Source organism: Hylobates moloch, unplaced genomic scaffold (genome assembly GCF_009828535.3).
Source record: "Hylobates moloch isolate HMO894 unplaced genomic scaffold, HMol_V3 SCAFFOLD_9, whole genome shotgun sequence".
NCBI lineage: Eukaryota > Metazoa > Chordata > Mammalia > Primates > Hylobatidae > Hylobates > Hylobates moloch.
In genome coordinates, this window is record NW_026652284.1 from 76,636,278 (window position 1) to 76,924,635 (window position 288,358).

Sequence of the window (288,358 nt, forward strand, 5' to 3'; positions counted from 1 at the left end):
TAAAGAACTGCAACCACAGGCAGGGATGTGAAACCACCCAACCCTGCTGCTGAGTCAGGTTAGCACAGCAGCTGAGAATGCAGGCTCTGCAACCAGGCTGCTTGGAACCAAACACCAGCCTGTCCCTTACTTATAGTGGAACCTTGGGCAAGTTAATTTGACTCTCCAGGCCTCAATGTCCTCCTCATTCGTAAAATGAGTTTAATAAAAGTACTTTCCTCGTATGGCTGTTGACAGAATTAAATGCATTAAAATACTAAGAGAATCTAGCCCTGTACATAGCAAGCATCCATTACAAATTAGGCAGTGATAATAGCACTGTGATGACCAGTAGCTAGGTTTAACACCAATAAGAAAAACACGGATTTTCTTTTTTTTTTTTTTGTGGGTGTTTCTTTCTTTTTTTTAAAAAATTTTATTATTATTATTATACTTTTAAGTTTTAGGGTACATGTGCACAATGTGCAGGTTTGTTACATATGTACACATGTGCCATATTGGTGTGCTGCTCCCATTAACTCGTCATTTAGCATTAGGTATATCTCCTAATGCTATCTCTCCCCCCTCCCCCCACCCCACAACAGTTCCCGGAGTGTGATGTTCCCCTTCCTGTGTCCATGTGTTCTCATTGTTCAATTCCCACCTATGAGTGAGAACATGCAGTGTTTGGTTTTTTGTCCTTGCGATAGTTTGCTGAGAATGATGGTTTCCAGTTTCATCCATGTCCCTACAAAGGACATGAACTCATCATTTTTTATGGCTGGATAGTATTCCATGGTGTATATGAGCCACATTTTCTTAATCCAGTCTACCATTGTTGGACATTTGGGTTGGTTCCAAGTCTTTGCTATTGTGAATAGTGCCACAATAAACATACATGTGCATGTGTCTTTATAGCAGCGTGATTTATAATCCCTTGGGTATTTACCCAGTAATGGGATGGCTGGGTCAAATGGTATTTCTAGTTCTAGATCCCTGAGGAATTGCTACACTGACTTTCACAATGGTTGAACTAGTTTACAGTCCCACCAGCAGTGTAAAAGTGTTCCTATTTCTCCACATCCTCTCCAGCACCTGTTGTTTCCTGACTTTTTAATGATGGCCATTCTAACTGGTGTGAGATGGTATCTCATTGTGGTTTTGATTTACATTTCTCTGATGGCCAGTGATGATGAGCATTTTTGCATGTGTTTTTTGGCTGCATAAATGTCTTCTTTTGAGAAGTGTCTGTTCATGTCCTTTGCCCACTTTTTGATGGGGTTGTTTGTTTTTTTTCTTGTAAATTTGTTTGAGTTCATTGTAGATTCTGGATATTAGCCCTTTGTCAGATGAGTAGGTTGTGAAAATTTTCTCCCATTTTGTAGGTTGCCTGTTCACTCTGATGGTAGTTTCTTTTGCTGTGCAGAAGCTCTTTAGTTTAATTAGATCCCATTTGTCAATTTTGGCTTTTGTTGCCATTGCTTTTGGTGTTTTAGACATGAAGTCCTTGCCCATGCCTATGTCCTGAATGGTATTGCCTAGGTTTTCTTCTAGGGTTTTTATGGTTTTAGGTCTAACATGTAAATCTTTAATCCATCTTGAATTAATTTTTGTATAAGGTGTAAAGAAGGGATCCAGTTTCAGCTTTCTACATATGGCTAGCCAGTTTTCCCAGCACCATTTATTAAATAGGGAATCCTTTCCCCATTGCTTGTTTTTGTCAGGTTTGTCAAAGATCAGATGGTTGTAGACATGTGGCATTATTTCTGAGGGCTCTGTTCTGTTCCATTGATCTATATCTCTGTTTTGGTACCAGTACCATGCTGGAAAAACAGGGATTTTCAAGACAACCACATGCAGCATTGTTTTAGGGAGATCCACAGCAAAGATGGTGGGACTTTAAAAATGTAGCTTCGAAAGCTTCTGCTAGATTCCCATGACCAAGTATGCAAGGTTAGACTATCAGGACAGGGATCTGAACACAGTAAAGTTGTGGAGATTTAAGATCATAGGTTTTGGCGTCAGACAGATGTGAGTTGGGATACTAGCTCTGCAGATCACTAGCCGTGCAAACTTGAGTAAGTCCATCTATTGGAGCCTTGCTTTCCTGAAATGTAAAATGGGGATAGAAGCAGAACCTGTCCCAGAGGTTCGTGCTAATGACTAAATGGATAATGCATGCAAAGTCCTCAGCATACTGCTGGAACATAGCAAACCATCAATAAATATTAATGGCTATTATTACTAGGTCCAGTGATGCACATATGACCCCAGTTTTCTCCCATATTCCTAAGTTTATTCACTTACTCATTCATTTCATCTGTCAAACATTTGTTGGTACTAGCTTTGTGCTTTTTATCAAATGGGACACCAAGGAATTAAAAAATGATTAAGAGATGAGGTTCATGCTCCTAACTATCTCACAGACTAGCCCAGAAGTGAGTAATAGATACTCCAAGTAACAGGAGGGCCACTGCCCAGCCCTCTATGCACAGTTTGGGATCACAGAAGGGAGCAGCCGCAGGAAGCAAGAGGCGGGTCAGGATTAAAGGAGGTGTGTGGAAGAGGCTCTCGATGGCTGAGGAAAGGCTGTATGGCCTAGCGGTGAGGGGCACAGGCTCTAGACTCCAAGGGCCTACATTCACAATTCTAGCTCTGCCACCATGAGCTCCTGTGACTTGGTTAAGCTACTTTATTTCTGAGTGCCTCAGTTCCTCTCAGTTACAAATGATAAAATGATAATACTTAAAGAATTAGTGAGTTAAAACATGGGAAGCATTGAACTGTGCCTGACTTGTAGTAAAAGTGATTGTTATGGCATGGATAAGAGAATGGGAGAATTCTTCAGGCAGGTTAGTGATCAGGAGCTTCCTTTTTCCCTTTTTAAATGAGATATGCCCACATAATCCTGCCACCGTGGTCCTCAAAGTCCAGAAAGATGAACCCTCTTAGTTTATCTCAAGAAAAGCTTAATCTTAGCTGTGGCTTATCAGAAACACATGCGGCCCCTAATAGATTATATTTCTAGTATATATTATATATATTATCTGCTATATATGTTGCATGTATATAACACATATATATGTCTTCACTTTCCCTTTGGGCCACTTTTCAGCAAGCACTGATTCAATATTACGCGGCACACAGAAACCACTTCCCCTTGGCCTTCTGGCATCCCACCCCCTCAACATTCATCTCCCCAGGTCCCAGCCTCATGCTGTCATTGCCCTGGGGTGGAGCTGATGAGTGTCATCTTGCAGGGCTCTCCATAGTTCCCTGACTCCCTGACTGGGGTCCTGTTTGCCTGTATTTCCAAATTCTTTAAGTAGAGTACCCACCACATAAGCCAGCCTCTTTCATGCTAAAACCAATCATCTCCCATAGAAAAATATGTACCTATTTTATGTTAAGACACCCCCTCTGCACTAAGGCAGAACAAAGAAAAACAATAGGGGTGGCCACAGCATTGAACCAACAGGAAATATGTTAAGAAATTTTCTACTTAATTCCCCACACAGAGGTCTGGCATAGAGACCATTTCATGGCTTTCTTTATAAGGTCACCCAATGCCAAGCTTAAGCCCCTGACGTCTAATTTAGGAGAGTTAAGAACATAATAGAGAATTCTAAGAGCAGCTGGGTAGATGCATCATTCTCTAAACCCCATTAGGATCCTGATTCCAGCAGCATCAAAAGTCTTATCTCCTGACCACCAGTGACTCAGTGAGCAGCCTGGCTCAGTGTGTCACCATGATGCTTGTCAGTGGATGCATCTGGCTTCACTGGCCATATGGTGGTTTGGAAGAGCTCTTTTGTAGTTTGATGGTTTGGAAATGACTGGGGCTCTCTTCACATTCTGTGCTGTTGGCTCATTTCTATTGGAGAAGAGCGGCTGCTTCTGGGGCTGACTTTGCCCTTGATACTGCTGATGGAAGCCTTATGAACTGATGTTTTTCATCATTCAAGCCATAATATCTTAACTTGTTAAGGCAGATAGGTAAGGACTAGTAGCTTAGAAGCAAGTTGTCAACAAGCAGCATTTCTTGAACAATTAAGATGTGTCAGACATGGTGTTGGTTGCTGGAGATACAGGGAGATAAACAAGACAAATAGGTCAGACTAGTTGGGGAGAGAGATGGAAATGGCGATCACAGTCAAGTGGGACAAGTCCATAGGAGAGGGTGTGTGGGAGGCCATAGGAACTAAGTGAGCCAGAAATAGCTTCCAAAAAGTAGCTCCACTTGAGTTATAAAAAAAGAGTACCATTAATTGAACACCTACCATGCCTAGGTCCTCTCCCGTATATTTTACTTGTGTTATTTCAATTCATTCTCTCACCAAAGACACACGGCTAATAAGCAACAGAGCTAGGGTTTGAATCTAGGGCAGTTGAACCAAAACCCATTCCACTCCATCCCACTGCTGAGAAACGAGGCAGGCCTGGGACAATGGGTGGGAAGACAGGATCTCAGGCCAGGGAAACAGCCCCAGTAATGGGAAACAACTGTGGACTCAAAGCCAAACAGAAATGGCAAGTGTAGAAATCCTTTCCCAGGCCTGCGGCAGCACGTAGCACATTCTGTTACTGAGCCCTGAAATGGCTTTAGACTCCTTCTCAATTCACTCCTGCAGGATCATTATGAATCAGTTTTGAAAGCTATCTGCTAAATGGAATAACTAGATAAATCTGGAAGGGCCATAGGGGTTCTAAAGGAAACTCGCAGAGCCAAAGGCTCAGGAAGGACACTTTTTTCCAAGTTCTCAGTTGCCTCAAAGGGAAGAACGCTAACCCTGGAAATTCTGCTATTCAAATGCTGAGGCTAACACTTACTTAAGGAACAGGACCTGAGTTCAAGGTTAAGGTGCCTTTCTTTGATGTTGCAATCCTGGTATTAGCTACCAGGAGACACTTGTTGACTAGCCCAAATCCAGACTCTAGAATGGCCCTGAAAGCTTGGTAAGAAGTGCTCAAACTTGGGCTTTGCATTGAATATGTAAGAACAGATTCACATCAGCTACTTGCTTTGCTCTCCTATTTAATTAAAGCACTCTTACTATAGTTACGGAGAAGCATTAAAGGCTACTCACCTTTGGTTGAAATGTTTATATTCGGCTGCACCAACTTGGAAGATCACTTTGACCCAGCCAGAACTTTGATTAAAAATCTGCAACATTTTCTGCCTCTACAGTTTTTGAGCACTTGGCTGATGTTTGATGCCCAATTGGGATTAATCTCCATTTCCCATTAAGAGGAGTAACTATTTCTCAGGTAGTTTTTGTGTGTGTGTGTGTGTGCTGGCTGCAATATCTTTGCAATATCCTTGCAGGGGCTCCTGTGGGCTTAAACATATGACATTCAAAACATAATATGTAAACGAGTTTCTATCCATTTTATCAAGGGGGTTGTTTTCTCCATTTGTAATCTGTTTTTATGATTTTATTCTTACTGCAGGAAAAAAAGAAGTTAGAGGTGCATTCAGCCCATACCCATAACATTGAGATCAGCTCTCTGTGATGAAACTGGAAGCAAATTCCAGATGAGAGCCCCAATTGTTCCAGAAAAGCATTGCAAAGCCCAGTGTTCCTGACTAAGTTGTCACACACAAAGCAGAACCTTTGATAAGAGCCATACAACATCTGTTGCCTGGGTAACCATCAATCCATCAAGCCAACCTTGAGTCATAAATGGTGAGAGGAGAAGGGCTGCCAGGAAAAAGGGGTGTACAGACACTTCTTGCTCCTCCCCACCTCCAGATGTGGCCTCAGGCTGCCATGCAAGGTTAATAGAAGCCGACTGTTGTGTCCCTACAGACCTAAAAGACCCCTCTTACCTTAACCCTAATTCAAGGATTCTTGGATCTCCATTAGTCTTATTACAAAACCTCCTCAGGTTCTTATCAGTGCTTAGCACCTTACCAGCCCTAAGCCATACTCCTCACAATGCCAGTCCACTGATTGGCACTATGTTGTTCACAGGATGCTTCCTGGACTGCACTTCAGTAACACTAGACTAGGGTGTCCTCGGGACAACCGCGCGGCTCACCAGAGCTCACGTGCTTCCTGTCACTTTCACTTCGGACTGTGCTGATGAGAAATCTACTATATGGTTCTGCTTTCCATCGCATCCAAGATGCTGCATACAAATTGAGAGAGGAAAATTGATAAATATGCCCTCACTGAGCAACTAGCTCTAGTTCTATACCAACACTCCTAGGTATATTCCCAAAAGAACTGAAAATAGGTGTCAAACAAAAACATGTACATGAATGTTCATAGCAGCACTATTTACTTCCCATAGCCAAGGGTTGGAAACAAACTAAATGTCCACGGATGGATGAATGGATAAATAAAATATGGTATAGTGTACAATGAAATAGTATTTGGCCATAAACAGGAATGAAGTGCTGATACCTGCTACTACATAGGTGAAACTTGGAAACATACTAAGTAAGTACATACATATGGTATGATTCCATTTACATAAAATATTCAGAATAGGTAAATTAGTACAAACAGAAAGCAAATTAGTGGTTGTCAGGGATTGGGGAAGAGGAAGTATGAAGAGACTTCTTAATGGATATGAGGTTTCCTTTTGGAGTGATCAAATGTTTTAGAACAACATAGAGGTAATGGTTGTATAACATTGTGGATGCGCTTAATGCCAGTGAATTGTACACTTTAAAAACCTTAATTCTATGTTATGTAAATTTTACATTCATAAAAAGCAGTGCAATGAAATTTATTATTTTAAAATAAGAAAAATCAGAAGGAAAAACATTACCCTATAATTCTACCACCCCAAACCAAATACTGTTCCCAATTAATTCCATGTATGTTCCATAGTAATAATTCATACTGCACATATAATTTATACTTTGTTTTAAAACTTAATGTTATTTCCAGGATGGGAACAGTGGCTCATGCCTGTAATCCCAACACTTTGGGAGGCTGAGGCAGGCAGATCACCAGAGGTCAGGAGTTTAAGACCAGCCTGTCCAACGTGGTGAAACCCTGTCTTTATTAAAAATACAAAAAAAAAAAATTGGCTGGACTTGATGGCGGGCGCCTGTAATCCCAGCTACTCGGGAGGCTGAGGCAGGAGAATCTCTTGAACCCAAGAGGTAGAGGTTGCAGTGAGCCAAGATAGTGCCACTGCACTCCAGCCTGGAAGACAGAGAGAGACTCTGTCTCAAAACAAACAAACAAACAAACAAACAAACAAAATGTAATGTTATTTTCAGAGCATTATCTTTGTTACATAAGTTTCATAATCTTTAACTACTGAAGAAACTTTCTTAATATACATATTTTAAATTGCTTCTTAAAATTATTGTACTGATTTATATTGACACCTGAAATATATGAAAATATCTGTTTCACACACATCCTTGCTAGCATTGACTAGTCTCCCAAAAAGAGGGGAAAAAAAGCACTACATAGTATTTTAATTCATTTCATTTGATTGTTGGGTTGTTATTGATTTTACTTGACTATTTTGAAACAAAAAAAATTGTTTTTTGTTTTGAAACTAATCCAATGCTTAGTAAAGACTCCTCTATGATTTATTTTGTTAGAGTAGATACTAGTTAGTCATTATTGTTTTGGGGGTAATCCCACAGTAAATGCTTCTAAAAACTAGACTGTATTAGAAACAGTTTGTCCCTGAAGGAGGAATTAGAAAATTGGAAGACTGATATGATCAAATTATCTATTGCAAAACTGAGCAGAGATAGAAATTATGAAAGATAAGACATAGAAATAAAAGTTTAAAGTTCCGGAAAAAATCAAATAGGTCGTATCAATGAAGGATTTGACCTTGTACAACTGTTGGAAGTGGTTAGACACTCCATGAAGCTATTGCCTTCCTGTTTGATGCTGCGGTAGCCGCTATTTAGCCACAGAGGTCATGCACACTTCACTGCAACTTGGCTTGTTAACGAGTCACTGGAGATGAGGCACAGGAGCGCCACATCAGGGGCTGGCCTGCGACCCTTGCCCATGGCCTTTCTGCTCCTCACTGTGCCTCCTGGCTAAAGCATCCCTTTAGAGGATTGTAAAGAATGGCTGAATAAAAGGAGAACTTTAGGATTTCCATTGACATTGCCCAAGATTAATCCTGTATTTGTTCTCTAGTAAACCCAGGTAAGAATATTGCAGAGTAGTCTACTAGGTGGCAATCTGTCAAGATGCAAGGTTCTCCTCTTTCCTATATTAGAGTAGAAATAATGGGAGAAATGGGTTTAACTTCACTGTGCAGAAGAAACTGGGATTGAACTGTGATAAAACTTGTTGAAATAAAGCACACACATCATATGGACTCCACTTACAATGGGAGGAAGCTGTGTTCTCACTGGTCATTCCTCCATCCTTCAATGCCAAAGTGCAATGCAGGGTGCTGACTTCCACACTCTATCACGTAGAGCCATCGTGTCCTGGAGGCCAATCCCACCTTTCGACCCCAGCAACTCTGTTCATATCTAATTTATATATTGGAATTATATTAAGATGTTGTTTGGAAACAGATCGCAAATTCTAAAATTAGTTTGTAAACCCACTTTTTTTTTTTTAAATCTATGATCTATAATCTATAATTAATTGGTTGGGGTCTCAATTTTAATTTCTTCAAGCTGTATTATCTTAGGCTGGACACTTAGTATTTTGCCTCTCGAATTCCTTACCTGAAACATTGGTGTACTATCTGACTATTCACTGATGTTTCTGAGGATCAGTCATGCGGGCAGTAAATAAGCTGTAGGCCTAAGGGCCCGGAAGAGCTATCTGAGAGGTGACAGCATGCTGGCAGCCCTCGCAGCCCTCACTCGCTCTCGGCACCTCCTCGGCCTTGGCGCCCACTCTGGCCGCACTTGAGGAGCCCTTCAGCCCGACGCTGCACTGTGGGAGCCCCTTTCTTGGCTGGCCAAGGCCGGAGCCGACTCCCTCAGCTTGCAGGGAGGTGTGGAGGGAGAGGCACGGGCGGGAACCGGGGCTGCCTGCGGTGCTTGATGGCCAGCGTGAGTTCCAGGTGGGCGTGGGCTCGGGGGGCCCAGCACTCGGAGCAGCCGGCCAGACCCGCAAGCCCCGGGCAGTGAGGGGCTTAGCACCTGGGCCAGCAGCTGCTGTGCTTGACTTCTCCGTGGGTCTTAGCTGCCTCCCCGCAGGACAGGGCTCGGGACCTGCAGCCCACCATGCCTGAGCTTCCCCCCCACACCACCTCCCACCGTGGGCTCCTGCCCGGCCCAAGCCTCCCCAACGAGTGCGGCCCCCTGCTCCACGGCGCCCAGTCCCATCGACCACCCAAGGGCTGAGGAGTGCAGGCGCAGTGCGGGGGACTGGCAGGCAGCTCCACCTGCAGCCGGGTGTGGGATCCACTGGGTGAAGCCAGCTGGGCTCCTGAGTCTGGTGGCGACTTGGATAATCTTTATGTCTAGCTAAGGGATTGTAAATACACCAATCGACGCTCTGTATCTAGTTCAAGGTTTGTAAACACACCAATCAGCACCCTGTGTCTAGCTCAGGGTTTGTGAATGCACCAATCGGCACTCTGTATCTAGTTAGTCTGGTGGGGACTTGGAGAATATGTCTAGCTAAGGGATTGTAAATGCACCAATCAGTACTGTGTATCTATCTCAAGGTTTGTAAACACACCAATCAGCACCCTGTGTCTAGTTCAAGGTTTGTGAATGCACCAATCGGCACTCTGTATCTAGTTAGTCTGGTGGGGACTTGGAGAATCTTTATGTCTAGCTAAGGAATTGTGAATGCACCAATCAGCACTCTGTATCTAGCTCAAGGTTTGTAAATGCACCAATCAGCACTCTGTGTCTAGCTCAGGGTTTGTAAATACACCAACTGACACTCTGTATCTAGCTAATCTAGTGGGGACATGGAGAACTTTTGTGTCTAGCTCAGGGATTGTAAACGCACCAATCAGCACCCTGTCAAAATGGACCAATCGGCTCTCTGTAAAATGGACCAATCAGCAGGATGTGGGTGGGGCCAGATTAGAGAATAAAACCAGGCTGCCCCAGCCAGCAGTGGCAACTCACTGGGGTCCGCTTCCACGCTGTGGAACCTTTGTTCTTTCGCTCCTTGCTATAAATCTTGCTGCTGCTCACTCTTTGGGTCCACACTGCCTTTATGAGCTGTAACACTCACCGCGAAGGTTTGCAGCTTCACTCCTGAGCCACCAAGACCATGAATGCACCAGAAGGAAGAAACTCCGAACACATCCGAACATCAGAAGGAACAAACTCCAGACACGCCGCCTTTAGGAACCGTAACACTCACCGGGAGGGTCCATGGCTTCATTCTTGAAGTCAGTGAGACCAAGAACGCACCAATTCTGGACACACTATTGCAGTACTCCACATAGGAGACGATAATGGCTTAGTATTGATAATGACAGGATGAAGTATTTGTACTTGGAAATATTTTGAAGCTCAGGCTGATGGGATTTGCAGACTGATTGATGAGGAGTGTGAGAAAAAGAGAAGAATCAAGAATGATGCCAAGATTTTTATCCTGAGCTGCTGAAGAAAGTTAAAGCCATGTTGGGAAAAGCTGAGAGCAGGGGAAAGAGAAATAAAGAGAAGCAAGAATAAGAGATAGGGTCAGAGTCCTAATGAGCTCTCAGCGCTTTCCTTGCCCTCTGTATTAGTCCATTTTCACACTGCTATAAAGAACTGACCAAGACTGGGTAATTTATAAAGAAAAAAGGTTTAATTGACTCACAGTTCTGCATGGCTGGGGAGGCCTCAGGAAATACACAGTTATGGCAGAAAGGGAAGCAGGCTGTCTTACATGGCAACCGGTGAGAGAGGTGTGAAGGAAAATCTGTCAAACACTTATAAAACCATCAGATCTTGTGTGAACTCACTCACTATCACGAGAACAGCATGGGGGAAACCACCCCTATGATCCAATCACCTCCGTCCCTCAATAAATGGGGATTACAATTGAAGATGAGATTTAGGTGGGGACACAGAGCCAAACCATATCACCCTCTGATCATGGAAGTCACCCTGGTGTCCTCATTATTCATTTCCCCCTTTTATTCAAGCTAATTGAATTGGTTTCTGTTACATGCAATCAGAGAGCCCTGGCTAATAGAAGTGCTGTACCATCTGTGTGCCCAATACTGTGCTGGGCCCTGGGGAAATGGAGAGGAATCAGCCACAGCTGCCTTCCAGGAGTGGCTCACAGTTTGTACTAGTCAGGGTTCTCCAGAAAAACAGAACCAATAAGATCCAATATGTGTACGTATACATATATATATGTAGACAGAGAGAGAGTCAGAGACAGAGAGAGACTGAATTATTTTAAGGAATTGGCTCATGCAATTATGGAGGCTGGTAAATCCAAAATCTGTATGGTTGGCCTGAAGCCTGGAGCCCCAAGAAAGAGTTGATGTTGCAGCTTGAGTCCAAAGATGGTCTGGAGGCAGAATTCTCTCTTCCTTGGAGGTTGGAGGGAAGGAGTGTCAATCTTTTTCTCTTAAAGACTTAAACGGATTAGATGAGGCCCACCCATATTATGGGAGGTGATCTGTGCTTAATTCGTATTGATTTACTAATCCTGAAAAATGTCGTAATTGGTGCCATGTGGTGCCTGAATTGTTCTCTGAGCAAATTTAGCTGTGGTTTTGCTTTTGCTTTCTCTTCTGCAAGATGTAAATGCCTACCCTAAGGTTCCTTCTCTATTTCTGTGTGGGTTTGCAGCTGGTCAGGGTTCTTGGTTGTAACAAAGAAACTCAAAGTCTACTGATTTAAATGTTAATCTCACTAAAAAGTCCATCCACAGTAACAGCTAGACTAGTTTTGACTAACTATCTGGGTACCATGGCCTAGCCAAATTGACATATAAAATTAACCATCACAAAGTCTAATAGGGGAAGAATACAGGTCAACAGATAGATTCTTATGATAAGTATTGGTTCTCCATATTGATTCACATTAGAAATATCTGGAGAGCTTTTTAAAAATACTGCTTCCTAGACCCTACCCCAGACCAATGACTTCAGAATCTCTAGGGGTAAAGCTAAGAAAAGGTATTTTTTAAAAACAAAACCAACGATCTTAATGCCCAACCACAGTTGAGCATCTTAAGTGTTCAAAACTGATAGAAAATGTTCTGGGAAGACAGCTGGAACAATGAACGCTGCCTGGGCCATGGTGAATGGCATCAAGGAGTGGGTACTGGGTTTGAAAGATTAGCAAAGATTCATCAGATGGGGAAGGCATAGGAGGAAAGGCATTCTAGGCATGGGGAACAGCATGGGCCAAGCCACAGAGCAATGAAAAGTTACTTAGGGAATAAAGTTCAATGGATAAAGCATATCTATTGTGTCACCTTACACATACACACACACATACATATACAAACGCTCATATCTTTATTCAAATATAAGCAGGTTATCTCCTACTGTTGGGTGAGACTGTTGCTAATAATCTAAACTTACATAAAACTCTACATCAAAAAAGGATGGAAACTATTTGGAGCTAGGTTCTTATTGAGGAGAAAATGTGGAAAGAAGGAAACTTCAAAAGTGAGAATTGCTAAAAATACATTTGTTATGTCTTAGTTCACATATTGGGATTTTAATATGGTGCAAATTGTAGCAAGCAGCAACAATCCCACATCAGTGAATCCCAACAGAATAGTTACACTTAGCCTAGACTTGTTGGGGGTTTTTCTGAGACATTTGTTCCCTGGTTTTGGGTCTTACTGCTCTCCCTCTGCACCTCTCCTTCCCCACTTCTTGCTTCAGTGCCTTTGATCATATCATACACATTTGCCAAGATGTTCCCACTCTTTGCCCCCACCCCGCCCTGGTTAACTCCTACTCATTCCTCATACCTCTCCTCAGATACCACTTCTTGCAGGAAGCCTTCCCTGAAGGAGAGCACTTAGGTTGAGCCTTAATGAACCCTTAACCTGTTTGTAAATTCAGAACACTTAGTATTTTTCTGCATTGTCTTTGGCTGTACAGTAAAGTTTCACATTCTTTCCTAATTCTGGAGCACAGGTCTAAATGAGATTTTTAAAGCGGATGCCATTTCAGAGCCTGTGAAGCAGCTGGAATCCCCTGTGGTCATTATTTCTCAGGAAGCAGATTTGAAAGATTGTAGCAAATGGGTGTTTGTTTTTCTTGGGTACTACAAGAAACACTGAGGAAGCCTTTAACTCTAAGCTGTGGCAGGTGGTGTTATTCCAGCGAAGAAATTAGGCATTAATAAGGATGGTAACACTAGAATCAGATGTGTATCTTCTCTCTGTGTTGGGAAGTTGCTGGAAGGACGCCAGGGTGTTGCATGGACACATCTGAAGCTCTCTAAGAAACGGAATTTGATCCCAAGAGGCCCTTTACAGGAGAGAGAAGTTTGTTAGCCATAAAGCTCTTAACCAAAAGTGAAAACCCCACATAAATGTTGATTTTTCCCTCTCCCTGGAGTTCCCTATGGCAGAGAACAGAGAGAACTGCATGCAAAAGTTTTAACAAAACAAGGAATTGAAGCTGGCAGTGGGGCAGGCGTAGGTGGTATGAATTTTTAATGATGAGATATCAAAACTATCATTTGGGACAAGAATTGTTGAGTTGAGTACTTCCCTACTTAAATAAAATGAAAACATAGGTACAAACAGGCTAGACCTGATAAGAGGCTGTGTGAAAATAAAAGCCAGAAAATACTATATTTAATGTCATCCTAACTCTACTTCAAAGCAGGAAAAAATACTGCTTACAAAAAACACTGTTAGGAATGTTATTAACATTTTGACAGTGATTTCTATGAGTGTTGAGATTACAGGGAATACTTTTGCTTGATTACGTATTTTGGTGTTTTATATATTTTTCTATACTAAGCACACATTGCTTTTATAATAGAAGAGCAGTAAATTTTATTAAATAATAGTAAATAGACAATAATAAGTTAAAACATGAGGATATGTGTGCAGGAAGAGGGCTTTGGCTGGACCTGGGGCCCTGGGTCCACTCAAGCTGTGTACCTGCAGAGTGAGGGAATGGCCAAGGTCGTGCTTTGCCAACTTGACAAGTATAAAGAATAGTAACTCAGTGTTGTTTAAGCTTTGTCAATTTGAATAACCATTGTTGTTGAACACAGCCTTTGGAAAAAACACTGAGAAAGCATTTCAGGTATCTGCCGTGGAAAATACCATCAAGTGGGACACCCACAGCGATCTCTGTACCCACAAAAGTCACACTTGATATCCTTGGTGAATTTTCCTTAAAAACTGTGGATGAACTTCCAGTGAGTGCATAAATAAGGTTTGTGGACTTCTGAATTCAACCAGAGAATTGTTACCCTTGTGTAGGAACTCCTAACTCAGAGCGGTTCTGTGGTTGGTAGGTAGATGAGGTGGATATGCTTTCGAGAAAAAGAATGGGACTATCCAAAGGGGGGAAAGACAGTTAATTGGCTACATTTGACTCATGCATTTGGTGCCCTGGGAGCCCCCATGCCAGTCTTCATCACTGGATGAGTGTTCCATCATTCAACCAAGGCAAACCATCTGCAATCCAGCAGGTACCTGGTAGACAGGATTGCCTAGTTTTCAGAAGCAAGTCAGCAACTGATGAAGAGTGGGCATGATCAGAAAATAAGTGAAAAAGAGATGAATTAGCTGGGCATGGTGGCTCATGCCTACAATCCCAGCACTTTGGGAGGCCGAGCAGCTGGATCACCTGAGGTCAGGAGTTTGAGACTAGCCTGACCAACATGGAGAAACCCTGTCTCTACTAAAAATACAAAATTAGCCAGGCGTGGTGATGCATGCCTGTAATAATCCCAGCTACTTGGGAGGCTGAGGCAGGAGAATCACTTGAACCCGGGAGGCAGAGGTTGCGACGAGCTGAGATCACGCCATTGCACTCCAGCCTGGGCAACAAGAGCGAAAGTCTGTTGCAAAAAAAAAAGAAAAAGAGATGAATCAATCCTTATAGTTATTACTAATTCCACCCTGCCATGCAGACCCATCGAGAGTCTTCCCAGGAAGCAAAAAGAATCCTTCAGTCCTGTAAAGTCACACTTTAAAGTTACACTGATGTGTCACTAAGGGCACCCCTCTGGAAGTCCTCACCCCATTTTGAGCCATGACTTGCTGACTTTCAAGCCAGGAAGAAGAGTTGCTGTTAATAACTTGTCCTACACATATGAACCATTGGGAAAACACTCAGAGTTTCAGAATGCTGTTATCAAAATCTGCATCATCATCATCATTGTCATCATTATTAACTCGGGAGAGTTAACAGCATTTTTAGCTATCCGTGCTGAAGCAATTTTCTGAAGAAAATATTCCAGATTTACTATAGGATTGAATGAGGTTTTAGCATGCTAACAGCACGAGAGAGTTGGCATGAGCTTGATGAGAGGTTTAGCAGGGTGGGGGAAGTAAAAACTAGGAATATGTAAAACAAGTAGACAACAATCAATGACAACTGTTATTTATATAATAAATGCTCAATGATATCAATATTTATATCAATGACCAAATTTTTTTAACTTCATTTTTAAAAATTATCATACAGTAAAATCGACCTTTTTTGGTACATAGTGGTATGAAGTTTAATACAGTATGGATTCATGTAACCACTACTGTAACCACACCAGATCAATCTGGCTCAACTTTTTTTTTTTTTTTTTTTTTGAGACAAAAGTCCCACTCTGTCGCCCAGGCTGGAGTACAGTGGTGCAATCTGGGCTCACTGCAACCTTCGACTCCTGGGTTCAAGCGATTCTCTTGCCTCAGCCTCCCGAGCAGCTGGGATTACAGTAGGTGCCCGCCACCATGCCTGGCTAATTTTTTTTTTTTTTTCATATTTTAGTAGAGACGGGGTTTCGCCATATTGGCCAGGCTGGTCTCGAACTCCTGACCTCAGGTGATCCACCCGCCTCGGCCTCCCAAAGTGCTGGAATTACAGGCTTGAGCCACCGTGCTCAGCCACTGGCTCAACTTTTATGCAACAATGTTGTGAGTTGTTTTTCATTTGCCATAGACCCCCCAGGATGAAGGTCATGTAACCTGAGCATGCCCAGATGAACCAAGTGTGCAATCATAGGGGGAACCTAAGTGCCCGGACTGAGGAGCAGAGACTGAATTAAGAAGCAGACACTGCATGGCAGGATCCAGGATCCAATCAGATCGAGCTCTGGCATTGCCCCACGGTCGAGAGCAGGATCCAGTCAGATCATGCCTCCCAGCATCACTTCATTGCAAGATCCAACCAGATCACAACTCATTACCCTGTGTTTATAAAACCTGACCCAAACCCAGCTTGGGGAGACACACTGGGGCATTTCCTCCTGTCTCCTTGCCAAATAAAGAATTTTTGCTCAAAAGTGAGTGCCATGGTATTGACCTCTATGTACATCAGGCAGCAAGCCCATTGATTTCTCGGTAACACTACCACAGTCAGGATGCAGAATAATTCTATCACTCCAGAAAAATTCCCCTGGCTGCCTATTTGTAGTCACACCCTCCCCTCACCCATATCCTTGGGCCACTGATCAGTTCTCTATCACTATAGCTTTGTCCTTTAGAGAATGTCACATAAATGGATCATAGAATGCATAACCTTTTGAGAATGACTTCCTTCACTCTGCATAGTGCTTTGAGATGCATCCAAGTTGTTGCATGTATTAATTGTTTTCTCCTTTTCATTGCTGAGTAGGATTCCATTGTATGTATACACCACAGTTTATGCATTCAAAGATATTTGGGTTGTTTTTAGACAATTCAGAGTATAGCTGCTATAAATATTTGTGTACAGATTGTTTTTATGAACACATTTTCATTTCTCTAGGGTAAATACCTAGGAGTGAAATTGCTGGGTCATATGATAAACCTATATTTAACTTTATATGGAAGTATTAGCATAGCTTGACTATTTTGCATTCTCATCAGCTATGTCTGAGAGTTCTAGTTGCTCTGTATCCTCCCCAGTACTTGGTATTGTCAGTATTTGTTTATTTTGACCATTCTACTAGGTGTGTAGCAATACCTCATTGTGATTTTGATTTGCATTTCCCTAATGGTTAAAGATGTTCGACATCTTTTCATTTGCTTATTTGCCATCCATATGTCCTCTTTAGTGAAGTATCTGTTTGTCTTTTGCTGGCTTTTAATTGATTTGTTTGTTTTCTTACTGTTGATTTTGAGGATTCTTATATATTCTAGATATAAGTCATTTGCAGGATATTTAATTTACTAATATTTTCTCCCAGTCTACAGCTTGTCTTTTCATTCTCTTAACAGTACATTTCATGGGCAAAAAGTTTTGATGAAGTCTAATGTATGATTGTCTTCTTTTATGAGTCATTCCTTTATGTCTAAGAACTAACCCCATGTTATAGTTTTGCCTGTGTTCTTTTTTTAAAAGTTTTATAGTTTTAGATTTTTCATATAGATCTTTGAAAGATCTTTGTGTAAGATAAGCTTTCTGTAAGATATAAAGTTAGGTCAAGGCTCATTTTTTTTGTTTGTGAATGTCCAATTGTTCCAACACCATTTATTGGAAAAGATCATCCTTTCTGCATTGAATTGCTTTTGCACCTGTGTAAAAAATCAATTGGATATATTGATGTGGCTCTATTTCTGAACTCTCTATTCTGTTCCATTGATTTGTGCATCTATATTCCTTCATCAGTACCCTCACTTCTTGGTTACTGTAGCTTAATGGTAAGTTTTAAAATCAAATTGTGTGATTCTTCCAACTGTATTCTTCTTTCTCAAAATTCAGCTCATTCTCAATGAGCTTTTGCTTTGAGTCCAACATCATGACAAGCACTTTACATGCATGATCTCATTTAATCTTCACAACAAACCTTTGAGGATATGTGTCAGTTCATGTACACCAGAAAGCAGGTGGATTTAGAAGTGCGATGGATTTATTAGGAGGAATGGCTGTGGAGGATAAAGAGAAGAGGGAGCTGGACTAACAGGGAAAGATTTCAGATGTGAGGCTGGTCTGACCCCAGCAAAAGGAGAAGGGAAGGAAAGAGGCTTGAGTAAGAGGAGACTTAGTCTGTAGTTTAGCTCTGAGAAAGTCTCAGCCAAGGTTATGGGGGAATTCCAGAGCAAAAGTTCCCCAGTAGAGGTGTCCCATTTTGGGCAGAAATCACCAGGCTCTTGTACTCCAGTGTGCTAGTCATTGGCTTGGAGAAGTCTGGGAAAAGTGTGGCCTCAGTGTGAATGCTGCACAGGAATTAAAATAGTGACTCTAACTATTATTTCCCCAAATGCAAATTTCACCTCATGATTAGATTTCACTATACTATAACAAACATGTGTATAGTTTGAATCCTTCCATGCTCAAAAATGAATATGTCAAGGTTTATAGAGTTACAAGTTTTACAGCAGTTTTCTGCTCTGGCAAGACCCAAATATTCATATGCAGTCAGCCCCCCATATACATGAGTTCCCCATCTGCAGATTAAACAAACTGGGGGTTGAACATATTTGGAAAAATAAAACCAACAATAAAAATGATAAAAATAGAAAACAATATAGCATAACAACTATTTACATAGCATTTACATTGTATTATATTTTATACGTAATCTAGAGCTGATTTAAAGTATACAGAAGGGTATGCATAGGTTGTATGCAAATACTACATTATCATTTTATATAAGAGATTTGTGCATGCATAGATTTTGATATCTGTGGGAGATTCTGGAACCACTGTCACTCAATATAGTGTTTTTGTGATGGAATTTAGATTCATTTCCCTGGACACAGACAGGGAACTGGACTTGGAATCTTTTTCTTGCCCTAGCTCCTTGTTAATGGATGTTTCTTGCTTTAATATTATTGCTCTTTCCCCTTCTTCCTTTCTTATCCCACTCTATAAATTTCTTCAGAGATCAAAGTCATCATCCACTCATGTCCTCCTGTCTGGTTAACAGAGACCAGCTGTCTTCTGCTTTATTAAAATACCACATTCAGGATCTCTATAAGCAATGATCCCATTTAGCATCTGTAATAAAGTGCTATATCGTTGCATAGATGAGGCCTTTCTACAAAGCCTGTCGCTGACTGACAAATGTTTCACTGCACCCTGATACTGTAGGTGCATCCCCTTTGAACATTCTGAGGTATCCCTTTGTACAAGATGTTTTTAGTGTGTCCTTACTAAACACGTATACTGACAAGCAACTGGCAAATTGAGAACATTTCTCCGTTGATTTTTTTTCACTGATTTTTCTATTATTTAAGAAAAGAAACAGTGATAAATTAAGAAGGTATTCATTTCAGTAACAACAATAACATTGACTTAAATGTATATAGTTTTCTTTACTCCAGAATGTGCTTCCTTCTTTGAATCTTGATATAGTATAGGAAGGAGGCAGGGCCAGTGTTATCATCCCCCTTTTTACAGATGAGAGCAGTATTGCCCAGAAAGCTAGTGGGACATCCAAGGCTTGAATCATGTGCCCTCTTCTCTACACACAAAAGCCTGTATACAGCATCATCATATGTAAACATAGAAGAGATACAAACCGTTAAAAAAGGAAATCATTGACAGAAGGTTTTGAGTGTTTGTGAACACGGAACATGCTAGGCATACACATGTTTATGTAGGAGCCCAACCACCCACGTTAATAAGAGAGTGACCCAGAGACCATTCACTCCCTGAATGAAAGAATGAACGAATGAACGAATGAATGAATGAATGAACGAATGTAGGGCCTGCCCCAGACTTGAGCAAAGCAGCCACGTCCAGCATAGCGGCTCAGAGGGCAACCACAGGGTTCTGCCATTTTCAGAATATGTCTTTCTGTGTCATAATCTCATTTGCCCTGAAAGCCCTGCCAGGAAGCATCTACTAACAGTCAGATAGTGGAGTAGAGTGTTTTCCCTGGGCCTGGACAAAATACACTTTTATGTTCTGGAAGGAAATGGAGATGGTGGGTCAGCCTTTGCAATGAGCACATTTATGCCCATGGAATTCATCAGGAAAATGTATTGATTTCCTTCTACTCTTCCTCCTGCATTACCACTCTCATCATTTAACTTACCACGTTGTCTGTCAGTCTCCATCATTTAGTGAGCAACATGATTATAGGAACACACTCATTCATCTTTATATTCTAAAGTGCCTATTACAGTTCCTGGCATAGTTGGCACTCATTAAGCCATTATCCAAATGAAGGAATGAGAACTATACACTAAGCATTAGGGCTAGGTTTTCTAGCATTCAGGTAAGGAGGAGGAGGATGTTATCAGTTAACATTTATCAGCATGTATTATATGCCAGCAACCCTGCTACATTTTTTTATATACACAATCATATTGAACTCTCACACTAACCTTTATGAGGTAGGAATTTTTACTAGTCACATACACATATTAGGAAATTCATATTTGTTGGAATTAAATAATCTGCCTAAGACCACACAGTGAATATGTGGCAGAATTCTGTCTGTTGGACTCCAGGAAGCATAGTCTTAACTTCTGTGTTATTCTTCTGGCCATACTGTCCAGACCAGAAAGCTGATACATGGTCCACACCTTGATCTTTCAAAAGGGACAAAAAAGATTCCCTGGAAAATCTCGGCACCAAATCACCTTAGCTATGGGGGTAAATCTTAAATAGATGGCAGGGTGCCATATTCAAGGAATTTATAGCTGTAATAAGCAGATGAGACTACCACACACATTAGAGAGAGAGGGAATATGAAATTGTCTAGGTATTTACTGATTTATGTAGACAGTGATATCTTTATGAGTTGGTGAATGTACTCTGTATGCCCCACACTATGCTACATGCCTCACATCTATTATCTTAATAATCCTTCCAAGGACCTTTAAAAAATGTGTATTATTCTGTATTCACAAATGGAGAAAATGGAATTAGGAAAAGTAAGTAATTTGCCTTAAATCACAGAACTAAGAATACATGGTGGATTTGGGCTTCCAAGCCAGGCCATGTGATTGCAGAACCCAGATTGTACAACCCATTCTCTCTGCACTCTGAACCCAGAATGGCAGACAATGATGCCATAAGATGAGAGTGTCTCCAAAATATGCTGTTAAATGGAGACATCTTTGTGAAAAATGAGAATCCTTAGCAAAGACTCATAGATCTGATACAGATTAGCTTTTTTGGTTAGCTAGTAATTCAGTCAGTATACTAATGGGGCTGGAACACAGGAAAGATAAATATTTTATCTTCTGCTCAAAGATGAGAGACCTGAATAAGGGCCTCATAAGGCATCCTGAGTAGATAGGGTTATGACCCATGAAAGGATGCGGGTACTATAGCCCAAGGACCCTGGAAGTCCGAAGAGAAGCAGGTCCACAAAGCAGAAAAGAGGATGATGTAGACCAAGTCCACGATTTCACTTTATTGCTTAAAGGAGTGGAAACATCATATCTTGGAGACTTATTCTTGGAGGTTATTCTGCTTATTTTATTATTCTGCTACTTTATAAGCAAAATATTACCTAGTAAAACAGCTAACATTGTGGAGCACTTGATATATGTGTGGGCTGTGTCCTATGGAAGCTTTACATGAATTATACTTCATTAAATCCTCACAATTAGCTATTAGGTAGTTGAGTTTCAACAAAGATGGGCTGAATAAATGAGTATCATATGTATTAATCTGCAGCTTGCTTTTTATTTAACATAACAATACATTTGGAGCTATTTCCAGGTAAGGATATAGTGACTGTTACATTCTTATAAATGGTCACATATTAGTCTGTAGTATCCATGTACCATGATCCATATAACCATTCTCCTATTGTTGGATATTTCGGACACTTCTATTTTCTTTACATAAACAATAATCCAACAGCTATCTTTGTTCATACAACCTTGTATACATTTACCAATATTTCTGTAGGATGGACATCAAAAATGAAGTGACACTCTTCTTTTATAAAGAATCAAAATCCAAGTTTCATTAATTGTTGAGTTGATGAAACAACTTTAACTTCTGACCTAAATCAGCGTTTGAAACGTTCTTTTTCTCTTTTAATGTAAAGCTGAAAAACATCTTTTTAAGGATAGGAGGTATAAATTATAGGCCTTCTCTTTGAGATAATAGACCAAAAAGCTATGTGCAATCATAATAGAGCTATAGAATGGTATTTTATTCTTCAGCATGAGGCAAATACAAAATTTCAGAGTAATGAATATAATTGTAGATGTTCTGATGTCAACTTCAGGCCTTATATCTTACAGTAATGCTCTTCATTAGTCATATTTTCAATTGATTTCTTGTGTAGATTTGTTTATCTACATGGCACACCAAAATGTGTGGGAAATGTACTAGTGACTACTCAAGTGCTTTGTTTTTTTTTTTTATTAAAAAAACCTTACATTGTATCTATTCATGCATTGATTCAACTATCATCTAAATACCTGAGTGTGTTATTTCAGAATTAGAATGTGGTTGGTAAGGAAGGTCTGTTGGAGGTAGAGAAATAGAATTGATCTAAAATATTGCCTGTAGAACCTTTCTCTTGCAGTGAAGCCTCCTAGGTTCTGAAAGAATTACAGATAGGTAAACGGAATGTCCACCGATGGATGAATGGATAAACAAAATGTGGCATATACATACAATGAAATAATGTTCAGTCTTAAAAATGAAGAATATTCTGACACATGCTACAACGTGGATGAATCTTGAGGGCATAATGCTAAGTGAAATAATCCAGTCACAACCTGGCTGGGCGTGGTGGCTCACGCCTGTAATCCCAGCACTTTGGGAGGCCTAGGCAGGTGGGTCACCTGAGGTCAGGAATTCAAGAACAGCCTGGCCAACATGGTGAAACCCCGTCTCTACTAAAATTACAAAAATTAGCCAGGCATGGTGGCACGTGCCTGTAATCCCACCACTTTGGGAGGCAAAGGCGGGGTCAGGAGTTTGAGACCAGCCTGACTAACATAGTGAAACCCCGTCTCTACTAAAAATGCAAAAATTAGCTGGGCTTGGTGGCACATGCCTGTAATCCCAGCTACTCATGAGGCTGAGGCAGGAGAATTGCTTGAATCCAGGAGATGGAGGTTGCGGTGAGCTGAGGTTGTGCCACGGCATTCCAGCCTGGGGGACAGAGTGAGACTCTACCTCAAAAAAAAAAAAAAAAAGAAAATTACAAATAATCTAACCCAAATAATAAGGAATAGCAACAAGGAATCTGACTTAGAGTAACTAACCTCTGTGTGCTCACATTTAAAATTGTATTATCAAATTTAATTGTAGTATTTGGGGTAGCCTAGATCCCAGTAGCAAAGTGTCCCCCAGATGTAAAATGGCTAAAACCCTACAGAAGATAATTTATCTCATGAAACAGTCCATGTATGCAGTAGATAAATGCTTGTTAAGCGAATGAATGAATGAATAAATAAGTTAATGGATGTAGCTTATAAGACATGTACAAACCATATTACCAGATATGAATCTCAGGTTACCAATTCAGATGTGAAAGAAATGTGGCTTTATTCTTCCATAATTAAACTTAAAATATATCTTGAACTTTCATTCTGCTGGGTTAAGTGGCCAAAATGAAATCTGAGACAACTCCTTGTCTCTCTACAGTAGGCAGAATAATGGCCCCCAGGGATGCTTGGGTCCTAATTCCTAGAAGGTATGAATATGTTACCTTACATGGCAAAGGAGATTTTGAAGATATGATTAATTTAAAGATAGAGAGATAGGAAAAATATCCTGGATTACCTGGGTGGACCCAGTGTAATCACAAGCATCCTTATAACTGAAAGGGGGAGGCAGGAGAGTCAAAGAAGATAGGGCAACAGAAACGGGAGTCAGGGTTAGAGAGAGAGGGATTTGAAGATGCTACATTGCTGGCCTTGAAGAAGGGAGAAGGGACCATAAGCTAAGAAATGCAGGCGGCTTCTAGAATTTGGAAAATGAAAACAAACAAACAAACAAAAAGTAACAAAAATAAAAACAAAAAAACCCCACCAAAACAAAACTGGATTCTCCCCTCAGAGCTTCCAGAAGAAACGCTGTTCTGCTGACACCTTGAGATTAGTCCAGTGGAACCCATTTGAGACTTCCGACCTCTGGGACTTTAAGATAATACATTTGTGTTGTTTTACTCCACCAAGTGTGGTAATTTGTTATAGCAGTCATAGGAGACTAATACACACCCCACTGCCACTCTCCTGGCAGTGGTGGCTGAATTCTGGATTGGAAAGGAAATGGGGCTACAGAGAGGCCACAGAGTACAGGGACTCGGAGAGAAACCACCTGGATTCAAAACTCAGCTCAGTCACCTGCCTGCAGTTACCCTTAGTGAAGGGATGCAAGCTCTCTGAGTGTTAATTTCCTCATCTGTAAATTGGGAAGAACAGTACCTACCTCATGAGGTTACTGTGAGGATTAAATATGTTGATTTAACAAATGGGCTTAGTACAGTGCCTGGCATGTAGTAAACAGTATATTTAGCTATTATGGTGATTTTTTAAAAAATTATTTATATATATATATATTTTGAGATGGACTCTTGCTCTATTGCCCAGGCTGGAGGACATAGGGAGGCCTTAAGGGAAGCCACCATGCTGCAGTGGTGCAATCTCAGCTCACTGCAACCTCTGCCTCCGGAGTTCAAACAGTTCTCCTGCCTCAGCTTCTCGAGTAGCTGGAATGACAGGCGCCCGCCACTATACCAAGCTAATTTTTTTTTATTTATATTTTTTCTGAGATGGAGTTTCACTCAGTCGCCCAGGCTGGAGTGCGGTGGTGCAATCTCAGCTCAGTGCAACCTCTGCCTCCTGGGTTCAAGCAGTTCTCCTGCCTCAGCCTCCTGAGTAGCTGGGATTACTGGCACCCGCCACCACACTTGACTAATTTTTTGTATTTTTAATAGAGATGGGATATCACCATGTTGGCCACGCTAGTCTCAAACTCCTGGCCTCGGGTGATCTGCCTGCCTTGGCCTCCCAAAGTGCTGGGATTATGGGCATGAGCCACTGCACCCAGCCAATGTTTGTATTTTTAGTAGAGACGAGGTTTCACTGTATTGCCCAAGTTAGTCTTGAACTCCTGACCTCAAGTGATCCACCCACCTCGGCCTCCCAAAGTGCTGGGATTACAGGTGTGAGCCACCTCTCCTGGCCCTATATTGATTACTCTTATGATCATCATCTGGTCCTAGGTCTTGAGTAGTCCATGCTGCCAGATTCTGCTCCTCAGTCATAATCCATGCAGATTTCTGCTAAGTGGGTCCTCTCTGGGGCAGAAGATACTGGTGCTCCAGCCGGATCCCTTGAATCCCTTTCACTGTTGGTTGGTACGCTTGTCCCCTCAGCTTCTGTGGATGCTTGGCTGAAGGCTCACCCCTGCAAACATGTCCAGAGAATTGCCTTTGGGCAACGGAAGCCACTGTGCTCAGAGCTGAGATGCCTTCATGCGTGGCCAGGAACCCCTGGAGGAGCGTATGAAAGTCCTGCTCCCGGTCTCAAGGCAGGACAGACTCTGCAGTATAATTTATGCTCCAGAGCTCACAAGGACCTGTTGGGAGCCATGTCCTTTCCCTTCCTTATCCTGCTGCCTCCCTCCCCTGTGGATGTCTCCTGAGAGAACTCTCTTGATGTGTCACATGCACACACATGCACACAAAGTTTTGTCATGGGCTTTTTTTTTTTGTTTTAAGGGAATGTGACCTAAAATGCGGTCTGAGGCCTCAAGACACTGGCAGCTGTGTAGGCACGTGACAGGTAGCCCAGGAAACACTAAGGAGCTGTGGGGCTGCGGAGGAAGAAGAGGGTTGGGCTGGAGGAGCAGGGAAGGCCTCACAGAATGGGCTGAGCCAACATTCAGCCTGCACGCACCTCATGAAAACGGCACACATTTAGACCAGGCTTTGTTCTATCGGTCACCTTCAGATGTCATTGTGTCCTATGCACGCAGAATGTGTAATGCTATTTTCAACCTGGACTTAATTGCCACAAAGTCAATTCATTTTCTGCAAAAAAAAAAAAAAAAAAAAAAAAAGGACAATGACTTCTAACCCTTAAGGCCTCCCTATGTCCTAGATCTTAAAAGTAAAACTCAAAAGCTCAAATTTTTGGTGCAACTAGAAACCCAATAAAAAGTTTCTGAGACAAGCAAAATTATATGTGTAGTTTTTCCCGAAGAGAGAGAAAAACAGGAAAAAGACTAAATAAACCATTAAATTTTGAGACATCTCAGGAATTCATACTATTATCTTTCTATTTTTCCTTTAGGTGATGCATTGTTTAATATGTAAGCATTTATTGCCATAGTGTCTCAGTCCTTTATGAGTTTTTGTCATTGCATTTTCTGTCATTTACATATTTATGTTTCTTCCTGACTTCCCCTACTATCCAAGGCAACTCCTACCTCAGTTTACACTCTTCTCTTCCATATCATCCATATAAATGTTGCCTCTCCTCGTCCCCATATATCGTTTTTTTTTCTTTAAAACAAAATAACTAATGGCCATTGGCAAGCTACCCTGGGAGCTGAAAGAGCATTGTTTCTTGGATTCACTAAAAAGTTGGACAAATTCACTGAAAGACACTGACTATATACTCCAGTGGAGGTCCAGACAACGAATCTAAAGGACAGTGTTCTCCCCAGGACATAAAAGTGTTCCACGAAAGGAGCAACTGACAATGACCAATCGCTTGCCATTGAAGAGGACAAGAAAATGACAATTAGTGACTCTCCACCATCCATTTGCTTCTCTAGCCCCTTCCATCTTATCCACCACCTTCCTATTTTTTCTGAACAGTTGCCAAGAACTAAATACAGCCCAAACTGAACTGTGGGACCTGCCTTGAGCTGACTCAGTGAGGGAACCAGGCTCCTCCAGGCCTACAGGGTGACCAGGGACAGCATGTCCAGGGGAGATTGCCCCAGTCATGGCCCGATGAAAGGCTACAGGTCCTCCCTGGGACAGAGGTGCTTAGGCATCAAAGGTAGAACTTGGGAGGGATGGAAGAGAAGCTACTCCTGATCTGCCCTCTGTTAATTTCCAACTTAGAAACACACTGGCATTTGTGTTGACACTTACTCATTGAGTCTCCAATGTAATTAGTTGATTTTTGTATTTTTAGGGTATAAAGTTGAAACTTGGAAGGAAAGGACAGAAAAGATACTTTTACTCCTTCTTCCCATTCTTCTCTTAAAAATATACAGTAATATATGTTTTGGGACCTTCCTTTGTTTACAGAGTCTTTTCTAGGATTCTTTACATTATTTTTTTTAGTTCTAAAGCAAGAATAGTGATAGACCAGAACCCACATGCCTTACAAACTACTTTAAGGGAAAATAAGGAATTGTGTTAGCAAACATAGCATGTAGTACTTACTCATTCTCAACTATTTTTATTTATGACAAAGGCTTGCAAAATGTGTTGGTAATCTCCATTTAACATATTAACTAAACGAATGAAAAATAGAATGATTTGTTCAAAACTCATCACATTCATGGCATAGGCAAAGCAGGAAATTAAGAGCTCTTTGATGGGAACCCAAAAGAGCTTGTATAGCTTCTAATTTGGGGGAAAAGTTGTGAGTACACATGTCTGAACATAAAATGAAAACAGAAATATAACCTCTAGTTCATTTACTAATTATGAGAGAATGTAGCTTTCAGTTTTAGAGTTTAAAAGTATATATCAATATTTGAATAGTTTTATGATGGCCTCAACTGAGCCTTCATTTATATCGCTATAAGCAACATTACTACACAAGAGATTTTCTAACAAAAATAAATAAATGCTTATATATCTTCTTGCCCCCACCCCTAAATGTGCATTACTATTTTCTATTGTACATAAAAGCAGTAAAGCCATTGTCAACAATTTCCACGTAAACTTGAGGCAGGAGAATAGGGTCTGGAGGCAGAGAACCTAAGGCCAATTCACTTCCTAGAACTGAATCAGAAGGACAGGCTGGAGTGCAGTGACGTGATCTTGGCTCACTGCAAGCTCTGCCTCCTGGGTTCACGCCATTCTCCTGCCTTAGCCTCCCGAGTAGCTGGGACCACAGGCGCCTGCCACCACGCCTGGCTAACTTTTTGTATTTTTAGTAGAGACGAGGTTTCACTGTGTTAGCCAGGATAAGGCTACTTCCTTTGCTACCTGTCCCCCTCCACTATTGCAGATGAAAAATAGAAAGTACATCTAATTGGTCCCCTGCTGCAACCAATCAGACTGGTCACTGGCCAAGTCTTCATTTGCATAGAGTATAATCAAGTAACCAATGGGAAATCTCTAGAGGGTATTTAAACCCCAGAAAATTCTGTAACCAGGGCTCTTGAGCCCCTTGCTCCAGCCTGCTACCACTCTGTGGCAGGTACTTTCATTTCAATAAATCTATGCTTTCATTGCTTCATTCAAAATGCCAAGAATCTGGACAACGCATAGTCAAGACCCTACCAGTAACAAACTGGTAAGTGCCTTTATAAGTTACCTCTTGGATAACTATACTGAGACCACTAAAGAGGAACAGAAGAACTCTAACTCAAGCCATGCACTTTAAGAAATAGTATCCTTTAGCCTATAACAAAGGGTCTACAGTGAGAATGTTAAAGGTGAGCAAATTGAAAGGTACCAAGAAGAAAATCTTACAGGGAAGAAGAACATCAGAACATACATAGTGGGAAGAGATGGAAGAATGTACGGCCTTTCTTAAAATTGTCAGGTTTGGGTAGGTTTCTTGTCTTATTTTTGTCTTAATACTTTATAAATAAGAAGATACTTATATTTATTATCAGATAAAATATGTATCCAAGAGTATGATCTTGTATTTGAATTGTACGAAGGGCTCTCTTGTTCTGTTTTCAGTGCATAATTGACTAAAACGGAACTACTGCCTATTTAATTATTTTCCCCCTTGTTTTCCTGTTATCTAAAAACCTGAGAATTAGATTTAAATTCAGTTTGTAATTTAGTTTTTGGTTGTTGTTGCTATTGTTATTGTTTAGAACAATTATTGTTTCTAGTTCCAGCTGTATATTTATTCTCTCTCCTAGGTTCATTAGAGCTAAAAATAAATTGGATTAGGCTTAGATAAAATTAAACTGAATGCAATGTCTTTCAACTGAAAAAAAAGAAGCTCAATATTCTTTATGCCGTTAATGATAACTACCATCAGCTCATCAATGTGATGATGTAGTCCAGAAGACAGGTAAATGTTCTATAGGCCAGTAAAAGTCTTTATGGAGTCAGGTTCAAAACCTTTATCTGCAACACTAACAAATTAATTTGGGGTTAGAATGTCTGGGGAGATTTGCGCTACACATGCAAATTATTATTACAGTAAGTTAATTCCCTGTAGGGGTCAATATAAGGGGAATGAGCATAATTCCATGACCAGGCTGAGGGGAAACTTTTCAACAAAAACAATCACATGTTGGAATGAGAAACCTTTTCTCAGAGAAATCTTAAAATGAGTCAAATATTTGTTTGTCCTAAGTGATTTAGTTGAAGTGTCTCTAGAGACTGAGTGATGAATTCTACAACTCTGAAAGCCCTTCCCATTCCTGTAATCTGAAGATAAATCTCTGGGCAGTTCATTAGATTTGTATTCTCATAAATGGGTGACTTGGTCTTCTCATCTTTGACTCTAATGAGAAAAATATATATTGAGAGGTTTTCTTCTTAGTCACTCTGTCACTCTTTCTACCTGAAAACGGAGAATACAGAAATGTGATTTATAAAGAGAAAAACAATAATAAGTGAAATTGGATCCCTACCTCATATCAAACACAAAAATCAATTCTAAATGGTTTAAGGATTTACGTGTCAAATGTAAAACTTTAAAACTTTCTGACCATGGATCTTCGAAAGAGTACATCCAAATGCACTGGTCGTAAAATAAGAGCTTGATAACTTTGACTAGATTAAAATGAACTTCTGCTCATCAAAGAGACCTTTCAAAAGTGAAAAGATAAGCTACATATTGAGATAAGGTATTTGTAACACATATAATAGATAATAATAGTTTTCGAGTATATAAAGCTAATAGGAGTTAATAAGGAAAAGACAAATAACCTAATAGAGGCCTACCCAAAAGTAACAGAAAGGCATTTCACGGAAGAGATAATATCCATGGCCAAAGCAACATTTGAAGAGATGCTCAAGCTTATTAGTTAAAAAGGAAATGCAAATCAAGACCACAACGAGATACCATTTTATACCCTTTCAATTGGCAAAAATTAACTAATTTGACACCAAGTTTCAGAAGGATGGGACTCGACAGGATTACAGGCAGGAATGTAAATTGCTACATCCATTTTGGAAAAACAATTTGGCATTATCTTGTAAAGTTGAACATTCCCATATCTCATGACCCAGCAATTCTACTCCTAGGCATATTCTTGTGTCCTACCTCAACATCCATATCTCTAGGAACAGCAAAAACTGATATTCACACTAGCAGAATAGATATTCTGTGACATAGTCACCCAACAGAACAAGTGAACCATAGCTACCCACCAGAACATAAATGAATTTGAGTAACGTAATAATGAGTGAGAACAGCAAGTTTGACATATAAAAGAAGCAAAACTAAACAACATATTGTTTATGTATATACAAAACATGATAAACACAAAACTCAAAGTGGGGGTGTTTCTGGAATTGAAGATAGCACACAGGCAAGTTTTTTTGTTTTTTTTTTTTGAGACAGAGTGAGTCTCAATCGCCAGGCTGGAGTGCAGTGGTGCAATCTTGGCTCACTGCAACCTCCGCCTCCCGGGTTCAAGTGATTCTCCTGTCTCAGCCTCCCGAGTAGCTGGGACTACAGGTGCCCGCCACCATGCCTGGCTAATTTTTTGTATTTTTAGTAGAGACAGGGTTTCACCATGTTGGCCAGGATGGTCTCGATCTCTTGACCTCGTGATCCACCCGCCTCGACCTCCCAAAGTGCTGGGATTATAGGCGTGAGCCACCGCACTCAGCCAAGTTTTTTATTTTTATTTTTTACTTTTAGAGATGAGGCTTCATTCTGTCACCCAGGCTGGAGTTCAGTGGCATGATCACAACTCATTGCAGCTTTGACCTCCTGGGCTCAAGTGATCCTCCTGCTTCAGCCTCCCAAGTAGCTGGGACTACAGGTATGCACCACCATACCCAGCAAAGTTTTAAGTTTTGGGATAATTGTAGCTCTTAGATTGAATGGCAGGTTCATAGGTTTTCATTAATAATTAAGCAAAAACAAATTAGAAAATAAATAAGTGAAAAAGAAAAGATAGCTTATGTGGACCAAAGATAATAGCATTTGTGAACCAAGGATCGATTACAATTAACCAAATTTTGTATGTGTGAGATTCTCCTATATCCCAAAAGGTAAATTAGAATAAAAGTAGTGACTTCACAATTGGTTTATTTGCTCTCTTACAATAATTCAAGGATTATAAAGTATTTTACAAGTTTCAATTCAAAGAGTCTTTGCCACCTGAAGTTTTCTTACCCCTCCCTCCCACTTTGTCTGTTTTTCCTTTTTGGCTTACAGTTGGAGAAAGGCAATGCTTAAATTTTACAGTTAGAGAAAGAGAAAATGCTTAAATGTTATTCTCAAATATCAATGGTGAGTGTAGAAAAATGACTTCCTGGGCTTTTATCGCTGTACCCAACAATTCATCAGTGCATATTTCACCCTAATAGCAGCAAGTGACATGCACAGTTCTTTGAGTTTTTCATTTTTTGCCTGTGGGGCTACTTGGATTTTATCTTGCTTCCTCCAGGCTCTAAAATTTACATTACCACTAGAAATCAAAATGGGCTTTGAATGCCATTGGTAACCAAGGAGCTTTGGGACTTGAAGAGGCCATTTACGAAGACTTGTAGAGACAAGAAGACTGTTATCTTTTGAACTCTAGTGGCTAATCCACCTCCTCCCAACCCTCCACCCACTGGCACCAGACTCAGACTCCAAAGTTAGGTAGGTATTTTACCTGAAGCAGTCTGAGTAAGTGCAGCAAGAGTTGAGTAGGATCCACGTTTTCGAGTGTCCTGCGCAGTCCAAACGAGAAAATCCAAGTTCAGCCACCAAATCCAAAGGGTGAATGGAGCCAAAAGAAAAGGAGGACGAAGCCAATAGGACAGGAACCAGTGGAATTCTGTTTGTAAATAGTCTTGGGCTATCGCAAGGAAAAAGATTAAAGTACCCTAAAATGTGAGAATGAGTCGGTTTAGTTCAGTTTCGTTTAAAGGCACAGTATTGGGGCTAATATTAACAAAACCCTCACTGTTTTAGTTTAACTGAATTCTTAGGTCTCTTTTCCATGAATGTCTGCCAACATAATTCAGATCTTTATTAGCAGCTGGTTTTTCATCTTCAAATACTTCTGAGCAGAGGCAATTGTATATTAAAAGGGGAGGGCAGATTCTATGATGGAAGGAGGTTAATCAGGAAACAACAGAAAAACAGGAAACGTCATATGGGTTCATGCCAATGGTTAATCCAAATATTATGTTGTCAAGGGCTATTTTGTGACATATATTTATTTTTTCCTTGGAAGATAGACTGTCAGTGTTCACAGGGCAGTTAATCCACTGTAAGCATTTAGCCAACATCTGCAATTTTCCCAACAGCAGTGTATGAAGTTCCAATTTCTTCACATCCTCACTAACACTTACCTCTAAATACCATTATATTGAGGATTAGACTTTAACATACGGATTTTGGAGGGGCATAAACATTCAGTGTATAGTACTAGTTTTAGAGGGAAAGTGCTCAATATTTCATAATTAACATTGGTGTTAGCTTAAGGTCTTTCAAAGTTATGGCAGATATTTTCCAAAGCCGGAATCAACAATATTTTTTATCCTACATGTTTTTCTAGAACCTTGCCATGATACCAGTAGGAGGCGGAGTTTATTTTCCCTCCTCTTGAACATGAGCAGGCATTTGTGACTGTCTCAAGCAATACAGTATGATGGTAGGGAAGCGTGTGACCTCTAAGGGTTGGTCATGAAAGATGCCATGCTCTTCTCCCTGGCACTTTTGAGATACTTATTCTCAGAACCCCACTGCCATGCTGTGAGGAAGCCCAAGAAGCCAGAGCAGGGTTCCACGTGGAAAGGAACCAAGGTTCCTAGCTCAAAGTTCAGCTGAGTTCCTGTCTGACAGCCAGTACCAACTTGTGAACCATGTGACTGAGTCAGCTCGAAAACAGAGCCCCCAGCCTTGGGTCAAACTGCCCCAGCCGACATTGCATGAAACAAGCAGACCTGTACTCCCCGAGCCTTACTCAAATTGCAGACTTGTGAGTGAAAAAAAGAAAATATGGTTGCTCTAAATGCCCATCAATGACAGACTGGATAAAGAAAATGTGGTACATATTCACCATGGAATATTATGCATCCATAAAAAAGAACGAGATCATCTCTTTTGCAGGAACATGGATGGAACTGGAGGCTATCATCCTTAGCAAACTAACTCAGGAACAGAAAACCAAATACTGCATTTCTCACTTTTAAGTAGAAGGTATATGATAACAACGTATTAACCCAGAAAAGGAAACAAAAGACACTGGGGTCTATTTGACAGTGGAGAGTGGAAGAAGGGAGAGCAGAAAAGATAACTACTGAGTACTGAGCTAAATACCTGGGTGATGTAATAATATGTACAACCCACTACTGTGACATCTTTATCTGTGTAACAAACCTTCACATGTACCCCTAAACCTAAAATGAAAATTTAAAGATATATATTTTAAAAATTGGGGCCTGGTGCAGTGGCTCACTCCTATAATCCCAGCACTTTGGGAGGCCAAGGTGGGCGGATCACTTGAGGTTGGGAGTTCCAAACCAACCTGGCTAGCATGGTGAAACCCCGCCTCTACTAAAAATACAAAAATTATCTGGGCGTGGTGGTGGGCGCTTGTAGTCCCAGCTACTCGGGAGGCTGAGACACGAGAATCACTTGAACCCAGGCAGTGAGCTGAGATCACACAACCCAGGCAGTGAGCTGAGATCACACCACTGCACTCCACCCTGAGCAACACAGCAAGACTCTGTCTCAAAAGAAAAAAAATTGCTTGTTAAAGCTACTGCATGTTGGGGTGGTTTGTGTTGTAGTAATAACTGAAGCAGATACTCATTAGACTGAGAAAGTTACTTTCTGTTGTTCATGTGCTGAGAGTTTTATGATAAATTCATAATTTTTATCAAATATTTTTGCTGCATCTATTAATAAAATATTTCCCCCTTTTTTGTAATATGGTAAAATGTATAGATCATTTTTAAATATAAGGCCATCCTTGCATTCCTTATTCTTTTAATATATTGCTGGATTTGATTTTGTAATCTTTTGCTAAGATTTTTGTATTTGATGTTCATAAGTGAGACTGGTTTGCAGTTTTCTTTCTTCATAATATCTTTGATAGGTTTTGTTATTAGGGTTACACTGGTTTTATAATGGTTCCTTTTCTTTTTCTTTTAGATACATAGTATATAAAAGGTATTCCTTGTCATTCGTCATCAGGGAAATGCAAATAAAAATGACAGTTAGATACCACTATGCACCTATTAGAATGGCCAAACTCTAAAACATTCACGACATCAAATGCTAGTGAGGATGTAGAGCAACAGGAACTCTCATTTATTGCTAGTGGGAATGCAAAATTGTACAGCCACTGTGGAAGACAATTGGACTGTTTCTTACAAAACTAAATATACTCTTACCATAGGATCCAGGAATTCCATTCCTTGATATTTATCCAAAGGAGTTGAAAACTTATGTCCACACAAAACCCACACATAGATGCCGATAGCAGCTTTATTCACAATTGTCCAAACTTGGAAGCAATGAAGATGTCCTTCAGTAGGTGACTGAATAAACAGTGGTACATCCAGACAATGGAATATCACCTAGCATTAAAAAGAAATGAGCTATCAAGCCATGAAAAGACATGAAAGAAACTTAACTGTATATTACTAAGTGAAAAAAGCTCATCTTAAAAGGCTGCATACTATATTATTTCAACTGTATGACATTCTGGGAAAGCCGAAGTTTGTAGACAGTGAAAAGATCAGTGGCTGCCAGGGGTTAGGGGGAAGGAGGGATGACTAGACAGAGCACAGAGGATTTTTAGGGCAGTGAGACTATTCTGTATGATAATTATAACGGCAGGCACATGTTGTTACAAATTTGTCCAAACCCACAGAATGCTGTGTGTTGGGGTAGAATGTACAATATCGAGAGTGAACACCGTGGGCTTCTTTGCTGCTTTTCTGTAGGACCTTCAAACTTCCTTTATGCCTCTTTCTGAAGCACATTAACCCCAGCTGCATCTGGTATTCCAGGTGAGCATCCACTATAGATATTCCTAAGAAGAAAGATCGTTTAGCAAAGACTCTCTTTTGCTTCTCTCTTTCTTTTTTCTTTTTTTTGACAGAGTCTCGCTCTGTCACCCAGGCTGGAGTGCAGTGGCACAATCTCGGCTCACTGCAACCTCTGCCTCCCAGGTTCAAGCGATTCTCGTGCCTCAGCCTCTCCAGTAGCTAGGGATTACAGGCACGCACCATTGCTTCTCTTAAGGTCCCCTTTTGCTCAAAACACATACCAATGACACATAGAAACATCCAAATTACATTCTCTTTTGGCAGTACAAGTCATTTAGTACTTGATAGTAAAAACATTTTTTAAATCTACAAATGGAGAAAACTAAAAATCACATTAAAAAACAAAACTGAAAACACTCTTGGTGAGATATTTATAAATTTTGCTTGAGCCTTTAAAAAGCTAACAGGTAGCTAATGCTTCCAATTCCTGGCCAAGAAGAATTTATGGAAAAGATTTCAGAAGACTGGGAATCCTGGCTCTAAAATTCACTAGCTGAGTCAATTTGGACAACTCCTTCAGCTATAGTTTCTAGTCTATAAATGCAAATATTCCTTGGTCTGCAAGAAGCTTTTTCCCTGAAATACTCACCTTGCAAAATGTTATTTTTTTTTGTTTTTTTTTTAAGACAGGGTCTCGCTCTGTTGCCCAAACTGGAGTGCAGTGGCACAATCACCACTCACTGCAGCCTCTACTTCCTGGGCTCAAGCAATCCTCCCACCTCAGCTTCCAGAGTAGATGGGACTACAGACACATGCCATGATGTCCAGGCAATTTTATTTTTATTTTTATTTTTACAGATGGGGTTTCACTATGTTTCCCAGGATGGTCTTCAACTCCTAGGCTCAAGTGATCCTCTCACCTTAGCCTCCCAGAGTGCTGGGATTACAGGTGTAAAACAGCTTGGCCAGCTTGAAAAGTACCTGGATTACATGCGTGAGCCACCACACCCAGCAGCAAAGTACTCTTGTTATTTTAACTTCCTCTGTTCTCACTAAATCGGCTTCTAACCCGGATCTGTTTGACTCCATATCCTTTTCCATTTACCCTGTTATAATTTTGTTAATTTATTTCCTTTTAGAAAATATAACTTGGTGGCCGGTTGCGGTGGCTCGTGCCTGTAATCTCAGCTTTGGGAGGTCGAGGCTAGGGGATCACTAGGTCAAGAGATCGAGACCATCTTGGCCAACACGGTGAAACCCCGTCTCTACTAAAAATACAGCAAATTAGCTGGGCGTGGTGGCGGGCGCCTGTAGTCCCAGCTACTTGGGAGGCTGAGGCAGAAGAATCACTTGAACATGGGAGGTGGAGGTTGCAGTGAGTGGAGATCGCGCCACTGTACTGCAGCCTGGCGACAGAGCCAGACTCCGTCTCTAAAACAAACAAACAAAACAGAAAATGTAACTTGGGGAGTTCACAGTAGTGGTAGTCCTGAGCACATCCCCATTTGCCCTCATGTATACCGTTGATTTTCCCCAAGAGGATCCAGAAGAGAAATGGGCCATGCAGCGTCTGTGAGGTAGGAGGCACTGCCTGCTCTACGTGGGTATGCTAAGCCTTCCTGGCCACCTCTGCAAAGGCCAAAAGGGGACAATTCTTCCCTGCCTTTGAGACTGAGGACCAAGGAAGAGAGAAGCTTCCTGCAGGTAACCTGGCAGGGAAGCAAGAGAACTGGCAGCAGACTGGCCCATGGGTGTAGGGACACCTGAGAAGCCCTTTGTCTTCCACCACCTGTGGGTCCCCATTGTGAGGATTCTCCATCAACCAGATCTGAGACCGAACCAGCCAACAAAGAAACATGACACTGCATACGATGGCACCCGGCAGCCAGAGAGAGGAAAAACCAAAAGAACAAGCACACGCCCAAGGAAATACAACTGCTACAGGAGACAGATGAAAACAGAAGCTGGAAACAAAACAAACCAACAAAACCAAGCACTTAAAGAGCCCAAGTGCATCTGCAAATAATAATAATAATAAGTCATTAATAATAAAAACACACGAGTTCTCATTAGAAATTTCACAGGGAAATTAAAGGAGAGAATGGTCACTGATCTGAATTAGTAGTCTGGAAATTCACGGACACAATCAAACAAATGTGAGAAGTTGGAAATCACAACAGAAAATGTAAGGGATTTGGAGCCTATCTATTCAGGACATTTAAAAGACAATGGAAGTTTCAGAAAGAGAAAACAATATATTGAAAGAGAGAAAACAATTTTTAAAAAACTAAAGAAGGCCAGGCACGGTGACTCACGGGTGTAATCCCAGCACTTTGGGAGGCCAAGGCGGGTGAATCACGAGGTCAGGAGTTCAAGACCAGTCTGGCCAACATAGTGAAACCCCATCTCTACTAAAAATAGAAAAAAATTAGCCCAGTATGGTGGTGTGCGCCAGTAGTCCCAGCTACTCAGGAGGCTGAGGCAGGAGAATCGTGTGAACCCGGGAGGCGGAGGTTGCGGTGAGCCGAGATCACGCCATTGCACTCCAGGCGGGGGGGTGGCCATGCGAGACTCAGTCTCAAACAAAACAAAACAAAACAACTAAACAAACGAAACCTTTCACTTGAGGAGAAAGACTTGAGTCAGTAAACTAAATGATCCACTGAAGAGAAATCACAAGTACACAGGCATAGCATAGCAAACCCCCCAAATTCTAGGGACAACTGGAAAATCTTATAAGCTCCTAAGCAGAAAGGACAATTATCCACAGAAAATGCATAGCCTCAAATGCTTTTTTATCATTAAAGAAATTTAAAATATAAGAACTTAGAATTTCATTTAAGAAATTATAAAGAGATCAATTTTTAAAACAGGAAAAGGAATAACAATTAACAAAGAGAAAACAGCAAACAAACACAAAAAGAATAAGGATAAGTTTATGTAAAAGTGTCTTTTGAAAAAGATTAATAATAGAAATAAATCCCTCAGGAGCCTGATAAGAAAGAAGAGAAAGCCAAAGAGACAAGGTAAAAAAAATAGAAAAAAAATGCAAGAGAAATTTTTAACAATAAGGAAATATTTATCTCTCTAAAGGCAAATCTGACAACAAATTTTAAAACCTGGAGGATAATAATGGTTTTCCAGCAAAATACAAATCACTAAAATGGACCCAAGAAGAAATCGTAAATCTGAATAGACCAATTATGACAGAAGAAAGGGTAGTAAGAGAGCTACCACTTAAATAGGCACCAAGACCAAATGGGCATTTGGACTGGGTGCTATCTAATTTCTAAAGAACTGATCATTTCAATGCTATTCAAATTAGTCCAGAATAGAGAGGAAATACAGAAAAGTCTCCAATTCATTTTACATAGCCAGCACGACTTTAATGCCACAGCTTGATCTAGTAGAACACAGAATAAAAAATTATAGATCTATATCACTTTCAAATAAGATGCAAAAACTTCCAAACAAAATATGGGCAGACATCAGCAAGTTCTCAAAAACTGGTGCGCTAAGATCAAGCAAATTTTTTTCAAGGAACGTGGGAGTGACTTGCTTTCTGAAAATCACTCTCAGTGACCATCGGCACAATCTATTACATCAACAGACTAAAGGATAAAATCCACAGGATTATATCAGTAGATTCTGAGAAAGCTCGAATAAAACTAAACGACCATCTCTAACAAAAACTCAAGATAAGTAATGAAATTTTTGATCTACTAAAGACAATTCACAAACAAACCACAACTGTCATTCCAAATCATAACACACAATACACTAAACCATTTCCATTAAAACCGGGAACCAGTTGTTAAAACTAGTTACTAAACAACTGGCATAGACATTGAAAAAGATATTAAAACAACATTTTTTGCTGATGACCTAATTGCATACCTAGAAATCCATGAGATTCTAGTAAAATATGTACTAGATTCACTTAAAAATTATTGGTAAGATGGTAGTATACAAAATAAATATTAAAGATAGACAGTTTTTCTCTGCTCTAGCAGTAAGTTCTTAAATGAAAATAGGGGAAATTCTATTTACAATAGTGACACAATGTAGGTAAATAATGGGAATATATTTAACAAGAGGTTCACAGGATCTATAGGAAAACTATAAAATCTTATGAGCAGACATTTAAAAAAGATCTGAACAAAATTGAGTATAACATTTTCTGGTTTGAGATGACTTAATATCATAAAAATGTTACTTGTACCAAAACCAATGCATAAATTTAGTTCAATTCCAAATGGAATCCTAAAATGGCTTATTTTAATTGTCTAAAATATCTTTAGAATTTATGTGGATGAAGAAAATGCCCAAAAATATTCAAGAAAGCCATGAGAAAAACAACCACCAGTGTCTGGTCAGGGAGAGCAGGGAGATTGACTTTGGGAATATCAGAGGGTTCTATAAAGTCGTGGTAATCAAATGAATATGCTATGACATGGGAATAGACAAACACATTAGTGGGTAGAATAGATAATTGGAAATGGTTACAGTATATATAAGAATATATGCAGCTGGGCACAGTGGATCACGCCTGTAACCCCAGCACTTTGGGAGGCTGAGGCAGGCGGATCACGAGGTCAGGAGATCGAGACCATCCTGGCTAACATGGTGAAAACCCGTCTCTACTAAAAATACAAAAAATTAGCCCGGCGTGGTGGCGGAGGCGCCTGTAGTCCCAGCTACTCAGGAGGCTGAGGCAGGAGAATGGTGTAAACCCGGGAGGTGGAGGTTGCAGTGAGCCCAGATCGCGCCACTGTACTCCAGCCTGGGCAACAGAGCAAGACTCCATCTCAAAAAAAAAAAAAAAGAACATATGCAAGATGGATTAATAACATAGTAATGTTAATAGCAATCATATCAGAGCTCTTCCAAAAAAAGCATTTTACCATGTAGAAAGGTGGGGAAAAGATATGAACAGACAGTTCACAGAAGACCAACTCCAAATACAACAAACACATGAAAAGATGCTCTAAAGCACTAGTAGTCAGGAAATTGCACCTAACAAGAGCAATGAGCTGTCACTTCATACTTATCAAACTGGCTGAGAAGAAAGCTAACACCTATTGCTGGCTGGGATGTGGAAAAAGGAAAAAAAAAAAGATACCCTCAACATCACTGGTGGGAGTGTGTGAACTTTTTGTTGTTGTTGTAAAACTGTCAAGCAACATCCCATAAAACTATAAACATTTATACCTTCCAATCCAACAATCCCACTTTGGGGAATCTAGCCCACAGAAAGAAAATCACCAGTAACTAAGGAAATATGTAAAAGGTATTTCCTGTCATACTGTTTGCAGTAGGGGAAAATACTCGACTGGAAACAAAAGAGATACTTATTCAGAGAAATAGCTAGATCAAGTTGGAAATACCAGTACCAAGGGGGTAAAAGACCCACATTATATACATGAATGAAGTTTCCGTCAGGTGACTTGGAGGGATTTCGACAAGATGAAAGTGTGTTTAATAGGATTCTATTTTTAAAAACAACTAAGAACAAAATAAACAAGCATTAAAAACTCATGCGTGGGGCTGGGCTCGGTGGCTCACGCCTGTAATCCCAGTACTTCGGGAGGCTGAGGCGGGCAGATCACCTGAGGTCAGGAGTTCAAGATCAGCCTGGCCAACATAGCAGAACCCCCGTCTCTACTAAAAATACAAAAATTAGCTGGGTGTGGTGGCGTGTGCCTGTAATCCCAGATACTCAGGAGGCTGAGGTGGGAGAATTGCTTGAACCCAGGAGGCAGAGGTTGCAATGAGCCGAGATCATGTCATTGCACTCTAGTCTGGCCAACGAATGAAACTCTGTCTCAAAACAAAACAAAACAAACAAACAAGAAAAAAACTCATGTGTGTGTCATGGATTTGTAAGTGTATCCCTATAGGATTATACAAATAGAGAAAGAGAGGACAATTCATACCAGGCTATTCATATGGGTCACCCTGGGGTGCTGGGGTGTGCCTGTGGTGAGTAGGGGTTGGGGGATAGGAGGAGACACTAGCTTTTGTGGTGCGACACTGGAATGAAATCCGCAGAGAAACCCTCAGCCTTTTGTCATTTGTATTACTAACAGCTACAAGAACAAGAGCAAAAAGTAGACATTTTGAGTTCCCATTTCATGATAAATTGTATTATTTTCTTTCCCTGAAGCATTTTTCTTATTTCTATCTGAACTCATAGGAGCATTTGATTTTCATTTTAACAATTCAAAACTATTTACTGCTATTTCAGAACTTGCAAGTTTGGAATTTTATACTATTTTCCTGGGTTTTTAGTTGGATTTAAACTTGTTATGGCACTTGAAAAAAAAAGATAGAATGGTGTGTGTTCTTGTTTCCTGGGCCTTTCTGAGTGGTATTCAGTTTTATGTTTATACTTTTAGCCACAACAGAACATGTTTCTAAGAGCAAATTTTACAGCAGCTCCAATATTCCATGCTAGGTTAGAATTAATTATCATAGAAGTCTGTTATCTAATCTGGTGGATCAGCGAAGGCTTCCTGGAGGAGGTGTGCAACACACAGTAGGCATTCAGATATTTGCTAATGAGGACACTTCTAAACTGACCCTTAAAGGGCAAGCAGGAGTTAGGCAGGCAAAGAGAGTTGAGAGAACAGATGAGTTATTCCAGGCAGAGAAAATACTAGTCACAAATGGCATTTGTAACAACTGGCATCTATTGAGAGGAAATACTAATAACCACAACTGGCATTTATTGAGACAACTGGCATTTATTGAAAGTTCACTAGGTGCAAGGTAGCTTGCTAAATACTTTATGTGTATTATTAACTCATAGGCTCCACACAATAACCCTATTATCTCCAAACTACAGATGAAGAAACAGGTTTAAATTTAGTGGCCTGCTCAGGTGTCAAGGCCTCTAAGAACACCATAAGAGGTGGAACTGGGATTCAAACCCCAGTCTGTGTATTTCCAAAGCCTGAGGTTTTAACCACTGCAGGGCACAGCCTACCCTAACAGCAGGTATAAGAGCCTGTGTTAGGTATCCTTAATGTATTGGGTTGCTTAACAACTCAGCCAGGCATGGCTATCCTACCTGTTTCTCATTTCACTAGATGAAAGAATTTAGTAACGTTTTCACACATGGACATTTGTGTGCCTTGACCTCTAGATCTTTTAGAAAAGTGTTCAGTGAGGCAATTCCTGGCATTAACTTGCAGGTGTTCCCAGCACTAATACTATTTAATTCAGCAAAGAATCTATGTATTCTACTCTGCTTTTAGAGTTTTAAAGATACCAAATTCTACATGGAAAACATTTTCCCCCAAGGTAATTCATAAGTAAAACTTGTTTTTCTTTAAAAGTTTGTGTTTTTTCCTGAAAATCTAAATAATGTTAGTAGTAGTTTATCTTCACTAAAACTGTTCTTAAGTATACATGGCTCATAAAACACTAAATGGCAAGATTTCCATTCTATCCAGAGTAAAGCTAAGGTAGTCAAAGCTCTTTGCTTTATTTTCATCTCTGTCTTGGACTGGATTCATTTGTTTACCAAGAACTAGGAATAAATTAATTACTAGTAAATTTAGCTCTTTAGCTAATGAAAAATGAGGAATTTACCTTAAGGATACCACAGTATCTTGTATATCCTAAAGGAAGAAAGTTTATTTGGGTTTCAAAAGAGGCTAGAAAAGGGACTGGAAAAAAAAAAACCCAAAACCGGAAACCTACATTATTCTGGAGCCATATGTCCTCTGCTGTTGCTTCTCTCTGTTCATCTGCTTCATTCTTTCCATTTTACATCAACCTTTTCTCTCTCACCACACAAGGACCCCTTAGCAATTCTGGATTACTCCCAGGTCAACAACATACAATTTAGTTAGACTCTGAGTTCCTTGGCTCAAATAATCTGAAAGGTGAATCTGATTGGCCACTGGCCCACTAATAAATTGCCTCCCCCTGCTTCCAGCCCTGGTCTACATAATTGTGATCAAGGAGGTGTGGAATCATCTAAATGATGATATGTAACATGTAGGCCCCTTTCCAGGGCCTTGGAGAGGGTGGATTTCTAAGAACAGTCAATGAGGTTAGAGCTAGCTACCATTAAAGTAATCACCTGCAGAGAGTAGTAATAAGAGTAGTCCCAGCTGGGCACAGTGGCAAGTACCTGTAGTCCCAACTACTTGGGAGGCTGAGGAGGGAGGATCACTTATATCCAGGAGTTTGAGGCTGCAGTGAGTTATGATCATACTACTGCACTCCAGCCTGGGCCACAGAGTAAGACCCCCTTTCTAAAAAGAAAAAGAAAAAAAAAGAAAAAGAAAAAGAAAAACAGAAGTAAGCGTTTTATCTCCTGTCTTATTTTATGTATTATGCACTTCCTTGATTTTCCTGTGTCCTACTATCCAAAACTGTAACCAATTTTGTTCAACATTAGCACCATATCATTTTATAAAACTCAAATCAGCCAACTTCCCTGGGAAGGGGTTGATGGAGGTGAATAAAGAGAACAGTGGAAAGCTTGAGGCTGAAAATAGACTTTTTTTTTTTTTTTTTTTTTTTTTTGGAGACAGAGTCTCGCTCTGTTGCCCAGGCTAGAGTACGGTGGCGTGATCTCGGCTCACTGCAACTTCTGCCTCCCGGGTTCAAGCGATTCTCCTGCCTCAGCCTCCCGAGTAGCTGCGACTACAGGTGCTCACCATCACACCTGGCTAATTTTTGTTGTTGTTAGTAAATACGGGGTTTCACCGTGTTGCCCAGGCTGGTCTTGAACTCCTGAGCTCAGGCAATCTGCCTGCCTTGGCCTCCCAAAGTGCTAGGATTACAGGCGTAAGCCACCGCGCCAGGCCTGAAAATAGATTTTTTTGGATTGCCTGTAGATTTTGGTCATGGCCTCAGCTCACTTGCCAGTATTAGCGATGGCTCATTAATGGTTGGCTGGCTGGATATCCTATTCCTCTCAGCTTCTATCATCTTTCAAGTCAATTTCATAAGAGCCAATCCTACCAAACTGATTTCTAGCCTGGACTCCTGGTAACAGTCCAGGGGGTGTCAAGTGGAAGAACAACCGAGAACAACAGAATGGCATCTTTTTTTTCTGCTATCCCCTACTCTGACAACTCACCTCAGGACAGAACACCTGTTTATCCATGGTTGTAATGTGGCATCATTTGTTACCGTAGTGACAGAGTCCAATGTGTCAGTTTAGGTTAAAAACTGTCTTTAGTAGCTTTCATTTCTATTTTTTCACTTGTCTCGTTCTCTTTATTTTATATTTTTTTACATGTTTGCATCTTAATCTCTATGTTGTTTATTTTTAGTATTTTCTCCTGAGATTCTTGAAGTGTGGTAATTATTCTTTTAGCAATCAATGAAGCTATGTGGGAAGCGATTGGTTAAGCTGTGCCCCTCAAAGCATAGCCCGCAAACCTGAGGACTTGAGGTATATTAGCAAAGAACCTTTGGTTCTAGTCACAAGCTATACTTAGTGAATTAGATATACTCCACAAAATTCTGCCAAAGTTTAGTCTCCATCAGTTTTTTAAACATTTCCAATTAGCAAAACACACAAACAGGCCTACATCGTTTGCAAATTTAGACAAATCCTGACTAATACCAGTGGACCTCCCCTGACCTCTGTCCCCATCCCCACTCAGCATGGGTGACCTCTTTGCAGCCAGCTCTTGTGTAAGTGCTTTTTATCCTGTCAGATTATCCTTCTTGCCACAGCTGTTAATAAATCTGAACACAAGATCTTGAATATTTGTTTTCATCTACTTAATGCTGTGTCAAAATGGTACCAATTCCCTTATTATATATACTCTCAATGGAGTATTTATCATCTTTAAAGAAACAAGTCACTGAGCATCTCATAAACACCAAGAGCCTTGGGGTGTGCCTTCAGGGCAGCAGACAGATACATCCCTTCAACACGTGTATCCACTTATTCATTTTTTATCACTGTCTGCCCAAGCTGAATCAGAGAGCATTCACCACGCTTCTTGTTACATGGGTGCCCCAGTAAACAGCAATAACTGTGAGAACGAGCAAACCAGTGGAGTGCATTTCCTGTTTTACTGGAATTCCAATTTATTTGATGAATACTTAACTGTTGGGGACAATGGAGGTGTGGCCTTGCCTGAAGGCTGGCGAGTAGACAAGGCCTCTTATGAGGACAGAGCTGGTATTTTATGGCTCTTTGCATGTATTTTGCATTGCTGATTTTGCTTTGGAGCCTTTTTTAAGAAGTCTCCTCATCTCGTGAAACTCTTCAACCCACAGACTCCATCTTACAAATAAGGGCACTAGGCTGGTGGCTCACGTCTGTAATCCCAGCACTTTGGGAGGCTGAGGCAGGCAGATCACTTGAGCCCAAGAGTTTGAGACCAGCCTGGGCAACAATGGAAAACCCTGTCTCTATAAAAAACACAAAAATTAGCTGGTGTGGTGGCCTGTGCCTGTAGTCCCAGCTACTTGGTAGGCTGAGGTGGGAGGATTGCTTGAGCCTGGGAGGTCGAGGCTACAGTAAGCTGTGATCACCACTGCACTCCAGCCTGGGCAAGAGTGAGAACCTGTCTCAAAAAAAAAAAAAAAAGGCTGTGGTTCATTTTTTCAAAAGCTAAGTGGAGCCCACATTGGCACAGGTGCCAGCTACAGTGTCTGTGGAATCAGAAGCATCATCTGATGTTACAACTTCTGGCCTCTTGCTCTTTTTCTTCTTTCTCCTTTGCCTACTCTTCTATTTCTCCATATTACCTTTTTGGTTGCCAATGCCTTAGATTTGCTCATGAGCATTTGTAGGTTTGGTAGTTGGCACACAAAACCAAAGGACTAAGTGTCTCCAAGTTTGAGTTGTAATTCTCCAGTTAAATTTCTTTCTTTAAGATTTATTACAATAATAGGTTACTAAGACATTTTAATTCTCACTTAGGGTATGACTGTATTTTATTCTAGTATTGAGTTGAAAAATTACCATGGCCTCATATCTATATATCTACATCTGTGTATTTTAAAGGCTCACAACTCTTATACGGTATAAATTGAGCTTTAGAGCAAAATATTTATCATGTGTCTATGTACCAGAAATGAGAATACTGTGGTGAATAGACAGAAAAGTCTCTGGTTTCCTGTAGTGGGCATTCTAGGAGCAGAATGGCTTCATAATTCATTTACTCCATAAGTCAGAGAGAAAAATGATGGCACAAACTGCAAGGGATTTGTGTGTAAAATTTGTGACAGTACGAAAAAGAAAAGAAACTGGAAGGGAATACGCATTTGCCGTGTTCTATGATACGCCACAGACATTGTAACAAAATATTTCATGTCAGTTACTTCCATTTAGGAAATACGTGTTCATTATTTTCTTCAGACTAAGAATTACTTTATTCCTCTTTTCTTTGAAGTTATCTTAAATCTGTTATTATTCAGGGTCTCTATCCAACTTCTCATCAAATTACCCTATTTGTAGCTTCCAAACGTTAACACCTCTCTGCTAAAATGGAGCCTATAAAAAGCCTTAGGGGCATAAACTGTGTGTGAGGCAGAAATGGTATTTAAGCCCTTAATGAAGTTACGAGCTTTCAAACTGTTGCACTTTGGGTTTACAGGATCCTTCCTCCGTGTCCCTTTTTTGGGGGTGCGGGAGGATTTGGGAGAGTGGGAAATACTCTCACTACATATTTATTACATTAATTATCTTGTCTTTTAAAATGCAATTTTCATGAACTGGCGATTTATGAACACTTCACATTGCTTGAAAGCATCTTACAATTTTTTTTTTCCTCAACTCACAAGGCAGTTTCTTTCTACTGGTCGAATTCTCAAGGCAGAAAAGCTACATACGTCCCTCGTTTCTTCACTAATTGTTCTCTAGAAAAGGGAAAGTGAAGAAGAAGGGAAAGAGAAAAGACAAGGGGAAGAAAAGAGCATAGAGGAGAGAGGAAAAGTGAGGAGAGAAGGGAAGAAAGGGAGCGAGAAAACGCAGGAGCCCTGGTTTGCCGGTGAGCAGACCCGGCGCAGCCACAGCGCGGAGCCGCGGCGCCCACTGGTCCTCGGAGCTGCCAATCGGCGCGTAATCCTGTAGGAATTTCTCCCGGGTTTATCTGGGAGTCACACTGCCGCCTCCTCTCCCCAGTCGCCCAGGGGAGCCCAGAGAAGCAGGCTCGGGAGGGAGGGAGGGAGGGAGCCGGAGGAAAAGAAGAGGAGGAGAAGGAGGAGGACCCAGGAAGGGGGCGCGGCGCGGCGCGGGAGGAGGAGGGGCGCAGCCGCGGAGCCAGTGGCCCCGCTCGGACGCGCTGCTCTCCAGATACTCCCGGAGCTCCAGCCGCGCGGATCTCGCGCCCCCGCCGCTCTGCCCCCAAACTTCTGCTCCAGCTCCCTTTCAAGCCAGCGAATTTATTCCTTAAAACCAGAAACTGAACCTCGGCACGGGAAAGGAGTCCGCGGAGGAGCAAAACGACAGCAGAGCAAGAAGAGCTTCAGAGAGCAGCCTTGCCGGAGCACTAACTCCGTGTGGGGAGTGCAGAAACCAACAAGTGAGAGGGCGCCGCGTTGCTGGGGCGCAGCTGCGGGCGGCAGGAGCAGGCGCAGGAGGAGGAAGCGAGCGCCCCCGAGCCCGAGTCCCCGAGTCCCCGAGCCCGAGCCGCAAACGCTGCGGCTACTCTGCTCCGGGTTCGTGTGCGCGGGCTGCGCCGAGCGCTGCGCAGGAGGCTTCGTTTTGCCCTGGTTGCAAGCGGCGGCTGGGAGCAGCCGGTCCCTGGGGAATATGCGGCGCGCGTGGATCCTGCTCACCTTGGGCTTGGTGGCCTGCGTGTCGGCGGAGTCGGTGAGTGGGCCAGGCGGGGGACGCGCGCGCCGTTTAGGGTGTTTGAAGCTACGAGAGGAGCCCGCAGGGAATAGGGGAGCGCCACCTGGGGAACCCCCATCCCCCCAGTATACACCGGAGATCCGCTGGGATAAATGCGCTCGTCCGATCACCCTTTTCCCCTCTTCCCTTCCGCAGAAAAGCGCTGCTCGCTGGCGTTGCCCCGCGGTCCGCGGGAATGGGGGCACCAAGAATTGCAGTTTGGTCTAGCCGCAGAGGCCCCTGAAGTCACTCCCAACTTCTTCGCCCTCGGCGGGTCTGGCTGCGTGGTCCGGGAAGGACGGAGGGGAAAGGGTGGCAGGAAGGGGGAGCCTGGGTCGGGCTCGCGAGGGAACCGCTCCGCTCCGCGCGCTCCTCGAGACCAGGGATGACCTGGAAACTTTGGGGTCCCTTCCTCCGCACACCATCCCCCCACGCCAGCTTTCCTATTTGACTGCATGCAAGTTCTGGGGAGACGGGGGCCAGATTTAAGAGACCCGCGAGTGTCCAGAGAGAAAAGTTTGCAAAAGTTCTTTTGTTTGATGCTCCCTGCGGCGAGGGCGAGGTAACCGACACTACGTGGAATCGCAGTACGCTGTCCCTCAAGGGGACACTGGGGGATGCACGGAACGCGTCCGAAAATGCTGGGACGCCGGCCACTGGATTCCCAGTCCTGCGGCGACCCCCTCCTCGTTGAGGGGCGGAGGTTGGACCGCGGGGCGTCAGGGGCAGGAGGACATTTTCATAGGAGTTACACGGGAGTGAGGCAAGCAGGGCGAGGCGGGGTACGTGTGACACGGCGCTCGGCTTCGGGTCGCCTGGCCGCGGGGGGACAGAGGCTTCCCTCCCGCCACGCTCGCCCTCTCTGGCCCTGGCGGGGCGCTTCTGGGGCCGGGAGGAGTCTCGTCTCTGGCGGGGCGCCTGCGGGCACCCAGCTTCCCTCCCCCGCCCTGGCGGTGGGAACTTGATTTCTCCTTTTGGTCGCGCTTCGGGGGCTGGAGCTTGTTTCCCCACGTCGCCCAATGAGCGCCCTCTAAAGGGAACTGCCTCCTTGGCCGCCTCTCGTCCGCAGCTGCCTCTACCTGGGCGCCAGGACCTTTGTCTAGCCAGGTGGAAGCTTGAGCACCCCGGATTTCGTCTGCAGCCTCAGTACCCTCTGGGGTCTCAGGGAGTGCGGCTGTTTCTGGCCCTTCTGGTTCCCCACGTCCTCTCCCTTTGCCATTAATAACGTATCAATTTCTAATTAACTGAATTGTCTCTTCAAAGACAAATTATGTCATCTTAAGGTCTTTTAGGTGGTTTTATGAGTTTGAGTCTCCCTCCCCCCCTTTTTTGTGCTGAGGCTAATTTAGGACTGGGAAACCTCTTTGGCATCGAGCGGCAGATGGACATTTTTAATCAGTGTGGGAGCTTCTGTGTGCGCTAGCAGATCCCCATACGTTCTTTGTGGTTGGAGAGCATGTAGAATTGGAAACTGTACAGACTACATGAGTATTTTGGGTGCTAAGGTTGTGAAATAGAACTCCGAGCCTTATCAGTGTTTCCCTTTGGCAAATGATGGTTTAATCCGTTGGTATTAGTTATCTCCCAGCCAGTTATGATGAACTTTGGCTCTTTGTACACCAAAAGGCAGCCGTTCTCTTGTTTATTTCAGATAAACGTTGTTGCTCCTCTTGTTGCAAAACAGGGCAAAGGGACTTCATCTAATAAATTTCAAGAGCCTGCCTAAAAAACTGCACATGGTTAAGGAGGCCCTTTTTTTGCTGAGTCTTATTCAGGGATTTGCTAGGAAATGTTACTGTTTTGGGATTCTGGAGAGAGAATGTTTCTGTCTTCTGCCCCTCTGGGTTTTTGCATAAATCTACCAGTGCTCCTTAAGGAAGTTTTTTGGCCGAACTATGTACCCGTCCTCCCCGGTGACAGCTTTCCCCTGAACTGTGTATCTTTGGGGTTCTAATATTTCTCAATTTGAACCAGAACTGGATGCTTTCCGAGTGAACTGCTTCATTGTGATAGACACTGTTTTCAGTAATTGGAAAATCATCCAAAAAGGGTGATTAGATATTTATAAAATGTCAACTTGGAGACCAGCAGAGAATCTTTGTTAGGCAGTGAGTCAGTCTTTCTAAATAGAAGCTGTTTCAAGGCCCAGAATGGCTAACAGTCCATTTAAATTACTTTTCAGTCTCTGTTTCATGTATAGCAGCAAAAATATAAATGAAGTCAAAAGACTGAATTTAAAAAAAATTAGCAATTACGGAATATTATTTCCAGGACTTTGCATTTTAATTTGAAAACTGCAGCTGTTTCCTGGGATTTAGAAGTAGTGATTTGGGTTTAAAGTCTCCCTTTAAAAGGAAGAAAGGAAAACTGCCTATAGTTAGTGAATTCTTGAGTTTTATACTTAGCTCTGGGGGTAAAAAAGAAGGTTCTCAGGAACTAAGGCTCAAAACTGCCTATGAAAAGGAACTGGTAGCTGTTCCTTTATGGATCCTGGAGACAGCTGGGAAAGCCTGTTTCTAGTGATCCATTCATACTTTCCATTGGCAGGTTAGGTCTTTCGCTGCGGAACACCAGGCAAGGGGAAAATCTGACTGAGTGTGGCAGTAGTGATATGCTGCTGGTTTTCTGTCCATTTTGTACATGACTGTTTATCTTTAGAAATAATATATTGCAGACTGCTATAAACACATAATTTGAACTGGAAATATGTTTAAGAAAAGGAAGTGTTTTGAACTAGAGGAATTTTATAAACATTCTTAGATGTCTGTAAATTAAAAGAAACTGTCAAGTCATTTGGGCCCGTGCATTATCTCTTGGTGTATTATGAAAGGCAGGCTCTGGAAAGTTTGTATTAGAAGGGTAACTAAAATCGAAATCATGTAACTGTTTGCAGTTCTTTAGAAAATATAGTTTGGCTGTTTTATGAGTGAAACAAATTGCTTTTGCTAGGGAATTTTATAAAAACAAGGGCTCTTTCTGTCTTAGTTGAATATTAGCAGAGGGAAGATATCATTTAAGAAGGAAAGATCTTGAAAGATCAGGCTTGTAGAAAATGGATGTCTGAGAAGCAATTTGAGCATGCCCTTCAGCTTCTGCTTTTAGGACCTGATATGTCTAGTTTTGATGGTAACCACCCTTCCAGGGGTAGCCTACCCTGTGTAATATGATCACTTAAATGGCGCCTTGGATAATCATTAGTTTGGAAAGGATTTCAAAAGGTGAACTGGTTTGTTCCCTGGGTGGAACTAGTTTTCAAGTCTCCAAAAGCCCCCAGAGACCTGACTGGCCAGCTAGAGGTGGCTTGGAGTCTCGTTAGGTTGGCAAGGCCCCTGAAGCTGACCCAGTCACACAGAGCCCCACCAGCCCTGTCATTAAGGTTTATAGCAAGTCCAGTCAAGCCACTGTGCTGTTGGCATCCCTGCTGGGGATCCAGTTGTCCTGTGAGGAATGCCATCTGAGTTTAGATTCTCACTAGATTGTCCTTCTTCCATTGCCAAAAATCAAACTAAAAGATTTTGCGCTTCCTTTTCTTCTTCCCAAGGCAGAAGGGTGCATTGCAGAATCTCAAAACCACTGAATTCTTTTCATGGACTAGAGGCCAAAATAAAGTCTTAGAGAAAAGCCAGAAGTAACGAAGAAGAATCTTTGCTAAAACCAATCGAATTTAACTTTTTTAGTCAACTGTGCCAGTACTATCATTTTCATTCTAATCATTTGGATTTAAATCTTGAAGAAGCCCTGGACTCATTCATCTTTGTTGGTTTCCACGTCCAGTCTGCCTCTAAGTCCAGGTGTGCATTCATTCTGCAAATATTTATTTCGTACCTACTAGGTGCTTGAGGTAAAGCAGTGAGCAACCAGGCAAATATCCCCTTGCCTTCTTGGAGCTTGCATTCTAGTGATCTTTCCGTTCATTTTTTCATGCCTTCAGTGGCCAGCGTGGAACTTCCGCAGGAGTGCCAACTGGTCCCAGAATGCCCTGGCCCATGGGAACCTGCACTTAAAGATGCAGCACCAACAGGTGTTTACCCAGCTCCTGACCTGAGCTCAGCACTGCAAAGGAGTCAGGGGTTTGGAAATGTGGTCCCTTCCCGCAGCGCTAATCGTTTTTTTTTTTTTTTTTCTCTTGAGATGGAGTCTCGCTCTTGTCACCCAGGCTGGAGTGCAATGGCATGATCTCGGCTCACTGCAACCACCATCTCCCAGGTTCAAGCGATTCTCCTGCCTCAGCCTCCTGAGTAGCTGGCACTACAGGCACGTTTCACTGCACCTGGCTAATTTTTGTATTTTTAGTAGGGATGGGGTTTCAACATGTTGGCCAGGCTGGTCTCCAACTCCTGACCTCAGCTGATCCACCACCTCGGCCACTCAAAGTGCTGGGATTACAGGTGTGAGCCACCACGCCTGGCCATTGGTCTCTTCCTGCAGCAGCAATCTTGATGTGAGAGAAAATTTCAAATGAAGAGCTTTCCCTCTTTTTTTCTTCCTTGGGGGCTTGCCAGCTTGTGCTTCTGTCAATAGCCTTGTAGTTGCCATTCCTGGCCCAGACACTTGCATGTAGTTTGGTTTGTCCTCCGCCACTTTAATCATGTTGCCCATGGTCTAGACACCTCCATGTCCTTGTTATCATGGCATATAGTCTGTATGCCTCTGCTGGATTTATAAGCGGCTCCATAATAGCCTTCCTTTCTAGTTACCCACTTGATCACGTTCCACCACATCTCCCAGCCCTGGCCCATTGATATCACTATCATGAACACTCCCTGGACATTGCTACTTTTTCAGTGTTTCTCCTTTTAAATGCTATTGATTAAATGCAAGCTCCAAATACCTTTTCATGGCTGATCCAGCCCTGTTGTTTTTAATCCTTCTGTAAATAGCAAGGCATACTGATGATCAGAATCATTGGAAGTACGTGAAAATACAGATTTCAGGCCTCCTCTCAGACTTACACAATCAGAAGCCTGAATGGGGGTGGGAGTGTGGGGGAAACTGTATTTTTATAAAGCAACTGAGATGATTCTAATGAATCAGACTAATTTGGGAATCGCTGGTCTAGATCACAGCATTACCCTTAATTATGTGCTATTCTGTGTTACTACTAGGGTTTTCAGCAGTAGCTGGGCTTAGAGTACAAAGGGCTTGGGCTTGGGAGGTGGACAAGTCTGGGTTCAGATGCTGGTACCTTGCCACTTGATGTGTCAGAACTTGGACAGCATATTAAAGCTCTGAGTCACTTAAAAAAGTGTGTGTGTGTAAATTGGACCTAAGAATGCCTTTATAACATGACTGTTGTGAAGATGAAATGAAGGGAGCATATGAATGATACTTGAGGCACAGAAGATAGGACATTTTTTTTTCTTCCGTTCCTTTCTTGGCCTGTTTTTTTTTTGGCAATGAAATGAATGAAATGAGGGAGCCACGTCAGATGTTCTTACCTCTCTGACATTCTAAAGAGGTGAATTTTCTCTCCCATCAAGATTAGTGCTATGGGAAGAAACCATGTTTCCAAACCTCGTATGCCTGTGCAGTGCTGAGCTGGGTAAACATCTGTTGACGCTGCATGTTGAAGTGCAGGTACCTGTGGGCCTGGACATTTTGGGGTTGGTTGGCACTCCTGCAGAAGTTTCATGCTGGCCACTGAAGACATTATGGTTCAGGGTCAACTGAATACACCAGCTCCCAGTGGACCTGGGCTAGTTGTCCGGTTTTGATGCCTTTGCACTCAGTGTCATCAGCATTGCAGGGTTGCTGTCAAGAATAAAGAAGACATTGATGTAACGTCCTGACACATCAGCTGTGCAGAATCACACCTCCTCCTCTTCACTGAGGCTGTGCTGAGATTCCAGCACATGGGAAGGAGAGAGTTAGAATTTAGTCTGTATCATGTGTTGGTATGCCGTTGGTCATTTAGAATGGGGTGGCAGGGGTAGTGAGTATATTTTGGGGATCTGGGGGCAGAAAAGGGAGTATTTTTATTTTTTAAGAGTGGAAATGTGGCCTGGCATGGTATCTCATGCCTGTAATCCCAGCATTTTGGGAGGCCGAGGTGGGCCAATCACCTGAGGTCAGGAGTTCGAGACCAGCCTGGCCAACATGGTGAAACCCTGTCTCTACTAAAAATATAAAAATTAGCCGGGTGTGGTGATGGACACCTATAATCCCAGCTACTCGGGAGGCTGAGGCAGGAGAATTGCTTGAACACAGGAGACAGAGGTTGCAATGAGCCGAGATCCTGCCATGGCACTCCAGCCTGGCGACAGAGTGAGACTCCATCTCAAAAAAAAAAAAAAAAAAAAAAAAAAAGTGGAAATGCATGAAATTTCTTCTTTTAGCCATTTGGGCTTTAGGTCTTACTATTAAAAATCTCGATTGCATTTTGATAAGTCTGTTTCTAGGCAGCATTAGCTTTAGCAACAAGGACAGAGGGGTGAATGCCTCTGAATGGGAGAGGATACTGTTGAAATAGAATTGTGAATGTCTGTTTTTCTCGAGTATCTCAAAGAATTGGTAGCAGTGGGAGAACGGAGAAGCCTTGAAATCTTTGGAGATTTTCTATTTGCATTTCACATCAGCAGAGTGAAGCCAACGAGTATGCAGCTGGTGGCGTGATAGCCAATGCAGTCTTGGAAAAATGGGAAAATGTTATTAAAGACATGTTTTCACAGTTTTTTTCTCTACCATTCAATCTATTTTGTGAAAAACGTCACAAAGACTCAGTAAGTATGCTCTCTACAAAGCATTTTGGTGTTTGTTTTTTTTATGATTACACAGGTATATTAAATGTAAGTAGCCGTGATGTTTAAGGAGTATATGCAATTAATAGAATTTAGTCTCATGGTATAAGAATGACACATGGGACAAGATACACAATTATTAAAGGAAATTTTTTTTTAAGGGAAAAGTTAAATATGTATTTTTTTTTTTTTTTTTTTTTTTTGAGACAGAGTCTCACTCTGTCACCCAGGCTGGAGCGCAGTGGCATAAATGAGGCTCACTGTAACCTCCTCCCCTCGTTCAAGTGATTCTCCTGCCTCAGCCTCCCGAGTAGCTGGGATTACAGTGCACACCACCATGCCTGGCTATTTTTTTTTTTGTATTTTTAGTAGAGATGGGATTTCACCGTGTTGGCCAGGCTGGTCTTGAACTCTTGACCTCAACTGATCCGCCTGCCTCGGCCTCCCAAAGTGCTGGGATTGCAGACGTGAGCCACTGCACCCAGCCGAGTTAAGTATGTATTTATGTGTAATTTGTTATTAAATATAAATACAGTAGGCTAAATATACAACATTTTAAGTCAAGGCAAAAGCAAGGTTTTGTACACATGTAATTAACTATCTTAATCCCTGTGAGACCTCAGTTTTTCCATCTCTAAAATGATGGAGTTGAACAGGAAGAACTCTCTCTCTTTAATATTTACGTTTTCTGCTCTTTAGGGTGTGGTAGGAGAAATGTGAAGATTAACTTAATAAGTAATTATTAATCCCTGGTCAAATACTTCTAATTTTATTATTGAAACATGGAATTTATTCACCTTACAGAAAGGCAAGTAATTTCTAATAGCTCATGGTAACCTGTTACCTTGAACTGAGTATTCATTGTTTACTAGGAGTGTATACATTGTCCTGAGTATTCACGATCTAATGTCTCTTTATATTAGTCTGTTCTCACTCTGCTAATAAAGACATACCCGAGACTAGGTAATTTATAAAGGAAAGACTTTGATGGACTCACAGTTCCACATGGCTGGGGAGACCTCACAATCATGGCAGAAGGCAAAGGAGAAGCAAAGGCATGTCTTACATGGTGGCAGGCAAGAGAGCTTGTGCAGGGGAACTCCCATTTATAAAACCACCACATCTTTTGAGACTTACTACCACAAGAAAAGTACAGGGGAAACCGCTCCCATGTTTCAGTTATCTCCACCTGGCCCTGCCCTTGAAACATGGGGATTATTACAGTTCAGGGTGAGATTTGGGTGGGCACACAGCCAAACCACATCACTAGTATTTTTTTATATATTTTCTGATACAAGCCAGAGTAACATAAAGAACAGCTGGGTGGTAAAAATAACTTTCATTCTAGATAGAAGACTACATGACTTGATATACTGGGGGGCTTTTTAAACTATAAGTCTCATAAAGTGTTTTAGGCTCCTCATATGGTTTCTGGCCTGGATCTCCATTTCCAGAGTTGCCTTCCATTTGGTCCCTCTCTAGAGCACTTGAGCCTGGTCTGAGTACTGTGCAGACCACAAGCAAGAATCTAAATGAGCAGACGATGGTAATGTTGCCTGGGTTTGGATACACTTACTATGTAACCTTGGGCAAGTTTCTTAACCTTTCTGAGCTCAGTTTTCTCATCTGTAAAATTGAATATCCTAAAATAAGCTTTTAGGATTATGTGAGACACAATAGGTAGTGACTTTTTAGCATAAGGGAATGTCCATGCTTTGTGTCACATGCTAGTTATAATTCCTGGCTTTCTGCTTCTCTGAAGAATAAGGGCTTGGCACACACATTACTTGGGCTCATCTGATAAGCTCTAGCCCAGAGGATGGCTCAGCATATGCATGCTAAGGCCTACTTTTTCATAACGGGGGCTTTCTTCTTGTCTTGGGGTAGACTAGTTCTACGCTGAGATATTGGGAATATGTTTGTAGTCAGCTTTTCTCTAAAAGTGGATGATGTGAGAAAATATGCCATTTATTATTTCTGGCTGATGAAAGGTTCCTTACAGGGACAGGACAAATCCGTGTTAAGATGTGAAAAGCTCATCTTTCCCAGTAATTTTACCTCTACAAATCTGTCCAAAGGAAGTCATTACCAGGTAAATAGTATTTAATGTCTTTGTTGAAGTCTTACTTATAATAGTTAAAAAAATGGAAACAACCCAAGTGTACAATAATAGAGTAATTGTTTAATAAGATTCTAATTTATACATTGAATATCATGTGGCCATTAAAGATTTATTTGAAGGGTATTTATAACTTAGAAACTATAGTACACAAAAAGTTGGATATAAAACTATGTATAGTGAGACCTTGGTTATATTTTAAAAGGTGTGTGTGTATATAAAGATAATGTATATATACACATCCATACATGTCATAGAACTGTGTAGATACACATACACAAACATACACAGCACGAATACAAGTAAAACTAGGAAAATCAGAATAAGATTGGTAGATTGTATCAATATCAATATCCTTGTTGTGATGTCTACTGTAGTTTTGTAAATGTTACCATTGGCGGAAACTAGGAAGGGGCACAAGAGATCTTTGTATTATTTCTTACACTGTGTGTGAGTCTACAGTTATCTCAACAAAAATTTCAATTAAAAAATGGCAGCAGAGCTAGATTGTTGTTCAAGTAAGTTCTGCTGATCCTTCAGAGAAAGATATGTTATAAAGCTCAGAGAATGATAGAAGGCTGTTCCTTCTCATTTTAGGAGGTTAGCATCACTCTATGTCAAAACCAGACAAGAAGAGCAGAAAAAACAAACCTATAGGCCAATGTTCCTTATATTAGATGTCAAAATTTTAAATTGAGTATTATTAAATTGAATACAGCAGTTTATTAAAAGAATAATGATGAGCCCAAGTGGGATTTTTCCAAGGACAGTTTCAACATCAGAAAAGCAATGCAGGTATTAACAGTTTAAGGGAGATAACAATATGATCATCTCAACAGATGCAGAAAAAGCATCTGACCAAAGTACATGTGAAAGTATTAATATAAAGTCCCCAAATTCTGGTTAACTGAAGGCATGTTATATTTGGTTAGTACATCTGTGCTTCGGACTCAATTCACTTGACATGTTTAGGAACCAAAAGGCCTCTGTTTACAAAGTTGTTAGGCAACAGTCTCTAGTTGCATGAGTGACAGATGTGTGACAACCCAATAAAGGATGGGCCATGACATATATAGATTCTAATTCATATGGAGTTGTTCTAGCATTGCCCAGGTTCACTGTGTACTCACAAATTAAGACAATGCAAGAGATGGTTTTGAATGTTTTAGAATCAGATAAATTGGGGTTCAGTTTCTGGTATTACCACTTAAAAGCCGTGTGGCCTTAAAAGCCGTGAGAAGTCTCTTATCATCTCCAAGCTTGTTTCTTCAGTGTGAAACTGGGATTAGAATAGTTTGCTTTTTGGTTATTTTGAAGATTAGCCTCAATAATGACTAAAATCTTCTAACACAAAGCCTGACCCATAGTAGGTGATTTAAACCTGTTGGTTTCTCTTTTCTTCCAAGTTTTGTGATTCTGCAGTATATTATATGTTTATGTATAAATATATATGCATATGTTTTGTGTTTCTCACTTGCATCCTGACTCTTAACTCTATGGGACATATATTTTCACAAATTTAGAACTGGTTTTTATTTTTATTTTTATTCTTTATTTTATTTTTTTTGTGTGAGCAACAAGGCTGTTTATTTCACCTGGGTGCAGGCGGGCTGAGTCCGAAAAGAGAGTCAGCGAAGGGAGATAGGGGTGGGGCCGTTTTATAAGATTTGTGTAGGTAAAGGAAAATTACAGTTAAAGGGGGGTTGTTCTCTGGCGGGCAGGTGTGGGGGTCACAAGGTGTTCAGTAGGGGAGCTTTTGAGCCAGGATGAGCCAGGAGAAGGAATTTCATAAGATAATGTCATCATTTAAGGCAGGAACAGGCCATTTTCACTTCTTTTGTGGTGGAATGTCATCATAGAACTGGTTTATTTTTAGTCAGGCAAGTTATGATGCTTAATTATATTTTGTATTTCCTCTATGGCAAGTTATGATGCTTAATTATATTTTGTATTTCCCCTATCACCCATATTTCCTGAATAATACTTAGCTAAAACTTGCATACAAGTTGGAAATTTAGTTAAGACTGGAAAATCTTTGGTAGTACTTGGATTATAATTAAAATACTTAAAGAAGGTCAGCATCGGAACCCTAATTATTTTTATTTTTTTAATTTTTTTTTTGAGACAGGGTCTCGCTCTGTCGCCTAGGCTGGAGTGCAGTGGTGCAATCTCGGCTCACTGCAGCCTCTGCCTCCCGGGTTCAAGCCATTCTCCTGCCTCAGCCTTCTGAGTAGCTGGGACTACAGGTGCGCCACCATACCTGGCTACTTTTTGTATTTTTAGTAGAGACAGGGTTTCACCATGTTGGCCAGGATGGTCTCAATCTCCTGACCTCGTGATCCCCCTGCCTTGGCCTCCCAAAGTGCTGGGATTACAGGCATGAGCCACCGCGCCTGGCCTGGAACCCTAAATTTTAAACACTGTTTTATATAAATTTGCTAATGAATTAAAATCTTTATTTATATCCCATTTCTGAACTCGCTTAAATAGGAGTGGTGTTTTGATTTGATGATTAGATTTGATTAGATTTTGTGATTATGCTGATTAGTTATTGAATTAAGTTTTGTACTTGATAAATCAGTTTAACAATGGACACACGTTACTATAAGCCAACGAAGGACAAAGCTCTTTGTTGGTCCTGCAAGTTAAAAAGAAATTATGACATGGTACTCATCTTCAAGTAACTACTATCTACATTATGATTATTTAGAGAATTGAAAATGAGTTGGGCCAACACTTAAAATATGTGTTATATGTAAAATATGCATCAGTTTTCATTGAATCTAGTTGGGCATTTGTACAATCAAAATTGCCAAAAAAGCACAATGAAGAATAAGAAGAGCCCCTTGTAGAAGAGAAGTCAGTGGTCTCCTGGAAAAGCAAAACCTTCCTAAAACCTTCCTTGAAGTGGCACAGTATATTGGAGAAAAATGAGAATTCTGTTGATGACTTGGAGACACTTGATTTTCATATGTTTCTCTTTTTCCCAATCTTCTCTTCAAAGAAAGACTTCCAAATGGTAAAATGTACAAAAGGTAGAAAGAGTAAGAAATTGTTTAGAACCTGAATGATGTGTTGATATTTCTATCAGGGGAGAAAGTAACCTTATATTTCAACCAGTCTTGATTCTCCATATTCTATAATCTTTGGGGTCTTAAAAGTGAGAGCTGGGCCTTTGTATATATCATATGTAATCAGGTAAAAAGTGTATATTTATAATATATACTTATACACACCATATATTATATACATTACATATATGTATCCGGTGAAAACTTATAAGAGACGGAGTCTCACTCTGTTGCCCAGGCCGCAGTGCAGTGGTGTGACTATGGCTCACTGCAACCTCGATCTCCTGGGCTCAAGGCATTTTACTGCCTCAGCCTCCTGAGTAGCTAGAACTTACAGGCACCAGTTCTGGCTGTTTTTGTTGTTGTTGTTCACGTGGGGTCTCACTATGTGGCCCAGGCTGTGGACCTTATATTAGGTGTTCAGTTAGATCAAATAGCTTTAGCTGGCTGGGCACGGTGGCTCACACCTGTAATCCCAGCACTTTGGGAAGCTGAGGTGGGTGGATCATGAGGTCAGGAGATCGAGACCATCCTGGATAACACAATGAAACTCTGTCTCTACTAAAAATACAAAAAATTAGCTGGGTGTGGTGGCAGGCACCTGTAGTCCCAGCTACTCGGGAGGCTGAGGTGGGAGTATGGCGTGAACCTGAGAGGTGGAGATTGCGGTGAGCCGAGATCATGCCACCGCACTCCAGCCTGGGCAACAAAGCAAGACTGCTGTCTCGGGGAAAAAAAAAAAGATAACTTAACTAAGTAATCAAAGAGGTATAAAAGTCTTGGGATAATTCTCACTGTATTCTTTTGGATTTTGCTTTTTTAGTTTTTGTAACAATGGAATTTAGAGCTGGAATGGACTTTTAAAAGGAAACACATCCAGAGAGGTTAAGTGATTTATCCAAGATTACATAGGTAATTAGTGGCAGAGTTGTAAATTTAGCCTACGCTGTTTTATTAGTATATTTTCTTATATAACATTCCTTTTCTGGCTGCTTCTACTCCCTCATTCCCCCCATTAATGATTAGCACCTAATGCACTTATTTCCGGCACATGTTTGATAAATAAATGAAATACCATGAAACATACATTTTACGTTATACATTTAGCATCAGTGTGGTTAGTGGGGTTTGTGCAGAATCCTTTGGTGTTTAGATACTTTTTCAATTTCCAGCAAAACTGTGCTCCAACTAATTCCTTTACCTGCTGGTGAAACTTCAGGCTAATTATGGGAAGACAGTTGAGAGGACTGAGATTTGGAAGACCCAGAGACTGAAATAGAGTTGATTTGTAAGTCTTAGGAAGATTGTGGAGACTTATAGATAGAAAAGGAGATAAAAGCTTCCTGGAGATAAGAATCCGGACCAGAAGCAAAATCCTCATGAATTAATACTGCATTTTCTGGGGGAAAGAAGGCTGCTATTGTAGTTAAGAGAAAAAGAACATTCCTTGGATTTTTATGCTAAAAATATGTCAGTGCCTTCCAGGAGAGAGTCTGATGCACTTACAGCCCAGGTAGAAGTGCTTTTTTACCCAATTCCTTTTGCCAGTCTTAGATGTAGGCTCCTCTTTTCTCCCAAGAGTTTCCTCTTGAATATTGGCCAGGTGCGGTGGCTCATGCCTGTAATCCCAGCACTTTGGGAGGCCGAGGTGGGTGGATCACGAGGTCAGGAGTTCAAGACCAGCGTGGCCAACATGGTGAAACCCTGTCTCTACTAAAAATACAAAAATAGGCCAGGCGCGGTGGCTCACACCTGTAATCCCAGCATTTTGGGAGGCTGAGGCGGGCAGATCACGAGGTCAGGAGATCAAGACCATCTTGGCTAACATGGTGAAACCCTATCTCTACTAAAAATACAAAAAATTAGCCGGGCATGGGGGCGGGTGCCTGTGGTCCCAGCTACTCGGGAGGTTGAGGCCGGAGAATGGCGTGAACCCGGGAGGCGGAGCTTGCAGTGAGCCGAGATCGCGCCACTGCACTCCATCCTGGGCAACAGAGCGAGACTCTGTCTCAAAAAAAATAAATAAATAAAAAATAAATAATAATAATTAGCCGGGTGTGGTCGTGGGCGCCTGTACTCCCAGCTCCTCGGGAAGCTGAGGTAGCAGAATGGCTTTAACACAGGAGGCGGAGGTTGCAGTGAGCCAAGATTGAGCCACTGCACTCCAGCCTGGGTGACAGAGCAAGACTCCATCTCAAAAAAAAAAAAAAAAGAAAAAGATTATTGGTTTATAAATTTTATCATAACACAAATGTATTTGAGTCAAACTTTTTCAGAAAAATGTCTGTGAGATGTTTTTAAGAAAAGAATTTTATTAAAAGGCAGTAACATTAAAAATTACCACAGCCTTCTCCTACTATAGATAGGCATTTTCCATTCATTGTCTATAACTGTCTCACAACTGCTATGCGGTATTACTTGCCAAGTCTGCATTTTATGTGGCCCAGCACAAGTTAGAGCCTCAGTTTTTCTAGCTTTAAATAGTCTTGCTATGACACTGTAATCTTTCAAGAGAGCAGTGAAAGTGTCTAAATGTATCACCACTGTTTAATGTAGTCTGGGCAGGTGATTAAACCTCTCTATGCTTCCATTTTCACATCTGTAAAAAGGAGATTAGTCATCGTAGCCACCTCATAGAGGTGTTGTGAGGGCTAATGCCTTAATTAATGGGTGTCAAGCACTAATAAAAGTGCGCAGGATAGAGCCTGCACTAGACTCTTAGTGTTGACGATGATTGAAATGGACAGCTAATTAGATGTACTGACCAAAGAAGGCGGTGTCAATAGTCTTTTGAGGTTTTGAACATGAGGCAGAGAAGAATGATGGTGCCACTGACCAGATCAAGAGGACAGACCGATTTTTTTCCTCTTCTTTTTGTGGCTCTTGTGTTTTGGTGAAAGGAGGAGGCATTTTGGTTTCTCTAGGTTTTCCATCTGGGTAGTGGAGGGCATGTTCTCCATTATGGGTTTTCAACCCTGCTGCCGATTACGTAAACTTCGGAAGCTTTTAAAAACTATTCATGCCTTGGCCCCACTCCAGACAATTAAAATCTATGTGGTTGGGGTCCAGCTCCCTGTTAAAGCTCATTCTCACTTCCAGAAGGCTTGAGAACCCTGCTCTAGAGGACTTCTTAGTCTCCAGTTTAGAGGGCAGCCTAGCAGGTAAGATTTTGTATTCTTAACGTATGCTTTCTACTGCTGTGATTAAGCCCCATGTAATGAGGTGGCTTTCCAGGACTCATCTGCTGCCTGTCACAGTCTAAGCAGTGTGGAATTGGGAAATCCTTGCTCCCTTCCAGCTTCTTCCTTTTCTCCAATGTCTTTTCTGCTGGATCATACTTTTTTCTTTTGACTATTATTTTGGTGGATTTGGAAACATTTGAGAGGTCTTTAGACAGAAGACTGCATAGCTATAAAGTAAGTTTATCTGAGGATGTCTTTTAAAAAAATGCACCCATTGCCCTTCCTGAAGGAAAACTTTTCCTAGTGGAACAAAGGACACTTGTCCTCTTGGTCTGGTTACAGAAAAGCATGTTTGGCCAGCTTATTAGATTTGCCTGAGTTCATACTTTGAACAGAAAAATTGCATGTTTTACTGATTGGAAATACATTCTGGGACTTGATTGAATACACTGATCATGTATAGGTCCTGCATAGGTGTCTTAATAACGGCCTTCTTACCGTACCTGCACTTAAGTTCAGCAATTTGGACCTGGTTCAAGTCGCTTCAATTCCATGGAGCTGTATTGTTTGCGGCTGAAGTAGGAAGAGAGAGTGCTTTAGGCTGTCTTGTGAGCAAGACATCTGAGTTGTCTTTAGTTCATGCTTAAGCACAAAAGCAGCAGCCCATCATCTAATCTATTCATAGTTTACTTTGTTTGGGTATCTAATTTGGGAGCATGCTGCCCCTCACTCACTTCTAAAACACAATTTTCCATCCATTGAATAAAAGGGTCTATCTTTAATTGACTCAGGGAACAAAACCTTGTTGAAGAATTCTGGATTTCTCAAAGCTTTTAAAAATTGCTCTGCAGGATAGCATTACAGTGCTGACCCTACTGTCACTCAACATGTATTCTGTCCTACAATGGAGTTGGAAGAGGGATTATTCTGAGAAGGCTATTAAAATGAAACATTTACTATGATTCATAGGCTTTTAAACCCAGTAAGTCTGTAATATCTAGAGTAAAATTCAACATCAGTTTATTATTTTGGTGATGATAGGGTTAAATGTGTCTTTACAAAGTATTAAGCATGCACAGAGAAACTGCAAATGTGAATTCTCTTCGTTCTCCCCATTAGGAGTGTATGCCTGATAGATAAATGTTCCAGAACATTCATGTAATACAATTAGTAGATATAAGTGCTTTTTCTCAGTGGAAATTGAGGTCTGTTACAAGGAGTAACAGATTAGGCCAGTGGTTCTCGAAGTAGGGACTGATCAGCAGCATCTACAGCTCCTCGGACCTTGTTAGAAATGGAGATTCTGGGCCTCTCTGCAGACCTAGCAATCAGAAACTTTGCAGGTAGGGCCCAGCAGTCTTGAGCTTTAAAAAGCCCTTATGCATGCTAACGTTCGAGAATCTCTGAGCTACAGTTCTCACCTTGACAGCACAGACACTATCGAGAGTCCTTGGTTGTGGGGCACGGGTGTCAGTATTTTTGTTCCTTAAGCTGCCTTGGTGATTCCAGTGTTCAGTCAGGATTAGAGGCTGCTGCTCTAGGACCTTGCTACCCAAAATGGGGGTCCCAGACCAGCAGCGTGGGCATCACCTGGGAGCTCTTTAGAAATCCAGGCTATCAAACCCCACCTGAGACCTACTGAATCGTATTTAAGTTTAACAAGATTCCCAGTGACTCATAAGCACATTAAAGTTTGTGAAACACTGATTTATAGAAATACTGAGTTTCCTTTGTAGAAGCCAGCGCTTAGAACGCCCTTAATTTAAGAGTTTTGTGAGGAGGTAGAACAGCTGTTTTGGCTTCTGCCTGGCAGTGACTCAGGGAAGCAATCACTGGGGGCAAGGGAAGATTCCGAAAGCTGCGAAGGACCCAGGACCATTCCATCAAGTGAGTGCTGGTGCAAGTAATGAAAATCCCAACTCAGATTGGCTTAAGCAATGGAAACTTTTTGGTTCAGATAATGGAAAAGTTCAGGAGTAGTTCTGTTTTCAGGTCTGGCTGCATCAAGAGGCTTATGTGATTTTTTTTTCTTTCTTTTTTTTTTTTTAATCAGCCTCAAGGCTTACGTAACTCTCAGCTCAACCTGACTTTGTTAGATTCACTTTCAGGTTTTATAGAATTAGAGTAACAGCTAAGTTGTTGTTAAAAAGAGATTCCTAAATATAGTGGGTTAAAGTAGATTTGTTTCTGTTTGACACAACAGTCCCAAGACAGGTATGGTGGGATAGCTCTGCTGTGCTCACACGCAGTTCTTACCTGCTGGTCCAAGGTGGCCAGTCCATCCATACTGTCGCCCAGCCAGGAGAGAGAGTCAAGGGGGAGAACATACCCATTCCTTTTAATGCCACAGCCTGGAGGGGTAACACATCACTTACACTTATATCCCACTAGTTGCAGCATAGTCACATGGTCACACAAGGTACTATGCGGGCTGGGAAATGTAGTCTCTACATGGGTGGCCACATGCCCAACTAAAATCTGGGGATGTTTTGTTACTAAAAAGGGAAGACTTTAGGTATTGATGACAACCAGGAGCGACTTCTCCTCTTGTGGTGGCAAGATGGAGTCTGGCAACTTCAGGTTAACAGCCCATCCTCTCAGCAGTTGCAGTAGAAAGCACTACTCTTTCCTAGTTCTTCCAGTAAGAATCCCAGAATAGCTTCCTAGTTCCTTAATTTCTGGGAACTACACATGAAGAAGTGTCCCCAGAATCCCGTGGACTGTGATAGAAAAGGATTGGTTCCCCCCAAAGAGAACTGTTTAATAGCAGGCATAGAACAGAGAGACCTTTACCTCACTCCTTTGTGAATTGGCATTTGGACCCAGACAAGAAAGGAAAGTGGAGAACACGGGGGTGCTCAAGCCAGATGTGGGGGCATTGGGGGCTATTTACTGTTGAGTTAGTCAAGTATGGAATATTTGAAGATTATTAGCACGTGACATAAAGGGTATTTAGGAATAAATGTGTTTGCTGAGTTTAATAAACATAGGAGACTGTAACAGTGTACTTTTGATCTTCCGATCTCTAATTTTAATGGTTGGTAAATAAGAGTAAAAGAAAATATAAACTTTGGTAAATGCTTTTAAGAATGTTTTAAATTATTTAATCTTTAATTGCTAAAGATTATGTAAATAGAAGCCTTTAGTGCATCAAACAACCATGAGTGTTGGAGAGATGATGAATTGAACTTGTGTTTACCGTCTCCTTCTCAAGGTTTTGTTTTCTTAGTATGTTTTTTATACTTAGTACTTTTTTATACTTTATTCATTACACAAAGGATTTGAGGTAATTTCCAAGACTAAGGCCTTTCTCACAAGCTTTAGAAGAAAATTCTAAAAGCATACTACATCCTGCTTTTAAAAAAAGTTGTGACAGTCTTACATGATAGAAAAATAATATATCATATTCAAAATAACATGGTATTTCCAAGGCTCTCAACTGCTTATTGTCCTTTTAATAAAAATGTGGATTGTAGGCACATCTGCTATAAATGAATTAAAATTTCATTTGCCCAGAACTTTGTGTATTCCATTAATAAGATTTAGCCAAAACACTATTGTTGGTTTAATAAATATTAAGAGAGCATTTGGGATGTGCCTTCTGGCGTTTGTTGTTTCTCTCCTTTGAGCATTAACTACCCTTCTGAGTCTTCACAGGCTGCCTTTGTTGTTTTGTGCCTTGAGGTATAAATAGAGGCAGAAAACCCAGAAGATGCAAACAAATTTAATACTATAAACTATTTACAGATGTGTTTAGTATTCATTCAAATAGAACCTTTTAGTTTATTGAATATAAACCAACTTTAGCATTCTACACGTGCAAGGGGTTCTGTTTTTTCTTTTATTGAAAATTTTAAAGACGACAAAAACATCTTTTGGTAGTATCATCATCTAATAAGCACCAGAAAGATGTAACGTCATGACTTGCATCTGACCCTTTGTCTTCTTGGATCTTACATACTTTTGGACAACCAAGAGTGAAAAGGGCGGAAACTTCCAATCTCGACTGAGTAAAAGGAAAGCCTTTCTAAGAGGTGGTCAAAGATGGAACAGGCTACTTCAGCAGGAGGCAGGACCCGTACCTGGAGCTAAGCTGGTGTGTGTTTGGATCGCTGTTTACTGAGGATCTTTAGAGGAGATTCAAGCCATCAACTGGCTGGGGAGAGTTGCTGACCTTTATAGCTTCCTTCTAACCTTAGAAGATTCTGTACGACATTTTAAAGGTGAGTGCTGAGCAACTTAAACTATATTTTATTTCCTTTCCTGGTAACTTGGTCTGACTGAGACTAGACATCTTTTGTTGCCTGTAGTTGAAGGAGTCTGGCATTCTAGGACCAACTTGCTGTTAAACTGATGGCAAAATCTCTATTTGCCAAAGTTAGGGGACTGTGTATGTAACCGCTGAAATCTAACATTACCTCAAACTTCAAGGGACTCTGACAGGTACTTTACCCAGTTAGAATGGCACACTTGACTGTCTGGTTTGAGTCAGAGCAGTGAGTGCCTGGGAGAAAACAGCAAACTCAAGACACCATGAGTGGACTTCAGGGAGAGGGAAGAGAGACAGAGGGGCCCACAGGCCAGCACGAAGAGTATAGAGGGAAAGTGGCCACTGTCCCAACCTGCCAAGGGTTTGGGAGGCACTCTTAATTTCCCAAGCATTCACTTATCCACACTTTGACCAGGCAACCCTTCTTAGGCTGGACAGGGACGCTCATGCTGGACCTTGATCACCCATGACCCATGTGTCATAGTGCAGAGCTTTCCTTCTGAGGCTTAAGTGACCAGTGTGACAAGAACCCTGAAACACCTAATGCACAGAAGGACTCTAGGTCCATGGTCCCCAACCTTTCTGGCACCAGGGACCGGTTTCATGGGAGACAGTTTTTCCACAGGTGTTGGGGGGGATGGTTTTGGGATGAAACTGTTCCATCTTGGATCATCAGGCATCAGACTCCTTTCACAAGGAGTGTGTAAACTAGATTCCTTGCCTGTGTAATTCACAGGGGTTTGCGTTCCTAGGGTAATCTAATGCTGCCACTGATCTGACAGGAGGCTGAGTGCAGGCGGTAATGAGACTGGATGGCTACTCACCTCCTGCTGTGGGGCTGGGTTCCTAACAGGCCATGGACCAGTACTGGTCTGCGGCCCCGGGGGTCGGGGAATCCCTGCTCTAGTCATGAACCATTTGTTTCCCTCTTGATTTTTCCTGTGCTAGCACTCACTTCCATGTTTCCTTCTTTATTCTGGGTAAAGCAAGAGAATGTTGGACAGGTAGCCAGAAGACTTGAGTTCTTATAGGCTGGCCTTTCTCTGCCAGTAACCAGCTATGACCTCTGGCAAATCACTCAGCCTCTTTTACCTCAGTTTCCCTTTTTGTAAAACCAGCTAGTCTCTGCAGTCAAACCTTCGATAGTTCTATAATGGCTATGCTTTTCTTAAGGAGTCACTTTTTTCCCCTACTTTCTACCTACTGCCTTGCAATGAAGTTTTTAAAATTCCGGTCCAGACTTTAACACTGTGTTCTATTCTCCTCTCTTCTCCTTTGGCAGCCAACTAAATTGGTTACAGTTGTCATGTAGAATGCAGTAATCTTTCATGACTAACCATTTCCTCTCTTAGAGATGCCACTTCATCTAGCTGCTGTAGCTCGGATTTCTTCTTCACAGATAAGAGGATGGAGGTTGCTCTTGATATGGGAAATAAAAGTCGAAGTAGGAGGTAAAGTTCCACCGTAGAGGGAAAATGTCCACCTGTTGGAGACAGGAAACAACTGGGGTGCGAAGGGCCAGCTGTCCATGTTCTATCGATGAAAATTCCCAGCAGATTTTTTTCTGTATTTTTGGCTCTGAATATTATACACTGAACATAGAGTCTTGTCCTGGAATCTGATAGTTTTCTTAAACACTGGACAAGTGAATATACTCCAAAAAGATCATGAGGCCACGGGTATTGTATTCTGAGGTCCCGAGAAGTTGATGAATCTTCTCTTCCAAAGGTGAATATTTTTACCAGCATGAGCTACCCAGAAAATTTTAAATTTGAAAATCTCCCAAATGCCCATGATTTTGATGGCAAGAATTGTTAGAGGCAGGTGGAAAATGCTGCCCAACTGTGATCATGACACTTTCACCAACTTATGGCTCCCTAGCCCTGGGACTGGCCAAAGAACCCAGTTGTTGGGCTGGAAGGGGAGCCCTTCCAGGCTGATAGATCTCTTTGCCCCAAGTGCTGTTGTCACACTGCCGGTGTTCGAATCGCCTTGGGGATTGGGGTTATTTGTTAAAAATGCACATTCTTGCATCCCATCTCAGACCCTGCATTTGAATGTAGCTGAAACATACTGAAGTTACAGAATCATTGCTTTTGGCTGAAAACCTAGAAAGCTTGTAATGGCTTTCTGTGGACCCCACCTCTCTGCTTAACCTTTTTGGGTTTTTAGTTCTGGATCTAAGGCCCTCCCCTCTCTAAAATGCAAAATTTGACACTGAGCTAAAGATCTAAACATAGCAAGCATTATCTAGAAATTATTCCGTTAAGAATAGTTTATTTAGCCATGCAATAGGATAACTGTCAAACAATATTTTATGCTACTTAGAGTTGTACATATAGGTACATAACATTGAATAGCTTTGTTGAAGTAATGTACCTATCACAAAAATTCACCCATTTAAAGCGTAGTTTTTAATGTATTCACACAATTGTGCAACAGTAACCACAGTCTAACTTTAGAATATTTTAATCATGCCCCCACCTCAAAAAAAAAACCTGTACCCATTTGCAGTCACTTTTCATTCCGCTCACTTCAAGGCCTAGGCAACCACTAGTCTCCCTTCTGTCTCTGTAGATTTGCCTATTCTGGACATTTTGTGTAAGTGGAATCATGTAATATATGGCCTTTTGTGATTAACTTCTTTCAGTTAGCATGTTTTCAAGGTTCATCCATGTTGTAGCACTAGTACTTCATTTCTCTTGATTGCCAAATAAATAAATATTTATTGTGCATTGTATATAGTCATACCCCCTTTTCCATTTGTTAGTTGGTGGACATTTGGGTTGTTTCAACCTTTTGGCTATTAGGAGTAATGCCGCCGTAAGCATTTGTGTCCAAGTGTACAAGTTTCTTGGGGCTATATGTTCATACATTTCCATTTCTCCTGAGTATATATACCTACGAGTGGAATTTCTGGGTGATATGGTAACTCTGTATAACATTTCAAGAAACTGCCACACTGTTTTGCAAGGTAGCTGTACCATTTTACATTCCCACCAGCAATGCACAGGGTTCCAGTTTTTCCACATCCTCATCAATACTTACTATTGTCTGTCCTTATGATTACAATCACTATTGGGTATGAAGTGGTATCTTATTGTGGTTCTGGTTTTCATTTTCTTACTGACTGATGATGTTGAGCAAGATGTCTTTTTGTGTTCTTCGTAGCCATTTGTATTTACTCTGTGAAGAAATGTCTATTCAGATGTCTATTCTGTGGGTTGTCTTTTCATTTTCTTAATAGTGTCGTTTGAAGCACACAAGTTTTAGATGTTTAGGAAGTCAAACTTACCAATGTTTTTCTTTTGTTGCTTATGTTTTTGGTGTCATATATAAGAAACACTGCCTAACTGAAAATTGCAAACATCTATTCCTATTTTCTTCCAAGAGTTGTATGCTTTTAGTTCTTACATTTAGATCTAAAATCCATTTTGAATTAGTTTTTGCATATGTTGTGGGATTGGGGTACAGTTTATTTTCTTCTTTATGCATGTGGTATCCAGTTGTCCCAACACTTTGTTAAAAAGTCTTATTCTTTTCCCATTGAATTCTTGGAACACTTGTTGAAAATATATTGACCATAAATGTAAAGGTTTATTTCTGCACTCTCAATTCTATTCCTTTTATCTGTATGATTTATATGAAGTACTATATGTACATGTTTTTGTGTATATATGTGTGTGTATAAATACACACATGTTTGTGTGTGTGCACGCGTGTGTGTGTATATATATTTTATATATATATATATGCACACATGAATCTTAAAATTGTTTTTCCTTTGGCCTTAATTTAGGTGATTAGGGAAATGGACAAGTAAATAGGTAGGAATTAAAGACGTTAACTACACCAGGAGACTTGACCATGAAGTCCCTCCTGCCTCAGCTGAGCTCATTTAACAGGGATACAAAGAGCCGCAGAACGATTGGTTTGCTGTTGGTTTTTATTCTTTTTCTCTCCCTCTCTGAAATGGAGTGCCTTTCAGAATGTTTTGGAGTAGGGTGCATTTTAGATATCTCTAGTCCTTGGCCTAGCCCTGACAGTGAGGTCTTGGCTAAGATACTTAATGAGTTCTGAATGCCCCCCTCCTCACCCTTAAGCAGCTGATTTTTCTAAGTTTTGTTTCGCTTCATGGTATAAAAAGCCTAGTCATGTGATCTTCATAATGTTTCTTGGTTATTTTAATTTTTGATGGTAAAAAATGCCTGACAGAAAAAAAAAACCCAAGACTTTGCTGTGACACGGTGCGCTTCTGCCTTGTGGACCCAGTTGGAGAGACAGCCTTACCTTGAGAGGTTTTTTTTTTTTTTCGAGACAGAGTCTCTCTCTGTCACGCAGGCTGGAGTGCAGTGGCGCGATCTCGGCTCACTGCAAGCTCCGCCTCCCAGGTTCACGCCATTCTCCTGCCTCAGCCTCCCAAGTAGCTGGGACTACAGACGCCCGCCACCACGCCCGGCTAATTTTTTGTATTTTTAGTAGAGACAGGTTTCACCATATTGGCCAGATGGTCTTGATCTCTTGACCTCGTGATCTGCCCGCCTTGGCCTCCCAAAGTGGTGGGATTACAGGCGTGAGCCACTGTGCCTGGCCTACTTTGAGAGCTTTTAACTACAAATAAAGAGCTGAAACTTCTTGTGAAAATGTCTTAATTTTATTCTTGGGTCCGTGGGAATTTAGAAATATAGGCTTTTAATTGTTCACAGCTGGTGCATGAATAGAGCGGTAATAATAATTAGGAATAATGTGGTTCACCTCCTAAGCTGTTAGTTTTAATCCGCTAAATTTTTTTGATCAGAAGTCTGGCACAGTCTGCAAGTGAGACCATTTGGAGGCGGTCCATCCTAGGTTTCAGTCAAGAAGTGTGCATGTCTGTCTTGTCCTGCTAATTTGTTACAATGATTTCTATGGTTTGATTTTAATGTTTTTCATCTAAAAACACACGCGCAAATCTAGCCTACACTCAACAAAATCCATCCAGACATTCCCACTACAGAGCCCTTGAGTGACAATTTTCTCTAAGTTAGAGGGAGCTTGCAGCCTCTCCTGCATCCCTCTGCGGTGGGAGGAGCCTTGCTAGGGGAGAGAGGGGGTTTGCTCTAAGTCTTTTGTGAATGGAGGCCGACCCAGAGTGCGGTGCTCCCTGTAATTCCCCAGAGAGTAGTTTGGAAATCTTAAAGCTGATTTACAAAGTTATTTATTCCCTGCCCCTCCCCCCACACTATTTTTTGTAAAATCCTCAAATTTCAAAGTATTAGTACAATTTATTAGTGATGTTTACTTTTCATCATTTCTTAATGCTCCACGATACAGAAATTTTTCAAAATGTTTCAAAATGACAAATATTTAGTAGAGAATAAGGATTAAAAAAGGAATGTGTTCTTGAAGAGTGATGTGGTTGGAGGTTGTTTTCTGGGAAGGTTTAACAAAATAGTTGTCTTAGGAGAACACATCATAATATCAGATTATTTAATGAAACCTCTTTTATCTTAGATAATCTAGGGGGGAAAATCCTAAATTTACACTTAAGTGGTAAAAAAAAAAATTAAATCTCAATTTAATTATTTTTTAGAAGTAGTATAAATTTTTTTTTTTTTCTTTTGAGACAGTCTAGCTGTGTCACCCAGGCTGGAGTGTAGTGGCTCAATCTCTCCACCTCCCGGGTTCAAGCGATTCTCGTGCCTCAACCTCCTGTAGCTGGGATTACAGGCGCGCACCTCCACGCCTGGCTCAGTTTTTATATTTCAGTAGAGACAGGGTTTGTTGGCCAAGCTGGTCTTGAACTCCTGACCTCAAGTGATCTGCCTGCCTCAGCCTCCCAAAGTGCTGGGATTACAGGTGCGAGCCACCACACTCGGCGTTAGAAGTAGTAGTATAAAATTGATGACATCAACAAGTTGATAGCTTCTCATAATTTATGCTGCCCACTAATTTGGCTAATTTAGTAAACAGTTGTTACCTGGAACTAAATGATTTCTCATAACATGCCTTCTTGGCCTTTCTCACGGGACTTCCTGGAACAAGATGACTTTTGTTGGGTAGAGCTGATAAAAGAATCCAGCCATAAAACTTTGTAGTGACAACTTTTTACTTTTAAAAGTATATATTGTAAAAAGCTCTCTTGAATCTACAAATAGAATCCATTTTACTAAAGCTAGGGTGTTAGTCACATTATATTTCCAAGAAAACACAGTATAATTGTCACTTTTGAGGGCCATGGAACTGAAGTAGAGAAAGGTGGTGACTTTGTGGAAACACCAGATTAGTATTAGAAATTAGCATGAGATCTATACATTTAGCAGTTTCTAAAGGTGATTTCTGCTGCTTCACTCACTCTTACTATTTCCTGAAGTATTGCTTGTCAAAGTGATTAGAGGAGCAGTAATAATTCATTTACAGGGAGTCTTACTGCCTTTTCCCTTCCAGAGCCTCTCCTCACATCCCAAGCTGTTTATATGTGATGTTCAGCTTGTGGACAGGGTGTGTGCTTATGTTTTAAGTATTTGCTTCTGGAGAGCTAGCTAGAAAAAGCAAAACAGAGAAACCCATTGGCGTTTTGAGAGTTGAATCCACAAGAAGATGTTGTTTGCACTGTGCCGAAAACATAAGGTCCAAACAGCCCGAACAGGCCTGGTGCCAGGCAATTTCACTGTGAGAGAAAGCTGAGGTCTGATGCGGTTCTCTAAGGATTAGCTGCAACTCAGCAGCTGCTGTCTGAGTTTGATTATGCACGTCCTGAGACCTGCATTAACCCTTGCGCCCCTGGGGGAACCTCAGGGCTGTCTTCTAAACAAAGGACTCTTCCCCTGGACACCCAGGGGCAAAAGCCAAAACAATATGGAGGTTAAAAGAAGGCGGAGCTCTGGGAGACTGGATTTGAGAGAACAATCTAGGAAGGAAACGGATTGTAGAATTTTCGAACTGCAGGTGCCTTTTAAGACCCTTTCATTTTATTGGTCAAGAAGCAGAGGCTCAGAGAAGTTAAGTAACTTGCCCAAGGAGAATCAGTCAAAACTTAAGTCCAGGTGTCTTCATTCCCAGCTAAGCTGTTTCATGCAGCACCACATGCCTAATGGGATGATTTTCACATTCGTATAAATAATATGTTGTGTACTTTTGAAAACTGCGCTGAGAGGAAACCAAAAGCATTTTTGAATTATGTGTTAATCACTTTTTATAGACTGTCTAGGGATATTCAGATTTTTCTTTCAAATAGCATTTTATCAGTGTGTAAGTCTTAATAAGTGACGGGTAAATAGATCATTCCAGTACATACCATGTATGATTCTTAAAAGCAGAACAGGAGTCCTGGGAAGGTGTTAGGAGGGAAAGCTCGGATCTAGGGAGACTGCTCTGAAAACAAGGAAGGATGTTTATGGAACGAACTCTTTTGTTCAACCATGGCGATGTCTGGATCAGGGCAGCCTTGGAGGATTTATGGCCTCCAGTCTGGAGAAGGTAGGTGGGCTCACATTATCTGTGTTGTAAGAAAAGTGTGTGGGGTCTTTGAGCCTAAGGCTGTCCAGGTAACAAGAGACTCTGTCAAAAAAATATGTCTATTTAGAGTTCTTTGAGAGTAATATGTTGCTATTTATTTCACATCTGTGTCGGGTATTCAGCATTTTCCTTGCTTTGTGGTTGTAATAAGATCCTCAGCTTTCTTCCTTTTAAAGGTTGGGGAGCTAATTTCTTGTAGGAAATAACACATTAAATCCAAGCGTATCACTAAAACATGTGTCTTCTCTTTTTGCTCAATTAAAAGATTGAGCTGTTCGCGTTTTGTTTGATATGGGGGTACTTATTGAACATTGTCAACCTAAAGCATTTTGAGTAACCAAGAGAAAAATCAGGATGGCCTAATTCACTAAAATTCCAAGTAGATTTGGGATGTGTTTTTATACTTTTTAATTATGAGATTTTAAATTGCTTTATTTGTAAAGGTTGAGTGTGAGCTGAGTCTGTGTCTTTTTCTGTAGTCCTACCATCCTTTCTGCAAAACTCAAGTGAAAATTATTTATTTAGGATGCCCTATTGAGATATAGTGGAATGTCTTTGTTTGCATTTATTCTTTTTCTAGGATTTTGGTTATATCTATAGCTGTAAATAAAGGGGAAAGGAAGGCTTGGAGTGCATGCTAGGACAAGAGGTCCCAAGTAGGAAAAAAAGTCTTGCCTTAGAGCTATGCCTTGGGAAGTGCTTTTTATGTAGTAACCTAATCAGGACATGCCTGTGTCTATTTATTGTTGGATGAGTTTTTGAAGTACATGTTGCCTGAAAGAGAATTTTTCAATTGGTTACCTAATTTTTTTTTTCTCCTCTGGCTGGAGAAAAGTTAGAACAGAAGGGAACGCTGTGTATTATTTTTGTTGTTCTTCACTAAAGATATAGTCTTGGCTACTTTGGCAAAAGAAGGAAGGTATGAAATGGTGGTTAATCCTTTCCTCCATTTTGTCCCCAGTTGCTTGCAGTGTCTTTTCACCCTCCCGAGAAGCACTTTCTCAAAGCTATCTCTGTACTGTGATGATATCAGAGGAGTCAACTAAAAGCGATTTTCTCTGTAGACAGTTATTCTAGTTTATGGGATGTATTATAAAACTATTGGGGAAAATCACTGAACTACTAAGGTAAGGGAAATAGCTTAAGGATCTATGATCCATATTTGAAATAGTTATTAAGTTATATAATTGGATTTTTAGAGAACAAGATAGAGCAGTTTCAGGATGTAAGGTGTAAGATAAATCTGGTACATGAACTGCTTCCAAATTGTCACCCTGACCAGAAGTAGTAACATTCCTCAGGTGGTGGCTTTATCTAGAAAGGGGAAATGGCTATTTCTGGATTAGCTTTATACAAATGAGTGTATTTCCCACCTGCTGCTTTTGCCTGGGGTTGGAATTTTTCCTTTTCACTGCTTGTTACTTGGCGTTCGGAAGGAAACGTATCCTCCCTTTCAGAGCCAGAAGATTCTCTGTGAGTCATCGAGAAAAATTTCTCTGAGGAGTTATTAATTCAGTTAGTTGCTCCATAGTAAATGGTTCATGCAACAGTGATAAACCTCTGAATTTGAAATCTTCTTTAAAATCTTTTTTCCTTCAAAAAATGCATACAGTGGATTGCTGAGCATCTAAAATCCCGCACTGTTCAGCACTGTCATTCTTGGTAATCGCTTTTTAGAGGATTTGGTGGTGTTTTACTGCTTAAGCTAAACCACGAAGTTTAAATTTTTGTACTGTGGAAGTAGCTTATGAATCCTTTAGATTTCCTGGAAGAGGAAAGATGAGTGTGTGGTGAATATATATGAATATCACATATTTGAATGTGTTACTTACTAATTTTGGTTGAGCATTAAGGTTGCCCCTAATGGATGGGATCTCTGCCAGGAGTAACTCCTGGAGTCCTAGGTACTGTTGGAGAGGAACCTTTCATTCTCGGCATTCTGGGGGAGATTTACATCTGTAAGCCGGATAAAAATATGTGGAAAGGTGATTAGTTTAATTGGCCCACTATTATAATTATTCAGTAGGAGGTGGCTGTGGGACTGCTATTATAGCCCAAAATGCCTGGTAGGAAGAGGCGGAGACTCATTGAAAACAGCAGCAAGGTTATAAAACGTTTGTTTAAACGTGCATTTAATAACAGATTACCCTGGTGCTTTAAAGACAGAGGAATGCTTAAGTATTTGGTACAAGAATCCATCCAAAAAAAGACGTGGATTTTTTTTGCAAAGATAATTGTGGGAAATTCTGCTAATGATTTCTTTTCCCTTAAAATATCATACAGGGGAATAGGATTTAGCTAGGTGTAAAGTTGCTCAACGTGTTGGTAACTTTAAGATTATTTCTTCTCTGGTTGTTGCCACAGACACTCAGGGTGGCCACAATGGTGGTGGTGTTTTAGGCTTCCTTCAAAAAAGAAGTCCAGTCCAGGATAATGTTGTAAAGTGGAGTATTTTTCTTTCACATCAAAGGGCAAGGAATGTTTTACAGACAGTGAGCTAAGAAGTAGGGCGCAGACATTTCAGTACTTGCGTTGGGAAACTATGTGTGGAATGTCATAGTTCATATACCAGAGACCCTGAAGTGAATCCAGGTGCTTGCACGGTGCTAACTTTTCCTGGAGTGAGATGACTGTAGGCAGAAATTGCAGCCACATGAACCTAAAATAAAATTGATGGCTTTATTGGACATTCTTTTCATGAGATTTAACTTCTTAACGTGCACATACATCACTCTGGAGATGTCATTATCATGGCTGACCTTTTGTTTGGGGGAGCTGCTGCTCGCTGTCTGCGCAGCTCCGATCAGCTTGGCTTTGATTACCGCCCACATCTGTTGAGCATGTGAGAGAGAGATTTTCAAAAATCTCAAGCACACTGACAACTGGCTACAAAGATTTAATTAAAACCAGTCAGAACTAATTTCAGTTATATATTCCAGTTTAGGGTATCAACTCTTCTGGTTTCAGAAGTGGGAGTTATGACTTCCTAAAAGTTGTTGTTGAAGGCAGCGTGAGGAAATCTCCTCGGGCAAGCAGTGGGTTTCTTTGTCTTAGCTCCCCCACTGCTACCTGGGGTTAATGATTGCAGGGTGGCTGGCATAGTGAACCAGTGCTGGAAAGCTTATTATCAACATGCTCAAGTCATATTTTGAAATCATTCCTCCTTCCTTTTTCTCCTTTCCAATACAAGTCAGAGCACTGCTGTGGTTCCACCTAATAAATACTGCAGGCTTCATTGGGCTGTTTAATGAGACCTAATATAGTATCATTTGTGCACTTTAGTGGGTGGTTCCTATTTATACTTTTGTGTGGTTTACTGCTCAATCTTGGAAAGATGTGAAGTTTGAGGGTTTATCGGTTACAGTTTTTTGTGGAACCAGTTTGAGTGAGACAAGACTGGCCATTATTTGTCAGGTTACATGGATCTCCATATGAGCTATGAAGATACTGGAATAATTGGGTCACAGTAATATAAAATAGTAGTCTGTACTTTCAGCTCATTCCAGAGGAATGATTGGAAGCCCTGCTCTCCCTCTCTTCTGCATGCAAACCTCAGGCGTGATTTTGGCCTGTGCCCAACTGTTCTTGAAATGTTCAAGGCTGTCCTTTCCCCCTCTGTGATGAGGCTTCCAGTCGATGTGTGACGTCACTTAGGGCAGGAACTGGCACTGTCTTGATCCTGGCTGTCCTGGAGAAGCTTCTGTGCTTGGCCTTGGGAAGCCACCCCATTTGGTGCTGCTGTAGTCTCCTTTCTGCTCCTCTTTTAACAGCTGCCTCCCACCTGTGCTCACTTCCACCTGCAGGCCTTGTTTTCCAGTGGCACTGGAGTGCTATGCTGAGGTCACTGGACAAGTTCCTCATCAGAGCCCCCTTCCCATTGGAGTGAGGCCGCACCCCATCCTGCCTGGGCTTACTTTGTGAGTTGCTTGGGGACATGGAGAAGGCTCTTGCCCGTGGTGCTTTATATGAGGTCCAATTCCTCCAGTGTTTGCCATCTCCTTTAGAGCTCTCTGGTGACAAAATCTTCTTCAGCTGGTCTACCCTCCAGGCTGGTGAGTTGAACTCAGACTGGTGCTTGGAAAGGTTAAAGGACTTGTCCAAGATGTTACCTTACTGGTAAACTGCATCCCCAAGTCTTTATTGATCTCCGAGGGCATCTCTTAATTTGTTGGAGTTTTCTTTTCCTGGAAAAAATACTGCTTGGGTCTCAGTTTCTCCACATATAAAATCAGAATAAGACCATAAATTCATGTAATTGAAAGGGGCAGTTTCAGGAAGAAAACTTAAGATAATGAAAGCCTCCGGAAAAGGGTCTGGGATGACATTATTTCCAGAGTGCTTTCCACACATTGTCAGGGTGGGGCCGCACAGGAACCTTGTGGGGTAGGCATCATTGACCTGTTTCAGAGATGAACAAAGTCAGTCCCAGAGACTTTGAATGGAGGCGTATCAAAGCTAAGCATACGGCTTCAAGTTTAACCATCAAATGGTAGAGTTAGTCGTGGCTTTTGGATGTGCGGGGCCAGGCATGTTTTCGCCTTGTGGTTCTTTTCCTGATATTTTGGTCCTGTGGGCCTCCTCAAAGTGGCTTTGTACCTATTTTTGTTATGGGTGTAAGGAAGTTAGAATTCTGTGAATATGTACTGATTTTTGGTGATTCTGAATTTAAACATAGGCCTCTATAAAGCTAATACTTGAAGTTTTGGTGTAATGAAGCATCAAAAATACTTTTACATACGAAAAAGGAAAAAATGAGAATTTTACATGCTTGACATACCAAGCTGATCTCCTTAAAGTGGTTGCAAAAACCACCCAGTTGTTATACGATTGTTTGTTTCTTGTTTCTTGTTATGTAGCGTATTTCCAGTAAGTGGAGGGTCCAAATATTTTATAGTTACAGAAACTTCTCTCCTTCCTTGAAGTTTAAAAAAGTGGATCAAATGTCTGCCTATTTTCAAGGAGGCGGGGAGACAGAAGATCTTTTCCAGATTGCGGGAAGGCCAACACAGGTTGCACCCAGGGAACTATGGAAACCACTGTTGAGGAGGAAGGAATTGGGTGACAATTAAAGAATCAAGCTAGTAAAAGTGAAAAGAGGCCTTTGGTTTTTTTTGGACAGTTTTTTTTTTTTTTTTTTGAGACGGAGTCTCGCTCTGTCGCCCAGGCCGGAGTGCAGTGGCGCAATCTCGGCTCACTGCAAGCTCCGCCTCCCGGGTTCACGCCATTCTCCTGCCTCAGGCTCTCCGAGTAGCTGAGACTACAGGCGCCCGCCACCACGCCCGGCTAATGTTTTTGTATTTTTAGTAGAGACAGGGTTTCACCGTGGTCTCGATCTCCTGACCTCATGATCCGCCCGCCTCGGCCTCCCAAAGTGCTGGGATTACAAGCGTGAGCCACCGCGCCCGGCCTTTTTTGGACAGTTTTTAAGGGCCTTCATAAATACTTGGTGTACTCCTCAAAGACCAAGCGTTGAAGGGTCAAGTCAGGGAATTAAAACTTGGATTCTGTGTTGACCCCTGCGTAGCTGTGGCCAGGGCTGCTGATTTTCCGCTGATGATCCATTGGTAGAACAAGGCCAGTGGTACTGTTTTCTGGTGCAGGGGTGGCTCGGACCTGCAGGGGAGTTACGGAGGCTGGCCACTGGTTTGGAGCAGACAGGTAAGTAGCCTCTAGGGAGGTGGGAGCTTTGTACAACAGTCTGTTCCCAATAGACTGTTGACTCTTGTTCCCAATACTTGGCTCTCTTTTTGGATGTCAGTGTCATACTCTTCATTCTCCATGTCTCCTGCTAATTTTTGGCATTGACCCATCCAGGATTTATTTCAGCAGCTAGCATGGTGCCTGACCTATCCATAGTAGGTGCTTAGTAAATACTGCACTCCACAGGGGGGAAGAGGGCAGGCACGTTCTGCCTATTGACGTGGTGGGAAGAGAGACCGTGCTTAGGGACAGTTTTGGGAGCTTCATTATTTCTGCCTTGGGAGTGTTTGAATGCACCCTATTTTGCTATAGGGGAAACACCGCAATAACATAAATCCCACTTGAATCATTCTTTGTTCTATCACCCCTGCCCTTATCACTGCTCTTGTAAGACAGGCATCATAGGAGACTCCTAATCCTCTCCCTGCCTCTGGTGGGTGCATGACACTGATCTAGCTTCCACTTGCACAGTTCTCTCTCTCTCTCCCCTTAAAAGAGAAATATGATCATGTCATTCTCCTACTTACATGCCTGTCAGTGGCTCCCCGATGCCTTACTTCTGTGGCACACAGAACCCTACGTGATCTGGTCCTGCGTGCTCTGCAAGTGGCAAGTCCCAGGGCCTCTTTGTGCAGGCTGTTCAAGGGGGTCTCATAACCTACCAGTCCGAGTTAGACTTGTTGGGTCTTAAAACCAAGCTGCTTTGAGTTGGGTCTTCAGATGAACTGGGAATCAACATATTTGGGATGGATCTGTAGGGTGCATTTAAAAAAAAGGCACTGAATGTTTGGAATGGAGTGCAACAATTAATGTTAAGTTACCAGAGAAAATTGAGGTATTAAGGGATCTGTGCATATAGTTTTCAAAAATCAGTTAAACAAAAAGCCTGTTTTTTAACTGATTCTATAGTTCATTTGGAAGACCATGTATATTACATGTATATCATATATCTACATATGTGATATATTTAGAATAGAAAAATGAAGCAGAAACTTCTACTACCAAATATTAAAATACATTATAAAGCGATGATAAAAGAAGATGATGTGGGCATAAAAACATGCAAATAATCCAACAAAATAGCACTTTTCAAAACTTTTTTTAGCGTATGGAATAACTTAATGATAAGTCATTGGGGAAGGAACAGATTATTTGATAAAGGGAGTTGTGAAACTGGGTATTTTAAAAAATCTATATCTTTGCTTTGGTAACACACCAAAATATCTTTCATATGGACTGGATTTAAATATATATATTTAAAGCTCTAAGCTAGAAAAAAAATGTGGAGAAAATTTGATCTCCGAGAAAGAGGATTTTTTTTAAGCCTAAAAGCCAAAAACTCTGATTGCTCAACTTAAGTACGTAACAGTATTCATTTTACTGAAGAATTACACATAACTAATAATGATCACTAGAATAGAAAAATGTCAAAAGAAAAAACACACAGTATTCATTGTCCTCTCATAAAATTAAGAAAGATTTAGAAAATGCAAATACTCAGTGCTCATAAGAATATGGTTAGATTTTCAACACTTTCTAGAAGGAAAAATGTTAAAATAAATTCCAAAGAAAAAATTTTTTAAATGGTTTGGTTTTTACATATACTGGGGAAACTATTTAAAGACTAGAGTTAATTATTTCAAAATAAAAATAATCTTTCTAATTTTAGTTTCACAATGTTGGTTTTTAATCTTTGTTTGATTTTAAACAACCTTTTAGTCTTTGGGCTGTCCAAAATTATAAATTATATGTCTGTAACTTACTATTGTTAATCATACAGTTCTCCATATAAAAAATGGCAGAGAGATAAACTGGAAAAATATGCCCTGTGAAGGGGATTTATGATCCTTAATATCCCAGAAGAAGACCATAATGAGGCATCTTATGTAACAGAGAAGTCATATAGGGCTTCAGTTTCTAAAGTGCTCAAATTGTAATTCATAGTGTGACTTTGAACAGGCTCCTTTACCTCTCTTGGTCTCAGTGTCTTCATCTGTGAAATGGGAGGGTTGGGTTAGATCAGTTTCCCAGCTGAGATGCCCTGGCACAGCTGTGCCAAAATTCGGATGCCCCTCGGCCCTAAAGACAGCTGGACAGAGCTGGGGTGGAGGCCCTAGGTCAGTTACTTCCACCCAAGGGCAGCCATTTGTTTTCCCCAAGGAAAATAGTACCACAGATCACTCTCGATGCACTCTTAGATGATGAGTTGTCTTACTCTTAAATTCAAGAGGTGAGAGCTACGTGGAAGAGGAGATAATTTTGGACGTCACAGTGAACCATTCATCCTTCCCACTCAATATTCAATAGGTATGTTAAAAAATGAGTGGAAGAAAACACATCAAAATGTTATTAGTAATTATCTCTGGTGATTGACTCACAGGTAATTTTTATGTCCTTATTTATAATACTCTGCCTCATTCAAATTTAATGTTAAGAATTTGTTAAATTTAAATAAGAAAAGTTATTTAAAACAAATCCCAACCTGTACCCATTTTTATATTTAAAAACTCCATGAGTATGAGTGACGGCTATGGCTGTCAGAGTTAAGAATCTAACAAAAATAAAACATCCAACATGGACCCATTTCACATTATGGAAATACCCTGGGATATTTTCATTCCAAGGTTTCTTGCTCAGTGCTTACTTTCAAGGCTGGTTTCAGATGTGAGGAAGAAGCTTTGAGCAGAAGGCCTGTCTGTAGAGTGAGTGAGTAGCCTTCTTACTTGGGGCAGCTGATCCCAAAAGTCTTCCTCTCCATCTCCCTCCTTCAATGCTTTCTTCCCTTGTTTTTCCCCTTCCCCGTGACCCCTGAATTGCTGATAATTCCTTTCCTTCTTTGTTCTTCTCAATCCCTGGCGTGTATATGGTTAGAAGTTCCTGGTGCCCACTTAGCTGAGCCACAGAGATTCCATTTTTAACTTGTCCCTCATATGCCAGCCCGTCTAGTTCCTTAGGCATTACTGCCTTCCCTCTCCCAGCTTTGTTCTGCTTATTTACATCTTTCTGGGAATGATGTGCCTCAAACTTTCCAACCTATTAGTTTAAACCAGATTTAGTGGCAGGGGTGGGGGGAAGTAGACTTTCTCTGCCTTTTGGTTTTGCTTTACTTTGAGATAAACACTGTATACGTTAAAGGTGCTTAAATGATGTTTTCTCTGACTTCTTAAAGGGGTTACTTTTCATTGACTCCTAACATTTTAATTCTCTGATTGTGATTGTTTTGTCAAATCCTGGGGTGGAGCGCATATGGGGAATTAGAAAACTAATTGTCGTTATAACTTTTCAGCAGAATTTTGGAATGATTAATAGCTACGTTAATATGCCATAACATAATTACTTATAAAAATCAGAATATACTACCACCTTGTTAGTATTAAAACTGTGCTAGGCTGGGTGCGGTGGCTCATGCCTGTAATCCCAGCACTTTGGGAGGCTGAGGCGGGTGCATCACCTGAGATCAGGAGTTCGAGATCAGCCTGGCCAACATGGTGAAACCCCGTCTCTACTAAAAATATAAAAATTAGCTGGACGTGTTAGCGGGTGCCTGTAATCCCAGCTAGTTGGGAGGCTGAGGCAGGAGAATTTCTGGAACCCAGGAGGTGGAGGTTGCAGTGAGCTGTGATCGTACCATTGCACTCTGGCCTGGGAGACAGAGTAAGACTCCGTCTAAAAGAAAACAAAATGAAACAAAAAAACCTTGCTAAAATATAGGTTATTTTCTTTATATAACATTTTAGGACCTTACAGTGTACCTTAGCTTTCTGAGCATAGATAACAAATGAAGATAATAAGAAATACTGTTTTATATTGTTTATAAAGCACTGTGCTCTACATTGCAGTTTATAGAACCACATAACAGTTGGCCATGGGCAGTATCTCAGGAAGCCTTACAATCTCAGGAAGACTGACAGAATGGCAGAGCTAAGATGGACCTCAGGGTCATCTAATCCAGTGTTTCCCAACCATTTTCACATCATGGCACACATTGAAAAGGTGCACAGCACACCCTGGGGAAATAAATGACTGCTCTTGGCTGGAGGTAGTGGATCTGAGGCCTCCAGCCTAAGCTGTGTCCAGCTCCGCTGAGGGCTGATGGGCATCAGAACCTTGGCGCAGCTGTCCTAGGGCATTCCAGTTGGGAACTGTGATCTAACCCAACCCTGCCATTTTACAGATGAGACACATCTGCGTTTACATATCGAGACCCAGAGAGGTAAAGTAGATTGTTCAAGGTCACACAGCGAATTAGTGACATTATGCTAAATAGAATTTGAGCATTTCAGAAACTGGAGTTTAATATAACTTCTCTTTTACATTGCATGCCTCATTATGTTGTTCTTACAGTACATTAGAACTTTTATAGGGCATGTTTTTCCAAAAGGTTTACCTCTGCCGTATTGTATATGGAGAAGTATGATTAATGTTAGTAAATTATAGATATATTTCTTTAGGACAACCTAAAGAATAAAAGGCTCTTTTAAACCCCAAATTCAAGTTAAAAATTGAGATTATGAAGCTAAAAATAGTCTAACATATGTAAAAACGATTTAAAAATATTTTATTTACACAAAGAATGTACTCAGGCTATGAAACTTGTATGCTGGCGGTTGCCTCGCTTTAAAAAATTCAAGAGAGAAAAGTAAGATGGAAAAGAAAATTAAAATTGTAAACATTTTAATGACTCACCACTACCTCCATCCTTAGATTTCTTTGCTATCAACTATTTAAACCCTTTAAGAATATTAGGAAATCATGGTTACTTGGCATGGTTTTATAATTCTGTTCTGGTAACCTCTAAATTTTCCTTCAACCCCATGATGATTCACTGATTCTAGTGTAATGAGGGCTTGGTTCAGCCTTACATACATTTATGTGTGTGCCAACCAAGATATACATGGGAACATGGCATCTCATTTTCAGTTCTTTGTCTGAACCACAAAATTTATGTGCCAATTCAGGACAGTTTATGGCACTAGGTTTGTAACATCAGAGTGACTTGTTCCACCATGACCTCAAGATGGTAGTTGTAGACTAGCGACACCTTCCATTAACAGCTGGTTGACCTTGGAAAAGTTCTATAATCTCTTTTTTTCCCTCTGTTTTTTCATCTGTGAAGTGAAGGACAGACTACCTACCTGCTAGGATTGTTGTATGGATTAAATGCATTAGTTAATGCAAAGTCTTAAGAACAGCACCCAGTGTACACAGAAATAAATATGATAAATAAGTACAGTGAATGTGGGCTGTTTTCATCACCATTATTAGTAATAGCTGCCATGAGTTGTCATTGAATAGGGAGCAGTAAGGGGGCCTCCACGTATAAACAAGACCCACCCTGCTTTGTCAGTCTCAGGTTTTATAAAAATAGTCGCCACCTAACTGAGTTCTTGGGACACCAAAGAATAGGATTATTATTACCAGATGCCCCTGAGTCTCTGCTTATTGAGGTGTTTTTTTTTTTTTTTTTTGATAGGGCTTTGTTTGGGAAAAAAAGGAAAATCTACCTCCAGGGACATGGGTAAAATATTTTTTCCCTTAGTTAACATTAAATTCCAGTCATTCTTTTGCAGAAGTGTTGTGGAACAGAAGGGAGGGGTAAAGATTCCAACTTTAGACATTAGACTAAGAATGCATGTAATGAGTACCCAGACAGCATGACACTTCTTCAGTTATCACTGCCACCCCCATCCCCCCAAAAAAACACTGTGAGGGAAAGAGCAGCAGCTGTGAACTCAGACAGGCTGAGTGCAGCCCCTAGCCCACACTTAATGGCTGAGTACATCCGGGCTATGCATTCACCTTCTCTGATGGGTCTTCTAGGTTGGAGTCATCTTCTAGAGGTGCTGTAAGCTGGTGTAAGAGACTAGCAAAGTGCCAGCAGCATAGGCCCTGTGCCCTAAATGTGCCCACATTTTTCTGAGTTCATCTTTGCTGAGGGGAGTTTTTTTTCTTAAGTACACACTGTGTCCGGAATTGGTGGGTTCTTGGTCTCACCAACTTCAAGAATGAAGCCGCGGACCCTCACGGTGAATGTTGCAGTTCTTAAAGGCGGCGTGTCCGGAGTTGTTCCTTCTGAGTTTGGATGTGTTCGGAATTTGTTCCTTCTGGTGGGTGCGTGGTCTCGCTGGCTTCAGGATTGAAGCTGCAGACCTTCGCGGTGAGTGTTAACAGCTCTTAAGGCGGTGTGTCTGGAGTTGTTCGTTCCTCCTGGTGGGTTCATGGTCTTGCAGGCTTCAGGAGTGAAGCTGCAGACCTTCGTGGTGAGTGTTACAGCTCATAAAGGCAGTGTGGACCCAAAGAGTGAGCACCAGCAAGATTTATTGCAAAGAGCAAAAGAACAAAGCTTCCACATTGTGGAAGGGGGACCCAAGCTGGTTGCCAGTGCTGGCTTGGGCACCCTGCTTTTATTCTCTTATCTGGCCCCACCCACATCCTGCTGATTGGTCCATTTTACAGAAAGCTGATTGGTCTGTTTTACAGAGAGCTGATTGGTGTGTTTTGACAGGGTGCTGATTGGTGTGTTTACAATCCCTGAGCTAGACACAAAAATTCTGTAAGTCCCCACTAGATTAGCTAGACACAGAGCACTGATTGGTGCATTTACAAACCTTGAGCTAGACACAGGGTGCTGATTGGTGTATTTACAAACCTTGAGCTAGACAGAGTGCTGATTGGTGTATTTACAATCCCTTAGCTAGACATAAAGGTTCTCCAAGTCCCCACCAGATTGGCTAGACACAGAGTGCAGATTGGTGCATTCACAAACCTTGAGCTAGACACAGAGTGCTGATTGGTGCATTTACAAACCTTGAGCTAGACACACAGAGTGCTGATTGGTGTATCTACAATCCCTTAGCTAGACATAAAGGTTCTCCAAGTCCCCACTAGACTCAGGAGCCCAGCTGGCTTCACCCAGTGGATCCTGCACCAGGGCCACAGGTGGAGCTGCCTGCCAGTCCTGTGCTGTGCGCCTGCACTCCTCAGCCCTTGGGCGGTAGATGGGACCAGGCACTGTGGAGCAGGGGGCGGCGCTTGTCAGGGATGCTCGGGCATGGCGGGCTGCAGGTCCTGAGCCCTGCCCCACTGGGAGGCAGCTGAGGCCCAGCGAGAATTCGAGGGCAGCGCCGGTGGGCCGGCACTGCTGGGGGACCCGGTGCACCCTCCGCAGCTGCTGGCCTGGGTGTTAAGCCCCTCACTGCCCGGGGCCGGCAGTGCCCACTGGCCGCTCAGAGTGCGGGGCCCGCTGAGCCCACACCCACTCGGAACTCGCTCTGGCCCACAAGCGCCATGTGCAGCCCCGGTTCCCGCCCGTGCCTCTCCCTCCACACCTCCCTGCAAGCTGAGGGAGCTGGCTGCAGTCTCGGCCAGCCCAGAGAGGGGGCCCCCACAGCGCAGTGGCAGGCTGAAGGGCTCCTTGAACATGGCCAGAGTGCACGCTGAGGCCGAGGAGGTGCCGAGAGCAAGCGAGGGTTATGAGGGCTGTCAGCACGCTGTCACCTCTCAATACTTTAGGCAATTTCTTGTGGTGGCACATTCGAGACTGTTTCATGCAGTGACTTTTTCATTTTCCTTTCTTTTTTTGAGACTCTTGCCCTGTTGCCTAGGCTGGAGTACAGTGGTGCAATCATAGCTCACTGCAACTTCAAACTCCTGGGCTCAAGTGATCCTCCCACCTCAGCCTCCTGAGTAGTCAAGACTATAGGCGCATACCACCATACCTGGCTATTTTTTTAATTTTTTACAGAGATGAGGGCTCGTCATGTTGCCCAGGCTGATCTCAAACTCCTGGACTCAACCAGTCTTCCTACCTTGGCCTCCAAGAGTGCTGGGATTCCAGGCATGAACCACTGTGCTTGGCTGGCCTTTTCACTTTCTATTAATGGTTCTCAGGGTCATCTCCCACTGCCCTTCTTCCCCAGGAATATTTTAGCAGCATTCTAAGTTATTTCAGCTCCTTTAGTTTTGTTGCTCATATCTTTGCTACCCTTGCTCACCATTACAATTCAAAGCCTCACTGTTCTTGCCTTCTCACTGATGGGTTAGCCTTTTTTTCTTCTATCACAAATAGGGTTGCTAGATAAAATATTGGGCACCCAGTTAAGATGGAATTTCAGATAAATGCCAAATAATTTGTTTTTGTTGTTTTTTTTTTGTTTTTTGAGACAGAGTCTCCCTCTGTAGCCCAGGCTGGAGTGCAGTGGTGTGATCTCGGCTCACTGCAACCTCTGCCTCCTGGGTCCCAGTTCAAGCAATTCTCCTGTGTCAGCCTCCGAGTAGCTGGGATTACAGGCATGTGCCACCACGCCCAGCTAATTTTCGTATTTTTAGTAGAGATGGGGTTTCACCATGTTGGCCAGGCTGGTCTTGGACTCCTGGCATCATGATCCGCCCACCTCGGCCTTCCAAAGTGCTGGGATTACAGGTGTGAGCCACTGCGCCTGGCCCCAAACAATTTTTTAGCCTAAGTGTGGTCCATCCACTATTTGGGACATACTTACACTAAAAATTATTTGTTTATCTGGAATTCAGATTTAACAGAGCATCCTGTATTTTTAAGTCTGGCCACTCTATAAATATCTGTACCAATTCTCCCTTTATAACTTTTTACCCATACGGCAGCATGTTTTGGCCAAGAGGAATAAAAGAGGCTTCTCAGGTGTTTCCTAAGGCTCTGTTTTGATGAACTTAAAGAGAAAATGCCAACAGGTTAATAGGAGATCCTGACAACGAAGAGGAATTCCTGTGATTTTAGGGGTTGAGATATATATCGACTTCGATTTGGGAGATCACTTGGTAAATGTGAGGTGTCTGTATTTTGGGCTGAATGTCAACTCTGGAAGTAGGTGAAAGTTAAGTTTTATATCCACATGCCATTCCAACTCCGTTCAAAACTTAGAAAAATACTGTCTTCCATACCTAATTCACAGTCCTAATGATCAGGTATTAGCTGAACAGAACAAAGAAGCCTGCCTTAGAGGATTTTGTGAATGGGTTTTGGGGATGGAGACTTGAGACACAATATAAAAAGATGGTCAGACCAGTTAAGTATGACATGAGGCAGTTTTATGAAACGTAAAAATGGCTTTTTCATGCAGCTCAAAGGCGTGGATGTAGAAAGGGAAAGACCAAAAAGGAATGATTTGTGTATGTCAGCCCACTAACATTTATGGAAATGTCCCTGGGGACTACCGAAGTAATCAGATGACATGGATTTGCCCGTCGAGGAATTTAATTTATGGGTGAGAAATTTGAAAAGAAAGTGGCTTATCCTAGCTTTTCTTTTTTTTTTTTTCCTTTTGTTTCTTCCAAAAATTTTCTCCCAAGGGACAGAAGTGGGTCTGCCACAGCTATGGATAGGAATAAGCAAGTGAAGGGAGGCAGTGACATGGGTACTTCCACATAGAGGCTGCACTGTGATGATTCAGGAATATTTCTTGAGTACCCTTTATTTAATTTAATTTTATTTTATTTTATTATTTTGAGACAGGGTCTTGCTCTGTTGCCCAGGCTGGAGTGCAGTAGTGCAACCTTTGCTCACTGTAGCCTCAACCTCTACGGCCCAAGGGACCTCAGCCTCAACAAGTAGCTGAGACTACAGATGTGTGCCACCATGTCTGGCTAATTTTTGTAATTTTTGTAGATAGGGGGTTTCACTATGTTGCCCAGGCCAATCTCCAACTCCTGGACTCAAGCAATCCCCTTCTCTTGGCCTCCCAAAGTGCTGGGATTACAGGCATGAGCCACTGAGTTGAGTACCTTTTAGGTGGGTTGTCATCATATTTGAGTGCCTAGCATGGTGTTAGGTGCTAGCGAGGTAGCAACAGTCAGCAAGGGCAGAATCTCAGCTCTGTAGAGCTTGTGTGTTGTCATCATAGGTACTTTGAGAAATGCAAAGATAGACCAGGTAGGATAGGGAATTCTGGCCTCTAGGAGCTTCCTTAGTGTTGATTACCTATGCTTTTCCTTCTGTGGCAATTGGAGACTCAGTCTGCTGTTGGCCAGAATACTGGATAACTGGCAGGTAACTCTGCATTGTTAGGAAGGCTGATCAGACTTCAGGTCCCCCACTGAGGAGTTTTACATCTGGATCTTCAGCAGCTGGTCTAAACTGACAATGGCAGGCTTCAGTAAAATCAGCCAATCAATTTATCTATATTATAAAATGATGAAGGCATGCTCCATCGGTATCAGATAGAGTACCTTCTAATATTGGTGCATTATCAGTACCTTTGTGTGTAGGAGGCCTGCTGTAATGAAAAACAGTAGAGCTCGATTCATCCCAATTACATTTTGATCAGTTTTAGAGGGTTAAAAAGATTGTACTGTGACAATAAGATTTTTCCTTCTTACCAAAAGAATTTATAAATGGTACAGAAAATGAAAGACGGCTAGTGGTTTTAGCAGTTCTAATGTTTTTTTCTTTTTTTAGATCAGGAAAAAAAACTCCACTGTGATTCTAAAACCCGTTGGAATTTGAACTCTTGCCTATGTTCTAAAAGTGTCTTGAATTGCTTGGGATCCCAAGCCTGAAGTTTACAGGATCTCATGGTGTCCAGGTATCCGAGAATAGTCATAAAGTTCTCCGAAAATTGTGAAAACCATCTACTTAAGGGACACACGCATGCAATGGAGTATTCTTCGATGGCAGCATTTTCTTTTGGGGGAAATAGCAAATCAGGCAGTAATGAGGTGTAAGGTCAGGAAAACTGCATAGAAATCAATGACTGTGTTCAGAGAAGTTAAAAGAAATTAATAACTTTTCTTCTGTATGATTTTTGCTTTGGGATATTTTGGTTATTTTTTACTGGTTTGAGATGCTATTTTAATCAGTATTTTGTTTATATTTTGTAGGCCCATGAATATGAAGGATAACTTAGATTTTAAAAGTTCTTTCTTCTATTCCTCAAGAATACCTGTCAGTTGAACCTTTAAAATCTTTTTATTGACAAGTGACTCCTGATTTCAGGCCTAATTGGTTCCTGAATGTTTAGTCTTGAGGCATGGTCATAACACAAACCCTTACTTCCTGCAGGCTGTGTTATCTGTAAAGTTTATGTTTTGTTTTTGTTTTTGTGTGTGTGTGTGTGTTTTTTCTTTTTCTTTTTGAGACAGAGTCTCGCTCTGTTGCCAGGCTGGAGTGCAGTAGCACAATCTTGGCTCACTGCAACCTCCACCTCCCAGGTTCAAGCTATTCCCCTGCCTCAGCCTCCTGAGTAGCTGGGATTATAGGCGCACACCACCACGCCCGGCTAATTTTTGTATTTTTAGTAGAGACGGGGTTTCACCTTGTTGGTCAGGCTGGTCTTGAACTCCTGACCTTGTGATCCACCCTCCTTAGCCTCCCGAAGTTCTGGGATTACAGACGTGAGCCACTGCGCCCAGCCAAAGCCTTTGTTATATATTGGGCTTCCATTCTTGAAAGCTGGTTTTATACTATAAAAATAACAAAGTCAATATGAAAATGTGTCAAAAATATGAATGTACCTCTTAAATACACATATTTATTAACTATTTCAAACAAAAGTACTAAAGATAAAAAAAGTTATACTGTAAATGTTACTTTCAGGGAAATTTTTTCTGCTGAGGTTGAGTTGACTGAACCTTTTGAAGTCCAATGTTAAGTCTTTCTAAAGCATATAGAGGTATTTTTTTTCCAGTGTTTCATGGTCTTTCAAATAGTGTTAAAAAATAGAGTTATCTGCTCCCAATTCTATTGCATATGAAAAGTGTAGAAATGCTGGGAAGTTTGTTAATTGCTAAAAGTTGAAGGAGGGGCAGTTTCCATGGCAACTTCTTCAGTAACCCATGCTCTGATATTTCAGAAGGATATTCTTTGCTGAGCTGTGAATGCAGTATTAAGAATTCAATCAAATCTTCAGAATGTGAAGAGCAATTGCTAAAGAAAATCATTTGCCCTGTGCACAGTTAGACCAAAGAGCTGGCTGGATCTGTGCTGTCCCCTATTGAGTCAGCCTTACCTGTCCACTAATCAAGGCGTTGCCTTCTGGATATAGTCCTTGGTGAGTCTGCTAGCCATCTGGTTTTGGTCATCCCTGTGAAAGTCTTAGGAAAGGCAATAACAGTTGGAGCTGTGTTTGGTTGAGTTAGATTCATGACTGAATATCATTAGGATGTATTCCTTTAATCTGTATGTGTCGGGAAATGATTTGTGTGTCTGAAGAAAGTAAGCAACATACAAATTTTGTCTAAAAGGCCACATTTATGCTGTAGTAATTTTCTGGTTTTCCTTTTAAATAAGGGGACAAACCAGGGCCTGGCATTATCTTGTAATAACCAGTACTGAGCATAGAATTTTATGTGTCCATGTCTATGCCTTCGTGAATTGTCAGATTCTGCAGACATGACCTGAAAGGGAGATCTTTTATCTCCCATGTTTTCAAAGATGAAACCCATCTATGTGTGAATGAGATGATATAAAAGTATTTTGTTCAGACCTTTTTGGGTACTTACATTTTCTTACTGATCTCCTCGACTAGATTTTGTGCTTTGTAGGGTTGTGCACATATAAAGTACTGAAGTATTTATGGATTTTATAATATGTTGACTCATTTTCTGGTTGAATTTGTATTTTTAAAAATTATTAAATAATATTAAAGAGAAACAATCATCTTGCATTATTGCTAATGGTCAAGTAAACATCAATCTCTAAATCAACGTGTTAAGTACAATGCATATTTGCTTGCCTAGCACTATACCATAGGGATCAAAAGGGAATGTAGGAAATGATGCCTGCATCGTTTAAGTTGCCCAGTCTGATTTTATAACCTCTTATTCATAGTTGAAAAGCAATATGACATGAATTTAATTAGGTTTTCACTTAACAAGGCAATTTACTCCATTTTTTTCATTCATTCTGTTTTCTTGTGTTAGATGGCATTTCTGATATTTATAGTCTTTGGTCATTCCCCTACCCAGGTTTTCCAATTTTCTAAGGTGTCATTTCTGGAGCAAGGTATAATTTAACCCTTACCTACCCTTAGGACACCATATGATATAAATTAACTTATCCTGACTTCCATAACCACAGAAGGGAACCTGCTTGGGGGTGGGGTCTCACTGTTACCCAGGCTAATTCTGACCAGTTAACTTGGTTGGGAAAATGGGGACATATTGACGGAAGAAATCCTTTTAAAACCGGTCAAGCCTCCAGTAAGTTCAAGAAATAGGAAGAAAAATGTAGTGTTCATTACATGAACATGAAAATCATCTGTGATTATGCCTTTCTGACGTCTGTTCAGAATCTCAAGAAGGGGAGAGGAAAGAAAAAAGTCCCCCCCACCCCCACCAGGTACAGCCTTGACAACTATCAGAATTGCACAGGAGGCCAGGCGTGTAATCTCAGCACTTTGGGAGGCCGAGGTGGGTGGATTGCTTGAGCTTGGGAGTTCAAGACCAGCTTGGGCAACATAGCAAAACCCTGTCTCTACAAAAAAAAAATACATAAAAAAATTAGTTGGGTGTGGCAGTGTGTGTGCCTGTGGTCCCAGCTATTCAGAAGGCTGAGATGGGAGGATTGCATGAGCCTGGGAGGTGGAGGTTGCAGTGAGCCAAGATCGCACTACTGCACTCCAGCCTGGGTGACAGTGAGACCCCACCTCCAAAAAATAAAAAATTTGTACAGTAACTTCAATTGGGCCTGCCTCTGCTCACCCGCCCATCTTTAGGAAGCCAGTCTTAGAAAGACACTGGCTGGCCAGAGGCCTCCCTCCCTCAAACTCCTTTCCCCCAACACTCCTTTTTCAAACTTCTGTGGTTATGGAAGTCAGGATTTGAAAAGAGATTTAGCCATGTTTTTTCATGTTGTAGTGGCTTTCTCTTTCCGGTTGAAGAGGCTGTCCTCTTGGCCTTCATGAAGTAGGTTTTACCACAGCATTGAAAGTGAAGTATTAAAATATAAGCTGATAAGAGCAAGGAAGTTTACCAGAAAGTTTTCAGTTCACATAGGCCAAGTAGGTTATTGAGTGGTGCATTCTTTTTGAGTGGTAGGAAATAGAAGAGAGCCTTGGAGAAGCATTTTCTTACCTGACTTTAGTTCATCTCTGTATATCTAAGAAATTTCAAATATTCCAGTCTAAGAGATTTGAAATTCTCTCAAATTTAAGGAGACTGTCTTTCAGTCTCTATAGTTATTTAATTGATTAAAAGGTATTTATTATAGATAAACAAAAATATTTTTATGGATATGTGTATACATACAGTGGAATATTATTCAGCCTTAAAGAAGGAAATTGTAGACTGGGCACAGTGGCTCACACCTATAACCACAGCACTTTGGGAGGCTGAGGCGGGCAGATCATGAGGTCGAGGGATTGAGACCCTCCTGGCCAACATGGTGAAACCCCATATCTACCGAAAATACAAAAATTAGCTGGGCGTGGTGGCGTGCGTCTGTAGTCCCAGCTACTCAGGAGGCTGTATCCCATCTCTACTAAAAATACAAAAATTAGCTGGGCATGGTGGTGTGCGCCTGTAGTCCCAGGTACTCGGGAGGCTGAGGCAGGAGAATCGCTTGAACCTGGGAGGCAGAGGTTGCAGTGAGCCGAGATTGCACCACAGCACTCCAGCCCGGTGACAGAGCAAGACTCCATCTCAAAAAAAAAAAAAAAAAGGAAATAATACTACAACACGGATGAACTTTGAGGACATTATGCTAAGTGAAAGAAGCCAGCCAGAAACAGAAAGACAAATATTTCATGATTCCATTTATATGAGGTACCTAGAGTAGTCAAATTCATAGAGGCAGAAAGTACAATGGTGGCTGCCAGGGGCTGAGGGAGGGGGCAATAGGGAGTTAGTGTTTAATGGATACAGAGTTTTAGTTTTTTGAGATGAAAAGAGTCCTGGTGATGGATGTGGTGATGATTGCAGAACAATGTGAGTATATTTAATGTAATTGAACTATAGACTTAAAAATGGTTAAGAGGGCAAATATTATTTTGTGTGTATTTTACCACAGTTCTTAAAAATGTTTATTGAGCACCTGTTCTTTGGTTCCAATTGAGCTCCAATGACTGAAACAAAGGCCCTCAGCCTTGAGGGAGCTGACAGGTGAGTGAGAGGTGAGTGTGATGCTGCTGGAATAGGGAACACAAGGTCATTGTCATGGTTTAGGATGCTGTGGTCCTCAGTGCAGGTGAACCTAAACCTAGCCATGAAAAAGCACCAGAAATGGCTCTCTTTGTAATTTTCACTTCTCCCCAGCTTCCCCTCCCAATATGTAGTGCTGCCCCACTGCTGCATCCCAAAGCCAATGCCATGGATCATTTTAACCAGCTGCTGCTTAAACTGGTTTGTCTTCTGCTCTTTTCCTAAATCCAGCTCTGCTCTTCCTCCTTGGCCTGCACTTGTAAGGCCTTTATTTGATGTACGTGTATCTCCCATTTTATAGCCCACATCATTTTTCATCTTGGACTATAAATTCAGAGAAGATGTGGGCTATGCACTTTGACCTTCACAGCACCCAGCACAGTAAACCATAATGAATGTTTTGGATGAGGATGAGACTCTGAAGTTGGAAGCTGACATAGCTAATGCCTATTTAATTGAAGGTTATTAACGCCTCTTTAGCAGTGAAGGCTAGATAGTCTTCTGTTTATAGCAGAGAAGGAACAAGCCCTCAAGCTTTTTCCAGTGGTCTCAGAATTCTCTGTCAGGTGTTGCCCCGGTACACACTGACCTGAACTTAGCATCCCGGAGAATGAAAGGGACAGTCGGGGCAGTGGGGCAGCTTCCCCCCCGAGAAGACAAGCATCTTCTCCTCTGGGTGCATGGTTCCCAGGTGGGAATTCAGGGCAGGGGTAAGTCAGAATATTTATGTTCTAGTTCAGCTTATTAAATATGAGATTTTCCATCTCTTAGTGAATAGAGTTTGCCTTCTGTCCAGCATGATAGTTCTAAGTAGGGCGACCATATGTCCCAGTTTTAATACCTATTTGCCTGGATTAATTATTAATAGCTCCCCCTTTAAGAGTGCCCTGGTTTGGATGATAAATGTTATTGCTATCCTTGTTATAAGGGGGAACATATAGAGAGGATTGTTATACAGGGGAAGGTGGGGAGAAAGAGGGAGGGAAACTTAGGCAGGCTGCTGGAGATTCAGAAGATAAGGAACATGAGAAATAGCTGTATAGTCAAACATTTAGATATTTTTTGGATGGAAAAAATTATTTGGCTTTTAAATGATAAACAAGCTAGTCTAATAAATTAGGGTTTGAAAGTCTTGATCAAAGGGAGATTTTATTTTATCAGTCATAGTATAGGATCTTTTAGTGCAGGTTAACAGGTTAATGTGTATACTCAGAGCTTCAGGTATTTTATGGCTAATGACAAAAGACTTTAATGTACAAATAAATGTGTGTATATATCTCACATTTGTTTCTTTAACTATGAAAATGAATTTAGTCTGTTTAAAATCCTGTTTTTATTTGCATATGTATTTAACTCAGATAATGGTATAATGGATATTCAATATTGATTAACCTTAGGTATGAGGAAAAGCCACATTGGTAGTGAAGGAAATTAGGTAGGACCATATTAATTCCTTCATATTTGTTAAGGGAATATCATGTAATCTGAACAAAATAAGTGTTTTATAATCAGATGTTATTTTGGAATTTTTATATTCAAAGTTTTTGTTTAAATCAGTTTGAGCTGGTTTTCGGTGAAGGGGTTGTATCAATTTCACTTTAAATCAATGGAAAGTCTAAACGTAGGGTGCTCTAGGGTTGCTCCATCAAGCAGCCCAGCAATCTTAGCTGCATCCTGTGTCTTTCCATTTCTCTTCTCTGGCGTCCCTGGTGTGTGCTTCAGCCTGAGCCAAATGCTCACCTTGCTCTGGGAGAGCCATCATATTTGAGTTTTTAAAAATCATAACAGTATATGTATATGAGTGTGTATTATATGTGTGTGTTCCTTGTGTATTTAAAAATAAATTTATAATTTTTCAAAGTTATCTGGCGGTATCGCTTTACATTTTGAAAGAGCATTACAGTTTTAGAAATGACTATGTCTAAATAGAAATTGACTATATCCAATGATCAGCAAACAATTTTACAGGATGGAGAAATTATCGATTGTATTTTGCATGTTAGTGACTTACTGGAGGTGCTAGAGCTGTCAGAATGAACTTAGACTCAAACCCAGGTCTTCTGACTCTATGTCCATCACCCTAGCCATGATACTGACTTGTAGATGTCTTGCCCAGTATATTTCAGAAAGAATTTTTCTTTTACAATTGCTTTTCTATTTTGGTTTAATTTGATGTTGTCCTACAGTATTCCTTGTTAGAAAAAGAAAATAACCTGGGTGCCTTTGGGCTAACTGGATGTGTACTTACCTATCAACAAAGTGTACTTACTGATGCAAAATTATCACCATCCTACTGGTATACCTTGATGGTGGTCTCAGTTCAAACATCCTTTTGACAACTCTGCCTCAGTTGCTGTCTCAGTACGTTTGTAGCATAGGAGCTTTTCTGTCTGTATTCTTTACCTCTTGTCCTTCCTGCTTGCTGACTGTCTTTTCTTTTCTAACCTCCACTTAAAATACTTAGGCTCATCCTTCAAGAACCACCTGAAATGCTGCAGCCTCAATGATGTTTTCTCTGTTTATTCTAGTGATCGCTCTTTTCTCTCCTGAGTTCCTGTAGTGCCTTGAATTTCTCTTCTGGCCCTTATCATACCCTGCTTTACACCATAGTCATTTGTCTTATTATATTCCTCCCTACAAGATTGTGGTGAGCTTCTCAAGGGCACTGGCTATTTCTCATTCATCTTAGTGTCCCCACAGCACTTTGCACAGTGCCACATCCCTTGGAAACTCTGCAGTTCATTTTGTTTTAAATAAACGAATGGGTTTAGACATGGTTACACCCACTCATAAGATATGAGGTGATTGTAGATTTTTACAGCACATGGAGATTACAGAGAACCTTATATTGGTATAATTATCACCTGGTTTGTGCATAATTAAAAATGTAATTGTATATTTTTATGCAGTAGGTTATCATGTACTGTTTTAAGTGTGTACAGTTTTTTATGGGCCTGCCATTTAGTTAAATTGCATAGATGCTTTTTAGAATGCTACTGTGAAGAAGTGCAGAGTTGAGGTCTTTTCTAGAAGCTCAGTGAGTTGGCCCCTTTTGCTCTCTGTATTATCCTGTTAGGCTAAGCCGCAGCACAGCTGTCCCACCTGACTAGCTTTCCTTCTGTGGCTCTTACATTGCATTAGCTGAAAGAACAGGTTTTAAGATTTTTAACTCTTCTCTGCCTAGCCTGGGTTTCAGAAACATTTTAGAGGGTTTTTAGAAAGTCGAAATTCAATGGATAAGACTGATAGTTTTGCAGGTTCTCTTTGTTTTATGTAACCTTTGGTTTTTAAAAATGTTTACATTTCACTCCATTTTCTTCTAATCCTGTAGATCTTGGACTGGCCTAGGATCTGGCATTTTAAATAACCTTTTCACTTCCCCTTCACCCAACAAGATAATTCTGATGTCAGGGAGACAGGGAAAAATTCACCTCGAGAAACACCACGATAGATCAGTATTGGGAAATGAGGACTTTGAGATTAGCCTTTCAAAATGAGTAAGATTTAGGTGGATGGAGAGAAGATGATTTCCTTGTGGAGGTAAGAAATAGAGCAAAGTCTAAGGTGAGAATGAGCACGTAATATTAGGAGAGAAGGCGGGCAAGGAGGATGCTAACCAGCTTTCAGTGGAAGATTATTTTAGAGCAATGTTCTCAAACTGTGGGTGCATTAGAAGTGTCCCATGGGCTTGTTAAATAGCCACATTCCTGCCTTCCACCCCAACCCCGAAATTCCTTGTTTGGGCGTTCTGTGGGCTTAGGCTGGTGGCCTGGGCATCGGCATTTCTAACAGACATCCAGCTGAACTTGGCGTGATGGAATCCCTGCTTTATGGAATAAAAGAGGGTGTGCTGACAAGGCAGCAGGGACTGCATTTTGGCATCCTTACTGTGTTAGATGAGGTTTCGGAGTTAAGATGGGGACGCTAGAACTCTAGCTGGGAAATCAGGTCCAGGGATGCTGCATAATCCGGTGAGGTGATGCGTGCAGCGAGGCAACAGCGGTCAGGCTCTACAGGGTAGAACTTATTCTCAGAAGAAGGTATAGACCGGTGACAAAAGAGTTCACTCCTCTGTAAACTGTTAAGGAATTGCAAAGAAATTTTCCATTTGTAATCTGCTGACATATTTTAGAAAGGTAGCCTCCTTAATCCACCCCTCGAAAGACCTGATGGTGGTCCCTCACAGGTATCCAAAGTAGCCTAAAATCGGAGACTGGTCTAGTTGGAGGTTTTGACTTGGAATCTATGAACCCTGAATGTACTTGAGGGCAACTCACTTGAAACTTTGGAATTTCATGTGGATGCATGTTTTCTGGAGAGAGGTCCTGGAGTCTTGACCATATTCTCAGACATGCCCTTACTTGGATTTAAGATAAGATGATTTAGTACTTGGCTCATTGGGTGGCTGGCTTTCTCTCTCCTCTCTTTTTTAAAAACCCAGAACAAATTCCTATTAGTGAAAAAGAAACAATAGCTTGAAGAACAAAGAAGGCCACAGACCATAAGATAGAATGGTAGAAGAGCCCTAGATTTTCCAACAGATGACCCTCCCTTTATTTTTGCTTGGGTGGGTGTGCCATTATTAATAATGAGCCAGGGGAATAGGGGATTCAGAAGCTCTTTGTAGAATGTGTAATGAATTTTTCTGTTCCTTGTGGAGCAGTTTCAGTGGTTTCAGCCGAAGTACACAGAGAGGGCTATGTTAACAGTAAGGAGGTGAATTACTAGTTATTGCTATCAAGTTTGGAGCTGGGGAGAAAGCTGGTGTGTGAAACAGGACCATGTGTGAATGAATTTCTCAAGTGTTTCGTTAAAGATCCATCAGAACGGTTAGCCCTCTAACCATGCTTCAGTCTCTGGCTTCTGATTCCTTTGTGGAATTAAAAATGCTTTTGGGAAGAGGGGCTAAACAAGCCTTTTGTCTGGATTTCCATATATTGATTAATGGACCCAGCAGAGCATCCTGCTGTGAATTCCTTCTGCTGATGGTAACTCTTACAATGAGCAAAGCTTTTCTGCACTGGCATTTTCCACGTAGGCTGTAGGCTGCTATATTGGGTGTGACAATTTTTTAAAAGCCATCATGCTAGAATGAAAATGAGCCATTTCTAAATGGCCTATTGATTTGCAAAACCTTTTTGTGTTGGATTGAATGGTTTCATATCTGAGCTGAGGGAAAAAGATGCAGGCTATTTTTAATTTATTGCTATTGTATCTTAAAGATTTCTGTTGACAACGTTTTGGTCATGATGTTTACCTACTGTTGAAAGGTCTACCTGCATCTCATGACTTGATAATAGATGTAAAACTCTGGTTCATTAGCTTACACTGTAAAAGAGTTCTACAGCTCCACTTACAGTGTGAGCCACAGTCAGTAAATATGGATCTAGAAGTCCTAATTATGACTCAAGCTCACCCATAAACTTGGGGACCACCTTCGCACCAACGCTGTCCACTGGGCTATTTATGGAAGAAGCCACCAGGAACTGTTAGGTGGCTCCATGTGTCTGGCTAACAGGGTCTTTATTCATTCGCCTCATCACAGTATTCAGTCTTGATGCTAGTGTGCACGCTTCCTAAGAGTTACAGATGGGAATAAAAGGTGTCTGGGTATACCTGGGGAGTGTATGTTTTTGCCTGCCGATATGGGATACTAGGGTAGCTCGTATGCAAAAGCATGAGGGTCTAGGTTTAAAGGTTTCTTTTGTTAATATCTGAGTTGACTTGGCATGGATCCTTGTTTGATTTTGTTTGAAAAATTTTTTATGTATGTATGTATTTACTTTTGAGACAGGGTCTTGCTCTGTTGCCCAGGCTGGAGTGCAGTGGCATGATCACAGTTCACTGCAGCCTCGACCTCCCGCTGCTCAAGTGATCCTCCCACCTGAGCCTCCCAAGTAGCTGGAACTACAGGCGCACACCACCACACCTGGCTAATTTTGTTTAATTTTTTGTAGAGACAGGGTTTTGCTATGTTGCCCAGGCTGGTCTCAAACTCCTGGGCTCAGGCCATCCTGCCTGCCTCAGCTTTCCAAAGTGCTGGGATTACAGGCATGAGCCACCACGCCAAGTCCTTGTTTGATTTTCTTAACCCCTTGATGGCAGCTTTTGTAGATGTTTCTTACTTCCAACAATAATAATAATGATAAATAATAAACGTAGTTGAAATATCTACTATTTGCTAGGTGGAGCAATTTCAGTGGTCTCAACTGAAGTAGCTGATTTTTGTAAAATGCAGAAATTAAAATCAAAATGAAAAACAGGACAGTTTTCCCAGCCTCTCTGTACAATTTTGATTAGGGTACAGTTACAGGTTGGGCATCCCAAATCCAAAAATCTGAAATGCTCCAAAATTCAAAACTTTTTGAGCACTGACATGATGCACAAAGGAAATGCTCATGGGAGCATTTTGGATCTCGGATTTTCAGATTTGGGATTCTCAACTGGTAAGAATAATGCATACATTTCAAATTGTTTCCCCAGACATGAAGGGTCAAAGAGAAAGTTCATTCTAAGAGTCACAGATGCTTTTTGCTGCAGATAGATGATATGATTCATCTTGATACAGGGATTCTTCTCTACTCTGCAGACAGGAATGAGCAAAGTGCCACCTTTTCACTTGTTTTTAACCTGTACTTTACTCTATCACTTCAGTATCTCCTTTTTCTCTTCTTGAAGTGGCATGAATCTTAGGGAAAGGTGAGGAGCTCCTAGAAGTAGCTGTCACCAGAAATGGGCCAATGAACTTCCTGGTCCAAGTCTTCTGTTTAAACTCCCAGTTTTAACATTGAGCATCTGCTTTGCAATGAACATGAAACAAGGAATTTGCAGCATTGAGGGTCATAGGCTTCACTGACTTGAGGTCAGTGTTGCTGGTAAGTAGGCCTATGGCAGTGAAAAAGCTTTGACCCCAATTCTGCGGGGGATAGAACTTCCTAGAGCATCCTAGAAAACAGTGTGCACGTGGAGTAGATGCCATATTCAGTGCAATTTTGCAGCATAATGTTGTGTTGTGGAAACTTCCCTCTTACCACTGTGCCCCAGTAAATTGAACTCGAATGTGCCTCTGTACCTTTTGTCTCTTGTATAGCAAGTTATATCTGTCAGAAACATTTCTTAGATAATCTGAGTATAGGAATCTAAAAACTGAGTACTCTTGTACTAAAATGAGACAGCAGTTTCTCAGGAAAACTTAGGAAAGCATGTTATTTAAAAACAATTTGGATATTTCTAAACTTCCTCCTTTGCATTTTTTTCTCCAACCAGAGGCCTTGGCTTAGATAAAACAACCTAAGAAAATCTTTTTTTCTTTTCCTGTTTCCTACTGTTGAATGACAGCCTCCCTGAGCAGCCTGGTGGCTTGAAGGCTCCGCTGTGAAGTATAAGATAGGTGGAGGGCGAATAACAAAAGCCTTATCATGTAGATAGCCCTGAAATGGGACAGTCTTTATCTTTGAGAACTGTCCAGTGACTGCTGCAAACTAGGCAGCTCTTTTGGAAATGAGCAGTCTCTGATACAGCTGATACGTAGAACCAATTTGGCCCCTAATAGGCTAACTGGAGCCAGTAGTGTGGGAGGGTGTTTATTAATTTGCCTCGTGTTTGTCTTCGTTTAGAGTAAGTTCATCAGGCTGTGTTATCTTGGTACCTTGCATCAAGGAAAATGTGGTTCTGTGAGTCTTCCTATCAGTTTCTCTTCTGAGAGTAGGGGTAATAATGCATATATGTTTGCATACTTCCAAATGCCTTTGTTTGGGGACTCAATAAGTATTTACTGTTGAATTTGATCTTTTAGTTGAATAAACATGTTTTAAACAAAAATTATTTCTTAATTTTGACTAGAGCCTAGAAACTGTTATAATGTGTGGCATATACACTTCTTTTTTAGCTGAAAGAGTAGAGTTAGAATCTACTTTCTTTTTTTTTTTATTATTATACTTTAGGTTTTAGGGTACATGTGCACAATATGCAGGTTTCTTACATATGTATCCATGTGCCATGTAGAATCTACTTTCTAATTCATCCATTTTGAATGTTGAACCTGAAATCCAGCTCATCTTTAAGATTGTTCTATCTGCTAGGTTTGGAATTTTAAACTTGGAATTTTGGGGCCTCCTTGGTGGTGTATAGTACTTCCAGATATAGAAAGCATAGATGGGTCTCTTAGCTCATCTGAAAATGGGAGCTCAATTTTTTCAAAGATCTCAGATTTACAAATGAATAAGTATAATGTAAAATGCAAAAATGAAAATTAAAATGAAAAACGGGATGGTTTTCCTAGCCTGTCACTGGGATTTTGATTAAAATACAGTTACAGGTTGGGGATCCAAAAACCCAAAAATCTGAAATGCTCCAGAATTCAAAACTTTTTGAGCACTGACATGACACACAAAGGAAATGCTCATGGGAGCATTTTGGGTCTTGGATTTTCAGATTTGAGATTCTCAGCTGGTGAGGATAATGCAAATATTGGAAAATGTGAAAAAATATGAAATCCAACACACTTCTTGTCCCAAGCATTTTGGATAAGGGACACTCAACCCGTTTAATCCAAGCACTTGGTGGAGAATGTTGACAGTCACTTTCAGAGGTAGACAAATTCCACTGGCAAGTTTCATGACCGATGGTATTATTATTGTTAACTGACACTTGTGTCAAAGGTGCTTGTGACATAGGGAGTTTTGCTCTCTCCAGCATGTCCATTGACTTGAGCTGGTTCCCACTCAACACACAGACCTCAGGGCCCTGGGGAAATAACTTAGGCAGCCCAAACAAGACCCCTGACCTCTGCTGTATAGGCAGATTTCATTAGCAAATAAGAAATGTTCTATTTAAAGTATATTACGGTGATTCATTGTAGATTAACTCACAAATCAAGACAGACTAGTGCCCTTTTGTGACTGTTTTTCATCAGCCTCAGGAGCCTCTAGGAGCCTCCTGTGGAGGTCTCACCCATGGAGTGACAGGAGTCAAAGTGCTGCCTGCTGATGGGTGTCCTGATCTTTTTTCTAGGTTTAATAGTATTAGCTGTGTGTTCCTTCCTGCAGTCTTTGTGATCATCTGACTGGCAAGGTCTCCAGGTATCCACAGCTCACAAATTACTATTGGCGAGGGCTTGGAACTTGCCTCCAGCCCAGCCAGTGATAGCATGTTCATGCAAGTCCCCACTGGCCAGCAGCGCTGCCGGAATAGTAGATGGCTCTCCCTGGGGAGCTCTGCCTGGTTCAAGCCATTACCATGGAGAGGATTTCTTTGGCCCACACCTAGCCTAGGCAGGTGGTGCAAGTGCAGAGACACCTGTCACAGCCTTGCCATGGGTTGCATCACATTCCTCCTAAAAGCTCCAAGAAGTTCACTTCTCACTCACTAAGTGGGATTGAGAGAAAACCTGCCCGTAGTTACAATTTTCCTAATCGAAACTCACCTCCTTTCAGTAGGACAGTACAAAACAGGCTACTTTCTCAGTAAATAATTCCTAATAACACTGATATACTGCCTATTTACTATGTGCCAAGTACCTATTCCAAGCATTCTGTGTATTTTAAGTCATTGAATCCTCCCGGCAATCTCATGAGACAGATATACTATTATTAGCCCTAGTTTACAGGCGAGGAAACCAGAGACAGAGCAGTTCAGTAACTTGTCCGAGGTTCCTGGTCCAGTGGAACCTGGAATAACTTATCCAGCTCCAAGGCCCACCTCCTCACCTCTCATGCCTGTCATCACCAAATGCAAGCTAGTTTCAGGGTGGTTAATTTTGGAGCTGATGAGCTTTACAGGTGATTGAATTTAATCACTTATGAGAGTAGGCAGGTAGGATATGCCAAGAAAGAGACCTTAATAAATTTGGCAGGCCTCCATATTTTGGGCCTTTCCTTGCTTCCCCCTGTGATCCCAGTGAACTTGGGTGCCAAGTCTTCTTGTTCCCATTACCCTTTTCTTGCAATAGATTTTCTCAGATAATCTCCATCTTTCTCCCAGTCTCCTCTTCGTTCTTCCTTTTTCTTAAACAAGATGAGCCTGTTTACTGCTGGGGGCAGGGTATGTATCCCCATGAGTCAGGGGCTTGATTGGTAGGGGAGGTGATTGTTCATGCTGAGTCCCTAGACATCTTCAATGTCCCCCAATTTGGGCAAGTAACACATCACTTAGTTCTGCAACAGAACCAGCCGCACATTGGTGTGTGTTTGGCTTGCCTCTGATTTGATGTTGCTCTTTTCTCACGAGGGTTGGACAAAACTCCTGCTTTACTCAAATCTTGTTTGAGTTAATAGCTCAGCCTCCAGGTGAAATGAGGAATGAAATACAGATTTTAGTATCTAATATAAAACTGTAACTTGTTTTTACTCTGAGCTCCATCTTGGGACTATATTCTATCCAGAGGCCCTGAGGAACTTCTCTCCCTCCTTTGTTTTGATTTATTAAAGTTCTTGAATTATATCCCATGTTATTGATCTTGGCAAATGTGGGTTTCAAAATTGAGAGAGAAGTAAATGGTGCTGTGTTGTTACTGTGCATTTGGCTGAATTCTGTTCAACCTCTAAAGGAATGGACATATATCATGCTGCAGTCTTTTAACATAAAATCAGTTTACACTTTGCCATTCTAAAAAATTGATCAGTTCAATACATTTGATAAGTGCTGCAGGTAAGTATTTACTCTGATTCAGTATCATTGTAAAGTCCTAAATTTTACTTAATTTTTTTTAACTTACAAGCTGTCTTCCTCTAAATTTAGGATGGAAGGGGACAAATAAGTTTTTAGATTTTTGTCACTGATTTATAGTATATAATTAAGGTTATTTTGTACTATTTTGAAGCTCCATTTTGTTTCTTGGTTATGTTGTTCTTTTAGAAGGAATACTTTATAATTGTTGAGTGTGTTTACTTAATGTTTCATATAAAATGGTATCTACTTCCCCTCCCCCAGGTTAGGAGACTCTGAATGATGAAATTCCTCTGGTGTCTTGAAGTATCTTTTTAGAAAGTAATGTTTCTCCAATTCATTAAGCTACTAAGAGTTTTCTGGTATTGAATGAAAAAGAATTGTAGGTATTTCAGGAATTCCTGAATAGCTGTTTTATAACCAGACTGATGAAAAGAAAGCCGTTTTAGATGTGGGGTTGTATGTAATAAAAGTTTCAAATTTTAAAAATAACGCAGAAATCTGACATTTATTTTAGAAAATGCCTTTTTTACATTGAGGGAGAAATTACTGAAAAGCATAAAATAAGTTTTATCTGATAAATATTTAAAATAGAAATGTGTCTGTGAGGTATAACTTTTTAAAAGACTCAACCCCCACAAGCCAGTATTTCTGTTGATATTAATTTTAGAAAAGATTAATTACAAGTATTCAATTTTGATGCTGATCTATAAAATATATATTCTATTTATGCAGGCTCTATGTGAAAATGCATTCTTATTGGATTTTAATATTGTTTTATTTTGATTTTAAAAATAATTTTGAAGATACCTATAGCATATTGTAAGTATAAATGGCTCAGAAGTTAATACATTTTAAGATACATTTTCAGAAAATTACAGGGTTGTTTTTTTTTTTAGTATACAACCAAGTTTGATTGCTTTAATATCTTCCTCTTAGGAAGAGATAAGCGTAATGGGAAGTTGTAGAGATAAGCTAAACTTACACCAACACCAGTTTGAGAGCCACTTGTTTTTTTTTCTTGCTATTTTTTGGCAACAAGAACTGCACAACACCAGTAGCAGAGTAGATAATACAACCATTTATCGACCTTAAAGAACCACAAATGTTATTCTTTATGCTTTATTACTTCACTTCAGAATATTGCCTTTAGACTGTGAAATTGTACCCCTGTTTATTTATGATTTTTATTTAAAGATTTTTTTTTTTTTTTTTTTTTTTTTGGAGACAGGATCTCACTGCAGTTGCCCAGGCTGGAGTACACTGGCACAATCTCAGCTCACTGCAGCCTTGACCTCCTGGGCTCAGGTGATTTTCCCACCTCAACCTCCCAAGTAACTGGGACTATAGGCGTGCCATGCCCAACCAGTTTTTTTTGTTGTTGTTTGCTTTTCGTTTTGGTATTTTTAGTAGAGACGGGGTTTCGCCATGTTGCCCAGGCTAGTCTTGAACTCCTGGAGTCAAACAATCTGCCCGCTTCAGCCTCCCAAAGTGTTGGGGTTACAGGTGTGAGCTACTGTGCCCGGCCTAATTTTATATAAAGATTCTTAATCTGTCTGTCTGGTTTGGACTTAAGCTCTCTGTATAATAAAGTAATTGATAAGATGATATGCCGTTCTGGATTTATGCCAGATATATGTTTTATAAGGAATTTTACATGGTAATTACTTAAAATATAAGATTCTGGTGTATTGAAATACGTATTTGAGTAGCCTGCCATTTTAAAGTTATAATGCAAGTTAACTTCTAAATTTTAATAAAATTTTGAGTTTTGTGAATACCGTTTTCTTCAGCAAAGCTCAAGTATTAGGCTAGTCGTGTAAAACTATTATATCTTTGGGCATGTGTTTCTTAATGTGATTTTAAAAGGAAAAAAAGTAGGTTTTAAGCAGGTCATGGTTTATGTTCCAGCATTTAGTTAAAAAAAAAAAGACCTCTAATCTTATAATGCTATTAATTTGCTGAACACTTTATCTTTACAGAGCGTACTTTTATCTAGTTCATTTTTCACAGCCATGCTCCGAGTGAGGTGTTCTTATCATCAGTTGACACTGATGGGACAGAGATGGCTCAAGGATGTTGGGCACCCAGGGGTGGTTGAACTGGCAGTTACGACTTGGTCCAGGTTATCTGATTTGGGATCCAGTCTGCTTTCTCCTAGGTCACAGAAGCCTTTTGATTTTGTTTTTCTGCGTTTTTAATGTTAAGACGGGTAACTGACTAGGGCTGCAGGTCTAGCGGCTGCTTGTTTTGGGTTGGTCTTCAAACCCTATGTTCCCTGACATCCTGCCTTCAGCACAGGTTGCTGTACAGCTTTTCCTGTGGGCCCAGCTCCTCCCTCCAGGGGCCTTTCTTTGCAGAAGCTGCTCTTTCTGCATGGAACTCTGTTCCCTTTCCTTGTTTGTCTTCCTTTCCTTCTTCTCTGGATTTAAGCCTAATTACCCTCCATGTCAGCGCTTCCTCCCACCTTCCCCCACTGTATACTCTCCAAACTCCACTTCCCTCTCCTTGAAACTCTTTTTCTGCAGTGTATTTTTGTGGCACTTGAGTGGCTTTGTCCTTAGACTAAGTTCTGGGAGGATGGGATCTTTTGCCAGTTTTTTACTCATTGTATTCTCAGCCCTTAGCAGGATGCCTCATACTGAAGAGGTACCCACATATTTAGGTAGATGGATGGATGAATGAATAATGCAGATTCTTTCATTATACGGACTTTGTTTCCTTTCTTAGACCATTGGAATCAGCTAATCGTCTAGCACTTGGCTAGATTTGAACAAATTAGGAATCCTATGTTCTGTTTAGTTCCAACTCCAATCAATTAACCAATATTTATTGAATGGGAGGCAGAATGTGAAGTGCTGTATCTCTGTTGTCTTCTCTGTTTCTCTATCTTAGCATTTTTTCATGTTTACAGAGCATCAAGCATGATTCAAGTAGTTGCTGGAAGCCGCCAGGTCAAAGTGTGCAGAGAACAAATACCAGTATGAGGGGAGCTACATAAACATATGCACACATATTAAACATAAGCTATGTCATCCGTAGAATTTAATAAACTAGGCTAGATTTAAAATCTTTCCCTTTGATGTGTAATACTTCATGGTTTTGAACATTTTCAGAAAATGGGGCCACTTCTCAGTTACTTCAGATAAAACTTACTCTTCAAATATGACAGCATTTTCTTCACCAATGTATTTTCTTTGCTCATTTTTCAAAATCCCTTTATTGACCCTGGGTGCCAGCTGAGTGCAAGTTGGGGCACTCATACAAACCCACATTTTAAACTTCTTTGTTGCAGGGAAGGTATGAGATAGTGTAAATTTTCTCTTAGTCCAAGAGTAGGCTATTTCCAGCCTGAGCTATAGTACTTTGTTAAACTCAGTGAAAGCTACACCTTTCAACTTCGTAAGCTTGGTTGCCAAAATGTAGTTCATTTGGAATGAATTATTAGAATATCACACACACACACACACACACACACACATATACACACACACACACACATTCAAATGTGATTGTCTACTGGAAAGTCAGTAGATAAATCAGTTGACTAGAAAGTTTATGGTTTGGATTATTTTTGTAATGTTATTTCATATTTCCCACCCTTATATTCCCCTCTTTGGGAATGATAATTTGAGAAATTAACTATATATTAGCCTTAGTAAGAAACCGTATTATGTTTATCAGAGAACGAAACGAAACAAATTATTCCTCCTCTTTAGCTACTCCCCTCCCCCACCCCACACACCTTTAACCAGTTTTAGGATTTTATTAATTAAATACTTTGCCACATGTCTCATCAGTTGGTGTCTTTGTGTAAGAATGGTAGCACTTCTTGCCGAACAGTATTTTTATCTCTTTGATGACTTTCCCTTGAACCAAGAACACACTGTTTTGTAGGAGGAAGATTCTAGAACTCTATGCTGAGTTATTTTTGTTTTTTAAAGGAAGATACATAAGTACTGGAGGAACACAGTGCGTTAAACTTACCCTGAGGATAGATGTTAGGGTGTGTCTAAACCATGTCTACATTTAGGGTACTTTGTAAATAAAGCCCATAATTGGTACACATGAGTAGTTAGAGCAGTTCTAATTGCATGAAACCTGTCTGAGAGAAGGATTCATTCTGTTCTTGGTGGTTGAGAAGATTATAAGTGTAGAGTAGGTTGTGTGTCATTTAGAAATGGTTTGCTAGGGTTCAGACATGCTGCTTTTCTGGTGAGTGGCTATAGGGTGAGAGGAAAGGAGCTGGATTTGCCCTGATTCTTGGGAAAGGAGAGGGGGTTGGGGATTCTGGCTTAGGGCTGGGGGTTCTGGCTCGGAGTTTGGGCATTGGGAGCAATGATTAAGCAGAGGAGTTGGCTTATGGTGTTTTGTGGCGTGCAGCTGATAGGCCTTCATGGATAAGTATGTTGCCTGTGTAGATGGTGGTCTTCATTTACAACCTTGCCATGGAGGAAATCTTTTTAAGGTAAACATACAACACAGAATTTCTGAATTTCACCTCCTGAGATAGCCTTAAGGTTCTCATAACTAAATTTCTATATCTAGTAAGTGCTTAGAAATATTTGTTGAATAAATGAATGGATGTGATTTTTAAGTGAAATAAGTCTCTATAAATTGTATCTGTTTCTGAAGCATCTTAATGAATCAAAGCTTTGGAGCACTAATTCTTTCCCTTGTAATCCCAACACTTTGGGAGGCTGAGGTGGGCAGATCACTTGAGGTCAGCCCCAAAGAGGGGAATATAAGGGTGGGAAATATGAAATAACATTACAAAAATAATCCAAACCATAAACTTTCTAGTCAACTAACTTATCTACTGACTTCCCAGTAGATAATCACATTTGAATATATGTGTGTGTGTGTGTGTGTGTGTGTGTGAGATATTCTAATAATTCATTCCGAACAAACTCACAAATCGTGAATGTAATAGTAAACTAAGTGATGCACAGCAGTAAAGAACCTCAATTAAAAGTCTTAATGCAAATATTATTTTAAAAGTCACATTTAATTTCCAGATTATTTCATGGATTGCCAGTGGAGGAGCTGGCTTATTTTTAGACTGTTTTTACATGACTTAGTGTAATTGGTGAGTAATTTTCTGCACAGTAATTTAATGAGTAAGTCATCTACTTTATGCTCAGTCTGGGCGGCGTGCTTGCTATCTGGGATCTCCCCAAGGAGTACTGGTGGAAATGAGGTTGCCATATTTGACACAAGGGCCAATGGCGGCTGTGTGGGGTATGATGACGTGAGACAAGAGTGTCAAGGCTTGAATGTCCAAGGAGGTGAAACTTGAGGTGAGGCTTGAAAGATTTCAGATTTTAACAGCGAGAGAAAGAGAAAGGAAGAAATTGCTAGAGAATCTTCACTAACTTGGAGATTGAATAGTGAAGAGGGTGACCGACCTTGTTGGAGGTTGTCTGTTGTTGAAAGGTGGGAAATGACATGATGTTGTGGGGCCAGGCAGAGGAATTGGGATTTACTAAAATAAGTAGTAATAGGAAACCACTGCAGATTTCTGAAGAGAAGAGTGAAACTGCAGTTTAAAGAAGCTTGACTTGCTGTGTTCATGAGTAACTTCTCATGACACTGGTATAATTTGTTGCTTATGTAGCCATATACCAGATATTGCCTCCAGTAGGTTTTGCCTCCCTCCCTTTTTAGTGGATGACCAGTGATGATTTAGTGATTAAACCTTTCTAAATATCAAGGTGTTTTTTGAGTTTTATACTCTGTGAGTTATAGAGTGCAAGTAGGTTTTGTAGTCTCCATTCTATAAGAAGAGAGATGAAACTCAAGAATTCTTCAGCAGAATTCTAATGAAGTTGGAATCCATCCAGGAATAGTAAGCCAGCTTTTCCACTTACTACTGAACTTCCTAACGTGAAGTGAATTGTCTGTTTTGGAACAAAACACCTAGGCTAAATTTTATTTTTGAGTTTGTATTCTTGATAATTTGATCTTAAAATGACAAAATATTAATAATTCATTTGCTCCCTTAATTTTCAACTGATATTTTTAATAGCTGTAAAATGTAATTTACATATCATTCATCCATTTAAAATGTGTCCAATTCAGTGGTTTTTAGCATATTTGGAGTTGTGGAACCATCACTACAATCAATTTTAGAACTTTTTCATCACCTCCCTGAAAAACCTGTATCCATTAGCAGTCACCCCTACCCCTACCCTGTCATTCTCAACCCTTCCCAGTCCTAGGCCATCACTAGTCTAATTTTTGTCTCTATAGTTCAATTGGTATCTTTCTAAACTAGTATTTTACAAAATGTTACTCTGGCTTTTGTTATCAGAAGATGGTTTCAACTTCAGCTTGCTAGTAGTATGACCTTGAGAAAATTTCTTAACTTTGTGAAATCTGTCTCCATATCTGTAAAACATGAATAGTCATATCTTCACAGATTATTTTGATGATTAAAGGATATTTATGTGAAAGTGTATTAAGTGCTATATGCGTTAACTGTTCTACCAAAGATATGTAACTGGATTATTTTATTAAATGGTCTCATTTTAATCTTTTTAAATAGTTGGTGGAACATAATAAAACACATAATAAATGTTGGGATAGGAAAGGATGGAGTTTATGTTTTTAAGGTGATGGTTTTATTATGTATGTGATTTTATGGTTTGACTTTTAAGATGGAAGGAGTTTTTCTGAATTTCCCTGGAGAACTTAGTATAGTTGTACTTACATTATTTTTGGATCATAAAACCCTTTGAGAATCTAAGGAAAGCTATGTACATACACTTGATTTTCCAAAAAAAAAAAAAAGAGGTTCATGGATCTTTTAAAACTATTTACACAGTCCCTCATACCAAGTTAAGAACCCCTTTATCTAAAAAGAGAGATAGGCCGGGCGTGATGGCTCACGCTTGTAATCCCAACACTTTGGGAGGCTGAGGTGGGCGGGTCACTTGAGGTCAGGAGTTCGAGACCAGCCAACACGGTGAAACCCCATCTCTACTAAAAGTACAAAAATTAGCTGGGCATAGTGGCATGCCTGTAATCCCAGCTGCTCAGGAGGCTAAGGCATGAGAATCACTTGAACCCAGGAGGCGGAGGTTACAGTGAGCTGAGATGGCGCCACTGCACTCCAGCCTGTGCAACAAAGTGAGACGCTGTCTCAAAATAATAATAATAATCATAATAATAATTAAAAGAGAGAGAAAATAATTCTTCCAAGCTGGGCCAAGTGATTCCACATATTGGGAGGAAGACACAGCCAGTCAGCCCAAGGTATGTTTATTTACTGTCCAATTTTCAGTATGTTCTGTTGTCCATATAAAAGTATACCAGTATATGCTTGCTCAAGCAAGGAGGATTTTCTTCTTGCTATGAGATTGTAAATACATCATACATAGAGAAGACATGAAGACAGCTCTTGAAGACAGAGCTGAGGGGAGGAAGAACAGGCAGCCAGAGTGCCTTTCATACTGTAGCAATACTCCGTGGGCTTCACATTTTAGAGCGCTTGTATAAACAAGCATTGGATTCCCAAAGGCCCTGGGGGAAGTGGGAATGCTGTACAGGCTATGTGGAGTGGCCTGATTGAGTTTATTCTCCAGATAGCTGTTACTCACAGGCCACTTAATAACCACTGTTGTTTATTTCATTGTTGTTAGATGGCCCAACAGTACAGCATCCCTCAATCCATGTAACAAAAATGTTCTTACCATGTCTAAAAAGCAAATTTCTTCCTTACCAAGTCTGTTCCCAGTTGCTCCCCTTAATTTGAGATGTATTATTGTGGAAGTATTTGGATACCAGTAGTGAAAGAATGCAGCTGAGAACAAAACTCAGAGGGGCTGGAAAGGGGAGAAAAAAAATGCCAATTAATGGAATGGCTGGATGGTCGTATCAGGTAAGAGGGCAGACCACTTGCCACACAACCTTTGGATAACAGTCCTTTGTCAGGCATGGGTTTTTTTGTTTTGTTTTTTTTGTTTTTCCAAATATTTTTTCCCAGTCTGTGACTTGTCTTCTCATCCTCTTGACAGTGTCTTTCACAGAGAAGTTTTTAATTGTAATGCAGTCTAGCTTATCAATTATTTCTCCTATGGATCATGTGTTTGGTGTTGCATTTCAAAAGTCATTGCCATACCCAAGGTCATTTTGATTTTCCCCCCTGTTGATCTTCTAGGCATTTTGTTACATGTAGGTCTGTGATCCATTTTGAGTTAATTTTTGTGAAGAGTTTTTAAGATCTGTGTCTAGATTCATTTTGCTTTTGCATGTGGATGTCCCATTGTTCCGGCACTATTTGTTGAAAAGACAGTCCTTTCTCCATTGTATTGCCTTTGCTCCTTTGTCAAAGATCAGTTTCCTGTATTTATGTGGGTCTTTTCAGGTCCACAGCCTTTCAGTGACTTAATGATGAAAAGAGGTGGCATCTTTCCCTGGGGCTGCCTCCCCTGCTTGCCCATGGCAGGATTTCTGAAGGCCACAGTCAGCCTGGGAAGTTAGGATGCCAGGGAGTTGGCATGGAGTCCCTGTGGGACTTGGTAGCTCTGGAGGGCTTCTGAGGAAGCGACTCATTGTTACTGGAGTGAAGGTCAGAAGCTCTGCATTCGTGGATTAGTGAGTCCTTTCCTCATTTTCTCCTCTTGTGCAGGCTTCTCATTCCTAATGCACTTATTCTTTTTTTTTTTTTTTTTTTTTTGTTGTTGAGACGGAGTCTCGCTCTGTCGCCCAGGCTGGAGTGCAGTGGTGCAATCTCGGCTCACTGCAAGCTCCGCCTCCCGGGTTCACGCCATTCTCCTGCCTCAGCCTCTCTGAGTAGCTGGGACTCCAGGCGCCCGCCACCACGCCCGGCTAATTTTTTGTGTTTTTAGTAGAGACGGGGTTTCACTGTGGTCTCGGTCTCCTGACCTCGTGATCCACCCGCCTCGGCCTCCCAAAGTGCTGGGATTACAAGTGTGAGCCACCACGCCCGGCCCCTAATGCACTTATTCTAACTGATGAGATAATTACAGCAAAGTTTTGTGTAGCTACTAGAACCAGGAATTCCATTGACACAATTAGAATTGGTAATCCTTATCTTCAAATCTTCATTCTAATGAAACCTAAAATAAAATTAGCATTGCTTTCAAGCAGAGCTTTTGTGCTTAAATTACCCCATTTCTCTTCCATATCTTCAGGCTGACCTCCATTCCAGATTTCCCATTTGGGGACTTGGATGGTTCTCCTGTGGAGACCAAGGTGAATTTAGTGACAGGTTAGTGACTCTGGTGGGGGACATGTTTGCAGTAGAGCTCCACTCTTTATTTTTTCCTTTCCTGACAATATTTCCTAACTTTTTGGCTTCAGACTATCATTTTGACGCACATCACCCCTAATTTGTTTTCGTGGCTCTGTACTCCTTTCTCTCCAATTACTGTTCCATTGTCCCAGCTACCTGAAAGACATTTTCCCTTGACACACGCTGTCCGTATCTCAGACACCTCAGCAAGGTGACTGTGTTGCCAAGTCTTGTCAAAGGTTCCAATTTTGAAACCTTATAAATCTCTCCCTTGCCTGTATTCAGCCTTGCTGGGATCAGCTGTCTTGACAGCCTTCCATCTGGCCTTCCTAGCCCTTCCTAGCCCACCGTTCTAACAGCCTCACTTCCTGCCTCCAAAATTTTCAAGAGCTCCCAATTTTCAGGGAGAGTGCGGGCTTCCTAGGCTAGCATTCAGTGTCTTGAATTTCCTGGCTTTTATGTAACTGTTATCTTTAATTCTAGCACATCCTCTCATGCTCTTTGCTACCTAAGCTGAGTGCTCTCCCTTCCCTCCATTTCCTATAAATATCTTGTACTTTTCCACTTTTATGTCTTTGTTCTCAGACTTCTAAGCCAGTGGTCCTCAAACTTAGGAATGTATCAGATTCCACATGGAGGCCTTGTTACAGCAGGGAACACGGGGCCCAACTCCCAGAGTTTCTGATTCATTAGGTCTGGGGTGAGGCCTGAGAATTTGAGATGCTGCTGGCCCCAGGGACTGCACCTTGAGAACCGCTCTTCTAAGCAGTTCTCTAATTCTGATATGTTTTGGTTAAAAGAAACATCTAATTCATTGGAGGCCATTGGTTATTCAGATCTGTGCATTGGATTTTACAACCAACAGTGCTAAAATTGTGTTTTGAACATAAATACATTTTGAGCTCCTACTTGGTGCCAGTTGACAGGCCCTTTGTCCATACAACTACTGATGAATTGAAGGTTATACTTCTGTTTCCTCTCTGCATGTTGGATGAGGACACTTACATATTTAGCTGTGAGCCACTGGCGGCTACACTCTGTCATTACAGACCAACAGGCCCTACAGCCAGTCAACTGCCAATTAACAAACGACAGGCTTGTATTCTGCAGGCAGTTTAGCCAAGGGATGCCAGCATCTCTGTTGTTCCTGCTGTTACCAGGCCTAGGCATTGTCTTGCAGCTTGGTAACTTCACCTTTCTAAAGACTCAGGTGCCCCCAGTTGTACTGGTAAAAGGTTTTGCATTTTAGTGTTATGGTTAAATTTGAGAATAAAAAAAAAGTAGGAATCCTTTGTCTCATTCACAGTGTAATTGTCAGCCACCTGTACCATTAGTGGTGGTGGGGAAAGGAGGGGTGAGGAGTCTCTGTGGCCATGGATACATGTCATCTGTCCAGGCCTGTAGCCTATTATAGGCAATTGATTTGAGTACTTTCAACTTTGCAGGGGGATGGGATGTCCAAGGGTGAATGTGATTTGAGTAGGGCATCTGGAACTTTTTAGAAGATAATCAGTACCTAGTAGATTTTTTACCACATAGATTTTTCACTTCTCATTGCACTTGCATTTTGCTGGTGTAGAATGCAGCCCCTTGACTATAGAGCTGTGTGGGTTGCATGTGGATTAGCCTCACACAGAGAGGTAAAGGGCCTCTAATTTAATGGACTTTGTGAAGGATTCTAAAGTAAAAGTGTACAGAGTGCTTTCTGATTGGCGAATGTACCTATGATACGTTTTATTTGGGCATATTATCATGTTTTCCTTACACACCTATAGACTTTCAATATCTGACATGAAATAAAACTTTCCAAGAAAATACCTCAAGATTCCAGGTTTTTTCCTACAGTTCAGCTTACACGTGTTATCACATCCCATAGGTAAGTGATGAAGTCTGCCCTGCTAGTGCTTTAGGAAAGCACCTTGCCCACTGTTTTGGGAGTTGAACTTTGTGATTGTTTAGAAAACCAGCTTTTAATTGTTTGTTGTTACATTTTAATCAATCTCTGTACATTCTTCACTTTGCTTCATAAACTTTGATAAGTTAGCAATGGGATATCCTTTTCTGCCTAGGTATACTTATTCTTTAAAAAATGTATATTGAGGAAGGGAAAGTAATTTTTAGGAAAATTACGGTGTGGTAAGCATACTGATCACTGAGACCATCCTAAATCTGATTTTTTTTTTTTTTTTTTTTTTTTTTTGAGACGGGGAGTCTTGCTCTGTTGCCAGGCTGGAATGCAGTGTGCAATCTCGGCTCACTGCAACCTCCACCTCCTGGGTTCAAGTGATTCCCCTGCCTCAGCCTCCCGATTAGCTGGGACTACAGGCGTGTGCCACCACACCTGGCTAATTTTTTTTTGTATTTTAGTAGAGACAGGGTTTCACCATGTTGGCCAGGATGGTCTCGATCTCCTGACCTCATGATCCGCCCACCTCAGCCTCCCAAAGTGCTGAGATTACAGGCGTGAGCCACCATACCCGACCCCTAAACCTGATTTAATCTTTGATTCAGAAGATACCTGAGTCTTACAGGATCCATGTACATCTTCATTTTTTTTCTCCATGCTGAAATGAATATAGTTTGAGTTTTAATTTAATAGGGTTTTGGATAGAATTTAACATAAAAATAAATCTATATTTGTATGTATTAGGATAGAGACATAATAGGAAGTGTGGTGTTGGGAGACAGAGAATTGAAAATCTGGGACCCTAGCAACAGTTGCTTCAATAACTGTAGTACTGAATGTGTGGCCTTTATGTCTGTGGCTCAGTTTTCCCTGACTCCAGTCATACCTGCATTACATGTAGTTTGGGAAAGACTGCCTTCCCTCTACAAAGTCCATCTGATTGGAAAGGCTGGGTAGATAACTACAATAAAGAAATTGAATACAGTTTGAATGTAAAGGCGCTCCTCCTGGGGATGGGAGGTGAAGGATTCAGGGATAGGCAGTAGAGTGATCAAAGACCAGGAAGTTGTAGAATTCAGAGTTCTGCAGCCAGTTGACATAGCTGCCTTGTTACCCCACAGAAGATTCATATTGTTCGTGAAAAATATGCCACCCAGAAGACCTGGGCTTGAGTCCTGCTTCTTTCCTGCCCTGCACACCACGTACCAGCCGTGTGATCCTGGGGAGGACCTAGATGAAGTCCTTTTCCCATCTGTAAAATGTTGGTGATGACCACTGTCTGGTCTTCCTCACATGGGCACAGTGAGCACTCACTGGGATAGTGTGAAAGCCCGTCATAGATGTAAAGCAGCAAACTGAAAGTTCTGGTGGTTTATCATGATTATTATACTTGTTCGCTGACTTTCTCATGGGCTTCTTAGATGCTTCTCTTAAAGGCAGAATTTTAATTTAAAAATGCATATTATATAAGAATATTGGAGTTGACTTTGAGAATTCATGAACTGAAACACCTAAACTCTCTCAGGAACTCTAAATATTTCTTGATTATTTCAGAGTGTTTGATTTGTCCTAATGCTATGGAGTTATAAAGCCATTAATGGTATGATAGCTCTGGAAACAAACATTAATTCATTTGAATTCATTAGAATGCTAAAGCATATTGTGCAGGGATTTTCAGGCATTCAGTTCATAACTATCGAAATGTGGATCATAACAAATTTTATTTGGGTATGTTTTCATGTCTAAAGAGGATCTTATCATAACTCTCATACTTACTAGTTTTATGTGAAGTACAACTAGCAAGCATATATATGTAACAAAAAAATTTGCTGATTGTATTTAGTTTCTCTGAGATTGCTCTATTTTATTAAATTATTTTTTAAAATAATTTATTTTATTTTTATATTTATTTTATTATTATTAATTTTTTTAGTTATAATTAAGTCATTCTGACCTTATAATTTGAGAAGCATGTGCCCTGTTTTCATGCTTTAATTTTATTGTAAGCATCTATATTTAGGGAGGGGTGTGGTTATGTGTTTGTATATATATGTTCAAGTATATCTTTATTTTATTTTTGAGACAGAGTTGCACTCTGTTGCCCAGGCTGGAGTGCGTCGGCACGATCTTGGCTCATTGCAACCTTTGCCTCTCAAGTTCAAGCGATTCTCTTTCCTCAGCCTCCCAGGTAGCTGGGATTATAGGCGGCCATCACCACGCCCGGCTGATTTTTGTATTTTTAGTAGAGATGGGGTTTCGCCATGTTGGCCAGGCTGGCCTGGAACTCCTGACCTCAAGTGATCCACCTGCCTCGGCTTCCCAAAATGCTGGGATTACAGGCGTGAGCCACTGCATCTGGCCTTTATCTTTATTTTTTAAAGTTTACAGAATGATAGTTTATTAGTAAGCTTTCATGCCAATAACAGTTGCTATTCAAATGTAGTCAAAGCCTGACTTCAAGAATTCTGGTAGCAAAAAGGGAAGATTTCGTACCTCTCAGTTGCAATTTGAACAGAAAGTGGCATCTTATAGAAGTCTTAATTTTGGCATGTTTTGCCATTAAAAATTTTTTAAATTTCAATAGCTTTAGGGATACATGGTTTTTGGTTATATGGATTAATTGTATGTGAGGAAGTCTAGGATTTTAGTGCATTTGTCACCTGAATAGTGTCCATTGTACCCAATAGGTAGTTTTTCATCCCTCACCCTCCTTTCTCCCTCCCCACTCTGAGTCTCCAGTGTCTACCTTACCATTCAGTATGCCTTTGCACACTTGTAGCTTAGCTCCCACTTAAGAGTGAGAACATGTGGTATTTGGTTTTCAATTCCTGAGTTACTTCATTTAGAATAGTGGCCCCCAGTTCCATCCAAGTTGCTGCAAAAGACATTATTTTGCTCTTGTTCTGCCATTTTAATCTGATGAAGAATCATAAGAATAGTTGTCGTAGATATTTTTTCCTAAACTTATTTTTATCATAAACACCTAATTATTCACCCATAGTCTGAGAGGTGGAGTGGAGTAACACCTCTGTTGAGCACGTGTTATGTGCCAGGCACTGTTAGACAATGTGCAGGCAGTTATTATAACTCCTATAGAATGCAGTGGCTTTATCCTCACTTTTTAGAAGAGGAAACTCCTTCAAAGTGTTGCTGTCATTTGAACCCAGGTCTGCTGCACACTAGAAGGTCCATATTTTCTCCCATGCTTTCGTATAGAGGCATAATTACTGGCTCTTTACCCTAGTGTATGGCAGTAAAACAAATTCTTATGTTTTAGCATCCGTAAACTTAAAGGAGAATTGCCTCAATTTTCTTTGCCTTCTGTTACAAAGTTATAGGAGGGTTAAGCTAAGTACACCCTCTTTCTCCAGCAAAGCCTGCGGGTTTTCCTCTCTTCCTCAGAAGTTCTTAATTACTGTTGACACATCTTGTGGTGAAAGAATATACCTTGTGGGGGTGGAAAATGAAATGTTAACTGTAATGAGTAAGATTGTTGGCCAACCCGAAGAGTTGGTTTAAACAAAAGTGGGGAACAGCTTGAATGAATCTGCTTTTCATAGGTACTTTTAACACATAACCATAACCTGTCAGACATACCAATCGACTGTCAGTTGCTTACATGATTGTTTTAGTGTCTGGTGGTGGAGCCCAAAGCTCTGTCTGTATTTGCCAGACAGGCATGGTAGTTGGAGTGATGTATGTGGTCAAAGAGGTCCAAAAACTTGCCTAAGTGAAAACCTGGAAGTGGAGCTCTTGGTTGGAGTTCTTGATTTATAGGTAGAAATAAATACCACAGAAACAGTGCCACCCTTTCTTATATCTGCAGGTTTGGAGATTGTGACCTGATTAAATAACTGTAAATTGAGCATGGGTGCTGAACCCAAAGCTGGTTAGCGCAGTCCTGTCTAGGACATAACTCAGGCCACCATTTTAGAAGTATGGGTCTTTAGTCCTAAGAGAAACTAGGGGAAAAGCGAATTCATTCAATAAACATGTATTGCTTCATGGTAGGCAAACAGGTAAATGGGGAACTGTTCATCTATTTGGGATAGGCAGATGTAAGCCAGAGTGCAATGCAGGTGAACAGTGTGAAGAGTAAGGAAGAATCACTGGGTGTCAGGGAAGGGAAATTTCACATGGCTGCTGCTTGGATAAGAATGGTAGATAAGATAGAATGTAGAATGCTCACTGCTTCCTCCTCCTTGTTTTTTTGTTTGTTTGTTTTTGAGACAAGGTCTTGCTGTTTCCCCCAGGCTAGAGTACAGTGGCACAATTATGGCTCACTGCAGCCTTGAACTCGTAGGCTCAAGTGATCCTCCTCTCAGCCTCCCGAGTAGCTAGGACTGCAGGTGCACACCAACACATCCAGATAATTTTTAAAATGTTTTGCAGAGACAGGGTCTCACTATGTTGCTCAAGCTGGTGTTGAACTCCTGGCCTCAAGCCATCCTTCCGCCTTGGCCATCCAAAGTGTTGGGATTACAGGCATGAGCCACCACTCCCGGCCTCTTCTTTTTTCTTATACTCTCAGCCTAGATATCCTTTCCTCCATGAAATGCCTTCCCTGACCTTCACCCCAGTTCTGGGTTAGGTTCTCTTACTGGGCCAGTGTAGAGTACAGTACACCACACTTAGCAGAGTGTCTACCTCCTGGATTACCACAGCTCTTATCTCTCTCCTACCTGACTCTAAGCTCCTATAAGAGCAAGAGCCTTGTAGAGACAGTGCCCAGTACATAGTCGGTACTTAAATATTTGCTAAATGGATTAAAATGAAGCTGTAAAAGTTGGAGTCCAGTTGGGGAGAACCTTGTAATAAAACTAGATGATATTTATTGAGTGCTTACTATGTTTTAGGCACTGTAAAGGTACTTGGCATATATTAACTCATTTAATTTTTCAATAACCTATAAAGTAGATACTATCATTAATCCATTTTCTAGATGAAGAACCTGAGGCATGGGAAGTTGGGTGTCTTCTCAAAGGTCGTTCACTTTGCTCCCTGCTTCTGACTCCCATACTGCTGGGAAATTTTTTTTTTTTTTTGAGACGGAGTCTCGCTCTGTCGCCCAGGCTGGAGTGCAGTGGCGCAATCTCGGCTCACTGCAAGCTCCGCCTCCCGGGTTCACGCCATTCTCCTGCCTCAGCCTCTCCCAGTAGCTGGGACTACAGGCGCCCGCCACCACGCCCGGCTAATTTTTTTGTATTTTTAGTAGAGACAGGGTTTCACCGTGGTCTCGATCTCCTGACCTCGTGATCCGCCCGCCTCGGCCTCCCAAAGTGCTGGGATTACAAGCGTGAGCCACCGCACCCGGCCCAACTGCTGGGAAATTTAGAGTGGCTCCTGGAGGCGGCGGGGACTGTTAGTGCTATAAGGGGCCGGGAGGTGTGAGCACATATGCTTTCTGGGAAAGGAGTCCTGACATTGTATGTAGATGGACTACAGGAAGGGGAGTCGCCTGAAGCAGTCCAGGATCACCTCTGAATCGTGTGATTTGTTGATCTAACACACAGGACTCTCACTAAGTGCTGGGCATTGTTGAAAGTGCCTTAAATGTTAACTGATTTAATGCTTTTGGCAGCTGCATGAGGTAGGCACTATCACTATCCTCTCCATTTTATAGATGATGAGCCTGAGGTTCAGAGAGATCCCACAGCTGGTAAGTGGCAGAGCCAGGCAAGTCTGGTGCCAGGGTTCCAACGACTATCCCAAGCTCTGCTTAGTCTTCCTGTACAAAGGAAATGATAACTAGTAGTCTCCAGTGATGTTTTTGTTCCAGATAGTACAGGATCAAAGTGATATTTTGGAGACAGATCCTTCCATTTTCAAAAGCATCTGCCTTAAAGACATTTGTCTAGAAATATTTATATGATTGTATTACATTTAATACTTGCTTGGCTTAGAGCAGGCAAAAACAAAAAACAAAAAACCCAAAGACACAGGTCCCGCCCTTGGGGAACTCATACTGTGCTAAGGGGAGACAGAGAAGTATGTAGACTTACAAAGAAAAAAATAATTTCAGTTGAGAAAGGCAAATGAAGAAAGTAAAACAAGCCATTGAAAGATACCTGTGCATTCCACTGTGATAGCCACGAGGTGCATGTGTCCATTGAGTACTTGAAATATGGTCAGTCGAAATTGAGAAATGCTGTAAGGGTGAGGTACACACTGGAATTCAAACTTAGTATGAAAAAATATATAAAATATCTCAATAATTTTTACATTGATTATATTTTAAATGTTCATATGTTGGGTTAAATAGAGTATATTATTAAAATGAATGCTAAGTGAAATAAGCTAGGCATAAAAGGACACTATTATTGTACTTATGAGGTAACTGGAATAGTCAAGTTCATGGAGGCAGAAATTAGAACGGCGGTTACCGGGGGAAGGGAGAATAGGGAGTTGCTGTTTAATGGGTAGAGTTTCAGCTTGGGATGATGAAAGGTCTAGAGATGGATGTGGTAATGGTTGCACAACAGTGTGACGATACTGAATGCCGCTGAACTATGCACTTGAAACTAGTTCAAATGGTAAATCTTAGGTATATTTTACTACAACTTTAAAAAGCCAAAAAATATGTCACACTTTTAAAAAATGTGACTACTAGAAAATTTTAAATTACGCATGTGGCTTGCATTATACTTCTGTTGGACTGTGCTGGGTAGAGAGTAATGGTAAGATGGTCAGGAAAGGCGTCTTTGGAGAGGGTCACATTTGTGTCCTATGAAATGAGAAGGAACTGACCACACAAAAGGCTTGAGGGAAGCCATTCAGGCAGAGGCGGAGCAAAGGCCCTGGGGTAGGGAAAGTTTGTATGCTTATGGAGGTGGGATGAAGTTAGGATGGAAAGGGGCAGGGCCCCGATCACCAGGGTCTTACGGGCTTGAATACTACTGCTCTGCATAAAACTTGAAAATAGAAACAAAGCAATAAAAAACTCAAATTTCCATACAGATTAAACCATGTGAAATTGCTGGTATTCTGACCTATTTATATGATTCAGCCTAATCTTGTGTTTGTGGTTCTGGGGTTTGATTCTTTCCCTAGTGATGTACTTGTTTGGCTAGCAGAGAAGGCACTGCCTTGCTTTCTAATTGTTTGCTAATTGGTGGGTACCCAAAAGACAGCACCCCCTCTTGCTGGCTTACATACCACTTTGCCTGACAACAAATTTGTGTTGAAATGGAAGGAAACCCAGCTGCTCACAAACTAAAACTGTCACAAGTAATAAAAAATTCTGAAGACAGTACCTTGAACATTTTCTATTTCGTAAACTTCGTCTTTGTCAGCTTGGTGGCTTTTGGAACCCAGAGGGAGCAATAATAGTATCATTAGCACCTTTGGATCCTGGCGCTATGAAGTCACTGGGAGCACTTATTATTATTGCACAGGTAGACTTTTCTTTCTGGAAAGGTCTTGGCTCAGGACAAGTAAACTGAAGGGTTGGCTTTCTCAGTAGGGAAGGGTTGTTAGGAAGGTAAATTGGGGTTTGTTTATCCTTCTGTTAAAGGCCATCAGTGCTGGCTCAAGCAGTCTTGTGGAGGCTGCTGCCATCCCGTTTTGTTTCCTGAGTCCACCTCGGTGGCCTCATTGTGTTACTACTGCTTTTCCTGGAGCAGGGGGTCTGGGACAATGAGAGGCAACCCTACGGGAGGTGCTGCAGAATGAATTGTTTTCTTAGTGGTTTTTGACTCCAGAACCCCTGGTGGAAAATGTTTGTTCATATTAAAGGAGAAGATGGTTAATACCTAAAATCTTTCATCTTATGGAAAGTTTTTTTGGGCTTTGAAACATCTCTGGCCACCTGCTGTGAGGACCAGTGAGTCTGGCAAGCGGTAATGCCCACTGCCTGTGCACTGGTCTTTTGTGGAGGAGTTATGTGCCACATTTGAACTCCCCAGTCAAATGGTTCTAGTGGTGTCTCAGGTGGTATGAAGCAGAGAGGTGCCTGCATTCGGTTCTCCAGGCTGGCCCAAGTTTAAAAGTTGACTGGGTACTTTGTGCTCTCTTGGGATGGCTAGATATTTCCTCATAACCTAGGTGCTGTGTAAGCTAATTTGTTAAAAAACAATAAAGCCCCATGTTATGTAATTATTGATATCTGAACCACAAACCAGAAATCTGTGCCCAGAAACCATCCCACAATTTCTAGATTTCCACCCCTGCACATATCGTGGTCCATTTCTGTAGGATCACTGTTGGTGTCATCTTTATTTACTGTCCAATTTTCAACTGCTATAAGTCATTAACTACATTAGTTGAATACTTTCTTACCTCAAGGAATTCCTTATTGCAGTAGGTTTATATGAAGGTGGGGTTAGCTTTAGGCTTAGCTGCAGAGTCTTCATTTATTTTTCAGTCCTAATCAGCTTTATTTATTTTGTTTTGTTCATGTTAGGATTGGTCAGATTGTTGTGACCACCAGCTTAGTTATAACACCGACCAGGAAAACTGTGTGGCTTGAGCTACAGGAATAGGCACTTTCTTAATATGGTGCCTTGCCTGCCTGAAAGAGCAGATGCATCTGCATAAATATAAATAATTACTTGTATTCTTGTTTTTTGTTGTTTACAGTTTACATGAACTATTTCACTTTTTTTCTCTTTAATCTTCATGTGAAATTTGGGAGATGAGCACAATTATTATCTCATTTTATAGACAGAAAAGCTCAACCTCAGAGTTTCAGTCCAGGCGCCTGACTTCAGGATGCATCCTCTTCTCAGACCTCCCAACAACAATGTTGCCTGACCTTCTGGCAAGTTTCCATGAGTGCCACAAACAGCCAGTTGTCCAACATGAATTGAGAAAACGGTCCTCTATCAAAGTAATCTTCCCTTCTTCCTTCCTTGCCTCCTTCCCTCCTTCCCACCTTCCCTCCTTTCCTTCCCTCCCTCCTTCCTTCCTTCCTTCCTTCCTTCCTTCCTTCCTTCCTTCCTTCCCTCCCTCCCTCCCTCCCTCCCACCAGCATGTTCTGCCTCCTCATTCTTCCAACTCATCGCGTCTCAGACACAAGTTGCTGTCTGAGCCTACACGTATGTACTCCCTGTATAGCGGTTGACAGTGAAGGACTCTATCCCTCAGCGAGGACCCCAAATTAGAAACCTGGGTGCTGTGCTTACACTTCATGTGTGGGTGATGAAGGGGAAACCATGGGATCGCTAAGGCTCAGGTTCCACAGTTGCAAAATGGGGCTAATACCTGCAGCATTGGATGCTGGGAGGATTTTGAGGTCTTATCCATGTAAAGTGATAACAGCACCTGACACAAATTGCTCTACGAGGACAGCAGCGACCGTTGTCATTTAAAAAAATAAATCATCATATCCTCTCACTTACCCTTCATTCAATAAGTTGACAAGACCTGTAGATTTTACTTACTTTAATACCATTGACTCTGCCTTGGCTTTCTAATCCTTCTGGTTTGGCACTTCTTACACAATTCCTGCCATAATTGGATGGATCACACTGACTGCAGTCAAGCCCCTCTAATCTGTCATCTGCACTACATCCAGCCTGATCTTTCCAAACATGCAATTTTGACCTTCTCCTTGAACATCCCTCATTTGCTTACAGAAGAAATATAAATCTCCTAGTTTTTCACCAAAGATTCTTTATGATCTGACCCTCTTCTTTTTTTTTTTTTTTTTTTTTTTTTTTTTTTTTTTTTTTTTAGAGGGAATCTCGCTCTGTTGCCCAGGCTGGAGTGCAGTGGCGCGATCTCAGCTCACTGCAAGCTCTGCCTCCTGGGTTCACGCCATTCTCCTGCCTCAGCCTCTCCGAGTAGCTGGGACTACAGGCGCCCGCCACCACGCCCGGCTAATTTTTTTTGTATTTTTAGTAGAGACGGGGTTTCACCGTGGTCTAGATTTCCTGACCTCGTGATCCGCCCGCCTCGGCCTCCCTAAGTGCTGGGATTACAAGCATGAGCCACCACGCCCAGCCGATCTGACCGTCTTCTTAGTCTTATTTCACCTATCCTGAACACACACCTTACCCTTCATCATGCAGAACTAAAACTCCTCTCTTTTCTCATCCTGTCTTGGTCCCCTAAATGCCTCCATTCCCTGTGCCTCATTTGACCCTATTCTCCCCCTGCCCTCCACACCCCCTCCCCTCTGCATAGCTAGCACCAACTCACCTTCAGCTTTGGGATCTTAGCACCGTGCACACACCCTGCATGGTGCTCAGTGAATAAATGAATTAACTCTTGGTGTAAGTGGATACAGTAGCCAGCATCTTTAGCCTAGGGGGTCTCTCAAGTCTCTAGCCTTTCCAAGGGGTTGGCAAGGCTGGACACAGACTAGATCTTCATGGGGAAACCCTGAGATGGCAGCAGAGCCCCCCGAAGACTGGAGTCTGCACCTGGGACCTGAGGGGAAGAGAAGTGAGATCACAGTCACCAAAACATCTGCTTTATCAGCAGCAAAAAAGCCTACCTGTGGTTGATCTGAATTCAAATATATGCCAGCAGCACATATCTCATCAGAAGCTTATCTAGAGCTGTCATTTGCCAATTTGAATTTAAACCACAATTACTTCCTAAATATTCTCTGCAGAAGTAACTGCCCTTCCCCACCAAGCAGCAACCAGGCAAGATCGGTTATCTGTGGTTACCAGGTACAAAATCTCCATTAGCTGAAATAACAGCCAGGCCTGCTATCTGTGTGGTCTGCAAGACCTTGTTCTCTGTGGTAGGAATTACACCTGTTCACAGTCATTTGACTGCTTTCTACTGAAGGTGTTAAAGTGCTAGGCTTGTCTTACTGTTGTTCTGTGAAAAATACATTTAATGCCTCCTTTCTTTATTTTATGTTTTATGTCTTTGGAAAAAGGGAAGAACTATGGAAAATGTATTGCATTACCTGTAGGTTCTAGACCAGTGGTCCTCGACCTGCTTGGCACTAGGGACTGGTTTTGTGGAAGACAGTTTTTCCACGGACCGAGGGCAGGGGTGGGGGATGGTTTCGGGATGATTCAAGCGCAGTACATTTATCATTAGATTCTCATAAGGAGCGTGCAACCTAGATCCCTCACATGTGCAGTTCACAATAGGGTTTGTGCTCCTATGAGAATCTAATGCCGCCACTCATCTGACAGGAGGCGGAGCTCAGGTGGTAATGCTCACCGGCGGCTCACCTCTGCGGTGCAGCCTGGTTCCTAACAGGCCATGGATCGGTATTGGTCTGTATCCTGGGGGTTGGGAACCCCTGTTCTAGGCAACCAGAAATCTAAGCCTTTCTCCTTCATGAAAACTGTAGAGATGCAGAGCCTTCTAAATATGTTTCCTGAGTGAGCACTGGCATCCCTTTGACTTCAGTGCTCAGATACACAGATAACAAATGAAAAAACCTGAAAGAACCATAAGATCCCCTTGGTAGGTGTCTTGTAAATACCTGTAATTGCAAACCTGCGGGGTGGGGTGGGGTAGGGTGGGGTGGGGTAGGGTGGGGTGGGGTTGGGGGAGGGTTTCTGAGATTCAGGTTACTCTCTTTATGTTTGTTTTAGTCAACTTTTCACTGAAGTATAACAATCAGAAAAGTACACAGATCGTAAGTGTACAGCTTGAATTTTCAAGTCATCCTTTTAATACATTAACATACAATACATGAATAATTTATGTATTCATGCCGCCAACAATTTCTTCTTTAATTAAATTAAAGGGTTGGTGAGGATGGCGATAGGAGCCAAGTTCTGAGTTCTGTTCTGTTGACATAACTGTTGAATCACTTCCCACCACTCACTGGTTCAAGGAGGCAAGGTTTTGTTTCCTGGGGGTAATATCTAAGCCACTCACAGCCTGAAATGTTTACCTCTAATTCTGTTTCTTTAACTATCTGAATACGTGGATTCCATTAAAACCACACACATAGAAAAGTGATTTCTGTTCTGCAGGTCAGATTTGTTGTTTTCCCAATGAAAGGGCACCAAAGAGTTTGCAAGTAGCTCTGATAAGGAAGTTCCTTACTGTGACTGGACTTGTTTTCTGCCCTTATAAAGATGCCTCTCTTACCTACTTTTCTGTCTTCCCCCATTCCATTGTTGTCAAAGAAACCTTTTCTCTTTAGGGCCCTAGCTTATCTGTCAAGTTCATAGCCGTCTTTTCTCCTAGAATATTATCTGGTTAACACCCTCCCCCATCCCCACACACAAACACATCATGCAGTCTTTTGTGGGCCCAATTTGTTTAAGTCAACTAACTACAGGCTGGTATAATTTTTAGCAGATTTCAGCTCATTCTTGTACCTGGTATGAAGGCAGTACTTTCTGGTCCCATTAGTGATTAATACCAGCTCTGGTGTCACCTGAAGTTTTTTCAGCTGGAGTTACCCTACTGCCTTCCAACTTTTAAATTATGCATTCTGAGATATACAGAGAAGTTGAAAGCATAGGACAATATTCTCCACCTAAGTTCAATAATTGGTAGGTTTTTTTGTTGTTGTTGTTGTTGTTGTTTTTTTACCAGATTTGCTTTATTATTCTCTTTATATACAGATTTTTGTTGTTTGGTTGTACCATTGACAGTAAATTTCAGTGATAAGGATACCTGACCCCTGAGGATTCAGCATTTATCACCTGGGAAAAGGAGAAAACACAATCTCACCTAAGAAAGTTAATGATAAATACATTTCTAATACTCAACCCGTATTTACATTTCTCAGTTGTCCCAAGAATGTCTTGAGATGTAGTAGACTTTTAATCCTCTGCAGTTTATTAATACATCAGAGAAATCCCAGTGATTGTGCTGGCTAAGTGGATGGAGCGGTGGTGCAACTCATTTAATACTTGTACACAAATGAGCTATTTTCCTAGAGAAGACTGAACTTTCCATATATGTTGCTGGCATCTTACTTTCTTGCTTGATGGAACAGTGTAGGCAAGAATGAGTGAATGAGAATGAATGTATAATACCTATTACAACTGTAAATGGGCTACTTATAACTTCTAGAAGTCCAGGAATGCGTCGTTTATTTGCCGAAGCTAATTGAGTCTGATGCCAGAGAGGTGAGGTAGCTAGGTACATACATCGTTAACAAACAAGAACCATCTCTTGTGTGATTTGTCTAAAACCTGATTTCACTGTAGAAGGGATGGTTGGTCAGGGCAGAATATATGGGCAGGCCTCAGGAGTTCTCCAGGTATTTGTCTTTTTGATCATGAATAGACTATTTTTTTTGGTAGAGTCTTAGATTTATACAATAATTGAGCAGATAGAACATTGTGTTCCATATACCCCCCTCCATTCCCCCATTTCACCTCTTACTGTATACTAACATATCTTGTATTAGTGTGGCACATTTATTGGGATTAATGAACCAACATTGATACATTATTACTAGCTGTAGTGTCCATAGTTTACATTAAGGTTTACACCTTGTGTTATACACTTACATGAGTTTTGACAAATGCATAATGTCGTGTATCTACTATTATCATACAGAATAGTTTCACTGCCCTAAAAATACCCTGTGCTCCACCTATTTGCCCACCCCCTCTTCCCCTGAACCCCTGGCAACTACTCATCTTTGTATGGTCTCTGTAGTTACGCCTTTCCAATATGTTGTATACTTGGAATCATACAGTATGGAGCCTCTTCAGATTGGCTTCTTTCACTTAGCGATGTGCCTTTTAAGTTCCTTCATGTCTTTTGATGGCTTGGTAGCTCATATCTTTTTATCGCCAATAATATTCCATTGTGTGGTTGTACTGTAGTTTGTTTATCCATTCATGAAGCTTACTGTTTTACACAAATTATAGGACATTTCAGCACATAGCAGTTGTTTGATAAATAGTCATTAAATGACCTAGTTAGATGAACTCCTTAATTTTTCTGCCAGATGTATAGTGCCAAGGGAGAGTTGTGATGGAAAAGGCAATTATGTTGTTAGGCACTGACTTCTGTTAATGTGCAGTTAATGTTTAAGTGGCTTAGCCCAGCAAAGGTAGGTGGCTTTGATGTGCCCAGGCTTCCAACAGCAGTTTCTTAAATTCTCTTTAGAGCTGCGCTGTCCGGTATGGTAGCCACTAGAAAAGTCTGGAAAAATAGCCACATGTGTCTATTTGAACTTAAATTGATTGAAAAGTAAATAAGATGGAAAATTCAGTACCTTGGTTGTACTAGCCATGTATCAGCTATTCAATAGCCATATGTGGCTATTTGCCATTATTTTGGACAGTGCAGATGTAGAACATTTCCATCATCACAGATTTTTATGACAGCCCTAATGCAAATAAAAGCATTCAGAGAGAAGGACGGGATTGAAATTAGTTGACCAGGCTGATTCTGGTTTCTCTTTAATGCTTAGCTCTTTTGTGCCACAATTTTACAATGGAAGAGATGAAGCTCAGAGGTCTGTTTGCTGAAGAACAGTTGCTTAAGATGACTTTGGGGATGAAAAGGCTGCCAGGCCAGTGAAGCTGTGAAATGCGCCCTGTGTGACAGCCCCAGGCGGCATGGCTTGACAATGGTTTAGGCCCTTGATCAGCTAGTGTTAAGGAGTTTTACAGAACTCTCAGCTCTTGCTTATTTAGTTTGGTGTTGAAAAAAGAAAGAAAGAAAGAAAGAAAAAGCAGGGGCCTTCTCTAATTTGAGGGGATGATGGGGTGGGTGTGGAAAGGGAGTTAAACTTCCCAACTAATAAATTTGGAAATTGTACACCCATTTCCTCAGTAAACGCCTGTGGTTGTTGGATACCAGGAATGTGAAACCTGAATGCATATCAGACACTTGCCACAGAAATTGTAGCTCACTCCTTTGAAACTGCAATTGCTCTTATTTGGGAGCAAAGCAAATAGCAGTTAAGTGTTTTTGTGTTTTGTTTCTTTGCCAGCACTTTGGATTTGATCAGATCTAATTTCATTGACGTGGTAGGTGCCACGCTGACAATAAAGCATTATGGGCTGTCAGTCTACTTAGATTTCAGTTCTGTATTCGTTTTATGTATAGCATTTTAATAAGGTCTTAATTTTTTTTCTTCTAAACAGATAACAGACTACTAGATTACATTGTGCTTTCCTTTAATGTCTAATCTGGAAATTGGCTGTTGATGCTAGTGAGGGTTTTTAATATAAGTTTTAAATGAAAATGCCAAATTGCTTTGTCTGCGCATTGTAGCTTTTTAAATATTGACTTTGTGCCTTTTCAAATGCTTGAGTTTCTAAGAGGCCTAGCGTGAAAAGGAAAACTTTACAGAATAATATATCTACCATAATTCCTGTGAAAAGACTTAAAATATTCTGGTATTGGAAGTTCAGTCGGTTTGTGACCACTTGGAATCATGACTGTCTATAAACACGGGCTTAGAATTGATACTTTTCTCTAAGAATAGGCGCAGAGAAAATAGTATATTATCTTGCAAATTAAAAATTGGAAATGCCAGATCTCAAATGAAGACAGAGTTTTCCTCAATCTTTAAGCTACTGTCATCTGCTAAAGAACTCTTACAAGAGTTGCAGACTTTTAATCAGTATTTAACAGTTATTGAATTTGTTCAACTGGCATTTGTTTTAAACAAACATGTTGTCTCTTACATGAAAGGCAGGATAACGTATGGCTTTCTTTTATTTGCTACAATTTTTTTGTAATTTTTGAAGATAACATTTTAATTTAGATACTGTTTCATGTTAGCAAAGTCTAGAAAAATTGATTATAGTTTCTTAGCATGGGATTGTTTTCTTTCTTAGCATGGGATTGTTTTCTTAAAAGACGTGAAAGGGAAAAGAATCAATATTAGGGCTTTCCGAATGGCAGCTTTTTACAGAGCCCCCCAGCACGATTGATTACAGCTGCTTTTGTAAAGGATTTAAAAAGAACAATTTGTATTAAAAACATCATTCTTTGGTATGAGCTTGAACAGCTCCAAATGGGTTACCATGGGGGCTGCCCTGCAATGTGACCACTTGAACGGATTGTGATCATCACCGGTGGGCCAGGGCAGCGAGGCAGGGGAAAGGCTCTTAGGTGAGGCATTGCTGGCACGCATGCCAAAGAGGTTACCGTGGCAGCTGCAATCATTCAGCCGCATTCTTCAGCCGCCAAAGCAGGAGGGGCAAGAAGCGTGTCATTTTTCTACAGGCAGAGTGTAAGGTTAAGCAGCAGGAAGGGAGAGTCAGAGGATGTCTTTGTTCCAGAGCATTGGCCAAAGCCAGGTACGTCCATTCAAAGGGATAATGCGACCAGTAGCGCCCAAGTCTCCATATCCTCAGCTGTTGCTTGTTGCCACTGAGGAGTGGACATGTTTTCATTTGGCATCTTACATGTGAGCATCATGACTACAGACTCATCTTATACCAATTAAATCATAAACTCCACTCTGTGGGCAGAGGCCCTGTCTGGAAGTGAGTGTGCCTGGAGCAGTTAAATCTATTAAATATTAGAAACATTGGTCCCATCCTCACAGGGCATGGGACAGGGCCCAAGCAAGAGACCATTAATGTGGACTGGGCTTCCAGAGTTTAATTCAGTAAGACTCCGTGCGCTCTAGAAAATTCAGATGTAACAGGTAGTCCAGGTGCTTTCATTCTAAATGAGCGAGCGGGGTGGCGCTCATTGCCATTGGCTGCTTTACAGAAAGCATTTGCAGAAATGGGGTGCCCCATTAATTTGGGAAGAATTGGATATCCTAGAGAGTATGGGGATTTTTATAAAATAGTGTTGAATTTAGCATCACTCTTCATTTAGCACCCCTGGGTGCCAAATCCCACAGAGGCCTCTGTAGTACGGCTTGCCTGAGAACTAGTAGAATCAGCTTTTTTTATTCCTGGACTAACTTGGAGAAAAAAATTCCTGAGATGATCTATTTTTAATTCCTAGCTGTTTTGCTTTTCTTCATCTTCCATATTTTTAGAAAATGAAATGTTGTATCTCTTATGAAATGGTACTTACACATGTGTGTTCCAACTGAGACTTTTAATTGTCACTAGTGAATTACTATAAATCAGCCTCATTCGGGGCAAAAAATAATAATATGTGTTCTTGTTTTAAACGTATTCTCAAAAGTGCTTCTTAAGTATTATTTTTTAATTAAGCATGTAATTTTATCATTTTGCAAGTTCACTTTTACCATTCATCCTGTGCGACCCTGATATCATAAGGATAAGAGTACTATATGAGGGCTGGGCATGGTGGCACACGCCTGTAATCCCAGCACTTTGAGAGGCTGAGGCGGGCAGATCACTTGAGGGTCAGGAGTTCGAGACCAGCCTGGCCAACATGGTGAAACCCCGTCTCTACTAAAAATACAAAAATTAGCTGGGCATAGTTGCACACGCCTATAATCTCAGCTACTTGAGAGGCTGAGACAGGAGAATCGCTTGAACCTGGGAGGCAGAGGTTGCAGTGAGCCGAGATTGCACCACTGCACTCCAGCCTGGGTGACAGTGAGACTCTGTCTCTTAAAAAGAAAAAAAGTAAAAGAGTACTATATGATTCTGTCAGCAGGATGCTAGAATGTCTTCATATGTAGATTCTGATGGAGGTAGATTAGAAAGACAGAAGGCAGCACGGGAGTGGATTAGGTTACCTCTTGGATTTTTGAGGGCTTTGGCCACGTGTCAGTTTGTACAGCTGATCAAGTATTTGTCATTGGTGAAAAAACATATTACTGTCCACAGGTTTCCTTTCCCTCTTATTGGGCAAGAACCTGAATGTCTTGTTCAGATAAAGTACTCATATACAGCACTTCAGCACACCAACAGGAGTCCTTTCTAAAATGCATTTGCTTTGAGGTGGCACAGGTCATGTGGTCATCAGTATACTCTGCTTGAAGCGTGTCAGCTTGACCGGGAGCTAATGCTTCTGCCCCAACTGCCATGGTGCGGCTTGGGGAAGGCTTCATTTCCTGGGGAATTTCATGCATATTCTGTGATGGATTTCATAATAGACTCTAATACCTTTAAATATTTTCCTGGTTCTTCTGTCAAGGAAACCATTTCTTTAAAAGTTGCTTGGTTGGCCGTTACCATTTATTTTACTTGGTTAAAAATTTTGGCCAGGAACAGTTCCTTCATATACAAAAATAAATAAGAACCTGGGGCTGTGAGTCTCGGGCAGAACCAGGCTGTTTTCCCATTAGATAACCTCTTTGGCACACAGTGCAGCCACCCTGGTGACTTGGTGCTAGGTATTAAAAACTCTACCGTTCAGAACAGTTTCTTTTAACTTCAGCTTTGAAATCGGTGGTCTCATCACCTTTAAATTTATTCCTTCTTTTTTAGCTTCCTTGCTTTTGTTTAGATTTTTAAATTTTTAAGAGAGTCTTTGAAAGTGCTGACACATTTTCAGGCTCCCAGTATAAGGAACCAGCTGCAAGTGTCATTTTCTTCATTTAAAAAGTCCTCCTAGATCAGGTCACTGTGTCCACTTACAGGCTTTCCTGTAATCAGCAGAAGGAGAGGCTCCCGTTACAAACAGGCGAGGTAGGTGTAATAGATTGGACGCTGAAAAGCAGGAGCAGTATGGAACATCTGCCCAGCTCACTGGCATGTCAGCCCTGCAGGTGTGTCGGAGGCACAGGGCTCAAGTGCAGGCATCTGCCTCCTCTGGTTGGGGCTAAGCTGGAAGGAAGCTTGTGTGCTGGGAAACGGAGCAAGCTCTCCTTGACTTGGAGTGGCTTCCTCCACTTGAAATAACCCAGGAGCAAGGAGACACTAACAAGACCGGTTATTAGACCCAGGAATTTTTAAAACCTGAAATCTTACAACTGAATATCCATTTTATTAGACCTTTCGTCTTTGTGACCACAGGTGAAATGGATCAGGAGTGGCCCAAGCACTGTTCTGTGAGTTGGCATTTTTCTGAAGTGTGATTTTTTTTTTTTTTTTTTTTAGTACTTACATACTTCCATAATATTTGCTTCTTTTCTTAAAAAAATCTTTTGTAGAGATGAGGTCTTACTATGTTGCCCTGGCTGGTCTTGAACTCCTGACCTCAAGCAGTCCTCCAGCCTTGGCCTCCCAAAGTGCTGGGGTGAGAAGCATGAGTCACTGCACCCAGCTCATGACACTCGCTTTAGATTTATATATTATATATATATATATGAAATAGATATATAACATATATTATATGTATGTGTGTGTGTGTGTTTTGTGTTTGGATGTATTCGCTGTTAATTAATTTTCAAAAGTTTATTTGCACAGTTGATGTCTGAAAGCTGGTTCCAAGGCATTTGTGTCTATGACTTATCAGTCTTGTGCTTTCTGTGCTTTCAGCAACATTATAGTGCCAGAAATGTAGCTGTAATATTAATTAGGAAAAAAATTACACGCAAATCCACCACCCTAACCAGTTATCTTTCTTCTTCATTTTCCATTCCCTTTGCAGAGATATATATAATATATATATATATATGAGATATATATATATATGAAATATATATATGAAATATATATATATGAAATTGCAATATAGTTGTAATATTAGAAAAAGTTAATGTATGCTTTTTAAATTTAATATGTTGTTAAAAACACTTTTACTTATTACTATGTGGTATATGATTTTTAATGGCTATGTTGAGAAAACTAATATATCATGCATAATAACTTACCAGACATAGTACCCCCCTGTAGTGGGCACTGAGATTGTCTCCCTGATTTGTCTTTAATGCAGTAGTAAACACCCTAACTTTTATTTCATTAGGATAATTCTTGGGAGAAGAAACATCTGGTCAAATAGTATAAAAGATTTCATAGCTTCTTAAAACACGTTGCCAATGTGATTTCCAAAGGGTCTGTGCCAATTTCTGTTAGTTGGCATCTTTTAAATAGTCAAGGCTTCTTTTTACAGGCCAGCAGCAGAGTGTTGCATATTCCTATTGACATTCAGACTCAGTTCTAGCTCAGACCTCTGAAACACTTGGAAATTCTATCCATTGACTGTGGCAAGTCTCGGAACTCACATTCTTTCTCCAGCCTGAGCTGAAGCCTGGAAAGATGTGGTCTGCCCTTTGGCCCCAAGGTCTTTCCCATTTTTCTGTCCTGTAAGCTGTCTGTGGCATTCTGTCAGCCCCTGTATAGGGAGGAGAATATATGTGGTTATGCCTTGGGGCCTAAAATTGTAGCAGTTGAAAAACCCTTAAAGTGAATTATTAAATCTAAACCAGAGCCTGTTGGCTTCCTGTGCTTGACTTGGACTCTGTTCCATTATGGTAGTTTTTACAAAACACTTCTGAATACGAAATAAATTCCAAATATCTTTTTCCCCCCTTCCCCTGCCAAACTCCACCAGGAAACAGAATCTCATTGCTTCAGTTAGAATTTATTAATGCTGACCCTCTCCAGCACTTGGAGCTTTTCAGGTTAGGCTCACACAGCTTCTATTTTTACTCTAGTCTAAACTGTGGTCATATGGATAGCAAAATAAATACTAGAATATTCTAGTTTGGGAGGGGGAGAGGCAGCGATGCCTATAATAACATGGCTGCAAACCTCTCGCTTCCCTCTGTTTGATATTACAAAAAAGGAAGAAAGCTCAATGCAGATCACATCTGTAAGTCATGAACATTTTCCTTTTGTGTGTCATGCATATTCAACATAATCCCACTCAAAGTCCCAGGCGTTGCTTTAGTATACATTGCCTCATACATCCCTACTGTTGTTGCCAGAAAATTTAATTCAAGACAAAGGTTGCTTCCCTTCTCTCTCTGGATCAGGAATCTGAACCCATTACCACAAACAGAAGTAAGAATTGTCAGTGTGTTCTACTTTGCTTTTGTTTTGTTTTTTCCCCCAGTTGCCTTTTATCCTTGTGGCTGAGGAGGAAGATTTCTTGTTCGTTTATTTGTTTTTAGTGTAAGCAATACACCAGTTTCATGAAGCGTATTTTTAAAAAAACGTATTGATGGGATTTTGTCATGCAAGTGTTTTGAAATTCAAAAGCAACAAAAGGGCATAATGTGACCATTCTCTCCAGGTGGGATATTTGGCTTTTAATTAGTTGTCTCTGTAATTATTTTGATTAAAATGTATGAAATGTGTCAAGTTTGGGTGCAAAGGTTTAGTTTCCTTTTAGCTGGTTTTATTCAGTTAAGGGTTCATCATGAGATGATGACTTGGAACACCTGAGGGTTCAGATGACATGAGTTTGTAGAATGATATGCCAGTGATAGGATGACTGGGAGGTGAGCATAGACTCAGCGAGTGCGTGTACCCAGGGCTGCTCATTGTTACCAAGCTTTAGATTGAAGAGAAATGAGAAGGATGGGGGCGAGTGCATCCTGTTTTATGTGTTGTGATGCTTGGGGACAGGGGAAGGGGACATCATTCAGTTAAATAAGCATATGAGATCTTTCTAGATCATCATATCTGAGATGCTATTATAAATTTACCCAACAAACCACTTACTGCGCCAGGTACTGTTCTGTAGAATCAATAAACAAACACTGTAGGAAGAAAAATCGTTTTACAGCACCAGATGCCCCAACGTACATACAGCAAGGCCCCTTTCTGAAAATGATATTGATTATATTGAATCATGACTACAAGTTTAGATGTGCCAAGTAATCCTCAGGCAAGAGTTTTGTGTGTGTGTTTTTTTTTTTTTTTTGGTTGGTGGGGGGCGCAGTTAATGTACTGATTATTGCGCTGAGCATTTTATGAAACAGATTTTACTTGGAGCTTTGTTGGCTTAGGAAATCTAACTGCTCTGAAGCAAGTTTAGTTCTTTTTTCAAACAAAAGAGGAGAATCTCTACAGTTAAGTACCCTAACTTGGTGTTAGTTTTTAACACACTCCTCAGCCATTTAAATGTTTTCCAGAGCCGTGCCTGGCTCATTGGAGGCCTTCTTCATGAGCCCAAGATTTCTTCCAAGGTCACATTTACCTTTTCTGGCAGTTCCCCTCACAGAATAAGGCCGAATTCCAGCTTTTTAAAAAAGAGACCATGTAAGAGAACATTGATCTGTTTTTCTCAGTTGTGGGATAACCAGGTAGTTTCTTTAAAGGGCTTGGTTATTTCCTTTCACCAAATGGCGTAAAGCTTGGATTCAGCCCCTTAGAAAAAAGGGCTTCTTCTGCCTTCTGTTGAGCCTTTACCATAGGTTGGTTCCTAGAACACAACGGCAGTCAAGGGAGAGGACGCAGAAAGCATCAGTCTCAGACCTGGGTCTTGGGCATCTTCAGGGAACTCACTTTCTCAGTGGTATAAGAAGAGCCCCACTCTGTAAGAGGCATCCAACAGGAACAGCCAACATCAGTGGCACATTCCACGTGAGTGGTTCAGACTTCAAGGACTGTGAACAATTACAGTAGGAATTCTGTCACCTCCCAGACCTTGTGTCGTTTCAGAAGCTTCATGGAACTAGAGGAATTTCTCCAAAGTTGCCTATTACTTGACATCTTTATGACCAGCCCAGTCATCCTTGTGCCTCCCACTTTCCACCCAAATGTGATTCTACCTTCATGTAACCTGATTATTTTTTTGGCTTTGGGTTTGTTTTCCTAATATGCATGAATAAATCATTTAAATTCATTCCTACTCTGTGGAAGGGATGTTGAAGTGTTTCTTAAAGAGACTTTAGCTTTCTATATAATGAATTAAGAACTATTTAAGATGTTTGAAGCAGTTTGGAACTAAAGACCCTTCTTTTTTTTCTTTTTAGTTTTCGAGATGGAGTCTGGCTCTGTCACCTAGGCTGGAGTGCTGTGGTGCGATCTCGGCTCACTGCAACCTCCGTCTCCTGGGTTCAAGCGATTCTGCTGCCTTGGCCTCCCAAGTAGCTGGGATAACAGGCACCTGCTACCACGCCTGGCTAGTTTTTTGTATTTTTAGTAGAGACGGGGTTTCACCATCTTGGCCAGGCTGGTCTCAAACTCCTGACCTTAGGTGATCTGCCTGCCTTGGCCTCCCAAAGTGCTGAGGTTATAGGCATGAGCCACTGTGTCCAGCCTAAAGACCTTTCTTAAGAATTTCTTATGTAGGGGGGGTTAAGAATTTTCTTTCATGTGTGACCTCACTTTTGATTTTGGCTTTTTTCCATGGATGGTTGGTATGTATATATGGGATAATAAGGTAAGCCTAGGGAATTGCTACATACTAGATAGTTCTCTGTAAACAAACCCTTAAAGTAAGTGCTAGTAAAGACAACAGTATGTGCTTATAAGTCAGCCATATCTAACATATTCAAGGACAAGAGTATCTTTTCCCCACAGTAAACAAAGGGCTCTTTTCCTTCCGTTACATTTTTAGTTTGCATGGGTCACCTGCTTGTTAGAAATGGCGTTACTAAAAATTAATGAATGACAATTGGTGTACATGGCTCCAGGCATCTTCCATGTAGGAAATTTGAGGGGCATTAGGCAGAGAAGTAACTGTTAAGCCAGAACTCAAAACTCTCAGTGCAATTTTTTCCCCATCTATGATGCCAAGAATACTAGTTCTGAAAGATGTTAAATCGATATTCTGGGGGCAGAATTTCCATGATCAAAGTTTGAAAATGCTGGATTAAGCCAAGTTCAACATAGCTCTTTATTGTAGTTCTTCCCCAGTTCCTTTATTATTATTATGTGTGAATCACAGGAAAAGGGAGGGACGAGGTAGGCAGCTTGTTGAACATGCTCAGTGACACACATTTTGAGGTCCCAAGTCCCTACTTCTGGGGCTGTATGACTTCAGGCAGCAATCTCCTGGGTAGGCCCTGGAGATTGTAGAGATGATTAGATGAGCCAATGCTTAATAAAATGCTAAGCACAAAATGCCTGGCACATAATAAACACCTAACAGCCACAGATAATCCTTTTGAACCCGAGGCTGAATGGTCTGATGTCACTCATGTTTGGGGCATTACAGTTGCAGCAGAAAGAGCCCACACTTAGGTGTCAAGAGCTTCGGGCTCCAGTTTGGCCACCAGCTGGACCAGAGAACTTTTGAGCTACTTTGCCACTCTGGTGTTCTGTTTCTTCATTTTTGAAATAAATCAGTGATCTTGGTGACTGTAGTGTCCAGTCAAGCTCTAAAATTGTATGTTCCTTTGGGCTAGACCTAAGCCAGAATTGACAAGTTTAGCTTAAGGACAGGTATATCATCTCTGAGTGACTGTGTGGGTGAAATAAATTTTTAGCTAATTATTTTTTCCTTTACAATGTGTGTTGCTAGTAATAAAATAGTTTACTGAGTCACCTATGGAAAGATAAGCTCCAGTTATAGCCTTTTTGGCACTTTGTAATCATCATAAAAATTAATATACATTTGAGTCGTAATTGGGGTTGGACTGCCTTTACCGTAAAACAGGAGGCATCATCTAGGTGTTGGTCGTCTGTGATGTGACACACAAACGTATTATTAGGCCACATGGATATTTTATTTTTATGTTCAAAGGCTAATTTTCTGAAAGTTGGGTCTGGGAGTCTGAGTTATCCATAATTAAGTTTTCTACCTTCTGCTTTCATTGTTAACCCAAGTTAAAACCATAAAGTAAATTTGACATTTACTAATTTGAGCTTTAATTATTTTGACCACTGTGTTGGTGGTTGCAATGGTTGAAAGCATGTGGAGGACCTCTGCTTAGTAGGTAGGGCGTTGTGTTTTTTAAGCAAGGCTTTGAATTTCTAAATAACAGATTTCCACACTGGCAGTTTGAAACATGGTATTTGTTCAGTGTAGGTTTTACCTACATGAGAAAAATCAAACAAATAGATTTGTTCAGTTGCTATCCTACAAATTGTCTTTGCTGAGAAAATGGACAGGTTTGTGATGTTTCTGACTAAATCAAGACTCTACTACACTTGATCTTTTGTGTATTGAATTAACACTTGTTCTTGCCATTTTTATTACAACTACCGTATAAGTTTGGGCTGAATCATTTTATCAAACTCTAAATTTTTATCATCAAATGTGGAAATCTAGATCACCATCGCTGTCCTCAATTTTCCATCCTAAAGGTGTTTATTTCCTCTTAGGGGTATAATATGAAGGAAATTGGTGTCACCAGATCTCTTCTTGGTGTTTTTGTATTGGTGCCTGGGGTTTGGGCAGAGGAAGCATCAGCAGCTGACACTAGAACTGCAGCTGAGGCCACTTGGTAAAGAACTTTCTTCCAGGCTAAGGACTTTTGTTGTTGTTGTTGTTGTTGTTGTTTGTTTGTTTTTTGATTCAGAGTCTCCTTGCTCTGTCTCCCAGGCTGGAGTACAGTGGCGCAGTCTTGGCTCACTGCAGCCTCTGCCTCCCAGGTTCAAGTGATTCTCCTGCCTCAGCCTCGTGAGTAGCTGGGATTACAGGCACCCACCACCACACTCGCCTAATTTTTGTAATTTTTGGTAGAGAAGGAGTTTCACCATGTTGGCCAGGCTGGTCTCAAACTCCTGACCTCAGGTGATCCACCCGCCTTGGCCTCCCAAAGTGCTGGGATTACAGGCGTGAGCCACTGTGCTAGGCCCAGCTAAGGAGTTTTTATGTCATCCTCTATGTGGCAGGGAGCCAATAAAGGCAGGAGAGTGATACGATAATGTTTGAGTTCAAGAACAGTCCCTCTGCATAGAATGGCTTCAAAGACACAGACGTGGGCAGTGACCAGGTCAGGAGGCCTTAGTCCAGGTCCAGGCCCAATATGATGATTTAGCCAGAGCCGGGGGGCCAGAGGCAAAGGGGTGGAGATAGGAGACAAGTATGTATCTTGCCTTCCTTCTAGGCATTGTGGGTTTACACAACTGAATCAGATGTGCATTCTCCTCTGGGAATTTCATCTATGGAGGCAGTGTAGTGCTTCAGTTTCCCTGGCTGAACGTGGCATTATGCAGAACCCTCTGTCTGCCGCACATTTTCCTCTTGGTCATACCTTGTTGCTTTCCACAGCCTCCCTTTGCTCTCCTGTATTCACATCTTGCATCGGCCGAAAGGGAAAGGTCTGAAAGACCAGCTTGGTTTTTCTCCCAGCTCGTACTCTGGACCCTGTTAGCCAACAGTATTGGCACTGCCTCACAGCGATGATCAGTCCCAAATTAAACAGCCTTGTTATGACACCCTACAGCCAGGCTGCAGCTCTGGACTTCTGTGCTTGTGCGCGTTTCCTTCCAGTTGCTTTCGTCCAGTGTCACGGTCCCATTGAGTAAGGGAGTGTGTGCAGAGTATGTCCCAAGGTTTTCTCCTCAGTCAAGCAGACTACATTTCTCCAGGTGTAAAATCGGTAGTTTCGAATTCACCCCTTTTCATGGCCTTGAGGAGATGCTTGTCTTCTTGTCCCAAGGGAATATTGGTGCATAAATAATTTCCTGTCCTAGGCATGTTCATTCCAGAAACCCTTTCAGAACAGAGCGTGGAGTCTTCATAAAAGGAATTTGTCATGAGCGCAGGGTTTTATTTTTTATTTTTTAAAGGGGAAGGCAATAGAGGTATTCATTATCTGCTGCAGAGTGAAAAGGGCCCTGCTTTATGTGAAATTGGACTTTATGGAAAGATATTGGTAATTTCCCCTGTGTTCTTGGTGCTCCTGAAATCAGAGTGGGAGAGAACTTTGATGTCAAAATCATTTTCACCACCCTGGATCACAGAGAAACACTTTTGGCTGCCTTTAAACACATTAAACATCTGGTCAGCCCAGAGACCACCCTGGAGCACTGTAGACCCCAAGTTACTGAGTGACTGAGGGCAAGCCAGCTTCTCTAGACACACCCTGACTTCCACCCCAAGTCTTGTTGAAATACAGGCCTGACGGCTGTCCCAGGAAGTCAATTGGCTTGTCAGGCTGCCAGTGTGGTTGAATGGTGAGGTGGCTAGAATTCTCTGGGAGGCATTTTTGGCCCATCTGCCTGGTAGCGTGACAGATGTGTTAGTCCAGACAACTGGGTCATCTAATAAATTGAAATTCAATTTACACATAGGGATTAAGTATCTCAATATTACCCTTGCCACATCAAACTTCATTGACAGAGCCAAGAGGAAAATGAAAGTCATTCAATGTTAAGAAAAGGGAAACAAGTGTCTAATATCGAAAGGGAATATTTTCCTTACTTTTAAGACTCTAGGTTACTTAAATAGATGCAATGCAAGCTATAGGAGGTTTGGGGCAGTTGGTCTCCTAGGCTTAAAATGGAGAGATTTTAAACTACGAGGATCCTGGAGGTCTTGTGACATGTAACTCTGAAACCTCAGTCCAAGGCCAATTTGGTTTAAGTAATCTCAGTCAAATATTTATTTTGTGTCCATGCATTTTGAGAGGGACAGAGAACACAGGTCATTCAAAACCTGCCTTCAATGAGTTGTACTCTGCTGAGGGGCAAGAAAAATACACATGAAACAATGAAAAGTAACAGTGAGGGTTTGTGTCTTAAACTGTTCATATGCTACAAAATCCTAAAATAGTACTTTATAATTAGGAGGTGTATAAGGAGTGGAGAAGTCACAGCCTGTTTCATAGTAGACAGGATCTGAGAGAAGAAACCAGGAGGTCCTCCAGGGGAAGTAAATGGGACAAAGTTTAAGACAAGCAGAACTGAGAATGGCTTTTTCATGGGAGCACGAACAGTGGTTCAACCCAAGCGGTGTTTACTGAGCATCTACTATGTGCCAGGCGCTGTGATTGGGGGAGGGAAGCCTTGCCTTTAAAGACACATGCACACGTATGTTTACTGCGGCACTATTCACAATAGCAAAGAGTTGGAACCAACCCAAATGTCCAACAACGATAGACTGGATTAAGAAAATGTGGCACATATGCACCATGGAATACTATGCAGCCATAAAAAATGATGAGTTCATGTCCTTTGTAGGGACATGGATGAAACTGGAAAACATCATTCTCAGTAAACTATTGCAAGGACAAAAAACCAAACACCGCATGTTCTCACTCATAGGTGGAAATTGAACAGTGAGAACTCATGGACACAGGAAGGGGAACATCACACTCCGGGGACAGTTGTGGGGTTGGGGGAGGGGGGAGGGACAGCATTAGGACATATACCTAATGCTAAATAACGAGTTAATGGGTGCAGGAAATCAACATGGCACATGGATACATATGCAACAAACCTGCACATTGTGCACATGTACCCTAAAACCTAAAGTATAATAATAATTTAAAAATAAAAAATAAAAAAAAATAAGTAAAGGAGCTGAGAGCCTAAGAGGAGGCAGTTGATGATAGAGCTGTAGAACACAGGGCTCCTGACACAGTTCACAACCTTTGGGAATTACAATCTGGAATGGTGATAGCCTTGGAAACCAGTGTAACAGGGTGGCGTCAGATTGCAGAGTTAAGCTCTGACCATTCTAGTAGAAAAGTTGCAGCACACTCTTGGCTCAGGGTGGTCCAGGCCACTGGAACACCAGTCCCTAAGGTTTCAGTTCTCAGAATCCACCAGTGTGATAGCTCAAACAAAATAGATTCCCATACTTTGCTTTCAGTTGGCACTAAGGCCTGGTGGAGAATGTGGGCTCAGGTTTAAAGTACTTTAGCCTTGCTAGCCAGCCACTGAAACCTGAGAAAATAAAGTGGTACTGTTACGGAGGGTTGGACCTGTCCTCTTAGGAAGGTTCCAATCACAGCGACTGCTGGAAGAGAAAGTTTTATTTTAAGACTAAATCTAATGAAAGCCAATGTAGTAAGGGAAACATTATTTTATAATTTCTGTTAAGAGCAAACATTCTATTTGATTTTTAAAAATAGAGCAATAATGAGTGTTGCCTGTTTCCAAACAAACGTTGTTTGAAACCTGCCTGTCTGCTTTATTATTTTTTTCCTGGGCTTTTGTGAGATAATGGTAGTAAAATATCAATTTACTAAAACCATTTTTTAAAGTCTTACACCTCTACTCTGTCTCCAGTTCATGCAAGTTCTTCTTTTGGCAGGATTAGGTTGAATTTTAATACTAAACTCTTACTGAAGAGTTAAGAAGCTGTGGAACTGGTATACTTAGTGACTGATCCCTCTCCATATTAAGCCTGTGATTTGCTATTACCAGTTGCCAGTAATAGAAAAAGAATGTGCTCGTGTGGGTTTATCTGTATTTGTCATTAAGGCTCTGCTAAGCCAATGAGCCCTAGAAGCAGGCGTGCAGTGGGCTTTCTCCCTGTCGGGTGAGCTTCATGGGCGCTGCTCCTCTCCGGGCACTGTGCCTGGCCTCAGCACAGGTCTGGGCTGGGGTTCTAGAAAGGCCTGCATGGCACGAGGACCCGGGTGACTGGGGATCTCTCATCTGTAGCGGTAAAGTTCTGAGCATTGCCAGGCCTGCAAGCACTGGTAGGATTTGATGGATCCCTGGGTGATTATTTAGCCTAAGCTAAGCTGTAATTTGCATACATCCCCAAGAAAGTCCTAAGTGTTTTGTTCCCTTTCCAGTAAGGGAGTGACAAAGAGAATGCCCAAGATGGCTTATAACTAGCATTGGGATGGCTGAAAGTCAGGTAAGTTTAGTGGAATGCAACAAAATAAGCCCAAGATAGGAGTTCAGATCTCCGAACTGTTTTCATTCTACTGGTTTAAGCTGTGTAGGCTTCCCTTGCAGGTATTAGTCCGTGCTCACCTCTCAAATTGCTGTAAGTTGTCAGGGTGCCTGAGGAAGACTGTGGCCAGAGATTTGGATTCAGACTACTGTGGGAGTGGGAGGGGTAGTCACTGCAATATGTACCTGAACAATCAGATATACAAGTGTGTTTCTTAATCTCTCAACATCCTGACTCCCTTGTCTTTCCTTTCTCAGAGAGCAGAGCTGACATCCGATAAAGACATGTACCTTGACAACAGCTCCATTGAAGAAGCTTCAGGAGTATATCCTATTGATGACGATGACTACGCTTCTGCGTCTGGCTCGGGTAAGGTGGCTGCTTCTAAACACTGGACCTCATTCTCCAGGCATGTGTGCACACACATTTTACTGCGCTTACTTCAAGGAGACAGGCGGGATGCACAGTGGTTAAGGGCATGGTCTTTGGAATCAAAGGGCCTGGGTGCTAATTCTAGCTCTCTCTGCCACTTACGCTGTGAGATCTTGAGAATTTATTTGCCGAGCCTCAGTTTCCTCCTTTATAAAATGGAAAGTAACAATAGTCCTTACCATAGAGTTGTTGTGAGGATTAAAAGGGAGTTGACACATCTAAAGCTCTTAGATTTGGGGACTTGGCACATAGTGCTCTGTCAACATTAGCTTTTAATCTTATTAAGACTTTCAGAGTGATGTCATGGAAACCACCCTTCAAGAAATCCCTCAAACACTGGTTTCATAAAACCACCTACCCTATGTTAAAAATTGTAGATGAGACCAAGAAGTTAATACGTTTTTATTCCTAGGGTATTGTAGGAGGAAAATGCAACAGCCAAGTAAAATGATTATATGGTGACATAATCAGATTCCTTAGTATATTATTAATAGTTATCTATTACCACTCTAAGGCTACATAATAAACCACCCCAAAAATTGGTGGCTTAAAGTAACAGTCATTCATTTAACTCAATATTCTGTAGGTTGGTGATGTAGGCTGGGCTGGCTGGGCTCCCTCACATGTCAGTGGTCAGCTGCCGGTTGAGTGTACAGCTTTAGGTTGGGTTTGCAGCTTTTGGGTACTCATATCTCTGGGGCAGCTGAGCAGACTTGGGTCCTGTTCCTGTGGTCTCTCATTCTCCAGTAGGCAAGCCATTTTTTCACAGTAACAGCAAGTAGAAGTGTGCAAAGCCTCTTGCAGCCAGGCCCTAGAACTGGGCACAGCATCACTTTTACTACATTTTACTGGTTGAAGCAAGTCAGAAGGCCAGAACAGACTCCACCTCTTAGTGAAAGGATTCATAAAGTCACATTTACAGAGGATATATATGTACAAAGAGGATTAAGGGATTCTGGTCACATTTGCAATCTACCATAATTGATGAATATTTCCCCTGTTCTCAGAATGGCCCCTGTATGAGTTCGTTCTCCACCTGCTAACAACACAGGGACTGGGTAATTTATAAAGGAAAAGAGGTTTAGTTGACTCACAGTTCACATGCCTGGGGGGTCTCAGGAAATTTACAGTCATGGCAGAAGGGGAAACAAACATGTACTTCTTCACATGGTGGCAGCAGAGAGAAGTATGAGTGAAGAGGGGATAAGCCCCTTATGAAACCATCGGATCTCGTGAGAACTCACTGTCATGAGAACAGCATGAGGGTAACTACTCCCATGAGTCAGTGATCTCCCACCAGCTCCCTCCCATGACATGTGGGGATTATGGGAACTACAATTTGAGGTGAGATTTGGGTAGGGACACAGTCAAACCATATCAACCCCCAAGAAGCTCAAAAAAAGGAAGAGCTTTCCACATGCTTAATTAATTGTCAAGTGAGAAATTTGTGGTCAGCAGCATGGTCGGCAAGACTTATCCAGACCTTTTTTGCTTTAGGGTTTTTATAACAGATTCAACAGATTGTTAGACATCTAGGTTCAGCATAACTTTTGTGATCAGATTGAGCTGGGCTTCAGAATGACCCAGAACAAATTAAAATCAGTTGTGTCTTTGGTAGAAATCTAGCCATGTAAGAGTGAATGTTTTAAGTTGAAAAGCAGAAAGTCTGAGAAAGACAAGAGAGGTGGTTGCTGACCTAGTAACAATGAGCTTACAATGCAGTCCTAATGTAAAAATAACTCTAGTTTTTCTTGGGAGAGTGATATATATCACACACACAGAATGGGTGTCAAAAGAGTTGTTCTTATTGCCCACAACTCTATAAATATCTTTCACTCATGGCACCTCTTTTTTTTAGCACCTTAAGAGTGCTTTGTGACTGTCATCTTCAATATGTCCCAGGAAATAAGAAGTATGGACCTTTTTTGTTCCTACTTCACAGATCTTAGAATCCAGGAGTTGTTAGTGGGGTGTACAGGTTGACGAAATCATTTTGCTGATTTGCTAAGGTTGACCTTAAGTTTAATTTAAAGAAAACAGTATGCTTAAAGTAAGCTTTCTTTAAATTAAACTTAAGGACAGTCTTAGCAAATTAACACAACGACTTTGCCAACCTCTACAGACCCTCCGCCCCCATCCAGGTAAAAGAGAGTTAGGGAGGGTCATTTGAAGTCCTGAACCCACTGATCAGATAGATCAAGCTGAGGGTTTAAACATGGGCCCACACTGGTTGTTCCATGGCCCTAGCCTTAAGCAGATCACTGCTGTGAAGAAGTGAAAGAGCTTCGTTCTTGACTTTGGAAACCACCTTACACTGAGCTGGGAGTGTTGTTTTTCAGCATGAAGCAGCAGTACTTGTAACTAAAATTTGTGAAGCTTTTAACTGTGTGTCAGGAACTGCTCTAACCCCTGTAACATCTCTGAAAGGATAAATTCTATTAGTATTTCGATTATTCCCATGAGAAAACCTGAGGCACAGAGAGATTCACTTGCCTCAGTTCACACTGTTAGAAGTTAATAGAGCCAGGATAGTGAGAAAGTGAGGGAGTTGGGCGTGAGAGTGTGTTTTCTTTCATTCCTTTGCTGTGCTGCCTCCTTGTGTCATAAACCCCTTCTAGAATTACCCAGTTCCAGCTTAAAAACACCCCAGGGTTTGGCCAGTGTACCATCTGTCCCTTCTTCCATCCAGCTATCCAGTAGAAAAGCAAATGGATTGGAAGAAATGGCTGAAGGCCCAGAGGGGACTTCCTGGGCAAGGAGATAGGACTGTGTTCTATATGTGGGCTCAAGTATGGGCATTAGCAAACATGAAACCGTTCATAGGCATTTGCTGTGTGCCACACACTGTGCCATGCTCTTGGGGCACAGAGATAAGAAAGACTTGGTCTCTGTCTGTAGGGGACCAAGAGTCTAATGAAAAAAATACAAACATGAGAAATAATCATTGTGATACCCAGTGAGGGGTGACATAGTATAGGAAAGGGCTGTGTAACAAAAATGTAAGAGTTAAAATATAGACCTTTGGTTAAAGATGGCAGATTGAACACTACTACCTTTCAGTATGCAACTAAATTGACGATAAAAGAATTGGGCGTGAACTCATAAGGACAAACAAAACACTAAAGGAAACAAAAGCCATGAAGTTTTGAAAGCTGGGAAGAAGATGAGCTAGTGGGGACAGACTTGGCAGGCTTCAGAAGGCCGAGTTAGTTAGCAGTGGGGAGAGCCAAGAAGCAACCCAGTTAACACAGCAGAATCTCGTGGGACCTAGGAATTGGTGGCATTCAGTGGAGGGTGAGAGTGATGTTAAACTCAGGATGATTGGCTGGAAGTCTGTTTAAGAAGTAGATCCCCTGATTCCTTTCCTCTGTCATGCAGCAAAGGGGCTCATATTCCCTGCCCTCAGAGGGAAACCTGGAGATTATTATCTGGAGAGGATAAAACAGGACCCAGGGGTATTTCAGGAACAGATGGGGCTGGGGGTACCTTATGTAAAACAGAGAGAATAAGTTCTTAGATTAAGAATAATTTAATGTGGTGTGATCCCCAGTTGTCTTCTCCCACTCAGTTCCCAGAACACTGGCAGTCTGTCCTTTTACCCTCTGGGTTGGGGCCTGGGAGGCTCCCCTCTGGGAGGCTGGACCAGTTCAAAGAGAGTGGCATGGGAGCTCTCCAATGAAACATACAGCTCTGTATTACAAAGAATAAAACTTCAATGAGAAATGAAAAATTTCAGTCAAGGGGATGATGCCCACTCTTCACACACCTCTCCTGTGTGCTCAAAGCTTCTAGTCCTCTTTTCAGTGTTTCCCTCTTCAATATAAACAGGCAACCAAGGCTCCCCAGACATTTAGGAAAAACTTGTAACATGAGAGAAAGAGAAACCCCCAAATTGGGAGAGGACAGCCACTTACAGGAAGAAGAAAATTTACGGAAAATCATAGTAAATTCAGAGAGAAAAGCAGATGTTCGAACAATGGCACAAAAACAGGATACTATAAAACAGGAATGTTCTGAGACACAAGAGTTCTTAGAGTGTGGGACTGTCATGTCAAAAATGAAAAGCTCATTTGGAAGGTGAGAAGACACAGAGGATATTCATTCATTGAGGAAGTATTTCTTACTCAGTACATGGGGGAACAGGCACCGTTCTAGGTTCTAGGGACACTTCAGTAAATAAAATCTAACAGTGTTTTCTCTGGTGATAGGATAATTGTATTTATTCCTTCTGTGTTTCCAAATTCATACATGCAAATGTATTTTTAAAAGTATTATTTTTATAAGTTGCCTTAGTCCATTCAGGTTGCTATAGCAAAATACTTCAGACTGGGTAATTTATAAATTTACTGGTCTCAGTTCTGGAGGCTGGGAAGTCAAAGATCAAGGCGCAGCAGATTTGGTGTCTGGTGAGAGCTTTCTCTCTACTTTTTAGATGGTGCCTTCTTGCTGCATCCTCACATGGCAAAGGGGACAAACAGTGTCCCTCAAGCCTCTTTGCAAAGGGCACTAATTCCATTCCATGAGGGCCCTGCCCCCATGACCTGCTCACCTCCTAAAGTCCCTCTTCTTAATACTATTGCATTGGAGATTAGGTTTTAACACATGGATTTGGGGGAGACACATTCATACCACAAGTAAAAGAAAATGTTATTTTAAAAAAAGAAAATAAGGCTGGATGTGGTGGGTCACACCTGTAATCCTAGCAGTTTGGGAGGCCGAGGTGGGTGGATCACTTGAGGTCAGGAGTTTGAGACCAGCCTGACATGGCGAAACCCCATCTCTAATAAAAATACAAAAATCAGCCAGGCGTAGTGGCACATGCCTGTAATCCCAGCTACTTGGGAGGCTGAGTCAGAATCACTTGAACCCGGGAGGTGGAGGTTGCAGTGAGCTGTGATCATGCCATTGCACTCCAGTCTGGGCGACAAGAGCGAAATTCCATCTCAAAATAAATAAATAAATAACAACAACAACAAAAAAATAAGAGAATGAGCATGGGAACATAGAGACAGAACCGGTGCCCTAATGGAAAGATCAAGGAAGGCTTCAGAGAGCTGTACTTGATAGTGTGAGCAGGAGTTTCCTAGGGGGAAACAGGCCTTGGAGTAGTCTATTTCAGAAAGGGAGAACAGTGGGACCTGAAGGAGGAGATACTCAGTGGGGCTCCGAGATTTCTGGTTTGAGCAAAAGAGTTAATATTTTTAATAAAGATATTAAAAGCAGCAGAGCCATCTGAGAAAGATTACCCGTCTGTCTCTACCTTTTTTTTTTTTTTTTTTTTGAGGCAGAGCCTCACTCTGTCGCCCAGGCTGGAGTGCAGTGGCGGGATCCCAGCTCACTGCAACCTCCTTCTCCCGGGTTCAAGCGATACTCCTGCCTCAGCCTCCCAAGTAGCTGACACTACAGGCACCCGCCACCACACCTGGCTAATTCTTTTTATTTTTGGTAGAGATGGGGTTTCACCATGTTAGCCAAGATGGTCTCGATCTCCTGACCTCGTGATCCGCTGGCCTCAGCCTTCCAAAGTGCTGGGATTACAGGCGCGAGCCACTGTGCCTGGCCCTGTCTTTAACTTTAAAAGTGCCAGCTTAAGGGGGATTTTCTACGTTACAAATCTCTTCCCTCATACAGATTCATCCCACTTCTAGGTTGATGACTCATCTTGGTAACTCTGGTGAAACAAGGGGGTCTTTAATAAGCCCTAGATTGAAATTTTTCATTTCTCATTGAAGTTTTATTCTTTGTAAGAAAATCATTCATTGTAGGAACAAATTAAGCATATTATATGTAAAATGTTGATGGATAATTAGGTCAGCTGATAAAACAGCATTGTATTTCTGGACCCAGCATTATTAATGACCTATATTTACATAACAGTTTATATAGAATGCCTTAAATATGTATCATGTCTGTGAGATATGTATCTGTGATATATATATACCTTTGTGGGTTAGTTATTATTAGCCCCATTTTACAGATGAAGAAACCAAGACTCAAGTATTACTTGCCTAAGAGTACAGAGCTAATTAAATGCCAGAACCAGTACTAGGTTTGTTTGCTTTGTTAATACCAAACCCTGTATTTATTCCAACGTGCCCTGCCATTTCTTCTGTGTAATAATGAATATATGTATTTCTAAATTAAAGGAAATAGTTGATAAATTAAGAAATTAACCAGCCAGGAGCCAGGCACAGTGCCTCATACCTATAATCTCAACACTTTGGGAGACCCAATCAGGAGGATCCCTTGAGCTCAGGAGCTCGAGACCAACCTGACAACATAGTTGAGACCCCGTCTCTACAAAAAAATAATAATAATAATTTTTTTTTAATATTAGCTGGGCACAGTGGCACATATACTTAGTTCCAGCTACTCAGGAGGCTGAGGTGAGAGGATTGCTTGAGCCCGCAAGTTTGAAGCTACAGTGAGCCATGATCACACCCCTGTACTCTGGCCTGGGTGACAGAGCAAGAAAAGAAAAAGAAGTGAACCACAGCCATCGCACGTTTCCAGCATGTGTTGCTTTCCCACCTGCTTATTGCATTGATACGATTCTGTGGAAAATACCCATTTTCTTTTGTTTGAGGAATTTAGAGGTATTTGTCATTTGTTGTCTGAGGAAGCCTGGTTAGTTGGAGTTACGGAGTTGGAGTTTGTTTGAGTTGTTACAAATTTGACAAATGATCAACTTAAAAGGAATGTTGTATTTGAATGTCAGAAATTCTCAAATGCTATTCTAGTGAAAAGGCGACAACAACAAACAAAAATCATGCTCAGGTAGAAAGTCACTTGTTAAACAAATACCAGATCGGAGCCTGTTATGTCTTAGACACTATGTTAGGCACTCAGGGGCCTATTAGGAAGAAGGCAGGTACAGTGGTTCATGAAAAGGTCACAGTGGCTTGGATTGCAGTGGTGGCCTTGGAACTGTAGAACGGTGTTAACGGTGGAGGGATAATAAGAAGATAAGATTGATAGGACTGGATAATGGATTCAAAAACAAGGTAAGGAAGAGGAAGTCATAGTTTTGGTGTGTAGGAACAGAAGGCTTCAGTCACTGCAAGGTCACACGAGGAGAAGACAAAGGGACCATGAGTTCTGGTTTGGACATGTTCAGAGGTGTATTGTACCTTTGAGTCATTCAAGTGAAAATGCCAGGAAGGCCACTGGATATGAGTCTGACTTTGAGAGGGGTGGTAAAAGCTGATGATGTAAATTTAGGTATCATCTGTGCTTAGCTCATCATTTATTGACATCGTGGACATGGATGAGGGAGAAAGTGTAGAGTAAGAAGAGGCCTAGGGACAGACCTTCAGATACTCTTTGATATTTGGTGTTCAGGTAGAGGAGGATAAACCAGCAAAGGAAACTTAGAATAGCCAGAGAGGTGAGGGGGAAGCCAGGAACTCTTAGGAATCCAAAGAAATAGGGTTTGTCAGGAAGCAGATGGCACTTGACAGTGTGCAGTGGTGCTAGAAAATTCTACTAGAGGAAGGCGATTCTGAAAAGTGCCATTGGGTGCTGTGGATACTGGTGGCCTTAACAAAACAGTATTAATAGTCATGACAGGGAAAATGCTCCTGGAGGGAGTAGAATGCAGAATAGAGAAGATGATGAGGACAAGACCTAGTGAGTATCCACCCTCATTGGAAAAATCTGCCTGTAAAACCAGGAGAGGGCCAGGCACGGTGGCTCACACCTGTAATCCCAGGACTTTGGGAGGCTGAAGCAGGTGGATGGATCATAAGGACAAGAGATGGAGACCATCCTGGCCAACATGGTGAAACCCCGTCTCTACTAAAAATACAAAAAATTAGCTGGGTGTGGTAGCCTGTGCCTGTAGTCCCAGCTACTCGGGAGGCTGAGGCAGGAGAATCACTTGAACCTGGAAGGCAGAGGTTGCGGTGAGCCCAGATTGTGCCACTGCACTCCAGCCTGGCGACAGGGCAAGACTCCGTCTCAAAAATAAATAAATAAATAAATAAATAAATAAATAAACAAAAACAAAACAAAACAAAAACCCAGGAGACAGGGCAGGAACTCACATGAAATAAGGAGTCAGCCATAGGAGAGTTTTCCTGTTTGTATTTTGTTTTGTTGTGGGTTTTTTTTTTTTTTTTTTTTTTTGGCAGAGTCTCACCCTGTCACCCAGGCTGGAATACAATGGTGTGACCTCTGCTCACTGCAGCCTCCACCTCCGGGTTCAAGTGATTCTCCTGCCTCAGCCTCCCGAATAGCTGGGATTACAGGCGTGTGCCACCATGCCCAGCTAAATTTTTGAATTTTTAGTAGAGACGGGGTTTCACCATATAGGCCAGGCTGGTCTTGATCTCCTGACCTCGTGATCTGCTCTCTTTGGCCTCCCAAAGTGCTGAAATTACAGGCATGAGCCACCGCGCCCAGCCTGTTGTGTTCTTAAAATGGAAATGGAGCATGTTTCAGTGTAGATGGGAAAAAATCTTGTCAAGCAGGGAGAGAAGGAACATGCAAGTGAAAGAAGGGCTACTTGAGTGTTCTGGATAATACTATTGAGGAAAAACTTGCTAGGCTACCCACAGACACCTTTGAAATCACTTCTTCATCATGGTGAAGACCACAGGAAGCTTTGTGCTGAAGTCTTAAAGAGCCAGCATTTTGAAAGAACATGATTCTGTCAGTGTCAACGTCAGGCAATAGTGCCTGATAATGGAGACATCTGTGTCATGATTGCCATGCTCAGTTCATCTTCACTTACTTTTCCAGGAGCTGATGAGGATGTAGAGAGTCCAGAGCTGACAACATCTCGACCACTTCCAAAGATACCGTTCACTAGTGCTGCTCCAAAAGTGGAAACCACGACGCTGAATATACAGAACAAGATACCTGCTCAGACAAAGGTGCGTTCTATTTTCCATTGCATTGCATTATCAGGTTGTTATAAATGCTCCACTTTACTGACTGTACACAACAGTCCCTTTTTTATTATTTTCTTCTTTTTGGAGCTACCCATCATGAACTATGTACACAACAGTTCTTTTAAAAGGCCCCACTTAAAACTGTGTAAGGACAAATGGTCTTCAGGGGGTGTTATAAATGGCTCTTCCTTACTCTTTTTGATCATTTTGGCATTTACCCACTTATAATTTCTGTCATCCAGGCTCAAATTGTATACAACTATTTTTCACATGGCCCTCCTTCTTAAGGAACATCTGAAGCCCAGTTAAGAAGTAAAGCCCTGTTTCTTTGGTTTCCTGGTTTGTAGGTTACGTAATTAGAAGACTCCAGGTCACGTCTTGAGGTGGTCTTAGTCTCACTAAGTCATTTCTCAGTCTTCTTAGGCCGACCATCAGTAGTATGTAATCCTTGACCTCTCTCAATGATGATGATGAACCTGGGTACATCTGTATATATTCATTTTGAGAGCTGACATATTAAGAATAAGGTCTTTGGCCTTAGACCTGAGTAAAGTGACCAGCTAATGAAAACTTGGAGCTTGTGATTTTGACCTCGTTAATATTGCAGTTAGCTGACCATCCACTAATAGGTAACCCACTGAAGTTAGAATATCCATATTAAAGTCTGGCCAAGACCTAAGTTTCAAATCCTGGATCCAGTCACGTTTCTTAGCTTCTGAACCCATTTCCTGTGGGCTGTGAAGAAGATGAAATGTGAGTGCATGTAGCATGGCACCTGAGACCTAGTCACTCTTCTGTAAGCATTAATTGAATTTGGTGGAGCAGAAGAGACCAAGCCAATTCACCAAATGAGCATGTGTAATAACTGTAGTGGTAGACTTTGCAGTCAGTGCAGGGGTAACATACAGCTTAAGAAAACTCAGAAGCACAAGCATCCCCTTTTAGAGCTCACCCATCTGTTGATTAGAAATGAGATGCTGCCAAGCTTTAGCAGCAGACAGGATATGGATATGGAAGGCTGTTTGATGAAGGTGGCGACAGGCCTTCCTTGGAGTAAGAATCATCCCGTCTTCAGGCAGGAATGCATGTGGGCTTTTCTTACCCTTGCTCCAGAGTACCTTTGTTCTTCCTCCTCCTCCGTCCTCCCAGTGCCTGTGACTGGAATGGTGAATGGCACTGCTGGATGGGTTTCTGCAGATGTGGAACAGCCAGGAAGCCAGCCCTATCCAAATTGAAGTGCTTTCTGTAGGACCAAGAAAGGTCAATTACTATCAGTGGTAGACTTTACAAGCCAGGTGGTAGGAAGGCAGGGAGAGCCCTATGAGAACTGCGACCAACTCACCTGGCATGTGCTGTATCCATGCATAAAAGCTACTGTATCAATGTATCAGTTGAGTGAATGAAACAAAAAAAGAAAGGGAGAAATGAAAAGTGCAGGTGCAATTGGCAGGATGACTGAATGCCTCAGAGTGTGTGTGGCACAATTATCTACTATCTACTAAAGATGCATTTGGCTCTTACCACATTTTTATTTGACCACTTCTCTCGACTAAATCTGTTGAAGTCAGAGACAATTAGGACTCACTAGCTTGAGGGAAGAAACTCTCCTGGGTGAGTTTCGGCTTGTAGTGATAGAGAGTTGTATCCTAAGCAAGACTTAATTTGACGTAGAGTTCTATCTGGTTTGTTAACAACAATGGATTGACCACTAATTTAAGTTTTTTAAAAATTGGTTTTAAGGAAGTAATTGCATCAGATCAAGATAAAAAATACAGAACTTTGACAGGTGAATTTAAAAATTAAAGAGCCCAAAAGATTTTAATACATTTATATTCTTACTATCATTTGTGTTCAATGTAGTAATAATAAAAATTCATCCATTTATAGGAGATTTATTGAGTGCTATTCATTACGTGTCGAACACTTTGCAGCACTGATAATGATAATATTGATCATAAATAACATGAATAATAATGATTAAATTTTTCATTTTGCTGTTTATGTGATACAGCCGAATTGAACATTGCCTGTAGGATACCATTAGTGTAGATTTTGCTTTTCAGTTGGTCTCACAGTGGCATTAGTGTCACTATTACAGATATCCTATCTAGTTTGTTGTAAATTTAAGTGACTAAAATGCAAAAAAAAGGAATCTCGTTATTTGTTTGAGAAGAGCATCACTTATAAGCTTTTACTTCTGTTCCATTTCCATGGCATCCAAACAACCAGACATGGATGTGGCAGATCTTTACTTGGCCTCATTTAATCATCCCTGCTGCCCTTTTGCAGATTCATTTTGCACAACATTCATACAAGAGTTAAGGTAGTTCAGATTAGTTCCATATTACAAAATGGTTTCTTCTTAGTCAAGCCTCTGCTTCCATAAGATAAAACATTTTGACTTAAAAAATGAATTTTCCACCCAGAGCCACTTGAGGCTTGTGCACCTCCAACTGCAGGGCGGCTCCAGTTCTGTGGAGTCCTTCAGTCCCCACACTCTCAGATCCCTGGATTGCACGCTTTGTTCAGCCTGCCGGATCAGAAGCTGAGTCAGAGGAAACCGAAAAGATCAACTCTCTTAAATGACTTTAGCCACTCAAAAATCGCATGGTGAAACCATATGATTTGTAATAATAATGGGACAAAGATGATATGGATATGGATAAATTAAACTCAGTCTCTCATATTACAGTAACTACTTAATGTCCATTTCATTTCTCACCAGAACTTGTTTACCTCTCTCCCTAGTCACAAACCTGAGTATTCACCTATTTGAGATTTCTCTTCCCTTTTCTAACGTGTAATAGTAAAGCAGTACTAATGAGCAGTGACAAGATTTCTAGACTAGAATCCAGATAATCCGTTCTCTGATCTGTTGTCTGTCTTTCCACCAGGAAGCCAATTAATGATGGGCTTTTCATGAGAAAGACAGAAAAAACTCAGGAAAAATACTGCCAATGAGCTGCTGTCTTCTGCTTTACTTTGGTACCTGAAGGCCTGGAAGGCCTGTCGTATTTCCTTCTCTCATAGTAATAGAGAGGACCGTGACATTTTCAGTGCATATTGTGCACCAGTGAAATGAACATTTCTCTATGGCCTCTGCTTTTGTAAGTCATGGCAGGTTGAAGTTTAGGTAGTACAGGGTTTCTTGCAATTTGGGAATGACAGTTACTCTTTATTATACTTTATTACATACCACCTTCAGTAGAAGCGTAGCGTTCTGCTCACTGAGGCAAGGACCTATTGATCATACATACCCTAGAGTACAAATGGATCCACCTGGTCTAGCTTATGGTCCTTCCTAGCAATGAGGGTGGCCTTAAGGTGCAGAAAAGAAGTATGATATGGTCAGGGTCCCACAGGAGCTACTTGCACAGCCCAAGAAGGTGAGGTCTTTTCTTCTTATACCCTTGAAGCCTCTAGACTTAACTAGCAGGCCGCCATTTTGGATGAACTCCAGCCTTCAGAAAGCAATCAATTGCTTTGCTGAGCCATGGTATGTTAGACTCTGTGGAGTCCTAATGAAGATGGTAGGAAGCTCTCAGGAACTTAGGAAGAGTAGTAGAGCTGAGAAGGATTATTGTCTGCAGTATTTTTTTTGAGACAGGGTCTCACTCCGTTACCCAGGCTAGAATGCAGTGGCACAATTATAGCTCACTGCAACCTCCAACTCCTGGGATCAAGAGATCCTCCACAGGTACACAGCACCATGCCTGGCTAATTTAAAAAATTTTTTTGTAGAGACAAGGTCTCAGTATGTTGCCCAGGTTGGTCTCCAATGATCCGCTCACCTTGGGCTCCCTACCCAGCCATCTTTAGTCTTTAAACCTCAATGAAGTTGACAGTGTTTTCATCAGTGATGTTGGCCGACAAGAACTTCAGACTGTTAAGAGAATGAACAACTCCTTTGAATGGGACTTCTCTAACCCACTGGTTCTTAAACTATGGAATTGTCTGGAGAACTTAAATAGCAATAAAAATCAGTGCCAGCTACATAGTGCCCTGTATAGCTCAGAAGTGAAGGAGTAAGGAGAACTGGGGCAGTGCTGTTGGGTTGGAGCAGTCAGAGGGAGATGGTGACCTGAAGTCAGACCAATTGAAATGGAACCTCTAGTAGTAGGCCTGTATTTTTTGTGTGTGTGCCTTTCAGGTGATGTGGATCAGCGTAACCTTGGGTGATTCACATTAGATGGCCAGTGATGGTGCTGAGAGTTAGAAAGGCAACAGATGATTTCTATGTAAATAATCCTGGGGTTTTAGTGAGGTAAAAGGTCAGAGAAGGCTTCATTAAGGACAAACAGATAGTAAAAGAAGTGCAACATTTGGACTGGGATAGAACTGCATGAACTAGAGCAGAGTTCCCCACCCGCTTCTGGGGCCATGGACCAGTGGTGGTGGCCTGTTAGGAACCAGGCTGCGCAGCAGGAAGTGAGTGAGCATTACCACCTGAGCTCCGCCCCCTGTCAGATCGCTGGCGGCGTGCCATTCCCATAGGATCTAGGAGCGCAAACGCGATTGTGAACTGTGCGTGTTGTGCTCCTTATGAGAATCTGAGGTGGAATAGTTTCATCCCCCCTCCATCCCCCCACCCTCCCATTCATGGAAAGATTGGGGACCGCTGAACTACAGCACAGATATTAAGAATCATTTTTGATAGTGAAGAGGTGGTGGAAATGGCCTCACAGGGTTTTCTACTGGGAGTAAGTGGTGGGTTGGGTGAGGACTGGAAGCTACCCAACATGTGCAGTTCTGAGGTCGATGCGGGATGGGAGCTGGGCTGTGATGTGCTGGCCACCTGAACAAAGCTTTGGAAATGAGAACCCAAGGGAAGAAGTTAATGTGAGAGCAAGGTGGGAGGCAAATTGACAGAGCCGTGACATGGAAAACATATGATAGAAAATGTGCCGAAATCGGTAACTTGGGAACACCCCAAAATACGCGCCATTAATGGGAATAGAAAAGGAGGCTGATCTGATTCAGCAGTGAATTAATTACTACTTAGACTTGACGAGTAGAGTTAAAGGTGGTACAGCCAACAGTTAATGTCCTGCAGGCTGCTGGCTTGTTGGGAATAATGCTGACTAGAGATGCGGCTGTGAGAGGTATTCCCATAGATTTCTACCTGAGCATTGTGCAGTGTCCAAGACCCTGTGAGTGTCATTCATTAGACGGGTGGGGAAATCAAGGTGGAGAAAAGAAGTATGATGTGATCAGGGAGGAGCTACTTGCACAATCCAAGTCCCCAGAAGTCCTGGTCCAGGGTTTGCTGAAGGTAATATGACTGGGGGAAGCATTAGGAGTAAAGCTTGGGGATTGCTCCCCACAGAGTGGGGACAGGAAAAGCCCAGTCAGGCGTGAGAGAATATCTGAAAGGGAACTGTTGTCATAGTGCCCTGTGTAGTTCAGAAGTGAAGGAGCAAGGAGAATGGGGGCAGTGCTGTTGGGTTGGAGCAGTCAGAGGGAGATGGTGACCTGAATTTAGAAGAGTGGTGAGAAAGTAGAAATCCTAGGAAATGTCCACTAAAACAACCTCACCATGTCCTTAGGATTATTATGAACTCACTAGCTCTCTGACTTGCCTGATCGTGCGATGAGTGTTGTGCCAAACCATGAACTACATGGGTCCATCATGACACTCACCCCTTGCTATAAACATAACAAAGTGATTATTCCAATTATTTCCTAAACTCATTCTTTGGGGGAAAGAAAAAAAGGAATTTTGGAATATACTAATCTATTATTTCTTCTTTCTAGCACATTTTCTTAAATCAATGTAATCTTTCCCTGTTTCCCATACCAGTCACCTGAAGAAACTGATAAAGAGAAAGTTCACCTCTCTGACTCAGAAAGGAAAATGGACCCAGCCGAAGAGGATACAAATGTGTATACTGAGAAACACTCAGACAGTCTGTTTAAACGGACAGAAGTCCTAGCAGGTGAGTAGCCTGGTGGGCTTTAGGTGGGAGGGTGCCTACATAGGCCTCTGTTAGTCTAAGTGATATTCAAAAGTGCAGCAAAGCTTGCTGTCATCTTTCTGCTGAAAGCAGTCTTGTGGGTGCCTGCTTCCAGAGCGAGAAGCAAGAGGCTCAGCAAACATTGTCTTTATTGTCTGCCAGCTCCCTCAACCTACCCCTTCGCCAGCCATCGGGCAGGGGATGGGAGGTAGCCTAAAAGAGGGAAAGTTAACATCTGAATTGATCCAGAACAACTGGATGTAGAGATGGCAGAGTGTGAAGATCCATCAGTCTTGCTCAAAGGCATTCTACATTTCAAAATAAAGAGAACAAAAAGTTCTTTAGGGGAAGGCAGTTCACATAAGTACTGTCCAAAGTGTTAAGAACGTTGTTTCTATTTTAACTTAATTGGATGGAAGTGCAAATATTTTAAAGGGGAAAACTTTCAAGATTGAGGAACACTTGATAGTCTCAAATCGAAGAATACAAATAAATTTGCATGCTTTTTTCATATATACTCCTTAAAATTTTAAGTCAGTTATACTATGTTTTGTGTTGAAAAAAAGCAATTAGAAAATTAGAATATAAAATGTGAGTTCTGAAAAGACAAAAGTAGTTTTCAAGTATGGAATTAGTTAAGATCAAGGCCAGATTTTTCTTATTGAGGTTTTTGGGTGATATTATTAACACTAACCAAAGAAATTACTGTACCTTCCTTAGGAGTTTCAGATTTGCATAGTTACTAGGTTGCTTCATTGAATCCAGCTTTTTTTTTTTATTGGGGTTTTCAAATTTAGCCTTTTATAAAAGTGTAAGTAGATTGGGCTTGACAATAAAGCTAATGTCTACAACCCTTGAATCTCTTCTAAAGTAATCTTCCTTTTGGTTGTTTCAGCTGTCATTGCTGGTGGAGTTATTGGCTTTCTCTTTGCAATTTTTCTTATCCTGCTCTTGGTGTATCGCATGAGAAAGAAGGATGAAGGAAGCTATGACCTTGGAGAACGCAAACCATCCAGTGCTGCTTATCAGAAGGCACCTACTAAGGAGTTTTATGCGTAAAACTCCAACTTAGTGTCTCTATTTATGAGATCACTGAACTTTTCAAAATAAAGCTTTTGCATAGAATAATGAAGATCTTTGTTTTTTGTTTTTTTCATTAAAGAGCCATTCTGGCACTTTAATGATAAAATCCCATTGTATTTAAAACAGTTCATGTATTTCTTTAGAACAACATAAAATTAAAATTTAACATCTGCAGTGTTCTGTGAATAGCAGTGGCAAAATATTATGTTATGAAAACCTTCGATGTTCATGGAATTGGTTTAAACTTTTATGCGCAAATACAAAATGATTGTCTTTTTCCTATGACTCAAAGATGAAAGCTGTTTCATTTGTGTCAGCATGTCTCAGATTGACCTTACCAAGTTGGTCTTACTTTGTTAATTTATCTGTTGTCGCCTCCTCTCCTCTGCCCTCCCTTCTTGTGCCCTTAAAACCAAACCCTATGCCTTTTGTAGCTGTCATGGTGCAATTTGTCTTTGGAAAATTCAGATAATGGTAATTTAGTGTATATGTGATTTTCAAATATGTAAACTTTAACTTCCACTTTGTATAAATTTTTAAGTGTCAGACTATCCATTTTACACTTGCTTTATTTTTCATTACCTGTAGCTTTGGGCAGATTTGCAACAGCAAATTAATGTGTAAAATTGGATTATTACTACAAAACTGTTTAGTCATATCTATCTAATCAGATCTTCTTTTGGGAGGATTTGATGTAAGTTACTGACAAGCCTCAGCAAACCCAAAGATGCTAACAGTATTTTAAGAAGTTGCTGCAGATTCCTTTGGCCACTGTATTTGTTAATTTCTTGCAATTTGAAGGTACGAGTAGAGGTTTAAAGAAAAATCAGTTTTTGTTCTTAAAAATGCATTTAAGTTGTAAACGTCTTTTTAAGCCTTTGAAGTGCCTCTGATTCTATGTAACTTGTTGCAGACTGGTGTTAATGAGTATATATAACAGTTTAAAAAAAAGTTGGTATTTTATAAGCACAGACAATTCTAATGGTAACTTTTGTAGTCTTATGAATAGACATAAATTGTAATTTGGGAACATAAAAACTACTGAATAAATCATGTGGCCTAATATTGAAAATGTCACTGTTATAAATTTTGTACATTTTTGATCAAATGTACATCTCCCGTTTGCTAACGGCCGTCTGCTCTCAAGGATGACGTGGGTTTGATTTCTAAGTGTTCCACAGTGTCTGTAAATCAAGACCAAAGAGCCTGTCAATGAGACTGTTTATTACCAGATTCACTTCTGAATTGGCCAGAGGAAATCTGAATGTATTATCCTGTGTGTGTCTAGGTAGAGATATTGGAAGGCTGCCCGGGAATTTCGAAGTTTGCAACCTTTATAGGATAGCTGATGGCAATATTAAGACAGACGCCTGGTTTTGCAAATAACTTGTAAGACTATAAGTTCCAAAGATCTGAAGGGGGCTTTTCTGATGTTGGTATCTAAGGCTTAGGCCTATAGATTGATTTACCTTTGAAATTGTGCTCCAAATGTCTACTGAAGCTTAACCGAAGAACTAATAAATGGACTACAATAGCTCATGTTACAGGGAAGGAGGGTAGGCAGGGAGGCTCTGTATGTTAAAATGAGGGCCTCACTGCTTTAGGATTGAAGTGGCTGGAAAGAGTGATGCCTGGGGAAGGAGATGGAGGTATGAGAGTACCGTGGCTGGTACTTTCTGTACTAAACATTTCCTTCTGTTTTACCATTAATTTCGTTTTAAACTGTGAGCCGTCCAAGTAGGAAGAAGACAGCAAAGAAAGCAACTTTTCCAACATACAATTTACTTTTAATAAAGTATGAATATTTCATTTTGAGAACATTCCCTGGAATTGCCACAGAATTCATTAAAAACATTTTTTTAAGCAACACTTGGAACAGTGTTTACTTAAATCCTTAATGGCCTTAATTAATTATCAAATTCCTGCCCCATCACTTACAGAATCAATTCACTTTAGAGTGACTAAAAGGAAACGATAGCGCTTTCTAAAGCCACGCGGTGTCCCTCAATTACAGAGGGTAGGAATGGGTATACCTCTAACTGTGCAAAGCAGAGTGAAATTCAATTCGTAGAATAACAACTGCTTGGAATATCCGTGCCAGGAAAAGAAAAATTTCTGGCAAATATTTTGTCACTGCTGTAAAGCAAAATATTTGTGAAAGTGCCAAAATAAAGTCTGTCATGCCAAAAGTAAATCATTGTATAGACTGACATCCAGTTTCCTTCAACTGTACACTTTCTGCTTAGTTTTTATTTTTATTTTTAAGATGCAGTAATACTATAAAAAGTGTTAGTAATGATTACTGAGTTCAGGAAAATTTTGGTAAAATGTAAATATTAAAGCCAATGTGAAAATTTCCTGTTTCCTTAACCACATGTAAATGATTTCCCTTGAGTGAATATGGCTTTCTGTTTGAAAGACTTGAAATATTCACACTGTCCCATTTTCAGCCCATAGGGAGAATAGGAAGCACTTGGGTTTTATTTTTGTTGCAGGTGCATAGTACCTGAATTTCAGGATTAGGACCTGTTTAATAAAAGTGAACAAGATTATAAAAATTGCCATCTCTTAAGGGTTGATAGTTTCTCGTCAAACGTTTAGTGAATTAACTTTTTGTTAATGCACTTTTTTGCAAGTTAGACAAAATGTACTTGTTATGGATATAGTCTGTTAGGTCTAGGAGAGTAAGCTAATTAAGTAGAATACAATTAACCTTCTTCAAGTGTGCCTAAAGAAACTACTGTGTCCTACTTCATAGTTTTAAGGAGCTTATTTCTTCAATATCTTAGACATTTTGAAACATCAAGGAAAGATGTTAGGTGAGCAAAAATATAAAACCTAGAAATGTGGGGTTAATTTTATAAGTGTGATCTTTATAGCGTTATTACAATTACATAAGGGGGTGGTAGAGGAAAAAAATATTTTTAAACACATTTAGTAGTACCAAAAAAGGCAACAACTTTGAGCAACACTGTCTCTAATGTGAACTTCTAAATTCTAAGCCTGCAACAGACATCGGTGAGACCCTAAGAGGTTTCCAATTAAAATTAAGCCAGATGATAAATGGAGTAATCTGAATTGAGTGATCACTAAGGTTTTTTTCAGTTCTAATATTTTATGACAATGTGAAATTTGAGACTTGGCCATTTCTAGGGAATTACACTAAGTCAGCACAAAACTTTAAAAGGGTAAAACATCTTTCAGTGATAAGAACAGTTACCAAAATCACTTCTGTCCCACTCTGTCTCCAAACTCTGGGTGACTTCACTCTTACGGTTTATGGTTGTAAAGTTTCATTTATTTTTGTTTATCTGCCGTATATGGTCTTTAGCAGGGCCTTTTCTGACCATGGAATCGTGGCAACTCTGAGAGCAACTTGGTTTCCTGCGAATTAGCTGGAAGGGTGTAACCCAAGCTGTCAATCCAACCCACAAACAGCAGAGTGAAATGTTAGGCTTTGGTGCTTCAGAGATGCTGAGTGCAAGATGCATTTATTCCAGTTTTGTTGGCAAAATAGCATTCAAAAAACAAATGTTTGTATGTGCAATCCATCAGAAGTTCAGTCAACAAATATTTGCCTACTGACTGCACTGGAAACTTAAAGAAGCAGAAGGTATGGTGGTGAACTAAACAGACAAGGACCCTGCTCATGTGGAGCTTTCATGAACTTGGTGTGGGTTGCAGAGTGGAAATAAAATCAATAAATGAAAGTGACAAATGGAAATTATCAGTTGGTAATTTCCACAATGGACACAATACAATATAAGCTGACATGTGGGACTGAAGGGCTGTAACAGTCCAGAGAGGCTAGGTATGCTATGGTAACAATCTGAAAGTCTCAGCAAATTAAAACAGCAAAGATTTCTTTCTTGCTCCACTCTGTCCCATTGGTTGATGGGGAGCTGTGTTCTGGATAATTGTCATCCCCTCTCCAGGGCTCAGGCTGATGGAGTAGCCATTATCTGAAACACTGGTGGTCACTGGTAGAAGGAAAAAGGGTGAAGCACCCAGTGGGATCTTAAAGCTTCCACCCATACTTAATTTGCCAAAGCAAGTCATATGGCCATATCTCATGTCCAGGGTGCAGAGAAGTGCAGTCTTACTTTGTGCCCAGAAGGAGAGAGATGGAATATTTGTGAGCAGCCAACATTACTACTATAGCTGAGTCAGCAAAGATCTCTGAGAGGGGAAGGCCTGAATGATGTGTAGCCAGTTGTGCTAAAATCAGGACAAGCATGATTTTAGCTGTGAAAAGATTCTGAAGAGGGAACAAGCTTGGCATGTTGGAGTAACAGGGAGAAGACCAGTAGCTGGTGAGTGGGGAGACAGGTAGAAGAGGTGGAAGAAGAGGGCTGAGAAGTACAGTCCCCCCTTAACTGGTCTTCTTCCTCTTTTGTTCCTTTGTACTTTATTTCCCATGAGGAAGCTAAACTGATCTCATTAAGGTAGAAGTTAGTTTATGTTGCTTTCTCCAATGGCTTCTATAGCACTTAGAATAAAGCAGCTTCTTACCCTTGCCCTCAAGATCTGCAGGAACTGCCCCCTGAACAATGCATTGTAAGTGGACACCGTTGGGGTAGCATGGCTAGTTGGGAGGTCATTATAGTCACCTAGGGAAGAAATGGTGGTGGTTTGGCCTAAGGTGGTTATAGTGGAGATGGAAAGGAACTGTTTGGGGAGGAACAATCAATAGGTCTTTCTAAAAGGTTGGAAGAAGTAGGAAGTAAAGAAAAGAATCAAAGAGGGCATTGCCATTTTTGCCTGAGTAGTGGGTGAATCATGTTCTGAGAAGGAATACCATGGGGAATTGGCTGCTAAACCAAGGTTTTCTATTGGGCCATGTTAAATTAGAGAGCACTATTAGACAACCAAGTGGAGGTGTCAAGAGAAAGATTAAATGTCAGAATCGAGCTCAGAGAAGAGGTCCTCTCTTGGAACTGGAGATATTAATTTAGGGGTAGTGTTAGTGTTCATTTGCCTGTTGGCACTCTGATTCATTTCCTGCTCTTTCATGCTCTACTCTGTATGGCTTGAGGATGAGTGGATACCAGGAGAGTGGAGTGTGCAAGGTTGACCCATGCAAACTACATTTCCCAAGCTTCCTTGCCAACTGGCCTCTGGGAAAGTTTGGCCAATGGAAGACACTGGCAAAAGACCGCAGTCAGTAGGAGAGGAAAAGCCAGAGTACTTTCCCCTGTCTTTGCTCTGGGCAACATCTCTAGCATGAATGCACTTCCTCTGTAGTTAAATCACCACCAGGCAAGCCCTCCTGCATGGCCCTAGCTCCCACTATTCCTAAACTCTCCTAACTCCACTTTCCTCCTTGGTTTCTCTACTCCTAGGGAAGCATCAACTTCCTGATGTTGGTATTCTCTGAGTTATTTCCCTCTCTCCAGTTTGCCCTTACAACTTTGTCAACATCTTTGCAACCGACTGGTACTAAATTCTCTCAATTGCGCTACCAGGTGTGGGTTCTGTTTTCCTTCCTGGACCCCTGGTGATGACACAGGAGTGAACAGCATATAGATGGTATTAAAAGCCATGGGACTAGATGAGATTATTTACAGAGGTAAGTACAGTAGCACCCATGCTTATCCAAAGGGGATACATTCCAAGACCCCCAGTGGATGCCTAAAACCATGGAGATACCTAGCCCTACACTGTGTGAAAGTTGCTCATACAAATTGGGTCATTTTTTTCATATCCAACCAATTCAGTCAAAGAGTCAGAGAGAAAAAGAAGGTATGGCATATAACATTGCTCTGAGAATGTAATTCTCTGCAAGCCTGGCTGCTGAAACTGCCTGTTGTAACCTGAAACTAGTTTTATCAACAGCTACTGAAACAAGCTGCTGTGTCTCTAAGACTAGTTTTACCTACTGCAGCTACTCACCAATCAAAGCTTGCCAGCTCCCCAAAACCTTACTAGTGCCAATGAACTTTCTTAAAAAGCAGTAGGTAACATTTCTTCTTTTTATAAAACCTCCAACCTTCTCTTGTTCTTTGGACATACTGAAGACCACCCAGTCTGTGTGCATTCCTTGAATTTCAATTCTTGCTTCCCATATAAAACTATTTTATTTTATTTTATTTTATTTTATTTTTTATTTATTTGAGATGGAGTCTCACTCTGTTGCCTAGGCTGGAGTGCGGTGGCAAGATCCTGGCTCACTGCAACCTTCACCTCCTGGGTTCAAGCGATTCTCCTGCCTCAGCCTCTCAAGTAGCTGGGACTACAGGCATGCAGCACCAGGCCTGGCTATTTTTTGTATTTTTAGTAGAGACAAGGTTTCATTCACCATGCTGCCCAGCCTGGTCTCAAACTCCTAACCTCAAGTAATCCGCCCACCTCGACCTCCAAAGTGCTGGGATTATAGGTGTGAGCCACTGTGCCTGGACTAAAACATTTTAAATTTAGAGATTCATGTCTATATTTTATTTGACTTTGACAACTGTATAAACTATGTTTTTTCCTACACTTACATACCTATGATAAAGTTTGATTTACAAATTAGACACAGTAAGATATGAGCAACAACAATAATAAAACAGAAGTTATGACAACATAGTGTTCATGATTTCACAGAGAGAAGACTCGTTTTAACCTTAGATCTTAGCAACCTCAGTATACAATATTTTTCTTTCCTTATAAAGTTGACAACTTTCACCTTTTCACTTAAAGGAAGCACTTTATGGCTCTTCTTTGCATCTCTAAATTATCAGCATCACTACTCTTGCACTTTAGGGCCATTATTAACCAAAATAAGAGTTACTTGAGCACAAGCACTGTGATACCGTGACCGTTGATCTGATAATCAAGATGGCTACTCAGTGACTACGCAGTGGGGAGCGTCTACAGCATGGGGACATGGGACAAAGGGAGGATTCATGTCCCGGGTGGAATGCAGCAAAATGGCAGGAGATTTCATCACACTACTCAGAACTACACATAGTTCAAAACTTATGAATTGTTTATTTCCAGAATCTTCCATTTAATTTTTTTTTTTTTGAGACAGGGTCTTGTTCTGTTGCCCAAGCTGGAATGCAGTGGTGCAATCTCAGCTCACTACATCCTCTGCCCCCACCAGTTTCAAGCGATTCTCCTGTCTTAGCCTCCCGAGTAGCTGGGATTACAGGCACCCACCACCATGCTGAGCTAATTTTGTATTTTTAGTAGAGATGGTGTTTCACCATGTTGGTCAGGCTGGTGTCTAACTCCTGACCTCAGGTGATCCACCCGCCGTGGCCTCCCAAAGTGCTGGGAATACAGGCATGAGCCACCATGCTTAGCCTATTTAATATTTTTGGACAGCAGTTGGCCTCAGGTAACTGAAACTGTGGAAAGTGAAATTGCAGGTGGGGGGACTACTGCAAATAGAGAAGGATGGTCCTGGGTCTGCCTTCTAGCAATGTGACTATCTTTTTAGGTGAACCAGTACCTGATTCACTGTTGAGCACTGGTTTGCCATGTTGGCAGATGCTTTGCAGATAACACAATCTTTCATTGCAAGGGAGGAATGTCCCCATAATGCACCACTGACACATTTTTGAGAAAATTAATAGGTAGGTAAAGTATCCTCTTCTACCTGGTCATTAATAACATAAAATCTGAACTGTTTTTAAAATAGAACATAGTAGTTGGGTGGAGGAGTAAGAACTATTTGAATATCAGGAAGTGCCACTATTATCTGTGTTTACAATGGGAACATATCAGCAAATAAAGCAGTGAGTAATTCTCCCACTTGTAGTTTTGTCCTAAAGTCATTGAAAGCATGATTTTTGCCAACCTTAATTACATTCTGCTTCAGTAAATACCAGAGTATGCTTGAATTCCTCTGTCGAGATCAATTGCAGGGACGAGCAGTAAAGAGGCTAAAAATGTAGACAACTTGGCTGTATGTCAGATTCAGGACTTAGAGATCATGAAGTTTCCTTTTCTGATGACCCCACATGTCAGTCCTTTATTCTTTTAGTATCTGTTACCCATTTTTTTCACTTAGCTCATTTTTTTCATGTGTAAAATAAAGATAATAATATCCACCACATTGGCTCTGGATATTCAATGAGGCAATGGAAGTGATGCACTTAGTACTATATCTAGCCTCTGGGAGATGCTCAATACTCACACCTGTAATCCTAGCACTTTGGGAGGCCAAGGTGGGAAGACTGCTTGAGCCCAGAGTTGAGACCAGCCTAGCAACATAGTGAGACCCTGTCTCTACAAAAAACTTTTAAAAAAATTAGCTGGGCATGGTGTCACAAGCCTATTGTCCCAGCTACTTGGGAGGCTGAGGTGGGATGATCACTGAAGCTTAGGAGATGGAGGCTGCAGTGAGCCTTGATGGCACCACTGGACTCCAGCCTGGGCAACAGAGCGAGATCATGTCTAAAAAAAAAAAAAAGATAATTTATTCTTCTACCAAATGCTTCCTGAGCACTTTGCTGGGCACAATTCCAGTCCCTGGGAAGAGACAGACAATATCAAATAAGTTATATAGTCATGCACTGTATAACATTGTTTGTGTCAATGATGGACTGCATATATGATGGTGGTCTCATAAGATTATATTACCATATTTTTCCTGTACTCTTTCTAAGTTTATATATCTTTACATACATTAATACTTAATGTTGTGTTACAGTTGCCTGCAGTATTCACTATGGTAACATGCTGTACAGGTTTGTAGCCTAGGAGTCATACGCTATACCATATAGCCTAGGGGTGTAGTGGGAGATGTCATCTAGGTTTATTTAAGTTCACGCTATGCTGTTTGTACAGCAACAGAATTGCCCAATGATGCATTTCTCAGAGCATATCCTCATCATTAAGTAATGCATGAGTGACTGTGTGTCAGTGAAAAGGTGACATTTGAGCAGAGTTGAAGGTGGTAAGGGATTGAGCCATGGTGTGTGGGGAAGGGGAACCAGGGCCTTGGGGGATCTGGGAAGCATGGCAGGCAGAAGGAACAGCAAGTGCCAAGGCCTAGAGTGTAGCCAAGGAGCAAGTGAGCTAGAGAGTAGAGTGGTGGGTAGTCAGGGCTGTATCCATGAGCCAGACCGCATATGTATGGCCTTGTAGTCATTGTGATGACTTTGGGGAGCAGGATTTTGAGCCAAGACGTGACATGATCTGACCTATGCTTAAAATTGGTTCTCAAACCTCAGCAGGGATCAGAATCATCAGGAGGTCTTGTTAAAATACAGATTTCTGGGCCCCAGCCCTGGAGTTTCTGATTCTGAGAAACTCCAGGGTGGAACCTGAATGTGGGTGGAAACCTGAGGGTGGAAACCTGAGAATGTGGGTGGAAACTCGTGGGTGGAACCTGAGAATGTGCATTTCCAACAAGTTTCTCAGGTGCAGCGGCTGCTGCTCGAGCAGGGACTTCTTTTTGAGAAGCAGTGCGTCAAAGGGATTCCTGTGATTTTACTTGGATTACCATGTTGACAATAGGCTAATTGAAGGTGGCAGAGATGGGCAAAACACAACAGGGAGAGTAGTGAAGCTATTGCGGGACTCAAGGAGAGAGACAATCATGGTGATGGAAGTGGTCAGATTCTAGAGAGCCAGGGTAGCCTCAAAGTCAGAAAATCCAGGTGAATACATAATAAATGGTCTGTTGATGTTACATTACAATATCTGATAACATAATATAATCTGTGTTTTCAGACTTTATGGCCATCCCATTTTTTGAAGATCTAACCAATCAGATTTGCTAACAAATCCTGGGTGACCCTCTCTTCTTCTTCTTCCAGATGGCCACACACTCCATAATCCTCCCCTCTTCTCAGGATATCAGGAACTACTGTCATTATTCATTCCCTCAATCAACCTCACTCCTTTTCCTTCACTCCTTTATCCTTTAACATTATACCTTGTCTGGTTTTGTGTTGATGGATGATATAGATATAGATGATATAGATATAGATATAGATATCTACTTTTGCCTTCAGTTCTAATTATACCGAGGACCTAGATTATGTTTGATTCACTTTGCCATCCCCACCCCACATACTCCCACACCTCCCCACCCCCTTCTGCTTCCCATCCCCAGTACCACTACCATTCTTAGTACCAGCCAAGTTCCAAACATTGCATGCATCATCAGATCTCCTCCATTTCTCTGTGAAATCTGGTGGGATCCCATATATTTGGGATGTTCAGCCAAGCAAAACAAAACAAAACAAACAAATGACCAATGTCCTGTCAAAAGTCTAAAGAGAATTGAAGTAACTAGGTGTTCACAGATACTTGTTAAACCCTGGGCTTGTACTTCACCTCCTTAAGGCACAGAATGTGCTCTGATGAATTTACAGTTTCCTTCCAGATACATTTTAGCATTTGGCGGATAAATATTTAGCATTTAAACAGGGAGCTGATTAGTGTTTTTTCCCTTTGTTCCTTCAATATTTCCACCATTGTGCCACATAATCACCACGCTGGATCCAGGCTGTCCCTGAGATCAAAAACTACCCTTTTTATGACCTGTTCTCTCATTTATGTGAAGGAGGCTGGGCTGTAAACATGGTATGAAAAAAATTCTTATATGCCATCTTGATTGCTAACATCTGTTCAAATTTCCATTCATAAATTTAAAATTCAGGCTTCTGTAGCCATCTGTTTTCTCACAACAATCTGAAAAGAAGAAAAGCCCAAGGCAGATGTGCGGGTGGGAGAAGAGCTTCTGCCCGGCTTGGCCAACTTTTGAGAGGTTTTACTTTGTTTTTGTTTTTCCTCTCTAGCAGGGTAGGCATGACTTTTCTCCCTTCAGGGAGATTTCAGTCCCCGTGTCTCAGTTTCCTGTTAGACAGTGGGGTTAGAAAATGGCTTTTATCGGCCGGGCGCGGTGGCTCACGCTTGTAATCCCAGCACTTTGGGAGGCCGAGGCGGGCGGATCACGAGGTCAGGAGATCGAGACCACGGTGAAACCCCGTCTCTACTAAAAATACAAAAAATTAGCCGGGCGTGGTGGCGGGCGCCTGTAGTCCCAGCTACTCGGAGAGGCTGAGGCAGGAGAATGGCGTGAACCCGGGAGGCGGAGCTTGCAGTGAGCCGAGATTGCGCCACTGCACTCCACCCTGGGCGACAGAGCGAGACTCCGTCTCAAAAAAAAAAAAAAAAAAAGAAAATGGCTTTTATCTCTCTGTCCTTCCCAATTCCCTCTCTCTCTTTCTTCCCTACTCTTTTTGTCTCTTTCCCACATGTATGTGCACATGTGTGTGTGCACATAACACTCACAAAAATGCCCATCTATGAACAAGAGGTAGGAACTGAAAACTTTCTGCTGACTTTCTTAAAGTTGCCCAACAATCTCAGCACACGCTGATGAGCTAGAACCCACTGCTTGCCTGGATCATAGGCAATTTTCTGGCTTGGTGGGCCTCTCATTGGGAATTTCTCCACGGATTACTTTGGCATAGCTAATGGATATGATTTGGCAGCTGCAGGATCCAGATGCCAAGCCAGGCAATGGCCCTTTTTTATTTTGCTCTTGGCAGTGTCATCTATGTCTAAGGGACTGGGCTTCTTCTAAAGCCACCTGGCTTTGTTCCAGCAGTGCTGTTGCAACAACTGTGAAATGCCTTCGAAAGCTGACATGACATTTTGGAGGCCTGCTGGGCTACAGTACTCTCCTAAATGGGACCCAGCTTGGGACTCACTTTTAGCATCAAATACCTTTTTCCCCCAGTTTATGTTGAGAAACAAGTTCTCAGCAAACCACATTCAAAGTCTATTTTGCATCCTAATGTCCACTGTGCAAACCTCAGCACTATGGATCAAGGCTCCACCCATCCCAAACTTGAGTTTAACAGTTCTGCACGCAAGCTGGTGGTTTGTGGGATCATCTTGCTGGGTTATATGTGCTCATTTTCACTTTACTCTGACATTGCATTTATATATAACTCGTGACTGATGTCCTGGGCCTCACTGTGTGACAAGTCGTTTAACCATTCTGAGCCTGACTTTTTAAAATGTCAGTGGAATAGAAGATATCAATAGCTTACCTCCCCTTGCTTGCTAGTGAGTGGATCACTGGGGTGTAAGGAAGGGCTTGGCAGGCATTGATGACGTGGGAATACTTGACTTATAAATTACCCATACTTCTGAACAGCTGTTATCCCCACATCAGAGCTGCCCCAGCCATTGAGTTCATCAGGGCCTCCCACACTGTCACTGAAGCCTCTCTAGTATCTACTTCCCCTCTCTGCTCTCTGTATCGTTCTCCTGACCTCTTCCCCTACTCCCTAGACTCCTCAGGCTCAAGATTGAGGAGTACTCAGAGACAGAGACAAGGTCACTGGAGCAGAGATGACAAATATCTGGTTTTTGGTCTTCTTTTCCCATTTCTTCAGACATCATTAATTGATTCTAGTATGCACTCCTGCTAAGGCCAACCTCAGAATTCTTCTCCAGACAGGGATCCATGCAGCCACAAGTAATCAATTGGAATTGAGTTGGGAGATTAAACTTATCCACCATCCTCTGTCTAGAGGGACACTGGTCTTGGGGCCACAGTGGTTCTGAACCAGCCATGTTGTGAGTTAAACAGTTTTGGTCTACTTAGATAGGTTGGCCTACGGAACCAAGCCTAACCTTAATACTGTAATACTGTTTGGGGGGAAACACATTTGGAACTTGAAACATTAGCTTAGCAGGGAGCTTTTGGAAAGCCACTGGCACCTAAATCAGAGTTCACCTGTACTTGGTTATGGCATGATGAGAGTGGCACATGGGTAGAGGCTGAGAGCACGGACCGCTTGGTTGTAATCCTGGCCGTGCCTCTTAACTGGCTGTCTGACTGGGCAAGTTAAAGTTAACTAACATGTCTGTGGCTTACTTCTTTCATCTATAAAATAGAGATGTTAATAGGATCATCCTCCTCATAGGATTACTGTGATGATTAAAAATACATTATTTGTAAAGCACTTAGAACAATGCCTGGCATACAGAAGGTTTTTGTTTTTGTTTTTTTTTTGAGACAGAGTCTCGCTCTGTTGCCAAGGCTGGAGTGCAGTGGTATGATCTTGGCTCACTGCAACCTCTGCCTCCCAGGTTCAAGGAATTCTCCTGCCTCATTCTCCTGAGTAGCTGGGCCTACAGGCGCGTGCCACCATGGCCGGCTATTTTTTGTACTTTTAGTAGAGATGGGGGTTTCACCATGTTGATCAGGCAGGTCTTGAACTCCTGACCTCAGGTGATCCACTCGCCTCAGCCTTCGAAAGTGCTGGGATTATAGGCATGAGCCATCGCGCCCAGCCAGAAGTTTCTTATATATATTCTTATTTTAAACCCAGAATTTAGCAGCTTATTTTTGACCTCATATATATTCTTATATTGTAGTATAAGAAGTTGTGAATAAAAAAAACAAATTCTAATCTGAACTGGGAGGCTATATCTGTTTTCATCTTCTTTATGAAACAAGAAAAACAGAGATGTATAGCCTGCAGAACCATGAGCCAATTAAACCTCTTTTCTTTGTAAATTACCCAATCTCAGGTATTTTTCTTTATAGCAATGTGAGAACAAACTAATACATGTAGCATGTGACAGGATTTCCTTCCTTTTCAAGGTTGAATAATATTGAGGTATAATATGTATATGCTACAGTTTGTTTATTCATTCATCTATAGGTGAAATGTCCATTTGGGTTGCTTCCTTCTGCTGGCTATTGTGAACAGTGTTATTATGAACAAAGGTGTGAAAATATCTCTGAGATCCTGCTTTCAATTATTTTGCATATACACCCAGAAATGGGGTTGCTGGATCATATGGTAATTATATTTTTCACCTTATGAGGAATTGCCATACTGTTTTCCATAGTGCTGTACCATTTCCTTGCCAACACTTGATATTTTCTGTTTTTTTTAATGTAGCCATCATAATGAGTGTGAGGTGGCATCTTATTGTGGTTTTGATTTGCATTTCTCTAATGATTAGTGATGTTGAACATGGATGCTTGTTATCCATTTGCATATCATTTTTGGAGAAATGTCTGCTCCAGTCTTTTGCCCATTTTTTGTTCTTAATTTTTAAAAATTTTAATTTTAAAAAGATAAGGTCTTGCTATTTTTCCTAGGGTGGACCCAAACTCCTAGGCTCAAGTGATTCTCCTACCTCAGCCTTTCTCCCAAGTAGCTGGGACTAGCAGCGTGAGCCATTTTTTGTGTTATTATTTATTTATTTATTTATTTATTTATTTATTTATTTATTTATTTATCTTGCTGTTGCATTGTAGGAGTTCTTTATATATTCTGGCCATTAACCACTTATTGGATACAGAATTTACACATACCTTCTCTCATTCTGCAGGGAGAAATTTTTACTCTGTTGGTTATATCCTTTGATGCATAGAAGTTTCTAAGTTTGATATGGTCCCATAGGTCTATTATTGCTTTTGTTGCCTACGCTTTCAGTGTAATAGTCAAGAAATTATTGCCAAGCCCAATGTCATGAAGCTTTTCTTCAATGTTTTTTCTCCTAGGAGTTTTATAGTTTTAGCTCTATATTTAGGTCTTTAATCCATTTTGAGTTAATTTTCATATATGGTATAATAATGTTAGAGTCTGACCTCATTATTTTACATGTGGACATCTAGTTTTCTCACATCATTTGTTGAAGACATTGTCCTTTCCCCATTGAGTGGTCTTGGTATCCTTGTCAAAGATCATTTGACCATATATGTGAGGGTTTATTTCAGAGCTCTCTATTCTATTCTGTTGGTCTATATTTCTGTCATTATGCCATCGAACGTATTTTTGAATAAACGAATCCAGACACAAAATGACACTGTATGATTCAATTTATATAAAATTTAAAAATATTTAAATCTAATTGATGGTATTAGAAGTCAGGCTGAGGGATAGCCTTGTGGGTGTAGGTGATGATTAATAGGCAGTATGAGGGAGACTTTGGGGGGCACTTGTACTATTCTGTTTCTTGATCTGCATGCTAATTATATAAGTGTGTTAACTTCGTGAAAATACACAGATATAGTCATGTACTGCATAATGATATTTCAGTCAACAACAGACCTCATATGGATGGTCAACTTCTAAGATTATAATGGAGATGGAAAATTTCTAATTTCTAGTGACACTGCAGTCATCATATTACTCAAATGTTTGTGGTGATCCAGGTATAAGCAAACCTATTGCACTGCCAGTCATATAAAAGCATGGCACACAATTATGTACAATACATAATTTTGATAGCAATAGTAAAAGACTATGTTATTGGTTTATGTATTTACTATACTATACTTTTTATCATTATTTTAGAGCGTACTCCTTCTACTTATGAAAAAAACAGCTTCAGGCAAGTCCTTCAGGAGGCATTACAGAAGACGGCATTGTTATTACAGGTCCATGCATGTTATTGCCCCTGAGGACCTTCCAGTGGGACAAGATGTAGAGGTAGAGGGCAGTAATATGGATGATCCTGACCCTGCATAGGTCAAAAAATGTTAGCTCTTACTAACATTTATTGAGTAACTAGCATATGCCAAGCTTGCTAGTAACTTTTATAAGGTTAATTAAATCTAATCCTTGAAGTAGGTTTTGTTATTTCCCATTTTATAGATAAGAAAATGAATGCTCAGAGAGGTTAAGTGATTTGCCTGTGGCGACACAGCTAATAAATGGCAGAGCCAGAGTTTAACTTCTAAGTTGTCTATTGTAAAGCCCTGGTTTTCAAATGCTTTGGCTAATATACTCCTTGGCGCATTTTTGTAACATTAAAAAAAAAATAAAATTTCCAACATCTTATAAATATTGACATTTCAACATAAAACTGTTACATCTCTCTTCTAAATGTAGCTAATGGAATTTAGATTCTGCAATAACCAGATATTCCCCATGGTACACTTAAAAAATACCGGAAAAAAGCTCTTTAATCATCAGAAATTTTATGCTGTTCCTTTTCTTCCATAAAGTTGTTTTTCTATTCTAGTGCTCTCCATTCTGGGTTTTATCTCCCCAGTTTTTATGCTTCACAATATTTTGTTGATTGCCCCATCATAGTTCTCCACAACAAAAAAATACACATTAAAATATAATTTAAAAATTTTTTGTCCAGGTCCTGAATGTTAAAAATTTTGCTGAATTGAATTATCATTACGATTACTAGTATTATATGATCTATTACAACAATATAAATACATTATATATTTAATAAGTAAGTACTGAATACAAGAAGTAAGATATTGGAAGTGAATCTTCCTGAGGTAGATGAGGGTCACGGGTACTGATGGAACTTAGATTAAAGGAATTATCGAAGTGTCCCTTGGCTTGACACATCTTTTTTTCCTCCAGACAATGCACCTCAGAGAGATAGAGGATGTGTCAGAAGAATTCTTTCTTTTGAGAAGTGGAAGAAAGGTAATCATGAAAGGTACCTTTTGGGCAAATTTATTTTGGAAAGAGGTAATATGGCGTTTGAGGTTCTGGATCTTGAAACTGATTCTTTACAACTGTCTCTGCCTGGCTGCCCCTTGGAAAGTTCTTGAGCACTATCATGACCACACATCCCTCTTTCATGCCTCTCATCTCTCTGTTACTCTCTGTCTCAGTTTCAATGGTAAATTATTGGTCATCCCAGTGAGTACCCCTTGTCATTCCCCTTCTCATTCCCCAGATGAACATATCTTCAGATTTGAAGATGACTCTTGAAAACAAAGGAGTGCCTATGTCCTATTTCTTTTTTTCCTACTAAGATTTTAAAATATTCATTGCATACCTACTATGTGCCACACACTATATTAGGTACTTTGATATATATCTCATTATATATGAGCTATATTTATTACATGTGAGATATTTTTATTACACCCTCCCCCTTTTAAAACATTTTTAAAAATCCTGAAAACCTAGAAGGTTTAATTGACTAGCGATGGCTAATAAGTGGCTGAACCAGAGCCCAAACCTGGGTCTCCCTGTTTCTAAAGCCTTTTTTTTTTTTCTGAGACGGAGTCTTGCTCTGTTGCCCAGGCTGGAGTGCAGTGGTGCAATCTCTGCTCACTGCAAGCTCCACCTCCCGGGTTCACACCATTCTCCTGCCTCAGCCTCCCAAGTAGCTGGGACTACAGGCACCCACCACTATGCCTGGCTAATTTTTTTTATTTTTTAGTAGAGACGCAGTTTCACCGTGTTTGCCAGGATGGTCTCCGTCTCCTGACCTCGTGATCCTCCCGCCTTGGCCTCCCAAAGTGATGCGATTACAGGCGTGAGCCAACACACCTGGCCTATTTTATTTTTTTAGATGGAGTCTCAGTCTGTCGCCCAGGCTAGAGTGCATGGTGTGATCTCGGCTCACACCAACCTCTGCCTCCCGGGTTCAAGCGATTCTCCTGCCTCAGCCTCCCGAGCAGCTGGGACTACAGGCACACACCACCATGCCCAGCTAATTTTTTTTTTTTTTTGTATTTTTAGTAGAGATAGGGTTTCACCATGTTGGCCAGGATGGTCTCGATCTCTTGACCTCATGATCTGCCCGCCTTGGCCTCCCAAAGTGCTGGGATTACATGCATGAGCCACTGCACCCAGCCTTTTTTTGCTTTTTTTTTTTTTTTTTTGAGACAGGATCTCACTCTGTCATCCACGCTGGAGTGCAGTGGTGTGATCTCAGGTCACTGCAGCCTTGACTTCCTGGGCTCAGGTGATCCTCCCACCTCAGCCTTCCAAGTAGCTGGGATTACAGGCATGCACCACTGTGCCCTGGAGACCCAGGGACTAGACCTGGATTTCAAGAAAAGCCTATTGCTGAAATCTAGGTCTAGTCCCTAGGTCTCCAGGGCAGGCAATGCCTTGCATTGGTGTCCTTTCCTGGGGCAGGAGGTCCTACCTCATGAAACTTGGGTTGTGGCTCAGTCCTCCTCACTGCCAGACTGCTCTTTTGCCTATCAGGCTCCCTTTAACAGCTGTTTGTACTTTCTTGTAATCCTGGTTCTGTTCACCAGCATGTCTTTCCTGGGTGACAGCACAGTGCCAAACTATTCAGTGATGGCAGCCAGAGCAATTTCTCCAAACGCTAAATTAAATGCACTGGATGTAAGCCAGTCCAGTGTTTTCTATAAGGATAAAGTCCTAACCTTGAAACAAGATTGATACGGCCCTTTTTTCAAATGCACACTTCATCCCTACTAAACTTTCTTCTCCTTCCTTGTCCACACCCCGACTCCTCTCATCTTGCCTATTGTTGCCCCACACACGTCTCCACCTTCTGGAATCATTTTTGATTCATGCTTCAGATCTCAGATTTCTGAAAAGTTCCCTGGGTTTTGTGCACCACTCTCTGCCCCACTAACTTTGATGCCCTTTCAGTGGTGTGCTGGAGCCAGCTGGTACAGGCTCTTGAAGCTGACTGCATATCACTTCCCAGCTCCAGTGTTGCATGACATCATTTTGGCATTTTGAAATTGGCCATGATGTAAGTATTAAGAGCATGGAAATCAACAAATGGTACAAATGAGGGTTTTATTTAAAAAACCCAACAACTTGTTGGTAAGCATTTACAAGCACACCACCTTGCCCCTCTTATATTTTCATAACACTCTGAGCACTGTGTATTTCTTCATTTGTTAAGTGAATATTTACTGACTGTGTATTATGTGCCAGGCACTGCCCTCTATACTGAGGATATAACTGTGGGTAAATAATATCGTTCTTGCCATAATGGAGCTTAGAGTTAAAAGGGGGAGACTGCCCTTAGTCAAGTAACTAAGTAAATAAATAAATAAATATTCAGTGATAATTATGTTAAGAACTAAAAATGCATTCAAAATATATAATAGCGTATTTGACCTAGTCTAGGAAGGTTTTCCTGAGCTAAAATCTGAAGGATAATTTTGAACTGAGGAAGGAACAAGGTGAGGCAACAGCATTCCAGGCCAAGGGAACCACATGTGCTATGGTTGGAGGGAGCATGCCTCCTAGGAGCAAGGAAATAAGACAAGTTTGGCTAGAAGGGAGTCAGAGAGTTTCGTGTGAGATGCAGCTGAAGAGTTAACCAGGAAGCAGGCCGTGCAGAGTTTTGTAGGCCCTACTAAGGAGTTTTGTCCTATCCTGAAAGCAGTGAAGTGTTTTTTTTTTTTTCTTTTCTTCAACTTTTAAGTTCAGGGGTACCCATTACTGGGTATATACTAACAAGAATATAAACCATTCTATTATAAAGATACATGCACGCATATGTTCATTGCAGCACTATTCACAATAGCAAAGACATGGAATCAACCCAAATGTCCATCAATGATAGACCAGATAAAGAATATGTGGTACATATACACCATGGAGTACTATGCAGCCATAAAAGGGAATGAGATAATGTCCTTTGCAGGGACATGGAGCTCCTTTAGGAGCTCTTGAAAGGCAGGCCTGGTGGTGATGAATTCCCTTAGCACATGCTTGTCTGAAAAGGATCTTATTTCTCCTTCACTTATGAAGCTTAGTTTGGCTGGATATAAAATTCTGTGTTGAGAATTCTTTTCTTTAAAAATGTTGAATATTGGCCTCCAATCGCTTCTTGGCCTTTCTTTCTGGGTGCCCTTAACATTTTTTCTTTCATTTAGGCCTAGGAGAATCTGATGATTAGGTGTCTTTGGATTGATCTTCTTGTGGAGTATCTTACTGCAGTTCTCTGGATTTCTTGAATTTGAATATTGGCCTGTCTTGCTAGGTTAGAGAAGTTCTCCTGGATGATATCCTGAAGTATGTTTTTCAACTTGGTTTCATCCTCCTTGTCTCTTTCAGGTACCCCAATCAGTTGTAGGTTCAGTCTTTTTACATAATCCCATATTCTTGGATGTTTTGTTCATTCTTTTTTATTCTTTTTTGCTCTATTCTTGTCTGCTGGTCTTATTTCAGAAAGATAGCCTGCAAACTCTGAGATTCTTTCCGCCACTTGGTCTATTCTGCTATTGATACTTGTGATTCCATTGTGAAGTTCTTCTGTTGTGTTTTTTGGCTCCATCAGGTCGGTTATATTCCTTTCTCACCTATTCTGGTTATCTGGCTATCAGCTCCAGTATTGTTTTATTGTTTCTTAGCTTCTTTGCATTGGGTTACAACACGCTTCTTCAGCTCAGCAAAGTTCGTTGTTACCCACCTTCTGAAGCATACTTCTGTCAGTTCAGCCATCTCAGCCTCAGTCCAGTTCTGTGCCCTTGCTGGGGAGGGTTGTGGTCATTTGCAGGAGAAAAGGCACTCTGGCTTTTTGAGTTTTCAGCATTTTTGCATTGATTCTTTCTCATCTTTGTGGGCTTATCTACCTTTAATCTTTGAGGTTGTTGACTTTGAATGAGGTTTTTGTGGGGCCTTTTTTTGTTGATGTTGTTGTTGTTGTTTTCTGTTTGTTTTTCTCTTAACAGTCAGGCCACTTGACTGCTGCAGTTTGCTGGAGATCTGCTCCAGACCCCAGTTGCCTCACTTTTTCCTGTAACTGGAGGTATCACTAGTGAGGGCCACAAAACAGCAAAGATGGCAGCCAGCTTCTTCCTCTGGAAGCTTCATCTCAGGTGATTTCTGATCTGTTGCCAGCCCTCATACACCTGTAGGAGGTGGCTAGAGACCCCCACTGGGAGGTTTCACCCAGTCAGGAGGAACGGGATTAGGGACCCACCCAGAGAAGTAGTCTGGCTGCTTTTTGTAGAGCAGGTGTGCTGCACTGGGAGTGGGAGTGGGTGGGGGCCTCATAGTCTGGACCACCTGTATTCTCCACAGCTGGTAGGCTGGAGCAGCTGAGTCCACTGAACCATAAAGATGGTGGTTGTCCCTCTCCAAGGCAACCTGTCCCAGGGAGATATCAGAGCTCTATCCATACAGCCCTAGCTGGAGTGACTGAAGCTCCTGCAGGGAGGACCCACCCACGAGGAGGAATGGATTGGGGTCCCACTTAAAGAAGCAGTCTGGCTGCAATTTGGTAAGGCAGCTGTGATACATTGTGGGGAACCCTTCCTTGTATGGTCTATCTGTATTATCCACAGCTGGTAGGCTGGAATGGCTGAGTCTACTGAACTGCAGAGATGATGGCTTCCCCTCCCTCCAGGAGCTCCGTCCCAGGGAGAGATCAGAGCTCTGTTCATAAAACAGTTGCTGGAGGGGCTTAAGGAAGTCCTCTCCAGCTAGGAGGAATGATTTGGGGTCCCGCTTACAGAAGCAGTCTGGCTGCTTTTTGGTAGGGCAGGTGTGCTGCATTGTAGCAGAGGGAACCCTTCCTAGTTCAGACCGTCTGTATTCTCCACAGCCAGGAGGCTGCAACAGCTGAGTCGACTGAACCACAGAGATGGTGGCTGCCCCTCCTGCTGGGAACTCAAACCTGTCTCAGGCAGACTCCTACCTGCTGCCAATGGCTGGCTGGGATTCCAAGCTGGTGGGTCTTAACTTGTGGGGTGTCATGTAAGCAGGGCCTGAAGAATGGTATTGCTTTGCTCTCTGGATTCAGCCCCCTTCCTAGAGACGGATTTCCTGTCTTGCCAGTGATTGTGGCCAGAGTATGTAAAACTTCTGGGCCTCTTTGTATGTGCCTGAGTGGCTGCTCTGCCAAGATAACACACAGTTCCGTGTATCAGACTCAAGGCCCTGGTGGTGTGGAGTTACAAGGGTGGCTCTTGATCCACAGGTTGCAAAGATTCATGGGAGAAGCATGGTTTCCTGGGTTGCACAATCATTCACCACTTCTCTTGGCTGAGGGTGGAGGTTCCTTTGGCTCTGCTGCTCCGAGGTGGGCTCCCCACCCTGCCCAACTTTTCTTCATTCTTCATGGGCCAGTGGTTTGCCTAGTCAGTCCCAATGAGAGAACCTGGATATTTCAGTTGAAGGTACTGAATTCACTTGCCCCTTTTCATTCCTCTCTGAGTGCTGCGGGCAGGGGCTTCTAATTGGCCATTATGGATTGATCTCCCTGCAGTGAAGTGTTCTAAGTAGGAAGAACACATGGTATTGTGGAAAGTCAGCATAGCATGGTGGCTCAGAAATAGACTCTGGAGCCAGGCAGATTGCTTGGTTTGGAATTCTGGTCCTGCAACTTACTGGTAACCTCTCTGTGCCTTAGTTTCCTCACAGTTTAAATAGGGATAAAATAATATCTACTTTATAGGTCTATTTGCGAGGTTTTAAAATTCTTGGAATAGTACCTGGCTCATTATACATGCTATAGAAGTGCTTAATCAATTAAATAAATAAAAACATCTTTGGTAAGATAACTCTGAACATTGTATGGTTTAGTAGAGGATGCTGACAAGAATAAACAATTAAAATATGTCATGAATTAAGCATAAAAGATAGTGGTAACGAAAAGATGAGAATGAGCTCTGCTTCCTGTGATTAGTGTGAGCAGACAAATGTCACTGTACTCAGAAGCTTAAAGCCTAGTGTGGGAAGCTGACATGAATGAAAACCAATGGGAAAAAATGTTAGAGTAGAGGTTTAAGCAAGAGTGATTAATTTCAACTTGAAAGCAAATCGGGGAGGTTTCACAGAGAGGGGCCCAGCATATTGGTTGATTGCTCGGGCTCCAGAATCAGGCCAGCTCAGTTTAATGCTGACTTTGTACCTCACTTGTTTTGTGACTTGACCTCTCTAATCCTCCATCTCCTTATCTGTACAGTGGGGAAAAATAATAATGATAATAATATGTAGCTCATAGGACAAATAAGAATTCACAGTTAATGCATCAAAAATCTTAGCACAAGGCACTCAATAAATGTGAAGCTTTTATTGTTATTACGAGTTGAAACTTGAGTGGGAAAGAACTTCGTTTGCATTAAACGTGAGAAAAGGCCCAGAAGTTGAAAAGCATTTGACATACTTAAAGAACAGCAAGTCAGTCAGTGCCACTTAAACTGTAATCCAACCACCGCCAGTCAATGAACAGCTTTTTACTGGTCCATGAACAGGTAAGTATAGAAATTGTGAGTAAGCATTTAGAAATAAAAACAACAACAACCAATAATTGAAAAACTAATTTTATACTCTTTGGCATACTCGTTGTACACTTGTAATAAAAACTGGGCTTGTAGTTTTTGTCTCTTTTCTTATTTGCTAGCAGGTTTTGATTTGTATTTTACAGAAATAATGGTCCATGTCAGATTGGAAATACTAAAAACTTGTCTTTTACCCTTGATAGTTTGAGAAAAAAGTAATTCAGTGGGGTTGGATATGGCATCCGAGAGATGATTCTGGAAAGGTGGGCCAGGGCCACGTTTATGAGGACCCTCCGATGCCTCACAGAGTTCACACTTTTTTCAGTGGGCAACAGGGCTAGTAAGGTTTAGAGGGGTTGTTAACTGAAGGTGAGTGGACTTTGCACATTTTGTGGTATTTTTCTTCCCAGTAGGCATGTGCTTTTTCTTTCTTTTCTTTTTTAATTAAAAGTTCGGTTTTGTTTTTTTAGTTAAGAGGAAAGACTGGAACTGCTCAGTGTTTCGCAAAGATAACTGTTTGTATTTGATAAGAGTTTCGTTAAACAAAGGAATTTGCACGTATCAAAACATAAAGCATTGAAAACACTGAGCACATACTCTGTGACCAGAATGCGTGTGACTTGTTGCCACACCAGGTAATCGGGTGAGTCTCCTTTCTTCTTGGGCACCCTCATATAATTAAGGCACAAACGAAAGAGAAAAGACTCTTTCTGATCTCTCAGTTCGGGTCATCTCCTCTGCCTTCCATCATCACCGCTTAACAATCCTACACCTGGCAGGATGGGAAAATGGTTTAATAATCGCTTCCCTTTGGGAGGCGTTTGACAGCTCAGAAAGCATGGCCTTTACTCAGGCTCAGAGACACACAAAAACCTTTCACGTTTTCCTTTCAGCTTCGCAGCCCCGTCCTTCTCTACCTGCACGGGCATCCACTGAAGCACAGGATCCCTCCGCCAAGCCGTGAGCCTTCTCAGGCCCCTGCCGCCCGCCTCAACTGAGGCTGCGCTTCTGAAAAGCACGCGGCCCTGGCCTGCGCACCACCCAGTCTGAAGGCGACGCCCCTGCACGAAGGAGTGAGGCCTAGGGGCTCGGGACCCAGGGCGACACTCAATTTTCTAACAGGAGCCACAGCCCAGAAGCTGAGAAGCCTTCCGGCCGATCTGTGGCCCTGAGGTCGCCCTTGGAGGGCGAGTGAGAACCCCCGAGGCGTTCCGGAGGTGGCGTCCGGCCCGAACCCGGCGCCCGCCCCGGCCCCCGAGTCAGGTCTTTGCCCCGCCTCTCGGCCCACGGCCTGGGCGGCAAGCAGGGCTGCAGTCACGGGGCGGCGCGGAGGGCCCCAGCCCGGTTAGGGGTGTGGTCGCCGCCACCGTAAGGCTAGGCCGCGAGCCTAGTCCTGGGAGCCGCCTCCGTCGCCGCCGTCAGAGCCGCCCTATCAGGTGCGTTTGCAGCCGACCTGGCAGTGCCCGCGGGCGGCTGGGCCGAGGCCTTGGCTCCTACCCGCGGCGGTCGGGCGGGCTGAGGCTGGAGCAGGCCAGGGGCGGGGGCAGAGGGGGACGGACTTCCAACATCGCTCATTCGGGGGAGTGACGGGAGGACCTGGCTGGGGAGCGGCGTGTTGGGAGCCTGTGACTGCCCCTTCGGTCATACTGGAGGCACCGAGCCTAGAAATGGGGAAGCTGTGACGTGGGGGTGGTGGAGGATGCTGGGGGACAGCAGCGAGCACAGCCCTCAGCCGTCCTTCCGAACACGGTTTCACTTCCCCTCAGCTCCAGGGCTCAGCCCCAAGCCGTACCCTTCATCCTCCATCTGCAAACAATCCTGGTCCCCCCACCCGAGCCTCCAATATGCCTTACGCAGTTCTTTTGGGGTTCCTTTCACATTTTACCGTGTACTTTCGCTTTTGATGCGTCTAGTTTCTGCTACTGGACTCTCCTAGAATCGAAGTTCCATGAGGGCAAAGTCCCATTTGACTTAGGACTCAGAGCTACTCAATAAGTAATTGAATGAGTACCTATGCTGTAGAACTGAGTGAATTAACAAATGAGTAAGTGAATGAGTGCATGTGAGATGGAGCTAAATGAATCAGTGCATGAGTGAAAATAAAGGTGTATGAAGTGGAAGCAGTGGAGACGCAGGCTTACAACTCCTGTTTTTTGATAGCTTTCCAAAAAGTTGTGTAAATGTCGCACTTTTGCAAATGGAGGCATTCTGATTGGGACCACTTAAAAAGAGTTCTATGCTGTTCAAATAATCTCTGGAAACGCCCCCTGGTATTTCCATTTTTGTTGGACTTAGCTATATGTGTTTGCTTAAAACAAAATATGCCTAGGTTTTTTCTTGCTTGTGTTTTCTTCACTTCTACTTTGGACGTTTAAAGAATCATTGTCACCGTAATATTATTTCATGTATTTCTTAAGGGTGACTCTAAAGGCAGAACCATATGACTCTGACTTGTTTGTAAAACCTGGCATTTCTTTTGAATTCAGAGTTGTTAAGAATCTTGTCTGTTTTCCTGAGACAGGTGCTGGCTGATTTGCAGGTGACTGAAGAAGCCTGCATATGGCCCAGAAAGACATTTATCTGTTTGTAAACACATAGGCTTAGCACATAGCTTTAATACAGTTGGTCACTGCAGCAGTTCTTAGTTGCCACGTGCGGGTTCCAGAAGAGCTGGATGACCTTGGACTTGCCACTTGATCTCTTTAGGTTTTAATTTCTTAATCTCCAAAATGAAGGTGTTTAGCTAGGGACCCTGCCTGAGTTAGACCTCTGGGATTCTTTTGTATCAGGGTTAGAAGGTGAAATTACAGATGATTTCATGGAGTTCTGCTTACTTCACCTCCTCTGTTTGAGATTCCATAGCATTTTGTTTCTGCTCTCTGCTGTTTACAGCTCATTTCCTTTCTTCTCCACATCTGCAACAAGAAAGCCTGGGAGCTCAAGATAAGTATAATAAACCCTAGGCTGCTGGGGAGAAAGGAGGGTAAGATTTTCTTCTACATTGTCACAGGTTCCTGGTCCTGGGTCTGACTTTTTTCCAGTGCAACCCAGTCTGACAATGCCATATATTCCCAGTGCATCTGGGGAACTGCATCACTATTTCTTTGCATGCATTTGAGATTAGTTATCATAGATCACATTTTGGAGCTGGAAGGACCTTGGAGACTTTTTAAAGGCACTTCAAAAGTCATTATATATACACATATTTAAATATTTTTGCATGCTGCATTTAACAAACACAAAGTTCCAAATGTGTTAAGTAAAATGAAATTAATGTTACCTACTTCAGTGAATTCAAGTTTATAAGGAGAAGTGGAATACACATGTTGCTTGATGAAAAGGGCCAACTTTCTCACACTGTTTTCCCAGTGAGGTCATGTGTCATACAGGCATGGAATGTTACAAAGCTGATATTTATGGGCACTGACCATACACTAGGCACTGTTATATTTAATCTTTTTACTTATATGGCCCCATTTAATCATCACTATATATCTAAGAGCTAGATACTATGGTAAGTCCTATTTGACCTTCTTAGCTGGAAATAGTACGTGGAAAATGGGAGAGTTAGGACTCAAAACTCAGCAGATGGAAACAGGGTTTCTCCCAGAAACAAGACAATCCTGCCAGGAAAGACTGTGTGACTTTGAAGAATGTGGTCTCTGTGTGTTTTCAAGCATATATACAAACCCTGGGTTGTTTGGGTAAATGAATTTAGAATGAAAGCACAGGGTGAATGATTAAGACTGAATTATAAGGGAGTTGGTTGTTTTATCATTTTGAAAATTATTGAATTCCATTGAGATTGTAGGAGACTGATACTTTGACCTTGGTGCCCATGCATCTTGATTTTAAACGTGTTCAGACTTACCAATTTAGGGAATATAAAATGAGTGACATCGAGAGCTGCCATCAGTGAATGGTACTTAAGGGCTTTGAACCATGAGTGCCAAGCAGTGTTGTTTCTTGGACTAGCTTTGTGCCCTTGGTAAGGCACTGCCTCCCAACCTCTTTCTTTATAAGACCAACAACCCCTAGTGTAGACAAAGAACAATGCCTACATCTGTGTAATCCAGAGACAAGAATGCAGTTTGGGTTTCCAGAACCCTTATAATTAATCGATGAGAGCAAAAGACGAAAAGAGAGGCCCATAAAATAAGTGGGAAATTATTTTGTTTCTTTTTTGTCAGCCAAGTTTAGCCCCATGGAAAGCGGAGACCAGTTGTGGCTGCCTGAAAAACTAAGAGCTAATGCCAGTTTGATTTAGCTCAGGAGGCTGAAACTTTCTGCCCTGAAGGCTGGTGTGATGGAATAGACCTTCCCATTGCTCACAATATTATGAAAAAGAAAAAAAATTAAAGCAACAATTTTTATTACTTGCCCTGAAGCTAGAGCTTTAAAATGTACTTTCTTCTCCCCCTACCCTCCCTAAACCACTTAGCTTTTAAAAACAAACAACCCATTCATGTGTTTGTTGCAGTCACATTATTAGTTCTTTCTCTTTATTCCTGGGCTCTTTTCTTTAATGCAGCAAAGTATTTGGAGGGATGTACTTCTGGATCTGTGGAATTTTCCTTTAGTTATTTTATTCAGAAAATATTAGTTTCAATAACCATTTATTGAGTGTATACTATGTGACAGATAAAGATGAATGAGAACAAATTTAAATAGGAGAGTGACCCATCTGCAAACAATTGCACCACAGGGTAATGTGGAAGTAGTGGCCACTCACTCTTCCAGGAAAGAGGTATGATTGGAGCTCAGGAAGACTTTGCAGAGAAGGTGAATTTTGAACTGAGTTTTAAAGCATAAAGACCAAGCAGAGGGAGAAGGGTATTCCAAGAATGGAGAACAACAAGAGCAAGGAAAAGGAGGCAAGTATGAACATGGCATTCTTTGGGAGATGGGAGTTCAATGTGGCTGTGGTAGGGAGATCTAGTAAGGTTAGGGCCAGACAGTGATGGTCCTTGAATGTTATGTTATTTAAACTTTATCACAGTCTAGATAATCCTTTTCAGCATTATTTTTGTTTTGTTTTGTTTTGAGACAAGGCCTCTCTCTCTCACCCAGGCTGGAGTGCCATGGCAAGATCTCACTGCAACTTCCGCCTCCCGGTTCAAGTGATTCTCCTGCCTCAGCCTCCCAAGTAGCTGGGACTTGTACAGGCGCACACCACTACAGCCTGGCTAATTTTTGTATTTTTAGTAGAGATGGGACTTTGCCATGTGGGCCGGGTTGATCTCGACCTTCTGGCTTCAAGCTATCTGCCTGTCTTGGCCTCCCAAAGTGTTGGGATTACAGGCATGAGCCACCGTGCCTGGCTCTTTTCAGCATTTTTAAGCTGAATTTTAAGCAGAGGAGCGATATGATTGGATTTTCTTTAGAAAATAGCTACAGTAATAATGTTTCAGAAGAACTGGGGAAGGAAGAGCCAGAAGGCCACGGGAAAATGAAGATGCTATTGCCATAGTTCTAATGAAATAGGATAAGGATCTAAACTAAGATAGGTTTGAGAGACTTTTTGAAAAAAGAGCAGGATTAATGACTAGCTGAATATGGGAAAAATGTTTGAGAATAATCTGAGGTTTTGGAATTGCTTAACTGGGTGAGTGGAGATGCCACTAATGAGGGTAAGAAATACAAGGTAAGGACGAAGTTTTGGGAGAAAGACGGTGAGTGAGCGGAGGTAGCTGTGGAACATCCAGGTGGAGATCCCAGGATATAGCCTTTTCTGTAGCTGTGCTGTGATGTCACACAGTCAAGACCTCAGCCAAACATTACAATAGGGCCTCAGTCTAAAAAGACACATCAATTTAATAACTCACTTAAAAAATACATCATACTTATCTAATGACCATTACATTATATTTCAGGCAAGTTCTCAGAGAACTCTGATTCTTATGTAAGTGCCAGTGAAGGAAAAAAGATTGGAGACTCAAACAATGAGAAGTTATTATAAGCTGCCAGGAGAAACTGAAAAAGAGAAATACAGACTAGAGTTGTTCAAAGGAACAAAGATAAGGAAATGGCAGGAGTGTTGCAGAAAGCAGTGGTTTCTGAAGACACAAGTATAGGCAGATATGAAATACAGAGAAGAAATTTGAGCTGGCACTTCCAAATAACTGTACTTCTTTAATGGTAAGATATCACAAGCTTTGGTTTCTCATCTTATACAGTCTGTCAGGAAGAGACAAACAGGAGATTGTTCAGAGGTGTGGGTGCTGGGCAGAGGGCTTGATCTCATTTTGCAGAGAAAGTGTTTGGAGACTTTGAACTAAGCAAAGTAACAGGGAAAATAAGGTAAAAATGAAAAGGGTAATGATTTGGAGAAATTTTTCAGAGAATTTAAGTAACTCTATGACAAACAGGTGTTAACAAAGAAAAAGGCAGATCAACGCAGTGTTCTTTTGATGTAGTGGTATCAGACTTCCTTGGAAAAAAGATTCGCATAGCACCTTATATTTAAAAAGCAATTTTTTATTTGATTGTTACAAGAACCTAGGAAGCAGGTGCAGCCAGGCATTATTATCTTTCTTTTATAAACTTAAAATCTGGCGTGAAGGAGGCTGCAGTTTGTCTCATGGCTCAGATGGCTCAGATCCCATGGCTGGCAGGGACTCAGAGCCTTCTGACTTTGGGTCCATTGCTTTGTCCATTGTATCAATGCCTTGCCTTACCTTGGAACCTTGGCCTTCTGCAGTGTGTCCCTCCTTCCCTTACCATATCATATCACGTAAATGTAAAAGTAAAGCAGATGGTATTTGAAGACCAAAAGAGCCAAGATCTCTGGGGAGACAGGCAGTGATGTGAAAGGATCCTTAGCACCGATTATGCTATATGCACTAGGGATGTTCGTGAAGGGTTGTGCATAGAGCGTATCTGTGTAAATCAAATGACACTTTCAATGCAGTAGGGAAGTCCACAATATCAAAGTGTTATGATTAAATTTTTTATGAGGCAAATAATCCCTTTATAAAATGAACAATCAGTCACTCCTTGATATATTATCTGAATAAATCCAGACTTTCAAATATGGGGTTGACTTAAAGCAAGATACATCTCTAGTAGCCTACGTCTATATTTATCATATATGAAGATTTTTCTGACTTGGGTATTGAATATGAAGATGGGGATCTGGAGCTGGATCCTCTAATTGTTAGAGACCATTTAAAATACAATGGACATCATGACTTGCAGCTCAATCCATTCAGCTACCTTTACTGTTTACCAAGCACCTAACAGGTAAACCACTGGAGGGGGCAAAACTCAGCTGGGAAATGGAGGGAGAAGCCCAGCACTGGCACTGCCTTCAGTCTGGCAGACCACAAGAAAGTCATAAATGTAAATTCACCAATATAGTGAGCCAGGGTAAGAAAACCAGAAACTCTTATGGTCCTTGAATTCTACATCAGTATTAAAATGAAACCAAGTATATTTCAAAGCAAAGACCGTATATTAGACCCAGAGTTATTCTGTACTGATAAAAGATAATCTCTGTAGGGAAGAAGAGGTAGTTGTGACTCTTTATGCATCAAACATTTAAAAATGCATATCTTTAAAACATAAAACTAATGATTAGAACTATGAGAAAATAAGCAAAGCTATTTGTAGGACACTTTAGATCTGTTGTTTTAAATGACAAATCAAGTAGACAAAGTCAAATGGTAATACACAAGATTTGAATAATATAACTAATGAGGTTGAATAATATAATTTATGAGTGAATAAGGATATGGAACATTTAATAGTATATTTTATTATTAATCAAAAAAATATATTATGTATGAATATATATGTACATGATATATATTGGGATATATATGGGGTATATGTGTGTATATATGTCTCCTTTTTTGCATTAATCAGTTCTTTTTTATTTTATTGTAAATTGACAAATTATGGTTGTATATATTTATGAAATACAAAGTAATGTTGATATATGTCATAATACAACCTTCCATACAATGTGGAATGATTAAATCAAGCTAATAAACATACCCATCACCTTAAATACTTATCATTTTTGTGGTGAAAATATTTGAAATTTGCTGTCTTAGCAATTTTAAAATATACAACACAGTATAAATTAACTATAGTCATCATGCTGACAATATAATCTCAAAAAACTTATTCCTCTTGTTTAATTGAAACTTTGAACCCTTTGGCATTCCCTATTTTCCCCAACCCCTCAGACTTTGGTAAGCACCATTCTACTCTACGCTTCTTAGTTCTGTTGTTTTAGATTCCACATAGAAGTGAGATCATGTGGTATTTGTCTTTCTGTGCCTATGTCTGGCTTATTGCATTTAGCATAATATGTCCTGCAGCTTCATCCATGTTGTCACAAATGACAGAATTTCCTCATTTTTAAAGACAGAATAGTATTTCATTGTGCATATATACCACCTTTTCTTTATCCATTTATCTGTTGATGGACATTTAGGTTGATTCTATAATTTGGCTATTGTGAATAGTGCTGCAGTGAACATCGGATTGCATATATCTCTTTAATATAATTATTTCAACTCTTTGGATATGTACTTAGAAGTGAGATTGGTGGATCATATGATGGTTCTATCTTTAGTTTTTTTGAGGACCCTCCATAAAGTTTTTCTGTAAATACTAATTTACATTCCCATCAACAATGTATAAGAGTTTCCTTTATTTCACATTGTCACCAGAATTTTTTTTTTCTTTTTTTTTTTTTTTTCTTTTTTTTTTTTTTTGAGACGAAGTCTTGCTCTGTCGCCCAAGCTGGAGTGCGGTGGCGCGATCTTGGCTCACTCCAAGCTCCGCCTCCCGGGTTCACGCCATTCTCCTGCCTCAGCCTCACGAGTAGCTGGGACTACAGGCGCCCGCCACCATGCCCGGCTAATTTTTAGTTAGCCAGGATTGTCTTGATCTCCTGACCTTGTGATCTACCCGCCTCAGCCTCCCAAAGTACTGGGATTACAGGCGTGAGCCACCATGCCCAGCCCCAGACTTTTGTTTTTGAGGCAGGATCTGGTTCTTTTGCCCAGGCTGGAGTACAGGGGCGTGATCTTGCTTCACTGCAACCTCTTTCTCCTAGGCTCAAGCCATCCTCCCTCCTCAGCCTCCTAGGTAACTGGGACTACAAGTGTGCCACTGTGCCTGGCTAATTTTTGTATATTTGTGGAGATGGAGTTTCGCCATGTTGCCCAGACTGGTCTCAAACTCCTGAGCTCGAGCAATCTACTCCCCTTGGCCTCTCAAAGTGCTGGATTACAGGAGTGAGCCACAGTGCCTAGTACATTTGTCATTTTCTGTCTTTTTCATAATAGCCATTCTAACTGGGGTGAGATAGTCTCATTGCAGTTTTGATTTGCATTTCTTTGATAATTAATGATGTTGAGCACATTTTAATATATCTGTTGGCCATTTGTATGTCTTCTTTTGTGAATTGTCTATTCAGGCTCTTTGTCCATTTTTTAATCGGGTTCCTTGTTTTCTTGCTATTGAGTTGTTTGAGTTCCTTATACAGTTCATCCTTGAGCAATGTGGGGCTTAGCGGTGCTGACTCCCTCTACAGTTGAAAATTCTAGTATAACTTTTGATTCCCCCAAAACTTAACTACTAATAGCCAATTGTTCACTGGAAGCCTTACCAGTAACATAAACAGCCAATTAACACATATTTTGTATGTTACATGTAGTATATACTATCTGCTTACAATAGACTAAGGTAGAGAAAAGAAAATTTTATTGAGAAAATCCTAAGGGGGAGAAAATATATTTACTATTTATTAAGTGGAAGTGAATCACCATAAAGGTCTTCATTCTTGTCATTTTTATGTTGAGTAGGCGGAGAAGGAGGAGGAAGAGAAGGGATTGGTCTTGCTGTCTTAGGGGTGGCAGAGGTGGAAGAAGTGGAGGAGGTGAAAGGGGAGGGAGGAGAGGCAGGCCCACTTGGTGTAACTTTCTGGAAATACATAATAATTTCTGTATGGCTACTTTTCTTTTTCTAAAAATGTTGTAAAGTTTATCTCAAAATGTTTCTATACAGTATCAGTCTTTCTTCCACTATTTGCTTTAGCTTCAGTGCCCATATCATAGAAGCGTTCGTGTCATAAAAGAAGTCAAACGCAGTCTTAAATAATCAGAACGCTTCTGCCAGATAGTCTGATGTTAATTTGCTTTTTGGTACTTTTATATCCTCCTCATCATCATAAGGCACTGGTTCAGAAGCATTCCGTCAAGCTGTCTTCTGTCAATTCCTCTGGTGTGTAGTGTCTATTAGCTCTTGAATTTCTCCAAGATTCATATCTTGACACCTTCATTCACCACTTTTTTTGCCACTGTATTTACAATCACTTTCATTATTTCATTGATTGGCTTTGTCATAAACCCTGTGAAGTCATACACAACAGCTGGGCACAGTTTTCTCCTGCAGGAACTTATTGTTGGCTTGATGGCTTTCACAGCTTTTTCTATAACAATGATGGTGTCTTCAATGGTGTAATCCTTCTAGACTTTCATGATGTTCTCTCTATCGGGGTTCTCTAACATAGCGTTGATATCCTTTCCATAGAGTACTGTGTATAATGAGCCTTCAAGGTCCTTATGATCCCCTGATCTAGAGGATGATTAGAGACGTTGTGTTTGGGGGCAAGTAGGACACTTGGATGTCTTTGATGTTGAACTCATGGGGTTCTAGGTGGCCAGGGGCATTGTCTAATATGAAAATAATTTTAAAAGGCATTCCCTTACCAGCAAGATACTTTCTGACTTCAGGGAAAAAGCATCGGTGGAACCAATCCAGAAAAATAGTTATTGTTTAAGCCAAAAGACTGGTAGCTGATGTTTATCTTTTTCCATCAAGGCTTGGAGGTTAGCAGCTTTATAGATGACAGTCCTGACCATAAACCTGACTGCATTTGCACAAAACAGTAGTTAGCCTATCCCTTCCTATCTTAAATCTTGGTGCTCACTTCTCTTCCTTACTAATAAATGTCCTTTGTGGCTTTTTTTCCCCCAGAATACAGCATATTCATCTGCATTAAAACCCCGTTTAGGCAGGTATCCTTTCTCCTCAATGATTTTTTAATGGCTTTGCAATATAGTTTGATATCAGGTAGTGTGATGCCTCCAGCTTTGTTTTATTTAAGATCATCTTGGTGATTTTTTTTAATTCCCTATGAATTTTAGGGTTATTTTTTCTATTTCCTTTTAAAATATACTTTCTGGCCATTTTTCTGTGTCTTCCTCTTCTGAAATTTCCATTATGTGAAGATTAGTTCCCTTGACTGTGATTGTGTCACATAATTCTTGTAGGTTTTCTTCGTCTTTTTCATTCTTTTTGCTTTTTGCTCCTCTGATGAATAATTTCAAATATTCTGTCTTTAGCTCACTGATTCTGCTGCTTAATTGAGTCTGCTGTTGAAGATTTCTGTTGCATTTTTCAATTAAGTCATTGTATTCTTTATCTCTAGGGTTTCTTTTTTATTGTTTCTACTTCTTCTGTATTCCCATTTTGTGTATTGTTTTTCAAATTTCATTTAATTTTATATCCATATATTCTTGTAGTTCACTGAACTGCTTTACAAGGATTCTTCTAAATCTTTTTTTCTGCCACTTTATAGATCTTCATTTTTTAGTCTGTTATTGGAGCTTTGTTAGTTTCTTTTGATGATTACAGATGCTCTTTGACTTACCATGGGCTTATGTCCTATTAAACCCATAGTAATTCGAAAACTTTTTAAGTAAGAAATGTGTTTAATACCCCAGTAAGCCAATTGTAATGTCAAAAAATTATAAGTTGAACCATCATAAGTGCAGATGCTCCTTGACTTACAATGGGGTTATATCCTGATAAGTCCGTTACAAAGTTGTATAGTTGTAAATTGAACCATCATAAATTGGGGACCGTCTATATTTGTAATCCTTGTGTTCTTGCATTGGTGTCTGCACATTTGAAGAGACATCTTCCTCCTGAGTGCAGTGGTATAATGACAGCTCACTGCAGCCTTGACCTCCTGGGCTCATAAGACTCTCCCACCTCAGCCTCCTGAGTAGTTGGGACCACAGGTATGTGGCACCATGCCTGGCTACTTTTTGTATTTTTTGTAGAGAGGGGTTTCACCATGTTGTCCAGGCTGGTCTTGAACTCCTGGGCTCAAGTGATCTACTTACTTTGGCCTCCCAAAATGCTGGAATAACAGGCATAAGCCACTGCATCCGGCCCCAACAGCTTGCTCTTCTGGTCTTTACAGGTATTCTTTGGCAGGGATTGACCTTTACTTCTTAGTCTAGGCTGTGATTCTAGTTGGGTCAGGTGGTAATGACCCCATGCAGGCAGAGCTGGCTATAGTTGGCTGGGCTGCTGCCCTTGCTCTGGGGTCTGTTGCGGCTGCTGGCTCGGCTCCCATGCTTGGGGGAGACCACTGGCTGGGCTCTGCTATAATTTCTGATTGGACAAGGTTGTAGGGTGTATTTCCTGGCTGAATGGTACTACTTTTTTGGTTCAACAGTTGAGCAGTGCTGCAGGCTGGACTCTGAGTTTAGGTGGAGTTGCTGCTCAGGATGGATGGGGTCTGGAGTCTATGCTGCATAGAACTGCACAGTTGAGGATTGCCTTTCTCTGGGCAGGGCCTTAGAGTGGGCTCTGAGTCCGGATCGAGTCACTCTTTGGATTTCTGGGTCAGGCAATTCCAACCCCTATGATCCACAGAAATGTCTTTGGATTGTTGCTTGTTGGACTTTCTGTAGAGGGAAGTGAAGCCAAGTGAAGCCTGGGACTTCCTATTCTGCCATCTTGCTGATGTCATGCCTACATATTTACAGAAAATTCACATCCTCTTGTAACATTTATGAGAGATTGTAAAAAAACAAAACAACAACAACAAGAAAACCCAAAAGCCTTAAATGAAGACTTCAGTGAATTCCAGAGTCCTTCTTACTCTTACTGGCCTTGTGCCTTAGTCCTCTGGTTTAGCCTGTTTCCAGGTAGCTTTTAAGAGGTTGAGATGATGAAAAGAAAACATACCTCTTCCTTTCATAATGCTGTGAAGTAGCTCATATAATTCATCTTCCACGTTTATATACATATGTCTCTTTTGTGCCCAGAGCATCATTTTGAGATTCTTTTTTCATTATCAAAATACATTGGATCTATGTTATTCATAACTAATCTGAGGCTGTATTTGTTACATTTGAGTATTTTTAATCATTAATGCCATATGTATTGTATTCCCAATTTACAATCTAAAACACCTGGCTATTCTTTTGTAGGGTTTTTCTTTTCATTAGCTTTTTTGAGCTAAAGCTTAAAGAAAATCAGGGACCAAAGGAAGGTTAGAAAGTGACTGGAGGTATCAAACACCAATTAAGTTCTTTGAGAAGCAAAGGTGCATCATGGAAATCAGCATTATTCTGAATTCATTTCATTGCCTACTCAGTCCAAATTTTAGGGTTTACAACTTAAACTAATAACTCACTGGCACCTTGCATTTCCTGTGGCTTGATGGTCAAGAACATGGGCTTTGAAGTCATTGTCCTCAGTTCAAATTTGAGGTCTACCACCATCACCTATGTGACTTTGGGCCAAACACATATACTCTTTATACCTCCATTTCTTCATCCGTAAAATTGGGATAAAAATTATAACTGTCTGCAGTGGGCAGAATACTGTCTTCCCTACCACCCTCTACGGTGTCCATATCTTAATCCCTGAAACCTGTGCATGTTAGGTTGCATCACAAAGGGGAATTAAGGTTGCAGATAGAATTAACATTATTAATCATCTGGCCTTAAAATAGGAAATTATGCTGGATTATCCTGGTGGGCCCCATGTAATCACAAAGGTATTTAAAAGTGGAAGAGTGAAGCAGAAGAGGAAGTCAGAGAGTTAGGAAGATGTGATTATGGAAGAATGTTCAAAGAGAGACAGTGCCACTGGCTTTGAAGATGGAGGAAGGGGGCCATGAGCCAAGGAATGTGGTTGGCCACTAGAAACTGAGGAAAGCGAGGAAATAGATTCTCTCCTAGAGCTTCCAGAAAGGGATGCAGCCCTGCCAATACCTTGCCTTTACGTGATGCATACTGTGTCAGACTTCTGACCTAAAGAACTGCAAAATAATACATTTGTATTCAGATACCAAATTTGTGGTATTTTGTTACAGCAGAAATAGAAAATAAATGCACTGCCATATGGGGTTGTTGTAAGGGTTAGGAAATGTAAACCTTTAAGGCAGACCTGCCACATGGTAAATGCTCAGTTAGTATTAGCCACTATTATTATCCATTGGTACTTTAGTTTCCCTTCTGTCTTTGCTCTTTTGTGGTAATTGTCTTGTAATTACCCAGATTTGTGGGTATCTTCCCTACCAAGACTATGGCCCTAGGTGTTTTTCACTCTCATTTTATTCTATACTCAGCCTCCAGTAATTTGTCAAAATTACCATTTCAGAGTTCCTACCATTTTGTGGTTCCAGTAGCTTCTGTTCCAGGTGAGTAGATCTTGGCTGTCACTCTCTGGATTTGCCTGTCTCTCCAAATTTTAGGGTGATAGTTTGCCCTGCAACTTCAGTTCTGTGGGGCGTCCAGGGAAAGTCACTGGTTTTCACTTTGTTTTGTTTCGTTATTGTAAGGACATGAGTTCTGACTTCCAAGTTCTTTACATGTTGGTACTGAAATTGGAAGTGTGGGTAGTGCTCTTTACCTTTCTATACACATGAGATCTTCATCTCTACACTTTACTTCTTTCTGATTTCCATTATCTGGTTTTCACTTCATTAATTTCATTTCCAAACATGCTTTTTCTGTATTTTCTATTTAGGTTAGTGGCATCTCAATCTAAAGGATAGTTGTTAATTTGATATGTCTGAAATACAGGGTACAAAACAGGCTCATAGTCGGGGAGATTACCCTTAACTCTCCACCTTTTCTGAATCCTTTTCTTCAGAATTAGTAAGTTGCCAAGGGCTGTTGTGTCTATGAATTTGCCCGCATCCTTGCTGTCACTGCGCTAGTCCTAACTCTTGACTCGACCATGCAGAATATTTTAAACCACTTTATCTTCTACACTGCCTCAGAGTTGGATCATAGGTTGGATCATGTTACTTCCTTTCTCGGAAGACCTACGTTTTGAAAAATTGCCTGTGGAATAAATCCCAAACTCCTAATTTAGCATTTAAGGTTCTTAAAGATCTGTAATTAAGGTATATTTCTAGGTGTATTCATAGTGCGTGTACCTACTGTATTTGCCAGTGCTACCACAGCAAAATCCTGCAGATTTGGTAGGTTAAACAACAGAAATTAATTTTCTCATGGTTGTGGAGGCTGGAAGTCCAAGATCAAAGTGTCTACATGTTTGGTTTCTTCTGAGGCCTCTCTTTTTGGCTTGCATGTGGCCATCTTTTCTCGAGGTACTTACATAGTCTTCTCTCTGTGCATGCACACCCCTGGTACCTCTCTGTGTATTCCAGTTTCATCTTCTTGTATGGACACCAGTCAGATTGTTTTAGGGCCCACCCTGATGGTCTCATTTTACCTTAACACCTCTGTCAAAGCCCCATTTTCAAATAGTCACATTCCAAAGTCCTGGGGGTTAGGGCTTTAATGTATGAATTTTGGAGAACACAATTTAGCCCATAACACCGACTGTATCCCTCTATGTATTCTGTACTCATGAATATATAATGGATCACCTAGGAAGATTTAGAAAATACTGATTTGGGGGTCTCACCCAACTTCTTGTAGGTTCTGAATCAGTAGGTCTGAAATGGGGCTGAGAATACATTTGGGGGGTGTGTGTGTGTGTGTGTGTTTACACTTCTCCCTAGTGCTTTCCCTTCTCCCTAGTGCTTTCCCAGCTTTTCTAGACTCTTTAACATTATTGGTGAACATACTATAAATGTTTATACCTTTGCTCATATTTGTTTTTTAACTGGAAATTATCTTCCTACCATACATCTACGAAAATTAATTTAGCCTTCTAGGCTGAGCCGAAATATCATCTTTTCTGTTATCTTTTTCTTATTGTCTCCAGAGATAATCCTGCAATACTTTGTTGTGATTTTATTTTACTTATATAAGTACTGAAGAATTTATTTTGTTTTATATGATAGTCATTTGCCTTCTTCTTTCACTAGCTTTCTGAGACTAAAGAGGACATATTCTTTATTTCTGTATATATGAAACAGTGGCAGTTGCTCTGAACATAGTAGATAATTAATCTTTGCAGTGTGAAAAATGAACTAGTTAATAAATGCTAATATTTTTATTGTGACTTTTTATAAAATGGAGACCATTGGGTAAAAAATGAACATATCAAATGTAAAACAAGTGGCAGACTTTTTTTTTTAAAGACTTTACTTTTTTTTGAAAAGCAGTTTTAGATTTATAGCAAAATTGAGGGGAAGGTATAGAAATATCCCATACACTAACTGCCCCTCACATGTACATTCCCCACCAGAGTGGTACATTCGTTGCAGTTGATGAACCCATATAGACATATCATCATCGCCCAAAGCCCATGGTTTATATTAGCGTTCACTCTTGGTGGTGTGCTTTCTGTGGGTTTGGATTGCCCTAAAAATCCCCTGTACTCTACTTGTTCATCTCTCCCTTCCCCTCACTCCTGGCAACCACTGATCTTTTCACTGTATTCATAGTTTTGCCCTTTCCAAGATGTCATATAGTTGGAATCATACAGTATGTAGTCTTTTCAGATTTGCTTCTTTCACTGAGTAATATGCATTTACATCTCCTCCCTGTCTCTTTATGCTTGATAGCACATTTCTTTTTAGCTCTGAATAATATTCCATTGTCTGGATGTACTACAGTTTATTTATCCATTCACCTACTGAAGGTCATCTTGGTTGCTTCCAAAATTTGGCAATTATGAATAAAGCTGATCTTTACATCCATGTGCAGGTTTTTGTGTTGACATGTTTTCAACTCTTTTGGGAAAATATTAAAGAATGCCATTGCTGGATTGTATGTTAAGAGTATGTTTAGCTTTTTAAGAAACTGTCAAGCTATTTTCCAAAGTGGGTGCACCATTTTACATTCTCACCAGCAATGAGTGAGCATTCCTGTTGCTCCACATCCTCACCAGCATTTAGTGGTGTCAGTATTATGGTTTTTGGCCATTCTGCTAGGTCTGTAGTGGTATCTTGTTTTCTTTTCCATTTCCCTGGTTACATATGATGTGAAATATCTTTTCACATATTTATTTTATTTTCTTTTTTTTCATGTCTTTATTTATTTTTTTTTATTATTATACTTTAGGTTTTAGGGTAGATGTGCACAATGTGCAGGTTTGTTACATATGTATCCATGTGCCATGTTGTTTTGCTGCACCCATTAACTCGTCATTTAGCATTAGGTATATGTCCTAATGCTGTCCCTCCCCCTCCCCCCACCCCACAACAGTCCCCAGAGTGTGATGTTCCCCTTCCTGTGTCCATGAGTTCTCATTGTTCAATTCCCACCTATGAGTGAGAACATGCGGTGTTTGGTTTTTTGTCCTTGTGATAGTTTACTAAGAATGATGTTTTCCAGTTTCATCCATGTCCCTACAAAGGATACGAACTCATCCTTTTTTATGGCTGCATAGTATTCCATGGTGTATATGTGCCACATTTTCTTAATCCAGTCTATCATTGTTGGACATTTGGGCTGGTTCCAATTCTTTGCTATTGTGAATAGTGCCGCAATAAACATACGTGTGCATGTGTCTTTATAGCAGCATAATTTATAGTCCTTTGGGTATATACCTAGTAATGGGATGGCTGGGTCAAATGGTATTTCTAATTCTAGATCCCTGAGGAATCGCCACACTGACTTCCACAATGGTTGAACTAGTTTACAGTCCCACCAACAGTGTCAAAGTGTTCCTATTTCTCCACATCCTCTCCAGCACCTGTTGTTTCCTGACTTTTTAATGATGGCCATTCTAACTGGTGTGAGATGGTATCTCATTGTGGTTTTGATTTGCATTTCTCTGATGGCCAGTGATGATGAGCATTTTTTCATGTGTTTTTTGGCTGCATAAATGTCTTCTTTTGAGAAGTGTCTGTTCATGTCCTTCGCCCACTTTTTGATGGGGTTGTTTGTTTTTTTCTTGTAAATTTGTTTGAGTTCATTGTAGATTCTAGATATTAGCCCTTTGTCAGATGAGCAGGTTGCAAAAATTTTCTCCCATTTTGTAGGTTGCCTGTTCACTCTGATGGTAGTTTCTTTTGCTGTGCAGAAGCTCTTTAGTTTAATGAGATCCCATTTGTCAATTTTGGCTTTTGTTGCCATTGCTTTTGGTGTTTTAGACATGAAGTCCTTGCCCATGCCTATGTCCTGAATGGTATTGCCTAGGTTTTCTTGTAGGATTTTAATGGTTTTAGGTCTAACATGTAAGTCTTTAATCCATCTTGAATTAATTTTTGTATAAGGTGTAAGGAAGGGATCCAGTTGCAGCTTTCTACATATGGCTAGCCAGTTTTCCCAGCACCATTTATTAAATAGGGAATCCTTTCCCCATTTCTTGTTTTTGTCATGTTTGTCAAAGATCAGATAGTTGTAGATATGCGGCATCATTTCTGAGGACTCTGTTCTGTTCCATTGATCTATGTCTCTGTTGTGGTACCAGTACCATGCTGTTTTGGTTACTGTAGCCTTGTAGTATAGTTTGAAGTCAGGTAGCATGATGCCTCCAGCTTTGTTATTTTGGCTTAGGATTGACTTGGCGATGCGGGCTCTTTTTTGGTTCCATATGAACTTTAAAGTAGTTTTTTCCAATTCTGTGAAGAAAGTCATTGGTAGCTTGATGGGGATGGCATTGAATCTATAAATTACCTTGGGCAGTATGGCCATTTTCACGATATTGATTCTTCCAACCCATGAGCATGGAATGTTCTTCCATTTGTTTGTATCCTCTTTTATTTCATTGTGCAGTGGTTTGTAGTTCTCCTTGAAGAGGTCCTTCACATCCCTTGTAAGTTGGATTCCTAGGTATTTTATTCTCTTTGAAGCAATTGTGAATGGGAGTTCACTCATGATTTGGCTCTCTGTTTGTCTGTGATTGGTGTACAAGAATGCTTGTGATTTCACATATTTATTTTCTACTTTATATCTTCTTTGGTAAGGTGTCTGTTAAAGTCTTTGGGTCATTTTGTAATTGGGTTGTTTGTTTTCTTGTTGCTGAGTTTTTAAGAGTTCTTTGTATATTTTGGATAATAGTCTTTATATTTAATATATCTTTTGCAAGAGTGGCAGAATTTTTGTTCATTATTCTTTTCTTGAATTAAATATCCTTAACATTACACATAAACAGTATTTTTAATGTGTATTTTCAATTTGGAACTTTTAACATTTAAAAATTTCTCTTGATGAAGATATGTGATAATAAGAGGGGGGCAAAGTGAAGGCATTGTAACAATTTTTGATAATCGCATCTTCTTCTGCATTGCATTTTTCAGGACAGAGTATTAATGGTCCAGTTCTTAAAGATAAATGGATTCCTCAATGTTTATTTGTAGTACATCCTTGTTTATCCTCCTAATGAAGAACTGCATCCTTAAAGCTGGCGTAATTAGGTAGACTTGTCTATTAGCTGAGCTACTACGCTTTTTTTTCCTAGGTCAATGAATAACAGAAACAATTCTCAAAATAATTAAATCAGTTAAGACCCAATTTTGGGGTAAGGAGCTGGGGTCTGGCATTTCCTTTTTGTTGGTTTCTCAAAAATTATTAAAACTTCAATGCTTGGCCAGATGTGGTGGCTCATGCCTATAATCCCAGCACTTTGAGTGGCAGGCAGATCGCTTGAGCCCAGGAGTTCAACACTAACCTGGGCAACATGGCAAAACCTCAACTGTACAAAAAATATGAGAATTAGTTGGGTGTGGTGTGGCACTCCTGTAGTCCCAGCTGCTTGAGAGGCTGAGGTGGCAGGATCACCTGAGCCCTGTAAGGGTGAGGCTGCAGTGAGCCAAGATTGCACCAGCACTCCAGCCTGGGCTACAGAGCAAAGCCCTGTCTCAAACAAAACGAAACAAAATCTCAATGTTAAACTTTCTAGAGAATGGGTAATCACCTTTCAAGTCATTTTCCCAAACCCATTTCTGAACCAGGACAGGCAATAACAGAGATTGGCAGGGGAAGGACTGATGTCTACTCACAAGGGAAGAAGGACTCTGCATTGAAAACACACATGAGCCTTTGGATGTGGAAATTTACAAGGCTCAGAGAGCCCTGAAACATCTTTAGAAGTGGAGCCCAGCGGAATAATGGGAGGCTGTGTGCTGGCTTGGCAATGGAGCCTGTCTGGCACAAACTACACTGTAAACAACTCCTCAAACATTTGCATCTGCATACATGACATTAGATTCTCCAAATGTCCAATTAAACACTTGTCAATGGAAGAAATGTTTGTTTCCTCAGCTGACCTGTTGTCAGCCTTGGCCTTCCTGATGGGGAAGCAGTTTCAGCTGATACTGTTGTATGCTCTTCCTTTCTGGGCCTGATCTTGTCCCTGTTGAGAACCGTGGAGACTGTGCCAAGCTGTGGACCGTGGGATTAGGTTAGGTAACTAAAGAAAATATCCAGGCTCTGAGCACTTTTCGAACTTAAGAAAATCTTTAGTTTCTTTTGCACAGTTGTAAACCGTTAGTGCTTAAAAAATTATAAAAGTGATTGCAGTTGAGATAAAGAGAAAAGAGCAGTGCTGATATGTGTTTATATACTTCTAAGGGCTGACTTCATTTTTTCAACATCTTAACACACTTCTATTGAACAAATATTAATTGTGTGTGTGGGTTTTTTGTTTGTGTGTGTGTATCATCATCTCTGTTGATGGAAATGCTCAATTATAAGTCTCTGTGACTGGAAGGGCAGTGAAGGACTTGGACACATGCTGTAGAAACATAAAGGAAGCGAGGAAGGCAATATTGGAGAAGAATCAAAGGAGTTTAAATTATTCTTTGGAAAAGTTGGAGTTTATAAATAAAAAAAACTGGATGACCTTGAGCAAATTTCTATTTTTACTAGTGTCAGTTTCCTAATCCATAAAATAGGGAATATAATGTCAAGAACATCGAAGGTTATTGTTAAAATTAAATAAAATGGTCTATGTCAAATACTTACAGCAACACTTGCCACATTGTAAATGCTCAAGAAATGCTAGCTAATAATGAAATATGAAATAATACTTCTTTGGTCCAAAGATGTTTAAACATTCCTATTTGGTAAAGAGAAGCAGCAAAGGAACAAGAGAAAAATTAGATAATTGGTACATTACGAACAGAGAATTTGGCTTTGGAAAGGAGGGTGGGCAGTTCTTTCACTGGGACGGGAGCTCAGAATGACTATATAGGTAAAGGGATAGAAGAACTTTAAGGTGAGGATGAAGAAAGACAAAGCATGTTATGGTAATACTATTGTCTCTTCAGTTACGTAGAAGAGGAGAGCTTTTTCTGAGCATGAGTGGGAATGGGAGTGAAATTTGAGGCTTAAAGAGAATGGAAAAATTTCATAGCAGCTGCTGTGGAGAATTTGATAGGTGTCAACTGAAGATAAATATAAGGGTTGTGCAGCAATGCAGAGGATATGGCTGAGGTCAGACAGCCTTAGTTTATAGTGGCATGATTTTGGGAATGTAGAGGATGGCATTATGTACCCTGGAGCAAACACAGAGAAAATTCAAAATTAGCTTTGAGAAATGAGAAAGGAGGCTAGGAGTAAGGGTAAAGGCATCCTAAGGTGCTAATGAAAATGCTGTTGAAATCATTAACCACCAAGTAAAGTTGTGAGCCAAGATTAATCTGAAATGGTGATTTGTGTGGATAGAAGCACAAACAGACTGGAGGTGGGGGGGCCCTTCACTGGACAGGCAACATTAATCTAGCTGCTGCTGTAGCACACACATACTGAATGATGATGATACAGGAATGAAGGAAACACAATTCACTTGGGCAGCTCAAGAGCATTTTTTAAGCTCTTAGTATATACTGGCTAGATCATCCATATGACAGCAATACTTCCCTTGAAAAGCTTTAAGTCTAGTGATATGCTCTGGATAATTTAAACTCAGACTGTGGGGTACTTTGAAGGAGGTAAGCAGAGGGTCCTAGGAAACCATAGAAGAGGGACATTCAACACAACCTGTGAAAAGAAAGGGCAGGTCAGGAAAAGTATCCTGGAAAATATCTTGCTTGAGCTGAATTGATTGTAGAGAGCCAGGGTAAAGAATGGCAGAAAGGGAGAGGCAAAAGCAAGGGAGAAAAAGCAAGGAAAAAGCAGAGCAAGGGAGTGATTTGGCTAGAGCAGATAAAAGATTTCAGAGAAGGGATAATTAAGATGAGTTACATATGATACTATTACTGAGTGAGAGAAATAAGGAAGACATGAATGAAAGTGATAAACAATGTATTGGTAGGAACAGAAGAAAGAATGTCAAGAGAACAGAATGATGAGATTTAATGACTGAATATGTGGGGAATGATTAGGTGATTTTACACTCTTGATCCTGAATTATAGGGACAATTATGGTTTCCTTAACAGAAAGAGGGAAATCCCAAGTTAGGGAAGATTTAGGGGAAGGTGATGAGTTTGGAGATGTTGAATCAGAACATATGGTTTCAAGTGAAAGTAATTCAACTAAGATGGGATTAAACCAAATGAGAGAATTTGTGATGTTCATAATTAGTAAGTTCATAGGTGCATCTGGATTTAGGCATGCCTGGTTCTCCAGGGTTCAAATATGATATGGGCTTATCTCTATTCCTATGATCTCTGTCTCTTAGATTAGCTTGTCTTGCTTGTTTTCATTCCAAAGACAGGCTCTCAGTATATGGTAGGCAAATGGGTACCTCCAGGTTTGCGTTCCAGCAATCTCAGTGGAAATAACTTTTATTCGCAACATCCATATATTTTAAATGTAGGTTTTATTATTTCAGATATGGTGAGGCCAGGAGATCAGGAGAAAATTGCCAATGGAAAATATAATTTGTTACTCATATCTTCTATGATATGGGGGCACACAATGACATGCAGACCACACAGGGAAGCACCGGGGTCAGTTAGAAAGCAGAAGGAGTGAGGGAAAGAGCCTTTGTTGTGGGGTTTGTGGGAAGGAATGGATGAGTCAAGGCAAGTAGGCTTAGGTTTGGCTAGTTTGAATGATTTTCGTGGGCTCTGGGGTGTAGAGTTCTTTAGCAAGTCGTCTGGTACCTAGCCCTGTGGTTATAAAGGCAGGAGAATATTGGCTAGGTGTGTGAGGATTTGATAAGGGAGGTCATGGTGGTGGGATGGGCTTTGGATTGGCTAGTTTCTGTATGAAAGGCACACTTACAGGGGTGTTATTTGCTATCACTAGAAATTAGCTAATGCTGTGAGAGACAGTCCCTCCTGGTCCATTGAGTCCCTGGATGCCCGAACATTAAGAATACAGAAAAGAAGAGAATATAGTTAATACACTTTATACCAATGTCAGGAAAGATTCTGATTTGCCTTACTTGAGGCATCCCAGCTCTGTAGTTTAGGTGCAGAGTACAGAGTGAGGAATGGTATTGTGATTGGCAGTCAACCTAGACCAGAGTGTGGGGATCAGGGAGGACTACCCTAAAGAAAATAAAGCCAGAACATGGGAAAGTATGCTGGTAAATCAAAAACTGTATCGACTGGTCTATCACAAGGTGGCTAGAGCCGTCTTGGTTGAGATGACCAGGTGGCCATTCAAATATGGCTCTTGGCCTCTAGACTTCGAAGAGGTTAAGGATTTTTATTTTTGTTTTAGCAGTTCTCGTACACCATGTGTTGCTCCTGGGCTTGATGGCCCTCTTCTGTCCTGCTTTTCTAAAGCCTATATAGTTCCGGAACTCAATGTTAAAAAGCAAACTGGAGTTTTAGGCATCATTTAGGTTTTCTGATTCTCTTGATGAGGTACCAGCGTTTTCCTCAATGCCTACCTCAGAAACCTTAGCTTTGACTCCCTTCCTTTCCCTTCTATCAAGTCATCTATCTTTTTCTGAAATAGCTCCCAGATTTACTCCTTCCTTACTCATATTAGCTGTTGCCTTTCTAGTCTCTCTTTTTTAATACAGCTTTCTAAATATTGCCAGAGTTATCTCACATCCCCACTTCTCCCACAAAAAAATCTACCCCCACCATTTGAACATTACAGAGAGTAAATGGTATGCACATATTACATGGATGAGTGCCTGAAGACCTAGATTCAAGTCACTTCACGTTCGTCCTCTGCATTTTATTAAAGATATTTGGTGGCTTACATGAGAAAATGCATGTTTTAAAACTTTTTATAAATTGTAAGGTAGTTCAGATGATGGTGATTTTTTGATTTCTCTAATTTTAAAATTCTAATTTTCAGGCTTATCTTTTTTCTTTTTTTTTTTTTTTGAGACAGTCTTGCACTGTCACCCAGGCTGAAGTGCAGTGGCATGATCTCGGCTCACTACAACCTCCGCCTCCCGGGTTCAAGCAATTCTCCTGCCTCAGCCTCCCATGTAGCTGGGATTACAGGTGTGTGCCACCATGCCTGGCCAATTTTTTAATATTTCTAGTAGAGACAGGGTTTCACTATGTTGGCCAGGCTGATCTCAAACTCCTGACCTCGTGATCTGCCCACCTCGGCTTCCCAAAGTGCTAGGATTACAGGCGTGAGCCACTGCACCTGGCCTTATCTCTTTTTTCTAAATGAACCTCTCTGTCCCCACACTTAGGCCAAGTTTGTTTCTATCTTTGTATCTTTCTATATTGTTCCCAACCCCAAATCCCCTTCTCTTTGCTCTACTGTCTGCCAACTAAATATTAGCTATCCTTCAAAGTGTGTCTGAAGTCCTGTCTCTTATATGAAGTCTTGTCTAATTATCCAGATCACCTATATTCTCTATTTTTCTTACACTTCAATTTCACTACTGATTATTTACCTTTAATTATTATATATCTTTTATTCTCCACAATATGTTTGATACTTCTGAGGGCAGGGATCCTGACTTTTACTTACTTTGTAGCATGGACAGTTCTGGGCATAAATTAAAGTTGCTAATGATTAATTATTAATTGGGGAAAAGTACTAATTTGCAATAATCACACTTTGGATATAGTTTGTGAGCTTCCCTTTTCTTCATGGGAAGAAATAAGTTTGGATTGATTGGACTGACAGATGGTGAAAAAATTTAGTTCAGTTAGACAAATCCTTACTGAGTTCTAGAACATATGGGTAACTGCTGAATAAATATTCATTCGTTCATTTATTCAGTCAACAAATATTTATTGGATATCCATTGTTTGCCCCACACTGTGCAAGTTACCATAATATATGTCTGCAATCAGACATTTAGATATTGAGAATCTAAACATGAATCTCACATGGTTCTCATCTTCAATTTGCTTTATTATATGACCAAGGATGAGATCATTGGGTGATTATAAACATTGCAGAAAAGTAAATGATATGCTTGTGGACATTTGAAGAAGGGAGTAATTTATTCTGACTCGGGTAGCTCTGAAAAGGATTCACGGAGACCATATTCAGGAAAAAATGAAACATGTAGAAAGGAAATATTAACACTCATGTTTGCTTTGTGAAAATTTTGCATTTTACACAGTGTGTTGTTAAAAATTAACATGTTGGAGAGTTTGCGTTTCCAGGAAGATAGAGTAAATGTAGTTTTTCCTATTTGTCTCCTAAGTACAACTAAAAACCCTTGACATTATATATATAAAACAAATATAAGAAGACTCTGAAAGGTGGAGAGAATAAGGCAAACCGGCTGGAGACCTCAGGACCTGAGGAATGACACATTACTGAGTTCTCTGGGTTTTTCTTTTTGCCTTGTATATCTCAGACTTAGAGCTGAACAAATGGGCAACTTGGAGATGCCAATGGTGCAGACAAAAAAAAAATCTCCAACAAAAGCCTGTTTTCTCTAACAAAGGACCCATAAAGGGATAATCTAGCAAGACAAAACTTTTAAAAAGTAACCACTCTATTCCAAACAAACACAGAAAAATTGTGGCCCCACCCTTATGTATTCAGCAAAGACTGAGTGGGTATCTTAGATGTCTACTCTAATAAGGCTGTGATGAGGTATCTGAATATCCCTGCCAGGATAGGGTCAGAGAAGACCAAGTAGAGGTACTTTCCTTCCCATCAGCCAGTAATGAACCTCCTGCCGTCCTCACCACATCCCCACTTGTGATGTCAGTAGAGACCATGTGGGGATCTTGCACTTGTGGCCTAATTGACAATAATGCACCTCTCCCTTGCCCTGCTGGCATGATGTCAGAGGAGATCTAGTGGACTTTTACCATTTCCCAGAAGTATTGAGGCCATCTTACCACAGTGTCAGTGGATACCACATGGAGGATCTACGACTCTCACTCTCACTCAGAATGTATGAGGAGACCCTGCCCCTCCTTGAGTGTCAGTGGAACCTGGACTTGTACCTCTATCTGGCATTGATGAGGCAGTGACACCTCCCACCCTCCATCGCCCCTGCAGTAGTGTCAGAGAAATCCAACTAAAATGGATGTGGAGTCTCATAACATAATATAAATGTCTTGGTTTCAATTGAAAATTACTTGTCATAAGAAGAACTAGAAAATCTCAAACTCAATGAAAAAGACAATTAATAGATGCCACCACCAAGATCACAGAGATTTTAGAATTATCTGAAACAGATTTTAAAGCAGCCAGATACAAATGCTTTAACAAGCAATTACAAGCATGCTTGAAACAAATGATAATGTAGAAAGCCCCAGAAAAGAAATAGAAGGTCTCAGCAAAGAAATAGAAGATACAAAGAAGAATCAAATGGAAATTTTATAACTGAAAAATACTATAAGCAAAATAAACATCTCAGTGAATGGGCTCAACAGCAGAATGAAGAGATGAAAGAATAAGTGAACTGTATGATAGAGCAATAGAAATAGATCAATTTGAAAAACAGAAAAAAATACACTGAAAAAGAAAATGAACAGACCCTTGGGGAGCTGTGGTACTATGAGTTGATTATCCCATATCTGAAAATCTGAAAGTCCAAAATCTGAAATATTTCTGGTCCCAAACATTTTTGGCTAAGGGATACTCAACCTGTATAAGAAAATATCTAACATTCATGTCGTCATTGTCACAAAAGGAAAGGAAAAGGAGATCATGATTGAAAAAAGCATGCAAAGAAATAATAGCTGAAAACATTCCAAATTTGGTAAGACATAAACCTATAGATTCATGACACTGAGTGAACCTCCAATAGGATGAACCCAAAGAGATTTCTACCAACAGACATTATAATTAAACTTCTTAAAACTAAAGACAAAGAACAAAATCTTGAACACAGCCAGAGAAAATAAACACCTTACCTGGAAGGAAAAACCAATTTGAATGAAAATGTATTTCTCATCAGAAATTATGAAGTCCAGAAAGGAATGGCCAATATGTGTGTGTGTGTGTGTGTGTGTGTGTGTGTGTGTGTATATTTTTTGGAGACGTAGTCTAACTGTCGTCCAGGCTGGAGTGCAGTGGCGTGATCTTGGCTCACTCTGAGCAATGGCACAATATTTTTTAGGGGCTGAAAGAAAATAGCTATCAGTCCAGAACCTCGTACCCAGAAAACATATTCTGCAAGAAAGGAGAAATCAAGACATTCTCAGATAAAAGAAAACATGCTTAAGCAGATCTACCCTAAAAAAATGGCTAAAATAAGTTCTCTAAACAGAAATGAAATGATAAAAAAAGGAACTATGGCTGGACACAGTGGCTCATGCCTGTAATCCCAGCACTTCGGGAGGCTGAGGTGAGTGGATCACCTGGGGTCAGAGTTTGAGACCAGCCTGACCAACGTGGAGAAACCCGATCTCTGCTAAAAATACAAAAGTTAGCCAGGTGTGGTGGCTCATGCCTATAGTCCCAGCTACTTGGGAGACTGAGGCAGGAGAATCGCTTCAACCCAGGAGGCAGAGATTGCGGTGAGCTGAGATTATGCCATTGCACTCCAGCCCGGGCAACAAGAGCAAAACTCTGTCCAAAAAAAAGGAACTATGGAACGAACATTAGGAAGGAAAGAAAGAACATGGCAAGCAAATATGTTGGTGAATACATTGGCTTTTCTTTCCTCTTGAGTTTTCTTAATTATGTTTGACAGGTAAGGTGAAAATCATTACACTTTTGTATTAATTTGTTCTCATACTGCTATGAAGAATTACCGGAGACTGGGTAATTTATGAAGAAAAGAGATTTAATTGTTTCACGGGCTATACAGAAGCAAGACTGGGAGGCTGCAGGAAACTTACAATCATGGTGGAAGGTGAAGAAGAAGCAAGCACATCTTCATCATTGCAGAGCAGGAGAGAGAGAGTGAAGAGGGAAGTGCCACACACATTTAAACCATCAGATCTTGTGAGAACTTACTATCATGAGAATAGCAAGGGGTAATCCACCCCCATGATTCCGTCACCTCCCACTAGGCCCCTCCACTGACACTTAGGGATTAAAATTCGACATGAGATTTGGGTGGGGACACAGAGCCAAACCATATCAACTGTCTAATGTGATTGTAAATGTATATAGAGAAAATTATATTGTAAATGTAGAAGGGCAATGGGATGTAATAGGAGGTAAGGTCTTTACATTTCAAATATGGTAAAATGATGACACTAGTAGATTTGCTGTTATGTATGTATGTCTAGTAGACTGTGATGTTATGTATGTTATGTGTGTATAATACCTAGAGCAACCACTAAAAAAGCCATGCACAGAGATATACCTAAAAACACTGTAGATAAATCAAAGTAAATTTCTAAAAGATGCTCAGGTAACCCACAGAAAGACAGGAGGAAAAAAAACATAGAGAAACAAAAAACAGAGAAGAAAAATAGAAAATAAGAAATAAAATGGTGGACAAGTTCTAATATATCAACAATCACATTAAATGTTAATGGTGTAAATGTAACAATTTAAAACAGATTGCCAGAATTGATTGAAAAACATGATCAACTCTATGCTGTGTACAAGAAACTTACCTCATACGTAAACATATAGGCAATTTGGAAAGGAGAGAAAAACATATGTAATTGATTCTTGTTAATCATGGTAGTTATGTTCTGTAAAACTGCTGTGAATGCTGAATTCGCAAATACTAAACTGCTGTTCCTAGGGGAGATACAGAGCTAGATTCCTGCAAGCCTCTGGTCACATTTTTCTCAACTGGCCAATGAATAATTTTATTTTATGTGTTGTGTTTAAAGACACCTTACTGATTATATATTGTTGATTCATTAACTTTGAACTCATTGCCAAGAGCACTAGAACTCGTATCTGAACAAAGCTTATCGCACACACGTTTTCTCTGTAAGGTACATCACAGCTTTCATTTGCTTAGGAACAATAGGGCTTTAATACTATGCTTGAGGCCATTTTAAACAGTAAAATCACCAACAAAAAGTACAAACATATCAAAACCATGGCACTAAATAAACTGTGAGAACGGTTGTTTACAGCATGAGAGCTAAAACAAGAAGGCAAAGTATTTACTTGTTTGACCTTGGCTAGGAACATGTATATGGAGTGACTCTTTTTTTTTTTTTTTTTTTGCTGTACTGCGCTTGTGCACAAATGACTGCAAAAGCAATGCAAGTATGATTTTGGGGTTACAAATAAATTTTAGTGAGTAGGCAAATTAGCAAATATGGAATCCACAAATAATGAGGATAGATGGTGTCATGCAAAGATCAATCAAAGGAAAGCAGATATATTAATACCAGATAAAGTAGACTTAAGATGAAAGAAAATTAACAGAGACAGAGAGACATTATCTAATGATAAAAGCCTTATGCTAATGTTTATAACAGCTTTATTTGTAATAGCCAAAATGGAAAGAATCCAGTTGTCCTTAAATTGATGAATGGTTAAACAAACTGTGATATAGCCATACTATGGAATACTACTCAGCAATAAAGAGGAAAAGATTATTTATATAGGCAATGACCTGGAAGAATCTTTAGGGAATTCTGAGAAAAAAATCAATCATAAAGGTTATATACACATGTTTCTATTTATATAAGATTCTTTAAATGACAGAATTATAGAAATGAATAACAAATTAGTGGTTGCCAGGATTTAAGGAGTTTGGGTGGGGGTGGGAGTAGAGGGATGCGTGGGCGTAGCTGTAAAAGAGCAACAGGAAGGATCCTTGTGAAGACATGCTCTATGTCTGGACTGTCTCAATGGCAGTATCCTGCTTCTGATAAAGTACTGTAGTTTTGTAGGATGCTGCATTGGGGAAACTGGGGAAAGTTTACATAGGCTCTCTCTGTATTCTTTCTTACAACTCACTGTGAATCTACAATGATCCCAACATAAAAACTGTAATTTAAAAAACTTAGTGTACTTTACTGTAGCTCCTTTCCTTGTACTTGATAATCTTAAGTCTTTTTGTCAACCAGTGATACACTGGTCTACAAATATTTATTTTGAATTCCTGCTTTGTTCTCAGCATTATGGTGGCTGGAACTATTAGGAATACAATTACAGAAGCATAAGATTTAGAGTACATATAAAAAAGCGTGTGTGTGTGTAAAGCATATGCAAGTATGTCTGAGAGAGTAAACATAATTCTCATCTTCCAAAATTTTAATGTTCCACTGTAAATTGTAAAAGCTACAGTGTAAAGTAGCATTTGTAATCCTATTCAGCTCTTAACTTGCCAAGAATATCCTCTCTCAGGATGTGTTGCTTCACTACAGTACTAACCATTGTGTTGTCAAATCCATGTGAATTATGCAAAACAAAAGAAAAACAAATGGCCTACCTAAGGTTTGGCAGCTGCAACAAGGAAACTATCAATTTGAGGTTATTGTAATACATTAAATTTGAAAGAGTATTCTTCCAAGTAATTTTAGGGCTTGGAATGGATGAAGGATCATTTGAAAAATCTGCAACTCATTTCTAAAAGATTAGGAAAAAAGAGAAAAGAACATAGTTGCCAACTTCTCCTTGGTTTGTATTTATGGAATATATGAAGGTTTAGCATCTTAGATTCTTTCCTAATTCTCAGTTAATTTACCTGTAGAATCTCTTTGAAGAACTACTTTTACATTTCTTTCATTTTGATGAGAAAATTGAAAACTTGGGGCAACTAAAAAAAGTGTTTAGCTTGAGTGATAATTCATTAATATGATTTTTAGGAGCCTGGCAGAAACAAATAGATCCTAGCAGGTCTCATGATTTAGAGGATTATTAGAGATTTGGGTGAAATAGATAAGAATTTATCCTTTGATAGAATCAGATAATTGTCTCTCTGTGCAATGTCCAACACCAGCTTTCTATGTAGTAAAAATAAACTATGAAAACAAAAAGGAGGCAAAAATAAAGCTTTATGGGCTTCTTAAACCATTTGTGAAAGTTGTTATTTTAGCGATCATAAGGTAGGGAGTTAATAAATACTTTGTTCCTCGACAGAGCTACCCCATTGTACCACTCCAAAACCATGGGAATGCTGTCCTGTGAGGTTGTATAGTACACAGCCTGGTTCTGTGCAGCAGCCCTGGGACCTTCCATGTACTCAACACTGTTCTAGGTACTGGGGATATAACAGTGAACAAAACAGATGAGAAATATCCCTGCCTTGATGGAATTTCCTTTCTAGACTGGAAATTGAGACAATGAGCCAAATGGATAAATTAATTTTATAGCATGCTTGGAAGTGGCATATTCTATGCCAAAAAATAAAGCAAAGGAGTTGGAGAATGATTGCTAGGATTGGGGAGTTGTTTCAGTTTTAAATAGGGTGGTCAGATCACTTGATTGCAGGAGTTCGAGACCAGCCTGGCCAAGATGGCGAAACCCCATCTCTACTAAAAATACACAAATTAGCTGGGCTTGGTGGTACATGCCTGTAATCCTAGATACTCTGGAGGCTGAGGCATGAAAATTCCTTTAACTTGGGAGGCGGAGGCTGCAGCGAGCCGAGATCGTATCACTTTACTCCAGCCTGGGCAACAGAGCAAGACTCTGTCCCAATTAAAAAAATAAATAAATGGGGTGGTCCAAGGAGTGCTTCTTTGAGAAGTGAATGTTGTTTCTTTAAAAAATTTTTTTCAAATGTTAGATTCAGGGGGTACATGTGTGGGTTTGTTACATGCATATAGTGTTTAATGGTGAGGTTTGGGCTTCAAGCATAACCATCACCCAAACAGAGAACATTTTCAACCAAGATGAAGGTGTGCTGTTCACTCTGGGTAAGAGTGTGCCGGGCAGAAGGAACAGTTAGTACCAAGGTACTGAGGTGGGAATATTGCCCTTCAGAAAAGAGGCCAGAGTGACTGGAGCAGAGAAGGGGAATGGTAGATGTTACCAGTGGAGTCTTGACTAGGAGTCATCCAGGTTCTTGGCAGTTTGAACAAAGAATTGGACAACACACATACAAAGCAATGAAAGAATGCAGCAACGGAAGTACAGATTTATTGACGTGAAAGTACACTCCACAGAATGAGAGCAGACTTGGGCAAGCAGCTCAGGAGCAGTGGTTACAGAATTTTCTGGGGTTTAAATACCATCTGGAGGTTTCCCATTGGTTACTTGGTTACATCCTACATAAATGAGGTAGTGGGCCACAACCAGTCTGATTGGTCACCTTTCGTGATCAATCAGAGACTTAAGTGGTTACAAAGTTACACCCCTATGCAAATGAAGACTAGGCCTATGACCAGCCTGATTGGTGGTGGGAGGGGACAAATCAGAGGTACTTTCCATTTTTCATCTGACACCGGAAGGTGGGTGTTGTAAAGGGAGTAGCCTCTGATACTTTTGTTACATGGGCATGGAAAGTTGGGGTTTTCCTTTTGATTTAGTTCTAGGAGGTCACGTGAATTGGCCTTAGGGTCCCTGCCTCCTGACGCTATTCTCCTGCCTCAGTAGAGATGAGGTCTAAACATAAGATGGGACTTATGGGACATCCATAAGACTTCAGCTTTTACTCTGAGCAAGATAGCGTGCAATTTGAGGGCTCTAAGCTGGGAGGTGACATTAGCTGACTAGATAGCTGTGGGTAGTGTGAACACTATATTGTCTGGCTAGTTGGGAAGTGGCTCAAATGTCATATTGAATAAATCGCAATAAAATACTAAAGTTAGAGCTGTAACTGAGGAAAATGTTGGTTAGAAAAGGGAAATAAAAAACAAACCCGCGACAAGACTTTTCTATTACTTGTAAGAAAGTGGAGGTGGAGGAGTGGGGGATATTGTCTTGTAATAAAAACTTAGTCTTATTTCTAAAAAGTAATTGTTCAACTAGAAGCAACAAAACTAATCATAGGGAATCTGTTTTAGTAGGTAATGCAGTATGTCAACCATTTTTAGAGTATCTCAAAATTTTCAACATCGGCAAAATACCCAAAGCTGGCATTACAGCTTGGATTCTTCCCAATGGAAAACCAAGTTGGACACAAAGTTCTTAAGAGGAAAGGAGTCTGAGAAATAGAAGGAACTGAGATGCATGTATTTCCTGAAACATTTTTCCCCCTGGCCTTAATGATGTTGTGGTTAAAACACTTTTGTGGGTTTATTGAGACTGATACACTCATTTACATCTCATTAATGTCAAATTGATGTGGCTGAATAGTATAGTTTGGTAGTCTCAAATGTGTGAGACTTCATGACTTAAGTAAACTTTTCTATTACTCTGAATTAGTGTCACCAAGGGCATAGGTTTTTTAAAGAAATGCTTGTAGAGACTTTAAAATAATGAAAAATATTCAACATACCTGGCTAAGAGTGATTGTATTACATTCCTGTTTCTTTAGATAAAGGTCTGTTAGCACATCCATTACAGACACATCTTTTCAGGTTGAAACTTGGCATAGCAGTTCTAAAGAGGAAAGAGATTCAAACAAAACGTGAACAAAATGTTTCCTTTGTTTGAAGAAGACATTCCCTTCATACCCTGATGCAGCTACATCCCATAAAACTTTGAGAATCTTATTTTCGTTTTGTTTTTGGTAAAATAAGAAGCGCCTGTGAAAAACAGTTTATCTTTGGACACGAAGGTAAAGAAAAACCTTTTGATGTTTGGCAACAGATTTGCTTAAGAACAAAAATGATTTAAAGGGCTTTTTAAAAAGAGTTAGCGTTGTCTATTTTTATTTTCTCATACAGACCATAATCACAATGAAAATTGAAACACTGATACCCTTAAGGGCTAAATTTATCCTGCCTGTCCCTGGAACAAAACAAGAATATCCACAAACATGACACCTTCTTTGGAAGAATAGACACTAAGTGCATATTTGTTGAGAATTGAGAAGATGCATAAGTCAGGGAAAAGAAATTATATTTAAAAAGGCTTTACAAATTTTTAGTTTTTGAGGTAATATATGCAAGTGGAACACAACTCAGAACGAGTATGTAGTGAAATGTAAGTTTCCTTCTTTCCCCTTGCTCTAAGCCACCACTGGGTTACCCTCCACAGAGACAAACACTGTTATCAGTGTCTTATGTATCATTTAAGAGAGCATATTCTTTTTTCTTTTTAGTTAATTGGTAGCTTTACATTTTGTTCTGCACCTTGCTTTGTTCTCCTGACATTTCATTTTGGAGGCTGTTCAATATTTGTATGTAGAGAGCTACTTCTACTGCATTCTTTTTAATTACCTTCATGTTCTAATTGATACATTACACGTACCAATACACATAGAGGTATCATGATTTACTTAGTCTATACATAAACATTTAGACTATTCCTAACTTTTCCTATTACAAACAGTGTAACAACATCCTCGTGCACAGATCATTTTGTGTGAGTGTATCTGCAGGATAATTTCTAGAAGAGGAATATTTATGTTAAAAGTATATGCATGTATGTAGACTGTTCTCCATAGAAATTGTACACTCCCGGCAGCAATATGGAAGTGTGCCTATTTCTCCATTTCCTTTCCATCACAATGTATATCAAAAACTTAGCAATCTGATGGAGGGGAACAGCACCCTGTTTTAGTTTGTGTTTTTGTCATGAGTAATGTTGAGCATCTTTTTATAAGTTTAAGAATCATTTGTATTTTCTGTGAACTGTTTATATATTTTGCTGCTTTTAGAAAGTATTATTGGTCCTTTTCACCTCTTCAAGGAGAACTACAAACCACTGCTCAATGAAATAAAAGAAGATACAAACAAGTGGAAGAACATTCCATGCTCATGGGTAGGAAGAATCAATATCGTGAAAATGGCCATACTGCCCAAGGTAATTTATAGATTCAGTGCCATCCCCATCAAGCTACCAATGACTTTGTTCACAGAATTGGAAAAAACTACTTTAAAGTTCATATGGAACCAAAAAAGAGCCCGCATTGCCAAGTCAATCCTAAGCCAAAAGAACAAAGCTGGAGGCATCACACTACCTGACTTCAAACTATACTACAAGGCTACAGTAACCAAAACAGCATGGTACTGGTACCAAAACAGAAATATAGATCAATGGAACAGAACAGAGCCCTCAGAAATAATGCCACATATCTACAACCATCTGATCTTTGACAAACCTGACAAAAAGAAGCAAGGGGGAAAGGATTCCCTATTTAATAAATGGTGCTGGGAAAACTGGCTAGCCATATGTAGAAAGCTGAAACTGGATCCCTTCCTTACACCGTATACAAAAATTAATTCAAGATGGATTAAAGACTTACATGTTAGACCTAAAACCATTAAAATCCTACAAGAAAACCTAGGCAATACCATTCAGGACATAGGCATGGGCAAGGACTTCATGTCTAAAACACCAAAAGCAATGGCAACAAAAGCCAAAATTGACAAATGGGATCTAATTAAACTAAAGAGCTTCTGCACAGCAAAAGAAACTACCATCAGAGTGAACAGGCAACCTACAAAATGGGAGAAAATTTTTGCAACCTACTCATCTGACAAAGGGCTAATATCCAGAATCTACAATGAACTCAAACAAATTTACAAGAAAAAAACAAACAACCCCATCAAAAAGTGGGCAGAGGACATGAACAGACACTTCTCAAAAGAAGACATTTATGCAGCCAACTTGCAGTGAGCCGAGATTGCGCCACTGCACTCCAGTCTGGGCGACAGAGCGAGACTCCGTCTCAAAAAAAAAAAAAAAAAAAAAACAACCCCATCAAAAAGTGGGCAAAGGATATGAACAGACACTTCTCAAAAGAAGACATTTATGCAGCCAAAAAACAAATGAAAAAATGCTCATCATCACTGGCCATCAGAGAAATGCAAATCAAAACCACAATGAGATACCATCTCACACTAGTTAGAATGGCCATCATTAAAAAGTCAGGAAACAACAGGTGCTGGAGAGGATGTGGAGAAATAGGAACACTTTTACACTGTTGGTGGGACTGTAAACTAGTTCAACCATTGTGGAAGTCAGTGTGGCGATTTCTCAGGGATCTAGAACTAGAAATACCATTTGACCCAGCCATCCCATTACTGGGTATATACCCAAAGGATTATAAATCATGCTGCTATAAAGACACATGCACACGTATGTTTACTGCAGCACTATTCACAATAGCAAAGACTTGGAACCAATCCAAATGTCCAACAACGATAGACTGGATTAAGAAATGTGGCACATATACACCATGGAATACTATGCAGCCATAAAAAATGATGAGTTCATGTCCTTTGTAGGGACATGGATGAAACTGGAAACCATCATTCTCAGCAAACTGTTGCAAGGACAAAAAACCAAACACTGCATGTTCTCACTCATAGGTGGGAATTGAACAATGAGAAAAACATGGACGCAGGAAGGGGAACATCACACTCTGGGGACTGTTGTGGGGTAGGGGGACGGGGGAGGGACAGCATTAGGAGATATACCTAATGCTAAATGACGAGTTAATGGGTGCAGCACACCAGCATGGCACATGTATACATTTGTAACAAACCTGCACATTGTGCATATGTACCCTAAAACTTAAAGTATAATAATAAAATTAAAAAAAAGAAAGTATTATTGGTCCTTTTCTTATTGATTTGTGAAAACTCTTTTTTAAAATAAGTGTTTTCTCAACAACACACACTAGTGCATTTTTGGTGTATGTAAGTTCCAGTTGGCTTTTTATCATACCAAAAATATTTTTTCCTATTTTTATTGATTAATAATAATTGTACATACTTATGGAGTATGTGTGATATTTTGATACATGCGTACAATGTGTAACAATCAAATTGGGATATTTAGGATATCTATTACCTCAAACATTTATCATTTCTTTGCTTTGGGAACATTTCAACTCTTTTAGCAATTTTGAAATAATAAATTATTATTACTATAGTCACCTTACTATGCTATCCAACACTAGAACTTATTCTTTCTACCTTTCTGTATATAACCAACCTCTCTTCATCCCTCCCACTGCCTCACACCCTTCGCAGTTTCTGGTAACCATCATTCTACTCTCTGTCTCCATGAGATAAACTTTTTTAGCTACCACATATGAGTGAGAGCATGCAATATTTTTTCTTTATGTGAATTTATTTCTGGGTTTTCTATTCTATTCCATTGGTCTATGTGCCTGACTTATTTCACTTAACATAACGACCTCCATTTCCATCCATGTTGCTGCAAATGACAGTATATCATTCTTTTTTATGGCTGAGTAGTATTCTATTGTGTATATATACACCACATTTTCTTTATCCATTCTTCTGTTGATAGACACTTGGGTTGATGGCGTATCTTGGTTATTGTGAATAGTGCTACAATAAACATGAAAATGTAGGTATCCCTTTGATATACTGATTTCTTTGTTTTGTATTTGCTTTTTTAAAAGTAATTTTTATTTCAATAGTTTTTGGGGTGCAGTTGGTGTTTGGCTACATGGATAGGCTGTTTAGTGGTGATTTCTGAGATTTTGGTGTACCCATCACCCAAGTAGTGTACACTGTACCCAATATGAAGTCTTTTATCCCTCATCCCCTTTCCAACCTTCCCTACTGAGTCCCCAAAGTCCAGTATATCATTCTTATGCCTTTGCATCCTCATAGCTTAGCTTCCACTTGTAAGTGAGGACATACAATACTCGTTTTCTATTCCTGAGTTATTTTACTTAGAATAATGGCCTCCAGCTCCATCTAACTTGCTGCAAAAGACCTGATTTTGTTCATTTTTATGGCTGAGTAGTAGTCCATGGTCCATATCTACCACATTTTCTTTATTTATTTGTTGTTTGATGGGCACTTAGGTTGGTTCCATATCTTTGCAATTGCAAATTGTGCTGCTGTAAAAATGCATATGCATGTGTCTTTTTCCTACAATGACGTCTTTTCCTCTTGGTAGATATTCAGTAATGGGATTGCTGGATCAAATGGTTCTACTTTTTGTTCTTTAAGGAATCTCCATACTGTTTTCCATAGTGGTTGTACCAGTTTACATTCCCACCAGCAGTTCCAAAAATGTTCCCTTTTAACCACGTACACACCAACATTTATTGTTCTTTGACTTTTTATTATGGCCATTCTTGCAGGAGTAAGATGGTATCTCATTGTGGTTTTGATTTGCATTTCCCTGATCATTAGTGATATCGAGCATCTTTTCATATGTTTGGTGGCTGTTTGTATGTCTTCTTTTGAGAATTGTCTATATATCCTTTGCCCACTTTTTGATGGGATTTGTTTTTTTCTTGATGATTTGTTTGAGTTCCTTTTAGATTCTGTATATTAGTCCTTTGTCAGATGCATAGTTTGTGAATATTTTCTCCCATTCTGTGGGTTGTCTGTTTACTCTGCTATTTCTTTCGCTGTGCGGAAGTTTTTTAGTTTAATTAGGTCCCATTTATTTATTTTTGTTTTTGTTAACATTTGCTTTTGTGGTCTTAGTCATGAATTGTTTCCCTAAGCCAATGTCTAGAATAAGTTTTCCAATGTTATCTTCTAGAATATTTATGGTTTCAGGTCTTAGGTTTAAGTTTTTGATCCATCTGAGGTGATTTTTATATAATGTGAGAGATGAGGATCCAGTTTCGTTCTTCTACATGTGACTTGCCAGTTTTCTCAGCACCATTTGTTGAATAGGTTGCCCTTTCCTCAATTTATGTTTTTGTATGCTTTGTTGAGGATCACCACTTACTTGCTATATTTGGCTTTCTTTCTGGGTTCTCTATTCTGTTCCATTGGTCTACATGCCTATTTTTATACCCCTACCCTGCTGTTTTGGTAACTTTAGCCTTGTAGGATAATTTGAAGTTGGGTAATGTGATGCTTCCAGATTTGTTCTTTTTGCTTATCTTGAGTTAGCTATGAGGCCCCTTTTTTGGTTCCATGTGAATTTTAGGATTATTTTTTCTAATTCTGTGAAGAATGATGATGGTATTTTGATGGGAATTGCATTGAATCCGTATATTGCTTTGGGCAGTATGTTCGTTTTCACAATATTGGTTCCACCTATCCATGAGCATGGGATGTTATTTGTTTGTGTCTTCTATAATTTCTTTCATCAGTGTTTTGCAGTTTTCCTTGTAGAGATCTTTTACCTCTTTGGTTGATATACTGATTTCCTTTCCTTTGGATAAACACTCAATAGTGGGATTGCTGGAGTGTATAGTAGTTATGTTTTTAGCTTTTTGAGAAACCTCCATAATGTGTTTCATTATGGCTGCACTAATTTAGATTACCACCAACAGTATATAAGAGTTCCCTTTTCTTTGCATCCTTGCCAGCATTTGTTATTTTATGTCTTTTTGAAAATAGCCATTCCAACTAGGGTGAGCTATCTTTTATTTGCATTTCCTTCATGATTAGTGATGCAAAGCATTTTTTCATATACATGTTTTCCACTTGTGTATCTTATTTTAAGAAATGTCTCTTCAGACTCTTTGCCCACTTTTTAATGGGATTATTTGGGCGTTTTTTTTTTTTTTTTTTTTTTTTTTAGCTGTTGTGTTGTTTGATTTCCTGGTATGTTCTGGATATTAGTTCCTTGTTGGATAAATAGTCCACAAATATTTTCTCTCATACTGCAGGTTGTCTCTTCACTCTGTTGATTGTTTTCTTTGTTCTGCATAAGATGTTTAGTTTACTATGACCCCATTTGTCTATTTTTGTTTTTGTTGCCGTTTTTGAAGTCTTAGCCATAAAAATCGAATGTCCTGAATTGTTTCTCCTATGTATTCTTCTAGTAGTTTTATACTTTTGGGTCTTATGTTTTAGTATTTAAGCTGTTTTGAGTTTATTTTTGTATATGTAATAGGGGTCTAGTCTCATTCTTCTGCATGGATATTCAGTTTTCCCATTTGTTGAAGAACTGAATGCCTTTTCTATGTCTACTGAGATGATTCATATGTTTTTTTGTCTCTCATTCTGTTGATGTGATGTATCGTATTTATTGTTGGTGTTGAACAATCCTTGCATCCCTGGGATAAATTCCACTTGATTGTGGTGTATTGTCTTTTTAATGTATTGTTGGATTTGGTTTGATAGTATTTTGTTGAGAATTTTTGCATCTGCGTTCATCAGGGATATTAGCTTTTAGTTTTCTTTTTATTTTTTAGTGTGTGCTTGTCTTGTTTTGGTTTCAGGGTAATTTTGGCCTCATAGAATGAATTAGGAATAATTCCCTCTTCTCCAATTTTTTTGAATAGTTTGAGAAGAATTTTTGTTCTTCTTCATGAGTTTAGTAGAATTCAGCAGTAAAGCCATCTGCTCCTGGTCTTTTCTTAGCTTGGGACATTTTATTAATGATTAATTATTATTAATTTTTTATTCTGCTCAGGCTTTCTGTTTCTTCCTGGCTCATTCTGGGTAGGTTTTATGTGACCAGGAGTTATCCATTTTCTCTAAGTTTTTCCATTTGTTAAAGTATAGCTGTTTATAATAGTCTCTAGTGATTCTTTGTATTTCTGTGGTATCAGTTGTAATGTCTCCTTTTTTTTGTTTCTGATTTTATTTACTGGAATCTTTTCTTTCTTTTTCTTGGTTACTATAGCTAGCATTTTGTCAATTTTACTTATATTTTCAAAAACCAACTTTTCATTTCATCGATCCTTTGTGCTTTTTCAAGTCTTGATTTCCTTTAGTTTTGTTCTAATGTTATTACTTCTTTCCTTCTGTTAATATTAGGTTTGATTTGTTCTTGCTTTTCTAGTTCCCTGCAATACATCATTAAGTTGTTTATTTGAAATCTTTCTACTTTTTTGAGGTAGGCATTTATTGCTATAAACTTCCCTCTTAGCACTGCTTTTGCTGTATGCCAGAGGTTCTGGTATGTTGTATTCACATTTTCATTTGTTTCCAGAAATATTTTAATTTCCTTCTTTATTTCCTCATTGATGCAATAGTCATTCAGGGGCATGTGGTTTAACCTTCATATATTTGTATGTTTTCCAAAGTTCCTCTTGTTACTGATATATAGTTTTAGTTCATTGTTGAAATTCCCAACTGATATGGTTTGGCTGTGTCCCCACCCAAATCTCATCTTGAATTCACACGTGTTGTGGGAGGGACTCAGTAGGAGGTAATTGAATCATGGGGGCTTTTCTTTCTCATGCTATTCTCATGATAGTGAATAAATCTCATGGGATCTTATGGTTTTAAAAACAGGAGTTTCCCTATACAAGCTCTTTGCCTGCTGCCATCCATGTAAGACATGATTTATTCCTCCTTCTCTTCCACCATTATTAAGAGGCCTCCCAGCCCTGTGTAACTGTAAGTCCATTAAAGCTCTTTCTTTTGTAAATTTTCCAGTCTTGGGTATATCCTTATCAGCAGCATGAAAATGGACTAATACAGTAAATTGGTACCAGGAGTGGGGTGCTGCTGAAAAGATACCCCAAAATGTGGAGGCAAATTTGGGACTGGGTAACATGCAGAGGTTGGAACAGTTTAGAGAGCTCAGAAGAAGATAGGAAAATGTGGAAAAGTGTGGAACTCCCTAGAGACTTGTTGAATAGCCTTGACCAAAATGCTAATAATGATATGGACAATAAAATCCACACTGAGGTGGTCTTGGATGGAGATGAGGAACTTGTTGGGAACTGAAGCAAAGGTGACTCTTGTTATGTTTTAGAAAAGAGACTGGTGGCATTTTGCCCCTGCCCTAGAGATTTGTGGAACTTTGAACTTGAAAGAGATGATTTAGGGTATCTAGCAGAAGAAATTTCTAAGCAGCAAAACATTCAAGAAGTGACTTCAGTGCTGTTAAAGGCATTCAGTTTTAAAAGGGAAACAGAGCATAAAAGTTTGGAAATTTTGCAGCCTGACAATGCAATAGAAAAGATAATCTCATTTTCTGAGGAGAAATTCAAGCTGGCTGTAGAAATTTACATAAATAACGAGGATCCTAATGTTAATCCCCAACACAATGGAGAAAATGACTCCAGGGCATGTCAGAGGTCTTCATGGCAGTCCCTCCCATCACAGGACCAGAGGCCTAGGAGGAAAAGATGTTTTTTTTGGCCAGTCCCAGGGCCCCCTGCTCTGTGCAGTCTAGGGACTTGGTACCCTGCATTTCAGCAGCTCCAGCCATGGCTAAAAGGGGCCAAGGTACAGCTTCGGCTGTTGCTTTGCAGGGTGGAAGCCCCAAGCCTTGGCAGCTTCCACATACTGTTGAGTCTGTAGGTACACAGAAGTCAAGAACTGAGGTTTGGGAACCTCTTCCTAGATTTCAGAGGATGTATGGAAATGCCTGGAGGCACAGGCAGAAGTTTGCTGCAGGGGTGAGGCTCTCATAGAGAACTTCTGCCATGGCAGTGTGGAAAAGAAATGTGGGGTTGGAGCCCCAACACAGAATCCCTACTGCAGCATTGTCTAGTGGAGCTGTGAGAAGAGGACCACCATCCTCCAGACTGATAGATCCACTGACAGCTTGCACCATGCACCTGGAAAAGCTGCAGACACTCAATGCCAGCCCATGAAAGCAGCTAGGAGGGGGGCTATACCCTGCAAAGCCACAGGGGCAGCTGCCCAAGGCCATGGGAGCCCACTTCTTACATCAGCGCAACCTGGATGTGAGACATGGAGTCAAAGGGGACCATTTTGGAATGCCCTGCTGGATTTCAGACTTGCATGGGGCCTGTAGCTTCTTTGTTTTGGCCAATGTCTCCCATTTGGAATGACTGTATTTACCCAATGCTTGTACCCCCATTGTATCTAGGAAGTAACTAACTTACTTTTGATTTTACAGGCTCATAGGTGAAAGGGACATGCCTTCACTAAGATGAAACTTTGGACTATAGAATTTTGGCTAAATGCTGAAATGAGTTAAGATTTTGGGGGACTGTTGGGAAGGCATGATTTGTTTTGAAATATGAGGACATGAGATTTGGGAGGGGCCAGGGCAGAATGATATGGTTTGGCTGTGTTCCCCACCCAAATCTCGTGTTAAATTCTCATGATAGTGATAGTGAGTAAGATCTGATGGTTTTAAAAAGAGAAGTTTCCCTATACAAGCTCTCTCTCTTTGCCTGCTGCCATCCGCGTAAAACGTGACTTGCTTCTCCTTGCCTTCTGCCATGATTGTGAGGCCTCCTAGCCATGTGGAATTGTAAGGCTATTAAGCATCTTTCTTTTGTAAGTTGCCTAGTCTTGGGTATGTCTTTATCAGCAGCATGAAAATGGGGAAATACACCAACGATTGTTGTACTGGAGTCTGTCTCTCCCTTTATATCTGATAATATTTGTTTTATATATCTAGGTGCTCTGCTGTTGGGTGCATGTATGTTTGGAATTGTTATATTCTCTTTCTGAATTGATCCCTTCATCATTATATAATGACTTTCTTTGTCTCTTTTTACAGGTTTTAACTTAAAGTGTGTTTTATCTGATATAAATATCACTATTCCCGCTTGCTTTTGGTTTCATTTGCATGGAATATGTTTTTCCATCCCTTTACTTTCATTCTATATGTGTCCTTATAGATGAGATGAGTTTCTTGGAGACAGCATAAAATTGGGTCATGCTTTTTTATCCATTCAGTTTGATTATATCTTTTAAGTGAAGGCTTTAATCTGTTTGCATTCAAGGTTATTATTGATAAATGAGGAAATAGTCCTGTCACTTTGTAATATGATTTTTGGTTGTTTTATATATCATTTGTCTCTTTCTTCCTTTTTTATTTTTTATCATTATGGTTTAGTGGTTTTCTTTAGGAGTAATGTTTCACTTCTTTGTCTTTCTCATTTGTGTATCTTACTTTTATACTTTCATGTGTTTTTATGATGGTAGAGATTATCCATTTGCTTTCAGATGTAGGATTCCGTTAAGTATTTCCTGCAGGGCTGATCTAGTGGTGATGAATTCCCTGTTTTTGATTGTCTGGGAAATACTTTATTTCTTTCATTTCTGAAGGACAAATTTGCTAGGTATGGTATTCTTAGATGGCAGGGTTTTTTCTTTTGGCACTTTGAATATATCATCCCATTCTCTTCTGGAATGTAATTTTTTTGCTGAGAAATTTACTGTTAGTCTGATTAGGATCCCCTTATATATGACTTGGCACTTTTCTCTTTCTGTTTTCAGAATTCTCTCTTTGTCTTTGTCTTTTGGTAGTTTGATTATAATGTAATTTAGAGAAGACCTTTTTGGATTATGTCTATTTATGAGTTTTTGTGCTTCTCATACCTGGATGCCTAAATCTCTTGCAAGATTTGGGAAGTTTTTAAGTATTATTCTGTTAAACAGGTTTTCTATGTTGTTATCTATCTCTTGCCCTTCTGGAACTCCCAGAATTAGAATTTTTTTCATTTTATGGTGTCCCATATATTATCTAGACTTTCTTCATTCTTTTAAATCCATTTTTCTATTTTTTTCTTTTCTCTTTGTCTGACTGAGTTATTAAAAAAAAAACCTGTCTTCGTGTTCAGCAGTTCTTTTCTCTGCTTGCTGTACTCTATTGTAGAAGCTCTTGATTGTATTTTTTATTTCATTTCTTGAATTCATCAGTTCCAGGCCTTTGGTTTTGTTCTCTTTGGATATCTGTCTCTGGTATTTATCATTCAGCTCATGAATTATTTTTTATTTCTCTGTATTATTTCTCTGTGTTCTCCTGTATCTCACTGTGTTTCTGTAATATTATTGTCTGGAATTCTTTTTTAGGCATTTTATAAATTTTCTTTACTTTGGGATCTCTTACTGGATAATTCTTGTGTTTCTTTTGAAGTGTCATGTTTCTTTGCTTTTTCGTGTTTTTTGTATCCTTACATTGATTTCAGTGCATCTGACATAACAGTTGCTTCTGATTTTATGCATTGGCTTTCATGGAGAAAGACTTTTTCCTGTAGGTAATTTATAGTGTTGGTTGGGTAAAGTGCTTTGGTTTTGATTGTGGTTGGGCACAGTAGTATAGTCTGCATGATTTCTTTGGCTGTAATTAGCATCAGTGTTGTCTCTGAGTTCCTCAGTGGCTTAGACTGCAGTTGTTAATGGAAGGTGTAGGGAGGCTTTGCTGGAGATGGGCATGCCATGCAGGCTGGTCCTTGGGTACCAGTGGTGTTGGTGAGGCATGCCTGTCCTCAAGTCCCTGATGGTGGATGCAGGTGTTAGCTGTGGCAGATAGGGTGAGGACTGATCCTTAGACCCCCACACAGTATGCTTGGGTGCAGGCAATCATGGTGGTGGGTGGGGTTGGCTTGTCTTCAGGCCCCAGATGATGTACTTGGGTGCCATCAGTGGTGGCAGTGGATAGGGTGGCCCTGTCTTCAGGCCCCTGGATGGAACATGTGGGTGCCAGTGGCAGCAAGATGGATGGGTTGATTTCCAGGTTCTTGGATTATGTGCACAGATACCAGCAGCAGGGAAATGAGCCTGTCCTCAGGCCCCCTGATAGTGTGGGGAGGTACCAGCAACAGCAGGTGAAACAGATTGATTTAAGAGTTAGCTCAGTGTTGGCCAGGCGTGGTGGCTCACACCTGTCTCCCAGCACTTTGGGAGGCCGAGGTGGGTGTATCACGAGGTCTGAAGTTCGAGACCAGCCTGGTCAACATGGTGAAACCCTGTCTATACTAAAAAAAAAATACAAAAATTAGCCAGGCATGGTGGTGCTTGCCTGTAGTCCTAGCTACTTGGGAGGCTGAGGCAGGAGAATCACTTGAACCTGGGAGGTGGAGGTAGCAGTGAGCTGAGGTTGTGCCACTGCACTCCAGCCTGGGGTGATAGAGTGAAACTCCATCTCAAAAACAAACAAACAACCAAAAAACAAAAAACAAAAAACGGAGTTAGCTCAGTGTTTTATAAGTATTTTCTTAATTTTCTAGGCATTTGTATTTTGATTTTTTGTTATGAAAAACTTTTTATTTCTACTTTTATTAGTCAAATTCATCAATTTTAATGGGTTCTGAGTTTTTTTGACAGAATTAGAAAATCTATATTGCTCTGAGATCTTTTTTATAAACCATCTCATTTTTAATAGTACTTTAAGGGTTCTTATGTTTAAATCTTTAATCTGTCTCAGATTTATTTTGGTGTAAGGTGTGTTGTATATATCTAGCTTAATTTTTCTTCATTTAGTTATCAAGGTTTTTTTGTTTTTATATCCCTTTTTAAGTTCATTTTTTCCCATGGGATTCAAATTTACTTATCACATTAAAAATTTCTAACTATATTTGTGTCTATTTCTGGGTTCTCTGTTCTGTTTCATTGATCTATTTTTCTGTTTACAAACCAGCAACTCACCATTTTAAATAATAGCTTTACAATAGGCTTTTATATCTTGCATTGCTAATCCCTGATCATTTGTGTTCTTTTTCAGAATGTTTCTGGTTATTCTTATTTTTCCTGTGAACTTCAGAATCAAATCAATATCTTTCATTTCAAATAGTGTTAATTGTGTGTGTGTGAATATGTGTGAACATATTAAATTTATAGAATAAGTCAGGTAGAACTGACATTTTTAACATTTTAAGTTTTCTTATCCATCAATATCCCTCACTTTTCCATTTATTTAATTCCTGCGGGTCCGTCAGTAACATTAAAAGTTTATTCACATATTTCTTGTTATACATTTTTCTAGTTACTCTATAATTTTGGTTGCTACTTTTAATGCAATCTACTCTTCCTTTGGATCTCCTATTTGTGTTGTTCGTATGTATGAAAAGTAGTGGTGTCACAATATTATTTTTGTATTCATTCACTTAACAGAATTCTGTCATTATTTATAGTTTTCCAGTTGATTCTCTTGTGTTGTCCAGGTAAATAATCATATAGTTGGCAAATAATGATATTTTAATTTTATCTCTTAAAATTTTCCCTGCATTTTACTGTCTAGTTATGTTATTCAGGACCTCCAAAAAATTAATGGTGGTCATAGTAGACACTCTGATCTTCAACTTATTGTTAATAGGAATACTAATAGAGTTTTCATTAAGCATGACATCCTGGCTTTTGAGATGCAACAGAGATATTTTGTCATATTAAGGGAGGAAACCCTCTATTCTTAGTATAGTACATGATAAGGATTTTTGTCAAAAATAACGTTGAATTTTATCAAAAACCTTTTCATAATGTATTGAGATGGTATTTTAGTTTTCTCTTTTTATTATTAACATGGTAAATTATATTAATATATTTATTGTTTATTTGGGACAGAAACACCACTTAGTAATGGTATATTATACTTTATTGTGATCCTGGATTCTATTTGCAAATACTCACTTTGGGTCTTTTTTCATGATATTCACAAGTGAGTTTAGGCTATATTTTTATTTTTTTCTGTGCTTTTTATTGTGGATTTATATGTTATAAATATACATTTGAAGATGTTCTTTTTTTTCCTATGCTCTACAACACTTTGAATGGCATTAAAGTTAGGTGTTTCTTAATTTGTCAGTATTCCGCTAGTGAAACCTTAACTACGTGTTGAACTATTTTGTTGGGAGTAAATTGACAATTTGTCCTCCTTTTAAAACAGATATTGGTATGTTAAATTTTCAAACTTATCTGGGGTGTGATTTCTTAGAAAAGAATCTTAATTCTCAAATTTACTCACACTGAATTGATCAAACTGGTGTTATAGGAGTCTTTTAATTTTTTTTGTTTCTGGGATCTTCCTCATTGTTTCTTGTTCTTTGTATTTGTATTTTCTATCCTTATAATTAAAAATGTTTTGGCAAGTTAAAAGTTTTGTTTCGTGTTATTTCTCCTCCTCCACCAATGAAACATCTGTTGGGTTTACTTATTAGTTCTTCCACATTCCATTTTTCTTTTCTTTTCTTTCTCTTCTCTTCTTTTTTTCTTTTTCTTTTTTTGAGACAGAGTCTTGCTTTGTCACCCAGGTTGGAGTGCAATGGTGCAATCTTGGCTCACTGCAATCTCCGCCTCCTAGATTAAAGTGATTCTCCTGCCTCAGTCTCCTGAGTAGCTGGGATTACAGGTGCACACCACTGTTCCTGGCTAATTTTTGTATTTTTAGTAGAGATGAGGTTTCACCATACTGACCAGGCTGGTCTCGAACTTGGCCTCGTGATCTGCCTGCCTCGGCCTCCCAAAGTGCTGGGATTACAGGTGTGAGCCACTGCACTTGGCCACATGCCATTTTTCTAATTCATTATTTCACTTTTTATGTTTATTAATTTCTTTTTTCTATTTTCCTGTTTTTCATTTTATTCTAACTTCTTGAGTGCTTATCTTATCTTTCATTCTTTCTCGTTTATTAATATTTCAGCTATATCACCTAGATAATTGTATATTGTTCTTTCTTCGATTGTTATTTCCCAGATATCCTATAATTTCAGTTTTGGCTAATCTTTGATGCAAAACTTAACAGGATTTTAAAATATCCTGATAGTAGATTATTTTCATTTTCTGGGTTTGTTATTTTTAAGTTTTATTGCATTATGAGCACAGATGTATGCATTGTTTCTCCTTTTTGAAAACTGTTGAAGTTTTTTTTTTGTTTGCAAATGGTCAGTTTTGTGAATGTTCCATGGAAACTTGGAAAGAAGGTGTATTCTCTATTTTTAGAGTAATGTATATCACTTAATTTTATTTAGGTTTTCTATATCCTGAAAAAAAATTTTTTTGCTTATTCTATCATGTACTGAGAGAAAAGGAAGTTTGTATTGCTGAGATTTTATTTTCTAATTTAAGACTTCTGTTTTCTGTAGGTTTTTCTTTATTGATATTGCTTCTGTATTATTGGGTAATTAGATAGTCATAACATTTAATCTACATTTTGGATTGTGCCCTTTAGCATTACAAGGTGTTTATCTTTTTTCATTGAACGTATACTACGCTGCATTAAAACCCATCTGATATTAATACCATGAACGTTATTTTCTTTTTACTTTCTATTGCCTGTTGTAGTCTTTGCCTTTCCTTTTATTTTCAACCCTTCTTGGTTACTTATTGAATTTGTGGTGTTCTTGTATGCAGCATATATTTGGATTTCGCTTTGAGGCCCACCTCATTTTTCTTTTAATGAGTATGTTTAGGCCATGTGTAGTTGTAGAAATAAGTGTTTACTTTTAATTCTGTTGTTATATCTTATCACATTTTGTTCACAGTATGGACTATTTCTGCTTTGTGGGGCGTGTGTGTATTTTCTGATTTGGAAGATTTGTAATTTTATGCTACCAGTTACTTTATAATTATATCTTTATGTGACTCTCTATTTCCTACTATTAGCATAGATGAACTTAGCAATTTCCATTTTCTTCCTTCTACTACTACTGCAAAATTGATGGTACTATATTTCTTCATGTATGCCTCTTTATATTTCAATGTACTGTAATTCTCTTGCTTATCAGTTTTAAATGATCTCTTTTGATTGCTAGTATATCATTTAGAATATTTTCATCAGTAAGTAACTGAAAAGCCATCTAGTGGTTGCTTAATCAAGACAATTGCTACCTTAATAATAATGTTAATAAGTCCAGAAGTAGGATAGTTCTAGTATCTCAACAATGTTTTTAGAATCCAGTTTTTCCATATTTTTCTTGACCATTCTCAGCAGGCAGGCTGTTAACTTCATTGTTGTTTCTTCTTGGTTACATTTATAGGCATGAGTTTATCATATAGCAGGGTAAGAGAGAAAAATGCTGTTTATCTTCTCAAATTTCTTCATAAGAACAGAGAAACAAATGTCTGCTCATGACTCATTGGACAGAATTTAATCACATGTTCATGCTAAAACCAGCCAATATTAAGAGAAATAGATTTCCCAAGACTAGCTTACACTAATCACAGATCATTCTGTGGAGCTGGGGAGAACCTCCTAGTTCTACAATACAGAAGCAGAAAAGGACGGATTTGTGTAGGTCTCCGGTGGTGTCTGCTACCTCTGTCTCTATAAAATGAAGAAATCAGCAGAAATATACTGCCACCAATTTTCTTGCCCCCTTGCTGTCTCAAGTTTTGTTAATTACACATTGTTACATGTCAAGGCTTCTAACCTATTCATTCTATCCTGTAACCATAATGTATTTGTTTTGGTCTTAGTTATAGAGAATTCAGTACAACTATTCGTCATTTTGCCAGAGTTTTATCATGCATTTCTTGATTGATTGAAGTTAATGCACTAGCAATTTCTTCCAGAAATGGAAAAAGGGAAGAAAGGAACCAAATTCTGTGGATTATTGCATGTTAAAAAAAGTTTGTCAGCAGTCTTTATACTTCAGCAACAGTTTGATTGGATATAAAATTTTTGATCTTATTTCCTTGAGGACTTTTCTCTAGATGGAAAAAAATTATATATTGAAACCTGTTCCTTCCATTGTTTTGATTACACTTTTTGGGGACACTAGTTATACATATGCTTGATTTCCATTTTCTCTCTCTTCATGGCCTTTTGTCTAAGATCAAGTGTAATTGATTTCCATTTTCTCTATATATCCTTTTTTCTATAATCATTAAAAATTTTACTTTTGCTATAATCCTTTTTAACTTGGTTATTAACATTTTATTGTGATCACTTTTTAAATTTGTGTCCTTCATAATTCTTACTTTGTTTTCAGCAGCATTTACTCTGTTTGGATTGTCTCCAATATGATCTTCATTTCTCTGATGGTTTTATTTTTCTCTCCTGTTTATGAACTCTGCCAGTCCATGCATCATCTCCTTGTATTGCCTTGCCTTATTTTCCTTGGGCTCTTGTATACTTACTTTGCATTTTTAATTTATAGAGGTATGTGCTTATTTTTTGTTTATATCATTATATTTGGTCACAATTTTTATCTGTTCTATGGCAATATTTTTTGGATGCCACTTTCCTCTGTTCCCTATTTTCTCCTTTTGTGGCTCTTATGCAAGTTATTCCTTTTAAAAAATAATCATCTCTAACTGAGGCACATTTTTTCTGGATCAGCTACCTGTAAAAGGTTTGTGTGAGAGGGGCACCCCATTGTGCTCTAGGCTAATAACAATTGTCCTTATGATTTAATGAGTTTTTTTAAATTTAGCTTTCACTGTCTTCCCCACTGCCTTGCCTTCAGACACATTTCTGAAAATATAGCTTATACATGTGATTTGTTGTTCAGTCTCAGTTACTTGCTTTCTTTAGTGCCAAGTTTTGTCCAGGAAATCTATTGCCAAGTTATGCAACTACCATCATTATTCCTAACAAGGGATTGTTAGTTTTTCTGTTAGGATGTGATGCTTACTTTGGAAGATTATTTTCTGCCGTAGCCATAGGTAGTTTCTTTTGATATCTTCTTGCAACTCCTTTTGAGCTGTGATACAAAGTTTACATGCCCAATGCAGGGGAAATGATGTGTGTCTGCCACTTTTGAGTGCTGTGGTTGTTGACTTCTTTAGATTCTCATAGTCTGTCCTGATAATTGCGGGAATTAGAAAAGGCTGGCCTAGAGTCCTTTCCTCACCTATGACTTTAGAGCCACATTATGACTTCCTGTTCCCATTTCATGAAAATATGACTACATCTATGGTCTTTTGTGAAAAACAAAGTAAAATGCCCTGCTAGCAACTGACAACCCAAATCCAAGAGGTAACCAGATTTTCTTTTGGAGTATAAGTTTTTTCAAGACAATATCCATGTGTGAGACATCTTCATATACCTGAAATGCCTAGACACAAAACCTCCTGGGGGATACTTTCTGAATGGAAGAATAAATGTACAGAAGTTGATTGTATTAATTTCCTAGGGCTGCTTTAACAATTTACCATAAAACCAGTGGCTTAAAAGAACAGGTATTTATTCTTTCACAGTTCTGAAAAGCTGAAGTTCTAAATGAAGGTAACAGCAGGGATGCTGTCCCTTCAGAGGCTCTAGGGGAAGAATTCTTCCTTGCCTCTTCCATGTTCTAGTGGCTCCAGATGTTCCTTGGCTTGTTGCTGCATAACTCTAATCTCTGCCTCAGTCTTTATATGGCTTTCTTCCTTATGTCTGTCTTCTCTTATGTCTCTTGTAAGGATATTTATCGTGGAATTTAGGGCCCATCCAGGATGATCTCATCTCAAGATCTTTAACTTAATTATATCTGTAAAGTCCCTTTTTTGAATAAGGTTATACTCATCAAAAGTACTAGGGGTTAGGACATGGACGTATATTTTGGGGGACAATTACTCAACCCACTCCACTAGTGTTTCTGTGTCATCTCTGTGTCATATCTCTATATAAACATTTAACAGTTGTTTATATAGCAATGTCTTTGTGAATAACACTGTTCTGGGGATTTCAGAGTATTGACTATCTTTTCCTTAAAGTGTTTATAATTTACTTGAGGACTCAAGATCTACATTTGGACAATAATATAAGTTAAACCAAAAAATAAAGCGGAGTCATTTTGGTAACCAGTGTGAGAATTCCATTACTGAGAAAGATGTTCTTGATATGATACTTTGATAAGCTTGGGTAGAAGTTAGCCTCCAAAGCCCAGCTAGTCCTCAGGCTTCTTTGTTGCTGGTATGATAGGTGGCTTTTAGGTAGAGGCAAGCCCAATGGGATTTCCATGTAAAATGCTGTTGTTCTGTGCACTCTGACCCTTCCTCATTACTTTAAAATGTCTCCAAAACCATATAAATAACACTGAAAATAGATTGCATGTATTTCCTTTGGAAATCACTGAACAAGCGGGTATTATCAAAACATACAATTACATATAATTAAATAAGACAATAATACTATTAATAAGTCATACAGTTCTGGAAAACAGTAAGGTCTCTGTGGTTGGAGTTGTCTCTGGGAAATGAATCTTGAGTTGAATGTTAAAGTTGGGTGGAATATGATTGAGAAAGGGTATTCTAGAAAGGAGAATGATATTGGTAAGTGCAGGAGTGTACCTAAGACAAGCTTGAGACACCAAGTGAGTGGTCTGATCCTGCTGAATTACAGTAGGCTTTCAGTAGAAGTGCAAGATTGTACCTTGCTTGTAGGTGTGTAATAGAACTATTGTGAATAAAGTTGTGGTTCATAATAATTATTGAACCCTAGGGCCTTAAGCAAACATAGGCAGTGGTCAGTAGTTACAGTGGGCCTTGGGTGAGACGCAGTGCTATGCTGGCTTCAGGTCTGACCCAGCATAGTCTCAGTGTTGGTGACCACAGGGGTGCTTGTGTCACCCCTCTCCCAGCTCCAGGCAGCTCAGCATAGAGAGACGCTGTTTGTTTGAGAGAAAGTAAGGAAAGAGAACAAGAATCTTCCTGGTAATCCAGAGAAATCTTCCGGATCTTATCCAAGACCACCAAGGTGATACCTCTACAAGTCCACAAGAGCCATAATTTTACTAAGCTTTAGGTGTCCCCTAATGCAGATACAGCTGCAATGACCAAAAACTTAGACCACAATACCCAAGTCCTTTCAAATACTTGAAAAGCTTTCCTAAGAAGGACAGGTACAAATAAGTCCAGGCTGCAAAGACTACAATAAATATTTAATTCTTCAACAGCCAGAGACCAATGAACATTCACAAGGATCAAGACCATCCAGAAAACATGATCTCACCAAATGAACTAAATAAGGTGCCAGGGACCAATTCTGGAGATACAGAGATAGGTGACCTTTCAGAAAATTCAAAATAGCTGTGTTGAGGAAACTCAAAGAAATTCATAGATAAGGAATTCAGAATCCTATCAGATAAACTTAACAAAGAGATTGAAATAATTTAAAAGAATCAAGCAGAAATTCTGGAGTTGAAAAAGGCAATTGACACTCTGAAGAATGCATTAGAGTATCTTAACAGCAGAATAGATCAAGCAGAAGAAAGAATTAGTGAGTTTGAAGACAGGCTTTTTGAAAATACACAAAGTAGACAAAAGAAGAAAGATTAAAGAAGATTGAAGCATGCCTACAAGATCTAGAAAATGGCCTCAGAAGGGCAAATCCAAGAGTTATTAGCCTTAGAAAGGAGGAAGGGTGGGGAGGGGGGGAGAGAGAGAGAGAGAGAGAGAGAGAGAGAGAGACAAGGGTAGAAAGTTCATTGAAAGACATAATAACGGGGACTTTCCAAACCTAGAGAAAGATATCAATATTCAAGTACAAGAAGGTTACAGAACACCAAGATTTAACCCAAAGAAGACTACCTCAAGGCATTTAATAGTCAAACTCCCAAAGGTCAAGTATAAAGAAAGGATCCTAAAAGCAAGAAAAAAGAAACAAATAACATACAGTGGATCTCCAATATATCTGGCAGCAGACTTCAGTGAAAACTTTACAGGCCAGGAGAGAGTGGCGTGACATATTAAAAGTGCTGAAAGAAAAAATCTTTTACCTTTGAATAGTATATCCAGCAAAAATATTCTTCAATCATGAAGGAGACATAAAGACTTTTCCAGACAAAAAAAAAAGGCTGAGGGATTTCATCAACATCAGACCTGTCCTACAAGAAATGTTAAAGGGAATTCTTCAATCAGAAAGAAAAGGATGTTAATGAGGAATAAGAAATCATCTGAAGGGAAAGGACTCACTGGTTATAGTAAGTACACAGAAAAAAATGGAATATTATAACACTGTAATTATGGTTTGTGAATTACCCCTATCTTAAGTAGAAAGAAGAAAACATGAAGTGATGAAAAATAATAAACTGCAGCTCTTCAAGACTTAGACAATACAATAAGATAAATAGAACAACAAAAAGTTAAGAAGCAGGGAGACAAAGTAAAAGTGTAGCGTTCTCTCTTTGCTTGCTTGTTAGTTTGTTAATGCAGTGTTAAGTCACCAGTTTAAAATAATGGATTATAAGAAGGTATTTGCAAGCCTCATGGTAACCTCAAATCAAGAAACAAACAAATACACTATAAAAAGCAAAAAGTTAAAACATAGCACCAGAGAAAATTACCTTCACAAAAAGGAAGACAGAAAGGAAAGAAGGGAGGAAGGAAGAGAAGACCACAAAACAACCAGAAAACAAATAATAAAATGGCAGGTGTAAGACCTTACTTATCAGTAATAACGTTTAATGTAAATGGACAGAACTCTCCAATCAAAGGACATGGAGTAACTGAATGGTTTAAAAAAAAAAAAAAAAAGACCCAATCATCTGTTACCTGTTGGAAACACAATAAAGAAATATCAGACTTAATCTGCACAGTAGATCAAATGGACCTAATAGATATTTACAGAACATTTTATCCAATGACTAGATAAGACACATTCTTCTCCTCAGCATATGGCTCATTCTTAAGGATAGACTATATGTTAGGCCACAAGACAAGTCTTAAAACCTTTGAAAGAACAGAAATTATATAAAATATCTTCGCTGACTACAGAGGAATAAAACTAGAAGTCAATAACAAGAGAAACTTTGGAAACTACAAACACACAGAAGTTAAACAATGTGCTCCTGAATGACCAGTGGGTCACTGAAGAAATTAGGAAATTAAAAAAAAATTTGAAGCAAATAATAATGGAAACACAACATACCAAAACCTGTAGGATACAGTGAAAGCAGTACTAAGAGGAAATTTATATCTATAAGCACCTACATAAAAAATAGGAAAAACTTCAAATAAACAAACTAATGATGTATCTTAAAGAACTAGAAAACCAAGAGCAAACTAAACCCAAAATTAGTAGAAGAAAATAAATAATAAAGATCAGAGCATAAATAAATAAAATTAAAATTAAAAAATAGTACAAAAGATCAATGAAATGAAAAGTTGGTTTAGCTTTAGTCAGGCTAAGAAAAAAAGAGAGACTACCCACATAAATAAAATAAGAGATGAAAAGGAGACATTACAACCAATACCACAGAAATTTAAAGGATCATTAGAGGCTATGATGAGCAAATATATGCCAATAAATTGGAAAACCTAGAAGAAATGGATCTCGTTCTAGATACAAACAACCACAAGATTGAACTATGGAGGAATCCAAAACTTAATCAGATCAATAACAAGTAACAAGATGGAAGCCATAATGGAAAGTCTCCCAGCAAACCAAAGCCTGGGACTTGATGGTTCCATGGCTGAATTTTAACAAATATTTAATGAAAAACTAATACCAGTGCTACTCAAACTAGTCCAAAAAATAGAGGAGGAAAGAATACTTCCAAACTGGCCTTCTATGAGACCAATATTACCCTGATACAAAAACCAAACAATGACACATCGAAGGTGGCTCACGCTTGTAATCCCAGCACTTTGGGAGGCCGAGGCGGGCGGATCACGAGGTCAGGAGATCGAGACCACAGTGAAACCCCGTCTCTACCAAAAAATACAAAAAAAATTAGCCGGGCGTGGTGGCGGGCGCCTGTAGTCCCAGCTACTCGGAGAGCCTGAGGCAGGAGAATGGCGTGAACCCAGGAGGCGGAGGTTGCAGTGAGCCGAGATCGCGCCACTGCACTCCAGCCTGGGTGACAGAGCAAGACTCCGTCTCAAAAAAAAAGAAAGACAAAAACAAAAAATTACAGACCAATATCCCTGATGAATACTGATGCCAAAATTCTTAACAAAACATTAGCAAACCAAATTCAATGATACACTAAAAAGATCATTCATCATGACCAAGGGGAATTTATCCCAGGGATGCAAGTATCCTCAACATATGCAAACCAATTCATGTGATACATCATATAAACAGATTGAAAAACAAAAAATCATATGGTTATTTCAACTGATTCTGAAAACGTATTTGATAAAATTCAGCATCCCTTCATGATAAAAACTCTGAAAAACTGGATATAGAATGAACATAGTTCAATGTAATAAAAGCCATATATGACAGATCTATAGCTAGTATCTTACTGATGAGGGAAATCTGAAAGCCTTTCCTCTAAGATCTAGAACATGACAAGGATGCCCAACTTCACTATTGTTATTCAACAGTCCTAGCAAGAGCAATTAGACAACAGAAAGAAATAAAGGGCATCCAGATTGGAATGGAAGAAGTCAAATTATCTTTGTTTGGAAATGATGTGATCTTATATTTGGAAAAACCTGAAGACTCCACCAAAAAAGTATGAGAACTGTTCAACAAATTCAGTAAGGTGGCAGGATACAAAATCAACATATAAAAATGAGTAGTATTTCTATATGCCAACAACAAACAATCTGAAAAAGATATTTAAAAAGTAATCCCACTTATAATAGCTACAAATAAAATTAAATACCTAGGAATTAACCAAACAAGTGAAAGATCTCTACTATGAAAATGATAAAATGCTGATGAAGGAAATTGAAGAGGACACAAAAAATGGAAAGATATTCCATGTTCATGGATTGGAAGAATCAATATTTTTAAAATTTCTATACTGTCCAAAGCAATCTGCAGAATTAATGCAATCCCTATCATGATACCAATGACTTTCTTCACAGAAATAGAAAAAACAATCCTAAAATTAATATGGAACCACAAAAGGCCCAGAATAGCCAAAGCTATCCTGAACAAAAGGAACAAAACTGGAGGAGTCACATTATCTGACTTCAAATTATACTACTGAGCCATAGTAACCAAAACAGTATGGCACTGGCATAAAACAGACAGACCAATGGAACAAAATAGAGAACCTAGAAATAAATCTATACATCTATGGTGAATTCATTTTTAGCAGAGGAACAAAGAACATATATTGGGGAAAGAACAGTCTCTTCAATAAGTGGTGCTGGGAAAACTGGATGTCCCTATGCAAAAGAATGAAACTAGACCCCCATCTTTCATGATATACAAAAATCAAATAAAAATGGATTAGACTTAAATCTAAGACCCAAAACCATGAAACTACTATAAGAAAAAATTGGGGGAAACTCTCTAGGACACTGGACTGGGCAAAGATTTCTTCAGTGATACCCCACAAGCACAGGCAACCACAGCAAAAATTGACAGACGGGATCATAGTAAGTTAAAATGCTTGTGCATAGCAAAGGATACAACAAAGTGAAGAGACAATCCACAGAATGGGAGAAAATATTTGGAAACTATCCATCTGACAAGGGCTTAATAGCCATAATATGTAAGAAGCTCAAACAGCTCTATAGGAAAAAATATAATAATACAATCAAAAATGGGGAAAACATGAATAGATATTTCTCAAAAAAGGCAAACAAGTATATGCAAAGGTGCTCAACATCATTGATCATCAGAATAATGCAAAAAAAAACACTACAGTGAGATATCATCTCACCCCAGTTACAATGGCTTTTATCCAAAAGACAGGCAATAACAAATGCTGGCAAGGATGTGGAGAAAATGGAACCCTTGTACACTGTTGGTGGGAATGTAAATTAGTACAACCACTATGGACAACAGTTTGGAGTTTTCTCCAAAAACTAAAAATAGAGCTACCATTAGATCCATCAATCCCACTGCCAGCTATATACCCAAAGGAAGGAACTCAGTATATTGAAGAGATATCTATGCTCCCATGTTTGTTGCAGCAGTTTTTCACGATACCAATATCTGGGAGCAAACTAAGAGTCTATTGAACAGATGAATGGATAAAGAAAATGTGGTACATGTACACAATGGAGTACTATTCAGCCACAAAAAGAATGAGATCCTCTCATTTGCAACATGGATGGAAGTGGAGGTTATTATGTTGAGTGAAACGAGCCAGGCACAGAAAGACAAACATCACATGTTTCCACTCATTTGTGGGAGCTAAAAAGTAAGACAATTGAACTCATGGGCATAGAGAGTGGGAGGAAGGTTACCAGAGGCTGAGAAAGGTAATAGGGGGCTGGTGGGAAGTGAGAATGGTTAATTGCTACAAAAATATAATTAAAAAGCATGAATACGACCTAGCATTTGATAGTACAACAGGGTGACTATAGTCCATAATAATTTAATTATGCATTTAAAAATAACTAAAAGAGTATAATTGGATTGCTTGTTACACAAAGGATAAATGCTTGAGGTGATAGATACTCCACTTACCGTGATGTGATTATACACATTGTATGCCTTTATCAAAATATTTTATGTAACGCATATATATATGTATACACCTACTATGTACCCACAAAAATTAAAACTAAAAAACCCCAAAATAATATAAACCACAGTATCATATTTGTGCTTCACTACATTCAAACAAATTTTGAAACATATGGTACTGAGGGCCCAAGCTGAGGGCAGAGACATCAAGCACACCTATTCTAAAGTGAACTATAAATAACTGGGGTAACACACCTCTCCCAGAGATAAGTGAGAGGTGGCCAAACTGTCCTTATCACTCTAAACTGTCACCCAAGGCCTTTCCTATCATTTCCTAATTGATAAAAGAAGATGTGGGGTAGAGAGGAGAAAGAAGATGACATTGTTACAGTTGTGAGTTTCTTGCCAAATATTGTGTTTCCCTCCCTTTCCCATGGGGGTTTCCTGCCTACTTCAAAGCCCTGTGAAAAGTGGATTACTAGACAAGAGCCTGGGAGTGTCAACACGAGACTGGCTTCTCACTCCTGGCTAGATGTTGCATGAGGTGAGGCAGCAGAGGCTTAGCTTGGTGAGGTCCTTAGCATGAAGTGAAGTATGGTGAAGGAAGAAAAGGACCTACCATGGGTCCTTGATGTGTGGGGGCATATATGTACTTGGAAATTGATGCCTTCTGCTTGCGTGGCTGCACTACTCTGCTAAGGCTGATAGACAATGGACTCCAGGTAAGATGTCTGAGAAGAAGACAGAGAAAATTCCCCAGCTCACTTAGAAGATCTGGAGGAGGATTTTCATGGTTCGTATGGCTCCTCAGAATAAGTCTAGCAGGTAGAATGCAAGGCATGAGTTTGGGAACTGATCAAGTGGCATCTAGTTATGAGATACCCCATTTGGTGAGAGGGTCGAGGGTGTGGACCAGTGACTGAGACACAAAATGGAGATGCAGTTGTCTCTTGTTTTGAGGGCATTCTCAGTCATGTATAGTGCCAGCTTGAAGCAGAACATCTCTCCAAGTAAACTGCATGCACCTCCTGGGTAGATAGCACCACATTGGTAAAGACCACCAGCATCAGAAAGAACCAGACCTAGCTAGAAGGGAGCTCGAAACAGCTGCCCACTTCTTCCAGACAGCCAGTCTCATATGTCAACCTCTGTCACATCTGAAATTTCTCTCCCACTGCTCTAATGCATGGGTGGACTTACCGCCTGGAAGCTGGAGGAGGGAGGAGGTACAGAGGACACAGAGAACATCTCTCTCCTTCCTGAAGGATGGAGAGAGAAGAACTTTCCCCCTGTCTGCTCCAGGCCTGACCTGAAGCTTGGCTGGCCCCAGGGAGAGCAAAGAAGAGCTTTATACTAGCTATGAAACTGGAATTTAAAATATATTTGAGTCTTAAATACTGGAATTAGACTCTTCTAATAACTGAAAGTGATTGGAATTTTGTGGAATATTCCCAGATGTTACTAAGGGATAGTGAAATATGATTCAATGTAGGACAGCTGTCAGCAGGGATTGGGGAAAATGAAACCATTTTCAGTTTATTTTACATCAAATACAGACTGTACAATAACCTGGTTATGTACAATATAGTGGAAAGAAGATAGATTAAGTCAGACTGACTTGAGTTTGAATCCTTGCTCAGCAACTTACTTTCCACATGATTTTTGGCAAATTACTTTCAATAGTTTTCTTAACTGTGAAATGGGGATAGGCAGTAACATCATTCTTCCAAGGATTTGGGAGAAGATTAAATGAAATAAATTCTAGGAAGTGTCTAGTGTGTTGCCTGAGACATATAGACCTCTGAAATGGGGATTGATTATTACAGCTGGAGACAAATCTGGTAAATCAAGGACTAATGGCTGATGTAGCTATCAAATGTAATTTGAAGTAGTTAGATGGGTGGGATCTGATGAGTATTTGATGTTTTCTAAATCCCAAACTATCTTTTTCAATGAAGTCAATGCATTTTCAAAGCATTTTTCTGCTTAATTTGGAAGTTTAAATGTATCTAACTGGAAGCACATACTATGAAAAGCATGAGAAAGGGCTTCTTGTCCTGCTCAGAAAGACGAGGAGGCTCCGAAGAGATCTGAGGCAGGACTTCTGCCAGCCTCAAAATGTGCCACACACATTTCACTAGGAAGATGCTCTGAATAACATACTCTTGGACATGTGAATACGTTCCTTGGCAACCCTGGCCCTGCAAAGTTTGGCAGGAGGGGATTTTCAGGTTGCCAGCTAAAGCCCTGACACTCAGAGCTGGCCTCAGTGTCTCTGTTCCCAACCCTGTCCCCATCCCCAACTGAAGGAACTTTTGTTTGTGCAATAGCTGTTGTATCTCACTCATCCCTTCTACTAATTGGCTCTGACCCTAACTTTCCATATTCTCCAGCTTGGAGATTCCTGTGGGAGGTTTTGCTTTGAGAAGGTCCCAGCTTTGGCATTGTCAGTTTCTCATCTGGCTCCTAATCTATTTCACTTTGTCTCAAGCTTCCCTTCTTTGGTGACCCACTAAAAACTGAACTTGTGCTGGCAAGATGGTGCTTTGTTGTCATAGAAAGAGGCTGTTTGCAGAACTGCAGGGTTAACAAGAAGGCTCCTTCGGCCTGTGGACAGTTGGTTTGTCTTTGGCAGTAGCCAGTTGGAGTATAGCAGGGAGGCATGTTCATTCCAGAAGCTGTCTAGTCTTCACTTGAAGGAAGTGCCATCTTAATTTTGAAATGAGAGCAACTTGCATCTAGAGCAAACTCTTTGAAGGAGGGGGATCTTCCAATATCCTGTGTGGACCTCCCAAAGGCCCGAGGCATAGGCAACAAGGAAGCAAGGAAGATGAGGAAGAAAAGGGGTGGGTAGGGAAAGGGAGAAAAAGAGAGAGAAAGGTGAACGAAAGCTACAGCTGCTGAATCCTCTTCTGTATCCATCACTTATTTTTACTGAAAGTTTATGATAACGTCCCATTGCCTTATGTTTATTTGTTTATTTTGATAGCTAACACTTCAGTAGTGCTTACTACCTACCAGGTGCTGCATTAACACTATATATATTAAGTCTTTTAAGCTTCACTACAAACTCATGAGGTAGGCAGTGGTACTATGTTTACTTCAAGATGGTAAACTGAGACATGGAGCCATTAAGTAACTTTTCTAAGATCACACAGCTAGTAAGTGGTAGAGCCAGGTTTCAAATGCAGGATTTATATTTTCTCTTCCCTTTCCTTCCTGTCCCTCTCTCCCCTTTCTCCTTCTATAAACAAGTGTCTTCTTTGAGGTGTATTTAGTGTCACGTATTTTGCATTTTTGTGCTTTTTTGGGGGGTGTTGTGATTTTGCTGTTTAAAATGGCCCCCAAGTGTGGTGCTGAAGTGTTGTCTAGTGCTTCCACATGCAGGAAGATTGTGATGTGTCTTATAGAGAAAATGTGTGTGTTAGATAAGCTTCATTCAGGCTTTAGTTGCAGTACTGTTGACTGTGAGTACAATGGTAATGAATCAATTGATAGATATTAAATATGGTATTTAAAAGAAGCATACATAAAGCAAGGTTATGTCTTCGTAAGTTGATGAAAGTGTTATGACCAGAGGATCACAAGAACCTAATGTATTTCCCAAGAAGCCATGATTCAATAATCTCTAATTCAGTGTTTGTGACAACTTTATAGAACATAACTCCATGAATATTGAGACTTTGCCATATTTTTTTGGCAAAGATTATAATAAATATGTCTTGCCACCTAAGTTTAGCTTGATGCACAGTCTTCTTTCTAAGCTATGTGGCCATTTGCTAAGCAGTACCACTATATAGGCTTTGTTTCTTCAGTTCATAAAATCTCATGCATAATATCTTATGTGGTGCCTGAAAAATAGTCAGTGCTCCATAAATGCTTACTGAATGAATGAATGAAAAAAGTGACACTCAAAATTTACAAGATAATCCAGTCTGGTACTTTACATTTTAAGAAATACATGAATGGACCTGGAACCAATGTGTGTGTGTGTTTTTTTTCTTTTTAAGTAAGCCATATAACCTATGAGGTAAGCAAGTTGTTCTAATTGCCTTCTGGTTGATTACATACTCTTTGTTGACTACTAGCTACTGGGATTTTCAAAATGGAATTTTGCATAGTTTATTTCCCTCAATCCTACCTAATAAGATTAAGGTCCATCTGTTTTGTATAAGAGTCCACTGTTTACTTCAAGAGTGCTTTGATAAACGAAGAGGTTATCAGCCACTTGTGTGGGTACCCTATACTCTGTTTGGCTATAGTGGGGTTAAAAGGTCAAGAATCTGTAAGGGGATTCTTATCCATGAGGATATTATGTATGCCTAGGGACCATGGAAGTGGTTTTGTTTCATTTTTTCATCTATTCAACAAATATTTTGAAGATGTGCTGGTGATATAATTTGGAATACAAAAATATGATGTCCCTGAGATTGTTCTTTGGCATCTTGGAAAATAGTCCTATGTAGAAAGCAACATCTTTCATACTTTCAGTTCTTAAGTATTCATCAAGCACCTATTATGTCCCAGGCACTGGGGATATAGCAGTAAGACAAAGCCCCTACCCTTTGAAACTTACATTCCTTCAGGAAGAGCAGGCACTGAATAACCCATTTGAGGTAATACTCTCTCCTTTGGCCCTGATTCTGATTCAGCTGCTCTCTGTTTATTATCTTCATATTATGTGAAATTATCTTGCCTTTTTGCTCATTTGCTTATTGTCTGTCTCCCCTCATGACAAATGTAGCTCTAAAAGAGCAGAAACTTTGTCTTTCCTATTGCTGAATGTTCATCACGGAGAATAGTGTTTGATCCAACAGTAGATGCTTAATAAATGTTTGTACTTATTTAATTATAGTTATGGTAATGCTAGGAAGTGTATTTCTGGAGATTTTGAATTAGTATGGATAATCAGGAATACTCCTTTAAGGAAATACGGATTGAGTTGAACTTTGAAGAAGTAAGCAGCAACTAAATGGAGCAAAGAGTATATATTTTAGGCAGAGGGATCAGGTCAAAGAATGGAACATTAGAATGTGTGATATAAAATTGATATATCTGGAGTTCAAGAGTAGGAGAGTATATTAGATGAGTCTAGAGAAGTAGGAGAGGGCAGGATAGTCAGGGATTAGGAGGCTATATAGGGATTTGGAGTTTTATCCTAAGAGCATTGGGAAGTTATTAAAGAACTACAAACAGGAAATCAATCTGTTGTTCTGTGGATGGGAGAGAGACTACTGAGTGGATAGTGCAACCATTCATGGTCTTGAAGATTAGGTGTTCAGTTTGGGAAATCTTTGATTCAAAGTACCTGTGAAACATCCAGCTAGAGGTATTAAGTAGACAATTGGCTATACATATTTTTGGGTTCAGAGAAGGAGGTCTGAAATGAATATACTCATTTGAGTGACAGCACTGTGAATGGTGTTTGAAGTCTAGAGGACTGATGAAATTGTCTAGGGGGAGAGTGTAGAGTAACAAAAACAGAGGGCTTCATTCAGGCTAATCTTTGAGGAGCTTCCTCTTTTAAAGATGATAAAGAAGGGTGAACAGGAAAGAATCTTAAACGCAGAAAAGTTTAAACTAAACTATCTATGCTTATTTATATGGCCTCTCTGAGTGGTTTTATTGTCAATTGCCCAAGCATATCTCTCTAAGACGACTCTATTTAATTTACCATATTTTAATCACTTATTTTCTTGTCTTTTTCTTCCATTGTCCTTGAGAGTAGAGATTTTGTTCTTTAAAATCATGCTTGAAACCCTAGTGCCTAGCATGCTTCCTGCTTAATAGGCATGAAATATATCTGTTATTGAGTGGGAATACAGAGCTTTCTTAGGAAAGATGAGCAAGAGTGGAAAGCAGATTTTTCCTCACAGCCTCTTCTATGTGGGAGACCATAAACATTTTATTTTAAGCCTTTTGTCTATAACTGTGAAATGGTGATTTAGGTATAAGGAAGCAGATGGGAAACTTTTTGAGGGGTAGAGGAGTTTAAATTCTGCATCTGTGGTTTCTTTGCATGGATTTACTCCTACCCCTAGACCTGTGGCTGCTAAAAGTTATTTCCAGAAGCTGTTGCAGCCAAGAGTCTGGTGTCTACTTCATCACTTTGGAGGTTGGCCTGCCTAGGTCTCCCAATAGTCCCTTTCTTTCTATTCCCTCTCTCTTGACTATCTGTTGCCCATTTCCTCTAACTTTATCCCAATTCCTCTGTGTCCAAAGAATCCCAGGAGTGTGTTTCATAATTATAGGCATTATTTTACTCAGGATTTATTAACATTTTATACAGTTATCACCTTTCCACATTTTTCCATTATGAAATACATTTTTTTATCTCATATAATTTTTACCTCTAATAATGAAGTGTGTATATTCTCTTTGATAATGGATTTAATGATAATGTGACCAGTGTGTGAAGATCAGTGGGCCTTCCTCTCCTCCCAGTTATTCCACATTCTGGCTAGGTGCCTCTGTTATTAATAGCTTAGCCTGCTGTACCCATGTTTGAGGATTGATTCTTTTTCCTAGGCTGAGGCAAATAGTTGTAATGTTAAAGGCTTGCTGACAGCCAGTCTTTGTTGCCTGGACCGTGTTTTAATACGTGATCTTTGCTGCCTGAATTTTCTTTTTTCTAGACTACCTGATTTTTCTTGACCTGTGGAATTTTATGATTACTTGATTTGTGGAATTTATCTCAAGCCCCTGGTTTTGAACCAATGACTCTATTATTTTAAGCCAGGCGTATTGTTTTTTTAGCCTGTGTCTATTATACTGTGTGTTGCTTCTTATATTCCCTATATCTAAGTAACTTGGCTGACTGGGCATTTTGTTAACTTTGGGGAGGAAAAGCATCAACATGACCTGCATATGGCTGGAGAAGAGTGGGGTTAGCCCTTGAGGGTTGGGGGTGAATGTGTTAAGGGTATTAACAGTGGGGAGATAGTGCTAAGTTGGAGAGAAACTTTCAGTGAATTTCACTGATTTCAAATCAAGCTGAATTTGAAGTTCTTGAGTGAACACCAATTTTTAAAACATTTGAAGGCATGCATTTAAAGTGACAGCTTAATGTTAAAATGAGAAGTTATGATTCATAAGCAGTAGTAAAATTTTGAATAACATGACTTTATTCATTGACAGTAACTGCTTTACATTTTCCGGTTTCATTATATCAGTACTGTGAATAAAATCCAGAAAAGTTATAGAGGAGGAAATGACTTTGAATTTTTATTCAATAGTCATTACTTACATCTTTCCACATTTTTTTGCAAATTTTAAATTTCAGTAATGATCTTGCTATTCAAATTTTCTATTTCTTACAACCATAATCTTCTAGAATAGCCACAAAGGTAGGAGTAAGCTGAAGTAAAAAGCCTGTAGGTCAGTGTAAATGCCTTTCATAAAGCCCACAGCTTGATTCAGTAAAACCCAGATTGATGTCTCTTTTCTTATGATAGGCCCAGAATTTATTTGATTTAGTTATATCTATGGCATTTTATTTATCCTGGCAACATATAGTTTTCACTTTTGATCTAGGGGGAAAAAAAGGAGGCTTATAGCTGTAAAAATAGCCCTGTACAAAGTAATAGACCCTAAAGTATAACTGTGCAGAGACAATGAAGAAACAGATCACTGTTGCTCAGTAGGAATTTCTGCAATGATAGAAGTGTTTCTCTGCACTGCCCAATACAGTGGTCACTAGCTACAAGGAGCTGATGAGCACTGAAAATGTGGCTATTGAACCTAAGATACTGAAATTTAATTTTAATTTCAATTTAACTAACTTAATCACATGTGGATAGTGGCTACTACATTGGCCTAGTGCAAGTATCTACTTCAAGCTTGTCCAGCCTGTGGCCCAGGACAGCTTTGAATGCCAACACAAATTCGTAAACTTTCTTAAAACATTGTGAGATTTTTTTTTTCCCTAACTCATCAGCTATCCTTAGTGTTAGCATATTTTATGTGTGGCCCAAGACAATTCTTCTTCCAATGTGGGCCAGGGAAGCCGAAAGATGAGGCACCCCTCATCCAAATCATTGTATTAACTTTCTACTGGTATTACAAAAAAATTACCATGGACTTACTGGCTTAAACAACACAACTTCATTTTAATGAATGAATGAATAAATAAATGATTTTTTTGGCTTAGGACAACACAAATTTATTATTTTATAGTTCTGGGAGTCAGAAGTCCAAAATGGGTTTTACTTGGCAAAAAATAAAGTGCCAGTAGAGCTGCATTCCTTCTGGAGGCTGTAGGGGAGAATCTGTTTCCTTGCCCCTTCCAGCTTCTGAATGCTGTCTATGTTTTTGGCTTGTGGCTCTTTCCTCCATATTTAAAGGCAGCAATGACCAGTCAAGTATTGTCATATTGTGTCACTCTGACACTCAACGTTAGAAATCTAGCACTGTTCTCACTGGGCTAAAATCAAGGTGCCCTCAGGGCTGCTTTCTTTTCTGGAGGATTTAGGAGAGAGTCCGTTTTCTTTTCCTTTCTAGCATTTAATGGCTGCCCATATTCCTTAGTTCATGGCCCCCTTCCTCCATCTTCAAAGCCATCAATGTTGCATCTCTCTGTCCCCTTCTTCTGTAGTTCCACCTTCCTTTGCCTCTCTTCCTCTGCCTCTCCCTTACACTTATAAGGATTCTTGTGATTACACTGAGCACACCTTGATAATGCCAGATAGTCTCCTTATTTTAAAGTAGGCTGACTAGCAATCTTAAATCCCTTTTGCTATAGAACCTAATGTATCCATAGGTTCCAAGAATTAAGACTGGATATTTTTGTGTGGGCCATTATTCTGCCTACCACAGCTTCTAAATTTGGAGCCATTTAATGAACAGACAAGGTGAGCCATATATATATATATTCACATTGTTTGTTGGGCTTATACCTATATTTCATCCAGCACAGTATAGGGTCTCAATTTAAGAACAATAGAAACTTAATTTTAAAAAAGGACTGATATTATATCTGGTCCAATCTTCTATCCCTTATAGTTTTATTCTCTTCTATAATAGAATCTCTAGTTTATTAAGTTTCTGTCATTAGTTTCCTATGAAGGATACTCCCTACTTAACAACAAAATCAGCTGCATTGTTGTATAGCTGTGATTGTTCTAGATCATCCTATCACCTAGCCTTTGCAGTCACCACAGAGTAGCGCTTTGGTTTCTGACTTTTGGAACAATGTCAACCTGCTTTTTCTCAGAGATGCCTGTCTCAATAAATGGAATTACTACCTACATAGTTGTCTTGGCAAAATCTTGGGAATTCTTCTTTATCACCCACCATTCACGACTGTTGAATATTCTTAATATATAACTCCTAAAATATCTTTCAGATCTGCCTACTTCTTTTAAGCATTTTACTTTTCAGTTTTATAATTTAATTTTTTTGTTTCAATTCATTTGCTGAGATTCTCATTTGTGTATGAATCAAGACCGTATTTTCTTTTTTCTGTCATTGTTCTTTATGTATGTTCATTTTTTAGTTTTTAAATTTATCTATATTTAACTCATTTCCATAGCTTTTGAGGTACAAGTGGTTTTGTTTACATGAATAAATTGTACAGTAGTAAAGCCTAAGATTCTAGTGTACCTATCCCTGGACATTGTACCCAATATGTGTTTTTTTTTTTTTTTTTTTTTTTTTATCCCTCACCCCTCTCCCACACTCTCTGCTTCTGAGTCTCCAAAATCCATTATACCAAGCTGTATGCCTTTGCATACCCACAGCTCAGCTCCCACTTATAAGTGGGATCATACAATATTTGGTTTTCTATTCCTGAGTTACTTTACTTAGAATAATGGCCTCCAGCTCTGTCCATGTTGCTTCAAAATACATTATTTCATTCCTTTTTATGGCTGAGTTGTATTCCATGGTGTATAAACATCACATTTTCTTTATCTGCTTATCTGTTGATGAACACTTAGGTTGGTTTTATACCTTTACAATTTTGAATTGCTCTGTGATAAACATATGCATTCAAGTGTCTTTTTGATATAATGACTTCTTTTCCTTTGGGTAGATACCTAGTAGTGGGATTGCTGGGTATCTACTTTATTGCATACTCATTTATTCTGAGTACACAATAAATGTGGTTGTGTATTGACTTGTGAATGCAAAACCATCTCTGCATCCTTGGGATAAAACCCACTTGATCATGGTGAATTATCTTTTTGATGTGCTGTTGGATTCAGTTTGCTAGTAGTTTGTTGAGGATTTTTGCATTAATGTTCATCAGGAATATTGGTCTGTAGTTTTCTTTTTTTGTTGTGTTCTTTCCTGGTTTTGGTATCATGGTGATACTGGCTTCATAGAATGAGTTAGGGAGGATTCCCTCTTTCTCAATCTTTTGGAATAGTTTCAGTAGAATTGGTACCAATTTTTCTTAGAATGTCTGGTGGAATTCCCCTATGAATCTCTCTGGCCCTGGGCTTTTTCTTTTGTTGTTGGCAATTTTTAAAAATTACTGATTCAATGTTACTGCTTGTTATTTGTTTATTCAGGGTTTCTATTTCTTACTTATTCAAGCCAGGAGGGTTGTATGTTTCTAAGAACTTATCCATTTCCTCTAGATTTTCTAGTTTGTGTGCATAGAAGTGTTCATAGTAGTCTTGAATGATTTTTTGTATTTCTGTGCTATTGGTTGTAATGTCTCCATTTTTATTTCTAATTGAGCTTATTTGAATCTTCTCTCTTCTGTTTTGTTTATATTTTTAAAGAACCAACTTTTTGGTTTATTGGTTTTTTGGTTTCAGTTTCATTTAGTTATGCTCTGATCTTTGTCATTTCTTTTCTTCTGCTAGCTTTGGGTTTGGTTTGTTCTTGTTTCTCTAGTTCCTTCAGATGTGACATCAGGTTATTAATTTGTAATCTTTCAGGCTATTTGACGAAAGCATTTAGACCTATAAATTTTCCTTTTAGCACTGCTTTTGCTGTATTCCGAGGTTTTAAAACCTTGTGTCACTATTATCATTCATTTTGAATAATTTTTATATTTCCATTTTGATTTCATTGCTACCTCAAAAATCATTCAGGAGCTGATTGCTTAATTTCCATGTATTTGTGTAGTTTTGAGGGTTCCATCTGGAGTTGATTTCTAGTTTTATTTTATTCCATTGTGGTCTGAGAAGATACTTGATATGATTTCGGTTTTAAAAAACTTAATGAGATTTTTTTTTTTTTTTTTTTTTTGGAGACAGAGTCTCACTCTTTCACCTAGGCGGGACTGCAGTGGTGCGATCTCGGCTCACTGCAAGCTCCACCTCCCTAGTTCACTCCATTCTCCTGCCTCAGCCTCCCCAGTAGCTGGGACTACAGGTGCCCGCCACCACGCTCGGCTAATTTTTTGTGTTTTTAGTAGAGAGGGGGTTTCACCGTGTTAGCCAGGATGGTCTCGATCTCCTGACCTCGTGATCCACCCGCCTTGGCCTCCCAAAGTGCTGGGATGACAGGCGTGAGCCACCGCGCCCGGCCATGAGATTTGTTTTGTGGCATGTCATATGGTCTATCTTGGAGAATGTTCCATGTGTTAATGAGAAGAATGTATATTCTGCAATTCTTGGGTAGAATATTCTGTAAATATCTGTTAGGTCAATTTTTTTTATAGTGTAGATTAAGTCCGGTGTTTCTTTGTTGACCTTCTGCCTCTATGATCTGTCTAGTGCTGTCAGTGGAGCATTGAAGTTCCCCACTATTATTGTGTTGCTATCTATCTGTTTTCTTAGGTCTAGTGGTAACTGTTTTATTAATGTGGGAGCTCCAGAGTTAGGTGCACATATATTTAGGATTATAATGTCTTCTTGTGACTTTTTTTGCCCCCCCCCCCTTTTTTTAACTGTTGTTGCTTTAGTCTGTTTTATCTGACATCAGAATAGCTACTTCTGCTTGCATTTAGCTTCCATTTGCGTGGATTAACTTTTTCCACCCCTTTACCTTGAGTTTATTAGAACCCTTACATTTAAGGTGATCTCTTGAAGACAGCAGATATTTGGTTGTGATGTTTTTAAAATCCATTCTGCCAATCTGTATCTTTTAAGTGGAGCATTTAGACAATTTACATTCAACATTAATACTGAGATGTGTGTACTGTTCAGTCATCGTGTTGATGTTACCCGGATGATTTGCTTTCTCCATTGTGTGGTTGTTTTATAGGTCTGTATTAGTCTGTTCTCACACTGCTAATAAAGATATACCTGTGACTGGGTAGTTTATAAAGGAAAGAGGTTTAACTGACTCACAGTTCAGCATGGCTGAGGAGGCCTCAGGAAGCTTACAGTCATGGGAGAAGGAGAAGAAAACATGTCCTTCTTCACGTGGTGGCAACAAGGAGAAGTGCTGAGGATAATAGGGAAAAGCAACTTATAAAACCATCAGATCTGGTAAGAACTCACTATCATGAGAAGAGCAGCATGGGGTAACTGCCCCCATGATTCAATTACCTCCCACTGGGTCCCTCCCATGACACATAGGGATTATGGGAACTATAATTCAAGATGAGATTTGTGTGGAGACACAGCCAAACCCTATCGTTCTGCCTCTAGCCCCTTCCAAATCTCATGTCCACATATTTCAAAACATAATCATGCCATCCTAACAGTCCCCCAAAGTCTTAACTCATTCCAACATTAACCCAAAAGTGCAAGTCCAAAGTCTCATCTGGCAAGGCAAGTCCCTTCTGCCTATTAGCCTATAAAATTGAAAGCAAGTTAATTACTTACTAGATACAATGGGGATACAGACATTGGGTAAATATAACTATTCCAGATGGGAGAAATTGACCAAAACAAAGGGGATACAAACCCCTTGCAAGTCTGAAATCTAATAGGGCAGTCATTAAACTTTAAAGTTCCAAAATGATCTCCTTTGACTCCATGTCTCACATCCAGGTCATGCTGATGCAGAAGGTGGGCATCCATGGTCTTGGGCAGCTCCACCCCTGTGGCTTTGCAGGGTACATCCCCTCACCCAGCTGCTTTCACAGCTGATGATGAGTGTCTGTGGCTTTTCTAGGCGCATGGTGTAAGCTGTTGGTGGATCTACATTCTGGTATCTGGAGGACAGTGGCCCTCTTCTCACAACTCCACTAGGCAGTGCTCCAATGGGGCCTCTGTGTGGGGGCTACAATGCCACATTTCTCTTCCACATCACCCTAGCAGAGGTTCTCCATGAGGGCTCCATTCATGCAGCAAACATCTGCCTGGATATCCAGGTGTTTCCATACATCCTCTGAAATCTAGGCAGAGGTTCCCAAACCTCAGTTCTTGACTTCTGTGCACCTGCAGGCCCAACACCACGTGTAAGCCACCAGGGCTTTGTGCTTGTACCCTCTGAAGCAACAGCCTGAGCTGTACTTAGGCTCCTTTTAGCCATAGCTGGAGCTGAAGCACCTGGGATGCAGGGCATCATGTCTTGAGGCTGCATAGAGCATGGAGGCCCTGTACATGGCCCACAGAATCATTTTTCCCTCCTAGGCCTCTGGGCCTGTAATGGTAGGGGCTGCCATGAAGGTCTCTGACATGCCCTGGCGACATTTTTCCCATTGTCTTGATGATTGACATTTGGCTCCTTGTTACTTATGCAAGTTTCTGAAGCTGGCTTGAATTTCTCCCACAAAAATGTTTTTATTTTCTGTTGCATCATTAGGCTGTAAATTTTCCAAACGTTTATGCTCTGCTTCCTCTTGATCGCTTTGCCCCTTAGAAGTTTTTTCTGCCAGCTACCCTAGATCATCTCTCTCAAGTTCAAAGTTACACAGATCTCTAGGGCAGGGGCAAAATGCCACCAGTCTCTTTGTGTACCAAGAGTCACCATTACTCCAGTTCCCAACAAGTTCTTCATCTCTATCTGAGACCACCTCAGCCTGTACTTCATTGTTTATGTCAGCATTTTGGTCAAAGCCATTCAACAAGTCTCTAAAAGGTTCCAACGTTTTCCATATCTTCCTGTCTTCTAAGCCCTCCAAATCTCTAGGAAGTTTTAAACTTTTCCACATTTTCCTGTCTTCTTCTGAGTTCTCCAAACTGTTCCAACCTCTGCCTGTTACCTAGTTCCAAAGTCGCTTCCACATTTTCAGTTACCTTTATAGCAGTGCCCCACTCTGTTACCAATTTACTGTATTATTCCATTCTCATGCTGCTAATAAAGACATACTCAAGACTGTGTAATGTATAAAGGAAAAAGATTTAATTGAGTCACAGTTCAGTGTGGTTGGGGAATCCTCGGGAAACTTACAGTCATGGCAAAAGAGGAAGCAAACACATCCTTCTTCACATGGTGCCAGCAAGGAGAAGTGCAGAGTGAAGTGGAGAAAAGCTCCTTATAAAACCATCAGATCTTGTGAGAACTCACTCACTATCATGAGAACAGAAGCATGGGGATAACTGCCCCCATGATTCAAATACCTCCCACTGGGTCCCTTCCACAATGCGTGGGGATTATGGGAACTACAATTCAAGATGAGATTTGGGTGGGGACACAGCCAAGCCATACCAAGGTCCTTGAGTTTTATGCTTTCAAGAGGTCTATTCTGGAGCATATTAACCTATTGTTTCAAGATTTAGAACTCCTTTTATCATTTGTTGTAGGGCTGGTGTGGTAGTGACAAACTCCTTCACCATTTGGTTGTTTGAGAAAGACTATTTCTCCTTAATTTATGGAACTTAGTTTTGCTGGATACAAAATTCTTGGTTGATAGTTATTCTTTTTAAGAGGCTAAAGATAGGACACCAACTCCTTCTGGCTTGTAAGGTTTCTGCTGAGAAGTCTCCTATTGGTCTGACAGGTTTTCCTTTATAAGTTTTCTGATACTGTTGTCTCACTGCTCTTAGAATTCTTTCCTTCATGTCTACTTCTGAAGCCTGTTGACCATATACCTTGGTCATGCCCTTTTTTCAGTGACTCTCCTAGGAGTTCTTTGAGATTCTTGTATTTGGATACCTAAATCTCTAGTAAGGCCAAGGAACTTTTCCTCAATTATTCCATCAAATAAGTTTTCCAAACTTTTTGCTTTCTCTTCTCCCTCAGGAACACCAGTGATTCTTAGGTTTGGCCATTTTACATAATCCCATATTTCCTGGAGACTTTGTTCATTTCTTTAATTCTTTTTTATTTCTATTTTTGTCTGATTGGGTTAATTCAAAAGCCTTGTCTTCAAGCTCTAAAATTCTTCTATTTGGTCTATTCTACTTTTTAAACTTTCCTCTACATTTTGTAATTCACAAAATGTGTCTTTAATTTCCAGAAGTTTTGATTGGTTTTCCTTTAAAATATCTATTTCTTTAGAGAATTTTTCATTCACATCCTGATTTTTTAAATAAAAAATTTATGTTAATTTTTATCTTTCTCTTATATCTCCTCAAGTAGCTTAATATCAACCTTTTGATTTCTTTATCTGGTATTTCAAAGATTACTTCTTGGTTTGGATTCATTGCTGGAGAGCTACTCTGACCTTTTGGGGGTTGTTATAGAACCCTGTTTCATATTTCCAGAATCATTTTCTGGTTTCTTCTCTTTTGGATAGATTATTTTTTCTAATTATTCTTGAATTTATTTTTGATTCTGCTGTGTTTTCTTTTTTTTCCCTCTTGATGATGCGACTTTAGTATTTACAGTTTATTCTAGCCTAATTAAGCTCTTGGTGCTTTCAGGCATGAAGACTCTGTATGAAATTCTTTGGTTATAGATAGTCTTTGTATTATGGCTTTCTCAGATGCTGATTGTAGTAGCAATGTGTTCAGTGTGTGAGCAGGTTCATAGTCTCTTGTGGGGTTGAAATGGCAGAGGCCTCTTGAAGCTTATCTTATTCCCCAGTGTTGTATACTTCTTAATTTTTTTTTCCCCAGTATTTTACTTACTGGGTTGAAGAGTTCAGGCTTCAGGCCAGTAGGGGAGGTGTCTGCGGGTAAAAAACCAGTGTGGCCAAAGCAGGTGGGTAAATGCAATACCCAATGGTGGGCAGAGGTCCTAGCCTTGATAGAGGAGGCTGGGGGAGCTCTCAGTGAAACACAGTGAGGTCTCTGCAGGGGAAATTTAGGGAGCCACATTAGCTTCCCGGCCAGGCCAGCAGGAAAGCAATCTACCTCCTAGTCATACTCCTGACCCAGTGTTCTAGCTATTCACATCAGACAGGTGCCTCTTTCCATCTCCAAGAATGTTAATTCTCTAAGTAGATAGGGATTGTGACTCTACTCCTTGTGCAAGCCTGAACCTGGAGGGCACTCCTCCTGTGAAGAAGGAGTTACTCTGAAGCACTTCAGAAAGGCTGTCTATAGGTGTACCCACACAAAGCTCCCGAGAAAGAAGCCCCAGCTGTATCTGCAGTGGTGGATGAAGGGGAGAAGAAGTCCCCTTCTCCAAGACCCTTCATGAGTACCAGGGCTGCCTGAGTATTGGGTAGAGCTGCAGACTTTCCCTATGGAGCGCAGCACTTCACTTGTGCCTCTGCTGAAAGAAACTTCCCACAAGCAGAAAGTTCTGGGACTCAAGACCTGCCATCTGGATTCTTTTGTCCCATGGGGTGCTCCCTTGATGTGGTGCAGTCCCCCTTTCTGCAGGAATAGGAGTCCCTGAAGGCCAGACTACTGTGAATAATGCTGCTCCTCTTAGTTTAGCCACCCAATGGGGCTGCCACACTCCAAGCTGTTGCTAGGGAATTCTGCAAGGGTTCTAGTGATGTGAACTGTCCTCAAATCTCCCAGCAGCAGGTACCAGCACTAGCTCTGATGCAGGTGGCAAGGGAGTGACATAGACTCTGTGAGATTCTTTGGGTATACATAGCCTTAGTGTGTTGGCTTTCTCAAATGTTGGCTGTAGTAGTAATGAACTGGTCATGTGGACAGACCAGGACCTTCTCGTTAGCTAGGGTGATGCAGGCAATGGTGAAAGCTGAGGTCATGCACAAGTCTTCTCCGGCCTGGGCGCTGTGTCATTTTAACTGCAGATGGTGTAATGGACTATGTTGGTTGGCTTCTAGTAGGTGGTGGTACTTGCAAAAGAGTGCCAGCTGTGGTGGTAGCAGTGGATTTTTTTTGTTGTTGTTGTTTCCATGAGGGAATATACAGATTTATTTTTTATTTACTTTTAAATTTTAAATTTTTATTTTAATAGGTTTTTAGGGAACAAGTGGTGTTTGGTTACATGGATACGTTCTTTAGTGGTGATATCTGAGATTTTGGTGCATCCATCACCCAAGCAGTATACACTACTACACTGAATGTGTATTCTTATTTCTCATCCCATTTCCACCCTTTCCTTGGAGTTCCCAAAGTCCACTATATCATTCTTATGCCCTTGCATCCTCATAGCTTTGCTCCCACTTATGAGTGAGAACATACAATGTTTGCTTTTTTATTCCTGAGTTACTTCACTTAGAATAATGGTCTCTGGCCAGGTGCAGTGGCTCATGCTTGTAATCCTAGCACTTTGGGAGGCTGAGATGGGTGGATCATGTGAGGTCAGGAGTTTGAGACCAGCCTGGCCAACATGGTGAAGCCCCATCTCTACTAAAAATACAAAATTAGCTGGGTGTGTTGATGTGCGCCTGTAATCCCAGCTACTTGGGAGGCTGAGGCAGAAGAATTGCTTGAACGTGGGAGGCAGAAGTTGCATTTAGCTGAGATCACGCCATTGTACTCCAGCCTGGGCAAAAAAGAGCAAAACTCGGTCACACAAACACACACACACACACACACACACACATAATGATCTTCAATTCCATCCATGTTGCTGTGAATGTCATTATTCCATTCCTTTATATGACTGAGCAGTATTCCATTATATATATATATATATATATGTATATGCACACACACACACACATACACACACCACATTTTCTTTATCCACTCATTGATTAATGGGCATTGGGGCTGTTCCATATTTTTGCAATTGTGAATTGTGCTGCCATAAACATGTGTGCATGTATCTTTTTCATATAATGACTTCTTTTTCTTTGGGTAGATAGCCAGTAGTGGGATTGCTGGATCAAATGGTAGATCTACTTTTAGTTCTTTAAGGAATCTCCACACTGTTTTCCATAGTGGTTGTACTAGTTTACATTCCCACTAGCAGTGTAAAATTGCTCCTTTTTCACCACATCCATGTCAACATCTATTATTTTTTGATTATGGCCATTCTTGCAGGAGTAAGCTGTAATGGCGTTTCGGTTTTGATTTACATTTCTCTGATCATTAGTGATGTTGAGCATTTTTTTCATGTGTTTGTTGGCCATTTGTATATCTCCTTTTGAGAATTGTCTATTCATGTCCTTAGCCCACTTTTTGATAGGATTTTCTGTTTTGTTTGTTTGTTTTCCTGCTGATTTGTTTGAGTTCCTTGTAGATTCTGGATATTTTCCTTTGTTGGGAGTATAGATTGTGAAAATTTTCTCCCACTCTGTGGGATGTCTGTTTACTCTGTTGTTTATTTCTTTTGCTGTGCAGAAGCTTTTTAGTTTAATTAAGTCTCATCTATTTATCTTTGTTTTTGTTGAATTTGCTTTGGGGTTCTTGGTTGTGAAGTTTTTGCTTAAACCAATGTCTAGAAGGGTTTTTTCAATGTTATCTTCTGGAATTTTTATAGTTTCAGGTCTTAGATTTAAGTCTTTGATACATCTTGAGTTGATTTTTGTATAAGGTGAGAGATGAGGATCCAGTTTCATTCTTCTACATGTGACTAGCCAATTATCCCAGCACTATTTGTTGAATGGGGCATCCTTTCCCCACTTTATGTTTTCGTTTGCTTTGTCAAAGATCAGTTAGCTGTGAGTATTTGGCTTTATTTCTGGGTTCTCTGTTCTGTTCCACTGGTCTATGTGCCTATTTTTATACCAGTACCATGCTGTTTTGGTGACTATGGGCTTATAGTATAGTCTGAAGCTGGGTAATGTGATGCCTCAAGAACAATGTGATTTGTTCTTTTGACTTAGCTTTGCTTTGGCTATGCAGGCTCTTTTTTGGTCTCATATAAATTTTAGGATTTTTTTTTCCAGTTTTGTGAAGAATGATGATAGTATTTTTCTTTGCCTTATGTTACCTAGGGGAGGTACTCAGACAATGGATTGGGCCATAGCGCTCCCCAAAAGTTCTATCATTTGTGTTAAGCTACTAGGACACATGGAGGGGCAAAGCCAAGTCGTGGGCACTGGGTCAGGCAAGTATGTGTTCTGGCCCTCCACATGTGGGCACAAGCAGTAGCTCCAGAGGGGATTGTCGGGCAGTTCACTAGATGCTGGGGTAATGTTCCAGGGAGGAGCACAGCTGCCTCTGTTGTACAGAAGAGTCTTCATGGGGAGTGGGGAGTAGCAGGTGGCAGTAAGCCCTACTTAGCTCCTATGCACTTGGCAAGGATGTTCTCACACTTGCAGTGTTCCACTAGCAGCAGTTAGCTAGTTTCCAGGCAGTCTGCATCAGGCCATAGGCCATAAGCTTTCTCCATGGAGACAGAAACCACTGTGCCCAGGCCATGCCCCTCCCAGCCTGCCCTAGAAGCAGGGGCACACTGCATCTGTGCTTGTGGCTACAGCCCACTTCCCACTCACCCCTCAGTTCTGGCCAAGGGAGTTCATCCCTACTTGAGATTATTTGTGAATCTTAATTGGTGGCTTCTCCCAACCTGTGACCACTGCCTGTGTCAGCTGGCAGACTTCTGTGAGGTCCCTTCCCTGTGAGGTAGGATCAGGAATGGCTTCCCTCTATCTCTGCTGGAGATTGCGAATGCACACAGAGCATGTCTCAATGTTACTCTTTCTCATATACTCCCTCCTGCTCCCTATATCAGCTCCAGTGCTGTATAGGGTTAAGGCCTTCCCCCGTGCTTGGGTTGCCAGGTTCCTCAGCAGAAGTGTATATCCTGGAGGTAGTTTATCCCTCTCTCACATTCAGGGGACTTACAGTTTTCTGCCTGGCTCATGGTGTAGGCCGAAGCCTGCCACTTCATTCAAAGGGTCTGTGGTTTCTTTTAGTTTTCCTGTGAAGTTCCTGTATTGCTTCTTGGAGAAAAGTTCACAGTGTGAATCTCTATGCACTATTTTGTCTTTCCAAATGGAAGAAGCATGCTACCAATAACTCCAATCTGCCATCTTGGAAAAAAATGTACATATATCAAGACCATATTTTCATTTCATTCTTTGAACATATTTTCTCTTAATTCCTTGAACATATTTAAAATAGCTATCTGAAGGTCTTTTGTAAATCCAACACTTGGGACATCTTGGGATTGGTTTCTATTGATTACTTTTTAAAAAAACTGGATCACATGTTCCTTTTTTCTTTGTGGATGTAGTCATTTTTTTATTGTATGAGGGACATTGTAGACAATATATTGCAGACACTCTAAAGTCTGTTATCTTTCTCTGAAGAGTTTCATGTGTGTGTGTTTTGTTTTGTTTGTTTAGAAGGCAGTGGAATTATTGACTGATCACATCGAACTTAGATAGGCATGGTTTTATGCTTTGCTGGAATGGTTCTGTGGAAAGCTCTAGGTGCTGCCTAAGCCCCTATAAATTACTAGGACTTAACTTACAAATTACTTCCTCTGAAGATCTTGTCAAGACTTAGTTCTAGGCTTTTCTTGGACTAGTTTAGAGTAATTTGTACTCATAGGGCAGTGTTTCTCTATCTTTTTTTTTTCATTACTATAAAAGAGATTTTTAAGACATTTTTTCCCAGTTTTGTTCCCCCCTCCTCCATGAAGTTTTAATACCACAGATATAACTCTATATCTGTTTATGTGCTGTGGTTCTTTGAAGAGGTACAAAGCATTGTAATATCTAAGATTCTTTTTGCTCCCTGCCTCCCTGCCAAGAACTAATTTTTGTCCCTTGGGGATGATATTCCCCTTGTTGAGAATGCATTTTCTATGGTGTGGTCCAAAGGTAAAGCCTTTCTGATGTCTCTGCTGGATGCTCCAAAGATTAATAAGGTGTTCATGGTTTTTTTTTCTTCCCTGGCTGTGCCAGAATGCCAGTATCTTCCAACAATGCTCAAAATCTCAAACATCTTTTATGTTTTTAATCCTATGGCAGCCACTCTATAAGCTTTGGGTAGTGCTGTCCTGCACATGTACAGCCCATCTCTCAGCAATGTACTTGCAGGGGACTCACTCCTACATGGACTTTGAGGACCCCATGTTGCACGGTTTCTTCCTCTCTGGTGCCCTGCCCTGCATATTTTAACTTTTAGCACTTTGAATTCTGCCTTCTCATCTCAGTAAGACTGCTGTCCTCTGCTTGGACTCTAGCTCACTTTACTGTGGTTGGGAGTTGTCCTGTAACAAAGAGATGGGAAACTGGGATTACTTTGTGAGTTTTTATTCTCTCAGAGAATGCAGTCTTACACTGCTGCCTTCCCAGTGCCTAAAAATAGTTGCCTGTTTTGCCCAGTTTTATGGTTCTGTGGTCATTTATGGAGGGAGGGTAGACTTATACCAATAACTACAGTTTCTCTGACTTCTATTGGAAGCAGAAGTCCTCCTTCTACTACTTTCAGTTCTCATCTGCACCCTGTACAGGTGATAAGCATTCTATCAGAATTAGGACAATAATCTTCTAATGGGTCTTCTGATCTCCTTACTTTCAGCCTCCATACTACCTCCAGAGTGAACTTTTTGAAACACAAAAACACAAATTTCCTCTTGTCATTCTCCTGTTTGAAACCCTTATTAGGCACTCCTTTATCCTTAGGATAAAGTTCAGTCTTTTTAAAGTAGCTCACAGGCCTCCCTCTATGATCTTTCTTCTAGCTCTCTCTCTAGCCTTGGCTTTCACTCTCCACCTTGAACCTTTGTGCATATCGTACTAATTTTTTCCAGTTTGTCATATGTGCAGTGGTTTTACTTGCCTCCTTGCCTTTGCACATTTATTTTTCTTTTTCTGGAATTCCTACTCTGTCTCCCCCCTTTACTTGGCTAACTCTTGCTAATCCTTTAGGTTGCAGCACAGATTTAACTTTTTCTGGTAGGCCTATACCAGGATAGAGGCCCTGTCTTATCTTTCATATACTACCCTGGTGTCATTATTACCAAACAGTTCTTTTTTTCTTTTCCTTACTTCCACAAGAAATAAACTCTATAAAGGCAGGGATTTTTATCTGTCTTGTCCAGTGCTATATCCATAGTGCTTAGCACAATGCATGGTTCACAAGTAGGTATTCCATTAATATTTATTTATTGAATGAATAAATAAAGAGAGATAGTGTTTATTCCCTTTTTCATATGATTGCTCTTTAAATATACAGGATAACTCTAATGGGTTCCTTAAGTCTTTACTTTTTGAGGCTACATATTCAGAGATCATAAAGGAAAGGTTTAAATATCTATAGCAGGAGTTGGCAAACTATGGCCCTGGGACCAGATCTGGCCTGCTGCCTGCTTTTGTAAATAAGGTTTTATTGAAATATAACCATGCCAGTTTTTTTTTTCACATATTATCTATCTATGGCTGCTTTTGAACTACCATGGCAGAATTGCATAGTTAGGACAGAGACATATGACCTGTGAAACCTAAAATATTTACTTTCTAGTCCTTTACAGAAAAAGTTTGCTGACCACTGGTCTACATGAAGTTTCCCATGCATCCTCAACTTATTTAAATGAAGAAGCATTGGAAAGTGTGCTAGAGTATATGTTGTAGGTGATATACTAGGCTAGTCTGAGGTCAGTAACTAACCTTAAAATCTTGGTGGCTTAACACAACACAGATTTATTTCTCTCTCATGCAAATTTCTTTGATGCTTGGACAATTTTCCAGTGTATTCCTCTCCATATAGTGACTTAGAGATCCAGGCAGCTTCCATTTTGTGTTCCATCAAATCGTCTATTTTCTTGATTTCCCTGGCACAGGAAGAGGAAGCTAGAGGCCCTGCAATTCTTGGGACTGAAAGTGACACATAGAGCTTCTTCTCATAGCTCATTGGCCAGAAGTAGTCATATGGCCCTGCGTAGTGAAAGTTGGTTGGAAAGTAAGGAAAGACATATAAATATTTAATGAGCAATGAGCATCTCTGCCATAGAAAGATTGCCTTAACATGATTAAATGCTTGTTTTTTGGGGAAAGTTTTTCAACTTAACACTTTCAGCTTCAGTTATCTTGAAAATGCAATCCTTCCAAGTAACACATTATAATTATGTTTTTATTTTACAGATACCATACCCTGAATAGTAAAATATTATCAAAAGTAAATAGAACAAGGATTTTTTTCTTAAAATATTGGATCTACTGGTTTTTAAAAATTGGATTTTATTTAAAAATATTCACTGACACAATTTTCTAAGAATATATCAATCAAGCAAATTAAATAAAATACAGTAATGGTTGAAATGGCCTGAAGAATCTCCCTGACACGAGGGGATCCTTTTATAAACACTTACATGGAGACTGAAAATTTATCCTGCTAATGGAGTATTGTTATTTAGAGTGGTGGTTTTTCACTACTCCCTCCACCCCTTTGGTTTGTTTTATGTGATAGAACCCTCTTAGGAGAGAGCCCAATTTATAAAACATACAAAAAGGAGCTATTGTGTCTGAAGAAGGCTTGCTTTGGATTCTGTCCACTCAATCTCTCTTTTATTACCCCCATCTCTCCCTCCCTAAATGAGTACCTTTTTAGTATCCTTGAGGACTGAAAACCACTGCTTTAAGCATCTATAGGACATAATTTCGACCTGTAGAACTACAGATTTTAGAACTCAAAGGGAATTTAGAGACCATGTACTCTAATTTTACTATGATTTAGTAGATGTTGGTTAGCAACTCTGGAGCTGCAGGACAACAACCAACTTGTGTGCCTGATTTTCTAAAAAACTAGGGGCATCTCAAGCAAAACTAACTCTAAAGTGATTATTTATTCCCAAGAGACCTCTTATGTTAGGGGAAGACTACCAATTTACATCAAACTAGATTCCGAAGGGCATTTTCAGGATCTGTACTTTTCATTTTAATATAATATAATTTTTAATATATAAGTACCCAAGAACTTAAAAATCTGGGATCTTGACAGTAATCTGTCTTTATACCTCACCAACCTATCTCTCTGCCTACCCCTATTTGAACTAATCATCATTCTGAACCCTATGTTTCTATTTGCTTTCTTTTCTTTTTATATAGTTTTATTGCGTCTGTATGCATTCTCTCTCTCTCTCCCTGCCCCCTTGCTGTTTTTAACTAAAAAATAGGGGATCATGTTGTTTATAATCTTTTGAAGTTCATTTTTAAAATTCAGTATTATACTGCTCAGAATCATCCATATTGTTGCATATTGTAGTCATTCATACCTTTTGACTGCTCTGTAATATTCAGTATGTGAACATAACAGCTTGCTATGGCTTGAATATTTGTTCTCTCCAAAACTCATATTGAAATTTAATCCCCAATGTGATGGTATTTAGAGATGGGGCCTTTAAGAGGTGATTTGCAGTAGTATTTCTGTGCATAACATTCAAGCTAAGAGCCAAGTCAAGAATGCAGTCCCATTTAGAGTAGACACACACACACACACACACACACACACACACCCCTAGGAATACATCTAACAAAGGAGGTGAAAGATCTCTATAAGGAGAACTACAAAACACTGCTGAAAGAAATCACAGATGACATAAGCATATGAAAAAGCATTCCATGCTCGTGAACTGGAAGAATCAATATCGTTAAAATGTCCACATTGGCCCCAAGAAACCTATGGATTCAACATTATTCCTATCAAACTACCAGTGTCGTTTCTCACAGAATTAGATAAAACAATTCTAAAATTCATATGGAACCAGAAAGGAGCCTGAATAAACAAAGCAATCTTAAGTAAAAAGAATGAAGCTAGAGGCATCACATTATCCAACTTGTTTATACTATAAGGTAGTGGTACAAAAACAGACACATACACCAGTGAAACAGAATAGAGATCCCAGAAATAAAGCTGCACAACTACAACCATCTGATCTTTGAGAAAGTCAACAAAAATAAACAATGGGGAAATAACTTTCTATTCGATAAGTGGTGCTGGGATAACTGGTTAGCCATATGCAGAGAATGAAACTGGACCCCTGCCTTTCACCACATACAAAAATTAACCAAAAATGGATTAAAGACTTAAATATAAGCTCTCAAACTGTAAAAGTCTTAGAAGAAAACCTAGGATGTACCATTTTGGACATTGGCTTTGGCAAATAATTTATGGCTAAGTCCTCAAAAACAATTGCAACAAAAACAAAAATTGACAAGTGGTACCTAGTTAAACTAAAGAGCTTCTGCATAGCCAAAGAAACTATCAACAGATTAAATAGACAACCTACAGAAAGGGAGAAAATATTCATAAACTATGTATCCAACAAAAGTCTAATATCCAGATTCTGTAAGGAACTTAAGCAATTCAACAAGCCAAAAACTAATAACCTCATTAAAACATGGGCAAAGGACATGAACAGACACTTATCAAAAGAAGACAGACAAGTAGCCAATAAACATATGAAAGAAATGCTCAACATCATTAATCATCAGAGAAATGCAAATCAAAACCACAATGAGATACCATCTCACACTACTCAGAATTGCCATTATTAAAAGACAAAAAATAACAGATACTGGTGAGGCTGAGGAGAAAAGGGAATGCTTATATGCTGGTGGTGGAAATGTAAATTGGTTCAGCCACTGTGGAAAGCAGTTTGGAAATTTCCCAAGAAACTTAAAACAGAACTGCCATTCAACCCAGCAATCCCATTATTTGGTATATACCCAAAAGAAAATAAATCATTTTACGAAAAAAGACACATGCACTCATATGTTTACCATAGCACTATTCACAATAGCAAAGACATGGAATCAACCTAGGTACCCATCATTGGTGGATTGTATAAAGAAAATGTGGTACATAAACATCATGGAATACTACACAGCCATAAAAATAATGAAATTGTGTTATTTGGAGCAACATGGATGCAGCTGGAGGCCATTATCCTAAGTGAATTGACACAGGAACAGAAAACCAAATACCACATGTTCTCACTTATAAGTAGGAACTAACCATTTGATACATATGGACATAAAGATGGGAACAATAGACACTGGGGACTAGTAAAGTGGGTAGAGAGGCAGGGGGTCAAGGGGTGAAAAATTACCTGTTGGGTACTCTGCTCACTACCTCGGTAATGGGATCATTCATACCCCAAACCCATGTAACAAACCCACACATGTGCCCTCTGAATCTAAAATAAAAGAAGAAATTATAAAAAAAGAAGTGATTGGGTCATGAGGGTTCTGTGCTCATTATGGATTAATTCATTCACGAGTTAATGGATTAATAGTATAACAGATTAATTGCTTATCATGTGTATTAGTCTATTCTTGCATTGCTATAAAGAAAGAACCGAAACTGGGTAATTTATAAAGAAAAGAGGTTTAATTTGCTCATGGTTCTGAAGGCTCTACAGGAAGCATGATGCTAATATCTGCTTGGCTTCTGAGGAGGCCTCAGGAAACTTACAATCATAGTGGAAGGCAAACAGCGAGCAGGCATCTTACATGGCAGGAACAGGAGCAAGAGAGCGAGGGGTAGGTGCTACACAGTTTTAAATGACCCATGAGAATTCACTCACTATCTCAAGGACAGTACCAAGAGGGATGGTGCTAAACCATTCACGAGAAATCCACCTCCATAATCCAATCACCTCCCACCAGGCCCCACCTCCAACACTAGCGATTACAACTGAACATGAGATTGGGTGTGGACATAGATCCAAATCACATCATCATGGGAGTGGGACTGGTGGCTTTTTGAGAAGAGGAAGGGAGACCTGAGCAAACACTTTTGACCCCCTTGCCAAGTGATGCCCTTTGCTGCCTTGGGACTATGCAGAGAGTCCACACCAGCAAGAAGGCTCTCACCAGATGTGACCTCTTGATCTTGGACTTCTCAGCCTCCAGAACTATAAGAAATACATTTATTTTCTTTATAAATTACCCAGTTTCAGGTTTTCTGTTATAAGCATCAGCAAATGGACTAGTACATAGCTTATTCATCCTCTTTTCTGTTGATGGGAAATTGGGTTATTTCTAGGTATTGCTGTTGAGTACAGTGATGGCTATGAATATTCTTGTGCATATCTCTTTTTGTACATGTGCAAGAGGTTCTTTTGGGTATACACTTAGTGACTAAATTACTGGGTCATAGAGTATGTGAGTTTTCCACTATAGGGAGTAATACCAAACTGTTTTCTAGCCCTTTAGCCAATATATAATGGAAGCAACAGCATTTTTTTCTTTTTTCTTGCTGAAAGAGCAAGCAGCTATTTAGTCCTGTCCCTGCAGTCCCCATTTCGTTTTCACTGGGACCTGCATTAAAACACATCTGAGGGTGTCTCACTTTGAAAACAGGTGTGTTCAATCATCTACTTTCAACTTAGGTCATCTGCAGTCTAGTTAGCAGTTCTTGCTCCTGACATAAGGTATAAAAACACTCTCAGGACCACTTCAGATTTTATCTCATCTCACTGCTATGTTCTGTGGCAGTACCACCTTGATTTTCCTAGCTGCTTTAGTCCTTATAGTTCTTTTACATCTCACCTAGCTTTCTGGCTTTAAAATCCCTAGCTTGCACCTGCATGTTGAGGAAAGATAAGTCTTAGGCCTCACTGACTTCCAGATTCCTGATTTTTTTTCTCACCTTTGACAGCTGAGAGCTCCTTAAACGAGGGGTGACACATTCAAATGCTTATATAGGCCAGGGTGGGAGCACTAATGAGTGACTCAGGATTCCAGGATTAATATAACACTATCAGGAGCAGTGGGACTGTGGTGGCCTGATGATGGGGGTAGCTTCTCCTTATGGGGTTGCTCCCAGGTCTTCTGATTTTCCCAGAGAAAAACAGTTATCTAGATTTTTAAGTGAAATCTCTTGACCTTTGAGTGTCAACAATAGATTTAATATTTAGAAACACTGTGCAGGCCAAATGAAATATTTCTGACCTGGATTCAGCCCGTAGGTCACCCGATGGTGAACTTTGCCTCAAACTTTGGCTTATCTGCCTTTTGCTTTGGCCATTGCCTCATCTGCCTGTTCCTGCCAGGGTGTGCCCCTCTCTCTGGAGGACACTTCATTGTGACATCTCTCAGGTTTACCTTGACTTCCAAGTGACCTGATACTGACAGCAGGCAGGGCAATGTCTGATTACTTACCCTTTCTCTCACTGCTTACCTTAAATGCTTCTATCAAATGCTGGTGCTTGGAGGCCTGACTTGTTTTGATAATTTTTAGAAGAGAAATGTTACATGGAGTGATATTTTTTAACTTAAAAAAGTATGACAAGAGGCCAGGATTTTGCTATTTAATGGCTCTCAAACTTATTTGCAGTTTTAGGGCTTCTCTGCTTGATCTTGCTCTGGTGTTAATCAGGTGGCCCTGACTTCACTGGATGCTGGATTTGTCCCCACTGTTGTCCTAATGGATTGGTGAGCTAAAACAGCAGTTTTTTGATTTAGGAAAATAAGGTATTTGGCTTTCCCCCGTCTTAGAAACGGTCACAATATTTTGATTTGGGATTCTAGGCTTTTGAGCATTTGAGAATATCCTTCTCAAAACAGAAAACCTTTGCTTTCTTTGCAATTATTTGGCACATTCTAAGGGTGGATATGGTCAGTATCCAGTTGGGAAATAAAGTGCTTCATAAATTACACAATTTTTTTTGTTGCTGAGTCAGTATCAGACACAGATATTTTCTGAGTCAAGCCTGCTGTTCTGTCAGGTGGGAGATTATGGATAAGGTCTGAGATTGAGCGGAGTTCGTTACAGCAAGAGGCTAATGAGCACAGGGTCATGGGTTTGATCCCCATACAAGTCGATTAGCTTAAACCATAAAGGGACTCCTGGCTCATCCAGCCTGGCAAATATGTGGTCACAGGCCTAAGGAAGACTAGGTTAGAGAGTGAGAAAAATCCTTCATCATCAAGAGGAAAAAAAAAAAAAACCCTCAAAGCACATGTCCTATTGGATGTAGTACGTGATATCATCTGTGGTTGTAGTCAGTGCCTATATTACTTATATGTAGGGGGAAGATTTGCATCCCATTAAATCTCCCAAAATACATAATATGGGGCGCATGAGGTTAAATAGCCAATGGGAACTATAGTGGCATCCAAAAACTCTTGCAAGAGAAGAGAAGCCTTAACTGAGATGGGGTGGAACCTCCATGGCCATGGTGGAACTCTGTGACTATGCTAAAGACTTCTTGTGCAATTAATTCCTTGTTGGGTGTGAAGCCATGCACATATACCCTAAGACAATGCTGTCTTCCCCTGGAGGATGGATAAAAGGGCAGACAGGATTGTGTGAGGGCCTAGGATTGTAGCCACTTGTCCTATGGCTGTCTTATTCACTCTGTATATTTGCACACCCTGGTTTCATATTATCTGAGTGTTTTACTATGGAAAGAGGTTTTCCTATCTTCATTATAAGAAGGACAGTATTTTCTAGCCATACTCATTTTTCAAGGATGATCTATTTAAAAATTGTTTTTCTCAATGAAAAATTTCAAATGAAGTAATCAGAATAGAATAATGAATGTCCATATACACATCATCTGGATTTAACAATTGTCAACATTTTGCCATATTTGCTTCATTATTTTGTGTTGTTTTTGCTAGTGTTATCTTGCCTTCACATATTTTTCTTAAAAATGACAATTTTCTGCATAACTGTAATACTATTATCACTCCCATTAAAATGAACTATATAATTCCTTAATGTCCTCTAATATTGCAAATTCAAATTGCTCAATTGTCCCCAAATTGTCTTTTGCAGCCAGTTTGTTCAGTCAGGATCTAATCAAGGATAGTGAATTTCTTTTGTGTGTGTGTGTGTGTGTGTGTGTGTGTGCGCGTGCGCGCGCACATGTGACATGGAGTTGTGGAAGAGACAAGCCAGTCGGTCTGTACAATGTCTCATCTTTTGGATTTGTCTGAGTTTTCAGGATGAGTTTTGATGATTTGTATTTGGTGTTGAAAATGGGCTTGGGTCTGGAGATTGGCAGTGGCCAGGAGACCCTGTACAGAGAGGACCTTTGATAATGAGGGAGGTAAACACAAAGGCAGTAGGAATGTTCTATATTTTTGTGTGCTGCTTCCCACCAGTGCTGACAGATACAAACTCATGTGAACACACAGGGACATAGACCTTTATAAAAGAACCAGGTAATGTTTTTCTCTTTGCCAGGCCATAGATAGCAGAGAGCTTGAGGATATGATAATCCTATTGGCTGTATATTTTGAATAGTGTATCCTGAATAAAACAAGATAAAACCAAGAGGCAGAAAAACGAATAGAAATTAAAGCTATGAGAAAGTCATAGAAAATTCTTACTGGTCTGACATTTTGAGTTTGTTCTTCTTTGGTTAAGTTCACTCATCTCTCTTGGGAGTAGAGAGAACCCATATTTGAGATAAACAACTGCAGAGGACCAAGAGTCTTGGGAGAAGCTGATGACAGGCATTCAGAGGTAAGACTTGGGAAGAAGATAGCCACAGAAGGAAAGTACAGGGAGGCAAACAGTGGGAGGGGCCAGCTCATCTCTTTTCTCCTTCCCCCAAAAGACTGGTGGTTGTCAGTGGGCCTATAAAATCTTTTCTGATCTTAAAGGTATTTTGGAAGACTAAGTCAATCTTTAGCATTCTTAACCTGGGGCAGGGTTTCTGAAACTTGAATTGGCACATTGGCATCACCTGGGAACTCTAAAACACACTGACGTCTGGGTACCACCCTCAGAAATTCTGATAGAATTTGTCTCAGGTGTGGCCAGGGCAACAGGCTTTTTAAAAGACTTTCCAGGTAATTCTAATGAGTATCTAAGTTTGAGGACCACTGATCTAGTTCAATTAACCATATATAGATATATGCCTTTTTTTTTAAAAAAGATACATTTAACACCTCCCACCACCCAATAAACCCTATGGAAACCCAATGCATAGAAAAGATAAAAGTGGAGGTGCTTTACACAAGGTGCTCTTGAAACCTGGCTGAGTAGGCGCCATTTGCTACACCCACTCCCCATTTCTTTCAAACCCTCTCATCTTCCTAGAGCAGTGCCTTCAAAGAATTAGGGTCTGAAGAGTAGGACTATTTGAAAAATGACTGGTCTAGAGTTTACAGGGTTTTAACCATCTACATCTAGAACTCTAGCTCTTTCAATTAACTTATTAACTGTATGACTTTGGACAACTATACCGAAACTCTCTGAACCTCAGTTCTCTTATGTCTTAATTAGAGATGATACCTATCTCACAGGTTGTAATGAAGACTAAAGTTGGATATATGCTAGTGTACTGTCAGTAGAGATTAGCTCCTTCAGTAGTTCAGGCTTTCCTCCAGGCTACTGCAAGTTTTCAGGTCTATCCTGGGATGGGATTGATGGTTTGGTTTAATCTGGGAACTTCAGTTACCTTCATATTATACTCATATTGTAGGGTGTACACAGATTCCCTTTACTCATGATGGGCCTAAAATTCCTGATTGACTTGCAGCATCATAGGAATAAATGGAGGTGGGATGGGGGTGAGAGTTTGTTCACTGCTGAGTGCTAAGGGAGAAGGCAGGAGCTTCCATGAAATGACTCAGGAAATGCTCTATAATTCAGATAAACTGTTAATCAATCGGGAGGGAACCAGGCAAAGCCCATTTTAATGGAAATGACCATATGCAAAAGGCATTAAGATCCATAATAGGCATAGTGGAAAGACTGGGGGTGTTGAGGTGGGAAGGAGTTCTCTGTGGACCAGAGGAGCAGGTTCATGACTGAGGGAGGAGTTTTTTATTTTTTTTGTAAACAATAGATTTTTTAGCAGGAATGAAGAAACATGAACATATTCTTCCCTATTTTTTGGTTCCAATATGGTTAAACAAAACTCCCAGATAATATCGAAACCTTGCTTATTCCCCTTATGAATATTTTACCAGTATTGCTAAGAAGTGAAATTGATTGATATGATATGATATGATATGAATTTAACTTCCTCCTCTTCCCACCCAGACATTAGTAAATAGTGAAATAGTTGTAAGTGTTCAGGGAGATGACAAAAGAGAAGTCTGAGGCTTGAGGAATTACAAAGTCAGATGATCTGTAATTGAATAATATTGAGTAGAATACACAAATCAAAAGTGGTGTAAAATCTATTACAGGAAAAACTCATTTGAGTCTGGCCCTGTCATAGTCATTGAACTAGTGATTCAAGTCTAAACATGGCCAGCGGTGGTATTTCCTGTTTATCTTTCACAAAGCTGGCAACAATTTCCACATTATGTTCTCTGCATATCTCCCACCTCTACAGAATGAAAAATGCCTTTTAGTTTCCTCAGCATTCACAATGTAGAACCTTCCAGAGAAGCTTTCTTTTCTTTCTGGCATCTGGATAAATGGAGGAATAGCACGAAGTGAGTGGTAGGTGCTTAGGCCAATTAAGATGTTTGGTGGGCTCAGTGGGAATGACCCTTAGTCTTTAAAACATTTTTTTGTAATTATCTTATTCACATGTTATTATCCAAAATACCATGACTGTGGTTTTGGTTGCTACTGCACTTTAATGTAGTAGACGTATTTTTACTTTCCATTTTTCTTTTCTTTTTCTGTAAAGGTTTCCATTCTTAATAGATGAGAAAAAAAATTTCCTAAGAAGTAAAACGTTAAAGATGCTTATTTGGGATCATAGGATCTCTTTTAGCAATTTGCAATTTGAAGCGGAGACCACACAATTTCTGGCCACATTGGGATACTGTCTATACTGCTGCCTCTTTCTCACATTATCTTCCTGCTATCTGGCATACCTGTGCTCACATCCAGGTACTGAACAGGGGCCCCACATGGCTCTGAGGTAATCAGAGTTCACTTGTCCACAAGTTCCCATTGAAAGGCTATGCCCTTTAGAATTTCGTATTCTGAAGAAAATTTCTATTTTTTTAAATGTTTCAATGTTAGTGAGTTGTCTGAAGAAAGAATGTGATAAAGGTAGTTCCGATCAAGGTATATGTGAGAGACTAATCAATGGTAGGACTCCATGTTTTATCCTGATATGAGTATATTCATTTCAAAAGGAGTCTCCTGTAAACTCCAGCTAAACAAACACAAAGGGGTTTTCAGGATTTCAGTTATACATTTGATGACTGGGGCAGAGTGGTATATAGAGTTTTTCATATAGACCCTCCTCAAATCTCAACACATGACTTCTATTTCAAATCTATTTTAAAGACTGGAACTATTTAAATTTTACCCTAACATGACTAAATTTACTTTGCTTTATACCTCCACATTGCCAGGACATTTAAAAGCCTCTTCCATTCCTACCAAAGATAAGACATTGATGACATCTCATCTTCTGCCTAACTTGTGACTATTCTCAGTATTGGTGAGGAGTTGAAATTTGTAGATGAGGGATTTTAATCCTTCACTTTGTATTTAATACATGTCCTTATGTATTATGGTCCTGATTTTTCAACACATCTTTATTTTGCTTTTTCCAGTTTTAACAATAAACTTTTCCAATCTATCATTACTTAGTGAAGACGGTTAATAATGAATACATGGTTCAGGTATTTCTTTTAACAGCCCTGCAAATAGAAATACAGTGTAAGCCCCATATGTGATTATATATTTTCCTGTAATCACATTAAGAAAAGAAACAGGTAAAGTAAAATTTTAATAACACATTTAATCAAATATGTCAAAAATATTATTTTAACATGTAATCAGTGTAAATAATGAGGTATCTTTGAAATCTAGGATTTCTTTGAAATCTGGGAGGTATTTTACAATTACAGCCTATCTCAATTTGGAGTGGCCATATTGAAGTACTCAGTAGCTAAGTGTGGCTACCATATTCACAGCCTTAGAAAATTTTGAGTAAGATGAATATAAGTTGTGAACCCATACTTAGTTTCAATTAGACTATCTTCTTTATGAAAATATTTAAATCTAAACTAATTTTTCTCCCCAAATATGCTTCTCTGCTAGTGTTCTCCAATTCAGTAATTGGCCCTGACATGCCTGTCATATGTGGTTTTAAAGGTGGAACATGGTACACCTCTTAAGAGGCATTAATTACCGTGAGCACAGCTGTATGTAGCAGTATGAGCTCAATAACACTACTTAGTTGCCCATGCCAGAAAAAGAGTTATTTGAGACACGTCATCTTCCTCATGTCTACACTCCATCTTCCAAAATTGTCTTTCACTAAGTCCTTCCAGTTCTACCTCCAGAGTACATCTGGGACCGGATCACATTACTCCACCTCTACAATCATCTCTTTAAAAAGGCTGCTACCTCCTAGATGGCTGCAATAGCCTCTAACAGGCTTCCCACATCCTCTTTGGATATTCTCCAGTCCATTCTCCATGTTGCAACCTGTTTTGTCAAAGGCAAATCTGAGCATGCCACACTCCCACTTAAAATCCTCTGACAGGCTGGGCGCGGTGGGTCATGCCTGTAATCCCAGCCCTTGGGAGGCCCAGGCGGGCGGATCACAAGGTCAGGAGATCCAGACCATCCTGGCCGAAACGGTGAAACTCCGTCTCTACTAAAAATACAAAAAATTAGCTGGGCGTTGTGGCGGGCGCCTGTAGTCCCAGCTACTCGGGAGGCTGAGGCAGGAGAATGGCGTGAACCTGGGAGGTGGAGGTTGCAGTGAGCTGAGATGGCGCCACTGCACTCCAGCCTGGATGACAGAGCGAGACTCCATCTCAAAAAAATAAATAAATAAAATAAATCCTCTGACAACTTCCCAGGCTTTTATACTTGAGTCCAAAATCCTATGGTGACCTACAAGGCCTTTGTGATCTGGCTCTATTTATCTACTACTCCTTCCTTCTTTATTTTGCTATGCTTCTCTCTCTTCCTGTGTGAGGATTTTCACATACTCTCTTACTTTGATCTGCAGTGCTTGTTTGCGCGCTATCTCTTTCTCTCTCTCTCTCTCTCTCTCTGCCTGGCTAACCTCTTTTTGCCGTTCTGCTTAAATGTGACTTTTTCAGGAACACCTTCTCTGACTTCCTTGACTCTTGGGCCCCATCCTGTATGTTTTTATATTAAATAGTACCACTATGCTTTTTTCAGGACACTTATCACAATTTTATCTATATGATTATTTGTGTAATTTTAGTATATTATCTGTCTCCACTAATGTAAGCTTCATATGAATAGAGAACCAAGTCTCCCTTGTTTATTCCTTTTATGTCTGTAGTACTAGCCTAGGGCCTGGCAAATATTAAGCCTTCAATAACTTCCAGCTGAATCTGCGAATGCATGTGCTCAGCCCATTGTCTGTAGCAGCTTGGTAGCTTTAAGAGGCTTCTCAAGGTTGCAGAAACCCTTGTGGGTATGACTAAGTGTTCCAGCTTCTGTTTCATTGTGAAGATTTTAGAAGTGTTGCCTTTAAGAGGCATACTACAATCCTTCCAAAAACAAAAAAAGTCTGAAAATAAATTTGGGAGAGGATGTGGAACAAAGTAATTTCTACACTAATAAGAAAAATGTAAATTGGTGTAACTTCTTCGGACTGTGTCCCCAAACAAAAGCTGGGTCATGTCAACTGGCTGTGTTATTCTGTCTTCTTGGTTATTGGGTGTTTCTTTGTGGGGGTATTCCTTCTGGTGGGTCATAACGTATGCCATAAAAATCCACATTGTGGCCGCTTCCATAGACCCATCTGCAGACAGGCCTTTACTCAGATCTTCTTGTCCCAGATCTTTCAATCTTTCTTGTTTCAGGTGACTGCCCAATTAGCCAGGGTATTCTTCACTATTTATTAATCCTTATATCTTCTAACAGCAAGTCACTTCTTGTCCACACAAAGAGGATGACTTAGTATACTGCGTTTGTCCATTGGGAAGATTTTCCCCTCTTTGCTGTCTTTCGAGGCCATCCCTAAGGGAGGGTTGTTGTGCAACAGCAGTCCATTTTTGGGTCACACTGAGATACTTATCTGATTCATTTACAAGCTAGTTTTCCCTCTTTCAGTTGGCCATTAGGGACTCAACACAGGGCTACAGGTATCGTGTGAAGAGAAATGGATGATATGGGTTTGAGAGTCATGCAATTTGCTTGTGACCCCTGGCCCTGCCTTTGTCCAGTCCTGGATGTATCATTTCCATCTTATGATGGAGTACCACCAGACCTGCCTAATCATATGAATTGGTGGGGTTGTTAGAACTCAGCTTAATGTGGTTATTTCTTATTGCAGGGTAACTTGAGGTTCTATGGTCAAATGCTCAGTCTCTACTAGGGCTCAGTAGTAGTATTCCAAGAGCTGCTTTTTGAATGTTATATAGTTCCTGGCTGAAGATGGCATGCTTTGTTTTAGAACCCTGGGGAACCGCTTATGTTATGATTCTACTATTTCTTTCTATAAAATCCACGTGGTGTCTTTTCAAACCACAGAAACGCCAAGAACCAAAAATTTTGCCATATCATATTGCATAAGTCATAGGGTCACTTTTATGACAACCTGAACCTGCTGGAGAGCCCTTTGGTGTTTCGAGCTCCACTCACAGCTGGTAAATGTGTATTGTTGCCTAACCTTTGTAAATGGGTACTGCTTCTGATCTTCTTATTGATAGGCATGGAAAAGAATGCATTTGCCAGATAAATGGCTGCATACTACATGTCTGATACTGTGTTAATCTGCTCTAATGAAGCTATTATATCTGGCCCAGCAATTGCAATTGTGGCTACTACTTGGTTATTATAGAATGTTGTAGATTTTATTTCTTTAATAATTAATGGACATTAGAGATTTTCTAAATTAGAGATTTTCTAAATCTCTCTGAGCCCATATTGGTAGTTCATACTTTTCTAGGAATATGTCTATTTCACCTAAGGGATTTAGTAAATTTCTCTTATTACCTTTTTAATATCTGCTACATCTGTAGTTGTGTTCCTTTTTTATTCATAATATTATTTGTGCCCTCTTTCTGTATTTCTCATTCACTTTTGCCAGAGGTATGCCAATTTTATTAGTTTTTGCAAAGAACCAATATTTGGCTGTGTTGTTTCCTTCTAGTCTATCTTTGCTTTCTGTTTTATTAATTTCTTCCTCTTGTCTTTATCTTCTCAATTTTTATATTATTCCTATTTGTTCTTTCCTTAACTTTTTTAAGTTGAAGGTTGTATTAGTCAGGGTTCTCTTAGAGAGACAGAACAGATATATATATATACACACACACACACAAAACTAATAGGATATATATATACACACACACAACACACACACACACAAAACTAATAGGATATATATATACACACACACAGAACTAATAGGAGATATAGATAGATAGATAGATAGATAGATAGATAGATAGATAGATAGATAGATAGATATATGAGTTTAAGTATTAACTTACATGATTACAAGGTCCCACAATAGGCTGTCTGCAAGCTGAGGAGCAAGGAGAGCCTGTCCAAGTCCCAAAACTGAAGAACCTGTAGTCCATTGTTTGAGGGCAGGAAGCATCCGGCACGAGAAAAAGATGTAGGCTGGGAGACTGGGCATGTCTCGCCTTTTTCATGTTTTTCTACTTGCTTTATATTCACTGAAAGCTGATTAGATTGTGCCCACCAGATTAAGGGTGGATCTGCCTTCCCCAGCCCACTGACTCAAATGTTAATCGCTTTTGGCAACACCCACACAGACACACTCAGGATTAATACTTTGTATCCCTCAATCCAATCAAGTTGACACTCATTATTAACCATCACAGAGGTTTAGCACATTAATTTTTCACCCTTTCTTGTTTCTTATTACAAGTATTTAAGGCTATAAATCTTCTTTTACTTTGGATTTTAAAATTATGTATATTTAAGTTGTAAATGGCTCTAAATCTCTCTATCTGCATCTCACAATTCTTGATTTATAGTACTTTTGTTATCTTTCATTTGTATGTATTTTCTATTTTTTAGTATTTTCTAATTTTTATTCTTCTATAGCCCATGAGTAATTTAGAAGTATGTTTTTGAGTTTTCTAATGTGTAATTTTCTTTGATAGTTCTTTTTGCTGCTGATTATTGATTTAACTTTTTTGTCAGATATTGTAATGTATGAGATATAGAGTCTCTGAAATTTGTCAGTATCTATTTTATGGCCTGAAATGTGGTTAATTTTTATCAACCATGTGTGCTTGAAAAGAGTGTGTATTCTCAAGTTGCTAGATGCATTGTTTCATGGATACACATTAAATTAACCTTGTGCTGTTCAAATTTTTATATCATTATTGATTTGTTGTTGTTTGACATATCAGTTAGTGAGGAGGTATGTTAAAATCTTCCATTTTTGTGGATTTGTCCATTTCTCTGCAGTCCAGACATTTTTTGCCTTATACTTTGAAATCTGTGTTATTAAGTGCATATATATGTAAATTGTTATGTCTTCTTGATGAATTGAGATTTTTATATAGTGATCTTTTTTTAATCAATAATCCTTTTGCCTTAAGTCTATTTTGTCTCATACTAATAAAACTTTACTAGTTTTTAAATTAGTGTTTTCTTGATTTTTCTATAAATTTGACATTAAATTTTTGTTTTATTTTAAATTTTTGTATGTTAAGCTTTAGATGGTGTCTCTTGCAACTAACTTAGAGTTGTATTTTCTTTTTAATCCAGTCTGACAATATTTGTCTTTTAACTAGGTAATCTAGGCAATTTACATTGATCATGAATAATATTATATTTGGATTCATTTCTATCATCTTATAATGGTTTGGACTAAAGTGTTGATCTGGATTGTTCCACATTCCTTGGTTGAAAGATGTTCCAACCACTGAATCACCCAATCACTGATCCACATCCTATTATTTTGAACTATCCCTATGGCCCCCAATAGCATAGTGACTTAGGGTTAAATGGCAGTGTAAAAGGATACAGGAGGCAGGGCGCGGTGGTTCATGCCTGTAATCCCAGCACTTTGGGAAGCCAAGGTGGGTATATCACAAGGTCAGGAGTTCGAGACCAGCCTAGTCAACATGGTGAAACCCTGTCTCTACTAAAAATACAAAAATTAGCTGGGCGTGGTGGTGCATGCCTGTAATCCCAGCTACTCAGGAGGCTGAGACAGGAGACTCACTTGAACCCAGGAGGCGGAGGTTGCAGTGATCTGCGATCATGCCGTTGCACTCCAGCTTGGGCAACAGAGCAAGACACCATCTCAAAAAAAAAAAAAATGTATACGGGAACTGGAGATGGTTAGTGGGGTGAACAGCAGTTTTAGGAAAGCAGTTCACCATCATCCTATATTTAAAGGACTATGATACGTGTATAAAAGAGGGATTAAAACATGAGCAGAAAATGACAGAACTAGAGCAAATGAGTAGAATAATACCTTATTCCTTGAGCAGCTGTTATGTGCCAGGAAAATTGCTGAATACTTTTCACATATAGCTTAATTCATACAACAAACCACTGAGGGAAGGGCTTATCATCCTTATTTTATAGGTGAGAAAAATGAGGCTCAGAGAGATTAAAGAAGATACTTGAAGTCAAACAACTAGTAACTGGCAGAATTGGGAATCATACTTAATTTTGTATGACTCTAAAACCCTTGTTCTTTTTACTGAATTATATCACAGAGAGGTGAACTGGTAAATACCAAATGAAGGAAGAATACTTTTTATAATTAAAATTCGTAAAAAAGTAATGAACTATCATTTGAAGTGGTGAGCATCCCATCACTGGGCATTTCTAAACAGAGATAATGTGGTCATGTATCAGGACTACTATAGTGAGAGTTTTACTTTGAGTGGGAAGTTGTATTTTAGAACAGACGCCTGGATTAGATGATCATTAATTGTGGTCTATTTCAATTTCCATGAGGTTATTGAAACTGTGCCAGAGCTTAACAAATGCATGCTTTTCAAAACTCTCCCTACCTTCTGAAACTAGCCGCAATGTGAACTTGTCCTTTCTTCACTTAGCCTCCTTAACTCACTGCAGCGTTCTGTGATGTGTACAGGTGGGGACTTTAATAAAACCCTATTTGATGATGACTTGATGAAAGTCTATTCGGCCTGTTTAGATAGGAGAAAAACAAGTCATGTGTGTAAGTGCAGTGTAAGGTTCTTTAATTTGAAATACTGGAGCCAAGCAATGCAAAAGCTGAGAGACTCCATTTAATAGCATGTTAATATATTAAAACCCTTAATAATAAATTCATAACATTTAAAATACAAATATTTCTACAATGTAATATTATTTTACAGCTGGTATTTAGTAAATAGCCAGTATTCACTGGGAAGTGGGGAATTCATTGTCCTTTGTGCCTTGCTTTGTTGACACATTCTACCACGTGAAGGCCAAGAGCCCATAAGAATAGAAAAACCTTTCTGTCAGCAGCAGCCTCATCAAGCTGGTCCCTCTATAGACTCTGCTCTGTCCACTTATTTTCTTTATCTTTACTGCTAATCCATCAAGTAACCATTTACTCTTCTTTTAAAGCCCAGCCACAAGCATTATTTCTTCCCAGAGCTTTCATTGACCTGTGCCTCTCCCTGCACTGTACCTCTCGAGGTATCCAGTAGTGGCAGTTGAAGTATATGAAGAAGGATTTTATACATTCTTTACTTTTGTTTTGAGTAGTTCTTTTAAACCTTGTGAAAGCAATTTCACAAGTGCTTCTTATAGTATTGCTCTGATGTGGATAGGAAAGACCTCATTATAGGCTTTGGACATGAAGAAACTGAGACATCAGGAGGCTGAGAATTGCCAAATAGTGGTAGAGTTTTAGCGTCTTTCAGCACCACAGCTCTACTAGCCAAATGTGCGTTCCAAAATATTTCCCACAGGTTTCTGACTCTTGGATTTTAAGTAGTATGCTATGGCTGGTACCTGGGATTTGGTGTATTTAAAATTTGTCTGGGCCAGGCTCGGTGGCTAACGCCTGTAATCCCAGCACTTTGGGAGGCTGAGGCGGGTGGATCACCTGAGGTTGGGAGTTTGAGACCAGCCTGCCAACATGTTGAAACCCTATCTCTACTAAAAATACAAAAATTCGCCAGGCATGGTGGTGCACACCTGTAATTCCAGCTATTCCGGAGGCCGAGGCAGGAGAATCGCTTGAACCCAGGAGGTGGAGGTTGCAGTGAGCAGAGATCGTCTCACTGCACTCCAGCCTGAGTGACAGAGCAAATCTTTGTCTCAAAAAAAAAAAAATTGTTTGACTCATTATTTGAATGGGCCAAGCAAGTGCTGACCAATGCATAGAGAGAAGTATGGTTGTTGAATCCCTACTAGAATTGAACAAATTTTGAGAAAGGCCTACCATTGAGGTGACTGTGCTGTAACCTGAGCACGTGAGACCAAAAAAAAACACCTGAGAAAAATTTTTGCTTTCAGAATTAATCCATGTGACTCTATAGATTGGATATGCTGGTTTCATCCAGTTAGCCCCAAACTGACAGAGAGTTGTCTTGGGCAGTCAGAGATGTGTGGTGTAAAGATTATTGGGCACTACTTAGGAGCCAAAGGTTCTAATTATGGAGCATCTGAAGATTAGATTTGTCTTTTTTACTTTCCTGGCCTCAGCTCTCTGTTATGGCAAGTGAGGGGTTTGCAATGAGGTCAGTGGTTCTCAGATCATAGTCTTTGGAGTACATGGACCAGAATCACCAGGGGACTTGTTAAAAGTTGAGATGCTGGACTCCATCTAGGCCTACTGAATTGGAATCTCTGGAGTGGCATTCGTTTATCTTCCTTTTGACAAGTTGACCAAATATGCACACTAAAGTTTGAGTACCTCTGGATGAGGTAGATTCTAAGGTTCCTTCCAGCTCTATGATACTTTGAATGAGAAAGACAAAGACAGATAGCAATTACAGATTTCATTTCAGATTTCTTCACTGTTCTTTAATGTCAGAGCCTTTAGTGATTTTAAATTTGCCAGAAATCACCTAATTAGCATGTGATGACAATATACTATTTTCATTTTTTATGTCTGCCTCCCCCAGCTTATTATCAGCATTGTTTCTATTTCTTTTGTGCATTACTACAGTAATCATCAATCTCTTCGTATTCACTTCCATCCTTTATACCATCATCAGAGATTTTTGGTGTTGTTTTTGTCCATAAAACAACAAACACAAAAAAAGTCCCTCACATGATTAATAAGTTGCTTTTTTTTCTGGCAATAAAAACCCTTAATTTCTCAGCATGGCTTACTAGACCTTTACAAGTATTATTTATCTTTGTAGTTTTATCTCCCAAATTTTTACCCACATCCAGCCAGAAATCCTTTAATTCTCAAACTAGTTTAGGTAGCTGATTACCTAGAGTCATCTTGTTTCTTTCTTTCTTATTAAATATGAAATAGCTTTATAGTTAACTTCATTGTATGATCTGGGACAATTTTATTCATAGAAAATATTACTATATGATAACATTTTAGACCGTAAGCATTTATTAATAATAAAAAAAACCAAGCACTGGATTTAGTTTGGCTCTCTCTGAGTTTTTTACCTAATATATTTTCTATTTTTTTAAGTGTTTGCTACCTCTTTCTGTTAGAAAACTGAAGAAAAATACCAAAGAAATATTTTTGTAAGAATAACTTAAAATGAAGACTATTCCATATATCAATTTAAAAAAATCAAAATTTCAACAGATTGCTACAGATTGCTTTTATATGGTTTAAATAATAAATTACTTTGATTCCATTTATGGAGCACCAGTGTTTTTTGTGAACGCTGTTAGGTAACAGGACCTGTGTCCCTGTAGTTCTCTTTCTGGAATGCCTTTCTGAAGCTTCTCCTCTTAAAACATTCCTGCCCATTTTTCAAGACCCAGTAGATTTGTCACCAATTGCAAAGCCTTTTCTGACCCTCATAGAAATAACCATCAACTCTCTCCTCTATATTTTCCATATTTCTTGGTATGTTCATCTCTACTTAAAAAACTAATATCTAACATCATCATCATAATTATTATTATTCTGTTTATCTCCTCTCTTCC

General features: G+C 40.2%; 2 protein-coding genes across 3 annotated transcripts in view; both read left to right on the forward strand.

Moving 5' to 3' along the window:
• The first annotated feature begins 47,398 nt into the window (after positions 1 to 47,398).
• On the forward strand, positions 47,399 to 164,369 carry SDC2 (syndecan 2). 2 transcript variants are annotated; one of them, XM_032760096.2, is made up of 5 exons: positions 47,399 to 48,032; positions 147,192 to 147,303; positions 156,109 to 156,242; positions 162,061 to 162,196; positions 163,110 to 164,369. In XM_032760096.2, the coding sequence occupies exons 1-5, from the start codon at positions 47,973 to 47,975 to the stop codon at positions 163,271 to 163,273; spliced, it is 606 nt and encodes a 201-aa protein (XP_032615987.1). In that variant the 5' UTR covers positions 47,399 to 47,972; the 3' UTR covers positions 163,274 to 164,369. The 2 variants fall into 2 exon arrangements, with proteins under 2 accessions (XP_032615987.1, XP_032615988.1); XM_032760097.2 differs by lacking the exon at positions 47,399 to 48,032 and adding an exon at positions 67,145 to 67,258 and having other exon boundaries at positions 163,110 to 163,765.
• Positions 164,370 to 187,360: 22,991 nt separating this feature from the next.
• CPQ (carboxypeptidase Q) overlaps positions 187,361 to 288,358 on the forward strand; it is a 523,193-nt gene continuing 422,195 nt past the window's right edge. Inside the window, exon 1 of the mRNA XM_032760098.2 lies at positions 187,361 to 187,642. The gene's annotated coding sequence lies outside the window, so the exon portion shown is untranslated. The remainder of the gene's footprint in view (positions 187,643 to 288,358) is intronic.

Coding starts and splice junctions, on each gene's coding strand:
- SDC2 (XM_032760096.2), top strand. CDS start 47,973: ATGCGGCGCGCGTGGATCCTGCTCACCTTGGGCTTGGTGGCCTGCGTG. Junction 156,243..162,060: donor AGATACCTGCTCAGACAAAG/GTGCGTTCTATT, acceptor TTCCCATACCAG/TCACCTGAAGAAACTGATAA. Junction 162,197..163,109: donor ACGGACAGAAGTCCTAGCAG/GTGAGTAGCCTG, acceptor TGGTTGTTTCAG/CTGTCATTGCTGGTGGAGTT.